We start from the raw sequence: 288,358 nt of genomic DNA, 5'->3' as shown, positions 1-288,358 counted from the left end.
GAGCCTTCGGGGCCATCACAGAGGCTGCTGAATGAGCCTCCAGACAGCTATGGATCAAGAGGTGTGACCTGTGGATCAATGCTGCTAGGACACAAGTCAGGGCCTGATCAACCCTGGCTGGGTCGCCTGTGTGAGGGTGCCCGATGTTGAAACACCCGATGACCTCAGGTACCATCATTGATGATGTGTCCCAGCGCATCTCAGTACTTCAGCAACATATCTCAGCATTGTTCTAGCGGACTGTTGTGTGGACAAGGCATATTTTCCTGAGAGATACCGCGTTGGAAAAAAAATCTCACAAAGGGAGAATATTTTCGGTTCTTGGTAAGTCTGAAAGAATCCATTTTCATTTTTAAAATCTTTTTATTGGTACATAATCTTCTACAGCTATAAAATGATACAAGACTTCAACAAATTGATATATATATACAGTTAATAAAGCTGAAGAAAAAAACATATCAAAAAAGAATAATATATGATAATGAAAAAAAATTATTTTTTATAAAGAAAAGAAAGAAAAAAGAGAACCTCAACTAATTAAAAGAAGAAAAACCCCACTAACTACAACAGAAGAAAAAAGGAGAAAAACAACCATTAGGAACCAACTCCCGGAGTAATACGTCTTACAATCATCTACGTTTGTATATATGTGAAGAAGAAAAATCATCAACCGCCAATTCACATTTATATAAAAAAAATTGGAAGGAAACCATATAAATTAATTCAAATTAAATGATAATATTTGGCAAAGGAGCCCCATCTTCTCTCAAAATCAAATCGAGGATGAAAAGCTCTACTTCTAATTTTTTCCAAACAGGAAGAATCCAAAATGGCCTGAAGGTCAGTGTTTAAATATTGCTGTGATGCTTGAGCAGTTCAGGAGCTTTCTGTGGGATTTTGAGACTGATTTTCTTTAATTTTATGGTCTGTAAACAGTATAATTAAACATATATTAAGCTGCCAGGAAATAGCAGTTATAGACTGTCTGTCTAGGTACCATATCCGATGCGGACTATGGTGACCATGGTTTTCCATGTAGATCTATCCTTCGTTTTTTGGATGACTTCCATTTCCTCGATGTGTAGCCACCTGGCTATGCTTTTGATGTACATAAGCCAAGGTCTTCCCCTAGGTTTGATCCCCTCAATCTTTCCAGAGATTGAGTTTTTCTGGTTCATCTTTCCGTATGATGTGTCCTAGGAATCTGAGTTGTCTTTCTCTTACTGTTGGTATGAGTGATCGAACTGTTTGGGCTCTTCTGAGAACTTCTTCATTTGATGTGTGTGTGATCCATGATATTTTTAACATTCTCCTGTAGAACCATAATTCAGCTGCTTCTAATCTCTTTTCCATTGCTGGAGAAATGGTCCAGCATTCACTTCCATAAGTCAGGATAGAATAAATGTAGCACTGCAGTATTCTGTTTTTAGTGTACGTGCTCATCTTTCTGTCTGTTAATATGGTCTTCATTTTTGGAAAGCTTCTTTTGCCATTGCTAGTCTGTATTTGATATCTGTGTCACACCTGCCATTACTTGCTATTAGGCTGCCAAGATATTTGAATTTGTTGACTTGTTTGATGTTTGTATTTCCGATCTTGATCACGCATTGTGGGATGTTTGTCTTTTTGGAGATGACCATGCTTTCTATCTTCTTGGTGTTGATATAGGGGCCTCTGCGATTACTTTCTGCTGCCACTAGTGAGTAGTTCTTGAAGTTTTGTTTCTGAGTCAGCTATTAATATGATGTCATCAGCATAGCTGATGTTATTTATATTATGGCCTCCAATTGTGAATCCTTTAATGTCTTTGATACTTCTGAAGATTTTTTCACAAAACAGGTTGAGTAAGTCTGGCGAAAAGACACAACCTTGCCTGACTCCTCTCATGATATTCACATACTCACTCACTTCTCCTTCTATTCTGTGGATGCTGTCTGGTCCCAGTATAAGTTTCTTAAGAAACGCATATCTTTTCTATCGATGTCTTGAAGCATTTCCAGAAGATCTTGGTGCCTGACAGTGTCAAAAGCTTTTGTATAGTCAATGAAACATAGGTAAATGACTTTTTGTACCTGGATGGCTCGTTCACAGATCATCTGTAGCATGAAAATTGCGTTTCTGGTTCCAGTGTTTTCCACAAAGCTGTATTGTTCTTTACTGAGTTCTGGTTTTATACAGCGTCTTGCTCTCATCATGATTACTCTGAGAATAATTTTTGCCACGTGGCTCATCAGGCTTATCGTACGATATAATTCACATTCTGTTGCTCCCTCTTTCTTTGGAAGTGTGATGAACACTGATTTACTTAAATCATCAGGTATCTCCCTATGATCATAGATTTCATTTGCTATTTGTGTTATTTTCTCTATTCCAAAATCTTCTAAGACCAGTATCATTTCAACAGCGATGTTGTCTGGACCAGTTGCTCTGTTTTTTTTTTGTTTTATTTACGGCTGCTCGAATTTCTGATTTTAGAATGCTCGGTCCTTCAAGATTCTTCTTTACGTTTGGTTTTTCTCCTCTTTGATCTTCAAAAAGTTCTTTTATATATTCTGTCCATCTGTTTAGGATTTCCTCTTCGTTCATAATTAAGCTGCCATCTTTTGCCTTGATGCATCCACTTGCTGAGCAAGGTAATGTCCCCATTAGTTCTTTAATCTTATTGTGCATCAACTTTGTTCTAGGGTTATGGGTTTGTAGCATTTCTATCCCTGAGCATTTCTCATTTAGCCATCTGTCTTTAGCTTTTCTGCATGTTCTTTTTATTGTCTTATCAAATTGTTTTAATTCTTCTCTGTCTCTTAGCTTGATGGTCTGTTTTTGTTGCATCAATTGTATTATATCTTCAGTTATTCATTTCTTCTTACCTACTTAAGGCATCAATTCGTTCATGTAAACAGCTATAGACAGAAAGTTTAAAAGTATAATGCTTAGGAGCCATTAATACAAGTAAGAACCAGTCTTGAAACTGTTTTCAAATTTAACCCTCACGCTAAGAAGTTTTATATTGTCACTTAGCACATCAAACAAAAGAATGTTCAGATGTTCATTTGACAATCAAAATTTGGGCTGTCTGTGCACCCAAGGAGCCACCCTTCACAATACTGTAGTACACAAGGATGTTTTGGATGTCTGGGTTTTTTCTTCAGAAGCTCTTAGAATGCTGATGTGACCTACTCCGTTCCAACAGAAGTGTTTGTGTATTCAGGGTTGATTTTACTGGTTAAGATGTGCTTCCACTGTAAATGCATAACTCTGTGTAAACACTGTATTTACTGAAATTTTATTTAATTACCTTCTGTTATCTTTAAACTTAAAGAGCTCTCAATGTGCTTTTGTGGTCAGGGAAATTATTCTGCCAGATCTCTCCTGTATGTTTGCTTGTGTTGATTAAAGAGCAGTCATAAAAGACCATAAGACCTAGGAGCACAATTAGGCCATTTGGCCCATCAAGTCTGCTCTGCCATACCATCATGGCTGATTTATTCTCCCTTTCAACTTCATTCTTGGTGTTATCATTTCAGAGGACCTGTCCTGCGTTCAGCATGTAAGTGCAGTTGCAAAGAAAACACAGTAGTGCCTCTACTTCCTTAGAACTTTGTGAAGATTTAGCATGACATCTAATAATTGGACAAACTTCATTAGCTGTGTGGTGCAGACTGGCTGTATCACAGCTTGGTATGGAAACACCATGCCCTTGAACAAAAAGTAGTGGATACGGCACAATCCATCACGGGTAAAGTCCTCTCCTCCACTGAGCACATCTACATGAGGTGCTGTCACAGGGAAGCAGCATCCACCATCAGGGAACCCCACCACTCCAGTCATGCTCTCTTCTCATCCTGCCATCAGGAAGATTGTACAGGAGCCTCAGGACTTACACTGTCTGCTTAAAGAACAGTTATTATCCCTCAACTATTAGGCTCTCTAACCAGAGGAGATAACTCCATTCATCTTTATGGACTCACTTTCAAGGACACTTCATCTCATATTCTTGATATTTATTGTTTTTTTTTCTCTCTTTTTGTATTTGCACAATTTCTTGTCTTTTGCAAACTGATTGTTTGTCTATCCTGTTTGGTGAGGTCTAGCATCGATTCTGTTATGGTTCTTGGATTTACTGAATATGCCCACAAGAAAACAAATCTCAGGGTTGTATGTATATGGTGATATTTATGTACTTTGATAATAAATTTACTTTGAACTTTGGAGTTCGTACCTTTGTCTCCCTGATTAATCAACAGCTTATCAACCTCTGCCTTAAATTTACCCAAAGTCCTGGCCTGCACAACCACCTGTGGCAAAGAATTCCACAGGTTCACCACCCTCTGGCTAAAGGGATTTTTTGTCATCTCTATTCTGAATAGACATCCCTCAATTCCGAGGCTCCTCCACTGTAGGAAACATCCTCTCCATATCCACTCTGTCAGACCTTCCAATATTCGATGGGTTTCAATGAGCTCCCTCACCTTCTTCTAACCCCCAAATCGTACAGTCCCAGAGCCAACAAACACTCCTCATTTGTAACACTTTCGTTCCTGGGATCATTCTTGTGAACCTCTTCTGGACTCTCTCCTTTGTCAGCACATCCTTTCTAAGATAAGGGATCCAAAACTGCTCTCAATACTTCAGGTGCCATCTAACCTAATGCCTTATAAAGCCTCAGCATTCCATGCTTGCTTTTGTATTCTAGTCCTTTCAAAATGAATGCCAACATTGCATTTGCCCTCCTGACCACTGACTCATCCTGCAAGCTAACCTTCAAGGAATTCTGTGCAAGGACACCCAAGTTGTCCGGCACCTCTGAATTTTGGATTTTATCCCCATTTACAAAATACTCTACACCTTTATTCCTTCTGCCAAAGAGCATGACCATGCACTTCCCTATAACATATTCCATCTTTCACTTGCCCATTCCCATTCTGTCTAAGCCCCTTCTGTGGACACTCTGATACCTTAGCAGCACCTGCCCCTCCACCTATCTTCATACCATCTGCAGACTTGGCCACAAAGCTGTCAATTCCTTCATCCAAATCATTGACATACAATATGAAAAGAATCGGTCCCAACACCAACCCCTGCAGCACATTATTAGACACTGACAGCCAACCAAAAAAGGCTGCCTTTATTCCACTCTTTCCTTCCTGCCAGACAGCCAAAAAACCCACTTTAGTAGCTTCCCCATTATACCATGGGTTTTTATCTTTTTAAGCAGACTCATGTCTAAGGCCTTCTGAAAATCCAAATAAACATCATCCACTGACTTTCCTTGATTGGCCCTGCCTGTTATTTATAAAAGAATTTCAACAGATTTGTCAGGCAAGATTTCCCCATTGACTTTGGCCTATTTTATCATGTACCTCCAAGTACCCTGAAACCTCATCCTTAATAATAGACTCCAGCATCTTTCCAACCACTGAAATCAGGTTAATTGGCCTAAAATTTCCTTCCTTCCGCCTCCCTCCCTTCTTAAGGAGAGGAGTGACATTTGCAATTTTACAGTCCTCAGGAACCATTCCAGAATTTAGTGATTCTTGAAAGGTCATTACTAATGCTTCTCCAATCTCTTCAACTACCTTTACTCTCATGAATAAATGACTGTGTCGCCACCCACAGCTCCAATCTGCTAATTAAATTTGCTGATGACACTACACTGACTGGCCTAATCTCAAATAATAATGTGGCAGCCTACCGAGAAGAAGTCATCACCCTAACAGTGGTGTCAAGAAAACAACCTCTCCCTCAATGTTGCAAAAACAAAGGAACTGGTTGTGGACTACAGGAGAAAAGGAGACAGGCTAACCCTTATTGACATCAATGGATCTGGGGTTGAGAGAGTGAACAGCTTTCTGCTCCTCGGCATAAACACCATCGAGGATCTCACGTGTTCTGTACATACCAGCTGTGTAGTTGAAAAGGCACAACAGCACTCCTTCCACCTAAGTCAGTCGAAGAAGTTTGATGTGGGCCCCCCTAAATCCCAAGAACTTTCTACAGGGGCACAAGTGAGAACATCCTAACTGGCTGCATCACTGCCTGGCATGGGAACTGTACTTCCCTCAATTGCAGGACTCTGAAGAGGGTGGTGCAGACAGCCCAGCGCATCTGTAGATGTGAACTTCCCATTATTCAGGACATTTACAAAGACAAGTCTGTAAGAAGGGCCTAAAGGATCATTGGGTACCCGACTCACCCCAACCACAAACTGTTCCAGCTGCGACCGTCCGGGAAATGGTACCGCAGCATAAAAGCCAGGACCAGCAGGCTCCAGGATAGGTTCTTACACCAGGCCGTCAGGCTGCTTAATTCATGCTGACACAACTGTATTTCTATGCTATATTACCTATCCTGTTGTACATAATATTTATTATAAATTACTATAAATTGCATATTGTGCACTAGATGGAGACATAACGTAAAGATTTTTACTCTTCAAGTATATGAAGGATGTAAGTAATAAAGTCAATTCAATTCATTTCAGTGCTTCAGGACACTGGGGTGTAGTCCATCTAGTCCAAATGACCTATCTACCTTCAGACTTTTCAGTTCCTCAAGCACCTTCTAATTAGCAATAGCAATGACACTCATTTCTGCCCCTTGACACTCTCGCATTTCTGGTGTTTTGCTAGTTTCTTCAACAGTGAAGATTAGCATAATATACTTATTATGCATTGCATATGTGGTGCGAAAGAATGTTGTATGTGGGTGTTAACTTGTTTCAAGTCGATTGTGAGAATAATTGATGATATTAGTATTTTCAGGCACACGACGGTTTTGTATTGAAAATAATAAATGTTTTACTTAACTCTGCAGCTTCACAAAGTTTTCTCATTAAAAACCCTGAAGAAAGCTTCTGGCTTGGGTGATTTTTGAAAAGGTGTTTAATTCCCTGCTTAGCTTTGTAGACATAATGCACTGTAAGGACAGTAGACTTGTTTGAGAATAGTTCATCTTGGAATGTATCTTTCCTGTGCCTTTAAAATTGCTCCCAAAATTTCCGGCCATGCTGTTCTGCCGTCATCCCTGCTAGTGTCCCCTTCCAATCAACCTTGGCCATCTTCTCTGTCATGCCTTTGTAATTCCCTTTACTCCACTGCAGTAATTATACATCAGATTTTAGCTTCTCTTTTTCAAACTGCTTGATGAATTCTGTCATATTATGATCACTGTCACCAAGGAGTTTCCCTTACCATAAGCTTCCTACTCAAACCTGGGTCATTGCCTGACAAATCTGTTGGAATTCCTTGAAGAAATAACAAGCACGATAGATAAAGGAGAATCAGTGGGTGTTGTTACTTGGAGTTTCAGAAGGCCTTTGACAAGGTGCCACACATGAGGCTGCTGAACAGTTAAGAACCCATTGTATTAAGGGAAGTATACTAGCATGGATACGGCAATGGTTGGTTAGCAGGAAGCAAAGTGTGGGAATAAAGGGAGTCTTTTATGTTTGGCTTCCAGTGATTAGTGGTGTTCCTCAGGGGTCTGTGCTGGGATTGCTTCTTTTTACTTCATATGTCAATGACTTTGATGATGGAATTGGTGGTTTTGTGGCCAAGTTTGTGGATGATACAAAAATAGGAGGGGGGCAGGTAGTTTTGAGGAAGTAGAGAGGTTACAGCAGGACTTAGACAGATTAAGAGAATGGGCAAAGAAATGGCAGATGGATTGCAGCAGATGGAAGAGTATGGTCATGCACTTTGATAGAAGGAATAAAAAGTGTTTTATAAATCAAGAGAAAATTCAAAAATTTGAGCTGCAAAGGGACTTGGGAGTTCTCGTTCAACATTCCCTAGAGGTTAATTTGCAGGTTGAGTCAGCAATGCAATATTAGCATTGTTTTAGAATATGACTAGAATATAAAAGCAAGGATGTAATGTTGAAGCTTTATAAAGCACTGGTGAGGCCTCACTTGGGGTATTGTGAGCAGTTTTGGGCACTTTATCTAAGAAGGGATGTGCTGACATTTGGAAGCATTCAAAGGAGTTTGACAAGAATGATTCTGGGACTGAAAAGCTTGCCATATGAAGAGTGTTTGATGACTCTGGACCTGCATTCGCTGAAATTCAGAAGAATGGGGGTGACCTCATTGAAACCTATCAAATGCTGTAAGGCCTCAATAGAGTGTATGTGGAGAGGATGTTTCCTATGGTGGTGGAGTCTAACACCGGAGGACACAACCTCAGAATAGAGGGGCATCCTTTTAGAACGGAGATGGGGAGGATTTTCTTTAGCCTGAGAGTGGCGAATCAGTGGAATGCATTGCCGCAGGTGACTGTGGAGGCCAAGTCAGTGGGTACATTTAAGGCAGAGGTTGATAGATTCTTGTTCAATGAAGGGATATGGAGAGAAGGCAAGAGATGGGGCTGAGAGGGAAAATGGATCAGCTATGATGAAATGGTGGAGTGGACTCGATGGGCCAAATGGCCTAATTCTGCTCCTATATCTTATGGTCCTATGCTATAACACCCAATCCAAAATTGTTTTTCCCCTAGTGGGCTCAAACATAAGCTGCTTTAAGCATCTACACCTCTGCTCCCAATGTGGCTCATTCAAAGTTATAAGTAAATTCTACACCACCTTTTGAGAAATATTTAAGATGTTTTCATCCTGGAGCCTGATGAAATGATGGAATCTCTCCATGGCCTCTACCAGTCCCTTTACTATGAGCAAGACCTGGAGGATCAGCCAGGAGATCTTAGTCCAAATCTGTCTGTTACTACCATCTGATTCTTTGGCCTCAGATTCCACAAATTTACACAGCAGCATAGCAGTTGGCATTACACTGTTACAGCACCAATAACCTTGGTTCAATTCTGCAACTGTGCGTGAGGTGTTATGTTCTCCCCACAACTACACAGGTCTCCGCCAGATGTTGATGGTGTTGAGACTAGCGCGTCATTTGGATTTAAGTGAGGGAGAGTTGCGCAGTGTCAGCCTCACTCTCTCTTCCCAATTCCCATCTGAGTCCAGTGGCAAGACAGAGTCTAGACCACTGGAGATGGGACTAGGCGCAGTGGATGACCAGGACGTCTTCTGTGTCTTGTCCTGCTCTACACCGTCCACGACGCTTGCAGAGACCGCCTTCTTGACCGTTGGACCTTCCGTGGGTCTCGTCCGCTCAATCCGCTGGAGTCTGTCTTCACATGCTGGGATAGACAACTCCTTATCTCACCAAGGGATTGAGACCCGTCGGCTACCCTCACCTGGTTTAGCCGGCTTGTCGAAGCCGTTGCCCGGGGTGTGGCCGCTGTCGCATGCAAACAGCTACGGGGAGCCACAGGTGAGAGCTGAGTGCCAGGTGGGGACCAAAGGTGGACTAACCGCCCTGAAAAGGACGCGACATGTTCCCCCACCAGAGGTGCTACCCCTCCCTGACACCCCATACACCCCATTTCCATTTAGAATTCTATTATCGTCACAGCATGATGACAGAGTATTGAAAGCACTGGACGCACCTGAGAATCGGGTATTGTCAACAGATGTACAACCTGATGCATAGATATACCATTAGAGAGTTGAAGCACCAAAGAGGTTGGATCCAGATTTCATAATGATCAAAATCAGGAGGACTAAAAGAAGACATGAGTTTGTTCTGGCAGACAAAACAGAGAATCCTTAGGGCTGCTATGGATATATTAAGAGCAAAATGGTAGCAACTAGTCCTCTGAAAGGTAAGAGTGGTAATAGATGTGTGGAGCTGAAAGAGATAGGGGAGATCTTAAATGAATTTTTTGCATCTGTATTTACTTGGGAGATGGACACATAAATGCGAGGCAATGCAGCAGCGAGGTCTTGGATCCTATACAGGTTGCAGAGGAGGAGGTGTTACCTACAGCAAAGATGTAAATGAGAATACAGAGTAGATTTATAAGGACATTGCTGGTACTGGAGGACCTGAGTTATAGGGAAAGGTTGAATAGGTTCCGATGTTATTCCCCAGAATGTAGAGGATTGAGGAGAAATTTAATTAGAGGCATACAAAATTGAGGGGTATAGATAGGATAAATGCAAGCAGGCTTTTTCCACTGAGATTGGGTCAGACTGCAACTGGAGGACATGGGTTAAGGATGTAGGGTGAAATGTTGAAGGGGAACATGAGGGGAAACCTTTTCACTCAGAGAGTTGTGAGAGTGTGGAATGAGTTGCAGTGCAAGTGGATGCGGGGTCAATTTCAACATCTAAGAAAAACTAATGGATGAGAGGGGTATGGAGGGCTTATGGTCTGGATGCAGGCCAATGGGACTAGGCAGATTACTGACTCCACACAGACTAAATGAGCTGAAGGGCCTGATTCTGTGCTGCAGTGCTCTGTAACTTTATGACTATTATTAACAAACTCATCCATAATATCCAATCCATTGAAAAACATTGCTAAGTGTTAAGCCTTCAGCTGAGATCCTTGCAGCATGCATTTATTTAGTTACAACGAGACAACTCTGAGGTGACCTATTTTATTCCTACTCTGTTTTCTGACCATTCGCCAATCATTAGTCCATGCTTATGTATTACTTTTACCCACAAGCCCCAATCTTAAGTGGCTCATTATTCATTCAATATTTTGTAAATATCCAAATATACCATCCCAGTTGGTTTACCTTCATCCACAAAAATTAAATGATGAAAAGTTTTTGACTTAAAGGACTAACTCTATTTCACACTTCAGAGAATACTCCTGACCTTCTGCATATTCTGAACGTTGTCTGGATTTGTCCCTGTTTTCTATCCAGGTAATTAGGGATTTATTATTGACAACCTTCAGATTTGTCAGACTCTTTTTTCACTTTGATATCCCAGTTATAGTGATTTTCCAAGTGCCCTGCTATCATGTCTCATACAACTACAGACTCAGTATATCTTTCCATACAACTGTTTTCAGGCCAATTAGCCTATTTTTTGTTCTCTATTTCCTGCCTGCTTCCTTTCTTTAAATGTGTGTTGTTCGTTACTTTCCAAACAATTGATGTCTCTAGAAGCCTGGGAGGGCTGGATGATCAAAAGCTCTGTACTTGCTACCTTTGCAGTCATCCCTTTTTTAAACACTAATAGGAAGGCTGTAAGATCGAGGCACCTGACAGCTTTTAGTCCCATTAAGTAATTTAATTCAATTTAAATAGCATAATTTCCTACTCTAATTGTGAACAAAATTGTTATTTTGTTTTTTTCATAAATTCTACATGAAGAATTACAGAAAATACTTGTTTATTGATATTTCATTGTTTCCTGGTTTGCCTCTAAATGGATGAATATCCATTCATGTGTGGGAATATCCATTCTGGGTGGCTGCCGGTTACCAGTGGTGCTCCACAGGGGTCCGTGTTGGGGCCGCTTCTTTTTACATTGTACATCAACGATTTGGATTATGGAATAGATGGCTTTGTGGCTAAATTTGCTGACAATACGAAGATAGGTGGAGGGGCCGGTAGTGCTGAGGAAACGGAGAGTCTGCTGAGAGACTTGGATAGATTGGAAGAATGGGCAGAGAAGTGTTCTAATGAAGTACAATGTTGGAAAGTGTATGGTTATGCATTTTGGCAGAAAAAATAAACGGGCAGGCTATTATTTAAATGGGAAAAGAATTCAAAGTTCGGAGATGCAACAGGACTTGGGAGTCCTCGTACAGGTTACCCTTAAAGTTAACCTCCAGGTTGAGTCGGTGGTGAAGAAGGCGACTGCAATGTTGGCATTCATTTCTAGAGGAATAGAGTATAGGAGCAGGGATGTGATGTTGAGGCTCTATAAAGGTGCTGGTGAGACCTCACTTGGAGTATTATGGGCAGTTTTGGTCTCCCTATTTGAGAAAGGATGTGCTGACGTTGGAGAGGGTACAGAGAAGATTCACTAGAATGATTTTGGGAATGAGAGGGTTAACGTATGTGGAAGGTTTGTCCGCTCTTGGACTGTATTCCTTGGAGTTTAGAAGAATGAGGGGAGACCTCATAGAAACATTTTGAATGTTGAAAGGCATGGACATCGGCTATGATTTATAATATTATTATGAAACTTAGGAAAGCTCCATTTGATAAGATTAGGGTAGATTGGGAACAGGAATTGGGGTTTACCATTTCCGTGGATGACTGGGGGAAGATTTTACAATTAGTCAATACTTCCTCTATCTGTGCTAAACATTCCCTAATTCAATTTAAAGTTGTTCATAGAGTACATATGTCCAAAGATAAGTTAGCGCTCTTTTATTCTCATATTAATCCTTTTTGTGATAGATGTCCGGGCCAGATAGCCTCTTTAACTCATATGTTTTGGTCTTGCCCTACTTTGGAAACTTTTTGGAGAGACATTTTTAATATCATCTCCAAGGTATTGAATATAGATATCTCTCCTCACCCTATTACTGCTATCTTTGGACTACCTAAAATTTCCAGTAATCTTTCCCCTTCAGCCCGTAGAATGATTGCATTTCTTACTTTAATGGTGAAAAGATGTATCTTACAACATTGGAAAGAGCTTAATGCTCCAACTACCCTTTTTTGGTTTTCTCAGACGATATTATGCTTGAATCTGGAGAAAATTAGAAGCAATCTTTATGACTCCTCATTTAAATTTGAACAGACTTGGAGATCTTTTATTCAATATTTTTATTTAATGTAATATATACCCTTCTTGTTTTTTTTTTACTGTTTTTAATGGAGGTCGGGATTGAGGACGTGATTTTAAGTTTAACTCTGTTTGGTTTCAAGTTAGCCCATTGCTTTGCTTTGCTTTTAGTTAGTTGCACGGTGGGTTTTTTTTGGGTTTTTTTTTTCCTTTTCTCTATTGATATATATATAAAATTAGTATACTATTATGTTACCTTGGTATGTTATGTTTAAATTACATTGTTTGTAGTATTTTTTTGTATTAATATCTTCTGTAATTTTATTATATTCTAACAGTGTATTAGTGTCTATATGGCTTACCTTTTTGTATACTTATTCAATAAAAAGATTTAAAGAAAGGCATGGACAGAGTGGATGTGGCAAAGTTGTTTCCCATGATGGGGGAGTCTAGTACGAGAGGACATGACTTAAGGATTGAAGGGCGCCCATTCAGAACAGAAATACGAAGAAATTTTTTTAGTCAGAGGGTGGTGAATCTATGGAATTTGTTGCCACGGGCAGCAGTGGAGGCCAAGTCATTGGGTGTATTTAAGGCAGAGATTGATAGGTATCTGAGTAGCCAGGGCATCAAAGGTTATGGTGAGAAGGCGGGGGAGTGGGACTAAATGGGAGAATGGATTAGCTCATGATAAAATGGCGGAGCAGACTCGATGGGCCAAATGGCCGACTTCTGCTCCTTTTTCTTATGGTCTTATGGAATATTTAATTTCAGTGATTATTCCTTTGTGACATACGAGAGGTGATTGATAAGTTCGTGGCCTAAGGTAGAAGGAGTCAATTTTAGTGAACATTTATTTTTCCCACATTTACTCACACAGTCCAGTGGTCGTGGAGCATAAGGATCCCTTCTTTGTAGAAGTTGGCATCTTGGACCCTCAGAATTGGTCCACAGCAAGGGTGATTGATAAGTTCGTGGCCTAAAGTAGAAGGAGTTGAGGAGAAACTTCAAACTTTCTGCATTTTCACACAAAGAGTTGAACTGCATGTGCATGTAACAAGAGCTGTATAACTCATCTCCTTCTACCTTAGGCCACGAACTTATCAATCACCCCTGCTGTGGACCACCTGGAGGTCCAAGATGCTCCCATTACATGCACGTGCAGTTCAACTCTGAGTGATAATGCAGAAAGTTTGAAGGCGGGAGGAGAAGATGGCGGCGCGACGCAGCGCACGCAGCTCTCCAGTGAAATGATATCGTATTTGTAAGTAGGACGCCGTGCACAATCCTGATTTGATGGAGCCAGACGTGAGAAGGCACAGAGGAACATCTGGAGAAATTTCTGAAATGCCTAGCTCGCTGCTGCTGCTACTGTGCGATCAAGAACCTCCAGAAGGAAGGCCCCAAAATCCCCGGTTTTGCCTGCTACAGGTGACCGAGGCTGGGGTCGAAGCGTTCGGCGGAGACGGTGCTCAGTACTCGGTGTCGGAGGGCTGATCGGAGCTCAAAGTTTTCGGACAACTCAGAGTAGGACTGTGGTCGGGCATGGCAGGGAGAGTTTTCTTCCTTCTCCCGTCTGTGTGAGATGTGGGACTTTTGAGAGACTTTGAACTTTTTTATTGTGATCATGGCCTTTTCTTCATCAAGTTATGGTATTGTTGCACTGTTGTAACTATATGTTATAATTATGTGGTTTTTGTTCATTTTTTAGTTTTGGTCTGTCCTGTGTTTCTGTGATATCACACCGGAGGAATATTGTATCATTTCTTAATGCCTGTGTTACTAAATGACAATAAAAGAGGATTGCGTGTCCTCATAATCTAATCTAATAATTTATCTCTTTCTACCTTAGGCCACGAACTTATTAATCACCCCTGCTGTGGACCACTTCTACAAAGAAGGGATCTGTCCACGACTGCTGGACTAAGTGTGTACATGTAGGAGGGGACTATGTTGAAAAATAAATGTGTTAGGTTTTCTAAAATTGACTTCTTCTACCTTAGGCCATAAATTTATCAATCACCCCTCATAGATATGGAAGGTCTATGTTCCTACAATTTTCCACCGAGGAAGTAACTTTACTTCTGTTTGCTGGCAGTGGAATAATCCTAAATTAATCAGCCAGAGAAATAAATTGAGATGATTGTTTTGAACATGATTAATGGTATCACTACAATTTCCAGGCACCAGATATTAAAATACAGGGCATATATTCAGCACACACACAAAACACTGGAGGAACTCAGCAGGTCTGGCAACACCTACGGAAAAGAGTAAACAATCAACGTTTTGGGCTGAGACCATTCTTCAGGACTAAGTGGGCAGGGGGGAGATGCCTGAATTAAAATGTGGGGGGGAAGGGAAAGAGGCTAGCTGGAAGGTGAAAGGTGAAGCCAGTTGGGTAGGAAAGGTCAGCGGCAGAAGAAGAAAGAATCTGATAGGAGAGGAGATTGGACAATAAGAGAAAGGAACGGTGGAGGGACCCAGGGGAAAGTAATAGTCAAGTAAGAAGTAAAAAGACAAAGAGACACAGTGGGGAATGGAGTGGGGGGGGGAGAAATTTTGTTCACCATCAGCTCTTGGGTCCACAAACTGGACTGTCTAGATAGGCCTAATGTCCCTGCCTGTTCCTGCCCTGCCTAACTTCATTCCTCGTATCTCTATCCCCCTTGGTTCAGTCCCTTCTCACCTACATCTGTGACACTTCTCATGCCCTTGATCTTCTCAGTAACTTTCAGTTCCCTGGCCCTGACCACCTCATCTTCACCATTGATGTTCAGTCCCTATACCCTTCTGTTCCTTTGAGAAAGGCCTCAAAGCCCTCCACTGCTTTCTTGACAAAAGAACCAATCAATCCCCCTCCACCACCACCACCTTCCTCTGTCTGGCACTGATTCCCTTAGTTATCTCAGCTATACTTCTTCCTGCCCTATCTCCTGTAAGCATGCTATGCTGTTTTCTCAGTTTCTTCACCTCCACTGCATTTGTTCTCAGGAAGCTCTAACGGGATCCCACCACCAAACATGTCTTTCACTCCCCCCACCCCTCAGCTTTCTGCTTTCTGTAGGGATCGGCCCCTACACGACTCCCTTGTCCATTTGCCTCTCCCCACTGTTCTCCCTCCCTGCACTTATCCTTGCAAGCAGAACAAGTGCTACATCTGCCCCTACACCACCTCCTTCACCTTTATTCAGGGTCCTTCCAGGTGAGGCAACACTTCACCTGCAAATCTACTGGACTCGTCCATTGTGTCTGGTGCTTCCGATGTGGCTTCCTCTACATTGACAAGACCTGTCATAAATTGGGGGACTGCATTATCGCGCACCCTCACACCATTCACCACAAGCAGGACATCCCGGTGACCAAACATTTTAATTCCGATTCTTATCCCCACTCTGATGTGTCGGTCCATGGCCTCCTCTTGTGCCAAGATGAGGCCACCCTCAGGATGGGAGAGCAACATCTTGTATTCTGTCTGGGTAGCCTCAGATCTGATAGCATGAATATCAATCTCTCTTTCCAGTGAACAAAATTACTCCACCTCTCTATTCACCACTCTAACCTTTTACTTCTTCTGTCTATTCCTTCCCTGAGTCCCCTCCTCTTTCCCTTTCTCCTATTGTCCACTCTCCTCTCCTACCAGATTCCTTCTTCTCCAGCCCTTGATCTTTCCACCCAACTGGCTTCGCCTATCACCTTCCAGCTAGAATCTTTCCCCTCCACCCACCTTTCAATTCCGGCATCTCCCCCCACCCTTCCCTCTTAGTCCTGATGAAAGTTCATGAGAGTGCAGAGTTTGTATGTTCCTGTCAGGATTAAAGGCAAATTGAATAGGAATAAGGAACCTTGGTTCTCAAGGGATATTGCAACTCTGATAAAGAAGAAGAGGGAGTTGTATGAAATGTATAGGAAACAGGGGGTAAATCAGGTGCTTGAGGAGTATAAGAAGTGCAAGAAAATACTTAAGAACAAAATCAGGAGGGCAAAAAGAAGACATGAGGTTGCCTTGGCAGTCAAAGTGAAGGATAATCCAAAGAGCTTTTACAAGTGTATTAAGAGCAAAAGGATTGTAAGGGATAAATTTGGTCCTCTTGAAGATCAGAGTGGTCGGCTTTGTGCAGAACCAAAGGAAATGGGGAAGATCTTAAATAGGTTTTTTGCGTCTGTATTTACTAAGGAAGCTGGGATGAAATCTATAGAATTGAGGGAATCAAGTAGTGAGACCATGGAAACTGTACAGATTGAAAAGGAGGAGGTGCTTTCTGTCTTGAGGAAAATCCCCGGGACCTGACAGAGTGTTCCCTCGGACCTTGAAGGAGACTAGGGGGCCCTGGCAGAAATATTTAAAATGTCGCTGTCTACGGGTGAAGTGCCGGAGGATTGGAGAGTGGCTCATGTTGTTCCGTTGTTTAAAAAAGGATCGAAAAGTAATCCGGGAAATTATAGGCCGGTGAGTTTAACGTCAGTAGTAGGTAAGTTATTGGAGGGAGTACTAAGAGACAGAATCTACAAGCATTTGGATAGACAGGGGCTTATTAGGGAGAGTCAACATGGCTTTGTGCGTGGTAGGTCATGTTTGACCAATCTGTTGGAGTTTTTCGAGGAGGTTACCAGGAAAGTGGATGAAGGGAAAGCAGTGGATATTGTCTACATGGACTTCAGTAAAGCCTTTGACAAGGTCCCGCATGGGAGGTTAGTTAGGAAAATTCAGTCGCTGGGTATACATGGAGAGGTGGTAAATTGGATTAGACATTGGCTCGATGGAAGAAGCCAGAGAGTGGTAGTAGAGAATTGCTTCTCTGAGTGGAGGCCTGTGACTAGTGGTGTGCCACAGGGATCAGTGCTGGGTCCATTGTTACTTGTCATCTATATCAATGATCTGGATGATAATGTGGTAAATTGGATCAGCAAGTTTGCTGATGATACAAAGATTGGAGGTGTAGTAGACAGTGAGGAAGGTTTTCAGAGCCTGTAGAGTGACTTGGACCAGCTGGAAAAATGGGCTGAAAAATGGCAGATGGAGTTTAATACTGACAAGTGTGAGGTATTGCACATTGGAAGGACAAATCAACGTAGAACATACAGGGTTAATGGTAAGGCACTGAGGAGTGCAGTGGAACAGAGGGATCTGGGAATACAGATACAAATTTCCCTAAAAGTGTCGTCACAGGTTGATAGGGTCGTAAAGAGAGCTTTTGGTACATTGGCCTTTATTAATCGAAGTATTGAGTATAAGATCTGGAATGTTATGATGAGGTTGTATAAGGCATTGGTGAGGCCGAATCTGGAGTATTGTGTTCAGTTTTGGTCACCAAATTACAGGAAGGATATAAATAAGGTTGAAAGAGTGCAGAGAAGGTTTACAAGGATGTTGCCGGGACTTGAGAAACTCGATTACAGAGAAAGGTTGAATAGGTTAGGACTTCATTCCCTGGAGCGTAGAAGAATGAGGGGAGATTTGATAGAGGTATATAAAATTATGATGGGTATAGATAGAGTGAATGCAAGCAGGCTTTTTCCACTGAAGCAAGGGGAGAAAAAAACCAGAGGACATGGGTTAAGGGTGAAGGGGGAAAAGTTTAAAGGGAACATTGGGGGGGCTTCTTCACACAGAGAGTGGTGGGAGTATGGAATGAGCTGCCAGACGAGATGGTAAATGCGGGTTCTTTTTTAACATTTAAGAATAAATTGGACAGATACATGGATGGGAGGTGTATGGAGGGATATGGTCCGTGTGCAGGTCAGTGGGACTAGGCAGAAAATGGTTCGGCACAGCCAAGAAGGGCCAAAGGGCCTGTTTCTGTGCTGTAGTTTCTATGGTTTCTATGGTTTAGTGGATGTCATGAGGTAAAAGAAAATAAATCTAAATTAATGCAAACATGAGAAAATCTACAGATGCTGGAAGTCCAAGCAACACACACAAAATGCTGGAGGAACTCAGCAGGACAGGCGGCATCTATGGAAAAGAATACATTTGACATTTTGGACTAAGATTCTTTGTCAGGGTTCTCTGATTTCTTAAGGCTAAAATTTGATCAGCCATTTTTCTGCAGATGACAAATCAGTGACCACATGTGCATTATCTGAAGCAAAGGTGCTGGAGAAAACCCATAAAGGCTCAATGAGAACATACAAACTCCTTACAGACAACGGCAGGAATTGAAACCCAATCTTATAGCTGGCACTGTAAGGCATTGTGAGAACCACAAATAGGTAAGTATCCCAGGTTGGATTTTGTGTAGGGAGAAGCTAAATTTCAAAAGATATACCAATATGGAATTATGCCATAACCAGCTGGTCCATACAGCCAAGGTGCCATCCAAACTAATCCCATTTACTTCCTTTTAACCCATATTGCTGTAAACCTTTCCTATCTATGTACTTATCCTAGAAGCACAAAAAATGCTGGAAGAACTCAGCTGGCCAGGCAGCATCTGCGGAAAAAGCACACAGTTGATGTTTCAGTCCGAGACCTTTCAGCAGGACTCCAGATGTCTTTTAAATGCTGTTATAGCACCAGCATCCATTGCTTTCTTTGACAGCTCATTCCATATAGACACCATCCTCTACTTGAAGAAGTTGCCCCCCCAGCTCTCTTTTAAATCATTCCCCTCTCACAAACCAATGTCCTCCAGATTTTGACTCCCCTCCCTTTTCCAAGGTCAAGATGTTAATTTTTCCACCTCTAGTTCTCTCATTCACTTGAAACATGTCCAACAATTTGTTCAGTGTGTATTTATTAATTGTCTCCTTATACCATTCCTTTATCAATGTTTAATCATGTTTTCAACTGCTAAGTCTTTAGTACTTTAAAATTAATTTCTTTAGACTGCCCTTGTTTCGCCCATTATTTCATTTCCAGTAACCAAGATGGCCAGAATCAGGGTTTCTTTGACACTCTTAGAGTAGCATGAGAAGCCACAGTTAACAGATCAGGAGAGCTGGCATGGTTGTGTCTTTTGTTATATTTAAGCTTGGCCTTACTAGGTAATCGAGTCCTTTTGGTTCCCACTGTCATGGCGTGATAGGGAGACTTCTATACAGCTGTGATACTTCAAGCCCTGTTTACATGGCCTCTTGGTGAGTGTTAATCTTTACTGCCATTGGATCTTTCCATTCCATTATCAGCAGTATGTGCCAAGTTAGTCAGTCTGTCTTCTGCAACTTCATACAGTAGCATCAGTGATCTATTTTGCAAGCATAATTTACTGAGCACTACTTTCCCTGGGGAAAGTTGACAATTGGCTGATGAGAGTATTAATCTTGGCTGCAGACTGCGGTTGAAAGCAGTATCATCCTTGATAAAAGCAGCCAGATCATGTAAAGTGATTACTGGTAAGATAACTAATTGTAATGTCAAATGGAAGATTATGATGTTGTGTGGGAATCAGCAAGCTGTTAAGTGGTCAGTCTCTGTTTTTTCCCACAACTGTTTATTGAAATAGACATGTCATTCACTCTTAGAACCTTTCACTACTCAGTTGTCTCTGCAAATCAGTACAGCTGCTGGTGAAATCAAACATAAGAAAGGATCTCTATTTGTACAAGAAGGCAGCATCCATCATCAAAAACCCCATCATCCAGGCCATGCCCTCTTCTTGTTACTATCATCGGTCCTCAAATGAAAATTAAAAAAGCAGCTCTTCGTGGCAGTTTTCAGAATTTGAATTGCGGCCAATCAGTTAATGGGGTTCATTAGCAAGAGTAAATAAAAGTAAGACAGGGGCAAATGGAGCAGCCATTGTTGGAGAGGGCTTGTGTTAGAGTGCGGAGGCTTTGGGTTAGGCAAGATCAGGCTTGGGCAAGGTAAGTATCTGGTAAGTTTCTTCTTCTTCACCTTAATTCTTCATTGCTCATCTGTTAGGTCATAGTTAGAGCAGTGAGAATAACCGTAGGGCCAGTATTCTTTCTGTAAGATGTGGGGATTCTGGGAGATGTACAACCTACTGGATAAGCACATCTGAACCAGATGCACTGAGCTGCAGACCTCAGAGACTGTGGTAAGGAACTGGAGCTGCAGCTCGATGACCTTTGGCTTATTACAAGAATCACCCCTTGTAATAATGATCAGTGAAGTACAGAGAATCTGTATTTACCAACAAGTAATTTTTATTATTTCAACTAAAAAGCATGTGAGTTCACACTTTACCTACCTGTGTGCACCCAACTAGAACCCCTGACACTCCATGAACAGTCAATGAAGAGAAAAGTTATTACCCAGGAAAGGAGTTTACGCTGGTTAGGCGTTCCTCATGGTCCCAATCTCCACGTGTCCATGGGGTCCTCCTAACCCACAATGATTGGTCGCTAGCTGCTGAAGAGTTAGCGCCCCTGTGTATTTGGAGCTCCTGACTCTTATAGTGTTCCTCATCAATTCAACTGTTAGCCCTACATCCCATTGACTCAAGGTTACCTGAGCTACCTGGGTCACCTTCTTACTCGTCAGTGTACAGGACTACAACTAACCTTGGTTCTTGGTTCTTGATCCTCCAAAATATTCCATATAGAATTTAAACTGGAGGTGGCAGAGGGTGAACTTAAGAAGGAGATTTTTGAAGAAGAAAAACTGCTGTAAATTTAATTGGGTTTGGTTGTGTGACTATGGTAGGATGAAGATTATTCCATTGTTTCATGGTTCTGCCTTGTACATTTGTGACTTTACACTCTGACTGATCCAACCCAGTTAAATTAAGCAACGCAGACAGAGTCTAACGAGATTACAGATTGCTTCTTAAACTATGCCCACACTAGACCGGATAATTTTGAAAATGCCTGTTTTGTGTTCACACCAGGTGTTTTTGAAAATACCTCTGTCCACATTAAAATGGGTATTTGGGCGAATTTCCTACTACTGGGCATGCGCAGGGCACATCTACAGAATTCACCCACTTCGACGAGTATGTCCGACTCCGACAGTTTGGACCAAGCAACAGGTGATGGCTGCAACATGCTTGGTGTGGAATCTTGCCGTGAAAGACTTGGTGCGCGTTTGTCCAGTTACAGACTAGAAAACTTAAAAGGAAATTGCCAAACAACGGACAGCTGTTGGCTCTTGTGCAAGAGGGCTTAAAACTGAACAAACAAATACTGGAGCGTATGGAGGCAACCGACAGGGAGTTCACGGACAGTATGACCTGGCTGACGACGAACATTGAAAAACTGACTAACTGTTGCAGAGGGATTTGCAATGATGAGGAATACGATGGCTCCCCCCCCAGTACTTTTCACTGCCACAATACCAGCCTCACAGCCACTACAATAGCTACACATATAGACACACAGACCCTTAGGTGGCCCCACCAACATCTTCCCCACTCCCACAGAGGGGTCACCCTGGAAACATTTCCTACAGCCATTGTCTCTTCACCGATGAAAGGGATGACAGCTACAACTAAATGCAATAAGGCTTGTTACTGGGCAAAAGTGAAATTTGCTGTTACCTCATTTGTTTGCCTTTACTTTTGCCATGTCTTACTGTATTATTTTGCTGTATTCAACATGTGCAATAAAATGAGTTACTGGGCAAAAATGATTTTATTTTTACCTGAGTAAAAGTGAAACTTACAATTTTCCTTTTTTTTGCCTTAACATTTTCACATCTATGCCAAACATAAGCTACTACTTAAAAATGACATTTTGGAAGTTGTGACAATTGCATCTATTGAATGTTTGCACAAGCAATACATTAATAAAGCACCTTGATAAATGTATAAAACATGTCTGCATCAGTGTTATCATGTTACATTAGGCTGTTACACACTATTGTCAGAGAAGTACTTGCATAGATAGGTAAACCACCTTCATACAAGCAAGAACAGAAAACAGGGCAAAGTGAGTATACTTATTTATTCAGTATTCAGTAAGTTATGGGTCAAAGTATTCGATGAGTACATGTCTAACTCTTTTGGCTTCAGTCTCATTGCCGTTTGTTCTGAAACTGCTAGGTTGTGTGGGCGGTTGAAATTAACATAGACCATAAAGTAAACAACACATGCATGAAGCTGTCCACCATTGTTGTTGTTGTGTTGGAGGTTGTGTTCAAGAAAACAATGAAATGCCACGCTGCCACCACCATCTGTTCCGGCACGTCATGACAGCATTTTTAAAAAGAGCCGGTTACCCTGTACACACTACACTGGCCATTAGGCGTTTTCAGTGACTCACTCTGGAGAGCATTTTCCAAAAGCTCTGTTTTCGGGGGAGGAAAACACCATTAAAAGTGTGGACAGAGGGTCAAAACGAAGAGAAAAAGCTTCGGTTACAGATTTATCCGGTCTAGTGTGGACGTAGCCTTAGGTAGGTCTGGCATTTTTCATAACATGTAGCTACTCCTCTGAAAATGGTCTCAGGTGTATTGCTCTGATTAGGCTGTCCTAGAGTCAAGAATCAGTTCTGACTCCACGCTCTTTACATAACAAATGGCTACTTGTTTGTGAATGGTCTCAGGTTTAGCAGATCATGACCTGAAGCTTCCTCTGTCCACATTCAGTTGCTCTGACTGGATTATCCAAGAGCAAGAATCAGTCAGCAGAATGGGGGAAAAGACAACTGGCTTGACTGCTGCTCCGATCCTTGATCAAACTGTAGTTTCTTCTGGCCAACAGGCTCATACAGGAGACTGAGGAAATGATAGACAGGAGCTACAGGGAGGTAATCAGCCCAAGGTTGCAGGAGGTAACTGGGTGACTGTCAGAAGAAAGAAGGGAAATTCGTGGCCAGTACAGAGTACACCTGTGGCTGTTTCTGTCAATAATAAGTATACTGTTTTTGGATACTGCTGAGGGGGATGACCTACCAGGGGAGAGCCACAGCAACCTGATCTCTGGCACTGAGCCCGGCTCTATGACTCAAGAGAGAAGAGAGGTGAAGAGGACTGCAGTAGTGATAGGACTTTCCATATTTGGAGGAATAGAGATGAGAATCTGATGAGAATCACAATAGAGACACCTAGATGGTCTGTTACCTGCAAGTAGCAGGGTCAGGGATGTCTTGGATCAGGTCTACGGCATTATACAGGGGAGGGTGAGCACCCAGAAGTCCTGGTATATATTGGCACTGATGACATAGTTAGGAAAGGGGAGGAGGTCCTGAGAGGGTTTGTAGGGAGCTAGATAGAAAGCTGAAAAGCAGGACAGACAGGGTAGTATTTTCTGCTCTGCTGCCTGAGGAATGCACCAGTGAGGGTAAGAATATGATGAGTTGGCAGATGAATGTGTGACTGAGGAATTGGTGCGGGGGCCAAAGTTCAGATTTTTGGATTACTGGGATCTCTTCTGGGGAAGATAACAACCTGTACAAAAGGGACAGGTTACACCCGAATCCAAAGGGAACCAATATCCTTGCGGGCAAGTTTGCTAGAGCTGTTCAGAAGGATTTAAACAAATTTGGCAGGGTGATGGGAAATGTAGTGATAGTGCTGAGGATGGGGCAGTTGGTTTACACACAGATGCAGTGCGTATTGAGACTGCTAATAAGGACAGGCTGATAAAAGGGCAAAATTGCAGTCAATGGGATGAGTTGCAATGTAAAGGGGGTACAAAATCGAAAAGAGTGGTGAATACAGGAATGCGTGCAGTGTACGGAATGAGGAAGATGAACTTGTGGCACAGTTACAGATTGGCAGGTATGACATTGTGTGCATCATTGAGTAGTGGCTGAAAGAAGTTGATAGCTGGGGGCTTGCTTAACATCTAAGGATACACATTGTATTGAAAGGACAGGCAGGTAGGCTGAGGGGGTGGGTGGTTCAGCCAGTAAAAAATTAAATCAAATACTTAGAAAGTGGTGACATAGGATCAGCAGGTGTTGAATACTTATAGATAAAGCTAAGAAACTGCAAGGGTAAAAAGATGGGAGTTACATACAGGCTCCAAACAGTAGCAAAGATGCGGACTACAAATTACAACAGGAAATAGAAAAGGTGTGCCAAATGGTCAATGTTATACTGGTCAAGTGGGATTTCAATATGCAAGTAGATTGGAAAAATCGGATTGGTAGTCGATCCCAAGAGAGGGAACTTGTAGAATGGCTACAACATAGCTTTTTACCGCAGCATGTGGTTGAGCCCACTAGGGCATCAGCTGTTCTGGATTGAGTGCTGTGCAAAGAAGAGGAATTGATTAGAGGGCTTGAAATAAAGGAACACCAAGGACCAGTGGTCAGGATATGATAGAATTCACCCTGCATTTGAAAGGGAGAAGCTAAAGTCCAATGTATCAGCATTACAGTGGAGTAAAGGGAAATTCACAGGCATGAGAGAGGAGCTGGCCAAAATTGACTGGAAGGGGACATGAGCAGGGATGAAGGCAGAGCAACAATGGCTAGAATTTCTGGGATCAATTCAAAAGGCACAGGACAGATACATCTGAAAGAAAAAGAAGCATTCTATAGGCATCATAATGCAAATGTGGCTGACAAGGGAAACCAAAGCGAACATAAAGATCAAAGAGAGGGCATACAAAACAGCAAAAAGCAGTGGGAAGTCAGGGGATTGGGAAACTTTTAAAAACCAATAGAAGCCAACCAAAAAGGTAATAAAGAGGGAAAAAATGGAATATGGAGGTAAGCTAGCCAATAATATTAAAGAGGATACCAAATGTTTTCAGGTATATAAAGAGTGAAAGATAGGTGGGAGTGGATATTGGACCACTGGAAAGTGAAGCTAGAGAGGTAGTAATGGGGGACAAGGAAATGATGAATGAACTGAATAAATATTTTGCATCAGTCTTCACTGTGGAAGACACTAGCAATATGCTGGAAGTTCCAGGTGTCAAAGGCCAGGAATGAGTGAAATTGACATTACTAGGGAGAAAGTGCTTCAGAAACTGAAAAATTTGAAGGTAGATAAATCACCTGGACCAGATGGTCTACTCCCCAGGATTCTGAATGAGGTGCCTGAAGGTTATAGTGCTATTAGTAATGATCTGTCAATAATCAATAGATTCTTGCATGGTTCTGGAAGACTGTAAAATTAAAATGTCACTTCACTCTTCAAGAAGAGAGAGGCAGAAGAAAATAAATTATAGGCCAGTTAGTCTGATCTCAGTAGTTGAGAAGATGTTGGAATCAATTGTTAAGGATGTAGTTTTGAGGTAATTGGAGGCACATGAAAGATATTAGCATGGATAGAGCATCGGGTGATTGGCAGGAGGTAAAAAGTAGGAATAAAGGGAGCCTTTTCTGGTTGGCTGCTGGTGACTAGTGGTGTTACACGGGTTGGTGTTGGTACTGATTCTTTTTATGTTATATGTCAATGATTTAGATGATAGAATTGATGGCTTTGTGGCCAAGTTTGAGGATGATACAAAGATAGGTGGAAGGGCGGGTGGTGTTGAGGAAGTAGGGAGTCTGCAGAAAGACTTAGATGGATTAGGAAAATGGGCCAAGAAGTGGTAGATGGAATACAGTGGGAATTGTATGCCCATGCACTTTGGTAGAAGAAATGAAAGTGTAGACTATTTTCCAAATGGAGATAAAATTCAAAAATCCAAGTTGCAAAGGGACTTGGGAGTCATCGTGCAGGATTCCCTAAAGGTTCATTTACATCTTCAGGCAGTGGTGAGGAAGGCAATTGCAACATTAGCATTCATTTCAAGAGACTAGAATAAAGAGCAAGTATGTAAAGTTGAAGCTTTATAGGGCACTGGTGAGGCTTCACTTGGAGTATTGTGAGCAGTTTTGGGTCCCTTATCTAAGAAAGAATATGCTGACATTGGAGAGGGTTCAGCAGAGGTTCACGAGAATTATTCTGGGAATGAAAGTGTTACCACATGAGGACTGGTTGTTGGGCTCTGGAGCTGTAGTCACTAGAATTCAGAAAAAAGATGGGGGATCTCATTGAAACCTATTGAATCTTGAAAGGCCTAGATAGGTTGGATGTGCAGTTGGTCTTAAATTGGGGTAGTCTTGGACCAGAGGCACAACTGCAGATTAGAGGGCCATGCACTTAGAATGGAGATGAGGAAGTATTTCTTTAGCCAGAGAGTAGAGAATCTGTGGAATTCTCTGCCACAGTCAGCTGTGGAGGCCAAGTCTTCATGGCTATTTAAGGCAGAGGTTGATAGATTCTTGATTGGTCAGGGCATGAAGGCTTACAGGGAGAAGGCAGGAGATTGAGGCTGAGAGGGAAATGGGTCAGCCATAATGAAATGGTGGAACAGACACAATGAGCCAAATGGTCTAATTCTGCTCCTATATCTTATAGCCTTATTGGGCAGGAGGCAAAAAAACTTTAGGTTCGACACTACTAAGTTCAGAAACAGTTATTCCCCTACAACCTGAACTAATGTGGATAACTTCTCTCACCACAACTCTGAACTGATCCTACAACCTACAGACACACCTTCAAGTACTCTTTACATCTCATGTTTTCATTATTATTTTTATATGCATAGTTCGTCTTCTTTTGTACATTCGTTGTGTGTCAGTCTTTTATATGTATAGGCAGTTTTTCATAAATTCTGTTGTTCTTCCTGTTGATGCTTGTAAGAAAATGAATTTCATGGCAGCATATATGTACTTCAATAATAAAGATCATTTGATCTTTGAACCATGCATCGTCAAAATTGATAAGTGTGCTTCACAAGCCAACAAACTACCTCATTGTCCAGAATTGGCTTCCACTTGACCATACTGCAAAAATTCAAGCTAACTGATATTAATGAATTAATTGAATTGAATTGACTTTATTTCTTACATCCTTCATATACATGTGGAGTAAAAATCTTGACGTTACTTCTCCGTATAAATGTGCAATGTTCAATTTGTAATAAATAGTATGTACAACAGGACAGTCAATATAGCATAGAAATACAATTGTATTGGTGTGAGTTAATCAGTCTGATGGCCTGGAGGAAGAATCTGGCCCGGAGCCTGTTGATCCTGGCTTTTATGCTGCAGTACCGTTTCCCAGATGGTAGCAGCTGGAACGGTTTGTGGTTGGGGTGAGTAGAGTCCCCAATAATCTTTCAGGCTTCTTTTAATGCATCTTTCTCTGCAAATGACCTGAATAGTGGGAAGTTCACATCTACAGATGTGCTGGGCTGCCGCATCAGTCTCTGCAGAGCCCTGCAATCGAGGGAATTACAGTTCCATACCAGGCAGTGATGCAGCTAGTCAGGATGCTCTCAATTGTGCCCCTGTAAAAAGTCCTTGGGATTTGGGGACTCATGCCAAACCTCTTCAACTGCCTGAGGTGAAGGAGGTGCTGCTGTGCTTTTTTCACACACGGCTGGTATGTACAGACCACGTGAGATCCTCAGCGATGTGTATGCCGAGGAACTTAAAGCTGCTCACCCTCTCAACCCCAGATCCATTGATGTCAATAGGGGTTAGCCCGTCTCCATTCCTCCTGTAATCCACAACCAGCTCCTTTGTTTCTGTGACATTGAGGGAGAGGTTGTTCTCTTGACACCATTGTGTTAAGGTGATGACTTCCTCTCTGTAGGCTGCCTCGTTATTATTTGAGATAAGGTCAATCACTGTAGTATTATCAGCAAATTTAATTAGCAGATTGGAGCTGTGGATGGCGGCACAGTCAAGGGTACTTTGTGGGCCGAAGGGCCTGTATTGTGCTGTAGGTTTTCTATGTTTTCTTTGTTTAGTAGTTCAGCTGGTAGAGTAGACACTGCAGGAGCCTTCTGGTATCTGTGGTCCAATTCCGGCTCGAAGGGCATATCTTTTTGGGCACTACGGCAGCATAGCGGTTAGTATGACACTATTACAGTTCGGGGGCGTCAGAAATCCAAGTTCAATTCCGGTTTCCTCTGTAAGAAGGCTTGCACTTCCCCTCTCTGATATGTGGGTTTCCTCTCGGTACCCCAGTTTCCTCCCACAGTCCAAAGATGTACGGGTTAGTAGATGAATTGGTCATTGTAAACTCTCCTGCCATTAGGCTAGGGTCGAGCGGCTGGGTTACCGGGTGCTGTGGCTCGTTGGGCTGGAAGGGCCTGTTCCATTCTTTATCTCTAAATAAATAAACTGTTTTTGCTATTGTAACCATTGCTTTATCTAAAAGTTGGTCAGTCCATATAGAACATAGTGCACAGCACAAGAACAAGCCCTTCAGCCCATGATGACTGTGCCGAAAACAATGCCAAATTAAACTAAACCTTCTCTGTCCGCACATGATGCACTGGACCCTCCACTCCCTGTATGTTAAAGAGCCTCTTAAACACCACTATCACATCTCCTTCCACCACAAGCCCTGATACCTAACACGCTGTCTTTAAATTTGCCCCACACATCTCCTTTAGAGATGAGGCTAAGTACAGGGCTACGGTAGGAAACTTCGTCACATGGCGTGAGCAGAATTATCTGCAGCTTAATGTGAAAAAGACTAAGGAGCTGGTGGTAGACCTGAGGAGAGCTAAGGTACCGGTGACCCCTGTTTCCATCCGGGGGGTCAGTGTGGACATGGTGGACGATTACAAATACCTGGGAATACGAATGGACAATAAACTGGACTGGTCAAAGAACACTGAGGCTGTCTACAAGAAGGGTCAAAGCTGTCTCTATTTCCTGAGGAGACTAAGGTCCTTTAACATCTGCCAGACGATGATGAGGATGTTCTACGAGTCTGTGGTGGCCAGTGCTATCATGTTTGCTGTTGTGTGCTGGGGCAGCAGGCTGAGGGTAGCAGACACCAACAGAATCAACAAACTCATTCGTAAGGCCAGTGATGTTGTGGGGATGGAACTGGACTCTCTCACGGTGATGTCTGAAAAGAGGATGCTGTCCAAGTTGCATGCCTTCTTTTACAATGTCTCCCATCCACTACATAATGTACTGGGTGGGCACAGGAGTACATTCAGCCAGAGACTCATTCCACTGAGATGCAACACAGAGCGTCATAGGAAGTCATTCCTGCCTGTGGCCATCAAATTTTACGACTCCTCCCTTGCAGGTTCAGACACCCTGAGCCGATAGACTGGTCCTGGACTTATTTCAAATTTACTGGCATAATTTACATATTACTATTTAACCATTTATGGTTTTATTACTATTTATTATTTATGGTGCAACTGTAACAAAAAACAATTTCCCCCGGGATCAATAAAGTATGACTATGACTATGACTTTAAGCTTCCCTTCTCTCACGGTAAATGAATTTCCTCCAGCATTTGACATTTCTGCTCTGGGTAAAAGATAGGGAGAATTTGGTGATATGGAACTTTTCCGCAACTGGATATGGAGAGAGCAAACCAAGGCCCTATCTCAAATGAAGACCGGTGATCTGCAACACATATGAACTGATCTGGCAAGGATGCATTAAAACATCTCAAGCACCTCCGCACCATCTGCCACAAGCGGGACTTCCCGGTGGCCAAACATTTTAATTCCAATTCTGGCATGTCAATACATGGCCTCTTCTTGTGACTCAGGGTTGAAGAGCAACATCTTGTATCCCGTCTGGGTATCCTCCAACCAGATGGCATGCATATCAATTTCTTCTTCCGGTAAACAAATTTCACCCCTCTCCCATTCCTCTATTCCCTACACTGACCTTTTAGTTCTTCTCACCTACCTATCATTTTTCCCTGGGTCCCATCCTCCTTCTCTTTCTCTTATGGTTCACCTTCCTCTCCTAAGAGACTCTTTGTGCTCTAGCCCTTGACCTTTCCTGTCCATCTGGCTTCTCCAATCACCTTTCAACTAGTCTCTTCCCCTTCCACCCTACCTTTTCATTCTGGCATCTTCCTTCTCAGTCCTGAAGAAGGGTCTCGGCCTGATTGATAAGTGACAGAACCTGGGCCTCTGTACCTCCCTCTGTAATTGGATCCTTGACCTCCTAACCAGAAGACCTCAATCTGTACAGATTGGTGATTACATATCTTACTCGCTGATGCTCAACACTGGCGCACCTCATGGGTGTGTGCTTAGCCCACTGCTCTACTCTCTATACACACATGACTGTGTGGCTAGGCATAGCTCAAGTACCACCTATAAGTTTGCTGATGATACAACCATTGTTGGTAGAACCTCAGATGGTGACGAGAGGGCGTACAGGAGTGAGATATGCCAACTAGTGGAATGGTGTTGCAGGAACAACCTGGCATTCCATGTCAGTAAGACGAAAGAGCTGATTGTGGACTTCAGGAAGGGTAAGACGAGTGAATATAAACCAATCTTCACACAAGTATCAGAAGTGGAGAAAGTGAGCAGCTTCAAGCTCCTGGGTGTCAAGATCTCTGAGGATCTAACCTGGTCCCAATATATCGATGTAGTTAAAAAGTAAGCAAGACAGCTACCATATTTCATTAGGATTTTGAAGAGATTTGGTATGTCAACAAAAAAAACTCAAAAACTTCTGTAAATGTGCTGTGGAGAGTATTCTGACAGGCTGCATCACTCTTTGGTATGGGGGGGTGGGGGGCTACTGCACAGGACTGAAAGAAGCTGCAGAGGGTTGTAAATCTAGTCGGCTCCATCTTGGGTACTATCCTACAAAGTACCCAGGACATCTTCAGTGAGCAGTGTCTCAGAAAGGCAGTGTCCATTATTAAGGACCTCCGGCATGCCCCTTTCTCACTGTTACCATCAGGTAGGAGGTACAGAAGCCTGAAGGCACACACACAGTGATTCAGGAACAGCTTCTTCCCCACTGCCATCCGATTCCTAAATGGACATTGAACCCGTGAACACTACCTCATTTTTCAAAGATATTTTATTTGTGCTTTTTTCACTATTTTTAATCTATACAATATACATATATTGTAATTTAATTATTTATCTTTACTTTTTTCCCCCTATATTATGTATTGCATTGATCTGCTGTTGCTAAGTTAACAAATTTCACGACACATGCCGATGATAATAAACCTGATTCTGAAACATTGACTGTTTATTCTTTTCCATGGATGCTGCCTGACCTGCTGAGTTCCTCCAGTGTTTTGTGTGTATTGTTTAAAACATCAAAGGTTCATTTATTATCAAAGTACATATCCACATAAAACTCTGAGATTCTTCCAGATAGCCATGAAACAAAGGAAGAACATGAAAGTCATTCAGAGAGAAATAGCAAACCCACCCCCACACAAAAAATAATGACATCCTGATCCCTTCGGCATTCACATCGACCTCTCAATCTTCCTTATGCTTCAATCAGAGATTAATGGACACTTTAATCAATGAAATGGAGTCGAACATCGGCTCGCAACCTGTCTCGAAGTTTCTTTGCCTCGAGGCTGTCCAAGTACATGTTCACTTCCCGGAATCTTCTTCAAGACAGCGAAGTGCTAGATTATTCAAACAGCCTTCAGGGTGTAAATCTCAGGCTCTAATAGTTCCAGAAACACATTTAGGAAGAGAAACAGACGTAAGAAAAGTAAAATAGAAATTTTCATGGGCTATCTGAAAGATGTCGACCGAGGGGAATGCTGTATGCTGGCACCATCTTGACTGGAGATTTGATCAAGCTTACAATTCAGAAGCAAGCAAACCCTTGAAAGCCAAATTATTGTAGATGGCACATAGACCTGGCTGCATTACAAATTTGTGCCTCGTTCGTTTAATCCATTGAAATATTGCAGTTAAGGAAAATAGCCTGATTTGTGAATAACAGGGTTGTGGAACAAATGTAGAACATAATCACATCTGACTCAATTCTCTTGTCATCCTGGCAGTGTGGCAGCGTGCAATTATCATACTGAGCCATCCACTCATTTACTTATAAGGTGCTGGGGAACTCCAGTTGATAAGCTGACATGAGCAATGGTTATGGAATGTTGATATTGTAAATAATTCATCTAGCTTACCAAATATTAACATTATGAATTATTTGTCTTACGAGAAATTCAAAATCTTGGGCACAGAAGTAAGAACTTCAGATAGTGAAAGAATGAGTGAACTAGCTAAATATGGAAAAGAATTTTCCCTGCTGATGTGACTTACCATTATCCACTGTTACCAAATAAGTCTCTTTGTCACTTACTTATGGTTCAAAAAATTAGGTTATGTTATCATTAATTAAAAGGTAAAAGTAACTAATGTCTCAAGGGAACTTTTTATTAGTTTCAATGGAGGGCTTCTTTCAAAGTATTAATCTACTTTTCTTTTGAGATACAGCTCTAAATAATTGTGAATGATCCCCAAAGCCCTATACCACAATGTTCCAACTGGCAAGATGCCTTCCCTTGAAACCCTGACACCCCAATATTACTCCTCTTGAAGGACTGCTCCCATTTTTACCTTCACCTGAATGCTTCATCAGCTATCACAAACTGCATAACTTGTCTCAGAGACTAATCAGTTAACCACATCCCTGTGAGTCATCGACTAACAGCTGCTTTTAATCAAGATATTTCTAATATGGGGTCCAACACTGAAGTGCTTTAGTGCATTGGTACTCTGTGAACTTTTAAGAAGCATGCAGCTGTTCAAAACTAACCTTGTACAGGGATTTACGTTGTTATTGGAGTCCACCATTTCCACAACATTAGAGAGTAAACCTATTAGCACATCTCCCAATTATATCACAGTAATTTCCCAATACCTAGGTGCTGCAGTGGAAGAGCAGCCTGTTGCACTTATGACACTCAATACCAATGTACAATGTTGGATGTCGCACTGATCTACCAAACAAACCTTTGAGAGATTACTTGAAGCACTTATCCACCTGCCACCCAAATGTTAACCCCCCCCCCATCCCCACCCCCTCCTGCCAGTGCTTCAGGAGGTTGGTTTCATGAAGCAAAACCTGATTCCGGTAGCAAAGTCCAATGAAAGTAGCAGGCTTCAATCAGCTATGCTTCAGAGAAGGGGTGGCACAGTGATGGAGCACACCAAGGGCAAGTAAATGCATAAAGATAATTAGCTGAAATTAATAAGTGGCAATTTTAAAATTTAGTTTGTTATTCCCTCCAGGCTTGACAAAAAACTCAGAGACCTCAGCCTTCACCCTGCTTTGTGTAGCTGGATGCTGGACTTCCTGTCAGATCACCGGCAGGTGGTAGAGTGGGCTCCCTCACCTCTACCCCTCTGACCCTCAACACAGGTGCCTCTCAGGGCTAAGCCCCCTCCTTTACTCTCTGTGCCTTAGAAATTACTAGGCTTACCCATAGCCCTCTATTTTTCTAAGCTCCCTGTACCTGTGTACCTCTTAGGGATGGCTGTCAGGTTATGGAAAGTTGCCACTTTAATGTACATTCTCATTTCATTCACAACACAGAAAGCGAGATTGCTCTGGGAAAACCAAGTAGATGAGGGATTCAGTAGCTTTAGTGTTGCAACTCAACATAGCCATTCAGTATGACTGAGCCTTCCTCAATATAAACTCAACCATAAGAAGATATAACCAGAGAGGTTTATAGCAGAACAGGTCTATTGCTGTATTCCCACCTCGCTTTTAATTTTCCACTCCTGCCAAAGCAGCCACTGTCACTTGCTGACTAGTCATATGTAAGCCTGGCAAAGAGTGTAAAGCAATATTTCTTGTCTGTTCCATTCCTTTATACTAGGATATCTGTGACCAGGGAAAAATACTAATGATATATTGATAAGGTACAAGAACTTCTCAGTGAGAGCCTGATCCTTGTTGTCTCTCCTCTCTAGTGGCTCAAAGCTTTTTCAGCTTCAATCTCAGCTGACACGTATTGGCTTGGGTGCTTTCCTGCTGGAACTGTGTTGCTTGATGAGATTGTAGAACTTCCCTTTCAGATATTGAATATTTTCCATACACTTTCAACATTCAGCATTCATAGTCAATTTCTAATTGGGAATTTTTAATTCCCAGTGTTCAGATTTTACTGTTGACTTAGTGATCTCCCATTGCCTCCAAATAGAGAAACTGTAGTCATACAGCAGGATTCTGCTGTTATGCTCGAAAGATTTTATGCAATGCGCAAACACGGTTCTTTTTATACAGAAAACAACATTTTGTAATGTTTATGAACAATTTTGCAAACACGTTGAAGGTAATTTTAACCCCAAACCACAATGTTCCAACAGGTCTCCAGTCCACCACACTCATGCCAACTATCAACTATCGATCCACGTTAATGCCATTTACTAGGTCCATAGCTTTATTGATTAAGTATTCATCCAGGTAACTAAATGTTTTGTGCCGGCTGGTGGCGCAGTGAGATCAGCACCGGACTCCAGAGTGAAGGTTCCCAAGTTCAAATCCAGATCGGGCCACCCCCGAGCACGCTTTCCATCCGTGCTTGGTTGAGTGTTGAGCTAGCCACTCGGCCTCATAAAAAATACAAGGGTTGAGTCAGGAGCGTTCATAACGTGACCCGGTTAATCCTGACACCACGTGCCAGACATAAATGGCTGAATGTCTGGTACGACATGCTTAAAAAAATTGTTTTGAGAGGACAGGACTCCTCCATTCCCTGAAGCACTGGGTTCCAGATTCCAACCACCATCTGGTTGAAAAAGTTTTTCCTCAGATCCCTCCAAACCTTAGACTACAACTATGCCCTCTATGTGCCTCTGCAACATGGAAACATTGCTTTCTATCCATTCTATTTTTGACTTCTCTCAGTTTTGCACTTCTATCGGGACCCCACTCAGATTCCACAGCTCTAACAATCTATTCAGTCTCTCTTCGTGGGCAACATCCTGGTGAATCTCTTTTGCATTCTCTTCAATGCAGTTACATATTTCCAAAAGATCCTAAGACCATAAGACAAAGGAGCAGAATGAGGCCATTTGCCCCACTAAGTCTGATCTGCCATTCCATCATGGCTGATCCCAGATCCCACTCAACTGCAAATACCTGCCTTCTTGCCATAACCTTTGATGCCCTGACTGATCAGGAAACCATCAACTTCTACCTTAAATATACCCACGGACTTCGTCTCCACTGCAATCGGTGGCAGAAAATTCCACGAATTTACCGCTCTCTGACTAAAAAAATCCTTCTTGCCTCCATTCTAAAGGGTCACCTCTCAATTTTGTGGCTGGGTCCTCCAGTTCTGGGTACCCCCACCATAGGAAACATCCTCTCCACATCCACCCTATCTAGTCCTTTCAACATTTCATAGGTTTCAATGAGATCCAGTTGCATTCTTCTAAATTCCAGTGAGTACAGGCCCAAAGCTGCCAAACCGTCCTCATATGTTAACCTTTCAGTCCTGGAATCATTCTCATGAACTTCCTCTGGACTCTCTCCAATGACAACACATCCCTTCTGAGATATGGCGCCCAAATCTGTTAACAATACTCCAAATGCAGCCTGACTAGTGTCTTATCAAGGCTCAGCATTACCTCCTTGCTTTTATATTCTATTCCCTTTGAAATAAAGGCCAACATTACAATTACCTTCTTTACCACAGATTCAACCTGTAAATTAACCTTCTGGGAGTCTTGCATGGGGACTCCTAAGTCCCTTGGCACCTCTGATGTTTGAACCTTCTCCCAATTTAGATAATAACCCACAGTATTGTTCCTTTTACCAAAATGCATTATTATACATTTCCCAATGTTGTATTCCATCTGCCACTTCTTTTGCTCATTCTTCCAATTTGTCTAAGTCCTGCTGCAATTGCATTGTTTCCTCAGCAATACCTACCCCTCCACCTATCTTTGTGCCATCCGCAAACTTTGCCATGAAGCCATCAATTCCATTATCTAAATCATGGACAAATGATCCAGTAGTGTAATGACCAGAACTGAACACGGGACTCAAGCTGTGGCCTAACCAACCTTCTAAAAAGTTGTATCATAACCTGGCTAATACCAATATGCATCCTATATTCCTTCTTCATCACCTTATCTACATGTGCTTCCACCTTCAAGAATCATTGGACTTGTACACTGATGTTCCTCCGTTCCTCAATACTCCATAGGACCTTACCATTCATTGCATATGTACTACCTTTATCAGTCCTCCCAAAATACACCACTTCACAGCTTTTAGGATTCAATTCAATCTTTCATTGCTCTGCCTATCTTACCAACTAATCAATACCATCTTGTAGCCTAACAAGATCAGCGCGCCGCTATTACCGCTTGGGCATTCCAGCGTTTGGAGTTCAATTCTGGCGCCGTCTATAAGGAGTTTGTACATTCTCCCCATGAGCTGCGTAGGTTTCCTCCGGGTGCTCCAATTTCTACCTACAGTACCAAGGTTCACTGGTCATTGGAAATCGTCCTGAGATTAGGCTTGTGCTAAATGGGTGGGTTGCTGGGTGATGCGGCTTGTTTGGTGGAAGAGCTTGTACTGCATTGTGTCTCTAAATAAATAAAATAAACTATACCCACACTATAAACAACATCACTGATTGTCAAACTTTCTAATCATACCTCTTACATTCATATCCAAACTGTTGCTGTATTTAACAAACAGCTGTCAGCCAGCATTGTTGTACCCTACTGATCATTCTCACTAAAGCAACCCTCCTGCATCATCCTCTGCCACTTATTACCAACTCAGTTTTGGATCTGTTTTGCCAACTTGCCCCAAATCCCTGAGCTCTAATCTTTTGGACTACTTTCCCATATTGGACCTTGTCAAAGGCCTCACAGAAATCCACATAGACTATTGGGGTCAGTTAGACAGTGTATCTTCTTCTAAATGTAGCTTGATTAGTTAGACTAGTTAAAATCATTCTCCATTTTCCTCTTGATAAGTGTTGTTGAAACTTTGAATGGAATTAAATCATTCACCCTATTTGATTATTGGTACCATATTAGGCTACTTGTGAGCTACACTGTTTCCACTTATGTTCTTTTTTACCAGTTTGTCAGCACTCCTCTTTGGTTTGATGAAATACCCTGAAATAAACATTATTCATCAGCAGGGATTTAATTGTTACAGGATGACTTACATTGTCCAGGATTTCCATTTCATTTGTCATGAAATCTATGCTTTTCCATAGGAGATGCTTATTTGGGGAATGTGTACCACTCAGATATTACAATGGAATTATACAATACGAAAACAGACCATTTGGTCCAACTCATGCATTGGGCATCCTTCCATATGTAACCCTCAGGTTTGGGTGGTGGTGTTAGTCTCGGGGAAGACGGTCTTCGGCTCAGCCAAACTTGTGAAATCTCATTTGGATGGATGCTGCGTGATGTTTTCCCCCGTTACAAATATGCAACTAAATGACTTAGCTTTATAATTTGACTAGACAGATAGTAAAGGAAACAAAAAGAAAAGGGCCCATTTTAATGAAACAGTCTGATGTACACGTTGGAGCTCACGGTTTTTCTGTCCATAGTTCTCCATCAATTTCCTGCGAGCGTCGTTGACTCCCGGTCCCATTCCACGTCCACTCCATCCTGCGATCTATGACCTCTCTGTTCTGGCATCTTCTCTCCCCATCTACCACTGAACAAAAGCCTGAGAATCCCTCGCTCTCGGGCACACAAGAAATAAAAACACTCCCCTCATTGGACGGTGCACATTCCAAAGCCCCCGTTATCTCTAGTCATAACCCAAACACTGTGCTACAGAGAAGCCATTACATTAACAGTGAACCTTTCCCAGGACGTTACACGTATTTATCGCATCATCCAACACTGATCCAACAGCACTTTATGCCTAAGCAATTTAAGTGCTCATCTAGACACTTCTTAAATTCTGTCATTCTCAATAGAGAAAATAGTTATTCAGGATGCTCCCTTTTCATCCCCAGCTCCCATTTCAGTCATTTTTTATTGCTTTCACTTCGTCTCAAACTGCGGTATAACTGACGAGTTTGGATTTACTGTTTTGCTTTCAGTAACCATATTCTTTTTACCCAGAGACCTGTAAATTATAAAGAAAATACTTCAGATACCGGAGATCTGAAATTAAAACATGAATTACAGGAAGTACCAGCTAGATCAGAAAATATCTTGTGGAAAAGGGAACAGAGTTAAAAGTTCAGAGCAATAGCCTTCCATTGTCCATAAATGCTTGTTTTCAGGCCCAAATAGTAAGTGTGGCAGGTTACTTAATGGATGAGTTTGTCCCTTCCAGAAATTTGTTTCCTGGTTGATTGTCAACTGCATATGTTGAAACAGGTCCTAACCAGAGTACTGAATCCTGCTTTTGTTTTGGGCTTAAGAGACCCAATTGTGTCAAGTGTGCTGACAATAAGATGGAGACTTTCAGGATTAGTCAGCCTTTAAGAGTTTTCTTACTGTTATCCATGTTTTGCTGTCACATATCTGATCACCTCACTACTACCCTCTAGCTACCTGTGTCATCAATGATCAATTCCATTCTCAGTATCCAGCCCTCTCTCTGACTGACCTCAGTCCCAGATCCTGTATCCAGCTCCACATATCCTCCCCATGCAGCTTGTCAACCAGACATAATCTGCTCGCGGAGAAAGGGCCTTTGTGTGCACAACAAGTGCAAGATCAATTCATCTGCATACAGAACAGTTTGATTCTGGAGAGTGGCCAGATTTGGCTGCCGGAAGGCCCTACGCATAGCTGGTGTTCACTGTCTGCCTGGTCCAATTTCAGTGTGCCTTCAGAGGTGCTGTACAATTTCTAGTTTACCTTTTACAGTTTATCTACACTTCTCAATGTATCTCTGTATATATACATTCACTTCACTGGGGATCTTATATCTTAATGCAAGATTTATATAATGAATTTTTTGTTTGTACCTCCTGGCATTTATGAATTAATTTATCATCACATTTACTTACTCAGAGTTTTTTTTGATTTTGGAAATGCATCTGAGATATTCAGCACTCTAGCCTGAAAGAAATCTAAAGCTGCCGATAAATAACCTCCTTTGATTTACCTGCTCTACATTTTTATACATATCTTGGCTGCTCCATTTTCTTGTGTTTATTCTTTTAAAACAATATGCTTGGCTCTTCTTCTGTATTCCTAAATCTCAGATTAGGTTATATTTTATTGTTCTGCGGTTGTTTTCCCTCTGTGGCATTGCATGATTTGTTTCCTGCATATTGCAAGGCCATTGTCAAGTCCCATGTTAAGACCAGAATTGCCTTTCCTACCTTCCATGGTGACGGTGTCAAGAAACATTTGTGCACCATATTACATAAGGCTGATTGAAGTGTCCTGATAAAATAACTTTCCTGTTAGATATTTTCCTTGTTATCTCTCCATGAAAGAAATTGCCTTTCTTGTACAGACTCTCTATCTGTCCATATGTTTTGCCTTAATTTTTACAGCATTTTTTTTGCATTATTTTATATTTTCATTGAATTACCATAATTATCCACAATGTATCGAATTATGCCACTTCCTTAGTTGTTCACCATGAACTTTGTAAATACTCCACACCATTAAATGTTACTTCTGGTTTCTTCCTCAATTTTGTCTGTTGTAATTTCATACTAGCGTCTGGTGCTCCCAATGTGGCCTGCTCTACATTGATGAGACCTGTCTTAAATTGGGGGGACCACCTCTTCAAGCACCTCCGCTCCATCCGCTGAAAGCAGAACTTCCCAGTGGCCAAACACTGTAATTCTGATTCCCAAATCCGTTCTGACCTGTCGACACATGGCCTCCTCTTGTGCCGAGAGGCTACCCCCAGTGTGGAGGAGCAACCTCTTATATTCCATCTGGTTAGCCTCCAACCTGATGGCATAAATATCAATTTCTCCTTCTGGTATAAAATAATTCGCCTCCCCCCTTTCCTCTTCCTCTATTCCCCACTCTGGCCTTTTCTCACCTGCCTATCACCTTCCCCTAAGCCTTCTCCCTCCCTCCCTCCCTTTCTCCTATGATCCACTCTCCTCTCCTATCAGATTCCTTCCTCTTCAGCCTTTTATCCTTCCTACCCGCCTGGCTTCATCTATCACCTGCAACACACACAAAATGCTGGAGGAACTCAGCTGGCCAGGCAGCATCTATAGAAAAGAGTCGACTTTTTGGGCCAAGACCCTTCATTGGGACCCAAGGGTCTCAGCCCGAAATGTCGACTGTTTACTCTTCTCCATAGATGCCACCTGGCCAGCTGCATTCCTCCAGCGTTTTGTGTGTGTTGCTTTGGATTTCCAGCATCTGCAATTTCTCTCATGTTTGTGATTCCCCTTCACGCCATCCTCCTTCCCCTTCCCCAATATTTTTATTCTGGCATCTTCCCCCTTCCTTTTCAGTCTTGAAGAAGGGTCTCAGCCCGAAACATTGAGTTTATTCATCTCTATAGATGCAGCCTGCCCTGCTGAGTTCCTCCAGCATGTTGTGTGTGTTGCTTCATATTAATGTATCATTCTTCATTTCAAAGTATCTTTCTTCAGTGACCTCTGGGGTTCATGGATAAATGCATTATAGATATTTTGCTGTTCATTAAATTTACTGCTTGCTTATTCATGGTTTCTTAATGTACATACTTCCCTAGTACTTTGTCCATACTATCTCTTGATGTCGCCTGGAGCCCTATTTACTTCAGTTCTGTCCTAATCCATTTATTGATCTTCTATATTCTCTGTAAGCCTCTTAGTTCCTACCAAGTAGATGAAAAACCTTCTTCCGGCTCCTATCCTTGCTATCCTGTTAAGAGTACTTAGTTGATAGTTGTGGTATTGGTTTATTATTGTCAGTCATGTGTAATCAGATAGACATTCTGATAAAATATTAACACACTACCAACCAATGGTTTTATTCCTTGGTTTCCCAGATGACAAACATGGCCTATGCTTCAAAATCATCTAATGTTTATGAAAGATTACTTTTCTTCATTCTTGTAGACATCAAATGCTGGCATTAAATTCAGTTGTTGAAGAAGCAGAGTAGCTCATAACATCCAGAAAAAATTATTGACTTTGTGAGTTTTTGAGAATTTTGAGCAGGTCTACCATTGCTCATACTCAGTCAAAGTCAGCGTATTTTTTTCATATAATGCATAATCTAACACTTTTCCTTTAAAATTTATGACTAAAGTAACTTAATGTCTCACTAACACTACAGTGTTTAATTGCTCCCAATTCTTGTATTGCTTGCTGATTACCTATCCATTGATCATTCGGTGAATGGCACCTCTGACCATTTTTCTTGCTCTATACATAGAACTTAGAATCTGAGAGACAACAAAATTGTCACTGACAGACAAATGCTGAGAAAAAAATCTTAATTAGCCCTTGATGCTTCATGGTGGAGCTGCCAGATAGGAGAACCTGGTTCTGCAGGAGATCCTCAATGATTGCACTACAGAGAAAGCTTCTAATCCAGGTGGGAAGGATGAATGAAGTTTTGTGCTTGTAAATGGTCATCAGCTGAGATCTAGGATGATAATGATTAATGCAAATACAAATTAGTTCATCCTGATTTATTTATTACATGCACATCAAACAATACAGTGAAATGCATTATCTGAGTTAACAACCAAGGATATGCCGAGGTGGGCGGGGGCAGCCCACAAGGGCTGTCACACATTCCGACACCAATATAACAGTGTTCCACTGAGCAATACAAGCAGCAAAAGCAAAGTTAGACATCAACAGCAAAACAAGCCCCTTTCCCATCTCTCCCACCTTCCCATCCAGTCAGGCTTTCAAACTACCTCTGGGCCTCCAGTCCTGGTCCCCAGATTCTCAGATTCACAGACATCAGGCCTCTATCTTCATATTTCATCTCAGGACACCGTTCATGGATTTGACCTTTGGTCCTCAATGTCTAGACTCGCACAGACCTCCGACCCTGGTGACCCATGCTCTCATGACTCCTTCAGGCCTATATGACCCCTTTGGGCCTCAACCTTCACTCTTAGATTAGATTAGATTAGATTATGAGGACACTCAGTCCTCATTTATTGTCATTTAGAAATGCATGCATTAAAAAATGATACAATGTTCCTCCAGAATTATATCACAAGAAACACAGGACAAACCAAGACTAAAACTGACAAAACCACATAATTATAACATATAGTTACAACAGTGCAAAGCAATCCATAATTTGATAAAGAGCAGACCATGGGCATGGTTAAAAAAAAAGTCTCAAAGTTCCGATAGCCTCATCATCTCACGCAGGTGGCAGAAGGGAGAAACTCTCCCTGCCATGAACCTCCAAGTGCCGCCAACTTGCTGATGCAGCACAATTGGAAGCACTCGACCACAGCGGACTCTGAGTCCGTCCGAAAACTTCAAGCCTCCGACCAGCCCCTCCAACACAGCCTCTCCAAGCACCATCCTCTGCCAAGTGCTTCGACCTCACCTCAGCCGCCGAGCAACAAGCAAAGCCAAGGGCTCAGGGCCTTCTCCTCTGGAGATTCTGGACCACACAATAGCAGCAGCAGCGAAGCAGGCATTTCAGAAGTTTCACCAGTTGTTCCTCCGTGCTCTCACATCCGTCTCCATCAAATCAGGATTGTGCACGGCACCCTACTTGACAAATAACAGACATCACCACCAGAGTGGCCACAGTGAGCTGCGTCGCGCCGCCATCTTCTCCTCCCGTCCCGTCTCTGACCTTCAGGCTTTGAACTTCAGCTTTGCCCTCCGGACTTTGCCGGATTTGACCTCAGGACTCGCATGATGGACTTCAACTTCCAGACTTGCATGGACTTCCAATCCTGGTGACCTGGGTTGGTGGGGCAGGGTGGGATATCACTGGCTCTCGCAACTCCTGGCTGTACCTGGAACTAATCACCCATATGGACCTCCAGCCTGGGACTGGTATCTGACCTGGGGATCGCAGATCTCCTCAGCACCTTCCTAGGTTTTTCAAGGTCAGAAGAAACATCAGATTACCTTAGTTTCACTAGTATTCCGCTTCCCAACTTCAGTCCTTCCCAGGCTGTGGACTCCGCATTGAGTACGTTCCAGGACCATTCTGATTTTCTGATCGGAGAAGATATGGGTTCTCCTCTGTGGGCACACCTAGGTCTTGCTGCACTGAGCCTATAGCAGCTAAGAAGTGTAATCGAGATTTTGATTCGAAGTTTCAGCTGGTCAATAGAAGAGATCTTAGTGAATACTTGTATTTCCATCGCTGTTACAGAATTATCACACAAAGTCACAAACATATAATTAACAGTAGTGCAGCAATGACAGCTTAGTGACTGCAGAACAATGCAACTAGACAGAAACATCCTTTCAACATCCATTGTGAAGCTGTCTCTTAATGGTTACGAAAGGCAGTTCTTTATTCTGGAAGGTTAAATTGTCTCTCATAATAACACTTCAGGCTTCTAGTGCAGATAAATTTTAGAGTATTTAGTGACTTGCTTGTGTCTACCAATGAGATACTAGCCTTGGTGGCAACCATTTATTTGAATAGTCTGGATGGCTGTGAGCGGGAAAGTGGCATCTGCAGGGTGAGCTGTGCCAGCTGCCCTACAATTGTGTATATTAAGGCTGGCAGAGAATGTCTGCCAGAAGAGTGCCAAACAAGAAGATTTGACTCCACGTTGAAAATTCAGAGCTTAGCAATCCAGCAAAAGTTTTCTCTTAACCTCACACAGTTGAAAATATGGTTGATGACACTGGAACCCAACAGACCTATTTAAAGAGATCGTCATCCACTTAAAGATTAGCTGCTGACTGATTTCATCTGGTTGTCAACTGTTAATAGTTACTTCAGATTGCAGTGATATGGCAGGGGACCCAACATACCCCAGACATTCTCTCTCCTCCCCTCTCTCTTCGCATGGATAAAAATGCTTGAACATACTTAGCATCAGGCTGAAGGACAGCTCCTATCAGACATCTCAAACTCTTGTACAAGGAGGTGGACACTTGCCCTCACAATCTAGCTCATTAAGATTTTGCACTTTATTGTTAATCTGCACAGCATCTATTAGGCAGCTTTTACACTTTATCCTGCATTGTTATTGCCTTACCTTCTTCAACCTCAATACATCGTGTAACAGTCTGATCTGTATGAACAGTATGAAGTGCAATCGTTTCACTCTACATGTGCCAATAATAAACCAATACTTATAAATGTAAAAACAGATTTGACTATCATTGAAATAATTTAGCTTACCACATGTTCAGTGCGTCCACTTTTCCTTCACTTTCTCCAGCGCATGACCCTCTCACCAACCATCATTTTTTTTTCAGATTTGCTGTTCATTCAAGTGAAATTTGCAAGGAGTTGCAAAATGTTGCTTTTTTCTCAGTCTTTCCACGGGCTGTCTGCCCACTACAATTTTAGGATATAACTGTTTATTACATTAATTGTTAACATGTCTCCTATACAGTATATTGAAAGAATAGAATTCAGTTTAATTTTCATTAATATTTTATTAATATTAATAAACGTCTCATTTTTTACTATGTTCTGTACCAGCAGTTATGGTTGAAATGACAATAAAAGTGACGACTTGACTTGAAAGCATTTAGGAGCAGCAGATTCTGTCAACTTGAGCTGCGTACTAAAAGTAAGCTTTGCTCCAGTTAGATTTGCACTGAAACTACCTTAATTATATGTTAATATTGCTCAACTTGATGGTTTGTGAATAAGTACATATCATTTTTATAATTAGGTTCACTTTATTGCAGATTCCAACCAACTTCTGTGTTTATACATGGCACAACTTTATTAGCATTCTTAGTAGAAATTATGCCAATACAAGGATAAAGAACAGTATTAGATAATAGAGGCAGCTTCAATTTTTGACATTTACTTGTGATAGAACTTGAATTGCACACTCAATAATGGAAGGTATATGCACCAAGTGTATGTGCCAGGAAAAGTGTTTTGTAAAAGGTACAAAGAGAGACTGCATCTGAATTTAAATCTGAAGGATTGACTGTCACATCAGATTAGTAACAATTTCCATATCAAGAATTTAGCACTGACCACCATTTTCTGTGAAAATGTATTGTACCCCCCAGGGATCAGCCTCTTTTCAATTTCCTTTTCAATATACGTTGCATACATTTACACACTTTTCATTTAAGCATAAGATTTATTGATCTTTTCCACAGTGCAAACCTTAAAGATGACAAGGACTCCAAGTTTATATGCACAAATACAGCTTTTAAGCCCATGAATTTCTTCACTGCTTTTAATACGGTTCAGTGTCTCCTCAAAATTGAATTGAATTGAATTGACTTTATTTCTTACATTCTTCACATACATGAGGGGTAAAAACCTTTACGTTATATTTCCATCTAAATGTGCAATGTGCAATCATAGTAACTTATAATAATTTATAATAAATAGAACAGTCAATGTAACATAGAAATACACTCAAATCAGTGTTAGTCAATCAGTCTGATGGCCTGGTGGAAGAAACTGTCCCGGATCCTGGTGGTCCTGGCTTTTATGCCGCGGTACCGTTTCCCGGATGGTCGCAGCTGGAATAGATTGTGGTTGGGTGACTTGGGTCCTCAATGATCTTTCGGGTCCTTTTTGCATACCTGTCTTTGTAAATGTCCTGCATCATGGGAAGTTCACAACTACAGATGCACTGGGCTGTCCGCACCACTCTCTGGGGAGTCCTGCAATTAAGGGAGGTACAGTCCCCATACCAGGCAGTGTTGCGGCCAGTCAGGATGCTCTCAGTTGTGCCTCTGTAGAAAGTTCTTAGGATCTGGAGGCCCATACCAAACTTCCTCAACCGTCTGAGATGAAAGAGGCGCTGTTGTGCCTTTCTCACCACACAGCTGGTGTGAACAGGCACGTGAGGTCCTCAGTATTGTGGATTGTTTGAGATTAGGCCAATCAATGCAGGGTCATCAGCAAATTTAATTAGCAGATTAGAGCTGTGGGTGGCGACACAGTCATGGGTATACAGGGAGTAAAGGAGGGGACTTAGTACACAGCCCTGAGGGGCTCCTGTGTTGAGAGTCAGAGGGGCAGAGCTGAGGAAGCCCACTCTTGCCACCTGCTGGCGATCTGACAGGAAGTCCAGGATCCAGCTGCACAAGGCAGGGTCAAGGCTAAGGTCTCTGAGCTTCCTGTTGAGCCTGGAGGGAATTATGGTGTTGAATTCTGAACTGTAGTCCAAGAAAGGCATTCTCACATAAGCATCCTTCTTCTCCAGATGTGTAAGGATGGTATGTAGAACAGTGGCTATTGCGTCATCTGTCAATCGGTTGTGTCAGTAGGCAAATTGTAGGGGGTCCAATATGGGTGGTAGCAAGCTGCAGATATAGTTCTTGACCAGCCTCTCAAAGCATTTGCTTATTATTGAGGTGAGTACGACAGGACGCCAATCGTTCAGACATGTTACTTTGGTCATTTTTGGTACAGGAACAATGGTGGATGATTTGAAGCTGGAGGGTGCTCTACTATGGAAGAGGGAGAGATTAAAAATGTCTGTAAACACACCTGCCAGTTGTGCTGTGCACATCCTGAGTACTCGCCCTGGGATGCCATCTGATATATAAAATATAAAAATAAGGCATTTACAGTGAAAAGGAAGCATCACAGAGGAATGTCTTTGACCAATAAATTAAAAACTATCCAACTACTCTTCACCTATCTAAAATCTTCAAATCAGCCAGTTTTCACATTTTTGTAAAATTGAATAATCATTCTGTTTGACATTTTCTGTACCTTTTTTGTATCCATATTCATTCCACTACATATATCTGCAGTGTTGTTTACAGACCAGACACATCTTCAACCTGACAGTTATGAAGCTCAAACAAATTAAAGTATTTCTGTTGCTGAGTTGCCTCCACACTGGCAAAAATATGGCTATCTGATATATTTCCAGTTAAAAAACAGGCCAGCAGTAGCTATAAGTCAGGGGTTGGTGATGGTGACATTAACAGATGAATATATAAAGCAGAATGACCCTCTCTTCACTATTTTGAAATAAATGGACTGAATTAAATTGCATTATGAAAAATATGTAAATTAGTGTTACCAGTACAAATTTAATAGTTTCTCAGAACTTCCTTAGCAAACTGTAACTCCTGAACTGACACTGTTGTTAAGATGACCTACCTCTGCCCATTACACCTCTAGTTTTTGGTCAGCAATGAAGGTCCGTCATCTCTGGTGGTGTTCAGAGCTTCCTTCATCATGCCTGTAGTTTCATTTTGGTTTTTACTACTGTCCCGGGTAGAGACTAAAGAATACCATCACACTCAGGTGTAGAAGGAAACTTCATTGTTGTTTCCAGAACAACTTTGTTTTACCTGTCAGGCTGAGATGAACACCTGAACCTGGAGCACTGCTAGTCTGGCCTCTACCCTTTGACCAAGAGCCGAAGCATAAAGCACTGATTCCAGTCAACACAGCTCCCAAAGTCATTGAGGCACGCAAGCCTCCAAACCCTATGACAAGGTCGTGGTCCTCTTGGAGGATTGATAAGATGAACCAACCTTGAAAAACCTAAGACTTCCAAATGAAGAGCTGTTATGTCTTCATCAAGGTAACAAGTCTATTTTTTGAAAAATTTGTGATGATTTGTAATAATGCAACAATCAAAGGTGTAAATTCAATCTAATAGCCCATGGGGTAATAATTTACCTCTGGCTACTTGTCAAATAGAGACTGTAGTATCAATCAGCCCTTCTGTTATCCTCAATAGGACTAAGTATCATGAGGGAAGAATTACAGTGGTCAGATGAAAACATTACTGCTCCATTTGTGGTATAAGATGTGCCCATAGATGAAATAATGGAATCTAATATTAAAGATGTGAAACACAGCATTTATAACATCATACACATGGGTTTACGTCGGGAATATTTATTTGACAAATTTATTGGACTTTCATGGGATGTAACAGGCCCAGTGGACAAAGGGAAATTGGTTGATACAGGGTGTTTGGCATTCCAGAGATCTGCAATAGAGTGTCACAAACAAGACTACTGCACAGGAAAAGAGCGCATGGGACTGGGAGCGCATGATCAGGGGAGTGGCAAACTAACAGAGTCAGAATCAGGTTTAATATCACCGGCATAAGTCGTGAGATTTGTTCACTTTACAGCAGCAGTATAAATAAATATAGACAACAAAACAAAACAAAAACTGAGTTACATTAAGTTTATATACTGTATGTCTATTGGGGTGCATGGGGTGTCATGGAGGGGTAGTACCTCTGGTGGGGGAACATGTCGCGTCCTTTTCAGGGCGGTTAGTCCACCTTTGGTCTCCACCTGGCACTCAGCTCTCACCTGTGGCTCCCGGTAGCTGTTTGAATGCGACAGCGGCCACACCGCAGGCAACGACTTCGACCAGCCGGCTAACCCAGGTGAGGGTAGCCGACAGGTCTCAAACCCTCGGTGAGATAGGGAGTTGTCTATCCCAGCACTTGAAGACAGACTCCGGCGGATTGAGCAGACAAGACCAATGGAAGGTTCAATGGTCAAGAAGGCGGTCTCTGCAAGCGTCGTGGAACGTGTAGAGCAGGACATGACACAGAAGACGTCCTGGTCATCCACTGTGCCTAGTCCCATCTCCAGTCGTCTAGACTCTGTCTTGCCACTGGATCCAGATGGGAATTGGGAAGAGAGAGTGAGGCTAACGCTGCGCAACTCTCCCTCACTTAAATCCAAATCATGCACTAGTCTCAACACCATCAAATGGTGTCGAGGTCCTCATCGACGTCGACAATGGATGAACACACATATATGTCTATTAAATAGTTAAGTTAAAGTAAGTGAGCAAAAAACAGAAATTAAAAAAGTAAGTGAGGTAGTGTTCATGAAAACAGAAAACAAGAGTCAGGATAAATTGCTAACATTTAAGCTTGGCAGTCAGTAACTAATGGGGTACCAGAGTTATCAGTGCTAAGGCTGGAACTATTTATAATCTATATTAATGATGTTGTATTGTAGTGAAATTTCCTGAAAAAGATAGATGGGAAAGCAAGCTGTGAGGAGGAGGAAAATAAAAAGACAGAATACAGATGCCTTAAGTAAGACACTCACCTTGATATTAAGAATTGAAGAGTAATTTTGAATGGAGTGAGACCACAGACCACTGCAGTGTAGAGGGCTCCTTGTTTTCTCTTATATACTATATGAAATACACAGGCGTAGCAAGTAATCCAGAAGGCAAATGGAGTGTTGGCCTTTATTGCAAAGAAAAATAAAAGCTAGAAGAAGGGAGTTGTGTCACAATTACATAAGGCATTAGGTGGCCATGCTTGGGTTAGCATTCCAATTTTGACCTGTTTATTTAACAAGGGATGTATTTGCATTTGAGGACATTTAGAGAATGTCCTTGGATGAAAAGGTTGTCGAGTGAAAGGTTAACAAATTGGGCCTATACTCTATGGAACTTGGAAGAATAAGAGGTAATCTTATGGAAGCATCTAAGGTTCTGAAGGTACTTGTCAGGGTAAATACTGAGATGTTCATTCTCCTGAGGGAATCTAGGTTTTAGGGTACATTTCCACAACATTGGGACCCTCATTTGAGACAAGGTTATGATGAACCTCCCTCCAGAAGGTTGTGAATCTTTGAAATTTTCTACTCCAGAGAGCTTAGATGCATTGAATATACTAAAGGCAGAAATGGACAGCTTCTTGTACTTCACTTTTTGTCAACAGCTTTTTGTGGAAGGAAGTAGGCAAGAAAATGGAGCTGAGCCTAAGATCAGATTGGGTCTAAACATATGAAAAGTAGATTGGCCTTTAGGTGCTCTATGCACTATCTTTCTCCTTAATGATGGTTCTTCCTCTGTAATATACCACAAATATGATATGATTACTTTATTGTATGAGTTGCTTCTAAATTAGATCACATCTGATTTACATACCTGACGTTTGGGAAGCTGGAGATCATTTTAATGGAATTTCTTCTTGTGCTGGACTTTTTATTTGTTTATAATAGTTAGGTCAATCTAGGATATGATTTGTGTTCAAAGATTCAATGTCCATTTAGGAATCGGATGGCAGAGGGGAAGAAGCTGTTCCTGAATCGCAGAGTGTGTGTCTTCAGGCTTCTGTACCTCCTAAATGATGGTAACAGTGAGAAAAGAGCATGCCTTGGGTGCTGGAGGTCCTTAATAATGGACGCTGCCTTTTTGAGACACCACTCCCTACAGATGTCCTGGGTAGTTTGTAGGCTAATGCCCAAGATGGAGCTGACTAGATTTACAACCCTCTGCAGCTTTTTACGGTCCTGTGCAGTAGTCCCTCCATACCAGACAGTGATGCAGCCTGTCAGAATGCTCTCCACAGTACAACTATAGAAATTTTTGAGTGTATTTGTTGACATGCCAAATCTCTTCAAACTCCTAATGAAGTATAGCCGCTGTCTTGCCTTCCTTATAACTACATTGATATGTTGGGACCAGGTTAGATCCTCAGAGATCGTGACATCCAGGAACTTGAAGCTGCTCACTCTCTCCACTTCTGATCCCTCTATGAGGATTAGTATGTCTTCCTTTGTCTTACCCTTCCTGAAATCCACAATCAGCTTTTTCATTTCACTGACACTGAGTGCCAGGTTGTTGCTGCGGCACCACTCCACTAGTTGGCATATCTCACTACTATACACCCTCTTGTCACCATCTGAGATTATATCAACAATGGCTGTATTGATCAGCAAATTTATAGATGGTTTTTGAGCTATGCCTAGCCACACAATCATGTGTGTATACAGAGCATCTGATTACAAAAGAAGGACTAATATATACTTCCAAGTCAAGGATTATGATGGAAAGACCCTCATCATCCTATTGAGTAGTCGATTTTCAAAGTTTGGATACATCATCCAATACTTCTATGAATAATAGCTTGACTACATTGAGACTGAGACTGCAAGGACCATCCTGGAACAGAGGAGAATGAGAGGAAATTTTATAGAAGTATACCAAATTAATGCAGGCAGGCCTTTTTCACTAAGGTTGGTGAAACTTGAACTAGAGGTCATATTTTAAGAATGAAAGGCGAAATATTTAAGGAGAACCTGAGGGGGAATGTTTTCACTCGGAGGGTAGTATGAGTGTGGAATAAGCTACCAGAAGAAGTGGAGGATGTGGAGTAGATTTGAACATTTAAGAGAAGTTTGGATAAGTACATGGATGGGATGAGTATGGAGGGCTATGGTCCCAGTGAAGGTCAACACGTTCAGTATGGACTAGATGGGCTGAAGGGCCTGCCTCTTCACTGTAGTGATCTATGACTCATTTCTTACATTATTTTTAAATTACTTTTGAGAGAGATGGGAGAGTTACTTTCTGGCTGTAATTCTTTTTTGCATTGATAGCAAGTAGAAGATAGTACTTGTACAGTAACTAATTTGATTGGCTCATAAGAAAATGTTAGAATACAAAGGATAAACAATGAGAAACAACCAGAGATTTTCACTGCTTTACCAAACTCCCAAGAATCCAGTTTTGAGAAGCTTCCCTGCCGGACAATTACATGAGTCATAGCAGCAGAACTATGCAGATCTGCCAGTTGTTTCTTCAAATTTCCACTGTATTTCACACCCAAACATCCAAGTTCAAAGTTTGAAGTAAATTTACTATTAAAGTACATATATGTCACCCTATATTTTCCTGAGATTAATTTTCTTGCAGACATTCACAGTAATTACAAAAAGATGATAGAAAAAAATGAAAAACCACACATGACAGAGATGGACAAACAGCAAAAGTGCCAAAGGCAACAAACTGTGCGAATACAAAACGAAAATAAAAAATAATAAATAAATAAGCAAAAAAAAAAAATTGAGAACCCGGATTGTAGAGTCCTTAAAAGTGAATCCATAGGTTGTGGAATCATTTCAGTTTTGGGGTGAATGAAGATATCCCCTCCGATTCAAGATCCCGATTGATGGTTGAGGGGTAATAACTGTTCTTGAACCTGATGGTGTGAGTCCTGAGGCTCCTGTACCACCCTCCTGATGGCGGCAGCAAGAAGAGACCACGGTCTGGATGGTGGGAGTCTTGATGATGCAACATTTGGAAATGTGTTCAGTGGTGAGGACGATTTTACCTGTGATGGACTCAGCTGTATCCACTATGTTTTGTAAGTTTTTCCTCTCAAGGGCATTGGTGATCCTATTTGGATCAGTGGATCAGTTACGCAGCCACTGATCCACTGATCCAAAAATACAGGTTACCATTGCAGTATCCATAATTGGAGCAAGCATAAATGCAGATGATGGAAATCAGAATGAAAACCTGAATATGTTGAAAATATTTCAAGTAGTCAAGTAGCATCTGTGGGGAGAGAAACAGAGATGATATTTTCGGTCTTGGACACAAAAAAACATGTTACTTTTCCAGTTCTGAAGAAGGGTCCCTGACTTGAAACATAGTTCCTCTTTCTCCCTCCGCTGAAGCTGCCCACCTTGCTGAAGTGTTTCCAGCTTTTTCTGCTTTTAGGTCAGATGAACATAATTTATCTAATGAGCTGCCTTAACTTCAGGTGTAAATGAGTGAAGGGCATCACAGTCTCCCCCCAACCAAAAATAGTCATGTGCTCATGAATGTGGACCTTATTAAACCATTATTAATAATACAGTGTTCTAATGAAGTTTGTGATTTCAGGACCCCCAATCCATTTGTAAATGGAAGTAGCATATCTCACCATGGGAACAGACATAACACTGTTTCCCAGTTGCATCCTCTGCCAGCCTAGCTAGGGGTTTAAAGCAAAGAACAATATGGCAGATTCTGATTAATTGAGATACATCATGATTTTCTTTTCAGATGACATCATTGTTAAACCAATTCAGTGTAGTGTAGTCTAGATGAAGGGCTTTCATCCAAAATGTTGACTGCCCATTTCCCAGTACAAATGCTGCTCGACCCATTGAGATCCTCCAGCTGTTTCGTTTTGCTCTAGATTCCAGTATCTGCAGTCTCTTGTATCTCCTGTGTCAAACCAATGTATCAATACAAAAAAAGGCTATTGGTTTACCATTTAGAATTCACTCTACCACCCAAAATCATGTTCACTCTGGAGTTCTTAATAAAATGTCATATATAATCCAATTATGAAAAAAAATTACTAAAGATGAGAGAAAGTAATCTCAGTACATGCTGCCTGTTCATTTTTAGTAGAATCATCTGTGTTTTTTCTCCTGGATAGTCAGTGGTTCCCAATTTTGCTAAAATGTGATTTTATTGTGCAGCACACTGGACTAATCTGAATTGCATATTACAACTAAGAGCTCATTAAACATTCAATGCTCTGTTATTAACATGATATTCTACCCTGTTACTTCTCTGTTGTGAAGTACTAAGTTGCCATTGCTTCATTTAATGGAACTAAATGCTTCACAGTTGTACACATGCCCTTATATGCACAGTAACATAATACATCTTGCAAGAAGATTAAGTATAGAAAAGAGATTTATTTTTTCTACGACAGCATTGCTGAAATTGATGAAACATCATGTGGGTGTAAAAATTTGTTCTGGAAGAGAAAGTAAGCATTAATTACCGCTTAACTTTGAACCTATTAATTCCACTGATTTTGGACAAGATCACACAACCCGTCAAGGTATCCACTGGTGTCAATGACAGTATTGAGTTTTTTACCTCTTCTTTGTGGAAAGCAGAAATATTTAAACTTCTGTCATCAGAGTCAAAATTATTAGAACTGAAATATTGCTGTAATCTAAAGATATTTAGTATTTGAAATATGGTACTAAATAATTGTGGTGAAAACATTTCTATATTTGAAAGGTGAAATTAAATCTTTGGAAAATGGTACTTGTGGTGGCATGGTAGCAAAGTGGCTAGAACGATGCTTAATAGCACCAATGACCTGGGTTCAATTCCCACCACTGTCTGTAATGAGTTTGTACATTCTCCCTGTAACAGTATAGGTTTTCACCAGGTTTTCCAATTTCCTTCCACATTGCTGAAACATATGGGTTAAAATTAGTAAGATGTTGACATGCTATGCTGGGGCACCACGGAAATGTAGCAGTTAGCTCATCTCACCGTTGGAGCTCATCTCTTCCAAAGCTGGGCATTCAGGGGTGTACCTCTTACTCATATGCTGGACTCATGGTCTGCTTGAAGGCACCCAACACATTTTCGAACTCCCCTCGAAGATCATCTCGAGCAAACTGGCTCGCTCTCTCCCAGGACTATTGCCCATCATCCTCGGAGCCATTCATATGCACAAAGCACTTCTTGCAATGGGGACTCTGCAGCATCTTACCTTCTGTCCCACTCCGCAGATCCCAAGAAAAGACCCCAAAAGAGACTACAGTCTGTCACAAAATGTTCTTCACCCCACTCTCTCTAGAACTTTCTCCAGTTCCCGCCATCCTGATTGGCTGACACCACATTCCTAAGTTGAACAGCAGGGATTCTTATCCAAAACCAAAACCAAAACATCTACCAGTAGGACACCCTGGTTTTACAGAAAAATGCTAAAATGAAATACCTACAGCATAGCAGTAGAAACTTTAACTAGGGCATCACAGTCTCCCCTCAACCAAAAATAGTCATGTGGTCATGACTGTGGAACGTACTAAACCATTATTAATAATACAGTGTTCTAATGAAGTTTGTGATTTCAGGACCCCCAATCCATTTGTAAATGGAAGTAGCATATCTCACCATGGGAACAGACATAACACTTTGTTTCCCAGCTGCATCCTCTGCCAGCCTAGCTAGAGGTTTCCTCTGAGACCTCCTTATCTCATCTTGAAATTCCCCACCTTCAATAACTCCTTGTGACTTTTCCTGTCTACTAGAGTGACTACTGTCTACTGTCTGTCATTCATACCTTCAAGTGGTTCACGTCCCCCTACCCCATGACTAAACTTAGTTTAAGCAGGTGATGTTGAACAGCTTCAGCCTCCGCTGGTACTCCCAGTGAGACCTCCCTTGGAATGGCGTGTCCTCTGTCAATCTAATACTGTGGCAAGTACCCATCAAACTCGTCAGTAGAAAAGACACCTTCACATTCCAACATCTTCTCAGTTAATCTCCTTTTCCATTCCTCTGGTATCGGTGAATCACCAAAGTTGAATGAGTTTGATGTCAACTTACTGCTTCTCTTCCATTTTCCCCGGAAGACTAGACACTACTGTCACAGTGAAAAAGACGGGCTTTCGGCATTCCACAGCTGAGGGTAATATCTCTTCCTGAGGTGTTCCTGATAATCACTGTTTGCGTAGACAGCCAAAGTTTTCTGCAGTTCAGATCTCAGCAACACTCCTGCAGGTAAGCGTGACTCCTCTCTTCCTCTTGATTATCAGCAGCATCCACCTGGATGGCTGAGGCAATGGGCATTCCAGCAAATTTCGGGGATCCCGTCACTCTAGCTACTTCTCCAGGATGTAACATGACAGGCTTTGACTGGCTGTACCACACAGTTCCTCGTTTCTGCTCATCATCCTGCTTCGGAGGAATTTTCACCTTCTCGAAAGCAGCTCTGAACACAGGGTTTTAAAAAAATTCTTTCCATTTCTCTCCTTTCATGCTCCCATAAGCCTTCTCACAATAGAAGTATTCTTTCCCAAAAGGATGGAAGCTTCCACCTTTTCAACTGGATCAGGGCAGACCAACACTAGTATGTCAATAATCTCAGTTACTCCAACATCTGCTTCTGAAAACTCTGGTTTCAATGACCAATAACCGTCAAATGGGTACATATCAGTCCTAAGCCCCCAAATCTCAAGGGCACTGAATGGCATCAATGAAATACCTACAGCATAGTTCTGGTCACCTAACTATAGGAAGGATATCAGTAAAATTGAAAGAATGCAGAGAAGATTTACTAGGATGTTGCCGGGTCTTCAGGAGTTGAGTTATAGGGAAAGATTGAACAGGTTAGGATTTTATTCCTTGGAGCGTAGAAGAATGAGAGGGGATTTGATAGAGGTTTACAAAATTATGAGGGGTTTAGACAGAGTAAATGTGAATAGGCTCTTTCCACTTAGATTAGGAGAGATAAATACGAGAGGACATGGCTTTAGGGTGAAAGGGGAAAGGTTTAGTGGGAACTTCTTTCCTGAGAGAGTGGTGGGAGTGTGGAATGAGCTGCCATCTGACGTGGTAAATGCGGGCTCACTCTTAAGTTTTAAGAATAAATTGGATAGTTACATGGATGGGAGAGGTCTGGAGGGTTATGGACCGGATTACGGACCAATGGGACTAGCGGAATAATGTTTCCGCACAGACTAGAAGGTCCGAGTGGCCTGTTTTCTGTGCTGTAGTGTTCTATGGTTCTATGAGATTCAATTGTTATTCAGACTAAGCATCAGAATAGCTAAGAAATGTGATCTAAGTGACTTTAACAGTGGAATGATTGCTGCTGCCAGATGAGATGTTTTGAGTATCTCAGAAACTGCTGATTTCTTGGGATTTTCATGTACAACAATCCCTATATTTTACAGAGAATGGTGTGAAAAGCAAAAAAAAACATTAAGTGAGTGGCAGTTCTGTGGGCAAAAATGCCTTGTTAATGAGAGAGATCAGAGGAGAATGGTGAGTCTAGTTCAAGCTGACAGGAAGGTGACAGTAAGTCAAATAAACACACGTTACAATAGTGGTCCGCAGAAGAGCATCCCTCAAACTTTGAAATGGGTAGACTACAGCAGCAGAAGTCCATGAACATACATTCAGTGACCACTTTATTATGTAGAAGAAGTATCTATTAAAGTGGCCACTGAAGGTAGATCAAGTGAATTATGGATGAACAGTAAATGCTGGTCTTGCCAGCAATACCTGCATCCTGAAAAAAATAATCAAAAGAAGTTACTCACAGCTGTGCTGTGAGCAATTTTTCAATGTTTTTATTCTAAACCATTCCCTCAATTTCCTGCTAATCTCACCTTATCAAATTCCAATTCTTCCTTTTCCTTTTGAGCTCAACTCAGCAACTGCCTTTGTAGTCTCCTCTGACAAGATTGATTTAACTGACCCTTACATTATTTGCAACCGTTTATAAGCATTTACAGCATTTTCAAATACATTTGCAAGCTACTTAAAACAGATGCTACTTCCGTCCAAAAGTGATTAGAATATTTCTTGCTCGTCCATGCTCTAGTTACACCGGAAGATGCTCTTCTGTGCCATTTTGATCATACTTTAGAAAGAATGTGCAGATGCCACATATATTGAGGAAATCAATCCATTGTACAAATTTCCTTTCCTACTTTTGATACTATCAGCAGAAGAAGCAACAGTCTAGTTGAAGGGTCTTAACTTGAAACGCTGACAGCCCATTTCCCTCCAAAAATGGTGAGTTCGGCCAGCAACCGAACTTGTGTTTGCTCCAGATTCCAGCATGCACAGTCTTTTGTGTTAGCATATAAAAGTAAATCTTCATCATTGTAGGGCCTTCAGAATCCCATGATCTGTGAATGCCTACATATACAGCAAAAATCTTAACATTCAATGTAAAAGAAAGAAGTAACAAAAAGGGAGAAAAGGATGACACATGTCAAAGAAAGAGAAAACTGCAAAAATGCAAAAGAACAAATTTTTAATGAAATGGAATGAAGAAAGGTTGACGGTGATAAAATCTCACAAGCTAACGGTTCTATAAATGCAGTAATGTAGAGTACAAGAAAACCTATTCTTTTAAACCTCAAATCTAAGGAAATGAAAATGGAATACTGTATAAAAAAAGAGCTAAACAGAATCAAATCTAAAGAAAAATTACATGCCAGAAGTACTGGAATCCTAAAGGCATTTGCTCAAATGACGGCAAATGTTAAAACATAAACTGGTGGAGAGGTTTAAATGAAATACTGGGAGAATGCAGAAGCAAACAATTATAAAAAGTAACAATGTGTTCTAAAGATACAGCCATTACAAAATCAAAATAAGTCTAGATTAGTTCATTGAAGAATTAGTGAGATAAATTCATAGCTAATGACAAAGGCATAGCAGAAATATTGAAAACATATTTGCCTTATTTTTCTACTGAAGGTGATAAAATAGCAATTTCATAGAATATAGAACATAGAAATCTACAGCACATTCCAGGCCCTTCAGCCCACAATGTTGTACTGACCATGTAACCTACTCTAGAAACTGCCTGGAATTTCCATTCCACGTAGCCTTCTATTATACTAAGCTCCATGTACCATTTCAGCCCTGGGAAAAAGCCTCTGGCTATCCACATGACCAATGCCACTCCTCATCTTATACGCCTCTATCAGGTCACCTCTCATCCTCCACCACTCCTAGGAGAAAAGGCCAAGTTCGCTCAACCTATTCTCATAAGGTATGCCCTCCAATCCAGGCAACATCCTGGTAAATCTCCTCTGCAGTCTTTCTATAGTATCCACATCCTTCCTGTAGTGAAGTGACTAGAAATGAACACAGTATGGTCCTATATAGCTATAACATTACCACATGGCTCTTGAACTCAATCCCACAGTTGATGAATGCAGAACCATTTACAACCACTCTTTGCTTTCTGTGGGTAAGCCAATTCTGGATCCACAAAGCAAGGTTTCCTTGGATCTTCCATGCCTCATTGCTTTCTGAGTGAGCCTTGCATGGGGAACATTATGAAATGTCGTACTGAAATCTACATACACTAATTCCACTGCTCTGCCTTCATCAATGTGTTTTGTTACATCCTGAAAAAGTTCAGTTAGGTTCATAAGGCACAACCTGCCCTTGACAAAGCCATGCTGACTATGCCTAATCAGATTATGTCTCTCCAAATGCTCATACAGTAAATCCTGCCTCTCAGGATCTTCTCTAACATCTTGCTCACCTCTGAAGTCAGACTCACTGGTCTATAATTTCCTGGGTTATCTCTACTTGCTTTCTTGAACAAGGAAACAACATTTGTAACCTTCCAATCCTCTGGTACTTCTCCCATCCTTATTGATGTAAAGATCATCGCCAGAGGCTCAGCAATCTCCTCCCTTGCGCCCCACAGTAGCCTCATCCAGCCCCTGCGACTTAAGTAACTTATTAACCTTTCAACAGCTCCAGCACATTCTCTTTCTTAATGTCTATACACTCAAGCATTTCAGTCCACTGTAAGTCATCCCCACAAGTGCCAATGGTGAATACTGAAGCAAAGTATTCATTAAGTACCTCCACTACCTCCTCCGACTCCATGCACACATTTCCACTATTGCTCCTGATTGGTCCTATTCTCAAATGACACCTCCTCTTGCTCTTCGCGTACTAGTAGAATGATTTGGGGTTTTCCTTAATCCTGCTCATCAAGGCCTTCTTATGACCCCTTCTAGCTCTCACAGTTTCATTCTTGAGCTTCTTCCTGGCACCTTTGTAATTTTCTAGAGCTCTAACAGTACCTAGTTTGTTAAACTTTTTGTAAGCTTTTCTTTTCTTCTTAACTAGACTTTCTGCATCCTTTGTACACCATCGTTCTTTTACCCTACTAGCCTTTCCCTCCGCAATGGAACATATTCAAGAGAAAAACTGCAGATGCTGGAAATCCGAGCAACATACACAAAATGGTGGAGGAACTCAGTAGGCCAGGCAGCATCTGTGGAAAAAACTACAGTCGACGTTTCGGGCCAAAACCCTTCAGCAGGACTGGAGAAAAAAAGCTGAGGAGTAGATTTAAAAGGTGGGGGAAGGGCAGAGAGAAACACCAGGTGATAGATGAAACCTGGAGGGGGAGGGATGAAGTAAAGAGCTGAGAATTTGATTGGTGAAAGAAACAGAAGCTATGGAAGAAAGAAAAGGAGAGGATGAGCACCAAAAGGGAGGCAATGGGCAGGCAAGGAGATAAAGCGGGAGAGGGAAAAGGGGATGGGAAATGGTGAAGGGATGGTGGTGGTGGTGATTGGGAGACTGCTTTGCCTAGCATCTACACTCTGTCACACAGAACAAGCGGGATCTCCCAGTGGTCATCCATTTTAATTCCACTTACCAGTCCCATTATGATATGTCCATCCATGGCCTCCTCCACTGTTGTGATGAGGCCACACATAGGTATCCAGACTATCCACAACACCCCCAACCTTTCTGTCAACAGCAAACTTACTAACCCACCCTTCTACTTCTTCATCTAGGTCACTTATAAAAATCACAAAGAGGAAGGGTCCCAGAACTGATCCCTGCAGAACACTACTGGCCACCGACCTCCATGCAGAATATGAACCATCTACAACCACTCTTTGCCTTCTGTGGGCTAGCAAACTGTGGATCCACAAAGCAAGGTCCCCTTAGGATCTCATGCCTCCTTACTTTCTGAAGGAACCCTGCATGGGGAACCTTATCAAATGCCTTACTGGAATCCATATACACTACATCCACTACTTTACCTTCATCAATGTGCTTTGTTATTTCCTCAAAGAATTCAATCGGGCCCGTAAGGCAAGACCAGCCCTTGACAAAGCCATGCTGAGTGTCTTTCCAAATTCCAGCGAGTACAGGCCCAGAGCCATCAAAAGTTCCTTGTATGATAACACTTCATTCCCAGAATCATCCTTTTGAACCTCCTCTGAACCCTTTCCAAAGCCAACACATCTCTTCTCAGATAAGGAGCCCAAAACTGTTCACAATACTCAGGTGAGGCCTCACCAGTGCCTCATAATGCCTCAGCATCATATCCCTGCTCTTACGTTCTAGACCTCTTGAAATGAATGCTAACATTGCACTTGCCTTCCTCACCACTGATTCAATCTATAAGTTAACCTTTGGAGCGTTCTGCACAAGGACTCCCAAGTCCTTTTACATCTCAGATTTTTGGATTTTCTCCCCATTTAGAAAATAGTCTGCACATTTATTTCTTCTACCAAAGTGCCTTGCCTTGTCTTGCGCCCTTAACTCCTGGTGGAGTTGTTGGGGCACTGTCATGACAAGTTTTGCACATGTCTGTTCCATCTGTCGCAGTTGTGTGCCACAGCCTGGGTCACCGCAAATGTTTTCCCTGTCCATTCTTTAATGTTGTCCATCCATATTTTCCTACGTCTACCTCTCCTTCTTTTCCCCTCCACAATTCCTTGTAGAACAGTCTTTTCAAGGCCACTGGATGCTGTTACGTGGCCATACCATCTCAGCTTTCTTTTCTTCACCTTTGTGAGAAGGTCTTCATGGGGGCCAATGTGGTGCTGGATGGTCTTGCGGACCTGCTCGTTTGTGATGTGGTCCAAGTATGAGATGCCCAAGCTGTTGCGATAGCATCTCATTTCCAATGCCTGTATCTTCCTCTGTAGCTCTGCTGTGAGGGTCCATGTCTCACATGCATACAGGAAGATGGAGAATACCAATGCACACAGGGATCTGATCTTGTACTTCATGGTGATATTGCTGTCCCTCCATATTGTCTTGAGTTTGGATAGTGCAGTCATTGTCTGTGTGGTTCTTGCCAGGACTTCTGGTCTTGATCCTTCATCACTGATGATTACCCCCAGGTATATGAACTGCTGCACTGTCTCAAGTTTCTGACCATGGACTGAGATGTCTGTTGCGATGGCACCATTGGCATTTGCCATGAGCTTGGTTTTCTCAGCACTTATTTCCATTCCAAACTTTGTGGAGGCTCTGTCAAGATGACTGACCAGGTTGGCCAGTTCATCCTCTTTTCCTGCAAGTCTATCAATGTCGTCAGTAAATCTTAGGTTTGTGATGTTCCTCCTTCCGATGCTGACTGTGCCCACGTGATCTTCAAGGGCAACACTCATGATTCGTTCCAGGAAGACATTGAAGAGAGTGGGGGAGAGGAGGCAGCCCTGACAGACTCCTACAGAGGTATGGAATCCCTCCCCGAAGGGGCATTGAGCGAATACTGCACTGGTTTCCTTGGCATAAAGCTGATGGATTGTATGAATCAGCTTCTGCTCCATGTTGAATTTCTTCATGGTGGCCCATAAGGCATCCTGCCAGACTCTGTCAAATGCCTTCTTTCAGTCTTGCTTGTTCTTCGGCAATGACGTCTTCTGCCTGAGGTCTCAGTCTGTTCAAGATGATTCTGAGCATTACCGTGCTTACATGGCAGATCAAACTGATGGTACGGCAATTCTGGCAAAGTTGGAGATTGCCTTTCTTGGGAGTTCAGTGATCAGCGACTGAGTCCAAGGTGTCAGCCATTCACCTGTCTGCCAGATCTTATTGCAGATGGTGGTAAGCATGTCTATCATGGCCTCTCCTCCATGCTTCAACAGTTCAGCAGGGATGATGTCAACTCCTGCTAACTCCCCACACTTCAGTGATCGTATTGCAGCTTCAACTTCTTCACGCATGATTGGATAGTCATCCTCATTGGAAGATTCCTGCACATTCAGCACACTTGGATCCCCATTTCTCTGGTAGTTGTACAGTTCTGAACAGTACTCTGTCCACCTTTCCATTATTTCCTTTTCTTCTGTGAGACTTTTGCCATTTTTGTCTTGGATGGTTTTCACTTTGGCTTGTTTTTCTTTGGTAAGATCTTTCCCCAGTTGGAATGCCTTCTTTGTGTTGTTGTTGGAGAGGCTGTCTTCAATGTCCGCACATTGTTCGGCTATCCATCTTTGCTTTGCTCCCTTCATTTCCCTCCTGATTTCCTTGTTGATTTTCCTGTATTCTGTTCTGCTGTGTTTTTATCTTTCTTTAGTTTCCTTCTTGTGTCATCCAGTATCTTGTTAGTGACCCATGGTTAGACTTGTGGCAGCTTTTCCCCAGAATTTTGCTTGATGTTTCCATCATCACTGTGTTAAAGTTATTTGTGGTGGTCTTCAGGTCTTCATCAAGGAGGAGTATTGGTGCAAACTTCTCCCAAATTGCTGCCTGAAATTCTTCAGAGATGGCGGGGTCTTTCAGTTTTTCAAGGTCGAATCTCAGCTGGCTGTTTTTTGGCTTGTTGATTCTCCTCAAGCACACTCTGATATTCATCATGACAAGGTCATGGTCACTGCCCACATCTGCTACTGGAAATGTTCTGGTCTTTGGTCTGTTCACACCAGATTTGTGCCATCTTTGCACCAGCCCAAAGTGCATGACAATACATTTTCCAACATTGTATTTCATTTACCACTTTTTTTGCCCATTCTCCTAATCTGTTGAAGTCCTTCTGCAGCCTACCTGTTTCCTCAACACTACCTGACCCTCCACCAATCTTCATATAATCTGTAATCGTGGCAACAAAGCCATCTATTTCATTATCTAAATCATTGATATACAACATAAAAAGAACACTCCCAACACCGATCCCTGCGGAACACCACTAGTGACTGGCAGCCAACCAAAGAAGGATCCTTTTATTCCCACTCACTGCCTCCTTCCAATCAGCCAAATGTTCTAAAGATTCTAGTAATTTTCCTGAAATACCATGGGCTCTTCACTTGGTAAGCAGCCTCATGTGTGGCACCTTGTCAAAGGCCTTCTGAAAATGCAAATATACAACATCCACTGCATCCCCTTTATCTATCATATTTGTAATCTCCTCAAAGAATTCCAACAGATTCATCAGGCAAGATTTTCTCTTCAGGAAACCATGCTGACTTTGTCCTATCTTGTCCTGTGTTACCAAGTACTCAATAACCTCATCCTTAATAATTGACTCTAACATCTTTCCAACCATTGAGGTCAGACTATCTGGTCTATAATTTCCTTTCTGCTGCCTTTCCCCTTTCTTAAAGAGTGGAGTGACATTTACAATTTTCCAGTTCTCTGGCACCATACCAGAGTCCAATGATTCTTGAAAGATCATTACTAATGTCTCAGAATTTCTACCTTTATCTCTTTCAGAACCCTAGGGTGCAGTTCATCTAGTCAGGGTGACTTGTGTACCCTTAGGTCTTTCAGCTTTTTGAGCACCTTCTCCCTTGTCATAGTAACTGCACTCACTTCTCTTCCCTCACTCCCTTCAACATCTGGCACACTGCTAGTGTCTTCCACAGTGAAGACTGATGAAAAGTAGTCATTTAGTTCATCTGCCATCTCCTTGTCTCCCATTATTATTTCTCCAGTCTCATTTTCTAGCGTCCTAGATCCACTGTCATTTTTCTTTTATTTTAATATACTTGAACAAGCTTTTTCTATCCACTTTGATATTGTTTGTTAGCTTGCTTCCATACTGGATGTAAAAGATAACATTTAAATGCACTGTCTTTGTATTTTGTTGTTCAGAATAATCCAGTCTGCCTTTACAGCTTTATTCACCTTGTGAAATCAGATCTTGTTGCAGTCACCCAGTTTTAAATATTATGGAAGCAATAGTTTCAGTGATGCACTCACAGCATCCTATTACGGTGAAAGTACAGATGTTGGTAAACATTTAAACGGTCTTCCTGACAGGTTGGGTGATAACGCTGATGAATTATACACAAATATACTTCACGTGAAGTAGGCACTGACACCATATTTTTTTTCTTTCTGGAAGTACAGTACACGCCTGTTTGCTTAAAGAGGTGCCTGACTACATATCAGCAACACGTGCAACATATTAATAACATGTTTTCTGGGGGAGTGCCATTCTGAAAGTGGTTTGCTAGACATTATTTCGTTTAGTTTCCTGGGCAGAATAGGCCCAAGTTGAATTCCTTTACAGATTCCCTCAGATGTTGACAGCGCTCACTTATCCACAGTCACCTATCACCCCTCTTCCGGCTGTGGAATTATGCTTTGAAAAATAAGCTTCCATTGTGTAAGACGTTGAGCTATTGCCACAAGCCTGTCGATTTCACTGAAACACATCTAAATAAGGATACTTCCAGCTTGGTTAGATGTTGGCTCGGGGCATGCCGGCGGTTTCGACGCTCTTTGTCTGTGTGTAATTGGGGCGGTTGGGGGGGGGGGCGCGGGGAGCTTGTTGGTGCCTCACTGGGACATTATCTGGAACAGCTCACGCTTCCTATCAAAATACCATACCTGATCGCCGGGTCATGTCAGCTTACCAATCTGATATTGTATGTTTAGCAACACTTACAACGGCTGAAGTTTATTGATCTCACTTTTATTTTAAAAAGAAAAAATGTTGCTGCTGAGGTGCCTGGTATTGCAGCTCTGAACTGCATCACCAATCTTAAATGATCTCCCACTCTCTTCCTCTGTTTCGGGCACTAATATACAGATGGCAATATTCCACGTCAATGCCCACTGGAATGTAGCGTTCTTCTATGCTGCAAGAAGTTGTCGAACGGCGAAGGTTATTTCAGATTTCCAATATCTGCGGGTTTAGAGTGCTTTTTGGAGACTATTTTACGATTGATTCTCTGTTAGTGCGTTGAGGGCGGCGTTCCATACAAGTGATGGCAGCAGCGAACTGAGCAGAAACCTGCCGTACCGTCATCTTTCTCCGACCAGAGAGGAAAACTTGGCAAATTAAGTCTCGGCCGGCTCCCGCCGCCGCCGCCCGCGCTCGCACACTCCCTCCCCCGGCCAGCTGCTTCTTGCGGCCGCTCGGACTGCGGTGTCAGGACCCTGTCCGCTAGCGTTCACTGGCCGCAATGAAGTGAGCCCGTCTCCACGAACCAATCGCTGCCAGCGGCGGGCGGGCTTTCCCGGCGCTTGTCTTCTATTTCACGTAGCGAGGGAAGTTTCAGCTATCACTGAGGAGACACTGGCTTATCTTTATTATCTCTCCACGCTGGAAAGGATCGTATTTATCTTTCCCGTTACAGCAACAAGGCGAGAGATCCCCGCTGTGTATCCAACTCCCACGTGAATGACTCGCCTTGCGTTGAGCGACCCCCCTGGTCTCTGGACGCCTCCTGAATCCGCCAACCGGCACCATGTCATTTGTGAACGGCGATACCTGATCAGAGAAGGCTAGTTGCTCTCGCTGTCCCCATCTCTCCCTCTCCTAACCTGGCGAACTTTGCACCGCACCTCGGCTGCTGTGCCCCAGCCCCGGCCCTGAGCTCAGGAATTGAGGACCTGCCACTCGATCCAATGGGAGACAGCGAGAGAATTATTTCCCGTTTCCTGCTCTCTTCCGAGATGTGCTCGTAGACCTGGAGCCAGGATTGTTTTCATGTGTCACTCCGAACCGCTGGACAAACCGAGTGTATTTTATCTGGACCTTCGGAATGGCACAGTTCCCTTTGTATTTGAACTCCGCAATGCTGGTGCTGTTTAGCTGCGAATTCCGCCTGGTGACAGCAAGTAAGTAAGCTCTGATTAATTTTATATACAGCATATCTTATCTTACAGGGGATTGTACGTTGTAACTTTAACCCTTCAGCATTCCCGGGTGAACTCAAGTCAGGTTCAGTGACGGCAGTGGGCAGGTTGGCGATCCGCTCCAAGGGCTCCCGGCGAGGGTCGGAGTGCCGCGGCTGTTCGCCGCTCAGTGACTTGGAGCTCGGCTGAACGGCCTTTCCAGTTGGAGCTTCGTGGAAATGAACAAGGGGGGATAGTGGGGTGTTTATAAAGTACAATGGCAGGGAGGAGGATATTAGAGGAGAGGGGATGTGGGCGCCTACCAAAGGATGCAGCAACCGGTGTTGGGTAGAATTACCAGCGAGTGAAGCAGCGTGGCGACTAGAGGGATAAAGGTGGGAACGTTTGGCAGGTATGTTGATAACGGAGTGTAGAAGGAAGAAGAAGCGAGTGGGAGGTTGCAGCTAGGCTGGAAGGTGAGAGGTGAAACAGGGTTAGGAGAACCGAGACTTCACTAAAGGCAGACGAAAGTCGGCCATGAGGCAGTGAGGTGTAATATAACGGGAGAAACCGATGAAAGCAGAAAGCTGGGTGACGGTAGGGAGAGTGAGCGGGAGGGTTGGGGTGGAATCTAGCATCAGTTAGAAAGTGAGGGAGCAGGAAGACGCCGATGTCGATGAAGGAAGGATAAACAGAAGGTTGAGGAGGAAAGGGTTAGAGGTAAACGGGAAGGAAGGAGCAAGTCGTTTTGCAAAGTCTGGGAACAAAGCGACCCGCCAAGATCGAGGGTCAAAGGGAGAAGTGGACAGCGAGCACAGAGAATTAAGGTCAATTTTCACGCTCTCGCCTCGCACAACCTGCCTGGAATACGGTAGAAGGGAGACATGCGATAAATATTTGATGAGGAACCGCTATGGTGTTCTATGCTCCTGTTCTAGTCGTGGTGTCCAGTGCGATCCGTATTAACGCTTAGTACAGAACCTGACCCATCAAAGCCACCGAAGCTGATAGTCGCGGCTGTCTTATTTATACTCTCCGCTTACCATCTGGTTAACAACCAAATGAAATATATTTTAGTCGGTGTCTATTTAGAAGGGGGCGATGTCTGAATAAAAGTTTAATTTAGAGTAACTGAAAATTGTTCGTTTGAAATATAATTTTCACGCGCTGTTTGAAATGACTTCAGCCAAGTGGCTGCAAACTTGGAGCTTGGAGTTGCCCATTAGATAACAAAAGTTACGTATACTGTTTATAAAATAATGAACTAATTTAAATTCTCAGAATAAAATGCGACGCGCTTTACACATAAATTCGCCCACAATGTGAATTCCAGATCAGATTCTTGGGAAGAGTAATTTTATTCAGCGAGAGCGTGTGAGCTGAGCCCGCTCATCTCCTTCAAAGGCCGGTCAAGTTCATTCCAAGGACGCGAGAGCAGAGTGCCGGTAAAACCGCTCTCCCGTACAGTCAGTGTGCACTGACCATAAAAAGGGAGCAAAATGACCACCAGGGTGGTCATGGCATGACTAGGAATAATGAAAATTGATGTTTATACTGAATCTGAGGCCATCCCCAAAATTTTAAGAAGATAAATCGACCAATCATAATTTCAAAATTCTCCTGATATGTTGCGAGAAATATTTAAATACAGCATGACTGACGGATGTTAGGAAAATCATTAAAACAGTGCAACAACTCAGCAGGTGTGGAAATTCAGTATTCATTGGTGTTGTGACTGAGCACATGTGACGTGGGCCTTTATTTTGCACCCACATTATCTTAAAAAGCCAGACACGCCGTGGATAGAGTGCTCTTTTTGCTTTTTCATCTATTATTTATGCACGTCATAAGACCATAAGATATAGGAGTAGAATTAAGCAATTTGGCTCATCCAGTCTGCTCCACCATTTCATCATGGCTGATCTATTATTCTTCTCAGCCCCAATCTCCTGCCTTCTCCCTGTATCCCTTCATGCCTTGACCAATGAAGAATCTGTCAACCTCTGCCTTAAATATACATGCAGACTTGGCCTCCACAGCTGCCTGTGGCCACGAATTTCATTGACGCACCACTCTCTGGATAAAGAAATTCTTACTCATCTCTGCTCTTAAAGAATGCCCCTCTATTCTGAGGCCATGTCTCTGGTCTTAGACTCTCCCATCATAAGAAACACCCTTTTCACATCCATTCTATCAAGACCTTTCATCATTCGATACCTTTCAATTAGGTCACCCCTAATTCTTCTGAATTCTCATGAATACAGTCCCAGAGCCATCAAACGCTCTTCATATGACAAAACGGTTCAATCCTGGAATCATTTTCATGAACCTCCTTTGAACCCTTTCCATAACCAGGTTCTACAACTGATACTGCAATAACAGGAAGGTGACAGTAACTCAAATGACCACGTTACAACAGTGGTGTGCAGATCATCTCTGAATTCACAACACATCGAACTTCAGAGTTGATGGTCTACAGCAGAACACCACGAACATACACTCAGTGGTCACTTTAATAAAGTGGTCACTAAATGTATATCCTATCTTTAATTTTCCTTGAGACAGTGACTGAGAGAACTGTTTACTTCAATTATTTCAACTATAAGATGATAAGAGACATTGATTGTGTGGATAGACAGAGGCTGTTTCGCAGAGCTGAAATGGCTAACACGAGAGGGCACAGTTCTAAGGTGCTTGGAGGCAGGTACAGAGGAGATGTCAGGGGCAAGTTTTTTACACAGAGAGTAGTGAGTGCATGGAATGGGCTGCCGGCGGTGGCGGTGGAGGCAGATATGATAGGGTCTTTTAAGGGACCCCTGCATAGATACATAGCACTTAGAAAAATAGAGGGCTATGCGTAACCCAAGGAAACTTCTAAAGTAAGTACATGTTCGGCATAGCATCTGGGCCAAAGGGCCTGTATTGCTCTGTAGGTTTTCTATGTTTCTCTGTGATAAAATAGTCCCACAGATGTAGTTAGTGCAGAGTTTTAAAGTCTGGGTGTCTAACTTGGAGGTAACTTCAGGTAGTGATGTTCACCAATGTTAGTTTCCCTACATGTAGCGGAGCTCAGGAATCTGGGAGGTAATGACAGTGACAATTACAATGAACCCATGCCATGTGGACTGCCTCTGGTCAGCGATCCACAAAGCAGTCACAGTACACTAATAGTGAAAAGCTTGGAGGTTAGGGTGGTGGGTAGGCTTCTTTTCTGGTATCGAGTCTTTGAGCCTTGTGGATTGTGGAAAGCTTTAGGAATAAGTATGGAATAATTCAGTGTGGAATATAAAGCCTGTGACCTGCTCTTATGGCTGTAGCATGTACGTGACAATACATTAAGTCTCTAGTCAGGGCTAAGTCCCAGAGTACTGATGTTAGGAGGTCTTCTGTTAGAAATGTCACTCAGCGTCATTGTTTAGCAAGTGTTTGGCATGAATATTTGTGGCCAATTATCACTCAAAGCCTGAATATTGACCTACTCTTGTTGCAGCAGAAATAAACTGCATTATGTTCCAAGGAATTGCAGATGGATCAGAACACGCTGCAATTGTCAACAAACATGTCCCCTTCTGACATGATGTTGGAGGTTAAGCAGCTGAAGATGCCCGCTGATTGAATCTATTGTGGATCTTACTGCTCCAGTTATTTGATTAATCCATTTGCCATCAGTTTCCAACTAGATGTGGCAACGACCCAGAGCATTGATCTAAATAATTGTTTGCCCAGCGTATGAGTTCATAAAATATGACCTTGTTTCATTATTATGCCCATGTGCTCTTGGCGTGCACTGGTACACTTCTTGTTGAATTAGGGTTAATCCTCTGGCAATGTTAATAGCAGACAGATGTTTGCTAAACCATAGTGTTACAGATTTGTGAGAAGTGCAACTCTAGTGCTGCTAATGGCCTCCAGCACCTCAGGGATGTCCAGATTTGAACCACACAGTGTCCGTCTTATTTTCCAGTATGGTTGCAGCACACAACTTGATGAATGAGATTTCAGTGTGAAAGTGGAACTTTGTCTTCATGGGAACTGTGCAGAGGGTCTGTCCTACAAAACCGACCTACAAATTCATCTGTGATAGGTATGTTGGTGAAGGCAAAGTTAGTTGATTCTCTTGCTGGTTCGGTCACCACTGTATGGAAATCTTGTAATGGCAGCTCTGTATTTGAGGACTCCGCCGTCTTGTCTGGTAATGGTGCAACAGTGCAGTCACAAATTCCATTCCCAGGTAGCACACAAGGACTTCTAACAAGGAAAAGACATCGGTTGTCAATTGAGGGTAGAGGGGTTTCCAGGAGGAGATTTCCAGATCCAGTTTTGATCTGATACAATAGGATTTTATGAGGTCCAGAGTTGATGTTGAGGATTTCCAAGCTCTCACCCCATAGCCCGGTACCACTTCCATCCTTGTTAACTAAATATTACTGCGCTTCAAATTCTGGTCTTGGCTTTCTGCTGACGGGGCATCCAGGGGTTGGAGAATTCACGGATATTGACTGCTTCCTACGATGCTGAGAACTACAACGCCAGGCTGTTGATGAATTTCTTCGGGTAGCTCTCCCACTTCAGGCGCAAGCCCCGGAAGCTCCAGAAGTCAATTGTAGAGGACTGATTAGTTGAACCTTGGTCTTTGCTGTGCCCAGAGGTTGAATCGATATTACCATTGGGGTTTACGCTTATTTGTAGCAGTTTGATACAACTTAGAAATTTATTGTGCTATTTCAGAGGACAGCTATGAGTAATTTAATAAAATAGTGCATTTATCCAGCTCAGTAAACCGGCTGTTCCTAAAAGCGCAGTAGTACGGCCCACTCTCGGTTGCGGCCTCGTGTTTTCATGTAAACAGTAACTTTCACCGGCTGAGCGGTATGTATGCAGAGAATATTATATGAAAGTACACTTCTTTTCTTTATTAACACGGAAGATCTAATCAAACTGGAACTCAATTCAAAGTAGCAGGCTAGTTTCTCCCCCCCCCCCCAGTTTTGCCATGTTTAATTAAGCAACATGCACTTTTTTCCCTTATCATCTCCGCTAATAAAATACCACATATCAAATTTAGGCACTGTAATTCCAAAATCTTCTTGACACATCTCTGAAATTAGTCAATCTAGATAGAGAAAGCAGCCACAGTCAAATTTTACAGATATTGTAAGGACACAGACTATCTCTGGGTACGTATGTCTCTAATATAACCACACATAGAGGAAAGATCGCGTCAGTAAAATTTTTACTCCAATTTGTAATAACGTGCTCACAAACTGAAGTTATGACAATCACGGCCCCAGAATTAATTTACAAAGGGGTTTCGTCAAATTAGGATGAATTCCTCACCTTAGGCCACCTAATTTAACTACTCCACTAAACTCCGTTCCCCCTCCCCCCAGTAATACCGTAAACACCAAGCACGAGCCCTAAATAACGTTGTCAGTTAAAGATAGGCTGTTGTGAAATATGAAGTAAATTTAACGCTTACTTCAAGACCAGAAAGCAACAACTCAATTAATTTCATCAACTTTTCCTCACGAGTTTGCATTTTCACCGAGCTTTATTGAAGCGGTGACTTCGCGACTATTTTTCGGCTACCCGTGTGAGTGCACGAGACGTGTTTCCGCAGAGGTCTGAGATTGATCGTGTGCTAAATTCAGGTCCATACAAGCCAAAAATTAATTGATATTTGTTAATGGGGGCACTCTTCCGTACAGGAACCGTGCAGTAAAAATGATTAGTGACTCCACACGCACGCATAACTCCTTGTCTTCTTATTGCCACAAAATACTTCCGATTAGTGGACCCCGTCTCTCTGTTCATCGTTATAATGCGCTTTCCGTCTTAAAACCGACGACGGGACTTATTTAGCCACTAATATTCTTCCGGCCAGTTACAGGTTGGGTTCAAAGGCAAAACAAAACTGGAAATCCGAAATAGAAACAAAAATATTAGAAACATTTTATATATATATAATACTGATCACTGACCTGTAACGTTGCCGCCCAAACTGTTGTGTATCGCCGGCATTTTCTGTGGTAAGTGTGCACAGGTGAGAGTTGAAACATCAGAGATTAAATCAAATCAGGAAGAGTTGAAGGAGTTTCGGATTTGGCTGCGGATTGTTGTGAATGCAGGGCGCTGTTCTTATTCCTGAATATAGAAAAAATGCCCCACAGGCTTTGCACGCGCATTGGGCATCAGCGAAGCCTCGGTCTTCGGAGATGAGAAAGGGGAATCCTGCTTCCGGTCCTGCTGAGCAGGTTCTGTGGGTTCAGATCCTAGCGGGGTCATTGAGTATTCCGGGTGATCATGCAACATTTAGTTGAAAGAGAGCCTGCCATAGTTCGCATGATACACAGTCCGGCTTGTATAATCCGAAACCTGAACGCAATGGTGGTGCGTCGTGCATGGAGCTTCTTCCGAGTATGAAGCCACGCTTGGGGTTTCCAAAAGCCGTGGGACTGTCCAGGATGCTTTATGGGGCGGTTCTGGTTCTGAATTTATGTAAGAATGTTTCCACTAGACCTACGGGCCTAATCAGGCTATTTGACCCATCGAGTCTGCCCCGACATTCTATCATGAGCATTTATTCGCCACCAGTGTTAAATGCAGCACAACGTCTCTGGAGGAACTCAGCGGGACAGCAGCGTCTAGTATAGTCGAGGTTTTGGGCCTAGACACTTCATCAAGACTGGAGAAATAAAAGATGAGGAGTCAGACTTACAAGGTGGGGGCGGGGAGGAAGAAACACAAGATGATTAGTGTGAAGTCTCTAAATACGTATTGGAAATGTTTTAAACTATTTTAAAGAAAAAATGCTAGTATTAGAGATTATAATACTGTCCTACATCCATTAGCAAGATGAAAGAGACTGCATATACTGGAATCTAGAATAAAAAAAAAGGACGTTGATAGAGCTCAGAGGATCAGGGGAATCTGCGGAGGCAAAAGGAGAAAGGAGTCTTTAAAGGTCGAGACCCTGCATCAAGGGTCGAATGGTCTTTGATCGTCAACTCTTTATATCTAGAAATAAGTGCATATGGTCCATTTTACATAAACAGTAGTGATAAGGTCGACAGGGTTGAACGCTTCAAGTTCCTAGGAGTGAGCAGAACCTGTTTCTAGGAATGAACATCAGGTTCCTAAGAATGAACATCAACCCAACTATGTGGACAGCATGGCCAAGAAAATTCACTAACACCTCTACATCATCTGAGAGAGTAAGACAGGCTTCAAAAATGGCCCTTCATTTCTTCAGGCTTTATCAAGGTGAAAAGATCTACTGCACATCTAAGATACCCCTCCCACTCTCCAACATGGAATTAGTAAAGATTATTCCTCCAGGGCAGTTTGCTTCCTGTGCTGTCTCTGTATAGTGCATTGTAATGCATTGTCATTTATAACATTCATATTCTAAGCATTTTAAAATCTAGGTCATATACTAGTCCTGTGAGTTTATCATAAATTATGAAATCATTGTAAGAAAGGAAATTTTTGTAAAAGTAAGTTGCACAAAAATACAGAAGACTCAACCAACATTCACTAATGTCCTTACAAGAGATTTGGAGAGATAAATAGTAGCTGGTGGAAACCTGAACTATAAACACTGTTTATTAAACAGCTTTGCTTGGAATAAAGCATTAGTAATCACATCAAATGCCTTCCTTTCCAGTTTACAATGTTCTTGGAAGTTTCCTCCAAAACACTTTATCCATTCAATAAAAGCTCTTTTTATTTTTCTTCCCTGCTGCAGCTAACTTGGGGTCTTTGTTACTTTCTAATTTAGTGAAGCTTCTTAATATTGAAAGGCTGACAAAAGCAGGGTATTTTTCAGAGTATGGGTGAGATGAATGCAAATCTATTTACATACTGGAGTAGTGTTTATCTGAAGAGTCACACACATTAAAATTAGTGGCATTTTTACATTGAAATGATTTCACTCCAAAATTAAGTTTTCATATTTCAATTTTATTATGTATATCCAACCCAAAGCTGGAAAAAAGGGTACACCTACAGTTTAGAAGAAATTGGGAATTGTAATGTGAAAATTGAATTGACTTGACAACGGTAGATTGTACTTTTTCACTTTGTATTGTTGCTTGCAAGATATTTCTTTTAAAGTTGGAACATTCAGATTATCATCTCATTTATGCCAAAACTTTGTGTGGTTTACAGTTTTAGTAGAAATTATTTTGTTCATGTCAAATTATTTAAATAACATCTAATTTCTTAGTTTGTTTAATTAACGTAGAGGCCATTATGTTTGTGAAGGAAGATAAACAAATGAGATTTAATAGTTGCTGTTTTATCACAACTAGATTCACACAACTTATTTTCTGAATATTAGGTAATTAAAATGTATAACACCTGAAGAGCCAATTCAAACATCAATCTGTTGATGTTTGAGGTGGGAATGTCATTGTCAGCTCTGAGAAATACATGGCATAATTCTTTTCATTGGAGATGCTGATGTGTGTACCAACTAAAAAATGCATTGCAGCAATTTGCAAACCTTCAAAGTGTGGGTAGTAGCAGCTTGGAAGATGTCCTATCACCAAGCTCCTTTTCAAATCACACATCAGTAATTTGAAGATGTGGCACCATCCCTTCATCATCTTTGTGACTACGCTCTAGAATCAACTTCCCGACAAAGCTGTGGGAACACCCTTAATGCCATCACCAGAAGAGGAGAAATGCAGCTCACCACCACATTGCAGAGTTGCTTAGGGATGCCCGTCTCTCCAATGATGCCAACCCCTGTGAGTGAATTAAATGTGGTTCAAATCAATCTAATTCATTATTTATGAAGTTACATGCAGGGTAATTTGTTTCAATATAATTAACATCATTGGATTGCAAGCCTGTAAACAAATGAAAGAAAAGATTTAGACACTTGAAAATATGTCCTTTTTGTTATGCTGTAAAATTTTAAGTAGATTTCATAAAGATCACTTCAGGTACAGATAGCTAAAATAATCATAAAAGAAGGGTTATATGTACAGTACATAAAAGTGTATATAAATTACGTTGTTTATAAGTTCAGTGGGTTGATTTGTAATGGCAAGTAGGGCAGTTGAAGGGTCTCAGCCCAAAATGTCTTTATTGCTTTCCATAGGTGTTGCCTGACTTGGCTGGGTTCCTCCAGCATTCTGTGTGTGTTACTCTGCATTGCCAGCATTTGCAAAATCTCTTAAGTAGAACAGTGATAATTAATAAAGGATATCAGCAGAAAAATATTTAAATGCTATTTTCTTGCAAAAGAATCTGACATTTTGTTCTAGGCCCGAGGAGGCATTTTTACCTCTTTTCAGACTAGTAACACTCACTAAAGTTTTAGAGTTCATTTTTTCCCATGATGGATGCTTCAGGTTCTATGTAAAGCAGAAGTAATTTTCCTTCCTCCATTTACCTCAACAAGAAATTTCAAGCCAATAAAATGCTTTTAAAGGAGGGTGAAGCAAGGGAAATAGTGTTATATTAATAAAAGACAGCGTTAGAAATCTGTGTTCCATGATACTATGTATGTGATATATACAACACTGAACATGTATTGCTTTGATAGAGGACAGAGATTGATGATGTCTGATGCAGATAGTTTCTGCTGTTTGTATTCGAAAACAAAGCATCAGAAATACTTCAAATGCAATACATAAGATAATAAAATATTCGTGATAAGGATAAGTTAGTGCTGGATCTCCCTGTTCTCTCTAATTTTCAAGCAATTTGGCTCAGATATGTTTTGTGCACACCTGTCTCTATTTTGTGTGGCATCTGCATTATGACAGGCAAGTACATTAAGATTGAGTTGTGGAAGCTGAACAAACAGGTTTCACCCTCGCTGTGTTGCACATTGGCTAGCATTGCAAACAGATGAAGACTGCAAGAGCATTCCAGAGAAGAAAAAAGCTTTACTTGTCCCAAATTGGATTATTTAGCTATCTCCAAAATGTGGTGTTACATGCAAAAATATGGATGCATCCAAAAATATTGCATCCAAGTGCTGTTCCATGAATCTGTGTGTCCCTTGATGCACTAAATGGGCTTTAAGCCACAAGTTTGTTACATACTTGTGAACGATGCTAGTTATACCATAACATCCTTGGCTTCAAAATTTATAGGTTTCAGACGTAAATCCTGAGGTGTTACACTAAGTCCTTATCTGTCTTTTAAAATTAACTGTAAAAGGTCCCATGGTATTTTCTCATAGGCAAATATAGTTCCTCAAGTGATACTAAAATGCATATCTATTCATTTCATTTGAGGTTGTATGATCATGTTTATGTAACAAAAAACATTCCAGGAAGAATCTATTAGATATGAAGCACTTTGAGGTGTTCTTGATGTAATAAGTACCATGAAAAAATAATTTCTTTCTTTATCATCAAGGCTAATTATAATGTGAGGAAAATAAAAGCTCCAGAAGATTAAGTAACTTTCAACAGCCTGTTAACAATTCAAAGTACATTTATTATTCATCATTGATGCTGTCCTCACCCACATCTCCTTCATTTCCCGAACATTCGCGCTCACCCCATCTTCCCACCATAACAGTGATAGAGTCCCTCTTCTCCTTACCTTCCACCCAATGAGCCTCCACATCCGACATATCATTCTCCACAATTTCCACAGGGATTGTACCACCACATTCATCTTTAACTCTCCCCCCACCTCACTGCTTTCTGTAATCATATTGCTCCCTCTATGATTACATTGTCCACTCATTCCTTTCCACTAATCTCCTTCCTGGCAGTTATCCTTGCAAGCAACCTGCCCATTCACCTCCATTCAGGGCCCCAAACAGTCCTTCCAGGGGAGCCTGCCAATCTGCTGGGGTCATCTCTTGCGTCCGGTGTTCTTGATGCAGCTTCCTCTACATTAGTGAGACCTCCTCTACACGACCCATCATAAGTTGGGGCACAGCTTTGTCGAGCACCTCCGCTCCATCCACCAAAAGCAGAACTTGCTGATGGCAAAGCATTTTAATTCCCATTCCCATTCCGACGTATTAGTGTAGGGCCTCCCCTTGTGCCACAGTGAGAACACCCTCAGGGTGGAGGAGCAGCACCTTATATTCAGTCTGAGAAGCCTCCAACTTGATAGCATGAATATCGATTTCTCCTACCGGTAGAAAAATGTTTCCCTCCCCTCCCCTCTTCCATTCCTCACCCTGGACTATTACCTCCCCTGAGTGCCTCTCCTTCACTTTCTCCTATGGTCCAATCTGCTCTGCTATCAGATTCCTTCCTCTCCAGCCCTTTACCTTTCTGACCCACCTGCCTTCGCCAATCACCTTCTAGCTAGCCTCCTTCCCCTCCCCCCACCTCTTTAATTCGGCGTCTTCCCGCTTTCTTTCCAGTCCTGAAGAAAGCTCTCAGCCTGAAAGGTCAACAGTTTATTCATTTCCATAGGTGCTGCCTGAACTGCTGAGTTCCTCCAGCATTTGTGTGCGTTGCTTTATTATGAGAGTATGTGTACAGTATACAACCAATTCGTCCTCCCACAGGCAGCCACGAAACATGGAAACACCATGGAATCCATTCAAAGAAAACATCAAACACCCAAAGCGCGAGTCACGCAAACAACAACATGCGAGTGAATAACACACAGGATATTCCACATTAAAATGCAGAGTCCTCAGAAAGGTCTAGGAATGTTCAGTTCAGTTCGCCTTGGCACTGTGTCATTCCTTTACTGCAGACTGCAGAGCGAGTCCGCACCAAAGCGCCCTGATCAATTTGTACAAAATAACAATAAAAAAGAGCAACCAGAAACCAGAAATTGTAGTGGTTAGCACAATTCTTTACAGTACATGTTCAATTTCTGCCACTGCGTGTAAGGAGTTTGTACGTTCTCCCCGTGACCGTGTGGATTTCCTTCATGTGCTCTGGTTTCCTCCCACAGTCCAAAGATGTACCGGTTGATAGGTTAATTGGTCATTGTAAATTGTCCCATGGTTAGGCTAGGGTTAAATCAGGGGGTTACTGGGCAGCGTGGCTCAAAGGGCCAGAAGGGCCTACTCCACACTGTATCTCAATAAAAAATAAAATAAAAATGAATGTGTGCAACGTGAGCATCAGAGTTCTTTTCAAAAATAAAAGTTTACAGCTACGAGCCATGCTGACCAAACCTTGCCCATGACCCAAGATTCCGGCACCTTCCTCCAGCAGCTGTGAGAGAGAGGGGGTCCTGCCGAAGGGCCTTGGCCCAAAACGCCGTCTGTACTTTTCTCCATAGATGCTGCCTGGCCTGTTGACTTCCTCCAGCATTTTGTGTGTGCTGCACGGAGAGGGAGCGAACGGCGCTGAACACCTTCTCCCCTTCTGCTCCCATCCTCATCAGTTTCAATCTTGGTCGACACTTTTATCGGTGAGGAGTAGTGGAGCCAATCATGGGTTTGCACGCCGCCATCAGGCTGCACACTACATTCTCTACCTCGCAGAATACCCCTGGGAACAGCGCAAGTACCGAATCGCTCAGTCGCCCCAAAAACACATTGCAAAAATATAAATCACAGGCTCCAATCACACATAGTTTAGTAGCATACTTAAAGTAAGAAGGAGAGGAAGAAATTGTTTTGTGAATGGTCTGCAGAACAAATAAGCTCTTCTTGGGCTTCAAGCTAAGTACAGGTATCAATTCGATTGATTTCGTTTACAAACTCTGCCATCTTCTTCAGGGATGATGCCTGGGCAGGTCTAGTCGGGTGATATTTATACTCCTGTTGTCTGTCCGTACTGACTGGTTAGTCCTCATCTAGTCAGGGTTTGCTTTCCCACCTTGTTTATAAGAAAATTTCAGTTCTTACTTAGAGTGAGACCTTTGTCTTTGTTCAGATTCTTTTCCTCTAGTTTTATTTCAATGAGTTCCTTCACCATGTGGTCCCAAAAGCCATTGGCGTGGCGCAGTAGTTTTGTACCATGAAACTCAATCCTATGGCCATTGTAAATTCAATGTTCTGCTACCACCAATTTCTCCAGGTAACCCAAACAGATACACCTCCTGTGTTTCTTGATGCGGGCTTCCACTGCACATCCGTCTGGCCGATATATGCTCCTCCACATTCACAGGGATTCCTGTAAATGCCAGCCGACTTGAGTCCTAGGTCATCTTTGACCCACGTAAGCTGTGACTTGAACTTCCTTACGGATTTGTGGATGGTATTAATCCAGTATTTCTTTAAAATCATGGCAATCCTTCCAGAAACTATGGAAATACAGGGAAGACAGACAGTATAGACATGTTCCTCCTCATTGTTAGATTTCCTGGTATTTTTGTCAGCCCTTTTAAAGGCCCAATTGATTTCTTTCACCTTGTAGCCATTCTGTAGGAAAGTCATGTGTAATCATCTTATTTCCTCGGGGAGACTTTCAGGGTCAAAAATAGCTTTTGCATGGTTGATCAAAGTAGAAAGAATTGTTCTACATTGGGAGGCGTGATGTTGGCTGATATAGTTGAGGTATAAGTCCGTGTAAGTGAGCTTCTGGTAGATGCCATGTCCGAGGCAACTGTACAGTTTCCCCCGTATTAGAATGTCCAGGAACGGGAGGCAGCTAATCTTCTCCATCTCCATTGTAAATTAAATGTTTGGATGTATATTGTTCAGATGGTTGTGGAACTGTTGGAGATCCTGGAGTCTATGAGGACACACTATGAAGGTGTCATTGACATATTTGAAGAAGCATTTGGGGTGTAAGGGCGATCAACTCAGTGCCCTCTCCTTAAAGTCCTCCATGTAGAAATTTTCAATAGCCGGTGACAAGGGTGATGCCATGGCCACTCTGTTTGTTTGTCCATAGTGGTAGCCTCGGACACGGTGGATACGTTTGCACCTCAAGTTTCAATATAAACATAAGAGAGTCTTGAGCAACACACACAAAATGCTGGAGGAACTCAGCAGGTTAGACTGCATAAGCAGTCCATGTTTTGGGCCAAGATCCTTTATGAGAACTGGAAGGAAAAGGGACAGAAGCCAGAATAAGAATGAATGGGGAAGGAGTACAATCTGGCAGGTGATAGGTGAAACCAAGTGAGGGGGAACATGGGTGGATGGGGGCGGAGATGAAGTAAAAAGATGAGAGGGTATAGATAGAGGAGATGAAAGTCTGAAGAAGAAGGAGTCCAATAGAGGAGAACAGTGGACCATTGAAGAAAGGGAAGGATAAGAGGGTATGGACAGGTGAGGAGAAGAGAAGGGGTGAGAAGGAAACCAGAATGGGGAATGGAAACGGGGGGGGGGGGGGGGGAGAAATTACCAGAATTTACAGAAATACGGAATATGAGGTGATGCCACCTCAAGCTGAATTTGGCCTATTCATAGCATTAGGGGAGGCCACGGACATACCTGTCAGTATGGGAATGAGAAGTTGAATTAGCCACTGGAAGATCCTGCCTTTTGCAGCAGACAGAATGAAGGTTCTCATCAAAATGGTCTCCTAATCTGCCAGCATTGGCCCAGAACATTGACAGTTCATTCTGCCATCATCGATGCTGCCTGACCTGATGATTTCCTCCAGCATTTTGTGTGTGGCACTCATGTTTAAGTAGATCTGCTGCCGATAGTGATAGGCACTTCTGCAGTCCACCTTGAATCACGGTTGAACTCCTCATTGACAGGAGTAGTAGAGTGAGGGGTGTACCACGCCTTGAGTTTGCTGATTGTGGTAGGGTACATATCTTTTGCTTCTAATGGTCTACAGTGCTGCATGATGTCCTGATCTAAGCTGGCAGGTCTATCCCATTGGTATTGTTATAGTGCTGCACTACAAGATAGGACAAGTGTGTGTGAAACTTGATATTATCTACACAACGTTAATGTCCTATTGTCTTTTAGCAGGGCTTTTGTGGATAGATCCATGAACCTCAGGTAGATTGGTGGGGATGAGATCTTAGAAGTTTACCTCTCATGTTGATTCACTCACCAATAGCCACTGACCTAGCGTAGCAGCTCTGTGCTTTGGGATTTGATTAGTGTTTGTGTTATTAAGTCACTCTTTATGATGGACACTGATGGCTTCCACATTCTGTGCCTTTGCTATTTTCAGCACTTCTTCCAAGGAAGAATACTGATTGATTGGGTGAAGGCGAGTCATAGGTAGTAATAAGGAGGAGGTTTCCTTGCCCATGCATGCCCTGATTCCTTGGGCTACCCTACTCTATTCTATGCACACTCTACCTTGATATTTGAACAGGACTATCCCAATGAATGTGATGGAATGGTCTGACATGTTATCAGCAAGATAGAAATCTCTGAGTACAACTGTCAGGAGGTTGTCCTTTGGACAGGTTTCTCAATTTAGAAACAGAACACACATGTTTGTAAGGAGGACTTTACAAACTGCATAAGATTGTGGACGATTTTTCAATGTCCAAATTCAGTGCCTTGGTTGATGCTGGGTGACGAATCTGATTTTGTTCTCTGTTTTAAAATGGTGACTGAGTGGATTGCTGGTCCGTTTATGAATCCTCCACGTGTAGAATTGGTGTTGTGCATAGTCTAGGCCAGACCAGGTAGGGACAATACATTTCTTCCAACTACATGCATTAGTTATGAGATGGAACGCTAATGAATGACAATTCTTCAAAATTCAAGATTATCAGCAGAATCTGTTGGATTTGAACTCATGTCCCTGGATTATTTGAATTGTTTTTTATCCAGATTCATTTGTTTATTTATCTTTTTGTTATTTGCATTAACAGCCTACAGAAATTAAGGATGTAAGGGGGTTTACTTTCCAAACTTTAAAGACAGTTGAAATCATACTTGTACTGTACAAGAAAAATAGTTGAAGTCTGTTTTAAGAGATACCTTTTTTATGGATTATTTGAACTCCCCTTTGTTTTTGCCTTGTTATATCTTTCTTTGAACTATGCCCCTTGAAGGAATGAACTTCCAGCTGGCTGAATATTACACCCCCTACACACACACACACACACACACACACACACACACACACACACACACCATCAATATCTCTCCTGTTTTTCTTCCTTCATTTCACATTGAATCACAGGGTATTCAACCCAAAACATTAACACCACTTCACTTTACATTATGCTAAGATTATTCCAGTTTGTTGACATAAAATGCTTATTTTAGTTTTCAGTAAATGCCATATCCTTACCTAAGACAACTTGGTAAAGATTTATTTTAATCAAAGCGGATATAAAAAGAGCTTGCTTTCCTGTTGTCTCATTGTTTGACTGCACATACACTGCTGTAAGGAAACAACTGCGAACAGATGAGGCCAAGCCTGGCGGTGGTTCATCTTTTCCAGATTCAGCAAGCTGCTTAGAAGTAAAGGATTTCTGTAACAATAACCGTGCTGGTTGGAAGGTCTACCACATGGTTATTTTAATTAACATTTAGATGTGAGCTGAATTTACTTATAGCCAGGTAATGATCTGCATATTGAGTTGAGGCATTATTGAACCTGATCTTCAGCAATCAACGTATGGCCATTAAAATTAATGAATCACTGAATATTAATGAAACAACATTGAATATATCCTTGTACAAAACAATATGTAGTGCATGTCAGTGCTTAAGTTGTGAAGAATAGACAAAGAAATATGAGTGAATGACATAATTGAATTTTATAGGAAACCATTGGAAGGCAAACATTTGAATGAGTTTCTACTGAGTCTGATCTTGGCGGAGTTCTAACATACGGACTCTCAGGGCATTTGTCTCTAATACTTGTCCCTTAATTGCTTAAGTGCTTTATACATTAAAATGAACACGTTATCCTTTACTAAAGTATTTGAGCAAGGAGCTTTCGACAAACAATGTTATTTTTCTGATTTTAAAAGCTTTGACTGGGGACTGCCTTTAATAATTTTGTACAGTGCAGTTTACTTCCAAAGATACAGAGTTCATCCAAAAACCCATCGTAACTCTTTTACTGTTAAGATATTGTCAATTGTTTAAACTTACTTACTTCCCATTATGCCGCTGGCATTTAGGTCAGCAATGAAGGCCTCCAACTCTGGTGGTGTTCAGGGCTTTCTTCATTGTGTCAGTAATTTCCTCTCAGTTTTCACAACTGTCAGTCATGCAAGTCCCGGGTGGAAACTCAGGAATACTGTCAGACTCAGCTGTAGAAGGAGTCTCAATTGCTGTTTCCATAACAATTTTGTTTTACCAGTCTGGGTTATTAGCGCCAAGCTGAACCCATCAAACTGGTGGGCCTGTGGACCACTCAAAGTCTGGCTTCTACCCTTTGACCTGTTTGCCATGGGTGACCCTACCAAGAGCCAAAGCACGAAGCCCTGACTCCAGCCAACCCAGCTCTCCAAGTCACTGAGGGGCACAAGCCTCCAAAGCCATGACAGGGATGCACTTCTCTTGGAGGCAATTGTTTCAAATTGTGGATATTTTTGGAATGGTATTATGCTTTGTGCATGTGTGTGTGCACATGCATGTTATATGGGGGTGGAGAACATTAAAATTCCAGCTCTAGTCATGGGTTTACCTGAATCTAAAGGGCTGATCTATATGGTAGGTAGTCTGGCAGTAACCAGTTGTATACATGCCAAGGATTCCCCTCTCTCCTGTTAAGATGACAATCTTCCTCTTCAACCTTCTAGGAACTTTAAGACCTAGACTATTATAGAAAATAACCACAATAAAAACAAAGAACCTAAATATTTGTTGCCAAAATGATAACTTAGTATTATAAGACTGACCTTTAGGAAAGTTAAGGGCACATGTGATTCATATAAATCCAGATTATTTTTTGAACTCTGTGAATATGTACAGTTCTTATTAATATGACCCTGTGAGAACCTGAAGACTAGTTTTGCTACCCCAATTAAGCAAACAGAAGGCTTCGATTAGAGGCAGAGATCAGTAAGAAACCCACATACAGCCTGACAAAAGCTGTGAGGGAAAGAATGCAACTCTTGGCCAGCTAGAAGTCACAGTGACTCCATCATCATCTGCGACTATCAGTGCGTGAACCAGTTGATTCCATCTGCTTGACATTATTCTGGTGTAGCTACTGCACTAAAAGTGAACCGGTCTTTCCAGCTCAAGAGAGGAATGCTGACAATGTTAATTGAGCATTGCTTTTCACTAACTTAACAGTCAGCACTTCCCAGCTCTGTCAGTGGAAGTATTTGCTGATCTGGAATTGGCCTTATTGCCATTAACACTCTTAATTAAAGTCATCACTACCTAAATATATTTCTGTCTGCATGCATGAAGTTTAACACAATATTAGATGGCAGCAGTTTGTCCAAGAAGTATGGGGGCGGGGGGGGGGGGGAGGGACACATAGTTCTTGCACTGGCTCCTCCTGCCATTTGCTGGCAGATAAATAAAGACCATGACTTTCTTTCAAGTCTTGTGGGCCACTGTAACATGAGAATTTTGTTAGCTGGGGAAATCTGTTAAGCATTCTGCCAAGTACAGTAGCATGCTAGTTACTCACATCAGTGGTTTGACCTTAATTTAGGGGCGGTGGTCCAACAGTTTGGCTTATAGCATATAAGCAGAAGGTCATATTTCAATGTGCTGTCAGGAGCCCCTGGTTGCCATCTGGATCTGCCTTCTTTTAAATGGAAGATTTTGACATTCCCAGTGTAAAGATTTGGGGAAAAAATTGAACTTTTTAGCTCATGAGAAGGATGCCTGGAATATGACTTTATACTGGACTATAGGATTGTTAGCAACATTGGAGATAGCTTACTTTAACAGTCTTCTGGTGTGGGAGTTCCTCCGCATCAAGGATGACATTAATCAGCCTGGAGGATTTTTAGATGATAGAGGTATCTGATTCTGGACAGCACATTCTCCTGTGGTGGAGGCATGTTGTGGTTTGTGAAAGTGGGATTTGCAGACCCAGTTATGATTACCCTCTCTTTCATCTGCCACCATTGGGTTTTGCTCAATACCTCTTGATTAAATGGTGTAACAGAAGCCCCACATAGATACGTGTTTATCACATGTCCATGTCTCCATAACTGTTAAAGGCAGGTTGTGGAATCTTTGAGCTTGTTTTGATTACCTTTCCTGTAGTACACTGACAGCAATGTTCTCCTCATGGTCAGCTCATTTCTGACTTGTACATCTACTCATTGAATGACCTTCTCCATTGCTGGACTTAGCAGTGAGCCGTGTGATGTAGCACGTTGTGTCGAACCCTCAGATTTTAGGGCAGCCATGACTAGTCGATAAAGTCATAGAACACTACATCACAGGAACAGGCCTATCTAAGTCATGACCCCGCTGCTGCACTTCCTCACATCTACATATGCTGTGTCCGTCTCCCGAGTAAATACAGATGCAAAAAGCTTCCTCATCTCCTTCGGTTTCACACATAGATTACCAATCTGATCTTCCGGGGGACCAATTTTGTCAATTGCTATCCTTTTGCTCTTAATATATCTGTAGAAGCCCTTGGGATTTTCCCTCACTTTATCTGCCAGAGCGATCACATGTCTTCCTTCAGCCCTCCTGATTTCATGTTTAAGTGTTTTCTTACATTTCTTATATTCCTCAAGTACCTCATTGTTCCTGCCTGTCTAAACCTACTATGCATCTCCTTCTTTTTCTTAATATCTCTCAAAAACCAAGGTTCCCTAAGCCTGTTAACCTTGCCTTTTATTCTGACAGGAACATAAAAAACTCTGTACATTCAACATTTCCACTTTTGAAGGCCTTTCATTTACCAAGTACACTTTTGCCAGAAAACAACCTGTCCGAATCCACACTTGCCAGCTCCTTTCTGATACCATCAATATTGGCTTTGTCCTGTTTAGGATCTCCACCCAAGGACAAGACCTATCCTTTTCCATAAATACCTTAAAACTAATGGCACTGTGTTATGTTTTGTAACTACAAAACATAAAACTAATTAAAAGAAAAACACAGAACCGGGGATAACATGTCTACTTCGTTCTTACTTTAGTAAGGCATGCCCTTATGACATGGTGGCATAATGAGGTATGCCCGAAATGAATCCTATAACCTGAAATGAATCATGTAAACAAAGAATGCACAATGTATTTCCAATATTACTCAAATATTACTGAAATGTTAGTACACAATACTCCTCCCTGCTTAGCTATAAACTCCAACTAAATCATCTCAATGTATATAGTGTATAAGCAGTGTACTATAGTATAACTACCCCACAGACATCCACAGCAGAGAAAATTTTAAATTGTCGCATTCAGGCCTAAAGGTTTAATCACTGTAAAGGATTCCTTACTCTTGTGGGATAATGTCTTTCCTAACAAGGGAAGTCACTCTGCTTGGCAGGTGAGACTAGTGGCTGTGAAACAATCTCAGGTTCTGGGGTTACAGGAGTTGACTCTTGGACTGTAAGAAGTGATTCTGACAGCTCTGGACACCTTTCTTCTCTGACAATTGACTCTGCTCTCCTCAACTGATCGATGTGTCATCTCCCTATGACATCAAATGCAATCTCTAGTGCGTAGGAGAGTGGTCCAGTTCTGACCTTAATCTTTCCAAGTACCCATTTTTGATGTCCTCTGTTGTTCCTTGCCAAGGCAGCTTGTCCAGGAGTGAAACGTCAAACCTTCTTGTTTGAGGAGACCTTGATTTGTCTCAGCTCTTTGTCCTGCACACTCTTTCTGCATTTGGGTTTTAGGAGATATGAACATGAGCACAAGGGACAACATAGCTGATGATTTGTTGGTCATGGAGCATGCTGCATTGTGATAAACATGGAGGAAACTCGCGAACTTCGGATTTAGTGCTACTGTAGTGTGCTCTACTGACATTGCTCGCAGTACATTCTTTAGACTCTGGACAAACCTTTCCACCACTTCATTTGTAGCTGATGTTTGGTGGAGATGCAATATGTCTGCGCCAATATGGAAGGAGGAGGAAGAAGAAGATGGCGGCGTGATGCAGCGCGTGCGGCCGTTCCAAATGATATCGCATGTGTAACTAGGGGCTGTGCACCATCCGGATTTGATGGAGACAGCCATGAGAAATGCAGAGAAACATCTGGAATAACTTCTGAAATGCCTGCTTCACTGCCGCTGCCACTGTGCGATCGAGAATCTCCGGAGACAAAGGCCCCAAATCCTTGGCTTTGCCTATTGCCTGTTGCCGGGGCCAGGGTTGAAGCGCTCGGCAGAGATGGTGCTCGGAGCTCGGTGCTTGGTGTCGAATAAGTGGTCGGAGGCTCGGAGTTTTTCGGACAGACTTGGAGTCAGACTGTGGTCGGATGCTTCCAGGATGCTGCACCGGCAAGTTGGCGGCGCTGGAGTTCACCGTCTGCGTGAGATGATGGGACTTTCGACAGACCTTGAGACTTTTACTGTGCCCATGGTCTGTTCTTATCAAATTACAGTATTGCTTTGCACTGTTGTAACTATATGTTATAATTATTTGTTTTTTGTTAGTTTTTAAGTCGGTTTGTCATGTGTTTTTCATGATATCATTCTGGAAAAAACACTTTATCATTTCTTAATGCATGTATTACTAAATGACAATAAAAGGGGACTGCGTGTCCTCATAATCATCATCATCTTATTCCATTCGTTTTCAGGAATGACTGAAACTGTTCCACAACAAGCGGAACATTGTCCTTTGTCACTGACCAAGTTTTCTGGAACACCAGTCTTTCAGAAGACACTTCTCAACACACCAGCAGTGTACAAAGCTGTAATGGAGGCTATTGGGAACACTTCTGGCCATTTTGTAACTACATCCACTACTATCAAGAAATTTGTGTCCATGAATAGACTAGTAAAACCCACATGAATCCTCTGCCAGGGCAATACAGGGCGCTCCAAGGGATGGAGATGGGCAGCTTTTGGTATCTTCTCGACATGCTGGTATTCCAAACAGTGCATGACAAGCTCCTCGATATGCTGATTTATTCCAAGCCTCCAGGCAAAGTTTCAATCCAACACTTTCATTTTGACCAGATCTAGATGACTGGCATGTAGCTCCTCCAACACCTTAGCTCTCAGTTTGGATGGTATAACAACTCTCATTCCCCACATAAGGCAACCATTGTCAAGGCCAAGTTCATCCCAGCACTGGTAAAAATGAGGGACCTAGAATTTCTGCTGCACATTCCAGCCATTTTGGATGGCCATGTAGACCTGAGACAGCGTGGGATCTTTTCTGTTTTCCCTTTGGATCATCTCTGCCATATTAGGGAGACTAGCCATTAGGCTCAAGCCATTAGACTCCCCAATTCCCAGAGTCTAGTCTGACACCAACCTACACACACACACACACACACACACACTCACACTCAACTGAACACCACTCCACTCCCTTTGCAATTTTTGCTCATTTCTTTTGCTACTTCTGCTATAATATTGTTTACATTTACATTTACAATTACATTTCCATTTCCATTATTTATTATTATATTGTAATTTGTCCTCTACTGTGCCTATTGTTTTGTTTATTAATTATTGTACACTGTTTTGTGCACTTTATGTAGTCCCGTGTAGGCCTGAAGTCTAATGTAGTTTTGTGTTGTTTCACATAGTCTAATGTAGTTTTGTGTTGTTTCACGTAGTCTAGTGCAGTTTTGTGTTGTTTCATGTAGCACCATGGTCCTGGAGGAACGTTGTTTCATTTTTACTGTGTACCGTACCAGCAGTTATGGTTGAAATGACATTAAAAGTGACTTGAACTTGAACTTGAACTTTCAATTTGCATTAGGGAGAATATGTAAAGAGGACTGTCCACTTTTGTCAATTTTTCATGTATTTCCATTTCCAAAGGTAAACGATACAATCCAGCAGCATTTCCATGATTAGTTACCCTCTTGAATTCGATCTTGTAATTGTATCCTCCAAGGAGCAGAGCCCATCATTGCAGTTAAGCTGCTGCTATTAGCTGAACACCATTCTGTGGATTAAAAATGAACACTAGTGGTTGATGTTCAGTAATGAGGATAAACTCTCTCCCATGAAGTACTGGTTGAAAGGTTTTATACCCCAAACTAGACTTAAGACCGCTCTGTCAATCAGTGTGTAATGTTTCTCACAATGGTAAGGGAACATGATGCAAAGGCTATGAGGCACTCACCTCCATCGCTCAAAACATGTGACATGACTACACCATACGGTGGGGCATCAAAGGCAAGCTTCACTTGACAATGTGGAACGCGATGAGTGAGTACAATATCTGATATCATCAGATTCTTTGTCCTTTGGAAAGCCACCTCACACTACGTCATCCATTGCCATTTCTCCATGATCCGTAGTTATGAGCTCAAGGGTAGAGCACAGGAGCCAGGTGTGGTAGAAACCTGTTATAGTAATTGACAAATCCTAAAAAAGAACCACAACTGTGACACACCCTTTGACCTTGGGGCATCTACCACTGCTTGAATTTTCTCAGCACACTTGTGTAAACCTTGTGAGTCAATGGTGTGACCACAGTAAGTGATGCTTGGTTTAAAGAATTCACACTTGTTGCACTGATAATTTTCTAATCTTTTTAACACTGTCTTGAGATTTTGGAGACGTTCCTTGTCATCCTCGCCCATAATAATGATGTCATTCAGGTAACACTGAGTGCCTGGACAGTCTTGCAACACCTGGTCCATAGCTTTCTGCCAGAGTGCAGGTGCAGAAGCTTCTCCAAAAATAAGCCTATTTTAGTGACAAATCCCTTTGTGAGGAAAAACTTTGGTGAGCCAGGGATAACATGTCTGCTTCATTCTTTACTTTAGTGAAGTGTGCACTAATGATGTGGAGGTGGAGGTAATGACATATGCTATTCTTATAGCCCTCAATGACTCATGCAAATAAACAAAGAGTGCTCAATCAAACAATATATTAAAATATTACTTAAATATTCATGAAATATGGAATATACAACATTATGATCACTAGATATAACATGTACTCCTACACAAACCTCTGTCATCTGCCCTATGTCATTCCTTAAAAGGAGATCTAGCATCACGTTCTCTCTATTTGTGACTTCTATGTACTGATTAAGGAAATTTTCCTGAACACTCTGACAAACTATTTCCCATCCAGCCCTTTCATGGTATGGGTGTCCCAGTCTATATGTGGAGAGTTAAAATCACTTACTATCACAACCTTAATTGTGCTGACATTGGAGAATTTCTTCAGTGACAGAGTGGTAAATCTGTGGAATTCATTGCCACAGGCAGCTGTGGTGGCCAAGTCTTTGGGTGTTTTTAAGGCACAGGCTGGTAGATTCTTGATTAGTCCGCAGATGAAGAGATACAGGCAGAAGGCAGGAAATCGGGGCTGGGAGTGAAAATGGATCATCATGGCAGGACAGATGCAATGAGTCAAATGGTCTAATTTTGCTCCTTGCAACAATCTTGGCTATAATGGCAGGTATCTTTGATGATAGATGTTGCCTTTTTCATGTAGTGCCTCTTGTAGGTTCAATCAATGGTAAGGACGGATGTTTCTGTGATGTATTATCCTGTCTACTCATCTCTACAGTTTCCTATGTTCCTGTGCCTTCAAATTGCCATTCTAGACCATGATGCAACCAGCAAGGGTACTTTCAACAGCACACCACTCGAAATTTTGTTAGAATGTTCGTATTTCTTTAAATACCTGAAGTTCAAAGATCAAGCTAAATTTATTGTCAAAGTACATACTTGTCACCATATACAACACTGGACATACTCAGTAAATCCATAATAGAATAATAACCGTAATAGAATTGATGAAAGACCACACCAACTTGGGTAATGAACCAACGTGCAAAAGACAACAAACTGCAAATACAAAATCAAAAGATAATAATAAAGGAATAAGCAATACTTATCGAGAACATGAGATGAAGAGTTCTTGAAAGTGAGTCCACAGGTTGTGGGAACATCTTAATGATGGAGCAAGTGATATTGAGTGAAGTTATCCCGTTTGGCTCAAGAGCCTGATGGTTGAGGGGTAACAACTTTTCCTGAATCTGGAGGTGTGAGTCCTGAAGCTCCTGTACCTTCCTTCTGGTGGCAGCAGTGAGCAGAAAGCGTGACCTGGGTGGCGGGGGTCCCTGCTTTCCTGCAACAAACCTTCATGTAGATATGCTCAATGGTGGGGAGGGCTTTACCTGCAGGCAAATATTGTACTTCACTAATAGAAAGTAAACATTCAGCACCATAATTAAGGTTGAACTCCAATCATGCAATTAAAGCAAAATAATTCCCATCTACCCTCCTGCATGCCTGCCTTATGACACTGCTGAAGGCCAATCCATATCTGTCAGCTTAAAATAAATGGTCTGTCAATATATGTTTCCAACCTATTATATCTCCTTATATTAGTAAGCAAGGAGAACAGTCTGTTATAGTCTTAGAACTGCAAGAAGCCAAGGCCACAGATTTTCCTACACATGGAGTACAAGATGACATGTCCAGATTGGTATATTAGGAAAAAGAGGTTGCAGCTTTACAAAAGATCTGGATATGTTTCCTAACAGGACCAGGAATATTCAACGATAAAACTAAGAAGGGCTTTGAAAGGACGGCTCATTGACTGTGATAATTTACAGCAATAAAATATGGCATTGGGTTATCACTAAACAAAAGAATGTTAGGCAGGCATAAATTATCATACACAAGAAGGCCTGCTGTTGCTGGAAATTTATAGTGTGTTGCTGTAAATGATCATATTTATTAAAAATTACTTGAATATATATCTTTAATGGATGAAAGGCCTAGAATAACCAGGCTCAACTAAAGTATTCCAGTTTCGTGCAAGTTAACAGGCAGCATAAACACATCCTTGTACTTCAGGTATACACAGCTGTTGATCAAGGAATTAGTGGGCATATAAGTAGAGAGGACTACTGTATACTATTCTCCCTGACCTATTCTCAGTTAGAAACTGTGTTACAGAGGTTTTGTGAACACTCTACAGAAATGCTTAGAGCACTGAGAACTGTGGTAGCCTGGCTATTGATAACCAGCAGCTGAACTACCATGTAAATGTAGTGTAAAAGGCACTTCGCTGTGTTTGTATGGTGGCTAGATATATTTATTTCTACTTAGAAAAAACAGTCTAATTTCACACCAGCTTGGCCTTAAAAAACACTGCTGTAAGCCATTACTTTGGAGACTCTGGGAAAGTGCTGAAGTGAGCATCTCATTTATATGTATGAAGCAAGTGAAGATATCCAAAGGGAGCACTGAAACTTTAATGTTAATCAATGGGTTACATGCTGGATCTCCATCTGTTGAGGTTGGCCATAGATTCTCTCTTGTTTATTGGTATAAATATCAGCATCAAGATACCGACACATATCCTCTACAATCATTTGCCACAAAAAGATACTTTACCAGGCCTTACAAATATTTAAGCATGACTTAAATAACATTAGCTTTATTTGTCATATGTACATTCAAAATACTGAAAGATACAGGGAAGTGCATTGTTTGTGTCAATAGCCCACACAGTCTGAGGATTTGGTGGGGTTGGCCTGCAAGTATTGCCGTGCTCCTGGTGCCAGCATAGTATTCCCAGAACTTACTAACCGTAATTCTTACACCTTTGGAGAGGAAATGCATGTGGTTGCAGGGTGAACGTACACATTTCAAACAGACAGCTTTGGGAATTGAAGCTCAATCACTGGCAGAGTGAAGTGCTGACCGCTAGGCTACCATATCATGTCCAATCTAGTTGGACAGACTAATTATCATTTAACTATGTCTCCATTGTTTGTGGAATATAATGACTTCTGTTGATTGCGTGTGGCTTTTGTGTTAGCTTTGAAGTTTTTAGTAGCCCTTATTTAAGAAATGAAATATTTCCCCTGTATAAATTACTTTCAGATATGTTTCAAACTGGACTCGGATCCTTGTAGGGAGGCTTTGAAAAACTGACCTTAGTTCTGATATTTTCACATTTTGAACCATTTTCTTCTGTGTGGTCTGCTGCTCAACTGTGGTTTGGTTAACTGGTTTGGTTGTCAGTGCAGTGATTGTAGAGCAGTTAAGGAACTGGGCTAAGAATCTTGAGTTCAAATCCCATCATACCAACTATGGAATTAAATTCTGTTGATATTTAAAAACTCGTGTGTTCCGAGTTAAAATAATATTGCCTCAGTAACAGTGACTGCAACTTCTTTGTAAGACCCATCTGATCCTGTAATATCCTTCAGGGTGGAAATTTGCTGTCCCAAACCAGCCTGATCTCATGTACTACAGACTGACAGCAGTATAGCTAACTCTTAATGGCTTCAGTGGCAATAAGGAAAGAGAAGTAAATGTCGGCCTTACCAACAATGCCCATTCCAAAAGGTGGAAAATTGCATAACACAGTGTCAGATGGGTCAGGAGCTGACTGGTTAGGTCACTTCTGAGCTAACTCACTCCTTCTGCCACTGACACAGTTTTCTGCATGACTTTGACATTCTCAATACCACCTTGAATGTTCCTTCTCTACTCTGAGACAAAGGTTCCCAAGTGTCACGTGGGATGTCACACTGAATAGAAGCTTTGAATGCATTTTTGAATTTTTTTCTAACCACCTAATAATCTCTTCCTATGACAAAATTTTGAATAGTGTCTGTATGCATTTTAGTTCCCCTTAACAATTAAAATCTCCTCAACTGAATAGCTCTCCTAGGCCTGCTGTACTTGTCATTGTAATTACTTTTCTTATGGCACCTTAGAACCGTTCGAGCCAATTTTATTTGATGCCAAGGTGTACCAGTACCTTTTGTATTATTACCACCTCTGCCTCTGCCGAGTTCAGGAATACTGGAATGCACTTTATTCAACACTTCTGGTTAACACCTCAGACTTTGACCATGTTAGACCACTTCCAATATTTTCCCCCTTCCAGAGAAGTGCCAGAGTGTATATGACTTCAAAATCCATTGTTAAGACAATTGGTCAAGTCAGCTTTTTAATTCCCAAGGATTGATCCTCTTCACTCTCATAGCGCGGACTCCTTATTCTGCAACTGGATCTTTAACTTCCTCACTGGGAGACAACAGTCAGTGCAGATCAGAAATAACCACCTCCTCGCTGACAAACAACACTGGTGCACTTCATGGATGTGTGCTTAGCCCACTGCTCTAGTCTCTCTAACCCATGACTGTGTGGCTAGGCACAGCTCAAATGCCATCTACGAATTTGTCAATTGTCGCCAGATTTTCAGTTAGTGACGAGGAGGCATACAGGAGCAAGATAGATCAGCTAGTTGAGTGGTGTCACAACAACCTTAACTCACCAACATTAAGACCAAGGAATTGATTGTGGACTTCAGGAAGGGGAAGGAAAATTTCCTGAGTGTCAACATCTCTGAAAATCTATCTTGGGCCAAACATAGTGATGTAATTACAAAGAAGACACGACAGCAACTATATTTCATTAGGAGTTTGAAGAGACTTGGTATGTCACCAAAAACACTTACAAATTTCTACAGATGACTGCAGAGAGCATTCTAACAGGCTGCATCACTCTCTGGTATGGAGGGGCAACTGCACAGAATTTAAAAAAGCCACAGAAAGTTGCAAACTCAGCCAACTCCATCATGGGCACTAGCCTCTCAGCATCCAGGACATCTTCAAATTGTGATGCTTCAAAAAGGCTGCATCCATGATTAAAGTCTCCCATCACAACCAGGGTGTAGTGAGTGAAAGGGAATGAAAACAGTCGAGTGGGTTTATACGATGCTTTGTATTTGCTGCCATCAAGGAGAAGGTACAGGAGCCTGAAGGCACACACTCAATGTTTTAGGGACAGCTTCTTCCCCTCCGCCATCAGATTTCTGAATGGATAATGAACCCTTGTACATTACCTCACTATATTTTCTCTTTTTGCTCTCTTTTTGCTGGGGTTGGTAATGGGGACAAGCTCCCAATACCCTCTTAAATGCTCTCGATGGCATGCGCCTCAAATAGCCTCTGACAACCAAGTCCAATTCCTGGCCTTCATGTATGGCTCAGCTACGAAGCCGTTTCTACTGACAGGAGAAGGGGCAAAGTGGGTTACTGACACCTTAAAACCAACCATTTCGGGCAGATGGGGTCCGTCAGCCATGGATGGCAGCTCAACTAAGAGAAAAAAGACTCTGATCTCCAACCTCCATTGCCTTGCGGCTATACCCACTCATGGAGAAGACTTTGGGAGTAAGCCCTGTGGGAAAAATGTGGAGTTAGAGTCCCTAAGGCAGTTGTACATTGAGTTCAATGTTGACCGGCAGCTCCTCCGATGCTGGTGGTACCAAACTGTATCGGTCTCTGCAGTTCCTTTGGGTTCATCAGTTGCATGATGAAGGGGAGCTTGCTACATGGACAACAGCCTGTTCTCCATATTGTACTGCCCAGGCTTGCATACCTAGACAGCTACGATGCAATATTCATGGTCAACTGTGACCGATGGAGGCCCTCACATCGCCTCATATCATTGTACTCCCGCCACAAAACAAGACATTTCAGGATGTGTATCAGTGATATTGAACCTTATTCTGATTCTGAAGTTGTGCAATGCATTAGCAGGTGCACTCTGTGAATGAACTTGCAGGCTTTTTAACAAAACTAAGAACTCCAAGAGGACCATAACCTTGTCGTAGGGTTTGGAGGGTTGTGTGCCTCAGTGACCCAGAGAGCTATGCTGGCTGGAGACATGCTTTGGTTGTTGGTTGGGTCAAAGGGTAGAGGCCTAACGAAGAGTGATCCACCAGTCCTCCAGGTTCAGGGGTTCAGCTCAGAGCTAACAACCCTGACTGGTAAAACAAAATTGTTAAGGGAAAACAGTGAAGAATCCTTCTACATCGGAGAGCCATGGTATTCCTGAGTCTCCAGCAGGGACTTACATGACTGACAGTAGTGAAAGTTCACAGGAGGCTACTGACATGATGAAGGAAGCCCTGAGCACTACCAGAGATAGACTGCCTTCATTGCTGCCCTAAACACCAGCGGCATTCTGGGCAGTAAGTAAGTAATAGTTAATGAATTTGAAAGCTTTTATCTGAAACATTTTAAGTTTGTTTACAAATGTAGTTTAAGATCGCAATCTCACAAATCATCTTAAATGATTTAGGAGGCTTTCCACCTTGTATGCCTTGACTGTAAGTTTAGCTTGTGTAAAGTGACAGCCTCATCAAATGCTTACAACAAAGTGATTGCTGTATTTGATTGTCATCTCCATTGTTCTTTGGTAGTGCCGCAACAAGTCAGTCATAAATAAGTAATTCCTGTTGAATAAGAGGATTTATTACGTGATCTGAAACCGAGTTTGAAGTAAATATCGTTGCTTTCTCTGGCATCTCTGTAGGTTGGTTTATTTTGTGACAGAAAACCATAGGCATCAAATAGAATTAAAAATAAATTTGTGAAGCTAGACATTTGATAGAAGAACAGAAAACTGGAAGTACACAGCAGGTGATGTCAATGGTCATGACTTGATCGGATTATGTATTGAGTGAAAGGGAATTATAACAACTGAATGGGTATATATGATGCTCTGTATTTGCTCTCCTGGAGGTTAAGTGAGAACAAATGGCCTTTATATCTGCAAATTACAAAACAATGATTTAACCCAGGTCAGAGTGCACCAGTGAGCATTTCCACCAGGAGTCACACACATCGAAAACTTGGCAAGCCACATGTTTAGGTAATTCTTCTCAGTAAGCCTGTGAGTAACAAGGTTCAGCCTGCCTGAGAGAAAGGTATGAGGGTAATTCTTCCTTCCTTATGTATTATTCATCACAAAATGAAGTGCGATTGGTGAATGTTTATGTTATTCACATCCATTCTTAATACATTATACATGTGATAGACTCTGGAGGCTAATTGCACACAAAAATTCTTCTCTTGGGATACCAGAAGAAACTGGTGCTGTATCATTTTAGAATGTATTTCCTTTCCACTTGCAATACTATTTCTACCCGTACAATTCATCTGTATAGCTTCCTTTGAACAGGTGCCGGTGAGTGGAAGGAAAATCTAATATACCAAGTACATTTATTCTGTAGGTGGAACTGAAGGCCTAGTATAATATGGAAGCATGGCAGAAGGCACTTTCCTTGTACTGCATGCCACGTGACTGAGAATATCACTGATATAGGAATACGATCTGCTGGTTGGTTGATTGGTTTCCCAGGCAGCGGTGCCCAACTGTCCAGGCCTGAGCCTGCTTAACTGGGTACTCATAGGAGACACTTGGTTAGGGATCCCCTTTACCGATCTAAACCCTCAGTACTGAATCCATACTAAAAATAATGAATGATTATGTTAGCAACTGCCCTGCAAGGACTTGGCTGCAGCGTGAGTGCAAGTAGGCCAAGCAGCCTTGGAAGCCATGTTACTGAGCATTGGTTCTTCACTTCACAGCTGATGCACACATACACTGATTAGCACCAGGATGTCTGAGGTGATGTTGCGAACAACTCCATCTGTTGCCCCAGTAGACTAAGCAACACTGAAAAAACAGAGATATAGGTCCAAGTCAGGAAGGTGTGTGACTGAGAGGGGGACTTGAATATTGTGTCACAATAACTTTGTCATAATAACCTATAAGACTGCATGAGTAAATACGTATAACAGCAATATGCTGTTTGGACCCTCACTACAACTTGTTAAAATTCACTTTGTTCCTCTTTTCCCTCTTTTATTTTGCTTACAGGGCAAAGCTAAAAATTTCCTGCTTGAATATGTACTAATATTATATTGGAAAGCTAATCTTTTGCCTTCCAGTTTACCCCCTTAGTATGCATTCATTTAAAATGGAGCCTTCTTGGTGCCACGTGTAATGCAGCTAGCTTTTCAAATGATCTAATTTCCATAAATGTCCCACTTATACTGTATCTTCTCAATTTGCTGCCTTGATACATTGGAGTTAATACCCAATCCAGTGCTTACAGCCAGTGTAATTTTCAGAGAGGGCACCTCAGGATGTTATGTGTCCAATGATGCCCAGAGAGATACTACCTTTGAGTGTTTCTCCTCGCTCATCAGAATCAGATTTAATTTCACAGGCATTCGACATGAAATTTGTTGCTTTGCACCAGCAGTAGAGTGTGAAAACACAAAAATCTATAAATTACAATATTAAATAAGTAGTTTAGTAAAAGGAACAATGAGGTAGTGTTCAGGGGTTCATGGACCATTCGGGAATCTTCTGGGGGAGGGGAAGAAGCTGTTACTAAATCACAGAGTGTGGATCTTCAGATTCCTGTACCTCGTCCTCTTGTTACTCCCAAATAGTAACATGTCCCAGACAGTGAGGGTCCTTAAGGATGGATGCTGCCTTCTTGAGGCACTACCTCTTGAAGATATCCTCGACGGTAGGGAAGGTTGTGCCTCTGGTGGAGTTGGCCGAATCTATAAACCTCTGCAGCCTCTTGCGATGCTGTGCCTAGGAGGGTGTGAACCGGGCAGAGCTGCTGGTGTGCCTTCCTTGTGATTGCACGAGTGCGTTGGGCCCAGGATAGATCGCTTGAGATGTTGACACCCGGGAACTTGAAGCTGCTCACTCTTTCCACCGCTGACCCTTCAACGAGGACTAGTGTGTGTTCCCTCAACATCCCCCTCCTGAAGTCCACCATTGATTTTGCTGACATTGAATTCAAGGCTGCTGTTGCAACACGTTCTGTCTCACTCTTAGCAAATATTCATCACTTTCTGAAGTTCTACTGATAACAGTGAACCTATAGATAGCATTTGGGCTGCGCTTAGCCACACAGTTTTGAGAGCAGTGGTCTAAAGGTGTATCCCTGAGGCATACCTGTATTGATAACGAGGGCTAAGATATTATATCTAATCCACACTGACTCCCAATAGTCTCCCAATAAGGAAGCTGAGAGTCCAGTTGCAGAGGGAGGTACAGAGGCCCCAGGTTTTGAAGCTTGGTTAGTAGTACTGACAGACTGTAATGAATACTGGCTGCAGTGCCAAGTAGGGATTCTCTCTCAGTGAAATGATTATGAACATTCCTCACTTGCATTGTACACAAACATTTTAAATTATGCAAGGGTCTCATTTGTAGCGGAGTGCCTGCTGTTTGGACATCAATTGCTCTATGAATTTCAGGTGGCCTTGTTAGTTGAGTTGCAGGTTTGTGAGATTGACCTTGCTGTGTGCATTGGGTATAACTGAAGACAAAGGTACCTACCGCATGGTGCAGAAACGTGGGAAGGAAATATTCATTTCTGCTCACACATAGTGTGAATCCAATACGTTCCTGCTCATAAAGGAAAAGCTCTTTCCTGTGATACATGCAATGAATTAATAAAGGGGGGCTTCATAAATTGCATTATTTCATTAGACTGAAGAGTCACCCTTTTCCTCCTATCAACTTCAGCATCAACAATCCCACACCAACTGAGTACACCAGTCATGTAATTGGTTTATGTGATAATTGCAATATTGTTAGATAATTGAAATAAAATAAGAAAACTGCTGGAAACACTCAGCGGGCAGGCAGTGAGAGAAACAGTGTTGCTATTTAAGGCTGCTAACTTTTCAGGTCTAAAAGCCAATGAAATGTTTATTCTTTACTTTTCTCCACAGATGGCTGCACAGTTTGATAGAATGATAAAGAAGGTGTATGGCCCGCTTGCTTTCACTTCCTGAATCAGGGAGTTCTGTTGCAGATTTATAAAACTCTGTTCAGGCAGCTTTTGGAGTATTGCTTTCGATTCTATTCAGCCCATTGTGGGGAGGATGTGGAGAGGGTGCAGAAGAGGTATATCAGGATGCTGCCTGTATTAGAGCATGTTTGTTATAAGGAGAAGATGGACACACTTAGGTTGTTTTCTCTAGAGTGGCAGAGGCTAACGAGGGATCTAATAAAAGTCTCTAAATTTATGAGAGGCATAGATAGAATTGACAGTAGTATCTTTTTCCCAGGATTGAAATATCTAATTCTGCAAGGCATGCATTTAAAGTGACGGGGATGAGTTCAAGGGAGATGTAGAGGGCAAGCTTACTTTATATAGTGAGTACTGCCGGGGTGGCAGAGGATGCAAGTATAATAGAATACATATTTAATATAAATATAAATATAATAGGAGGCTCTTAGACAGGCAGAAAATGGAGGGACATGGACATTGTGTAGATAGAAGGGATTAATTTAGTTAGACATTTAATTACTAGTTAATTAGTTTGGCACATCATTGTGGCTGAAAGGCTTGTTCCAGTGCTGTACTGTTCTATGGATGATGTCAGATTTCTGATATTATGATAAATTTCTGATATTATTTTAAGTTAACTGGATCCCAGAAGTTTTCTAAATTACTGTTTTCTTCTATCACCAATAACAATTAAGTTTTGATTGTCAAACCTTGAAAACAGGTACATAACATCTCTAAACCTGTAGCGTGCCAACTAAACATAGTTCAGCATTTATTCTGCTAATCTTCACTGGGCAGCAAGTCATTGATGAAACTACCGTTGACTGCATGCATGCATTTTTCCTTTCATTCATTCAAGTGACATAAGCATTGCAAGGAAAAGAAAGCAGGTTTCGAAGATTCGGATCAATGAGGGAGAAGGAACACTTCAAAGTTGCTGCAGGGTATTTTATTAAAGAATGATAAATGATAAGTAGATATACAAAACACTTGTGTACAAGTGAATTTTGTGTACAAATATAGAATAGGTCCATGCCCTTCTATTAAGTGATGCAAAGGATTAACAAAGCAAGTCTAAAGCAGGATACAGAGAAAATGATACAGTAGCGAGCCTCACACCCATTTGCTGGTTAAGGACTCTGACAATGACTGGCCTGGAAACTCTTAGATGCCCCTAGCACCGATCACGATTTTGGTCTGAGGAGAGAAGTCCCATGAACTTGCTCATTCTTCACACTTACATAATCAATCAAGTCAACACTTCATTTCTTATCTACGTATACCAGTTAGCAACAACTCCAAAACTAATTATTTCTTAATAATAGATATATAGATTGGATTTTACACTATCAACTGAACTAGTTTCTCATTTCCAAGAAACATGATACTGTATCAGCCAAGTTTTACTCTGCTAATTGAAATGATTTCACTCATCTCCGAAAAACAAGTTGTCTTTTCATACTACATCCCCTTATGACTTACATCTGCATGCTTCAAGGCCTAATTAGATTAGATTAGATTAGATTAGATTAGATTTAATTGTCATTGTGCCGGGTACAGATACAAAGCCAATGAAATGCCGTTAGCATCTGACCAGAAATGCAAAGAACAGTGTTATTTACAAAATAACTGCGAATAAAAAGTAAGTGCTACAGTACACAAATATACAAGTACTGAGACAGTACAATATGGGTGCAATACTGCTTAGCGCTGTGATGTGAGGTTCAGCAGGGCCGCAGCCTCAGGAAAGAAGCTCTTCCTGTGCTTGCAGGTGCGAGAGCGGAGGCTCCTGTAGCGCCTACCAGATGGGAGGAGAATAAGAAGTCCATGGTTAGGGTGAGATGCATCCTTGATAATGCTTTTCGCCCTGCCCAGGCAGTGTTTATGGTAGATGTTCTCAATGGTGAGCAATTGGGTGCCGATAATCCACTGGGCAGTTTTCACAACATGCTGGAGTGTTTTGTGGTCCAATACGGGACAATTGCCATACCACACTGAGATGCAGTTGGTGAGTATGCTGTCAATGGTACATTGGTAAAAGTCCGTCAGTATCCTGGGACAGAGGTGAGCTTTCTTAATGCTCCACAGGAAATGAAGCCTTTTGATCAGGATGGAGGAGTTCAGGGACCAGGTGAGATCCTCAGAAATGTGGACACCAAGGACTTTGAAGCTTGATGCACGCTCCACTACAGCTCTGTTGATGTAGATGGGGATGTGAGTGTGGCTCCTCTCATGCCTGAAGTCCATCTCCTTGGTCTTCTGGGTGTTAAGGGCCAGGTTGTTGTCGGCGCACCATGCGGCCAGGTGCTGGACCTTGTCCCTGTAGGCCATCTCATCATCCCCCCTGATCAGGCCAACCACCGTGGTATCGTTTTCGAACTTGATTATGGAGTTAGAACCATGTACAGGAATGCAGTCATAGGTGAAAAGTGAGTACTTAAGAGGGCTCAGCACACAGCCTTGAGGCACCTAATGGACCTCATTAATCAAAACCTTTTGTTTCACTTATCTTCCTAACTTACAGGCTTGGTCATTATGAGTGTGGCGATCAACTGAGTTGAGTATTTTCTCCTATGGTGTTGTCTATTGGTGGGTCCTCAAGTGGCCATCTGGGATCTACGTATCCTGGTACAGTGTGGACAAGAGTGAGTGGTGGCTGTGGTTAGTGGTTGGGTCTTTTGGTTGTTCAGTCTCTCCTTTCACAACTGCTGCTTGTTCTCTGTGGCACAGCAGAGTTGGTTCTCATGCAGTGCAGCTTCCTTTTGAATGAATTTCCTCCACTGAATCTATTGAGTGCAATGTCTTCCCAGCTTTTAGATATAATGTTGAATTTCTTCAGGCTGATTTTGATACCTTTGAAGCATTTCCTTTGCTCACCTCTATTCCAAGTAAAAAAATCCATTTTTAACCCTCAGCATTATTGTTCTTCTCTTAACTGAGCTGACAGCCTGAACTGAGGAGCTTGCCAGAGGATGGTATTTGACAAACTGTTGGTTGACTTGGAGAATAATGTATTAACAAAAGAATCCAACATTTGAAGTACTTACTGTACATTTATGAATTTCACTTGGAATTCTCATTTACTGGTCACATCAGAAGGGATTGGTCAGATTGTAGAGTTTGCCAGTAAAGGAGTCACTTCATTGCCCTCTGATTGCATTTTTAACACACAATGAGATTTTATATATAGCTTTTATGGAGAAGCTGGCTTGTTGCTGGATCAGTATCTGACATTGTGAAAAAGCAGGTCAGATTGCTCATTTTCATTACCTTGAATTAGATATATGGCTAGATAATGGATAACGTTGACAGTTTATTTTGTGTATTAGTCAGCGGTTTGTTCTGTTGCTAATTAAAAGAGTTCCTCATTTTTTTCAGGTACATTGTTAAAAGGGTAAATTTATGAGTTCTAATTGATGAAATATCATGGGAAAAGCCCAAGTTGTGCTCCTGGTGTAAGAGGCTCCTTGCCAGAAATGCAGACTCATAACTATTTTTTTATTTGCCAGTATGCATAATGTGAGAACCTTTAATAGTACCTCAGCCTTTTAATTATAACCCTGTGCCATCTATTTACATAACTTAAAATTACAAAATAATGAAAATAGAAAGTTCATTGTACTAGTATCCACTGTGCTCTCACATTTAGATCGTGCTTCCAGCCTGAAGTACAAATATTGCCCTCCTCCATATCAGGAAGGTTTCAAAGCTCTCAGGATTATTAATCCCTGTATATATATATATATATATATATGTGTGTGTGTGTGTGTGTGTGTGTGTGTGTGTGTGTGTGTGTGTGTGTGTGTGTGTGTGTGTGTGTGTGGGTTCATTGTCCATTCTGAAATTTGATGGCTGAGGGGAAGAAGCTGTTCCTAAAGGTAACTTCTGAAAGGTAACTTCTTTACACAAAGGGTGGTCAGTAGCTGGAATGAGCTGCCAAATGATATGGTTAAAGCAAATGGAATTTCAGCATGTAAGGGGCATTTTAGTAGGTACACAGAGAGGAAGGGCTTGGAGGGTTATAGTCCAAATGCTGGCAACTGGAGCTAACAGGGTAGATGCTGTATAGTTGGGCTGAAGGGCCTGTTTCTATACTGTATTATTCCAGTGCTCTCTGACTCTCAGTCCTGCCTAAGTCTTCATCTATCATTTCCTGTTTAGCATTGTCTGCCACATGCAGATACTGTTAACTACCACTCACAGTTCAGATTCCTCCCCCTTCGTCTATTCCCCACTCCGACCTTTCACTTCCTCTCACCTGCCTTATTACTTCCTCTTGCACCCCCTCCTCCTTCCTTTTCTCCTATTGTCCACTCTTCTCTCATATCAGATTCCTTCTTCTCCAGCCCGTGGCCTTTCCCACCCACCTGGCTTCACCTATTGCCTTCCAGCTACCTTTTTATCCTGTCATCCTTCCCCCTTCCTCCTCAGTCCTGAAGAAGGGTCTCGGCCCGAAACATTGACTGTACACTTTTCCGCAGATGCTGTCTGACCTGCTGAATTCTTCCAGCATTTTGTCTGTGTGGCTGATCCTGCATGTATGTATCATTACTTGTTGAATTCTGATCTTCTCTGTGGTCCACCCTTGCTGGCTCTACTCATTCTTATCCTTACCGTGCATTTCAGGGTCACCAAAGTAGGATGCTTCTCTCTCTCTGCAGGTTGGTCATGAATTATCAGTTCTTCTGGAGGGTTTGCAGATATCTGTGTAGATGTCAGATGTATATGGGCTAGGAGTAAGTTTTGTTGTGCTGGCTCCATTGGCTAGCCACGGTGTGGGCATGCTTACTTGGACTAATGCATGGCCAGTTGGGGTACATTACGTTGCAGATAATGGAACGCTGCTTCCTGAAGGCCTCATCCAAAAGCACGTGGCTCCCAAGGCACCGCTGCTTCAGCGGCTGTTTCTTCAAGCAGAACCTCCTCTCTAGCTTTTCTCTCACTAAGCTTTAGTTATTTTATTCTGTCAACTAACTCACATCGACCGGCCACTGAACCACCACATCCCTTTCTGGGTAATATGAAGATGTCTCTGGCATGCTTGACCTCATTAGATGAGGCATTGAGTTGAAAAGTCAGAAGGTTGCAGTGCTGCTCTATAAAAGTCTAGTTCGGCTGCATCTGAGGTATTGCATACAGTTCTGGTCACCCTCATTATAGGAAGGATGTCAAGGCTTTGGAGAGGGTGCAGAAGAGGTTTAACCAGGATGCCGAAGGCATGAGAGGTTGGACAAACTTGGGTTGATTTCTCTGGAGCAGTGGAGGCTGAGGGGAAATCTGACAGAGGTTTATAAGATTATGAGAGGCATAGACAGAATAGACAGGCTGTATCTTTTTCCGAAGGGTTGAAATGTCGAAGAACAGAGGGCACGTATCTAAGATGAGAGAGGATAATTTTGAAGGAGGTGTGAGGGGAAAGTTTTCTTTACATAGAGAGCGGTTGTGCCTGGAACACGCTGCCTGGGGTGGTGGTAGGGGCAGATACATAGGAGACTTTGAAGGTACATTTAGATAGGGACATGAAATTGAGGAAAATGGAAAGATATGGACATTATGTAGACGGTGAGGATTAATTTTGTTGGTCATTTGCTCATTAATTTAATTGTCTTGGCACAATATTGTGGGCCAAAGGCCACTTCCTGTGCTGTACTGTTCTATGTTCTGTGTTCAGTCTGTGGCATAGGCCATATGGCTTGCATCCATCAAAGCAGCAATGCTTTTCTTAGTGTTATCAAGCAGCCATTTATTGCAGAATAGATCAAAAACATTTTGGGCTGGTTCTAATTCCTGAACTCACACATGCCCTTGCTTCATTGGAGCTCAATTTAATGACAGCCAGTGTGATGACGACTAAGTTAATCATCATGCAGAGGTTATCATTGAATTAAGGACTATGCTGTTAAAGATATTTGCCAGTCATCCATACATTTCATTAGTAATCATATATTGGTCAATATCAAAGTTATTCAAAGTAAGTGTTATTATCAAAGCACATATACAGTATGTCACCATATACAATCCTGAGATTAATTTTCCTAAGGGCACCTCAGCAAATCTATAGAATAGTAACTCTAACAGGATCAATGAAAGATCAACCAGAGTGCAGAAGACAACAAACTGTGCAAATGCAAATATAAATAAATAGCAATAAGTAATGAGAACCTGAGAAATTGAGATATAGAGTACTTAAAGTGAGACCACTGGTTGTGGGAACATTTCAATGATGGGGCAAGTGTATGTAGTTATCCCTTTTTATTCAAGAGCCTGATAGTTAAGGAGTAGTAACTGTTCTTGAACCTGGTGTGTGAGTTCTGAGGCTCTTGTACTTCTACCTGATGGCAGTAGCAAGAACAGAGTATGACCTGGGTGGTGGGGATCTCAGATGATGGAGGCTGCTTTCCTACAACAGGGTTTCATGTAGCTGTGTTCAATGGATAATGCACACTCACTACATGCATACTCTTTGTCTAAATCCATTGTATCTTTTCAGAGAGTATCCAATCCTTTTGGAATAATAATGTAATTAGGACCATTAGCTGAAAGATAATTCTACTGTGTAAGCAATTAAGATACCGACCCCACAGCATTTGTGTTGTTAATGTAATTAACTTTCTCAGGGGATGAAACATCAAAAAGTAAACCAACCAACAGACTTAAAGAAACTTTTTAATTACCAGTTGCCTCTTTCTGTTGGCAAATGCACCCTGGATCTCATCACATATTTAAGAGGCTGGATATTCACAAAAGATAACGCCACATTAAGAAATCTTTTGTAGTTTGTATTATAAATAATGAGCTTCCAAAAAGATCACGGCATTTGTGCAAATCACTATGCCTACAGTTCATAGCCTAACCCTGTACGATGACACAGAAGATTCTGTTACAAACTTCAACTAGTACATGCTGTGGTTGCAAACTCATCCTGTCACCTCACTCTCATAAAAATAAAACCTAATTTTTAGGCCGGTGCAGTGCTCATTAGGAAAGACTATGTGAATCTTTCTCACCTGTAGCCTTTATTTTGGTGATCTGCAATCACTTAATTCTATGAACAATTGCCATGTCCCATTTTAATTTGAACATTAAAACTCCATTCTTTGAATGTTTGGTAAAATGCTTATACTCTTGAGAACTGAGATTTATTGTTAATGAGCCAAGAAGAGCAACAGTAAAATTCATGAGGCTGTGTTTGTGTAAGATTTAATCTTACATGAGGGGGTTATGGATTTAGTCTGACGTCAATGAGTTTAAGGGTAGCTAACTCTATTTGTCCACACAATGTTTATAGATACTTCTATGAGGATAATGATTGTTAACACTAACATAGATCTTGGATCATAGATCCTGATTCTAGTGTTGTGTAGAAAGCATACAAAATGTTTTGTCAAGATTGAGATTTTTATTTATTGAGATACAGTGCAGAATAGGCACTTCCCGCCCTACGAGCTGTGTTGCCACTAATCACCAATTTAACCCTAGCCTAATCATGGGACAATTTACAATGACAACCTTACAACTTACCAACCAGTACATCTTTGGATTGTGGGGAGAATCTGGAGCACCCGGAGGAAACCCATGCAGACATGGGGAAGATGTAGAAACTCGTTACAGGCAGCAGTGGGAATTGAATCTGGGTCCTTGGTCTGTAAAGCGTTGGGCTGACCACTGCTCTATCATGTCACCCTTCTTCTGTATATGTATATCCTGTATATGTGTATATCCTGGTCAAGCCTAGCCAGAATGCTGAAGGAACCTTTTAAAAATTCCAGCACATTTCAGCCATTGCATAAAGTCATTGTTAATACAGTACATGGTAATCTCAAGGTAGAAAAGATGTGAGCTCCAACTTCAGCCCACATCTACTGAGCAAACCTGGGATAAAAAATGAGGCATGCAGGAAAAGATGATACCAATGCAGTGGGGGTCAACAATGAAAAAGAATACAGCACTTTGGTGAGACTATTCACGATAGTCATGAACTACAAAATTTCAGTGGTGATTCCTGGAACAATCACCATTTCCTACAGTGGCAGACTCAAGAATTCAGCGACTGGCCGTTCTTCCATCGTAGTATTTTGTGGTATTGAATTTCAGGTATCAAGTAGAATGCCACAATGGATGTGCAATTGAAGTTGCCCAACAAGGAACTCGATATAAATTTAGGGAACATGATGTATACCCTGGGGGCAGATGAGGATGATTTTCCAGTAACTAAGTTTCAGAAGAGGGATACCGTATTTAAAAATAACAGAAGTTGTTTGAGTTGTGGATAGTGAAGAAGGTTGTCAAATGGTACAGCAGGAAATAGATCAGTTGCAGACAAAGTTGGAGAAATAACAGATGGAGTTTAAACAAGACAAATGTGAGGTATTGTACTTTGGGAGGTCAAGTATAAGGGGAAAGTACCTATACAATTAATTGCTGGATCCTTAACAACATTTATGTGTGGAAGTGAAAGTTCAAGTTTATTGTCATCTGACTGTACCCACATACAACCAAACAAAACAACTTTACTCAGACCACAGTGCACCCACACTACATATTCACTCACAGCACATAAAACAAAATATTACCACAAATAAGTTAATAAAATATAATTCAAAATGCATGTGAATTGTGCAGAACAGGGAAATAATAAACAGCTCGCTGTTCTAGCGACAAGATCTTAGTGGTGGCAGGGTACTTTATACTTTATTATCGCCGAACAATTTATTCATTATTATCACAGGTATTCATTAGTATCACAGCATAATGAAGGATCTTGGGGCCCAGGTCCATACCTCCTTGGAAGTGGCAGCACAAGTAGATAGAGTGGTAAAGAAAGCATTAGACATGTTTTTTCAGTGGTCAGGATGTTGATTATAAGAGTCAGGAAGTAATGTTGCAGCTGTATAAAATGCAAGACATTTGACAAGGTCCCACATGGGAGGCTGGTCAAGAAGGTTCAGTCACTCGGCATTCAGAATGAGGTAGTAAGTTGGAATAGACATTGGCTTTGTGGGAGAAGCCAGAGAGTGGTGGTAGATGGTTGCCTCTCTGACTAGAAGCCTATGATTAGTGGAGGGAGCAGTGCTGGGTCCTCTGTCATTTGTCATCTATACCAATGAACTTCTTGATAAAGTGGTTAACTGGGTCAGCAAATTTGTGAATGACACCAAGATTGGGGGCTTAGTGGGCAGTGAGGAAGGCTGTCACGGCTTGCATAAGGATCTGCATCAGCTGGGAAAAGGGCCTTAAAAATGGCAGATGGAATTTAATGTAGCCAAGTGCAAGATTTTGTACTTTGGGGTCGGACCATCCAGGGTAGGTCTTACATGAACAGTAGGGCACTGAGGAGTGTAATGAAACAAAAGGCTCTGGGAATACAGGTCCATAATTTGTTGAAAGTAGCACCACAGGTAGATAGGATCATAAAGAAAACTTCTGGCACGTTGACCTTCATAAATCAATGTATTGAGTTTAGGAGATAGGCGGTTATGTTGAAGTTGTATAAGACATTGGTGAAGCTTAATTTGGAGTATTGGGTGCTGTTTTGGTCACTTACCCACAGGAAGGCTGTAAACGAGGTTTAAAGAGTCCAGAGAAAAATTACAAGGATGTTCCCAGATCTGGAGGACCTGAGTTATAAGGAAAGATTGAACAGGTTAAGACTTTATTCCTTAGAACGTAGAAGATTGAGAGGAGATTTGATAGGGGTATACAAAATTATGAGGGGTATAGATAGGGTTAATGCAAGCAGGTTTTTTCTACTGAAGTTGGGTGGAACTACAATCAGAGGTCATGGGTTAAAGGTGAAAGGCGGAGAGTTTAAGAGGAACCTTCTTCACTCAGAGGGTCATGAGAGTGTGCAGTGAGCTGCCAGCACAAGTGGTGCACGCAGGCTCGATTTCAACATTTGGATAGGTACATGGATGGTAGGGGTGTGGAGGGCTATGGTCCTGGTGCAGGCTGAATAGAGTAGGTGGATTATGTGGATTTGACATGGACTAGATGGGCCAAAGGGCCTGTTTCTGTGCTGTACTTCTCTATGACTCTATGACTCTAACTTCAGTTAGTCTGCGCTTCAGATTCAGATTCACTTATTTATCACATGTTCATTGAAACATGCAGTGAAATGCATCATTTGCATTAACAGCCAACACAAGAGTATTGTTTGCAGTTTTGGTCACAGCTTTACAGGAAGGTGCTAAAAAGATTTTGGAGAGAATACGGAACAGGTTTGCCATGATGCTGCCTGGATTAGAGAGTAGGAGTTCCAAAGAAAGGCAAGGTAACTTGGTTTGTCCTTTCTGGAGCATCGGGGCTGAGGGGAGATGTGAGTTTATAAAATTATGAGAGACATAAATCGGGTAGAAAGTTTTTTTTCCCTAGAGTAGTAATCAGGATCAGGCTTAATATCACTGGCATATTTTGTGAAATTTGTTGTCTTTGTGGCAGCAGCACAATACAATACATAATAATAGAGAAAAAAAAATAGTGAGGTCGTGTTCATGGGTTCCATGTCCACTCAGTAATTGGATGGCAGAGGGGAAGAAGCTGTTCCTGAGTCATTGAATGTGTGTCTACAGGCTTCTGTACCTCCTCTCTGATAGTAGTGAAGAGAACAGGGTGATGTCCTGTGTGAACCTGCGTGGTGTCAAATACCAGAGGACATGCATTTAAAGCAAGGGGCAGAAACTTTAAAGGAGATGTGTGGGGCAGCTTCTTTACACAGGGCATTTTAGATGCCTGGAGCACACTGCCAGGGATGGCGATGGAAACATATGATAGTGAAGTCCGAGAGCTAATTAGACAGGCAGATGAGCGTGCAGGGAATGGAGGGACATGGATCATGTGCAGGCATAAGTTATTAGTTGGTCAGCATAGACATTATGGACTGAAGGGCCTGTTCCTGTTTTCTGTTCAGTGATCTAAAAATAAGTGTTTCAGTACACTGTGGCTGGCTACACTGATTCAAGCACATACTTCAAAATGAATATAAAGCCTGCTCATCACTGATGTTTCATGCACAGAATTGATTACATGTGGCAAAATAATCAAAGTACTTGATTCACAACATGGAAAAGAGTCAATGGGCCAAACGGCCTAATTCTGCTCCTATGTCTTATAGTCCAACACTTCGGCATTAGTGTGAAGGCAGCACTTCATATCTTTATTTGGAATCGCTTCCCAGCAGTTGCAAATTCTGCTAAGACTGCAGGTCACAGCTGTTGAGAGCACTTATCCAAATACGGCCTACGGGTCCATAGCACAGACTACTTCAAGAAGGGGGTGGCAAACTTTTGTAGCAAGCCCTAATGATCTCTTTAGGCTAGGTGAAGGGCACATTGTAGGCAGCCCATTCATGGGCAAAGATCGCAAAGCAAACACTGGGCCCTTAATTTGCTTTGGCAGAGGATCATGTTCTGCTTGAATGTTGGCACTAAAACTGTTTTAATCATCATATTGCAAGGGCATAGATGCAAAATTTGCAGGTGGGAGGAGCTTAACACGTGATGATCTATGTTTAAATTGAAATTTATTTACAGGAGGATTAAATAGATATCTAACTTTTTCCCAAGAATCCACCTAGATTTGCTCATGGCCTAGAGAAGAATTTGATTGTGTGTGGCTCTGAGTAGTTGATAGCTGGTGTCATTTTGTAAAGAACATAATGCAGGCACATTATTTGAAGCGAGCCAGGGTACAGAGGACCAATTGCTTTTATTAATCTTAAATGATGCGCACATACTGTATCTTATTTTCCCAAAAAAGCATTAAGTACATACAGTATTACTGTTGAATATGTATCAGTCACCAGTTGAAGCTGCTTAAGGCTGTTGGAAAATTTGAAGCTGCACTCTACAGATTCATCTCAAGACTCTAAATAATTTATTGTTCTGTCTGGCTCTTTATACTCATACAATGTATTTTTTGTTGTTATATAGAGGAGTATTCTGCAGCAGTCAAGGCCAGATTCATTTGTCATTTCTTGGGTTTTTTTTTTCACCAATTTGTTGTTTATTTGGTTGGAACAGTCACCTTTCATTGAACTTATCCAGCATAGCAGAGCAATTTGCACTCACGCGAGCAATGGGTGGACATTAATAGCAATGGTGATAACATTGATGAGTTTTGCCAGGTTCAGGTTGTCGATATAACAGAGAAACAGTTGAGGAGAGGTTCCTTTTGAACAAGGACTATGTGACAGAGTCAGCGAAGGGCCCACAGCAACATTGTTGTTTTGAAGGAAATGAGAGGAATATAAAGGGAAGCTGTTCAGGGTCAGAACAAATTCTACTGGGCAGATGAGAGTATTGGTGGAGAACTGATGGGATCTGTGTTTCAGGAAAAAAGTGGGGTCCTTTAACACTTTCCTCGTGGAGGATCGAGGTGTAAGAACACTGGACATTCACAGTGAAGGTGAAGTGTGGAGGCCAGGGAATCAATCTTACCCTGCGTAACTTTTCTTTCAATTGCCGACCTTCACTTCCGGCACGTCATCCTTTGTTATTTTCACCAGCTGTAATGGAATCCCACCACCAGCTAGATCTCCCCTTCCCACCTTCCGCAGGTATCATTCTTTCTGTGACTCCCTGGTCTGTTCGTACCTCTCCCCACCCCCTCCCTGACCCCTGGCCCCTGGCACTCTCCCTTACAACCACAGGTGGTACAACACTTCTTTGTTAAAAATTAAAGGCATCCGTTAGTCTTGTGAGACCATGGATCTGCGCCTGGAAAGTCTTCACCCTCCAGGGCACAAGCCTGGGCAAGGTTGTATGGAAGACCGGCAGTTGCCCGTGCTGCAAGTCTCCCCTCTTCATAACAGTGATGTTGTCCAAGGGAAGGGCATTAGCACCCATACAGCTTGGCACCAGTGTCGTCGCAGAGCACTCTGTCTTAAGTGCCTTGCTCAAGGACACAACACGCTCCCTCGGCTGGGGCTCGAACTCACGACCTTCAGATCACTAGTTGAATGCCTTAACCCCTTGGCCACGTGCCCACACACTTCTTTGTATGCCTCCTCTATTACCACTGTCCAGAAATCTAAATGGCCCATCGAGGTGAGTCAAACATTCATGTATGCCTCCTTCAACCTCGTATACTGCAGTCATTTCAGCCCATTGTGGCCTTCCCTACTCCAGTGTAGATTAGGTGATCGTTTAGCAGACTGTATACTCTCTTTCTGCACTGAACATCCCAAGCTCCTGGTTGCAGCCCCAGCCCATTGCTGTTCACGTTGCTGATGGCATGACTGTACTGCTAGATCCAGTTCAAGCTGAATCAGTAGTTGGCCTCATCGACAATGACGACGAGATGGCGCACTGAGAGGAGACAGAGCGGTTGGTAGAAAGGTGCGAGCACGACAGCTTGAGTCCCAACATGGACACGTCTAAAGAGATGATTGTGGAGCTTAGGAAAGTGCAGACTGACCACTCCACACTGCACATAAACAGCTCCTCCATGAAGAGACAGAAGCACCATGTTTCTGGGAGTGCACATAATGGATGATTTCACCTGGTTCTTCTATAACATCTTTCCAGTCAAAAAAAGAACACAGCAGCATCTCCACTTCCTGAAGAAATTGAGGATTTCCTGCCCCCTCCTCCAATTGTTACTGATTTTTTCTGTGTCCTAGCCAGCTTCATCACCATTTGATACAGTCAGTAAAAGGCATCTGACCTCAGGACCCTACAAAGAATGGTGAGGGCTGCTGAGGGGATCATTGGGAGCTCTCTCCCACCCATCCAGGAGTACTGTGCATGCAGGGCCCTTAGCAATGTCAGTGGTCTCTCCCACCCGTCGAACAATCTCTTTACCACCCCCCCACCAACCCCACACCCCATTATCCGGCAGGCGGTTCTGTAGCGTTAAGACAAGAACCATTAGGATAGGAACAGCTTCTTCCCTCAGGCTGTGGGACTACTGGACTCTCTGCCACCACCCAGGTCTCATCAGTCATGAAGCACCAGTAGCGTTATACTGTTCATTTTTTAACTTGTATCGTAAGGGCACTTTATGTGTTAATTTATTTGTGGTAATGATTTATGTATGTGAGTTATATATATAGACAATAGACAATAGGTGTAGGAGTAGGCCATTTGGCCCTTCAAGCCAGCACCACCATTCACTGTGATCATGGCTGATCATCCACAATCAGTATCCAGTTCCTGCCTTATCCCCATAACCTTTGATTCCGCTATCTTTAAGAGCTCTATCCATCTCTTTCTTGAAATCATCCAGAGACTTGGCCTCCACAGCCTTCTGGGGCAGAGCATTCCATATATCCACCACTCTCTGGGTGAAAAAGATTTTCCTCAACTCCGTTCTAAATAGCCTACCCTTTATTCTTAAACTGTGGCCTCTGGTTCTGGACCCACCCATCAGTGGGAACATGCTTCCTGTCTCCAGCATGTCCAATCCCTTAATAATCTTATATGTTTCAATAAGATCCTCTCTCAGCCTTCTAAATTCCAGAGTATGCAAGCCCAGTCGTTCCAATCTTTCAACATATGACAGTCCTGCCATTCCGGGAATTAACCTTGTGAACCTACGCTGCACTCCCTCAATAGCAAGAATGTCCTTCCTCAAATTTGGAGACCAAAACTGCACACAGTACTCCAGGTGTGGTCTCACCAGGGTCCTGTACAGCTGCAGAAGGACCTCTTTGCTCTTATACTCAATTCCCCTTGTTATGAAGGCCAGCATGCCATTAGCTTTCTTCACTGCCTGCTGTACTTGCATGCTTGCTTTCAGTGACTGATGTACAAGAACACCTAGATCTCGTTGTGTGAAGTACCTTGGTCTTCAGGAATGTTGTTTCATTTGGCATTATACATGTACATGGCTGAATGACAATAAACTGGAACTTCCATTCCCACACCAACCTATCCATCCTCCATCTTCTCCACTGCCAGAGTGAGGCCCAGTGCAAATTACAAGAACAACACTCCATATTCTGCCTGGGAACCCATTTATATGAACATTGAATTTACCATTTCAATAACCTTTACCTCCTGTGTTCCCCTCTCTCTTTCCTTCTGATCCACCTCTGGTCTTGCCACTTTGTTCCCTTTTCCATATTTGCCCCTCCAGCCCTCCTCCGGTTTCATCCACCTATTACCCACACACTTCACCCACTGGATCCCCTCACGTCTTTGGTTCTATCTCCTCTTCATCTCTCTCCTAACTGTTCCCATTATTACCTCCCTTACTTAGCCGATTGCGGCAACGGTAACCTTTGTGTCATCTCCTAACACCCTCTACCCCTCTTCCCACCAGGCTTCATTTATATTTTCTCTTCCTTGTCAACCTGTCATCCATCACCCACCTGCCTTTATCTTCCAATCCCACCCTGTCTGCCACCTGACTCCTCCTGCCCACCTCTCTCTGCATCCCCCTGTCGAGTGGTGACCCCTGCCTCAATGACCACTCCTCTCTCATCTCTTTTTTTTCCCACATCCTTTGTACCCTCCCACTCTCTGGACTGACACACGGTCTCAACCGGAGACGTAGACAGTCCTTTTTCCTCCATAGGTGCTGCTTAACCGGCTGCATGCTCCAGCACTGAGGCATCTGCAGTGCCTGGTGTCTGCAAACATAATCAGCCTTGTTGAAGTCAAGCAAACCATGTTCCCAGTAACACTAATATAGAATAAGCAGGGGTTTCTGGATACTATTTATCCTTCTATCTATAGCATTAAAATAATTTAGCTTTCCATGGTTTCATTGCACTTTATGGTAAAATGAGTCAGCTCCATCATGGGCACTAGCTTCCGTAGTATCTCGGACATCTTCAAGGAGTGATGGCTCAAAAAGGCGGCATCCATCATTAAGGACTTCCACCACCCAGGACGTGCCCTCTTCTCATTGCTACCATCAGGGAGGAGCTACAGAAGTCTGACGGCACACACTCAACGATTCAGGAACAGCTTCTTCTCCTCTGCCATCCAATTTCTGAATGGACATTAAACCCATGAGCACTATCTCACTACTTTTCTTATTTGTATTTTTGCACTGCCCATTTAATATATTGTAAATCACATTACTTATCCTGTATTATTATGTATTGTATTATATTGCTGCCGCAAAGTTAACAATTTTCACAGCATATGCCAGTGATATGCAAACAGGAACCCTTGATTCCTGCTTTACAACATGGATTATACTTCAGAATAACTTCAGCAGCTGGGCTTCAGGATGCCCTGCGGTATTGAGAAGTGGTGTATCAATGTTCCTGAACAGCGTTGGCTTGAAGCTCACTGAAAGTAGTTTGTAAAAATGAAAAAAGGGAGTTGTAAAGCAGGAAGAAAAAAAATAACTGGATTGTAGTTCTTTCAATTAACTGATAACTTTCCGTGACATTCCAGCCAATCTAATGGGATCAATATTGTGGCGGTTGTAAGGACAGTTTCAGCAGAACACGGGAAAGCTGGACACGGGCAAAGATGATTTGGCACATAAAACCTGATTGGGGTCTTGCTGTGTTCTCCTTCCTCACTACCACTTTCTTCATTCATATGATCATCTACGGAATCTTCTGAGAAATATTATATGTAAATATCCCTTCAATTTCAAATGTAACTAAGTGAAAAGTTAGAATATCTTTTCCATGTCTTTGTACTCAACTCTGGCTACTTGCCCTTGAACAGATCACCTCCCTAGGTCCTTGCAACAGAAGGACCATTCTGCGCCATGGTATGCATGATTATATTCATCTCCATCTGTTCCAATTACAACCCAAATGTTCAATAATTTCTTATGAATTAATAATGCCAGCTCTATTTCCTGGAAGCTATCCATTACTTTGTGAATGAGAGACCATTTAGTCCACAGTCATTGTAAAAAGTTATTAATCTTGATCTTGCATTCATTTTCCTTTTTAGCCAGTCCATTGAGACTGAGAATGACTTGCATCCACTTCATCCTGAGGAACGGAAAATACTCATGTATGAATTCTTTTTACCATCTGATGTCACAGGGAGTTAATAAAGTGAGCACCCTGTCCAATAGTAAGGAAGTAGAAGATGATTGCTGACCAGGTTCTGTGGAGCATCCCCAAACCTACCCTCAACCCTCCAAACACGCACTCACACACAATCTTGTCCATATCCATTTCAATAGACAATAGACAATAGGTACAGGAGTAGGCTATTCGGCCCTTCGAGCCAGCACCACCATTCGCTGTGATCATAGCTGATCATCCACAATCAGTATCCAGTTCCTTCCTTATCACCATAACCTTTGATTCTGCTATCTTTAAGAGCTCTATCCATCTCTTTCTTGAAAGCATCCAGAGACTTGGCCTCCACAGCCTTCTGGGGCAGAGCCTTCTGTACTGTGTGCAGTTTTGGTCTCCAAATTTGAGGAAGGACATATCCATATATCCACCACTCTCTGGGTGAAAAAGGTTTTCCTCAGCTCCGTTCTAAATGGCCTACCACTTATTCTTAAACTGTGGCCTCTGGTTCTGGACTCACCCATCAGCGGGAACATGCTTCCTGCCTCCAGCGTGTCCAATCCCTTAATAAGATCCCCTCTCAGCCTTCTAAACTCCAGAGTATACAAGCCCAGTCGCTCCATTCTTTCGACATATGACAGTCCAGCCATCTCAGGAATTAACCTTGTGAACCTACGCTGCACTCCCTCAATAGCAAGAATGTCCTTCCTCAAATTTGGAGACCAAAACTGCACACAGTACTCCAGGTGTGGTCTCACCAGGGCCCTGTACAACTGCAGAAGGACCTCTTTGCTCTTATACTCAATTCCCCTTGTTATGAAGGCCAGCATGCTATTAGCTTTCTTCACTGCCTGCTGTACTTGCATGCTTGCTTTCAGTGACTGATGTACAAGAACACCTAGATCTCGTTGTACTTCCCCTTTTCCTAACTTGACTCCATTTAGATAATAATCTGCCTTCCCGTTCTTACCACCAAAGTCGATAACCTCACATTTATCCACATTAAACTGCATCTGTCATGCACCTGCCCAATCACCCAGCCTGTCCAAGTCACCCTGCATTCTCATAACATCCTCCTCACGTTTCACACTGCCTCCCAGCTTTGTGTCATCGGCAAATTTGCTAATGTTACTTTTAATTCCCTCATCTAAGTCACTAATATATATTGTAAACAGCTGCTGTCCCAGCACTGAACCCTGCGGTACCCCACTGGTCACCGCCTGCCATTCCGAAAGGGACCCGTTAATCGCTACTCTTTGTTTTCTGTCAGCCAGCCAATTTTCAATCTATGTCAGTACTCTGTCCCCAATACCATGTGCCCTAATTTTGCCCACTAATCTCCTATGTGAGACTTTTATCAAAGGCTTTCTGAAAGTCCAGGTACACTACATCCACTGGCTCTCCCTTGTCCATTTTCATAGTTACATCCTCAAAAAATTCCAGAAGATTAGTCAAGCACGATTTCCCCTTCGTAAATCCATGCTGACTTGGACCGATCCTGTTACTGCTATCCAGATGTGTCGTAATTTCATCTTTTATAATTGACTCCAGCATCTCTCCCACCACCGACGTCAGGCTAACCGGTCTATAGTTCCCTGTTTTCTCTCTTCCTCCCTTCTTGAAGAGAGGGACAACATTAGCCACCCTCCAATCCACAGGAACTGATCCTGAATCTATAGAACTTTGGAAAATGATTACCAATGCGTCCACGATTTCTAAAGCCACCTCCTTAAGTACCCTGGGATGCAGACCATCAGGTCCCGGCGACTTATCAGCCTTCAGACCCAACAGTCTATCCAACACCATTTCCTGCCTAATATAAATTTCCTTCAGTTCATCCATTACCCTAGGTCCTTTGGCCACTATTAAATCTGGGAGATTGTTTGTGTCTTCCCTAGTGAAGACAGATCCAAAGTACCTGTTCAACTCGTCTGCCATTTCCTTGTTCCCCATAATAACTTCACCCGCTTCTGTCTTCAAGGGCCCAATTTTGGTCTTAACTATTTTTCTCCTTTTCACATACCTAAAGAAGCTTTTACTATCCTCCTTTATATTCTTGGCTAGTTTACCTTCGTACCTCATTTTTTCTCCGCGTATTGCCTTTTTAGTTACCTTCTGTTGCTCTTTAAAAGTTTCCCAATCCTCCGGCTTCCCACTCCTCTTTGCTATGTTATACTTCTTCTCTTTTATTTTTATACTGTCCATTGCTTCCCTTGTCAGCCATGGCCTCCCCTTACTCCCCCTGTATCCCTCTCTTACTCCACTCCCCCACTGGATTGGCCCCCTTATATCCCTCTCTTACTGCACTCCCCCACTGGATTGGCCCCCTTGTATCCCTCTCTTACTCCACTCCCCCACTGGATTGGCCCCCTTGTATCCCTCTCTTACTCCACTCCCGTCCTTCTTTTGGTCTCTTTTTCCTTAGCCTGACTGCCACTCTCCCATTTCCATAATGTCTTCCCTCCCTCTCTGCCTCTCTGCTGCCTGCTCACTAAACCCAAAACTTCCATTCCCCCTCGACCACCCCAGCTCGCCGCCTGCTTTCCAGGCCCCCTCCCCCAACCTCTGGGAGCTGTCTGCTTGCTCTCCCTAAGAGTTAGGACATTCTCCTTCTGCAGTCTCTTGCCCTATGTCCTCTTCAAGGCCACACCTAAGTCAATGTTCACCACCAATCCTGGTCCTTGCAATACTTAAGTAAAAAAAAAGTTACCTGAAAGCATTTCAGATGAATCATTGGCCTTTAACTGATTTAGGATGGTGTGCATTGTGATCGAGTTTCATACAGACTTCTAATCCTCCAACGTTCTGATATACCGATCCTCCATACATCTTGGCTCTCCCTCCCCATCACCCACCTCCTCATTCATAACCTGTGCAGCCTGGAATCTCACACCAATGGGTAGCAACTACTTCAGGCAATCCAAAATTTGTTGGCTTTAAACCATAAGACCATAAGACAGAGGAGCAGAATTATGCCATTCTGCCTACAGAGTCTGCTCCACCATTTGATCATGGCTGATTTATTTTCCCTCTCAACCCTATTCTCCTGCTTTCGCCCCATAATCTTTGATGCCTTTAGTAGTCAAGAACCTATCAATCTCTCATATAAATATACACAATAACTTGGCCTCCACAATTATCCGTGACAATAAATTCCACAGATTTACCACCTTTTGGCCAAAAAAGTTCTCCCTCATCATTTTCCTAAAGGGATGTCCTTTTATTCTGAAGCTGTGACTCTCCCACAGTGTTGCTGGACTGCTGATTAACATCATACTCTGCCTGTAGTGAGTGAGATTTTGGAAAGGGACAGTGTCTCCGCCTCTGCCTGAAACATGAGGCAATCAGTGAAGAAGGTGATGATTGTGATCTATTTGCAGGAAATTATAACAGAGGTAATTACAGAAGTTGTATTGTTTGTCGCCACTTGCTATTATTTAAAATGTTTTTAGACAAATTGTCAGAAGAAGGAAATAACTAAAAATCCACCAACTAGCTTATGCATTTTGGACAAAAAAAATGAAGGCAGAGCTGGTCTTGAATATTTAAAAGGTAATTTTAATATTCCTCCTTTGTCCCAAATGAAAAGCTTAGTTGGTGTTTCTTAGCAGTGTGTTTTGTCTGAAGAGGGGAATGACACATCACACTAGGTGACCCCTGTTTCCATCCAGGGGGTCAGTGTGGACTTGGTGGAGGATTACAAATACCTGGGGATACAAATTGACAATAAACTGGACTGGTCAAAGAACACTGAGGCTGTCTACAAGAAGGGTCAGAGCCATCTCCATTTCCTGAGGAGACTGAGGTCCTTTAACATCTGTCGGACGATGCTGACGATGTTCTACGAGTCTGTGGTGGCCAGTGCTATCATGTTTGCTGTTGTGTGCTGGGGCAGCAGGCTGAGGATAGCAGACACCAACAGAATTAACAAACTCATTCGTAAGGCCAGTGATGTTGTGGGGATGGAACTGGAGTCTCTGACGGTGGCATCTGAAAAGAGGATGCTGTCCAAGTTGCATGCCATCTTAGATAATGTCTCCCATCCACTACATAATGTACTGGTTGGGCACAGGAGTACGTTCAGCCAGAGACTCATTCCACTGAGATGCAACACTGAGCGTCATAGGAAGTCATTCCTGCCTGTGGCCATCAAACTTTACAACTCCTCCCTTGGAGGGTCAGACACACTGAGCCAATAGGCTGGTCCCGGACTTATTTCCATCTGGCATAATTTACATATTATTATTTGATTATTTATGGATAGGCTGGTCCTGGACTTATTTCCATCTGGCATAATTTACATATTATTATTTGATTATTTATGGTTTTATATTGCTATATTTATATTCTATTCTTGGTTGGTGCAACTGTAACGAAACCCAATTTCCCTCGGGATCAATAAAGTATGTCTATCTATCTATGTACTACCAAAAAAAAGAGGGCATGGCTGTGTAACATCACTTGAGCTTCCTGTGGCAATCGCTTGCTATAGGTGCAAACTGTCTGCTGAATTCCAACAACATACATCAAAGTTGCTGGTGAACGCAGCAGGCCAAGCAGCATCTATAGGAAGAGGCGCAGACCCTTCGTCAGGGTCTCGGCCTGAAACGTCGACTGCGCCTCTTCCTATAGATGCTGCTTGGCCTGCTGCGTTCACCAGCAACTTTGATGTATGTTGCTTGAATTTCCAACATCTGCAGAATTCCTGTTGTTTATGCTGAATTCCAATGGGAGTTTGGCTCAGACACCATGGAGAGAAGGATTGCAGTGTGAATATCAGGAAACAGGTTGTGAGCAGTGTCCTGGATGAATTGCCCTAAAATGTATGAACCTTTTGATTTGCTTACATGAGTGGATTTAGAGTGGTTCGCTGAACTGTTTGGTGATGAGTGATGGAACAGTGGGAGTACAGTCAAAAACCAGGACACCGCTTGTTTATAAACAAACCCACACTTCCTGGATACTATTTTAAATAAAATGCCATGGCATCATCAATTATTAAGACCCAGTTTTGCAACAAGATATAAAAAATGGCAAACTTTTGTCACTGAATTGCAGCAAGAATCAATATTTGAAAATAACAACAAAGCATATTCCTATTGGGAAAAGGCAATACAGTAACATTGTTTACTTCTATAACACCTATTAGGCAGGAATATTTTTCTTCAAAGGCAAACACCATAGCTGTGTAATGTGGTGGTGTATTCTTGATTTGAAGTTTGGTTCCATTAACTTCAAAATAATTGAATTTCAGAACCAGAGTGAAAATGCTCAAACACAATGTATTGCATGTTAAGCAGATACATATGACTGAGGATGAGTTTTTAACCCTGCTGTGAGTGGCTAATGCTGGTCTAGTACAGATAAACTGAAGACTTTATAAACTACTTATTGTTTGGATTTGAACTGCCTCACTGCTTAGAAGGCTGAGGCAAATGGATTTATTCTTGTGAATGTCTTATCGCAGAATGATTTGCTTTCCAGTTGCACATAGCTTGCACTTTGTGTTATAAATTTCAATACAGCATACTGAAAATATCATATTTTATTTCATAAAAGGTGATCAGCATACTATCTATCCAGGTTTGGCACAAGATCAACTCAGTCCCATCAGTGGGAATAAAATGCAAATTTCTTCTCACAATCATTTGGAGTGTATTAACTAAATAGGGAGAGTTGTCCTACAGACTAGTCAAGCAACATTCTGACATATTTATAAACATATACCGTCAAAGAATATGCCTGAACTTTCCATCACAATCCTTTGGTGCACCTTATTCTATCAGTAAGGTTGAATCAGATGATGTAGTGGCCCAGTGTACACACACGAGGGAGTGTAGCTTTCTGAGTCCTTAAAATTGAGACTACTGCATCTGGTTCAAAATGGGTAAAAACAAACTCCAACCTGTTACCACCTATCATTACCACTCTACTGATTAGTTCAGCTATGATCAGATTAAAAGCCGGGACAGGTGCAGCTATTTTCTTGTGTTTTCATGAATCAATTCTTCATGATGAACCTCACTTAGAGTATCAAGAGACCATAATGTACTTAAGGTCAAGGATGTCACTGAATGCTGATCAAGCTTCCCAGACTTGGACATGTCCTTTCATTTATATTGGCAGCAGGTAGTGAGTGAATCATCATTCAGGATTTAACTATTTTTACCTCATACTCATCAACTGAAGGTATAGTTGTCCACTATAGCTTTGGTAGAAGTGAGCACCATATTATAAGAATGGAACAAAGTCCTGGCTTCACATAGCTTTAAGCCATCACATAGCCAATGGATCATCACAGAGCTCTGGAACCTTGCCTCACCTGGTCATGAATGGTGGTGAATGATTAGATAGCTAATGGTAAGAATATTCCTATCCTCAATGGTGGTAAGTCTTAGCGAGTAAGTGCTAAATGCATTAGCAATTATGTTCAGTGCTGTGTATGTTGGTAATCAGTCTCAGCATCCTATTGAGATCCGAAGGGCCTGTTGCTGTACTATTCTATGTTCTATGTTCTAAACTAGAGTGCAATCATTTTGATTACATCTACATGAATTCAACAAACAACTGAGAGTCCAGAGTCAGAAAAGTACTGTGATTAGACAACATTGTAATACTGAAGACCTATGCTCCAGATCTGGCTTGTCTCTAATGAAGCTAAATCTATGTGACTATGTAGATAGCTGCCACTTACTTTCTGTTCAGATAAAGTAGAGTGATTCCAATCCATTTAATATACTCTCAGTCCACTCTCAATCACTAGCAAATTGATAGAATGTAAATTGGTAAATTGTTCTGTTATTGTCACATGTATAAAGTACAGTGAAAAACTTTATTTTGTATGCCATCCATACAGATCATTTCATTACGAAGTGCATTGAGGCACTACAAGGAAAACAATAACAGAAAGCAGAATAACGTGTTACAATTACAGAAAAAAGTTCAGTGCAAGCAGATGTAGATTGTGTCAACAAGTGTGCACCTTATCATAATACACAACTGTTCAATAGTCTTATAAATATTAGGTAGGGGTATCATCAACAGTGCTATCTATCCAGTGGCATTTTTCCCTAATAACCAGCTCACCAGTATCCAATTTTGTTCTAATAAGACCACTAAGCTCCAGATGCTTTCATAGTCTTGTTGCAAACGTGGATCAGAGAACTGAATTCTGAAGATGAGGTTAGGATGACTGCCTTTAGCATCATGGGCAGCATTTGAGCATGTGAGGCATGAAGTAGTCTGAGTAAAACTGAAATCAAGTAAATCACAAACAAGAGCAAATCTGCAGATGCTGGAAATCTGAGCAACGCAAACAAAATGCTGGAAGAACTCAGCAGGCCAGGCAGCATCAATGGAAAAAATTACAGTAGATGTTTCAGAACGTCTTCAGGTGCTTTACCAATGATCTTTCTTCTATCCTAAGGTCAAAATAGGGATGCTCAATGATGATAGCATGATGTTTCCTTTTTATTTCTTTAGAGATACAGCATGGAGTAGGTCCTTCTGGTTCTTTGAGCCGTGCTGCCCAGCATCTCCCAACAACTCTGATTTAAACCTAACCCAGTCACAGGATAACTTACAATGACCATTTAACTTATTCAGTACGTATTTGGACTGTGGGAGGAAACGAGAGCACCTGGAGGAAACCCACACATTCACGGGGAGAATGTACAAACTCCTTGCAGAGGATGCTGGGGTTGAACACTGAACTCCAACATCCCGAGCTGTAATAGCTTTGCGCTAACCGTTATGCTGCTGTGGCATCCAATTATTTCCATTAGCACATACTCAATAAATTAAGTGGTCCATGCTATCCTATACTGAGACCTTGAGCATGTTCAGGCATGGTCTGACAAACGGCAAGTAACGTTCATGCCTCCAAGCAAAGAAAGCCTAATGCTGGCATTCAATGGCATTAAATTGTAGACACTAGTACATCTACAGATGCTGGAAATCCAAAGCAACACCCACAAAATGCTAGAGGAGCTCAGCAAGTCAGGCAGCATCTATGGAGAAGAGTAAACAGTCAACGTTTCGAGCTGAGACCTTTCATCAGGACTGGAAAGGAAGGGAGAAGATGCCAGGGGGCAAGGAGGATAGCTAGACGGTGATAGGTGAAGCCAGGTGAGTAGGAAAGATAAAGGGCTGGAGAGGAAGGACTCTGATAGGAGAGGAGAGTAGATCACAGAAGAAAGGGAGGGAGGAGAGGACCTAGGGGGACATCATAGGCGGGTGAGAAGAGGAAAGAGGCCAGAGTATGAATTGAAGAAGAGGGAAAGGGGAGGGTTTTTTTTAACCAGAAGGCATAATTAATATTCAAGCTGGAGGTGACTCAGATGTAGTATAACGTGTTGCTCTTCCACCCCAAGGGTAGACATGGGCTGACATGTTGGATTGGGAGGGGAATCAAAATTAAGATGTTTGGTCACTGGGTAGTTTCTCTTTTGGCAGAAGGAGAGGAGGTGCTCAATGAAGCAGTCCCAATTTACGATGGGTCTCACCAATATAGAGGAGGTCACATTAGGAGAACCGGACACAATAGACAACCCCGGCAGATTGCATTAGTGGGGAAGGATGGATGGACAAGAAAATCAAATTTCGCTATCTCCAAAGGGATCTTATCACCAAACATATCTTGACCTTCCCCCACTTTCCACTTCCACAAGGATTGCTCCCTCCTTGATTCTCTTGTCCATTCGTCCCTTCCCACTAATCTCCCTCCTGGCACTTATCCCTGCAACAGCCAAAGTGCTACCACCTACCCATTCACCTCCATCAGGGCCCCAAACAGTCCTTCCAAGTGAGGCAACACTTCATCTGCCAACCTGCTGGGGTTGTCTATTGGGTCCTGTGCTCCCGATGCGACCTCTTATACATTGATGAGGCCCATCGTAGATTGGGTGGACCACTTTGTTGAGCACTTCTGCTACATCTGCCAAAGGCAGAACTTCACTGTGGCCAAATAATTTAATTCTGATTCCCAAACCTGTTTTGACATGTTGGTCCCTGGCCTTCCCTTGTGCCAAGACGTGCTGCACCATCAATGAACTTCGTCTGCTACATCTACCATCTACAAAGTGCACTGTATTACTTTAACAGTACCCATCGAACCATAATATCTACCATTGAGAATACAAGGCTACTTGGGAACATCATCAGGTACCGGTTACACACAAAGTCACATATAATTCGGATTCGAAAATACATCACTGTGCCTTCATCATAGCTGGGTCTAAATCCTGAAACAACCTCTCTAATATCACTGCCTGAATACCTTAAAGCAGTTCAAGAAATTGGCTCAGCACCACTTTATGAAGAGCAATGAGCGATGAACAATAAATGCTGCCCGCTAGAGATGCTCAGATTCAGGAAAAAAATGAATAAATACTATGCTGTCTCTGAAGATTTTATCTAAAATACAGTATGTCTGGGCTACTTTGATCACAGCACAAAACTGGCTCCAATTTAGCATAAGTTAGCTATTCTTTTTCCTTACATCACTGCCAACAACCACCCCCATTTCCACTCTTCCCACAACTAGAAGTGTTGAAATAAATGTCCATTGCTTTTCATTTCCATGGCCAATTATTTTTCAAACCTCCTCATCACTCAATCACACCACTCTGACCCTTCACCCTCCTCACCCCACCTGGTTTAGTCAGATGACTAAGAGGCAACCTGGTCTGAAGTTCTGTAGATTATATTCTGGTAGTGCTCTGTAGTATCTCTCCTCACCTTCACACGCCGTATCTTTCTTTCCTCTTCCCAAACCATGGCAAGTTACGTACGCTGGAGACATGCAAAGTACTTCACAAAAATCCCAAGTTTGGCTCTCCATCATTTAAACTATTGTAGCTAAAATCAAGCATAACAAGATTTTTTCCGCATCAGAATCAGAATCAGGTTTAATATCATCGGCATATGTCGTCAAATTTGTTGTCTTGCAGCAAATGCAATACATAATAATAGAGAAAAAAATGTAAATTACAGTAAGTACATATGTATATACACACGGTTAAATTAAATAAGTACAGTAATATAGAAATAGAAATAAAAAAGTAGTGAGGATGTGTTCATGGGTTCAATGTCAATTCAGAAATTGGATGGCTGAGGGGAAGAAGTTGTATCATTGAGTGTATGCCTTCACGCTTCTGTACCTCGTTCCTGGTGGTAGTAATGAGAAGAGGACATGTCTTGAATGATGGGAGCCCTAAATGATAGATGCCAATTTTTTGAGGCATTTCTCCTTGAAGATGTCCTGGATACTCTGGAGGCTAGTGCCCATGATGAAGCTGACTAACTTTACAACTCTCTGCAGCTTATTTTGATCCTGTGCAGGCCCCAAACCCACACACTAAACAGTGATGCAGCCAGTTAGAATGCTCTGCACCGTACATTTGTAGAAATTTGTGTCTTTGGTGATATACAGTACCAAATCACTTCAAACTCCTAATGAAATATAGCCACTGCTGTGCCTTCTTTGTAACTGCATTGATATGGTAGGCCCAGGTTAAGTCCTTAGGGATCTTGACATCCAGGAACTTGAAATTGCCCACTCTTTCCCCTTCAAATCACTCTATGATGATGCTGTGTGTTCCCTTGCCTTATCCTTTCTGAAGTCTACCGTCAGTTCTTTGGACTTACTGATGAGAGTGCAAGGTTCTTGCTGTGACACCACTCAACTGGCTGATAAATCTCCCTTCTGTACGCCCTCTCGTCAGCATCTGAAATTCTGATAAAAATAGGTGTCATCAACAAATTTATAGATGGAATTTGAGCTGTGCCTAACTGCCCAGTCATAGACGTAGAGAGAGTAGAACATGGATAAGCACACACCCCTGAGGTGCGCCGGCGTTGATTGTCAGCAAGGTGGAGATGTTAATTCCACAGACTGCGGTCTTCTGCTTAGTAAGTCAAGGATCCAGTTGCAGAGAGAAGTACAGAGGCCCAGGTTTTGGAGCTTTTCACACATAACTGTAGGAGTGATTGTGTTAAATGCTGAGCTGTAGTCAATAAACAACGTCTCAACATAGGTATTTGTATTGTCCAGATGATCCAAGGATGCATGAAGAGCCAATGAGATCACACCTGCCATAGACCTAATGTGGCAATAGGCAAATTGCAGTGGATCCAGGTCCATGGTGAGACAGGAGGTAATTCTAGCCACAACCAACCTCTCAAAGCATTTCACCACTATGGTTGTGAGTGCTACTGGACAAAGATCATTAAGGCAGCTCACCCTGCTCTTCCTGGGGACTGGTATAATTGTTGCCCTTTTGAAGCAGGTGGAACTTCTGACTGTAGCAGTGAGAGATTGAAAGTGTCTTTGAACATTCTGCCAGTTTGTTGACATAGATTTCAGAGCCTTACCAAGGTACCCCATTGGGCCCTGCTGCTTTGCAAGTGTTCACCCACTTGAACGACAGCCTGACGTTGGCCCCCAAGACAGAGGTCACGGGGTCACTGGATGCTGCACGGGTCCTCATAGCTGTAGTTGTATTCTCCCTTTCAAAGCAAGCATAAGAGGCGTTGAGCTCATCTGGGAGTGGAGCATCACTGCAATTCATGATGTTAGGTTTCGCTTTGTAGGAACAAATGGACTGCAAACCCTGCTAGTGTTGACGTGCATCCGATTCTGCTTCCAAGCCCGTTCCAAATGGGCAAACATCACAATGAACCAGATGGCTTATGTGAATTTGTGGTGTCAAGTCTGGAGAAAGGCAGTGATCAGGGAGAGGACTCACCTTCAATTTCGTCAGATCAAAGAGAAGATTTATTTCCTATTCTATCTAGTGCTGCCCAGTCTCCTGATGCTATCTTCAATTTCAAGCTGGCTTCCTTTCACCCAGGGTATCTGTAGGACAATGCTTCCCCATTAAAGGCAATTACAAACATCCTAACACTGGATTAATTGCTCTGCAGCAAGAAAACCCAGATCCTGGGTTTAATTTCCATCTTTTTAGCTAATTTCTTTCCCAGCATGAACAGTGAATGATGATGAACATTAACAATCCTTAAACTGCTCTGCAGCCTCCCCAGAGAAGATTCCTTTATCCTGGTTGCCTAAGTTAGTCAGGCTAGAGATGCGCTTTCACAGGCAGTGCTGCTTCATCATCCGTGGAAACTCACTACAGAAACCTTGAAAATAAAGCTCTAGAATCAATTAAAGATGCCTCTGAGGTATCCAGGAATCCACAATTAAAACTCTAAAATGCTATGCACTTTTTTCAGATCCTTAGTCTCTGCCTCATCTGTTCTCAGGATGCAGCTTTCCTTTCCAGGACATCCGAGTTGTCCTACTTCTTCAAAGAATGGGGTTTCCCTTCCTCCAGCATTGATCCTACCCTCACTGGCATATCCTCCTTTTCCCAAACATCTGCATCCACTCCATCCTCACACCGTCTTAACAGTGACAGAGTTCCTCTTGTCCTTATCTACCACCCCATGAGCCTCTGCATCCAGCACATCATCTTCCGCCATTCCCAAAGGGATCTTACCACCAAACATATCATTACCTCCCACACCCCCCACCTCCACTTTCCCTCTATGATTCGCTTGTCCATTCATTCCCCCCCCCCCCACTAGTCTTCCTCACAGCACCTATTCCTGGAAGTGGCCAATGTGCTGCACATGCCTAATCACGTCCTCCGTCACCTCCATTCAGGACCCCAAACAGCCCTTCCAGGTGAGGCAACACTTCATCTGCAAATGTGCTGAGGTTGCCTATTGTGTCAGGTGCTCCTGGTGCAGCTTCCTCTGCATTGGTGAAAATTGTCATAAATTGGGCGACCACTTCGTAGAGCTCCTTTGCTCCATCTGCCAAAAGAAGAACTTCCCAGGGACCAAACATTTTAATTCTGATTTCTATTCCCATTTTGACATGTTGGCCCATGGGGTTCTGTTGTGAAACCTGATGGCATGAATATTGATTTCTACTTCAGGAAAAAAAATCCCCCCCCCCCAGTCTTCTATTCACCACTCTGTCCTCTCAACTCTTCTCACCTGCCTATCACCTCCCCTTGGTACACCTCCTCCTTCCTTTTCTCCCATAGCCCACTGTCCTCTCCTATCAGATTCCTTCATCACCAGCTCTTTACCTTTCCCACCTACCTGATTTCACCTATCACCTTCTAGCTATCTTCCTTCTCCTCCCTCCACTTTTTTATTCTAGCATTTTCCCTCCTCCTTTCTAGTCCTGAAGAAGAGTTTAGGCCTGAAATGTCAACTGTTTATTCATTTCCGTACATGTTACCTGACCTCCTGAGTTCCTCCAGTGTTTTTTGTGTGTTGCTTTGGACTTCCAACATCTGCAGAATTTCTTGTGTTTATTACAACACAAATATGTTTTCTTTTCCCATGAGGGACACATACAGTCATAATCCAGAAAAGATCTGCTGCTTCGCTGACCTTTAAACAGGGCCTTGACATCTCTTAGATGTTCAGCCACAAGAATGAAAAATCATATGGGATGTGTGACCTCTGTGTATTTCTCCTTGCCAAGTATATTAGTTTGTGGTCTATCTGCAGGAAGCACTTGAACATTTTCTTTGACTGAATCAGCAATAGTATTACTCCTGTCCTTGCAAAACTTGTGTTTCCCAATGCTCAAACTTGACTCAAAGGAAGTTCATGAATTGATTCTAGGATTGAATGGCTTGCCATATGAACAGCATTTGATGGCTCTGGGCCTGTACTCACTACAATTCAGAAGAATGAGGAGTGACCTCATTGAAACCAATCGAATGGTGACAAATCTTGATAGAGTGGATGGGGAGAGGATGCTTCCTATGGTGGGAGAGTTTAACACCAGAAGTCACAGCCTCAGAATAGAGGGGCGTCCTTATCGAATGGAGATGAGGAGGAATTTGTTCACCAGAGAGTGGTGAACCTATGGAATTCTATGCTACAGGCAATTGTGGAGGCCAAGTCTTATGTATATTTAAGTCAGAGGTTGATAGATTCTTGATTGGTCAGGGCATGAAGGGATATGGGGAGAAGGCAGGATATTGGGGCTGAGAGGAAAATTGGATCAGCGGTGATGAAATAGCGGAGCAGCCTCAATTGGCCAAAAAGCCTAATTCTACACCTATATTTTATGGTCTTATGGATAGCAATGAAGGGCTGTATGCCTGCTGATTGCACAGACCAATTTCTGTATTTTTATTAAAAAAGCTTAATTTTTGACTTCCCAAATAACAGTCCAGTCTGACATTAAGAAAAGTTTTAACCCTGCTGAGTCAATGCCAACTCAAAATACGGATAGCTGAAATCATAAACTCACATCTCTTGCATGTTAACCTCTGCAGTGACCCTGCACTCTGACATTTCCCCTACTTTACTGAGCAGTCAAGAGAGACATCTACTAGGCAGTGCCCCTGAGAGAAACCTCAGTAGGTCCAATCACAAACAAGAAAAAATACTGGAAATCCAAGCAACACACACAAAATGCTAGAGGAAGTCCACAGGTCAGGCAGCATCTATGAAAAAGAGTAAACAGTTGCCGCTTCAGGCCGAGACCCTCCATTGAAACTGCCTCGATGAAACGTCGACCGTTTACTCTTTTCCATAGATGCTGCCGGACCTGCTGTGATCCTTCGGCATTTTGTTTGTGTTCCCCAGCACGTGCATTTCACTGAAAGGAAGCCCCGCCCCACTATTTTGTACAACTCTCAAGCAGCAATTTGATAGATTTCCTGTGACCTGTGGGGATGTGGAGAATAATGAATAGCAGAACTGAACGGCTTTTCCTGTTCCAATATTCCAATACGCTGCTTATGGTGAGTTTGCTTCACTGATGCAATACTTCCGGCTTAAAGAAATAATAAAGAAAAGAAGATTACAGATGCACACAACTTCCTGTTTCCTTCCTGACTTTGTCGGAACTAGGTAAGGGCGATATTTTCAAATTCAGTTGAATGAAGGTGATGAGCTTGTTGGGAAATCTGCCATTGTCAGTGCTCATCATTTTCACCCACACCATGGAACCTGATGCTGCCTAGATGCATCACTAAAGTGCCCTTTCATCTATGTTTAGGCATAGTCTAGTCTCATATAATTATGCCTATTTCAGGAAATGATTGCATGCATAGGATTATTAATGCTTCTCGTATTGTAAATATACAGTGGATTCTGGTTAATTGGGCTATCAGTTAATCTGGGCAGCTGTTTATTTGGAACAACTCTTAAGGAACAAAAACTAATCGAGAAAATAGCTGGGATTTCCTTTGTTTATTCAGGACACTATGCCACTTAATTGGGACAGGAGACTGTTGCCAAACAGTTTCTAACTAGTGTCAGTCATGTTCACTGTGTGGCTGTTATCCACTGCACCAGGGTCTCTCAACCAGGGTTATGCGGAACCCTAGAGAACCCATGAGAGGTCGCTAAGGCTTCTGTGAGAGATTGTGATTAAAAAAATAAACACTGATTTTTGAACTTCACACCACATATGATGCTAAAGCTCACAGTGGTGGGCAGTGCCCAAACAGCCGCATTAGCAATCTCACCCCAGTACGGCAGTGCACAATAGGACTGTGTTTATTTGGTTGAATCCATTCTCAGTTTTTGGCGCAAGATAGGGGAGGACAATTAATGAGCCCTGTATTGCACGGAGGGGAGGACAGAAGGCTGATAATTGGTGAGCGCTGTATTGCTCAGAGGGGAGTACAGTAGGCTGACGACGAGCGTGAAGTGCATTTTCTGAGCTTTGAATGGACTCACACAACTTGGGCTGTGATGTCAGCTTTTCCCTCCCGTATTACCTACCTCATACTTCCCCTTATGTGCCACTGACTGACTTTTAGAAACATAGAAACATAGAAAATAGGTGCAGGAGTAGGCCATTCGGCCCTTCGAGCCTGCACCGCCATTTATTATGATCATGGCTGATCATCCAACTCAGAACCCCGCCCCAGCCTTCCCTCCATACCCCCTGACCCCTGTAGCCACAAGGGCCACAGAGCAAACTACCAGTGTAGTAGAAAATTGGAGGGAAATTTTCATTCTAAAGACGTCCAGTGTTGCAATTTTTGAAGAGGAGGTGTGAGATGGAAGAGGAGAATTGATGGCCTAGGCCTACAGACAATACTGATAAGGTTACTATCGAAGAATTACAATCTTCTGAGTCATTTCACTACACTAGTGCAACAACAGACACAGAAAAAAAGTCTGTCTTTACAATGAAAGCTACTTACCAATGGGTTTTACATGGACTGGTGCTCCAGGCTGTCCTATTCCATTGTGCCTAGTCTGTGGCAAACAACTTACAGATGTAGCAATGGCTCCAGCAAAATTAAAAAGACACTTAACTAGAAATCACAGCCATATGACATGTAAAATTGCTGATTATTTTAAATTACTATTGAAATCTCAAAACAAACAGATTAAAGCTTTTGAAAATTAAATCACAGTCAGTAAAAGGAATCAGGAAGCAAGTTATTTCGTAGCTTTAAGACCAGTTCACTATAAAATGTTTTAAAAACTGTGTGAAAATCTGGACAAAGAGCACGGCAGTCTCCTGCTATGTACAGATATCTGGTGGCTTAACAGAGGAAGAGCTCTCAACAGGATGTTAAGCTGTAAGGTGAATTGTAGGAGTGCTTCCAAGAAAATAGTAGGCTAGATTTTGATGACTGCTGTGAAGATGAAGAATGGCTGCTGAAACTAGCCTACTTTGTAGATAATTTTCATCATATGAACCAGCCGAACATGTTTCTGCAAGGCCCTGGAGAAAATGTTTTGACTTCAAGTGACAAGATTCTTGGATTTAAAAGGAAAGTGAATCCTTGGAAAAATCATTTTGCAAAAGGAAATCTTGAAATGTTTCCATTGCTGCTTGGGCTTGAGAGTGAAGAAGGATTTCAGAAGATCTCGAGTCTTATTGAAAACCATCTGGAAGAACAAAATTGAATAGTATTTTTCCTCCCTTTCAACACGAGTTTCTCTGAACCCTGCTCAACCTGAGAACTTGACTTTGAGAGAAGAGGAAGAACTTTGTGAGCTGCACTCTGATCATGCACTGAAGATGAGATTTACTGATCTGCCCCTGGACATTTCAGGATCTCTGTGAAAGAAGAATATCCTGCCATTCATAAGAAAGCAATGAACATTTTGCTGCAGTTTTCAACTTCTTACATATATGTGCAAGCTTTTTCTTGTTTAACAAGCATCAAGAGCAAGGATGGTCTTGATGCTCAATTTCATTGAAGGTGAAATCCTAGTGTGGATATCTCAAGTTTGATACAGAATAGAGAAATTTATTATGTTTGTCTTATGAGTTTTAAAAATTTATAGAAGGGAAAGAAAGAGATTAATTTCAAGGAAGATTGGCTACAAATTTATTCTCTACTCAAAAGAGCATTGACAATTACTTTTGGATTATTATATCTACAAGTTACTAATCACGCTAATGTACCATGAGCGGTAGATATGGTCTTCTTATGCAGGGGGTCCCTGAGACCTGAAAATTATTTCAAGGGTTCCTCCAGGGCAAAAAAGTCGAGAAAGGCTGCACTACACAGTGCTTAGAACAAACAGTCTTTAAATAGCAGCAATTTTTTTGTGTTTCTGTTCAAAAAGTTGTGACTTTTGTCACTGATATTTGCTGAAAAATAAGCAGTAAGACAATCCAGAACTGTGATTTCAAGCATTCAGGTTTAGAGTTGCCAGAAACAGCCGGGAGTAAGAACTCACTACTTCAGTGTTAAGAATTATGAAGAACTTGAAGCTGTCAATGATCATCTTGTATGTTACAATTAAAATGAAGATTTGGAGAACGCGGCCATCAAAAGCATTCTATGAAGGCAGTCCATTATCTGCATTAGGTGGGTGTGGGGGCTGTTGTATTTTTGCAGACAATCAAAAGGATATAGCCATGTACGTGGAGAATTTTACTTATTTATTTATTCGGAGATGCAGTGTGGAATAGGCTCATCTGGCCCTTTGAGCCACGCCACCAGCAACCCCAATTTAATCAGCCTAATCGCAGGACAATTTACAATGACCAATTAACCTACTAATGTCTTTGGACTGTAGAAGAACACCGGAGCACCCAGAGAAAACCTACACATACCACGGGGAGGATGTACAGACTCCTTACAGCGGACACTGCTATTAAACTCTGACCTTCCGCATCCTAAGTTGTAATAGGGTCGCACTAATCAATCTGCTACTGAGATGCCCCAGTGGAGTTCTTCCATCAATAGCTATTAGGAACTACTACACAGCTTTATAGTATTGTAGTAGTATTGGTAGTGTTCTGATTTGTTCTGCATTTCATTTAAATCCATAATTTATTACTCAATTAAATGGTAGCTTTCAACTTATACCTTTTTAGCTATTTCCATGAACTTCGGCTAATTGGGCCAAAATGTACTTGTCCTGATGTGTCCCAATTAACCAGAATCCACTATATAACCAAGTTGCCAAATCAACATGGCACCTGCTGCTATGGAAACATTTATAGGTGGGTGCTGCAATGCATATAGTGCAGGATATTATTAACCTCACCAACGTCACAAAGGGTGCTTGATTGTGTCCTGAAAATCGGGAGGACCATGCAAATTGTGACATAAAGCCATAGAGCATGATAGCACATAAACAGGCCCTATGGCCCATCTAGTCAGTGCCAAACACTTATTTTGCCTTTCTGCATCTGGACCATAGCTCTTCATAACGCCGCTCCAGGTACTTACCCAAGCTTCTCTTAAATGTTGCAGTCAAGGCTGCGTCCACCATTTCTATTGGCAGCTCATTCCACACTCGTACCACCCTCTGTGTGAAGATGTTCCTCCTTGGATTCCCCTTAAAAAGAATTTCCTTCCACCCTTAGCCTATGACCTCTAGTTCTAGTCTCACTCAACCTTAGTGGAAAAAGCCTGCTTGTATTAACCCTATCTATTCCCCTGATAGCACAGATAGCTAATTGTCTGTTCCTGAAAGTTTTTATAAAAACTCTTTACAAAGTCATTTCACATTATTATCTTTACAGATGGTTTACAATTTTTTTCATCCAATTTTAAAAGCAGTTTACATTAGTTCAAAGCGATGGGGTCAGATCGGTGGAAGTAATTGGTTTCAAGAGCAGTGAATTCTGTGGAATCATCTGGAGGATATCAAGGAGATTGTGCTGATAGTGGACTGGGGTTACTTTGTAATTGAGTGAAACTTTGAGGGGAAGATTAGGCGAGGAGTTTGGGAGTCAACTAAACTGGAGGAAATGGGGAGAGAGTGGGTTTTGGAGGATGGAATAATCATGATGGAATTGTTGAGTCATAGGGCAATACAGCACATAAACAAGCCTTTTGGACCAACTGTTCCATGCTGACCACAGCATGCCTCCTGCTTGTCCCAGTTGCCCACATTTGTCCTGTAACCCTTCACCTCCATGCTCTTATCTAAATGACTTTTAAATGTTGTAATTGTGCCTGCATTCACCACTTCCTCCGGCAGCTCATTCCAGGTACTCACTACCCTCTGTGTAAAGAAGTTACCTCTCAGGTCCCTTTTCAGTCCCACCCCTCTTTTCCTGTATCTGTGTCCTCCACTTTTTGGACTCCCCATTCAGAGGGAGATCCTATGACTGTCTACTTGAGTGACCAAAGCTGTATACAATATTTCCCAACACACACAAAATGCAGGAGGAACTCAGCAGGCCAGGCAGCATCTATGGAAAAGAGTAAACAGTTGATATTTTGGGCTGAAACCCTTCAGCAGGACTTCAGGACATCTCTTGTCTGTATCCAATACTCCAAGGGCAGTCTCACCAACGACTTATATGACTGCAACATGAAGTCATGTAAAGCTGTGTGGGGGAAAAGACAGGTAACTTGGATTCCTAACTGTAGGGCTGGACCTATTAATTTACATATATCCATATTTTAACTGTCTAGCTGTAGACTCATTGAATCAATAATCAAGCCCTTCAGCCCTATTTGTCCTTGCTGATCAAGATGCCTATCTATGATCATTGTGTTTTTCTGCATTTGGACTATAAACCTCTATTCTTTATCATTAAGTACCCAGCCAAACACTTCTGAAGTACTATGCTCGTACCATTCTCTACTGCCTCCTCCATCAGCATGTACTCATTGTCCACTGTTTGAATAACTTGTCCCTCAGATTTTCCTTAAACATTTCCCTCTCACCTTAGACCTACATCTACTCATATCAGGCTCCTCTACATTTGAAATAAAGAATGTGGCTGCTACCCTATCTACGCCTCTTATAATTTTATAAATGTCTATAATGTCATGCCTCAGCCTCCTCTGCTCCAGTGAGAACAATTCCAGACTATCCAAGCGGTGGACAGTGACCACGGCTCCCTGGCCTTTAGCATTATCATGGAAAAGGATACAATCAGAGAGGACAGGAAAATTTTTAATTAGGGAAGGGCAAATTATCCAAATCTTCCTTGTAACTAAAGCCGTCCTGTCCAGTCTACATCTGGATGAATTTCTTCTGGACTCTTTCTAGCACTACCACACCGTTTCCATCGTACAGTGACCAGAACTCAACACAATGTTCCAAGTTTTATCTAACAAATATCGTGTACAGCTGTAACATGATGTCCATAAGACCATAAGACATAGGAGCAGAACTAGGCCATTCAGCCCATCGAGTCTGCTCCACCATTTCATCACTCAACCCCATACACTCACTGTATCCTTTGATGCCCTGACCGATCAGGAAACGATTACCTTCCATCTTAAATATACCCACGGACTTGTCCTCCACCTCGGTCTATGGCAGAACATTCCACACATTCAATACCCTCTGGATAAAAAATAATTCTCCTTACCTCTGTTCTGAAAGGTTGGCCCTCAATTTTGAGGCTGTGCCCTCTAGTTCAGGATACCCCAACTTAGGGAACATCCTCTCCACATCCACTCTGTCTAGTCCTTTCAACATTTGGTAGGTTTCAATGAGATCCCCTTGCATTCTTCTAAATTCCAGTGAGTACAGGCCCAAAACAGCCCAATGCTCCTCATATGTTGACCCCTTCATTCCTAAAATCATCCTCGTGAACCTCCTCTGGACTCTCTCCAATGACAACACATCCTTTCTGAGATATGAGGCCCAAAACTGTTGACAATACTCCAAGTGCAGCCTGTCTAGTGTCTTATAAAGGCTCAGCATTATTTCCTTGCTCTTATATTATATTCCCCTTGAAATAAATGCCAACATTGCATTTTCTTTCTTTACCACAGACTCAACCTGTAAATTTAACTTATGAGAGCTTTGCATGAGGACTTCTAAGTCCCTCTGCACCTCTGATGTTTGAACCTTCTCCCCATTTAGATAATAGTCCATACTATTGTTCCTTTTACTAAAGTGCATTATCATATGTTTCCCAATACTGTATTTCATCTGCCACTTTTTTGTCCACTCTTCCCATTTGTCCAAGTCCTGCTGCAATCACATTGCTTCCTCAGCAAAACCTACCCCTCCACCTATCTTGGTATCATCTGCAAACTTTGCCACAAAGCCATCAATTTCATTCTCCAAATCATTGACAATGAGAAAAGTAGTGATTCCAATACTGACCCTGAGGAACACCACTAGTCACTGGCAGCCAACCAGAAAAGGCCCCATTAATCCCCACTTGCTGCCTCCTGCCTATCAGCCATTCCTCTATCCATGCCAGCATCTTTCCTGTAACACCAGAGGAGTTAGCAGTTGAGCAGCCTCATGTGTGGTCAAGTAAATGACATCCACTGCCTCTCCTTTGTCCTTTGACATCCACTGTCCAACTGTCATATTCAATAGTCTTGCCTATCAAGGCAAGGAAGCCAAATATTTTTTCACTATCCTATCCATATGTGTCACCATTTTCAGGGAGCAATGACTTCATGTTCCCTTTGTACATAAACAGCCCTAGAACTGTTGTTGATGTCTAAACCATTCAAGGTCATTGAAAAGCATACAGTATATACACTCTAAAGATAGCCACGTCATAGGGTTCAAGAACAGGACTGATATTTCATCGCCATGGCTGTACAGTAGCATCACAGTTAGCGTAACATTATTACAGTGCCAGTAACCCAGGTTCAATTCGGCCGTTGTCGGTAAGGAGTTTGTATGTGCTCCGCATGACCACATGTGTTTCCTCCAAATACTTAAGGTTCCTGGGTGTCACAATCTCTCAGGACCTGAAGTGGACACCCAACGCGGACACTCTTAACAAAAAGGCTCAGCAGAGGTTGTATTTCCTACATCAACTCAGGAAGTACAACCTGCCTCAGGAGCTGCTGATTCAATTCTATTCAGGAATAGTCTAGTCTGTTCTCTGTTCGTCCATCACTGTCTGGTTTGGATCAGCTACCAAACAAGACAAGAATAGACTCCAAAGAACCGTCAGGGCTGCGGAAAGGATTATTGGTGTGAAGCTGCCCTCGATCCAGGACTTATATGCATCTAGAGTCAGGAAGCGAGCAAGCAGCATCATTGTGGACCCACCACACCCTGGACATCACCTGTTCTAACTCCTTCCTTCTGGTAGGCACTTTAGATCACTGTATGCCTGGGCAAACAGGTACAAGAACAGTTTCTTTCCAAATGCTATCAGTCTTATGAACACTTGAATTTTAGTCTATTATAAACCAAGTCCACCTGTACATACACAGGTATACCTCATTGTATATAGTTCACGATTATTTGCACTATTGTTTTGTTTGCTTTTTGATTCTGTACAGCGAGAGCTCAGGGAAACCGGCATCAAGTTCCCTGTATGTGTCCACGTACTTGGCAATAATAAAGGATTCTGATTCTGAAGTACTCCTATTTCCTCCCACATTCCAAAGGCAAATAGATAAGTAGATTAATTACGTGGTGTAGGCTTGTTGCGCTGGAAGTTCCTGTTGCCATGCTGTACTTCTAAATAAAGAAAATAAAAAGAATTCCATTGTGCCCTGCCTAAAAATCATGTTCCTCAGCCATAGAATTAGTGAATCTTCAAGATCTGCACCACAGAGACACACTTGATAAATCAAAACTAACTTTCATCCTTTTTGTGTTACCATGAGTCTGTGTACAGTAAATAATAGTCTGTGCCTTGAAAAACCTTTTGCCATTTATATTGAGCACACAACATTAAAATCAAGTTTTTAAATGCACCATGTCATATAACATACGAACATTAAATATAGGAGCAGGAGTAGGTCATCTGGCCCGTCGAGCTTGCGCTGCCATTCAATAAGATAATGGCAGATCTGGCCCATGGACTCATCTCTACCTACCTGCCTTTTCCCTATAACCCGTAATTCCCCCTCTATGCAAAAGTCTATCCAACCTTGTCTTAGATATATTTACTGAAGTAGCCTCCACTGCTTCATTGGGCAAATACACAAGGATACAGAATCATTGAGCAAAAAGTCTTATTAGGGGTTATTATGCATCCTTTTTACTACAAAGCAGTGCTTCATCATTACTATATTGTGTATTGATTCAACAGTGATAAATGATATTCAGTGTAAACCGGTTCAGTCATGGACAGTCAGACTCAAGCACATTCACATTCAAGCCACGAGGAAATGAAACAAGACCAATGAACTATCACATTGTTGATATTGGGAAAACGCAGTCCCATGTAGAGTTTTTAATGGAGAAAAACACATTCTCAAAGCAAAACAGATGCACTACAGGCTGAATGAGGGTCCGCAGGCCTCACTCAGAGTCTGCCCACAGAGCAGACATTGCAGGAGTGCTTTATAAGGTATCGGATTGGAAATGGATCCAGTGCTGGGTTCATTGCTGTCTACACTCCATGCCATCATGCTAATATGAAATGAACTGCTAGAACCCACTCAGTGTTGGAGCTTTATTAATGCTCCAGTTTCAATGGAATGGTGATATTTGTGCTCATTTTGATGTGTCTGCAGAATTGGAAGAAAGGAATTTTAGTGACTGCAGGTGTCATAAGGTGGCATTGTACATTTACAGGTTGGACCAAATTGTACTGATTAATGGATGTTGGTTCCATAGAGAACCCCCATCTGTCAGTCGTTCAATCCTGAGCATGTATCAAGCTTCCACGGACCTCCGACTCTACCGCTGGGTTCATCACTGATCTGCTCAGAAATGTACTTTGCACAGGACCCCCCAACCTGCAAGGCTTACCGGCAGGGATCCCATTTAAAACATTACCCTTTTGATTATTTGTTTGCATTTTAAAGTGTTTTAAATTACTTCTTTATTTTTAAGTAATTCACTTTTTCATCTGTCTGAGAGGTAAAGCAATTTGAAAGCTCTTGACAGCAACAGGCCACCAATGTCCAGTGGGATGTTCCACGGTGGCACATCAGGATACAAAGTGTGAGGTCTGTGTGTCACTCAGAACCTGCTCCAGGTTGCTAGGCACCTCTCAGTTGTGGCAATTCAGCTCATCCTCCCCCTTGCATCAAGGAAAAGAAAATCCTGGCAAATGGAATCTATGGACAGCACTGGAACTCATCCTTTTCTTCTGCAGAATATTTTACAGTGATCTTCAAGTTGCTAATTCTTTCTCTTAGAAAGTGAAAGTGGGTGATACTTCTGGACAATACTACTGTATTTATTACCTTGGACAACCAGTATCCATGACACATATCCGCTGGGGCGCACTGAAAATACTAGGCAACTGTTCTTTGAGGAAATATGACCATATCTGGAACCACATAAGATGGACTCATGATCTGACCATTAATTCTGTGCAGTAGCTCTCTCCATCAGCATGTTTTGTGGAACAAAAGAATGACGTGGAATCCAAAATGCCCTCTTGGCTCATCCATCAAGTAATACATACATGGATACGTTAACGTTCTGTCATAAAGAGGAATGAATTTGGAATAATGAGATCACTGAGCTGATAAATAGAAATGTGATCATTGCACAATTAGTCTTAATTAGGCAATTTTGGATTGATGCACTGATAAGGTTTTATGAATAGTGCATTAATTTTATGCCTTGTTCAAACAATGCTCATCAGTTTAATATACTGATCAACCTTTTGCCAATCTTTGATATTTTTGAATGCAACTTTATTTTGAATAGCAAACCAAATTGACTTTAAGTTATAAATAATAGGATTCTTTAAAACAAGTTACATAGAACATAGAATAGTACAGCACAGTACAGGCCCTTCGGCCCACAATGTTGTGCCGACCCTCAAATCCTGCCTCCCATATAAGCCCCCACTTCTGATTCCTCCATATACCTGTCTAGTAGTCTCTTAAACTTCACTAGTGTATCTGCCTCCACCACTGACTCAGGCAGTGCATTCCACGCACCAACCACTCTCTGAGTGAAAAACCTTCCGCTAATATTCCCCTTGAACTTCCCACCCCTTACCTTAAAGCCATGTCCTCTTGTATTGAGCAGTGGTGCCCTGGGGAAGAGGCGCTGGCTATCCACTCTATCTATTCCTCTTATTATCTTGTACACCTCTATCATGTCTCCTCTCATTCTTCTTCTCTCCAAAGAATAAAGCCCTAGCTCCCTTAATCTCTGATCATAATGCATACTTTCTAAACCAGGCAGCATCCTGGTAAATCTCCTCTGTACCCTTTCCAATGCTTCCACATCCTTCCTATAGTGAGGTGACCAGAACTGGACAGAGTACTCCAAGTGTGGCCTAACCAGAGTTTTATAGGGCTGCATCATTACATCGCGACTCTTAAACTCTATCCCTCGACTTATGAAAGCTAACACCCCATAAGCTTTCTTAACTACCCTATCCACCTGTGAGGCAACTTTCAGGGATCTGTGGACATGTACCCCGAGATCCCTCTGCTCCTCCACTCTACCAAGCATCCTGCCATTTACTTTGTACTCTGCCTTGGAGTTGGTCCTTCCAAAGTGTACCACCTCACACTTCTCCGGGTTGAACTCCATCTGCCACTTCTCAGCCCACTTCTGCATCCTATCAATGACTCTCTGCAATCTTTGACAATCCTCTACACTATCTACAACACCACCAACCTTTGTGTCATCTGCAAACTTGCCAACCCACCCTTCTACCCCCACATCCAGGTCGTTAATAAAAATCACAAAAAGTAGAGGTCCCAGAACAGTTACCATATGATGTTTGCTGTTTGACGTCAATGTTTTTTCACCTTCTCAATGGAAGTGATACATCTGAGTATTTGCTGTCATAACCATGTGTAGATAGTTACTGAAAGAGATTGTTCAAAGTGCATGACAATTATATTACACTAAGTATTGGAAATGTACATGCGGTCTGTTAATCAGATTCAGAATCAGGTTTAATAACACAGGCATACATCATGACATTTATTGTTATGCAGAGCAGTACACCGCAATACATAATAATAAAAACTGTAAGTTACAGCAAGTATATTTAAACATATTAAATAAGTAGTGCAAAAAGAAAAAAAATGTAGTGAGGTAGTGTTCATGGATTCAGTGTCCATTCAGAAATCAGATGGCAGCGGGAAAGAAGCTGTTCCTGAATTGCTGAGTGTGTGCACTCAGGCTCCTGTAGCTCCTAGCTGATGGTAGCAATGAGAAGAGGGAATGTCCTGGGTGATGGGGATCATTAATGATGGAAGCCTCCTTTTTAGAGGCATCGCTCCTTGAAGATGTCCTGGATGTTGGGGAGGCTAGTGCCCTTGATGGAGCTGACTGAGTTCACAACTTCTGGCAGCTAACTTTGATCACGTGCAGTGCCCCCTCCCTATACCAGACAGTGATGATGCCAGTTAGAATGCTCTCCATTGTACATCTGTAGAAATTTCTGAGTTATAAATGCAACTGTGAGAAACCAGGTATTATAGAATAGTTAGCATCATATCTGAAGTAAGGAAATTACTATAGCCTGTAGTTAAGATTAGTGTGATAGAACAGCTTGATATTTTTCAGTATCAGAGAGATCAGGCATGAATTTTATGAGATAAATTGTACCCAAAGGTTTTTTAAAGAGCCAATTAAGTAAGTGGATTGGAGAATTGCTATTCAATGGGTCAGGCAGCAGCTGCGGACAATTAGTGTTTCGGTTGATAGCATTCATCAGACCTCCAGCTCCTTTATGTTGATCTACAGTCTCTTGTGTCTACGACTTTTTAGTTGTTTAAGTTCTGAAGTGCTATTGGATGCATTGTGTACCTATGACTGCATTTTGGACAGGCAAAAGAGGCAGTGGAAATGTGTTGTAGAACATTAGGAGGAAATGTCACCGACATATATATGTCCAAAGTTCTTGCTATGGAGCAATTTGCAAATGAGAAAAAGAATAGGGCTGAAAATGGGTCCATGACAGATTCTAGAGTAGTAGTGTGCAAGGTACAAAGAGAAGTCAGGGGAACAGTAGTCTATATACCACTGTTATGATTTCTACTTATTTAAAAAAAGTTCTAAAACATTTTGCTTTCCTGTTTTCTTCCTGTGGTACAAGTCATGGATTTCTTCTTTTAAGAAATAGATGGACTAGCTATTGACAGTCTTTTGCCAACAATTTTGCTAGTTTCTGGAAACTCACAGAAAATGGCCTGATGATGAGCTGTTGGTTATGTCTTCCCTTTGAGCAAGATAGCAACCTCACTTCACTCAGTCCATGCCTACACCAGACAGCTGGTATGATGGAACAGCACCTCTCAGAGCTACACAACAGCATTTGGTTCCTTTTATTCATATACTCATTGTAAAGACTGTGCCAGGACTTTGAATGATCCACGCAGAACTATAGATGTTACCAGCCTTTATTCAGCATAACAGATAGGCATGCAGAGGAAACTTGGTGGAGAATCGCCAGGAGGAATTTCCCTGAACGTAAGACCATAAGACAAAGGAGCAGAAATCGACCATTCGGCCCATCAAGTCTGCTCCGCCATTTTATCATGAGCTGATCCATTCTCCCCCGCCTTCTCACCATAACCTTTGATGCCCTGGCTACTCAGATACCTATCAATCTCCGCCTTAAATACACCCAATAACTTGGCCTCCACTGCCGCCCGTGGCAACAAACTCCATAGATTCACCACCCTCTGGCTAAAAAATTCCTTCGCATTTCTGTTCTGAATGGGCGCCCTTCAATCCTTAAGTCATGCCCTCTCGTACTAGACTCCCCCATCATGGGAAACAATTTGCCACATCCACTCTGTCCATGCCTTTCAACATTCGAAATGTTTCTATGAGGTCTCCCCTCATTCTTCTAAACTCCAAGGAATACAGTCCAAGAGCGGACAAACGTTCCTCATATGTTAACCCTCTCATTCCCGGAATCATTCTAGTGAATCTTCTCTATACCCTCTCCAACGTCAGCACATTCTTCCTTAAATAAGGAGACCAAAACTGCCTACAGTACTCCCAGTGAGGTCTCACCAGCGCCTTATAGAGCCTCAACATCACATCCCTGCTCCTATTCTCTATTCCTCTAGAAATGAATGCCAACATTGCATTCGTCTTCTTCACCACTGACTCAACCTGAAGGTTAACCTTAAGGGTATCCTGTACGAGGACTCCCAAGTCCCATTGCATCTCAGAACTTTGAATTCTCTCCCCATTTACATAATAGTCTGCCTGTTTATTTCTTCTGCCAAAGTGCATAACCATACACTTTCCAACATTATATTTCATTTGCCACTTCTTTGCCCATTCTTCCAATCTATCCTACAAGTCTCTCTGCAGACTCCCTGTTTCCCCAGCACTACGGGCCCCTCCACCTATCTTCGTATCTTCAGCAACATAAAGCACATTAAGTTTTCATACTCTTTAAGAACAACAGTAACAGCAAATAACTGAATATAATTGTGCTGGGGCTCTCCTGTTCCTAATGCATAATAATGAGCTGGATGTAAATGTAGATGTGCAGGTTGGTAAATTTACAGATGATACAAAGATTGGTGGAATTGTGGATAGTGTAGAAGATTGGCAAAGAATACAGCATGATATACACCAGTTTCTGATATGGGCTGAGAAATGACAGATGAGGTTTAATCTAGATAAATGTGAGGTGTTGCTCCTCGTAGGGCAAATGTAAGGAGACAGTACACTGTAAAGGGCAGGGTCCTTAGCAGTGTTGCTGCGCAGAGAGATCTTGGGATCCAAGTTCATAGCTCCTACACAGGTCAATAAGGTGGCTAAGAAGGCCTATGGAACGCTTGCTTTTATTAGTCGAGACATTGAATTCAAAAGTCAAGAAGTTATGTTGCAACTTTATAAAACTCTGATGAGGCCACATCTGGAGTATTGCTTACAGTTCTGATTGCCCTACTATAGGAAGAATGTTGAGGCTTTGGAGAAGGTGCAGAAGAGGTTCACCAGGAAGTTGCCTGGTTTAGAGGGCATGGGCTGTCATGAAAGACTAGATAAACGTGGGTTGTTTTCTCTGAGTCATAGGAGACTGAGGGGAGATTAGATAGAGGTTTACAAGGTTATGAGAGGCATAGACAGAGTGGACTGAGATTATCTGTTTCCCATGATTTGAAGTGTCTAATACCAGAGGGCATACCTTGAAGGAGAGAGTGGGTAGGTTCAAGGGAGATGTGAGGGGTAAGTTTTTTACTCAGAGAGTTGTGGATACCTGGAATGCATAGCTTGGTATGGTGGTAGAGGCAAATAGGTTAGAGGTTTTTAAAAGATGCTTGGATAGGCACATGGATGTAAGGAAGATGGAAGGATATGGATATGGTGTAGGTAGGAAGAATTAGTGTTTGGGTGTTTATGATTTACTCTCTAGCTGGTTCGGTACAATATTGTGGGCCGAATGGCCTGTTCGTGTGCTGTGCTTTTCTATGTCTATGTTTATGCCTAATTTCTAAAATTACCACTGCGGCTTACTTCAACATTTTAGGTTCCATAGAGTTACATATTTACAAGGGAGCACATAACTGACAAGACCATTAAACACATTTGAGACAAAGTAAATCAGGATTCTAAAAGCTTCTGAGTGCAAAAATGGCAGACATGCAAAATCATGAAGAAGGCAAGTCAGCGGCTCTGTGTCATTGGGAATTTGAGGAGATTTGGTATGTTACCATTGGGGAGGACATGCCAGAGCCTGAAGAGCTTATCCTTTGCCATCAGATTTCTGAACGGTCGCTCCATGAACCCATGAACGCTACCTAATGTTTTTGCCTTTTGCACTATGTATTTCTTTTGGAACTTATATAATTTTTTTACTATATTTATGCTGGAAAACAACACGTTTCATGACATATGTCAGTGATAATAAACCTGTTTCTGATTCTGATCCTCATTAGCGTTATGAAGGCTGACTGTCTTGGTACACAAACTTCTTGCATGTTCATTGACAGGCAAGTATGTCTATTAAGGTGCCTTTGCTAAGTATCCAAATAGCTAACCTGGAATCTTCCTTGAATTCGATTATAGTGGTGCAAACATCTCAGCTAATGTTTTCTGATGCCCAGTTTGATGTAGGGCAATTAACTCAGCACTTTTATTTGTAAGTTTGGTTGATGTATACAACAGTATGTTGATTTCTAAACAACATCTCTTAAGTGGTCTGTTCTGAGCCAGTTACTTGCTGTCTTCACAGAGAGTGCTGTATATTCATTCAACTGAAGACTGGCTCTTGTTTGTATTACTGGCTCCTATCACCATACCTCTTGATTGCAGTTGGTTCCCAATCCATGCCAAGGGTATTTCACCACCCCTCTGTGAAATCATTACATCTAATATGTAGATGCAAATCACTTCATCCTGAAGGAGTAGAAGCCATCAGCCATTTATGGGACTTGAGATCCCTGAAGCCCAACCATCTCATTTCTTTCACCTGAGGGAGGAAGGAGTGGGTCTAATGATACCAAAAAAGACAGCAATATTTTGCAGACATTTTCAGAAATGATACCCTCATTTTATTGAGGTGATAAATGTTGCTCAAAGGGCTAACTAAGTGAATGCTTTTATTTAAATGAAGTATTCCTTAAACTTCATCCTTACGATCATAAAAGTAACAGTGTTCCATCGGTTGCTGACGCCAGATGACCATTTCAATGTCTTACTGCTCTTAGAGATAAATATTTGTCACATTTTTTGACAACTGCCTGAGGAAATATGTCTTATTTCCACAACTAATTTGTGTCTTTCAGCTGATAGACCACCAGCTCCTGTGAATGTCACTGTTAGTCAACTGAAGGCCAACTCAGCCAGTGTATCCTGGGATGTTCCTGAAGGAGATGTCATCATTGGTTACGCAATATCACAACTGGTAATGTTGCACTGTTTCATTTTATTTCTTTGTTACTGTTTATAAAATCTTGCAGACTCTATTACTTCCTGCTTAATACAGTTTTGCTCAGCAAGTGCCAGTTTTCATTGGAGTCAATGCCAGACCAAATAAATCCACTACTGAGAAGTAACAATTACAAATCTTGTGACAAACACAAGAGATCCTGCAGATGCTGGAAATCAAAAGTAACACGCACAAAGTGCTGCATGAACTGGGCAGGTCAGGTAGCACCAATGGCGAGGAATAAGCAGTCGACATTTTGACGGGGGATGCTTCATCAGACTGGAAAGTAATGAGGAAGAAACCAGAAGAAGAAGCTGGGGGAGGGGAAGGAGTACAAGCCCAGAGGTGATCGGTGAAACCAGGTGAGGGCGAAGGTAGGAAGCTGGGGGACGGAGGAGAAACTGAGAAACTGAGAGGTGTCAGGTGGAAGAACTGAAGAAGAAGGAATTTTATAGGAGAGGACAGTGGACCTTGGAAGAAAGGGAATGAGGAGGAGAACCAGAGGGAGGTGTTAGCATGTAAGAAGAGAAGGTGTAAAAGGGGAACCAGAATGGGGAATGGAAATCTTGTGATTCAGGGAATTGCGAGTGCTCATTTGAGCTACAGATTTTTGCAGCAGGCTTAGAAGTCTTAGGGGGATAAATATATTTGCAGTTTCTATTTCCATATCAAAGGAATATATTAAAGCTGATATTTTATGTGATATTAAAATGAAAGTCCTGCCACTTTGATATAAAAGAGTCCATGCTGAAGCTGAGCTTTCATTGGAGTTGATTCTATCTCTGCAAAGTGTGAATTTCCACGGGGTGCTTCAGATCTCCTGCCACATCTTCATGGGGAGATTTGCAAGTCTCCAGGGGACATGGTGAGAACAACTAGAAGTGGCCACTTATGCAGCTTAATGAGACTCCTACTTATCTCCTGCCAGAGCACCGCCACAGGGAACTGAACTAGAAATGTACGCACAACAGAGAGGGGCCTTCAAAAGCACACTTCTGAAAACAATATTGACCTTTTGTACATCATCACATTTCAAAGTTCATAGTTCAAAGCTCAAGGTAAAATTATTATCCAAGTGTCTAGTGTATATACTATCATATACCACCTCGAGATTCATCTTCTTGTAAGCAGCTGCAGGAATAAAAGAAATACAATAGAATTTTACATATAATATGCCTAAACAAAGACTGGCAGATATCAATGTGCATGCCGTGAGTAAATACAGATGCAAAAGTATTATTTATGATCTTCCCGATCTGTTTGGCTCCACACATGAATTACCATTTTGATCTTCCAGATGACCAATTTTGTCTCTTGGATTCCTCTTTTCTTAACATTTCTGTAGAATCTCTTAGGATTCTACTTCACATTATCTGCTTGAGCAATTTCATGCCTTCTTGTAGCCCTCCTGATTTATTTCTTAAGTCTTCTCTTGCTACAAGCCGTGGTATTACAGGAAAGGTTCTAGCATGGATAAAGCAGTGGCTGGTCGGCGGGAGGCAAAAACTAGGATTAAAGGGAGCCTTTTCTGGTTGGCGGCAAGTGATTAGTGGTGTTCAACAGGGACTTGTTTGAGACCACCTCTTTTACATTATATGTCAATGATTTTGGCAATGGGATTGATGGCTTCATTGCAATCTTTGCTGAAGATAGAAAGATAGGTGGAGGGGCAGGTAGTTTTGAGGAAGTAGTGAGGTTACAGAAGGATCTAGAGAGATCAGAAGTATAGGTAAAGAAATGGCAGATGGAATGCAGTGTCAGGAAGTGCCTGTTCATGAACTTTGGTAGAAGAAATGAAAGGGTTGACTATTTTGTAAATGGAGAGAAAATACGAAAGTCTGAGGCACAAAGGGACTTGGGAGTCCATGTGCAGGATTCCCTAAAGGTTCATTTGCAGGTTAAGTCTGTGGTGAAGAAGAGAAATGCAACGTTAGCATTCATTTCAAGAGGATTTGAATATAAAATCTCGAGAATTCATAAAGCACTGGTGAGGCCTCACTTGAAGTATTGTGAGCAATTTTGCGCCCCTTATCTTGGAAAGGATTTACTGAAGCTGGAGAGGATTCAATGGAGTTTCACGAAAATTATTCCAGGATTGAATGGTTTGTCATATAAAGAGTGTTTGATGGCTCTGGGCCTGTATTCACTGGAATTCAGAATAATGAGGGTGACCTCATTGAAACCTATCGAATGGTGAAAGGCTTTGATAGGGTGAATGTGGAGAGGATGCATCCTGTGGTGGGAGAGTCTAATACCAGAAGACACAGCCTCAGAATAGAGGGCCATTCTCTCAGAACAGAGATGAGATGGAATTTCTTTAGCCAGAGAGTGGTAAATATGTAGAATTTATTGCCACAGGCAATGTATATTTAAGTATATTTACTTAATGTATATTTAAGGCAAAGATTCTTGATTGGTCAGGGCTTGAAGGGATACAGGAGGAATGGAGGACATTGGGGCTGAGAGGAACAATTGAGCAGCCATGATGAAATAGCGAAGCAGAGTCGATGGGACAAATCGCATAATTCTGCTCCTATATCGTATGACTATAAGATGTAGGAGCAGATTTAGTCCATTAGCCCCATCTGGTCTGCTCCCCCATTTCATCATGGCTGATCCAATTTTCCTCTCAGGCCCAATCTCCTGCCTTCTCCCCATATCCCTTCATGCCCTGACCAATCAAGAATCTTTCAACTTCTGCCTTTAATAAGTTGCAGCAAAGGCCATTGCACCACTCAGGCAGTGGACCTGTGTGAAATGCCCTCTGTCCAATGTCCGGATTGGTCACTAGTCAAAGCTTTTTTGTTATGGTCTTTATTTCTTATACTACGTAAGCACCTCATTGGTTCCTACTGCCTATACCTGCTATGCACGTTCTTTTTTCTCTTAATCAAGGCCTTGATATCTCCTGAATGTCCAGAAAATCAAGTTTCCCCACAGTTGTTATCCTTACCTTTTAAATGTCTTCTTGTCTGAGTCAAGCCAGATGATCCAACTCTGTAACTGGTGTTCTTTTGGATTGAAATGGAAAATAAAGCTAGAAGCCTTGAAGCTATGAAGATAAATTGTCGCAATTAAATTAGCTTATTATGGTTCAGAACTTCATTTTGCTGTGAAATAAAATAGCTTGGATTTTCATTTCTGGTTTAATAATAGAAAATATTGTAAATATTCAAGAAGTTAGGCAGGTTCTGTGGAGAGTGAAATAAAGTTAATGTTTCAGTTCGTTCATGCTTCATCAGAGCTAAGTGAAAACAACACAGGGAAATATCTGTGATATGGTTGGCACCAATGGACAATTTTTAATTCTAATTTTTTCCTGGTTCTGATGAAAAGTTAGCCAAATCATCAGCTTCAAACTGTTAACTGTTTCTCTCACCAAAGATGCTGAGTATTTCCTGTTTCCCATTTTTATTTCAGATTGCCAGCATCCCTAGTTTTTCACTTCACATCTAACCTTATCCTAACAGCACCAGCAGCAGAAGAAATATCAGTGTAATCGAAATAAGCATTCACTTGAGACCATAAGAGAATCCGATTGTTATTGGGCTGAATTATGGTACTTTGCAAGCAGATTAGTGCCAAGAGAATTAATGCCTCACTATTGAACTAAGATGCATCCAGATTATTTAGTTATTTGCTGTACATCATAGCAGCATATTATGCATCCTTAAATTAATTCAAATAACTGTTGGGCTTTTAATGCCTTCAAGAAAAGAAGAATTCAGAAAGACTCACCTTTCAGAATATCCAAAGTAAATGAAGTACCTTTGAAGTATACAACACGGTTGTAATGTATAAAATGTGGCACTCAAATTGTAATATCAGACCTACAAACAACAATAGCCAGAAGATTTGTTTTTTTCCACTCATGTTTTCTGATGTGGTGAATATTGGCTCCGACATCAGAAATAGTTTTTTTTTTACTTTTCTTCAAAGTAGTGTGATCTTTTATATCCACCGGAGGACTCATTCCCTGGTAATTATTACTCAGTAATCACTATTGGCAGATTCTGGTGTGGGTCATTGCAATTTTAGCTTGTTTGAAAACAGGAAGGTTTAGCTAACAATTGGAGTTAATGCAGAGTCCAATTCCATGGAGTACTGTCCTACAGAGTGTGAAACTCAAGATGTGAGTGGAAAAATTTGACAAGGCAGTGTAATGCTGTGTTGGTTTATTAATCACATGTACCAAGATTCAGTGAAAAGCTTTTGCTTGTATAACGTCCAGTCAGATCACACTGTGTGTAAGTACATCAAGGCAGTAAAAAGGAAACTGAATGCAGAAAAGGGTGATGCAGAGAAAGTGCTGTGCAGCTAAGCCACACAAGAGCTACAATGAGGTAGATTGGGAGATCGGAAGTTGAGCATGTAGAGGATCACTTCATCATGAAGAGTTCTTTAGTGTATGAAGGGTCCAACAAAGAGTCTGTGAACAGTCTGATAGAAGCTGTCCTTAAGTCTGGTCATACATGCTTTCAAGCTTGTACGATGGGAAAGGGGAGAAGAGAGAATGATTGGCGTGAGAGGGTGCTTGATTAAGTTGGCTGCTTTCTTTAGGCTGTGGGAAGTGTAGACAGAGTTAGTAGAGGAGAAGCTAGTTTGTTTGCAGGTCTGCACTGCATTCCAAACCTCATACAATTCTTGCAGTCTTTGTTAGAATGGCTGCCATAGCAAAAGCGGTGAAGCGTGCAGATTCAGTCTCTGTGCTGAGCCCGTTGCTGAACACTCTACTCACGCGTGTCTGCATGGCCAAACATCCGAGTAACCACATTGTCAAGTTTGTCAATGACATGACAGTGGTGGGGCTCATCACCAACAATGGTGAGACTGCCTTCAGAGAGGAGGTCAAAGAACTCGAGGTCTGGTGCCAGGTGAATAGCCTCTATTCAACATCAACAAGACGAAGGAGATGGTTATCATCTTTCAGGAGAACTCCTGTCACTCATGCCCTTCTTTACATCAGTGGCACAGCAGAGGAAAGTGCGAGCAATTTCAAACATCTGGGAGTGCAGATCTCGCACAATCTCTCGTGTACATAATTGACATAGTCAGGAAAGCTCACCAATGCCTCTACTTTCTGAGGGGACTGAAGAGAGCTGGACAATGCTCAAGGTTACAGTTGAGCAGTGGAGAGAATCCCAACAAGCTGCATCATTGCATGGTATGGAAACTGGACCACAGCAGACAGGAAGCTAATGAAAATCGCCTGCACCAGCCTATTCACCATCAAGGAGATATGTACAGAAAGTGCCAGAAAAGAAAATCAGAATCAGAGTTAATATCTCCGGCCTGTGTCGTGAAATTCATTAACTTTACAGCACCAGTGCAGTGAACTACATGATAAATAAACAGAGAAAAAAAAAATCACAATTACAGTAAGTACAGTCCCTATAAAAAGTATTCAGCACCCCCTTGGAGGTCTTCCTGCTTCATTGTTGTACAACTTTGAATCACAGTAGATTTAATTTGGCTTTTTTGATACTGATCAACAGAAAAGATTCTTTCATGTCAAAGTGAAAATAAATTTCTACAATTTGGTCTAAATTTATTACAATTATTAAGCCCATGATAATTGATTGCATAATTACTCAAATCAGTATTTAGTAGATGCACCTTTGGCAGCAATTACAGCTTGCATCTATGTGGATGGGTCTCTATTTGCTTTGCACATTTAGACACTGCGATTTTTCCCCATTCTTCTTTACAAAACTGTTCAAGCTCTGTCAGCTTGCATGGGGATCATGAGTGAACAGCCCTTTTCAACTCTCGCCACAAATTCTCAATTGGATTGAGGTCTGGACTCTGACTTGGCCACTCCAGGACACTAACTTTGTTGTTTTTAAGCCATTCCTTGTCTTGCTGAAAAGTAAGTCACCCAAGTCACAGTTCTCTTGTTTTCTTCCTGGATTTCCCTGTATCGTTCTGTATTCATTTCCCTCTACCTTCATGAGTCTTTCAGGGACTACTGCAGTGAAGCATCCCCACAGCATAATGCAGCCACCACCATGCTTTACGGTAGGAATGATGTGTTTTTGATGTCCATAAGCCAAACATAGCCTTTAGTCTGATGGCCGAAAAGCTCAATTTTGTTTTCATCAGACCATAGAACCTTCTTTCTGATGATTTCAGAGTCTCCCACATGCCTCCTGGCAAGCTCTAGCCAAGATTTTGTGTGTTTTTTGTTTCAATAGTAGCTTTCTCTTTGCCACTCTCCCATAAAGCACCTTGGCAACAGTTGTATGCAAAGTCGCTCCCATCTCAGCCATTGAAGCTTGTAACTCCTCCGGAGTTGTCACAGGTCTCTTGGTGGCCTCCCTCACTAGTCCCTTTTTTGCACGGTCAGTCAGTTTTTGAGGACAGCCTGTTCCAGGCAGATTCACAGCTGTGCCATATTCTTTCCCTTTTTTGATGATTGACTTAACTGTACTCCAAGGGATATTCAGTGACTTGGAAATTTTCTTGTATCCATCTCCTGACCTGTGTTTTTCAATAACCTTTTTATGGTATTGCTTGATGTGTTCTTTTGTCTTCATGGTGTAGTTTTTGCCTGGGTATTGACTCACCTAGTTGGACTTTTCAGATACAAGTGTATTTTTACTACGATCAGTTGAAACACCTTGACTGCACATATGTCTCCAAAAGCAGATCTCCATTTAACTAATTATGTGACATCTAAAACTAATTGGCTGTATCAGTGATGATTTGGTGTGTCACATTAAAGAGGGTGAATACTTATGCTATCAATTGTTTTGTGTCTTATATTTGTAATTAATTTAAATCACTTTGTAGAGATGTTTTCACTTTGACACAAAAGAGACTTTTTTTGTTGATCAGTGTCAAAAAAAGTCAAATTAAACCCACTGTGATTCAATGTTGTAAAACAATAAAACTTGAAAACTTCCAAGCGTGTAAATACTTTTTATAGGCACTGTATATATACGAGTGGTGATTGATAAGTTTGTGACCTAAGGTAGAGGGAGACAATTTTAGAAAACCTAGCACATTTATTTTTCAACATAGTCCCCTCCTACATTTACACACTTAGTTCAACGGTCGTGGAGCATACGGATCTTGGACCTCCAGAAAGTGTCCACAGCAGGGTTGATTGATAGGTTCGTGGCCTAAGGTAGAAGGAGTTGTGTTATACAGCTCTCTTTACATGAACATGCAGTTCAACTCTTTGAATGGTTATGCAGAAAGTTTGAATTTAATAACTCATCAGGGGTGATTGATAAGTTTGTGGCCCAAGCTAGGAGGAGATGAGTTACTAACTTCAAGCTTTGTAACGAGAGTTGTATAACTCTTCTCCTTCTACCTTAGGCCATGAACCTATCAATCACCCCCGCTGTGGACACTTTCTGGAGGTCCAAGATCTGTATGCTCCACGACCGCTGGACTAGGTGTGTAAATGTAGGAGGGGACTATGTTGAAAAATAAATGTGCTAGGTTTTCCAAAATTGACCCCTTCTACATTAGGCTACAAACTTATCATTCACCCCTCGTATATAATAGTTTAAGTTAAAATAAGTCGTGTAAAAGTAATAGAAATCAAACAAGTAGTGAGGGAGTCTTCATGGGTTCAATGTCCATTTAGACATCAGGTGGCAGAGGGGAAGAAGCCGTTGCTGCGTGTGCACCTTCAGGTTTCTGTACCTTCTTCCCAATGGTAACAATGAGAAGCAGGCATGGGGTGGGTGGTGAGGATCCTTATTGGTTGACGCCACCTTCCTCAGGTGCCGCTCCTCGAAGATGTCTTGGATATTACAGAGGATACTGCCCATGATGAAGCTGACTAATTTTACATTTTTCTACAACTTACTTCGATCTTGTGCAGTAGCGCTCCCCCCACTCCCCCCATATCAGACAGTGATGCAGCCAGTCAGAATGCTCTCCACGGTACACTTGTAGAAATTTTCAAGTCTTTTAGTTGACAAACCAAAGCTCCTCAAACTCTGAATGAAATATAGACGCTGTCTTGCCTTCTTTATAGCTGCATCAACATGTTGCATCCAGGTTAGGTCCTCAAAAATATTGACATTCAGGAATTTGAAGTAGCTCTCTCTCTCCACCTCTGATCCCTCTATGAGTATTGCTTTTTGTTCCCTCGTCTTACCCTTTCTGAAGTCTTTCTGAGGACCAATAACATCATGAATGATGTCTCCCACTCTGCTCAGCAAGCAGATTGGAAGACATTTTGTTATTAACTTTTTGTAAGGGAATTTGAATAGCTTGAATTTTTATTAGAAATATAAAGGACCTTGGTGAACTCACACCTGCGGTTTTCTGCAGTTTTAGTCTTCTCACCTAATGAACCTCCATATAGAAATACAATGGCTGCTTCTTGGTTTGTGCGACTATTGTTTGAGGAGAGATCTCAAGAGTTCATAAGAATGAGAGGTAAACATAGCAAAACATAGGGACTACAAAATCTATCCCTTGGCTAACGTAAACACGAGGAAACCTGCAGATGCTGGAAATTCAAGCAACACACACAAGATGCTGGTGGAATGCAGCAGGCCAGGCAGCATCTATAGGAAGAAGTACAGTCGACGTTTTGGGCCGAGACCCTTCGTCAGGACTAACGGAGAAAAGAGATAGTAAGAGATTTGAAAGTGGGAGGGGGAGAGGGAGACCCGAAATAATAGAAGATGGGGGGGGGCGCGGGATGAAGCCAAGAGCTGGGAAGTTGATTGGCAAAAGGGATACAAGGCTGGAGAAGGGGGAGTATCGTGGGACGGAAGGCATTGGAAGAAAGAAAGGGGGAGGGGAGCACCAGAGGAAGATGAAGAACAGGCAAGGAGTTATTGTGAGAGGGAAAGAGAGAGAGAACTAAATAAATAATAAATTAGGGATGGAGTAAGAAGGGGAGGAGGGGCATTAATGGAAGTTAGAGAAATCAATATTCATGCCATCAGATTGAAGGCTACCCAAACGGAATGTAAGGTGTTGTTCCTCCAAGCTGAGTGTGGCTTCATCTTTACAATAGAGGAGGCCGTGGATAGACATGTCAGAATGGGAATGGGACGTGAACTAAAATCTGTGGCCACTGGGAGATCCTGCTTCCTCTGGTGGACAGAGCGTAGGTGTTCAGCGAAGTGGTCTCCCAATCTGCGTTGGGTCTCGCCAATATATAGAAGGACGCATCAGGAGCACTGGACACAGTATATCACCCCAACCGACTCACAGGTGAAGTGTCGCCTCACCTGGAAGGACTGTCTGGGGCCCTGAATGGTGGTGAGCGAGGAAGTGTAAGGGCATGTGTAGCACTTGTTCCACTTACAAGGATAAGTGCCAGGAGGGAGATCGGTGGAAAGGGATGGGGGGACAAAAAGTGGGGGGAGGGAAAGTTGTGCTTGGTGGTGGGATCCCGTTGGAGATGGTGGAAGTTACAGAGAATTATATGTTGGACACAGAGGCTGATGGGGTAGTAGGCGAGGACAAGAGGAACTCTATCCCCAGTGGGGTGGCGGGAGGATGGGGTGAGAGCAGATGTGTGTGAAATGGGAGCGATACATTTGAGGGCAGAGTTGATGGTGGAGGAAGGGAAGCCCCTTTCTTTAAAAAAGGAAGACATCTCCTTCATCCTGGAATGAAAAGCCTCATTCTGAGAGCAGATGCGTAGGAGACAGAGGAATTGAGAGAAGGGGATGGCATCTTTACAAGACGTCTTCCTTTTACAAGATGGCTCCCGGTGTGGTCTTCTATATATTGGTGAGACCTGACGAAGATTGGGAGACTGCTTCACTGAACTCCTACGCTCTGTCCACCAGAGGAACCAGGATCTCCCAGTGGCCACACATTTTAATTCCACGTCCCATTCCCATTCCGATATGTCAGTCCATGGCCTCATTTACTATCGAGATGAAGCCACACTCAGGTTGGAGGAACATCACCTTACATTCCGTCTGGGTAGCCTCCAACCTGAAGGCATGAACATTTATTTCTCTAACTTCCGTTAATGCCCCTCCTCCCCTTCTTACCCAATCCCTAATTTTTTTCTCTCTCTTTCCCTCTCGCAAATACTCCTTGCCTGTCCTCCATCTTCCTCTGGTGCTCCCCTCCCCCTTTCTTTCTTCCAAGGCCTTCCGTCACATGATACTCCCTTTTCTCCAGTCTTGTATCCCTTTTGCCAATCAACTTCCCAGCTCTTGGCTTAATCCCTCCCTCTCCTGTTTTATCCTATCATTTCGGGTCTCTCCCTCCTACTTTCAAATCTCCTACTATCTCTTCTTTCCGTTAGTCCTGATGAAGGGTCTCAACCCGAAACATGGACTGTACTTCTTCCTATAGATGCTGCCTGGCCTGCTGCGTTCCACCAGCATTTTGTGTGTGTTACTTGGCTAACGCATTTATAATGAGATAAAGGTTCAGCCTTTAAGACTGAGATGGAATGTTTTTTTCACTCGGTGATGAACCTTTGGAACTATCTACCCTATAGGGCTCCAGAGCTTAGTTATTTATCACAGATTGAGGAGATTGATACATTTCTGGATATTCAAGGAATCAAGAGTTTTGGGATAAGGCATGAAAATGGTGTTGAGGTACAATGCCTGCCGTGATCTTCCTGTATGGTCGAGCAAGCTCAAAGGTTTGAATGACTACTGCTTGCACTTCTTATGTTCTTCTGTTCTCATTTGCTTACAATATAGGAGAAAGCTGTTTCTTTTAGCTCTGCTTGCCAGCTACATTCTCTTCCTCCACTCTTGATTCAATGCATGACTGTTATAACCAGTGATGACTTTTCAATTGTTTTAAAACGGAAGTGTCAGCTTTGATTTCCAATAGGAACTAGGGATATGGAGGCAGGAGCCGGGACGTAACTACACACTTCTCCATTATGTAAGGTCAGGAAGGATATGAATTTCAAATAGAAGCCGTTGCTTGAAGCCAAGAGGCATTCCCCATTGGTGGAGTCCAAACATCATGGGTGTTTTAGAAGTGGCTGATAGTTCAGACTACGTGAATAGGAAAAAAAATGAAGTGGTCTTGGGGAGACTGCAGGTGACAGTCCTGGTTCTTTTATCTAACAGCTTGCAATGGCCCGGATTCTCCTTGTCAGCAGCTGGACCCATGTTAAAGCCCACTGCTCCTCTGACCTTCCTGAGCTTGAAGACAGTTATACAAGAAAGGTGTCTGGTGTGTGTGATTTTACTTGTAGCATAATCCTTGTTCTCTGTAGATCACTCATTTCAGCTTTCAAGTATATTTCTGTCATCTGATCTTCTGCTGATATGAGCTCACCTTGCCTCTGCAGTGCTGTGAGGAGCTCCACAATGCACACTTGTATCTCCCAATGCACTGCAGCAGTCTGCCATTGACTCCAGCTTCTGCTTTCACTACCCGCTGTTGCTGGTTTGTAGTCAGTTCCTCACAGTGCTACATTCATGTCCTTTCTGTCAATCCCCTTCATCCTGCTTTTCCAACATAGCTCTGAATAATATCATTTGATCTGTCTATTTCTGTCAATACATTATTATTTTACTGAGGCTTGTATATTATTTCTCACCTTGTGGGTCTGTGCGGAGCTCAGGAACAGATCCCTTAAATAGTAGGGAAAATATTTTTTCATCTAAAGTGCTGTGGGAACAGATTGATTTATTATGATAGAATAAACCAACCTCTGCCCATGGTAGCAGTTTTCTGCTGTGTGACTATATAACACTGTGTACTGGTGCTGTAAATTATTGCTTTAATAAATTGGATGGGGGAGGGACAGACAAACAAACAATTTTTAGATTTGTTGGTAACACTTGCTAGTTATGTTATCAATTAATGCTATCCTATTGTGAAATAACTAGAGATGGGATCACTGGGTAACATTCCATCACTGTCTCAGAGTATAGTAGGTATCTCAAAATTATTATTCATGTCCTTCTCTTTTCGCTCTCCTGTTGATCCTTTCTTTCCATGGATGTTGATCAGAAGTATAAATAATAAATTAACTTTCCACTACCTCAACTAGTAAAGAGACACAAGAAAAGACTTTGGCTAATTTTGCCTGGCAATAATCCCCACAGTGCTCCAACAGAATGTTCCCCCTCCATTTCTAAACACCTTCATTAGTAATTCTAGATTAGTCACGCATGTTTCAGTGATAGAAATCTATTCAAAACCATCGATGCCTCGAGATCAAACTTTTTTTCGTCAATGCAATTATAAAAGAAGAGCATGCAGTATATCAATATTGATCACAAAAATATAGTTAGCTTTAAAGTATTGTACAATATTATTCTCACATAAATACTTTAATAATTTAACCCAGTCGATATACCTATCTAAACAGTGTGAAGATCATAAGATATAGGAGCAGAATTAGGCCATTCAGCCCATTGCTTCTGCTCTGTCATTCCATCATGGCTGATTCACACTCAAAGGCCACTTTATTAGGTACACCTCTACAACTGTTTGTTAATGGAAATATATAATCAGCCAATCAAATGGCAACAAATCAATGCATATGATTGTTGATGCCAGACCGGGTGGTTTGAGTATCTCAGAAATTGCTGATCGCCTGCCATTTTCACGCACAACAATCTCTAGAGTTTACAGAAACTGGTTCAAAAAAAAACTAAAAACATCCAGCGAGCAGCAGTTCTGTGGGCGAAAATGTCTTGTTAATGAGAGAGGTCAGAGAAGAATAGCCAAATTACTGTAGTTCAAGCTGATAGGAAGGCAACAGTAACTCAAATAATCATGCGTTACTAAAGAAGAGCGTCACTGAATGTGCAACATGTCTTACCTTGACATGGATGGGCTACAGCAGCACAAGACCAGGAACATACATTCAGAAGCCACTTTATGAGGTACAAGAGTGAATTAACCCACTCTCAACCCCATCCTCCCACCTTCTCATCGTAACCTTTGAAGCCTTTTTAATCAAGAAAATATCAACCTTTGTTTTAAATATACCCACTGACCTGGCCTCTACCGGCACCTGTAGCAATGAATTCCAAAGATTCGCCACCTTCTGGCGAAAGGAATTTCTCCTCATCTGTTCTAAAGGGACGACCTTCTATTCTAAGGCTGTGCCCTCTGGTCCTAGACTATCCCACTATAGGAAACACCTTCTCTACATTCACTCTATCTAGGCCAATCTATATTTGATAGGTTTTAATGAGATCCCCCACCCCCCAACCATTCCTCTAACCTCCAGTGAGTACAAGCCCAGAACTATCAAGTGGTCTTCATTCCCAGGATCATTCTCATGAACCTCCTCTGGACCCTCTCCAATGCCAAGGATTTTTCTTTTTGTGCCGATCCAATTTCCCTTTGAATGACTGACGCCACTGGGAACTAAACACGACTCTGATGGAGCTAGTAAACAACACACATCAAAGTTGCTGGTGAACGCAGCAGGCCAGGCAGCATCTATAGGAAGAGGCGCAGTCGACGTTTCAGGCCGAGACCCTTCGTCAGGACTAACTGAAGGAAGAGTGAGTAAGGGATTTGAAAGCTGGAGGGGGAGGGGAAGATGCAAAATGATAGGAGAAGACAGGAGGGGGAGGGATGGAGCCGAGAGCTGGGCAGGTGATAGGCAAAAGGGGATACGAGAGGATCATGGGACAGGAGGTCCGGGAAGAAAGACGGGGGCGGGGGGGGTGACCCAGAGGATGGGCAAGAGGTATATTCAGAGGGACAGAGGGAGAAAAAGGAGAGTGAGAGAAAGAATGTGTGCATAAAAAAGAGTAACAGATGGGGTACGAGGGGGAGGTGGGGCCTAGCGGAAGTTAGAGAAGTCAATGTTCATGCCATCAGGTTGGAGGCTACCCATACGGAATATAAGGTGTTGTTCCTCCAACCTGAGTGTGGCTTCATCTTTACAGTAGAGGAGGCCGTGGATAGACATGTCAGAATGGGAATGGGATGTGGAATTAAAATGTGTGGCCACTGGGAGATCCTGCTTTCTCTGGCGGACAGAGCGTAGATGTTCAGCAAAGCGGTCTCCCAGTCTGCGTCGGGTCTCACCAATATATAAAAGGCCACATCGGGAGCACCGGACGCAGTATATCACCCCAGTCGACTCACAGGTGAAGTGATGCCTCACCTGGAAGGACTGTTTGGGGCCCTGAATGGTGGTAAGGGAGGAAGTGTAAGGGCATGTGTAGCACTTGTTCCGCTTACACGGATAAGTGCCAGGAGGGAGATCAGTGGGGAGGGATGGGGGGGACGAATGGACAAGGGAGTTGTGTAGGGAGCGATCCCTGCGGAATGCAGAGAGAGGAGGGGAGGGAAAGATATGCTTAGTGGTGGGATCCCGTTGGAGGTGGCGGAAGTTACGGAGAATAATATGTTGGACCCGGAGGCTGGTGGGGTGGTAGGTGAGGACCAGGGGAACCCTATTCTTAGTGGGGTGGTGGGAGGATGGAGTGAGAGCAGATGTACGTGAAATGGGGGAGATGCGTTTAAGAGCAGAGTTGATAGTGGAGGAAGGGAAGCCCCTTTCTTTAAAAAATGAAGACATCTCCCTCGTCCTAGAATGAAAAGCCTCATCCTGAGAGCAGATGCGGCGGAGATGGAGGAATTGCGAGAAGGGGATGGCGTTTTTGCAAGAGACAGGGTGAGAAGAGGAATAGTCCAGATAGCTGTGAGAGTCAGTAGGCTTATAGTAGACATCAGTGGATAAGCTGTCTCCAGAGACAGAGACAGAAAGATCTAGAAAGGGGAGGGAGGTGTCGGAAATGGACCAGGTAAACTTGATTGCAGGGTGAAAGTTGGAGGCAAAGTTAATAAAGTCAATGAGTTCAGCATACGTGCAGGAAGCAGCGCCAATGCAGTCGTCGATGTAGCGAAGAAAAAGTGGGGGACAGATACCAGAATAGGCACGGAACATAGATTGTTCCACCAACCCAACAAAAAGGCAGGCATAGCTAGGACCCATACGGGTGCCCATAGCTACACCTTTAGTTTGGAGGAAATGGGAGGAGCAAAAGGAGAAATTATTAAGAGTAAGGACTAATTCTGCTAGACGGAGCAGAGTGGTGGTAGAGGGGAACTGATTAGGTCTGGAATCCAAAAAGAAGCGTAGAGCTTTGAGACCTTCCTGATGGGGGATGGAAGTATATAGGGACTGGACATCCATGGTGAAAATAAAGCGGTGGGGGCCAGGGAACTTAAAATCATCGAAAAGTTTAAGAGCGTGAGAAGTGTCACAAACATAGGTCGGAAGGGATTGAACAAGGGGTGATAAAACAGTGTCGAGGTATGCAGAAACGAGTTCGGTGGGGCAGGAGCAAGCTAAGACAATAGGTCGGCCAGGACAGGCAGGTTTGTGGATCTTGGGTAGGAGGTAGAAACGGGAAGTGCGGGGTGTGGGAACGATAAGGTTGGTAGCAGTGGATGGGAGATCCCCTGAGCGGATAAAGTCGTTGATAGTGTGGGAGACAATGGCCTGGTGCTCCTTAGTGGGGTCACGATCGAGGGGTAAATAAGAGGAAGTATCCGCGAGTTGTCGCTGTGCCTTAGAAATAGACACACCTGAAGCCAAGCACTTTCAGCACACCCTCCAGCCAATACTTCGGAAAATTGCTGATTGATGTCCTTTCTACAAAATGTAGAACAAATCCAATCTGGCTATCGACTGATTGATCCACTCTTAATCATCAGGAAAGATGTCATCAACAGTGTCATGGACCTGAACCTACCAATAATTTGTTCATCGAGACCTAGTTTCAGTTTAATTTTAATTTTAGTTTATCTAGAACAGGTTCTTCCAGCCTAATGAGCCGCACCACCCTGCAACCCACCTTCTTAACACCAGCCTAATCACAGGGCAATGTACAATGACCAACTAGCCTACTAACCCGTATGACTTTGGGCTGTGGTAGGAAACTGGAGCACCTGGAGGAAACCCACAGGGTTACACGGAGAACATACCAGTTCCTTCAGATGGCGCTGGAATTGAATTCTGAACGCTGGAGTGCCCCGAGCTGTACTAGTGTCACGCTAACTCGAACGCTACCATAGTGCCCCACTTTGGGATCATTGCTCCATGGACAAGGAGCTGAATTCCAATGGAGAAGCAAGGATGACTGTCCTTGACATCAAGGAAGCACTTGATTCATCATTCGTCGAACAACCCTCGTAAAACTGCAACCACTGTGTATCAAGGGAAGGATGCAATAATTCTTGTCATCGCACTTTGCACAAAGAAAAATAGTTACAATTCAAGAAGTCAATCATCCCAGTCACAAGGTATAGCTGTAGGAGTTCTTCGACATAACTTACTAGACACAACCATCTTTAGCAGCTTCATCAATAACCCTCCTTCTAACATAAAGTCAAAAGTGTGGAGATTCATCATCATTGTGATGACTACACAATGTGCAATCCTATTTGTAAATCTTCAGAAACAGAAGCTGGCCCCTCTAGTAACATTTATACCCAGTAAATTGATAAAATAAACAAAAACCTGCCCTTTCATACCAACAAGTTGCACATTTAAACCTCTAGGGGAAATAAGTTTTGCCTGATTTCCCCATTGGCAGTTAGTGACAAATTTATATTTGTGGTACCTGATTGTGGTCTCAGGCAGGAACTTCTTTTCATTCTTTACTGCATCAAAACATATTGTGTTCCGAAATGAGGTCACAACTTGACCATTTCTGGAAAAAAAACCTTGACTTTTCAACATTCCTGTCCTGCTAACAAGCAAACTCAACTCCAAACTCCTAGACCTGGGACTCAACACCTCCCTTTGTAAGTGGATGCCTGACTTCCTGACCGACAGACCACAATCTGTAGAAACACCTCCAGCGTGATTATCCTCAACACTGGTGAGCCACAAGGCTGCATCCTCTGCCATTTATTCTGTTCTCTATACATATGCCACTACATGGCCAGATTCTGCTCTGACTCCAATGACAAAATGTGCAGATGATATGAGCATAGTGGGCCGTATCTCAAATAGTGATGATTAAGACTACAGGAAGACAAGAGGGATTGAAGGCAGATAAATCCCCAGGGCCAGATGGTCTGCATCCTAGAGTGCTTAAGGAAGTAGCCCAAGAAATAGTGGATGCATTAGTGATAATTTTTCAAAACTCGTTAGATTCTGGACTAGTTCCTGAGGATTGGAGGGTGGCTAATGTAACCCCACTTTTTAAAAAAGGAGGGAGAGAGAAACCGGGGAACTATAGACCGGTTAGCCTAATGTCGGTGGTGGGGAAACTGCTGGAGTCAGTTATCAAAGATGTGATAACAGCACATTTGCAAAGCGGTGAAATCATCGGACAAAGTCAGCATGGATTTGTGAAAGGAAAATCATGTCTGACGAATCTCATAGAATTTTTTGAGGATGTAACTAGTAGAGTGGATAGGGGAGAAGCAGTGGATGTGGTATATTTGGATTTTCAAAAGGCTTTTGACAAGGTCCCACACAGGAGATTAGTGTGCAAACTTAAAGCACACGGTATTGGGGGTAAGGTATTGATGTGGATAGAGAATTGGTTAGCAGACAGGAAGCAAAGAGTGGGAATAAACGGGACCTTTTCAGAATGGCAGGCGGTGACTAGTGGGGTACCGCAAGGCTCAGTGCTGGGACCCCAGTTGTTTACAATATATATTAATGACTTAGATGAGGGAATTAAATGCAGCATCTCCAAATTTGCGGATGACACGAACCTGGGTGGCAGTGTTAGCTGTGAGGAGGATGCTAAGAGGATGCAGAGTGACTTGGATAGGTTGGATGAGTGGGCAAATTCATGGCAGATGCAATTTAATGTGGATAAATGTGAAGTTATCTATTTTGGTGGCGAAAATAGGAAAACAGATTATTATCTGAATGGTGGCCAATTAGGAAAAGGGGAGGTGCAACGAGACCTGGGTGTCATTATACACCAGTCATTGAAAGTGGGCATGCAGGTACAGCAGGCGGTGAAAAAGGCGAATGGTTTGCTGGCATTTATAGCGAGGGGATTCGAGTACAGGAGCAGGAAGGTACTACTGCAGTTGTACAAGGCCTTGGTGAGACCACACCTGGAGTATTGTGTGCAGTTTTGGTCCCCTAATCTGAGGAAAGACATCCTTGCCATAGAGGGAGTACAAAGAAGGTTCACCAGATTGATTCCTGGGATGGCAGGACTTTCATATGAAGAAAGACTGGATGAACTGGGCTTGTACTCGTTGGAATTTAGAAGATTGAGGGGGGATCTGATTGAAACGTATAAAATCCTAAAGGGATTGGACAGGCTAGATGCAGGAAGATTGTTCCCAATGTTGGGGAAGTCCAGAACAAGGGGTCACAGTTTGAGGATAAAGGGGAAGCCTTTTAGGACCGAGATTAGGAAAAACTTCTTCACACAGAGAGTGGTGAATCTGTGGAATTCTCTGCCACAGGAAACAGTTGAGGCCAGTTCATTGGCTATATTTAAGAGGAAGTTAGATATGGCCCTTGTGGCTACGGGGATCAGAGGGTATGGAGGGAAGGCTGGGGCGGGGTTCTGAGTTGGATGATCAGCCATGATCATAATAAATGGCGGTGCAGGCTCGAAGGGCCGAATGGCCTACTCCTGTACCTATTTTCTATGTTTTCTATGTTTATGACCTGGTGTCATGACAATGACTTCAGAAAATTGGGCAGTACAGTGCCGATGCTCCTATTTATATCAACCGTCAGTGCTGAGGTTGAGAGTCTTCTAAATTTCAAGTTTCTAAGGAGTGAATATCACCATTAGCTCATCCTGGTCCAACTGCTTAGATGCCACAGCCAAGAAAACTCACCACCAAGAAACGCTCTACTTTCTCAGGAAGCTAAAGAAATTTGGCATGTCCACTTTGGCTCTCACCAGCGTTTATTGACACACCATAGAATGCATCCTGTCTGGATGCCTAAATGCTTGGTATGGTAACTGCTCTGCCCATGACCTCGAGTAGCTACAGAGAGCTGTGGACACAGCTCAGCACATCATAGAAACAGGTTCCCCTCCGTAATTACACTTTTCACAACCATAATCAATGATCCCACCCACCACAAGTATACTGTCTTCTTCTCCATCACATTGGACAGTAGATACAAACGCTTGAAACCATGGACACCAGGCTCAAGGCTACTATCCTGCTGTTATAAGACTGTTGAAAGGTTTCATAGTACAAAAGCTAGACTCTTGACTTCGCAATCTACCTCGCTGTGACCTTGCACCTTATTGTCTACCTACACTGCATTTTCTCTGTAACTTTATCCTGCACTCTATTATTGTTTTACCTTTTGCTACCTCAATTAAATGAATTGATCTGTATCAATGACATGCCAATTAACGGATTTACTAATCATGAATAAACTCTTCTCAGGCTTCCGGCTGGGAACAGGTATCAATTTTAACTGACATTTCAATGACAAACTCTGCCATGCAAAATGATCTAGTGCTTTCCTGGTGTATACGATGAATAAACTCTTCTTGGGCTTTCATCTGGGTATAGGTATTGATTATAACCAACATTTCCAATGACAGGTTCTGCCACCTTCTCGTAGTCCATCCCTCCTGATTGGTTAGTCCTAATCGAATCTGATTTCCACTCTCCCACCTTGTTTACAATCGAATTTCAGTCCATACTTAGAGTGAGACCTTTGTCTTTATTAAAATTCTGCTTTTCTAGTTTTATTTCAATGGCTTGCTTTACTAGGTGGTCCCAAAAACCATTGGCGTGGCACAGTAGTTTTGTGCTGTCGAAGTCAATCCCAAGTCAATGAAAATCAATGTTCTGCTACTGCCGATTTCTCCAAACAGAAACACCACCTGTCCTCCAAGAAGGACCACCAGGATCCTGAAGAAATACCAGAAATACCAACCACAAACCCGTAAGGAAGCTCTTATCTCAGCTTATGTGGATCAAAGATGACCTGGGACTAAGGACAGCTGGCGGTTACAGGATTCCCTGTGAATGTGGGGCAGCATATGTCAGCCAGACTGGACGCACAGTGAAAACCCACATCAAGGAACACAGGAGGTGTATCCATTTGCATTACCCAGAGAATGGCTTATAGGCTTGACTTTGATGATAGGAAACTATCATACTATGCCAATGGCTTTTGGGACCACTTGGTGTAGGAAGCCATTGAATTAAAACTAGAGAAAAAGTATTTTTAACAAAGATGGAGGTCTGGCTCTTAGACCTGGAATTTGGTTGTAAACAAGGTGGGAGAACAGAACCTGATTGGATGAGGACTAACCAAACAGGAGGGATGGACTATGGGGGTTATAATTACCACTGGACTAGACATGCATAGGCATCATCCTTGATGAAGAAGGCAAAGTGTGTCATTTGAATCACACTTAAAGTCGATACCCATACCCAGCTGGAATCCCAAGAAGAGTTTATTCACCATACACGCCAGGAAAGCACTATATCTTTTTTCAAATTTACCAATTATTAGTGGGTATTTTCCAAGTACCATTACAAAGTTATCTGTACTAAAGTTTATTCACCATAGCTTTCTATATTTTAGAGCACTTACTAATTAAATCACTCACTTGATCATGTCTCCAATTCAGAAACTTTATTTCTAATTCCAACAGCAATTATAACATAACGTTGAATAACCATGAACCATATGTCCCTATGATTTTCACTGGCTCCAACCCTGTCTCTGCAAAATCAAATTTTTCTTAACTTGGGCTTTGCTGTATTTACAACCTTTTTTATTTTCTTACATATTAAATACTGATTGCTGTTGCCTGTGTATCTCCCTATGTTTTTGATAACCTGTTCTAGTTTACTGTGTATTGCTTTTTATGTATTATTTCAGAGGATAGACTCTTGCATGAATTGCAAGACTTTCATTCCATAAACCCTTTTCATTATCTCTCTTCCTGTTAGTTTAACTGTTACCAGATGAAATTTTCCATGATAAGCATTATTCTCTTCTCCTTTACGCATTACATATATTTGGTTACATTTTATTTCTATAAGAATGGCCTAATATGGAAGTTAACTTCAGATTAAGCCTCTTTGTCTATACCATGTGTTGCTAATGGTGAAGTTGTGAGAGGTCTGCAGCAGGATAAACGATACAAAAGACAACCGAGCCAAGACGATGGTAGGCAGGAATGACCCTTTCTAATCAAGGCAGAAAGAAAGAGTGAGTCAGCTAAGGTTGGAGGAATCAATATTGACACCGACAAAAGTGCAAGTGTGACTCCTCCTACTGGCAATGCATGGAGTAGACGTGTTTCTCGAATGGCTCCGTTCCTTTTAAATTACTGAATCCAATCTGATTTGAAAACTTACTCTTGGAGTACTACGATGTCTCGTGCTAAAACTTCTAAAAAAGAAGAGGATCCTTCTGTGACTATGGAAGCTATTGCTCAGCTAATTCGGAAAGCTCAGAGTGAAACGTCTCAACAACTTTTGGATGTGTGTTTAAAAATTACCACAGAGCTTAAACAAATGGAGATTTTCTTTTCCTTCCTTTTAAAATTGTAAGAAATCAATTTACTTATTTGGGTATAACAATTACTAGGAATTATAAATTTCTTTTTAAAAAGAAAAATTTATCACTCTTTTGGAGTATGTTAAGAAGGTACTATGAAATTGGTCTCCCCTTTCTTTATTGCTGATTGGACATATCAATTCTATTAAAATGAATATTTTGCCTAAACGTTTATATTTATTTCAAGCCCTACCTGTTTTTTATTCCTAAATCCTTTTTTGACTCTTTAGACTCAATTATATCTTCTCATATATGGAAGAATAAAACCCCCTGATTAAACAAAGTTCATCTCAGAAAACTAAAAAAAATGGGGGATTAATTAGCCCTACCCAATATTAGGTTTTACTGCTGGGCTGTCAACATATGCTACCTTATGTTCTGGTTATATTATATTAATCGTGAAGACTGTCCAGTTTGGGTTTCTTCAGAAGTTAATTCTGTTACTAAATTTTCTATTATTTCTGTTCTTGGTTCTTCAATTCCTCTATCCTTAACTAATTTAACTGATAATTATGTAGTTAAACATTCTTTGAGGATTTGGTTACAATTTAGAAAATTCTTTGGGTTATTTGGTTTTTCACTCTCTAGTCCCATTTTTTCTAATTATTTTTTTAAACCTTCTTTGACTGATGTAGTTTTTAAAGAGTGGAATAGACTAGGTATTAAATGTTTTCAGGATCTGTTTGTGGAGATAGTCTTTCCTTATGTGATCAACTATCTATTAAATATAATCTTCGTAAAGCTCACATTTTTAGATATTTACAAATTAGAGACGTCTTGCGTTCTCAATTTCATATATTTCCTATATGTCCACATGAGAATTTAATTGATACAATTTTTACTCTGAAACCTTTTCATAATGGATCTATTTCTAATATTTATAGTATGTTGCTGGCAATGAGAAACATTCCATTAGACAAAATTACTATCTCTGGGAACAAGACCTACAGATTTCAATTGATGAGGATACTTGGAATGAAATTTTTAAACGTGTTCACATCTCTTCGTTATGTGCGCGTCACTCTCTCTTACAATTTAAAGTGGTTCATAGAGCCTATATGACTAAAGATAAGCTCTCTTGTTTTTACACAGATTTTTCTCCATACTGTAATAGGTGTACTGTCGAAGAGGCCTCTCTAATTCATATGTTTTGGTCCTGCCCACGGCTTGATAAATTTTGGAAATATTTCAAACTTCCTTGGAGCTTTTTAAAGTACACTTTAAACCCAACCCTCTGACTGCTTTGTTTGGCATTGTTGGAGTAAGTGATTTTACTCTTAAGCCGAATGATTTGCATTTTTTGGCTTTTATTTCTCTTTTAGCCAGAAGAGTTTTGTTGCTTAAATGGAAAGATGCCACTCTGCCTACTCATGCCCATTGGTTGATTGATGTTATGTCACGTTTAAATCTAGAGAAGATTAGGTGTGCTATTTCTATAGCTAGACAAGATTTTTTCACATTATGGGGACCTTTTTGGAACTACTTTCACAATCTTCGACTTGTTCAGCAATGATGATGGCTATTATATGTTTGAATTTACGACTATATGTCCAAGATTTTTTTTCTCTTTTTTTTTATTATGGGGTTTTGATTTTGCTTTTGATTAGAATAAAATATACCTTTTCAATATTATGGTTGATTTACTATTTATAGATTTGGGGCATTTCAACCTTGTTTTTGTTTCCATAATATCATAATGTATTTTGTATTCATCTATGCAAGTAATTAATTAAAATATTGAAAAAGAAAAGTGCAGGTGTTGCTCCTCAAGCTTGCATTGTAATTGTGCAGGTGTTGCAAGCAGAAATGTCAGAGTGGCAGTAGGATAGTGAATTCAGCTGACATAAAGAAGGAAATTCAGTGTTACTGGCTTGGTAGAGCATAGTTGTTCCATGAGCTTCACTCAGTTGACCTTTGGGTGTTCCATTGTAGAGGACACCACATTGTGAGCACAGTAAATTAGATTGGAAGAAGAGTACGTGAATTGCTGCTCCACCTGGAATGGCAGGAAGGGAAGAGGTGAAGAAGTGCAGCAAGATGGGAAGTGAATTCTGAGGATGGAAGATTGAACTGTAGTGATGCAAAAAAAAAAAGCACACTCTTCAGTATGATAAAGGAGCCTGGTAGAATATGTGAAAGTAGGAATGAATGGGTCATTTCATGATGAGAATTTTTGCACAGTGGGGAGCCACAGGGAATAGTGCTTGAACCCAGCTGGTTGAAATCAATGATTTAAATGAAAGGATGAAGTACACTTTACCCACATTTGCTGATAATGCAGTGCTGGAAGCATACAGAGTGGCTTCAGGGAGATATGCAGAGACAGTTTAAGTAAGTGGACAAGAACATGGAAGATGGGATGTAAAGTGCGAAGTAATGTAGGTGAAGCCTTTGGTGGAAAAAATGCAGAATCACAGAACTGCTTTTCAAATGGTGAGGAATTGAGAGATGCTGGCATTCAAGGAAAGCCATGCTTTCCCATACAGGATTCACAGAGAGTTAATATGTAGCCAGCAACCAATTAGGAATACAGATTTAATGTTGTCCTTCAGTGCAAGAGGATTTGGATACAAGAGTATTGATGACTAATTGCGATGGTGAATGTGCTGTGATGAGGGAAGATTTGGAATATTGTGCACAGCTCTGATGCCCCTAAAGAAGGGCTGATGGGAAGGTTTATTGGATTGATTTCTGGGATAGTGGCTTGTCAGGTGAGGAGATATTAAGCAGCCTGGGCGTATACCCTCTTGACTTTAGAAGAATAAGAGATCTCAGTCCTACAGGGGTAGACGTGAAGTTGAGATTTCCCTTGGCCGAGGTGTTATTTCAAAATCAGGGATTGTCCATTCAAGATTGAGAAACTTCTTCACTGAGAGAGAATTTTACAATGGCTGGAAGTGAATACGATCAACAGAAAGTTTTCTTAAGAGTTTGAGATACTTCCCTGCTCTTTCCAGCTCACATTTCTTTAAAAAACACTTAGTGAGCAAATTTTCAGTTATTTTAAATGCCTAATTAGATCTCTCCTTAATCTTTTAACCTCAAAGGATTAGAAGCTAAATCATGCAATCTGTACTCAAAGTGTATTAATCTACAGTACAGGCTTAGGCACACATATATATAGCTAGGATGCCTAAGACTTGCACAGTACTGTAGTAATTTTATGTATCACATTGTACAGTTGCTGCAAAATAGAAAGTCACGACGTGTGTGATGATAAATCTGATTCTGATATGGGTCACTCTTGTGGACTGAGAGAGGGAAGGGGGTAGGGAAGGGGGTGGGGAAGGGGAAGGGAGTGGGAAGTACCACAGAGAAACATTCTGCGATGAGCAATAAACTGATTGTTTCAAATCAAATAACCTTGCCTGGTGTCTCAGGGCTGCGTGTGTGTGTACCTGCGCCAACCCCGGCACCCCATCTCTGCCATCTGTCCCATACCCCTCCCGCAGCACTCCACCCTCAACATTCCCAAAATCCTTTGCTCTCATCAGATTGACAGACATGCTTTCTGTTCCACGTTACAAATACAGTACTATGCAAAAGTCTTAGGCATATATATATCCCAGTAGAATTATGTCCCAGTGGATTTATGCTGAAATGCACTCTATCCCTCCAAACCTTCTCGGAGAGACTCTGGCCCACACTGAACATGGCACCACAAATGGACCAATCAGATATTCAATGCAAATGAAGCTTCACCTGCACAAAGGGACCAATAATCCCCAGAACCCTTTGATAGCTGTTGCAGTGGTGCATTTGCTTTGGGCAATTTAAGTGTTTAGACTCTTCAGCTCTGTGATAAATTTCTATCCAAAAAACCTCACAATACAGAAAATTGTGATAGAGTAGAACAAGCTGCAGTTGTTGGAAAGCATAAATTTAAATAGGTTTTCGTGTCATGATTTTTCTGTAACCAATGCAGCCCGTGTAATGCAAATAATGTTCCCTATCCATCAGTCAAATTCATGTCATGGAAACTATCCTCATTCTGGAAACATTCATTATAGCTGAACTACCTGTTTCTCTAATTAAGTAGATATTTACAAGTACCAAGGAAACAGGAAAGCAACCAAGAATCTTACAATTCTGTGGGCAGAGGCAACTGACTGAATTTAATACTACAATCCTTCCATTTTGTTGACCTTAGTCTCCCTCCCACCCTAGCCAACAAAAATAACTGGCTGATCTGGAGGAGGAATTAGTAGCAAGAGGCCATGGATCAAATGCCTTTATGACCATCCCTGAGTATCTGGGAGAGGAACAGATCAATAGTCGTGATAAAAGGAAGTGAAGTTTCAATGTGCAAAGGTTTCAGTGGGGGGCCAAGAAGTGGTACGTGATTGGAACAGCAAAGAGTTATCTCATCAGATTTGGTGTGGGCAGCTTCCGCTCCTCATCCAAAGCAGGATAGCTACCATTTTGGGGAGGCATCGCCTGGGCTGGCTGGAAAGCCCATGCAACAGCAGTGAATATCAAACCAACCTCTCAATTGCAGCATTGTAGCCGTTTTAAATACTTTACTGAAGCATACTGTCATTCCAAAATGGACACTTTTATGGTATGCTGTGAAAAGGCTGTGGATACATGTAGAATGCACTGCATGCATTTTTTTTTTGTATTAGACTATAAGATACAGGAGCAGATTAAGGCCATTTGGCCTGTAGAGTCTGCTCCACCATTTCATCATGGCTAATCCATTTCCTTTTTAGCCCCAATCTCCGCCTTTCTGCCCGTATTCCTTCATGCCCTGACTAATCAAAAATCTACCAACCTCTACCTTAAAAATACACAAAGCCTTGGCCTCCACAGCTGCCTGTGGCAATGAATTCCACAGATTCACCACTCTCTGACTAAAGAAATTCCTCCTCATGTCCGTTCTAGGACACCCTTCTATTTTGAGGCTGTAGCCCCTGGTCTTAGACTCTCCCACCATAGGAAAAGTCCTTTCCACATCCACTCTATCAAGGCCTTTCACCACTCAATTGGTTTCAATGAGATCCTTCACTCATTCTTCTGAATTCTAGTGAGTACAGGCCCAGAGCCATCAAATGCTCTTCATGTGATAAGCCTTTCAATCTTGGAATAATTTCCGTGAACCTCCTTTGAACCCTCTCCAGTTTCAGCACATCCTTTCTAAGATAAGATGTCCAAACCTGCTCACAATACTCCAAGTGAGGCCTCACCAGTGCTTTATTAAGTCTCAACATTACACCCTTAGTTTTATATTCTAGGCCTCTTGAAATGTATGCTAACATTGCATTTACCTTCCTTACCACCAACTCAACCTGCAAATTAACCTTTTGGGAATCCTGCACAAGGACTCCTAAATCCCCTCGCACCTCATATTTTTCAATTTTATCTCCATTTAGAAAATAGTGTATGCTGTTGTTTCTTCTACCAAAGTGCAAGACCATACACTTCCTGACACTATATTTCAACTGCAACTTCTTTGCCCATTCTCCAAATCTAAGATCTTCTCTAGGTTTTGTGCTTCTTCACACTACCTGCCCCTCTACCTATCTTCGTATCCTCCTCAAACTTGGCCACAAAGCCATCATTTCTGTCATCCAAATCATTGACATACAAAGTAAAAAGAAGCGATCCTAACACAGACCCCTGCGGACACTACTAGTCACCCGCAGTGCACTAGAAAAGGCTCCCTTTATTTCCACTCTTTGCTTCCTGCCATTCAGCCAAAGCTCTATCCATGCTAGAATCTTTCCTGTAATACCATGGCTTCTTAACTTGTTAAGCAGCTTCATGTGTGGCACCTGGTCAAAGGCCTTCTGAAAATCTAAGTACACAGCATTCACCAATTGTCCTTTGTTTGTCCTGCTTGTTATTTCTTGAAAGAATTCCAACAGATTTTTCAGACAAGATTTTCCCTTAAAGAAACTACGCTGACTTTAGCCTATTTTATCTTGTGCCTCCATATCCTAAAACCATATCCTGAACTCGACTCCAACATCTTCCCAACCACTGAGGTCAGACTAACTGGCCCATAATTTCCTTTCTTCTGCCTCGCTCCCTTCTTGAAGAGTGGAGTGCAATTTTCCATTCCCCTGGAACCATGGCAGAATCATTTGATTTTTGAAAGATCAATAATAATGCTGAGGAAACAGAGAGTCTGCAGGGAGACTTGGATAGATTGGAAGAATGGGCAACAAAGTGGCAAATGAAATATAATGTTGGAAAGTGTATGCTTATGCACTTTGGCAGAGGAAATAAATGGGCAGGCGATTATTTAAATGGGGAGAGAATTCAAAGTTCTGAGATGCAACGGGACTTGGGAGTCCTCGTGCAGGATACCCTTAAGGTTAACCTCCAGGTTGAGTCATAGTCATAGTCATAGTCATAGTTCTATTACTACTTATTATTTATGGAACAACTGTAACGAAAACCAATTTCCCCAGGGATTAATAAAGTATGACTATGACTATTCAGCCATGGTTGTTCATCCTGCCTGTAGAATACTTCTTTGCGATATATCTATCCTGTGCCTTCTGAATTGCTCCCAGCAATTTCGCCATTGCTGCTCTGCCATCAACTTGGCTTGTGTGCCCTTCCAATCAACTTTGGCCAGCTCCTCTCTCATGTCTTTGTAATTCCCATTACTTCACTGTAATACTGATATATCTGACTTTAGCTTCTCTTACTCCAATTGCAGGGTGAATTCTATCATATTATGATCACCTATCCCTAAGCGTTCCTTTACCTCAAGCTCTCTAATCAATTCCAGTTCATTGTACAACACCTAATCCAAAAAAGTTGATCTCCTAGGGGCTCAACCACAAGCTGCTCTAAAATGTTATCTTGTAGGCATTCAACAAATTCCCCCTGTTGTCATGCAGCACCAACTTGATTTTCCCAATCTCCCTGCATATTGAAATCCCCCATGACTATCATAATATTGCCCTTTATTATACACACACCCATCCATGCCAGCTTCTAAGGTTTAGATGCTCTAATTCTCTGAGGTATGGATAGCTGGCATGGCTCCTTTAAAAATTCAGGACAGTCCCGCTGATTGGAAATCATGTTTTGGGCGCCAAATATTGAGCATTTAAGGAGCACCTGATCTGAGGTTCGCTGCTCAATCATAAGCCTACCCATGATTTTGCCTAGTGTTTGTTTTGTTCTCAGATTCTCTATCCAGTTTGAAACCATGTCTCGATCCTAGCCTTGGATACTCCAGTATTTGGGTCCAGGCCACCCTCGTCAAGGACTCTAGTCACACCCTTTTGACATGCCTTTTCTATCTTCTGTTGTAAATTGTAGACCACATCTTTGCTGCTGTTCAGACATCTGTCTGTAACTCCCATCATGGTCTTTTTCCCTTGCAGTTTCTTAGACCTACCCATAATGATTCTACACCTTCTGATCCCATGTCACCTCTTTCTAGTGATTTGATTTCATTTTTTACCATCAGAGCAACCTCAACCCCTCTGCCTACCTGTCTGTCCTTTCGATGCAATGAGTATCCATGGACGTTAAGCTCCCAGCTATAATCTTCTAGCCATGATTCAGTGATGCCCACAACATCATACATGCCAATCTGTAACTGTGATGCAAGTTCATCTACTGTACCTTATTCCATATATGGCACGCATTCAGATATAACACCTTCAGTACTGTATTCATCACCCTTTTTGATTTTGTCCCCCTTTTACACTGCAACTCATCCCATTGATTGCAATTTTGCCCTATCATCAGCCTCTTCTTGCTAGCAGTCTCTCTACACACTGCTTTTGTTTCTGAATCAACTATCTCATCCTCAGCCCAATCATTCCAGTCCTCATTCCCCTGCCAAAAGCCCTCCTGAACAGCTCGAGCAAACCTGCCCGCAAGGATATTAACCCTGTTCGGGTGTAACCCATCCCTTTTGTACAGGTCGTATCTTTCCCAGAAGAGATGCCAATGATCCAGAAATCTGAACCCCTGCCCCCTGCACCAGATCCTCAGCCAAGCATTTATTTGCCAAATCATTTTATCCTTACCCTCACTGGTTTGTGGCACATGCACTAATCCAAAGATTACTCTTCAGGACCTCCTCACCCTTTCTACCAATATCATTAGTGTCAATATGTCCCAAGACTAATGGCTGCTCAGTCTCGCCCTTGAGAGTGCCATAAACCTGATCTGAGACATCCCTGACCCTGGCACCTGAGAGGCAACATATCATTCGCGTCCATAGAATCTCATTTCAATTCCTCTACTTATGGAATCTCTTATCATTACTGCGGTCCTCTTCACCTCTCTTGTCTTCTGTGCAACAGTACCAGACACCTGGTTGCTGCATCTTACCCCCCTCCCCGTAGGACATCCATAGTGGTATACTTATTATTGAGGCAAAAGACCGCAGGGATACTCTGCACTGGCTGCCCATTTCCCTTCCCTTCCCTTGCCTGACTGTGACCCAGTCATCTGCGTCCTGAAATCTAGGGTTTTTTTTAACTGTTGTATCCAAGGAAATAAGGCCTGAAGCCGAATATCAGGACCACCACACCCGAGCAAGAGTCAGACTCCACAGCCCTCCTTCACAAGGGGCGGGCATCCATGAAATGCGCACCTTATTTTTATCGTTCTTTTTTTCTTAAAAACAGAAAATGCAAAATTAATATAAACAAGAAAAAATCTGCAGATGCTGGAAATCCAAGCAACACTCACAAAATGCTGGAGGAACTCAGCAGGCCAGGCAGCATCTAGGGAAAAGAGTAAACAGTCAACGTTTCAAGCTGAGGTCCTGATGAAGGGTCTTGACCTAAAATGTTGACTGTTGTTACTCCTTTCCACTGAGTTCCTCCAGCATTTTGTGTGTGATGCACAATAATTAGGTTAATTTCTGAATCTCTCCTGCTTGGATGTCTTACGTGGGAACTCTTGGGCTTTATTTGGCAGCCCTTGCCAGAAGCTTGCTGTAGTCTGTCATTATTTGAAATCTTGTAAAACAGTTATTTTATATGTATAAAAAGTGAGTTGAATTTTAATCATGGTGGAAAATTTATTTATCATCAGCTCATTTTTTTTCAATTGCTGTTTGATGCAGCGAAAAGATGGTCAGATGCAACGGTCAATCCGTGAAGTGAATACAACGAACCGAGCATGTGTGCTGTGGGACTTAGAGGAAGATACAGAGTACGTGATCCAAGTTCAGTCAATTGGTCTGAACGGGGAAAGTCGGGCCAGCAAGCGTGTCCAATTCAGAACTCTAAAGGAAACTGATTGGGTGCCATCAAATAGCTCGAATAAAGGTGAGATCTCTTAACTTATTATTTAACCTGGCTTTCTGCCATGTACTTTAATGTTCTCTGGCAAGCTATCAGTTATACACAGGGGAGCACCCTAATGGTGCAGCTATCTGCACATTCTAATATGATGACTAAAGTGTTATTCACACTGTCACTGCAAATACTTCCATGCATTTTTGTGAATGTAAGCAGAGTTAACTGGGAATAGTGGCTTGGAAAGTATTTCTAGGTCTTTAAACTAAGAGCTATATCAATCACTAAGGGCTATATCAATCATTCTTTGAAATTCTGTTCATGTGTTGTAAGAAGACAGTTTCATATGCACTCAGTGGCCATTTTATTAGGTACAGGAGGCACCAAGTAAAGTGGCCAGTGAGTGTATATCCATGTGTTTGTGGTCTTCTGCTGCTGTAGCCCATCCATTTCAAGGTTCAATGTATTATACATTCAGAGATGCTGTTCTGCACACCACTGTTGTCTGGAGGTTGTCCATCATGTCTGACAATGACAAGAAATCTATGTGGGAGAGTTTCATCGCTGTTGCAGTAGGCTAGGCAGCCGTCAATCCCAGGGGATCATGGGTTTGCGCCTCTGGTGGACTGTCTCCTCTCCAGGGCGCAAGCCTGGGCGGGAAGATGTGAAGAACCGGCCGTTGCCCATGCATCGGGTTCCCCCTCTCCACATCACTGATGTAGTCCAAGGGGAGGGATACAGCTTGGCACCAGTGTCGTCACAGAGGTTGCCAGAGTGAAGTTGTAAGCAACATCAAACTGCCTTAGGGACCCCGGCTCCAGATTTCTTCCTTGGGGTTTACTCCCCGAGCCCTTCCCTTGGGTGGGTATGGCGGCAAGGCAGTGGAGGTTTAAAATCAGAGCTTTTCTTCTGCTAGGCGGGCTGCAGTCCAAGGCTGATGAGCCCCACCTGCCCGAACCGCTGTTGTAACACATGGCTATTTGAGTTACTGTTACCTTCCTGTCAACTTGAGCCAACCTGGGCTTTCTCCTCTAAACATTCTCATGAACAAGGTGTTTTTGTCCACTGAACTGCCTCTCACCAGATGTTTTTTTGTTTTACATATGGTTCTCTGTAAACTTTAAAGACTGCTGTGTGTGAAAATCTTAGGAGATCAGCAGTTTCTGAGATACTCAAACCACCCTGTCAGGCACCAAAAATCACTCCACGGTCAAAGTGACTGAGATCATATTTCTTCCCCATTCTGCTATTTGATCTGAACAACAATTGAACCTGTTGACCATGTCTGCATGCTTTTATGCATTGAGTTGCTACCACATGATCTGCTGATTAGATATTGGCATTAACCAGCATATGTACTGGCATACCTAATAAAATGGCCACTGTTCTCTATAGTTTGACAGAATTATTTTGTAGATTCTTGCGAAAACAGCTTCTTTACATTTTATACCTTGTTGACACAAGAAACATTTCCATTGGTTGTCATTTTCCCAGCTACTAACACTCACATTGCCACTGAAGTAATTACTTTTCTGTAGAATAAAGTGTTCTTTGGTCTGTTCAATAAATATGAGGTAATAGTGTGTTAAATCTTAGCTGATGGAAACATTGTTTAGTCAAAGTGAAGCAAAACAGAGATAATTTTCGGAATGTATTATCACAGAATAAAGTTGTGTTTTTAATGTGTCCTCAATAAGGCTACAGATAAGCCTACAAGAGGAGAGATTGTACTTGATCTGGTATTGGGAAATGAACCTGGGCAGCTGTCAGGTCTCTCAGTGGGAGAGCATTTTGGAGATAGTGATCACAATTCTATCTCCTTTACCATAGGATTGGAGAGGGATAAGAACAGACAATTTAGGGAAACATTTAATTGGAGTAAGGGGAAATATGAGGCTATCAGGCAGGAACTTGGAAGAATAAATTGGAAACAGATGTTCACAGGGAAACATACAGAAGAAATGTGGCAAATGTTCAGGGGATATTTGCATGGGGTTCTGCGTAGATATGTTCCAATGAGACAGGGAAAGGATGATAGCGTACAAGAACCATGGTGTACAAAGACTGTTGTAAATCTAGTCAAGAAGAAAAGAAGAGCTTACAAAAGGTTCAAAAAACTAGGTGATGATAAGGCTAGCAGGAAACAGCTTAAGAATGAAATTAGGAGAACCAGAAGGGGCCATGAGAAGGCCTTGCTGGACAGAATTAAGGAAAACACCAAGGCATTCTACAAGCATGTGAAGAGCAAGAGGATAAGACATGAGAGAATAGGACCAATCAAGTGTGACAGTGGAAAATTTTCACCGGGAACGGTCGGGATGTACCCCAGGCTACTGTGCGAAACAAGGGAGGAGATTGCTGAGCCTCTGTCGATGATCTTTGCATCATCAATGAGGATGGGAGAGGTTGTGGAGGATTGGAGAGTCGTGGATGTTATTTGCTTATTCAAGAAAGGGAGCAGGAATAGCCCAGGAAATTATAGACCAGTGAGTCTTACTTCAGTGGTTGGTAAGTTGATGGAGAAGATCCTGAGAGGCAGGATTTATGAACATTTGGAGAGGCATAATATGGTTAGGGATAGTCAGCAAGGCTTGGTGAAAGGCAGGTCGTGCCTTACGAGCCTGATTGAATTTTTTGAGGATGTGACTGAACACATTGATGAAGGTAGAGCTGTAGATGTAGTCTATATGGATTTTAGCAAGGCATTTGATAAAGTACCCCATGCAAGGCTGATTGAGAAAGTAAGGAGGCGTGGGATCCAAGGGCACATTGCTTTGTGGATCAAGAACTGGCTTGCCCACAGAAGACAAAGAGTGGTGGTTGTAGACGGGTCATATTCTGCATGGAGGCCAGTGACTATTGGTGTGCCTCAGAGATCTGTTCTGGGACCCCTACTCTTTGTGATTTTTATAAATGACCTGGATGAGGAAGTGGAGGGATGGGTTAGTAAATTTGCTGATGACACAAAGGTTGGAGGTGTTGTGGATAGTGTGGACAACTGTCAGAGGTTACAGCGAGACATTGATAGGATGTAAAACTGGACTGAGAAGTGGCAGATGGAATTCAACCCAGATAAGTGTGAGGTGGTTCATTTTGGTAGGTCAAATATGATGGCAGAATATAGCATTAATGGCAAGACTCTTGGCAGTGTGGAGGATCAGAGGGATCTTGGGGTCCGAGTCCATAGGACACTCAAAGCTGCTATGCAGGTCGACACTGTGGTTAAGAAGGCTTACGGTGCATTGGCCTTCATCATTCATAAAAGAGCCGAGAGGTAATGTTGCAGCTATATAGGACCCTGGTCAGATCCCACTTGGGGTACTGTGCTCAGTTCTGGTTGCCTCACTACAGGAAGGATGTGGAAAGCATAGAAAGGGTGCAGAGGAGATTTACAAGGATGCTGCCTGGATTGGGGAGCATGCCTTATGAGAATAGGTTGAGTGAACTCAGCCTTTTCTCCTTGGAGCGACGGAGGATGAGAGGTGACCTGATAGAGGTGTATAAGATGATGAGAGGCATTGATCGTGTGGATAGTCAGAGGCTTTTTCCCAGGGCTGAAATGGCTAGCACGAGAGGGCACAGTTTTAAGGTGCTTGGCAGTAGGTACAGAGTAGATGTCAGTGTTAAGTTATTTACGCAGAGAGTGGTGAGAGTGTGGAATGGGCTGCTGGCGGTGATAGTGGAGGTGGAAACGATAGGATCTTTTAAGAGATTCCTGGATAGGTACATGGAGCTTAGAAAAATAGAGGGCTATGGGTAAAGCCTCGGTAGTTCTAAGGTAGGGACATGTTCAGCACAGCCTTTGTGGGCCGAAGGGCCTGTAATATGCTGTAGGTTTTCTATGTTTCTGTGTTTCAATGTAAGAGCTACACACTTGACTTTTCAAACAACATGTTTAATGACAGGATGCCAGGTATAGAGATTCCATGAATCCAATGTCACAGGTTTGAATTCCTGGGCAGCAGCTTATGATTTATTCTGTTCTTCATGGTTGCTAGCTCTTCAGCCAGGTAAAGTTAATAGAATATGACACTACAGTTGATTTAATAAAGAACTCCAAATTCAATTCCCCCTAGTTACACTGAACACCAGTGAATGTAATTGGTCGAGTTCATTGGGAAAAAGAAACACCAGATGGTTTTCTGAAATGATCAGCATGATTCAGAAGAAGATTGCATTTCTTTGAATGTATTACTTTGGGTAAGATTTTGTTGTACTTCATTCCAATTCATTTCTTGTAGTTGGCTACTTCAATGCAGATTGCTGCCTGTTCAACCCATTTAAGAAAGTTCTGCTTCTGAGGCTGTTGCTCGTAACTGCTTCAATGATTCCTGGGAAGGAATAAGATCCCTACAATTGGAGGTTTGGGAGTTTGCCAGATTTCATGAGTCATCTGGTTCACCTTAATGAGAGAAGAGTCTCCTTTTAAAACCTACTAATGTTGGAAAACCTTGGTCTTGTTTTATTTCTCATATATCCTTACAACATAGAAGGATACCCATTCAGTCTGTCAAGTCTATGCATAAGACTCATTCCCATACATTTCTCCCTAACTAGTTCTGTTTCACATGTCCATTGATTCCATTCTGATTGTCTTGCTACCTACCCGTGCACATTACAATAACCAGTTATATCACTGTGACAGCGTGCGTTTCTTCCAGGTGCACTATTTTCTTCCCACAATCCAAAGATGGACAGATCAGGGCAGTGTGTTGTGGACATGCTATGTTAGTGCTGGAGTCTGCCTCCGGCACAATCCTCACTGATTAGATTTGGCTCAATTGACGCATTTTACTGAATGTTTTGATGCACATGTGACAAATAAAGTTAATCTTTTACTGTCCCTTTAACCCTCTTTCGTTGCATGTCTTCTGGATGTGAGATGAGGCCAGAGCACCTGGGTGAAACCCTTATGTTAACAGCAAAACTGTCAAATTCCACACAGACACTACCCAATTTAGGATGAAACCTGGGTCCCTGCAGTAGACAGTGCTAAGTTCAAAATAAACTATGAAAGCTAATGGGAAATATGACTTGCATCACACACAAATATTTCATCTGGATCAAGCTCTGAGTTAATTTAATGGCAGTGACCTTGTTTAAACAAAATCATATTTCAGAATATAATGTTTAAAAAAATTACTGCAATGTGACTCTAACAATTGAAGTTCTTGTGAGTAAGCTCATGATCACAGGTGGCTGTGTTTGCTCCTGAAGAAGCTTGCTATCAGGAAGCTTAATCCTTAGTCTGTTCTGAGGTACATTGACCAATGCGAGACAGGAGCAATTGGAGCAGCTGACCTCAGAAATCTGAGCCTACTTGAGAGAAGTATCAGCCAAGGTTTCATACAGTGAGCTCAGTGCATGTGTGCATCAAGTTAGAATCAGGTTGGCTCTGAAGCGAGCACTGATGAATTTATTGCCAAATATCTCTTTCTTGTGAATATTGACAGTATTAGTCAGTAGTTATGTACCCCCATTTCTGGTAAAGAAATGCTGGATCTCACTGAGCATTGCCCACGATCTGAATTAATCTTGGACGACTTGACCTGTCTAACAACAAAGTCCAAAACTTGCAACCAGGTTTGAAGTGCTATTTTTGAAAACCATTTTGATGTATAATCTGGGGCAAAGGATGAGGAAGCATAGGGAAGAGTTTCTTATTTCAAAATGATTTTAAGTTAAGTGAATATTGTAATTATTTAAAGTTCCAAAATTCAAGAACTGGAATCTTGAATATGTCATTATATTTAATTATTCGAAATGTTTACAGGTGCATTAATTAGATTTTTATATAAGTTCTTACATCAATTTAAAAAGATTTTACATTTACTGCCCTTGCAGTGCATTGTGTACAAAGCCAGGCAGTATGTTATACCCCATCTCAAAAATCACCAAAGTCGGGAGATTTCTTCAGGGTTTTTAATGAGAAAACTTTTTGAAGCTGCAGAAAGTTAAGTAAACACGTATTAAATTTAATACAGGATCATCCTGTGCCTGAACATACTAATATTATCTATTATTCTAACAATCGGCATTCAACAAAACAATACACATATTCAACATTTCATAGCTATGCTGTGGACTAGAGTGAACTTGTGACACAACAATAGCTTAACAGCAATAAACGATAAGCGTAATACTTCCTTCGAAGTACATCTACTAAATGTCTACCAATACTAACAAAGCATAAGACTTACAGATATTACTGTTTCAAGGGCAGATAAAGAGTGAATGGAGATGGACGTCTTTCTGCCGTGTTTGCTCCAGGTCAAAATCCAAACTGAGCAGGGAATGATGTAAAAAGCAGCATACAAACAGGAAGTGATGTTTGTACAAAATGAACAGCACTCCTAGAGGCAGAGAATTGCATGTCTTTGAATGTCAGAGACATTTAAAAACTATTGGCAAAACACAGGAGCGGTGCTTTGCCAAATGTGAAAGGCTGTCAAGGATGTTTCCAGTTGTGGGGATGTTCCGTGTGCAACTGGAAGCCATGTTGCTGGTCTGGGATTTGGGCAACCAGTGAGATCGGTCTTCTGCGTTCAGACCAGATGTATTCATCTACGGGGAAATACTGTTGGCATTTCAGGATGGACAGGTAAAGCCATCAAAATCTGGTCCCACAGAAACCAGTGAAATGGCCTTATTTATGATCACTTTCAGCAGAGTAATAGTTAAACTGCATCTTTGTTTGTTGTGGGTGACAAAAAGCTCCCAATATCATTACGACCTCTTGCCCTGTTGTTTTGTTTAATTTCTGCTGCAGGATGTGAGTACTTTGATCATAAAGAAAGTTTTAACAAGGCTTCATAGAGATGATTTGCTTTTCTAGCATAATGAAGCTCCTTACATTTTGTACTCTAAAATGACTGTTCCTGAAACTGGAGAGTTTTGGAATATTATAACTTCATGCCTTTAATTTTGCTTTCCTAGATATTTAATCCTCTAAAAATGTATATGATCCTGAATAATCTTTTTTTATTTTCAATTATTGCAGATGCTATTTTTGATATGTATTAAATCCACTATTCATCCTGCTCTGCCCACTCCTTCATTCAAGATATCTTAATATATTAATATGTAAATAACATAATTTAGTCACTTCTGTGAATGTGATGTAAAATATCCTTTCAATATGAATATTAGTAAATATTAATAACACAGGACAGTAATTTTTTCTAAACTTACTGTCCTGTGTTATTAACATTTACTAATGTTAATAACATTAACATGTTATTGTTAATGTGGCTTCCTGTGGCTAATGTAAACCTGTGGCTTCTTCGGAAATGTTGTTTGATTCTGATAGATTGCTTAAAGCTGAATGTAAGTTTAACTTCAGACTACTTGTATCACGTAGGAGCTTGGAGAAACAAGAAAGTAACTTTTATTGACTGTACTGGATTAAATCACATAACAGTGTTGACACTTTGCAACTAAGCTAAAAATGTTTTGTTGATGATTTTCATTTGTACTCAGTATATGAGGCTTCTCACTTAAACGTTCAAGAATAATCAGCCAGCACTGATGGATTCCAGTTGCGCTGATACTGTTTCTCCATGACCGTAATGTCCTGGTGAAACCTTTCACCATGCTCATCACTGACAGCGCCAAGATTTGTCGGGAAGAAGTTTAAATGGGAATGCAGAAAATGATAATTTAGTGATTTGTATGTTTGAAGCATGTTGTCAAATAACTGCACGTAGCTTGGTGCTCTGTAGTTGCCAGGAAAATTTTCAACAACATCCCCTTGGATGTCTTCCATGCGATTTTCTCCGGTCCCACTAGAAGATCTTCGAGTTGCCTGTCATTGACGCTATGCTTGACCTGTGGACCAACAACAATACCTTCCCTAACCATGCCATCAGTTATATTGGGAAACATTTATCTCAAATATCAAAATCCTTGTTTGTCGCTTTCACAAAATGTTTCATAAGCCCCAGTTTAATATGAAGAGGAGGCAAAAATATGTTTGTTGGGTCTACAAGTGGCTTATGTGCCACACTTTTCTGCCCTGGAACCAACTGCATACACAGTGGCTGATTCTTTTTAATGTAATGAGATTCTTCGGCAGGGCTGTCCCATTCACAAATGAAACAGCACTTGCCGTATCCAAGCTGTATTCCTAGTAGTAGTGCTACTACTCACAGATCACCACAGATGTTCCAGTTGTTGCTGGTGTACTGTAAATGCTTCAACAAGACTTCCAAGTTCCAGTAGTTTTCTTTCATGTGTACTGCACAGCCGATCGGTATTGAAGGGTGGACATTGCTGTTGTGTAGCAGCTCAGCTTTCAGGCTTAACACTGAAGAATCAGTAAGCTGTCCTGCCATACAGCATCCACCCTGCCTAACTATGCTCAGGCATCGCTGGATAATATAGAAAAACTTGCAGCTTTCATTGTGGGCAACATTTTAATTGACTTGTATTATGAATTGCAGTAACAAATATAGGGAATTTTTAAATAATGGTGCATGACAGGGAAATTTCATGGTAATTTCCATGCTTAGCAGCCCAGAATCCATAAGATACACCCAAAAATATTCGGAAGCGACGCCAAATCTTTGTTGTTCAGTGTAATAATATGTTAGTACAACCTCCAGTTTTACTGCTATCAGCTTTACATTTTCATATTTTCTTAAAAACTAATTTTAAATAGTTAAATTGCATTTTTGGTTGGAAATATGCATCTTTGGCATCAGTTCTCCAGTTCTCAGGATCATGATTTCATTGACTTTGCTGTAAGTTTTAATATTCTTCCAAGGTTTTTTTCCTATTTGATTTTCCATTCCTTATTTGTATATCCATATGAGGCTCTTCTGGTCGATTGGATTTTAAGACCATCAAATAATAGAAGCAGAATTGGGCCATTTGGCCCATCGAGTCTCCTCTGCCATTCAATCATGGCTGATCCTTTTTCACCCTTCCTCAGCCCAGCTCCCCAGCGTTCTCCCTGTAATGTCTGTTGCCATGGCCAATCAAGAACCTATCAATCTCTGCCTTAAGTACACCCAACGACCTGGCCTTCACAGCTGTCTGTGGCAACAAATCCCACAAGTTCTGTAAGTTCACCCTATAGCTAACATTGTATTTCATTTGTCACATTCTTCCTATTCTCCTAATCTGTCTATGTCTAAGTCCTTCTGCATCCTACCTGTTTCCTCAACACTACCTACCCCTCCACCAATCATTGTATCATCTAGAAACCTGGCAATAAGATAATTTATTCCATCATCTAAATCATTGATATGCAGCATTAAAAGAAGCTGTCCCAACACCAACCCCTGCGGAACACCACTACCCATTAGCAGCCAACCAGAAAAGGATCCTTTTATTTCTACTCACTGCCACCTACCAATCAGACAATGCTCTAATGATGCTAGTAGCTTTCCTGTAATACCATGGGCTCTTAACTTGGTAAGCAGCCTCTGGCACCTTATCAAAGGCCTTCTGAAAATAAGTAGTGTATACATCATCCACAGCATCTCCTTTCTCTATCCTACTTGTAATGTCCTCAAAGAATCCCAATAGGTTTGTTAGGCAAGATTTTCCCTTAAGGAAACCAGGCAGATTTTGTCCTATCTTGTCCTGTGTTACCAAGTATCGGGTCCAGGTGACTTACGTACGCCTAGGACTTTCAGTTTTTTGAGCATTTTCTCCTTCATAATAGTAACTGTCATCACTTCTCTTCCCTCACACCCGTCAACACCTGGCACACTGCTAGTGTCTTCCACAGTGAAGACTGATACAAAATACTCACTTATTTCATCTGACATCTCCTTGTTCCCCATTATTATTTCTCCATCCTCATTTTCAAGCGGTCCTATATCCACTCTCATCTCTCTTTTATTTTTTACATACTTGAAAAAGCTTTTTCTATCCACCTTGATATTGTTTGCTAGCTTGCTTTCATTGTTCATCTTTTTCCTCCTAATGATTCTTTTATTTGCTTTCTGTACATTCCCAATCCTCTATCTTCCTGCTAATATTTGCTTTGTTGTATGCCCTCTCTTTTGCTTTTACATTAGCTTTGACTTTTCTTGTCAGCCACTGCTGTACTATTTTGCCATTGGAGTATTTCTTCAATTTTGGAATACATCTATCCTGCACCTTCCTCATTTTTCTAGAAACTCATGCCATTGCTGCTCTGATGTCATCTCTGCCAGTATCTCTTTCCAATTTACTTTGACCAAATCCTCTATCATACCACTGTAAATTCCTTTACTCCACAGAAATACAGCTACATCAGACTTTACTTTCTCCCTATCAAATTTCAAGGTGAACTCAATCATATTATGATCACTGCCTCCTAAAGGTTCCTTTACCTTAAGCTCCCTAATCATCTCTGGTTCATTACATAACACCCAATCCAGTATAGCTGATCCTCTCATAGGGTCAATGAAAAACTGCTCAGAAAGCCATCTCGTAGGCATTCAACAAAGTCACTCTCTTGAGATCTATTACCAACCTAATTTTCCTAATCTACCTGCATGTTAAAATCTCCTATGATTATCATAACATTACCCTTTTGATGCGCCTTTACTACTTCCCATTGTAATCTGTAATCCGCATCCTAGCTACTGTTTGGAAACCTGCATATAGCTGCCATCAGGGTCCTTTTACCCTTGCAGTTTCTTAACTCAACATCTTCCAATCCTATGTCACATCTTTCTAATGATTTGATGCCATTTGTTACCAGCAAGCCACGCCACTCCCTCTGCCTACTGTCCTATCCATCCGATACAATGTCTAACCTTGAACATTCAGCTCCCAACCACAACCATCCTTCAATGAGCCACAATTCAGCGACGGCCACAATGTCATACCTAACAATCTGTAAAAGTGTGATAAATCATCCACCTTATTTCTTATAATTCATCAATTGATATACAACACCTTGAGTACTATATTTGCATTCTGCATCCCTAATGCACTGATACTCGTACAGATACTCACCCTGCTGGCTGCAATTTTGTCCTATCATCTGCCTGCCCTTCCTGTCACTCTGACTGCACACTATCTTTGCTTTTTTATCATCTATCCTTCACTCCAGTTCCCATCCTCCTGACAAATTAGTTTAAACCCTCCCCAACAGCTCTAAAAGACCTGTTCGTGGGAATATTGGTCCCCCTTGGGTTCAGGTACAACCCATCCCTTTTGTACAGGTCATACCTCCCCTAGAAGAGGTCCCAATGATCCAAGAACTAGAAGCCCTTCCCCCTGCACCAGCTTCTCAACCAAGTCATCCTGTTTCTACCCTCACTGGTACGTGGCACAGGTAGCAATCCAGGAATTTCTGGCCTGGAGGTCCTGCTTCTCAGCTTTCTGCCTGGCTCTCTAAATACTCTCTTCAGGACCCCTTTTCCTTTCCTTTGTATGACATTGGTATCAATATGTCTGAAGACATAGGAAGGAATTTTGAATTTTCTTTGTATCTATATAAAGATTGTTTCACTGTCCTTTGCAAACAAGAGACAATCTGCAGATGTTGGAAATCCAAGCAGCACACCAGGGCCGGATTAAGCTAGTGCAGGGCCTGCAGCATCTGTTATAAAGGGGCCCTACATTTTAAAAAATGCACTTAAGTATTAAAACATAAATTATTTACTTGCGTAGTAAAGTAATTCATTTTTTTCATTTGCTATACAACCAGATAATATGACAAATGTCTGACACTTCAGTAATAGTATTACTTACATGTAGGTATTAATTTCAAATGTCAAAAGTAACAAAACTACAATTTAAAAGTTAGATTTTCTAGATTTAGCATCAGCAAATTTGTTGATGATACTGGAAATGTCTGTTTCAGGCAGAAGTTCATGTTCAGTGCTCATTAGAGTGAGATTGTTCAATCTGTTTTGACCCATGGTTCTCCTTAGTTCATTTTTAATCCTTTTCAGTTTTGAAAATGAGCGTTCTCCACTGCAGTTGGTAACCATGAGTGACAAATAAATACACAAGGCATTTTCTACATTTGAAAAACATGACACTGAAGAATTTTCAGTTATCAAATGGTACAACTGTAACTCTACAAGGTCTTGTTTGACGCCAATATGAGAAGCAAGATCAGTTTTCAGCAGTTCAGTGAACTCCACAAATCCTTCATTAAGACTTTCTTCCAGATCTTCCAGATATGATTTAATAAGATTTGATGACCTCTTTACGATCTCTTTAGGTGTAAACGACTGTATCTGATGAAGGAATCCAAGAACACCTTTAGATAAGCTTTCTGCCTTGTTAACAGGGCAGAAAGCAAACTGTCAATAATGGCAAGAAATGTTCGGCTTTTAAACTTCTGAGAAGGCACTTGAGATTCAGCAAGTGGATCAGGAGTGCTGGAACCACTGAAATCATCATACGTGCGATTTTGCTTGTGTTTTCTTTGAGTTTGATGTTGATAATCTTCACACTTACTCAGATCCTTGGCTTTTTGCTCAATGTCTGAAAAAGTAGACCACGTAGCTTGAATATATCCATGCAAGGATTCGTAGAGTGCACAAGCTGTGTTCAAGTCTTGGCCAGAAGATTGCAAAGGAGCACTGGTCATTTGAAAACATTGTAATACTTGATCCCACAATATGATCATTATTCCTGTTTCCAACTTCATCGTGGTTGAAAGTAGTCCACGAGCCTGTTGTCGACACACACCTGCATACACATACTGTACCATGCAGTATGCAGCTCCCCCGACATGAAAACAACAACGTTGCCAGATCATCATTGTTGTGGCGTGGATGAAATCACAGAGTGTTGTGTTACTGGTGGGTACAAGGCAGTTTCTTTATTTGACAAAACAAGGTTACAGTAGGCAGAGACCCCTGGCAGAATAGGTCTAACCGCCTTGTGATTGAGGCTTGACATTTATTTGTTAAACACAAAGGTCAGTTCATAGTTACAAGTATAGACGATTCTTTGAAGTTTTCACAATTTTTGATTAAAGTAATCCTACCGGCGCCTGTACGCCTAAGCTGGCATTCATGGCCTTTAGGAATGCAAGTTAAAATCCATAATACATTGTTTGGTATGTTACGTGCTAACATAGAGGATAATTCATATTCAAAAAGCATAGATATGGTGTCTTCACAACTACCTGTAAACTTAGTATTCTTGTCTCAGAGGCGGCAGATGCATTGTTACAAATGAAACTGGGTTCTCAGCTTTTAGGAAATGCATTGTTATGAACTCAATCCACAGTACTTTGTCAAAGAACAGAAGACTGATGGCTGAAATCATTTATTATTTAAGTGTAAATGAATCGTCTACCCAAAACTCACTCGAACAGTCGTGAGAATATGATTTTACCAGACTGCAGCTTGCGAGCATTTAGTGTGGGCGGGGCCCGTAGCATATGCTACTTTTGCTACTAGGTTAATCCGGCCCTGCAGCACACACAAAATGCTGGAGGAACTCAGCAGGCCAGGCAGCATCTATGGAAAAGAGTACAGTCAATGTTTCGGGCCAAGTCGAAGGGTCTGTTCACTTTCCTTTATCTTGTTGGCTGACCACAGTTTTGTAGATGAGCTGTTGTCTTGTGATGGTTATGTGCTTACGCAGTATCGAAATCTTTGTTAAATATGTCACTTTTTGCAACAGATTTATTCATTAACAACTAGAGTGAGTTTATTATGACTCACTTTGAAGTTTCCTTTGCTTAAAAGCTTGTTTTCTGGCTCCCACTTTTCAAATCAAATTATAAATTAAATCATAATTTCATACACAGTGAGCAGTAGATCTGTGGTTGAATGAGAGAGGTCCTGGTTAATGAGAGAGGTCAGAGGAGAATGGCCAAACTGGTTCAAGCTGACAGGAAGATGACAGTAACTCAAATAACCACACGTTACAACAGTGGTGTGCAGAAGAGCATCTCAGAATGTACAACACATTGTATCTTGAAGTTGTTGGGCTAGAGCAGCCATTAGACCAAGGAGCATACACTCTGTGTTCACATTATTAGGTACAGAATATATACTACATAATAATGTGGCCTCTGAGTTTAGATGCTGGTAATCATTTACAAGATCATCCATTTTCTGGTTATTATTTATTTCTAGATCGTTGCTCATTGCAAGTTCTAATTTGGCCTGTTCCCTTATATTGCACAAGAATACACCAGTATAAATAATGATAACATTAATAGCTTTTGCTGTTTTAATATGCAGATTTCTAGCAATTTATGATGAGGTCATGATATAATCTGAATTATGAATCACAGCAAATTACTGAATAACTGTTCAGTACTGCTGTTAGCTTTGCAAAGACAATAGATTGCTACCAACTTCCCTTGTAATTCTTCCATTTCAGCATTTACTGGGAATTAAACTTCCTGCATAGCAGCATAAGAGCACATTCAAACACAGAGTTTATCTTTCTGCAGACTTCTCCAGACAAGAAGGTTAAAATTGTTGAATCTATATTTTTTCTTTGGGTAGATTATTGGTGGAGATTTTTTTGGGAAATTTACATTTCATTAATTTATTCTGTAATAATCTACTTTCCTATTCTGTCCTCTTTTTCTTTTATCAGTTCATTCAGTATTTTAGAGTAAGAGAGAGAGAGAGAGAGAGAGAGAGAGAGAGAGAGAGAGATGGTTAGAGAGAGGGAGAAATACTAATCAGTCTTTATCCTGTCTCCCCTGTCACCCAACACTGCACCTAAACTATTGGATCCTACTGCTGGTCTCTGGTTGTAGCCAAGGGGCCGTAATGAAAACCTTTCATGCTGCTGCAGTAATTAAGATTTTTATCAATATTATTACTCCATCTCCTTTCCCAATTTCCCTCTGTTGTCTAACGATCCTGTGATTGTGACATTTTACCTCACAGCCATACATGCTTCGCAACCAGAACTCTCAATCCAGTTCCCTTTTTGCTTAGCAACGTCGTTTTTTTATTCAGCTTCAATCACAGGTTAATTGATGCGTGGGTCTCTTTCACACTGCAAAGGCAGTGTTTCAAGTATATTTAATAAAATAGTTACTGATCTTTAAATAAAAAAACAAAGAGTGAATCATAAGCAAAGAATACACCAATGATGGCTTTCATCTATTTATTGATAAAAATCTTTTTTGATAATGATCCTGTAAAGTGCTTTGTGATGTTAAAAGTGCCATGTAAATACAAGTTTTTTTTGTTGTGGTGGTGGTAATCATATTCTGACAAACTGATTTGATCTTTTAAAGAGAGAGATTCAGCAGTTTTGATGGTCAGGTGATACAGTTACCTCAATGAATAGTAATAGGCTCATTGAAATGATGTTCATCTTTATCTGAGGAGAAATCCATAAGCAGGACAGAGATGATGGTAACTAGCTCAGGTCTGCGCCTTGTGACAACATCTGACTGTGAAGCTCTGGCAGAGTCTGATAACAAAATCTCTGTGGGTTACTTTTCATCACTACATTCCACGTTGAATCGTTGTATCAATGAATGGAATATCATCTGCTAAATTTTATTAGACTATGAAGGTTTCTTGATAGGCAAGAATGTAATTGTTTTAATATCTGCAACTGTTTTTATTGATCAGTTTTACATCAATAATTGCCAATTTCAAGGACATTTACCATGTAGGTCTTGTGAGTACCATGAAGGACTTACTGAAAGGCAATGTACAATAAATACGCATCTTTCTGTCTCTGGGCACGCAGCATGGCTCTACACAAAACTGGGACACTTGTGGGCTTTCTTGATGAAAGGGAATATAAAAGTGCCTTAGCTATTGGCTCAGAATAATTTCAGAGTTCACCCAAGATATCTATGCTTTCAGTAACCTTCAATGATTTTTGAAGTGATGAATGTCCATTGATGAAAATCGCTAGGGAGTGTATTAGTCCATGTCTTATCTATCCCTACAGTCACTCCTACTACAATTGTTCTCCTGCTACATGTTAATAGAACAGGACTGTCAGTAGATCACATAGTGAGAAATAGGGTTGCCTCCAATGCTGGTATTCTTTGCCAGAATATGTCTTCAGGTCATATTCTTAGCCGTTCTTTTAAATGATACATTACCAGCTCTCATGGGGTTGTTATCGTTGAACTTTTTACTATAGCAAACAGCCTGTGCAATCATTGGCAAATGAGGCTGCTTAAGAAGTACTTCTTGGTGGTGAATATTAGTAGCTCAGGTGGAGATGCTTGATGTTGAGGTGTTCGCTACGTTTGGCAATTAGCTTGCAGACATTTCATCACCAAGCATCAATGCACAGTTGTTGGTGTTTCTGTCTGGGAGTGCTTGTGTTTATATAGGCCCCCGTTCGCTTGCATCTGTCCTGATTGGCTACCCCTTCAGTTGACCTTTGCATTCTATTGGCTCATGTTTCTTTGGCTCATAGGGGTTCACAGATGCTATCTATCTAACGGAGTTATCAGAACAGAACCACGCTTCTAAAAATTCTTGTGCCTGTTCTGTGTCTGCATGCGCCAGCACTCTCGTGCTGTCTCAGTTAAAGTAGTGTCCTTCTTGGTCTTAATGTACCGAGATCAGCAACAGTGGATCATGTCTCTGTACCACCAATTTGTGTTCCTGTAAATAAGGTGAGAGTTTGCGCCCTGTCTGGCTGACGTAGTTCTTGTCCCACTCTCCACAGGTGATCCTATACTCCATATTGGCCAAGCTTGGCAAAACAACACATCAAACTTCTTGCTCCTCTTCAATGTTAAAACTTAAATGGAATCTAAAAGAACCTCACATTACTAGTGGTGTTAGTGGGCCTTTAATGCACTAAATAAAACTAACCAAAAAAATCAGTAAAGTGTTCCTTCAGTTAGATTAAACAAATGTCAATCCTTGGGAAAGTCAGATGAAAGGGAGCAGAATTTAATAACACCAAGACTATATATCCCTGTCCTTGCTGAATTTTATTATATCATTTCCCCCACCCAGAAAGCAGAAAATATTCTGACGGCTAGTGATGAGTACAAAGAACAGATGGCACATCTAATACCCAATAGACCACTCTGTTCCATGAAGAAAGATTGGCAATTAACCCCAGGATTCAAAGAGCACAATTTGTGCATTATTGGCAACAGCCCAGTCTAGTCTCCAGAAAAGATTACTGTGATTGAGTTCTGCAACTATTTTCTATGGTGAAATAAACCTCATTTTTAAAAAAAAATCTCTTTCCATACAATTCTGTGTTATCAATTGTTTTCAATAACTGTTCCTGCCTCTGCAGTGATTTTACTTTATCTATTACAAAAACTCTGCCATTGCCAAATCTTGTGTTATCACCAACCTAAAGGTTGCTATTGACTGGAGATTTAACTGGACTAAGCAGATAAACACTGGAGCTGGGATAGCATGTCAGAGTCAAGGTAATCTCCAGTAAGTACTTAGCTTCTGGTTCCCCAGAGCCTATCTATCATTCTGAAGAAATCTGTCAGACACGAGTTGAACAACTTTCCCTGTATGTTTGTGTGAGTACATCTCCAGCAATATACTCCTCACTGTACGCACGTTAAACAAAACAGCTTGCTGTACTGTACATTAAATATTCAGTCTCTGTGCCACAGATGCACTGTGGCTGCTGCAGGCACAGGTTGAAGGATATATTGTGATATTCCATCAAATCATCTTTGACAGCAGTTCCAAAACCCACAGTCTTTACTGTTTAAAAGGAGATGCAGAGAAGACAAAGGCCACCAACTGCGAACTCCAGTCAAAGTCACACACTATCTTTGCTTGGAAATATTCAGCAGTACTTCATCACACTTTCAAAACATTGAACTACAAGTTCAAGACCATCTTTCCAAGGGCAACAAATATTGGTCTTACCAAAGACATTCTCATTTATGAACAGTTGCTGTTGATTAAGTGATTCTGTGCTATGACTTGAGATCATGCTTTAGTACCTAATGCTAACTTGTGTATAGAGTTGTCTGCATTTGACCAATTACACTACCCCTGCCCCACCAATTCCGCAGAAACTTGAACATGGTGAATCATAAACTTACCACATCATTCGCAGCAATGTTTCTCTGTTAGCATTCCTGCTTGAGGGTTTCCTTCATGAGGCGATATCATGCTGCCCAGTTTAAAGTTCAAAGTAAATTTATTATCTAAGTACGTAATATATCGCCATATACAACCCTGAGGTTCATTTTCTTGCAGCCATATAGGTAAATATAATAACCATTATAGAATCAGTGAAAGACTGCGCCAAGAGGGTAACAACCAGTGTGAAAACGACAACAAACTGTGCAAAGAAAAAAGGGAAATAATATTAACAATAATAATAAATACTGAGAACAAAAAATGAAGAGTCCTTGAAAGTGAGTCCTTGGGATGTGGGGACAGTTCAGTGATGGGGCGAGTGAAGTTGAATGAAGTTCTGATTCAAAAGCCTGATGGTTGAGGGGTAATAACTGTTCCTGAACCTGATGGTGTGAGTTCTGAGGCCCCTGAACCTTCTTCCTGAATGCAGTGTGACTTCGGTGGTGGGGTTCCCTGATGATGGATGCCGCTTTCCTGTGACATTATCATTAATTTAATGATTTAAGTCAAGGCAACATTTGAAACAAAATCCAGTTAATTATTTTTTCAAGTGTTTTCCATAGAAAGGATGTATAATACCGACAGTGTAGTTTTCAAAGTTTTATGTACATTTATTATCAAAGTATGTATATAGTATACAACTTTGAGATTCGTCTTCTTGCAGGCAGCCACAAAACAAAGAAACACCATAGAACTCGTTTGAGGAAAAGTCCCACACGACAAGACCTTAAAATTTGCGAATAAAGGAACAAATCACGTAAACAACAAAAAGTGAACAGGTATCACAGAATAATAAATATCAGACTGCAGAAACCCCAGAAGTGAGTCCACAGCCACGAGCCACTGAGGTGAACGAAGCCTGTCCAGGAGCCAATGGCCACGGCTACAGACACCAAATCAGCAGTGTGTCAGTGGCCACAGCTGCAGATCCAGTTCCGCTCCAACGTGCCTCAATCAAATGGCGTAAATAGTAAAGTGCGTTCAGCCCTGAGGACATTAAACATCAAACTGCAACCAGAAGTGAGTTCAAAGTTCAAAGTACATTTATTATCAAAGTGTGCATGCAGTATCCAGCCCTGAGATTCCTCTTCCGCACAGGCAGCCAAGAAGCAAAGAAAACTATGGAACCCAAAGAAAAACATCAAACACACTCCACGCGCAAAAATATCGCGCAAATGGCGAAAAAAAGAGCGGAAAATGTAGAATATAAAACACAAAATCAAAAGAGTCCAGGCATATTCAGTTCTTTATCTGTAGGCCACTCCAATCAATATTGCCCAAAATAGCAACAAAAAAGGAGTGATCTGAAACCAGAAACACATCATAACATGAACTCGGGAGTCTAATTCATAAACAGCATCAATTAAACCTTGCTCAAGGCTCAGAACCCTGGCACCATCCTCCATCATCATCAAGGGAGAGAGAGACCCCTTCGTTCAGGAACAGTGAGTAAGAGGGAGAGAAGGACCATCAAACGCAAACACCTTCCTCCTGCAGCAGTCAGCAAGAGAATGGTAGGCAGCACTAAACACCCGCTCGTCTTCTGCACTCGTCACGATAATTTCAATCTTCCATGGAGCTTTAATCAGTGAGATGGGTGAGAAATGGAGTTGATCATGCGCTTGCGCCCAGTCTCCACACTTCTTGGTCTCAAGGCTACACACGTTCCTCAAAGCCTCCCGGAATCTTCTTGGAGACAGTAAAGTGCCAGATCTCGCAATCGGTCTGAGAACACACACCAAAATCTAGATCACAGACTCCTAAAGTAGCAGAGCCATTTTTGAAAGAAAAATAAGATGTGAAAGATGTAGCTTCATGAACAATCACTTTGGTCGCACTGTTCACTGGTGCCACTGAGGCAATTGAAAATGGGACGCAGACTCCCGCACCTTCCGCCAGTAGCAGTGAGAGGGAGACCGGTCAAACAAAGGCAGACAGCACTGAACACATTCATTTTCCATTCTCGTCCTCATCGATTTTAATCTTGCTTAATATTTCCATCGGTGCAGAGCAATGGAGCTGGCCGCAAGTTCACATTCCGCCATTAAGAATTGACACAGGGATGGCCGTAGTTGCACTCCACGCTGAATCCCTGAGGAGACTGCAGAAGCACCAGATCGTTCACTCAGCCAAATAATTATATTCTTAAAAGGGAAATTACAAGCTGTAATCGATCGCGGTTCAAAAGTATATCTAGAAAAAGGAGAGTATCCAGTAGTTTTCTAAGTGCTCTGCAAGAAGTCGCTGTTGGTCACTGGCACCATCTTCCCAGAAAGGCAGTCATGATAGCAGCGCCTTCGATCGCTGCAGCTTCTGGGGAATCAACAAAAGGTGCTGTTGTCCTTTTTAAACGCATTTTTTATGACCATAAGATCCTGCTAGACATTGAGAAGTTAAAGTAATGCAGGTCTAGCGCATCAGCGAATGGCTCATTGATGGAGAAAATGAAGGAGCTGCATATCATGCTACTGCTTGTCCGCACCGAAGGAGGTGTACACTCTAATAGCGGTGGCTGTCTAGGTCACATTCTAGCGATCGTAAGACCTTTTTGAACATTACTAATGTGGAATGCTGCAAGTGCGATTCACTAATCTGTTGGTGGAGAGCAGGGGCGGACAGTGGGAGAGCAGCATGGCCTCAGTCATAGTAAGGACTAGGCCTCAGTCTGCGGTTTCGCCTGATTACAGCTGCCAGAAGAGAGGCATCAGAGCCGGCATGCTCCACCAGGGTGGCATGGCGCAGCATCCAGGTTGGAGTTGGTGTAGCTCCCCTGTGTTCGCTGAGCAGAAGGCAAGCTCTATTGTGGTCGGCTGCAGATTTCTGCGGCTTTCATGGCTTGGGTCTGGACTATTTTTTTTTGCGTGGCTGTATCATATTGATTATCTTTATATGCTTGCCACATGTATCCTGTACGTATGCTTCGTGCTGTGTGACTGTTGGCACTTGTGTTTTGCACCTTGGCCCCAGCGTAACACTGTCTTGTTTGATATTCATGTATGGTTGAATGACAATCAAACTTGAATTGAGTTGAGATATTCAGGAGGGTGATCCGGGTAAATTCAGGATGAGTCTGAGAGCAGTGAAAGAAATGGGAAGAAAATGAAATTGGCAATAACACTCACCAAAACCAGTGACAAAATACATTTTTACAGTGCTGAATTATAAAAATATTTGTCCCTTAATAAAAACAGATATTCACATTTGTTTAACCAAAATATTGAAACAATGATTTTTAAAATTTTTTTTTAATGCTATTACGTTCCCACTTAATCATGATTTAAAACCTGACCCCTAATCTAGTGTCCTCTTCAGTATTTGATACCAAATACTTTTGATAATCCTAGACATGAAATAAATTACAGTCCTGAGGCATCTCAATTTATTTTTTAAACCTTATATGATTATATTATTCCTGTGTAAACCCACAATTCAATGCTTTAATATTTCTGAAACGGAATGATTGTAAAGTTTATATTTGTCTATTTTATTTCTCATAGTTTAATATTTGGCGTTGGGCAAAGAATAGCTGCTCATTCACACAAACGTGGTGATTTGGACCAATCAGTGACCAAGATTGGGGCCAAGGCCGGAAGTCAGCCATAGTTCACCTAGTCACATTTGCTGCAAAGTATTTCTATGGGCAGCCATTGACATTGAAATTGAACTCTTGCGCTTACTTTTCAAGCTAAAAAAGGTGCCTAAATGTCAAATATGATGAATGATATGCAAACATCCTTGGTAGTGGTTGATGTTCCTCCAGAATTAGCCCAGAATACTTCTTATAATGGACACCACAGAGTCCTAGAAACTCCCTGAACAAAATTCAATTGTGAATTAACTCAGCAGGCAGAATGGGTCCTGCAGTTAATCTCATCAAAAGCTTAGCAACAAACTAGCTCGTAAAGAGAAAATAGAGACAATGAAAGGTCAGTGACTAGAAATGACAATTCTGTTTCTTATTCTGCAAATGATGTCTGACCTGCTGAATATTTCAGTTCTTTTTGTTTTTATCTGTTGTTATATTCACTGATGTATCCCATCTACTTACACTACCAGGGCAACGTTTGACCATCAGTTTGATTTGGCTTATTTTCTATGTGCAGTGTGATTCCTTGCTTCTCCAGTTTCAGCTATCATTGATCTGTTGTACATAGCTTGCTCTGTAACATTAGAAATCATGACGATATGTCCATTGCCTCCTGTTCAAATATAAAGTTCATTGTCATTCAGCCAGAAACTTGAACTTGCAATTTTTGTTTTGTGAACCAGCAATATGAATTTGTGTTGATGGTTCCTTTACTGATGCTGAAGGTGAGGCAGTGACATCCAGTCAGAATGGACACTATTTCCATTTTACTCAAGGTGGTTGAGGTAAGTAGTATAGATGCATTTAATGTGTAGTTGGATCAAGAGAAGATGAGAAAATTAGAGGAAGTGAGGTGAGAGATTGCCTATTTAGAGTACAAACACCATCATCATGTTATGGGATGGAACAGTTCTTCCTGTTCTGTGCATTCTATCTAATTGGGGAGGCATGGTGGCATAGTGGTTAGCACAATGCTTTGCACTACAGGCAACCTGGGTTCACTTCCAGTCACTATCTGTAAGGAATTTGTACGTTTTTCCCTTGACCGTGCTCCAGTTTCCTGCCACAGTCCAAAGACGTTCCAGTTAGGTAGGTTCATTGTTCATTGTAAATTGTCCTGTGATTAAGCTAGGATTATGTAGAGGGATTGTTGGGCATTTCGGCTTGAAGGGTATTCAAAGGTTTCAAAGGTACATTTAATGTCAGAGAAATGTATTCAATATACATCCTGAAATGCTTTTCCTCGCAAACATCCACGAAAACAGAGGAGTGCCCCCAAAGAATGAATGACAGTTAAATGTTAGAGCCGCACAGCCCACCACCGCAGCTCCCCCTTCCCATGCGTAAGCAGCAGCAACGCAACAAACCCCCTCCCCCACCAGCAAAAAAAAGCATCAGCACCCACCACCGAGCACTCAAGTGTGCAGCAAAGCAACAGCAAAGACACAGTCTTGCAGTACCCCAAAGACTACTTGTTCACCCAGTATTCGACATACCACAGGCTCTCTCTGTCCCTAACAAGGGAGAAAGCAATGTCTCCGTTTCACAGTGAGAGGGGAGACATAACAAACAACTCTCTGATTTACAATGTTAAAAGTCCATTCTGTCACTTTTTCCAAGCCCTGTGCCCAAAGATCTCAGGTCTCTGTGCACACAGCCAGAGATCTTCCATCTCCCATGAGACACCGAGTTCCTGCCAAAGCCACGAGATCCTGGAATTCCAAAGGCGAGCTAATCTCTTAGGCCGCATCCTTGGCATATCAAATAGTGGCCAGTCGTGAAACCCTGAGAGCGGGTCCTATTCCCGCAAGAACTGAAGTCAGAGTGTAACTCCAGGTCAGGGTCTTCAAAAGAACCCTGAAAGGGAAAAGTAGAGATATTAACGATGGAAATAGAGCTGTTTCTGAAGATGCAAGCAAAGGAGTTGCCATTAGGCGCCATTGCTCCTCCATTGTCTGTGCTGTATCTCAATAAATCAATAGTCAACACACACAAAATGCTGGAGAAACTCAGCAGCCCAAGCAGCATCTTTGGAAAACAGTAAACAGTCAATGTTTTGGTCCAAGACCCTTCATCAGAACTGGAGAAAAAAAGATGAGAAGTCAGAATAAGTAAAGGTGAGGGAAGGGGAGGAAGAAATACAAGGTAGTAGGTGATAGGCGAAACTGGGAGGGGAAGGGGGTGAAGTAAAGAGCTAGGAAGTCAATTGGTGAAAGAGATAAAGGGCTGGAGAAGGGCAGGGGCGTATCTATGAAAAATAGTGCCTATGGCAAGCACTGAAATTGTGCACCTGTCCAAACATATGACACACAGCTGTACAACAAGCAGTGCTGTTACCTGAAAAGTCCAACAACCCATCTTCAGTCCTGACCTCTGATGCTATGCCAGTGTTCTGGGTTCATCCAAGATTCCAAAGATGTGCTAGTCAGTTAATTGACAGTGATAGTGGAAATGCGTGGCAGGGGTCAGTGTGGAGTTGGTGGACTGGTGAGGAAGAAAGGTTTACAGGAAGATTTGGTAGAATGGGATTGATGGGCTGCTTTGATTGCTGAATTCTCTCCTCTCAATCATGAAAACTACCCAAATGCTCTTTATCACATTTTATTCCACTTTCCATTCCCATTAAGACATGTCAGTCCATGGCCTCCTCTACTGCACAATGAGGTGACACTCAGGCTGGAGAAGTAACATCTCATATTCTGTCTGGGTAGCGTCCAACCTGGTGGCATGAAAATTGATTTCTCGAACTTCTGTTAATGCGTCCCCGTCACCATTCCCTACCCATTTCACTCCCTCACCTTATCTCCTTGCCTGCTCCTCCACTTTCCCATTCTTCCATGGCCTTCTGTCCTCTCCTATCAGATTCCCCCTTCTCCAGTGGCGTATCTAAGGTATGGCAGGTATGGCACGTGCCCTGGGTGCCACTGAGCAGTTTCTATTAAAGTCAGACAAGCCATCTTCAGATAGTGAAAAAAATAATTTTCTTCAGATGTATGATCTGTCTTTGATTATCATGGGTGAGAAGCACTAGGATGGCCTTATTTAGGAGCACTGTGTAAGAAGACCATGAAATGTTTCTTCACGAAGAAGGAGGAAAGTGGAGCTGAAGGACGGAAGAGACGAAAGTTGGAGGCAGAGGAAGCCAAGAAGTTGAACAAGTTCTTCATGCCCTTCTTTGACAAGTAGTTTGACACGTTCCATGGAGTCGCCTGCACCTGCTACAAGTTTGTTAGAATCCAAAGGTGGATCAAGTACAAATGCGTCACAAGCCGAGGAGGAAGTCAAGTCAGATAAAGTCAGATTAATGACAAGATTTTATGTGATGAGATTGAACCCAACGACACTGAACCTAGTGAACTGGATGGTGTCAAAGAACCTTGAACTGTCATACCAGAAGTGATTGAACAGCATGACACTGGACTTATGAAGTTCGACAAGAATACTGGAAAAGCAATTCTGCCTGACGCGTTGAGAACAGAAATAATAAAGCTGAGTTCGAAGTATTTCCAATTTCAATTTCAACATTTAAGAGAAATTTGTATAGATACTTGAATGGGAGGTGTATGGAGGGCTGTGGTTCAGCAAGGACTAGATAGGCCGAAGGGCCTGGTTTTGTGTTGCAATGTTCTATGAATCTATGATATCAAGCTGACTGCTCATTATACATTCCACCTAATTTTCATTTCTCCCTGATGAAAATGAGAGTTGTTTGATTGTATCATGTCCAATCCAATGTCCCCCATTTTACATCCGTACTGAAGCTGAAATTTCTGCCCATGTTGGCAACGATCTGGGCAATTTTAATGTGTTATTTTAATTTTTCAATGCTTCAGTTTAATATTTGTGAGTTTTATGCATTGAATGAGATTACATCAGTCGCCCCCTCTGTGTCAGTGAATGTCAACTTTTTGGATTGAAAGTAGCATTATGATAATGCAAATATGCTCTTCTGATGTTATTATGAAACAGCTTTTGACATCGTCTTTGAATTAGTCTTTAAATGGAGCCGAAAGTCCATCAAACTCAGCCTTGAATATTTTCTGCACTGAGTTCTCGCTCATTTAGCTCATTGGTAAAAGCTGCAACAGCATTATTGCATTTTAGCTATGAGAAAGTTTAATATGTCACGTTGCACTGTTACCTGTGGCTTGTTCTTTCTTTTAATAATGTAGTCCTTGTCATGTTCTGTGGGTTCTTGTGAATCAAGTCATAATAAACCTTTGTGTTACTTATAAACCTGCAAAGTGGTTTCCCTTCAGCTTGGCAAACCCCTGTGACATAAAAATGTTTGATCTTAAAACTGCACAGCTACGAATTGAATCCAAATGGCATCACATCTACCACATCCTTGTCATCCTAGTCAGGTCACACTTGGAGTATTGTCAACAGTTTTGGGCCCCATATCTCAGAAAGGGTGTGTTGTCATTGGAGAGAGTCCAGAGGAGGTTCATGAGGATGATTCCAGGAATTAAGGGGTTAACATATGAGAAGTTTTTGTCAGCTTTGGGTCTGTACTCACTGGATTTTAGAAGAATGGGGTGGGGTGGGTGGTGATCTCATTGAAACCAGCTGGATGTTGAAAGAAGTAGACAGGGTGGATGTGGAGAGGATGTTTCCTATGGTGGGGTTATCCAGAACTAGAGGGCACAGCCTCAAAATTGAACGGCGACTTTTTAGAACAGAGGTAAGGAGGATTTTTTTAGCCAGAGAGAGTAGTACATCTGTGGAATGCTCTGCCACAGACTGCGGTAGAGGCCAAGTCCGTGGGTATATTTAAGGCGGAAGTTGATTGATCATTTTGTGATTGGTCAGAGACTTGGATAGACTGGGAGAATGGGCAAAGAAGTGGCAAATGGAATATAATGTTGGAAAGTGTATGGTTATGCACTTTGGTAGAAGAAAGAAATAAATGGGCAGACTATTATTTAAATAGGGAGAGAATTCAAAGTTCTAAGATGCAACGTGACTTGGGAGTCCTCGTACAGGATACCCTTAAGGTTAACCTCCAGGTTGAGTCGGTGGTGAAGAAGGCGAATGCAATGTTCGCATTCATTTCTAGAGGAATAGAGTATAGGAGCAGGGATGTGATGTTGAGGCTCTATAAGGCACTGGTAAGACCTCACTTGGAGTACTGTGTGCAGTTTTGGACTCCTTATTTAAGAACGGATGTGCTGATGTTGGAGAGGGTTCACAGAAGATTCACTAGAATAATTCCGTGAATGAGAGGGTTAACACATGAGGAAAGTTTGAACGCTCTTGGACTGTATTCCTTGGAGTTTAGGAGAATGAAGGGGGACTTCACAGAAACATTTCGAATGTTGAAAGGCATGGACAGAGCGGATGTGGCAAAGTTGTTTCCCATGGTGGGGGAGTCTAGTACAAGAGGGCATGTCTTAAGGATTGAAGGGCGCCCATTCAGAACTAAATTGTGAAGAAATTTTTTTAGCCAGAGGGTGGTGAATCTGTGGAATTTGTTGCTATGGGCAGCAGTGGAGGTCAAGTCATTGGGTGTATTTAAGGCAGAGGTTGATAGGTATCTGAGTAGCCAGGGCATCAAAGGTTATGGTGAGAAGGCGGGAGAGTGGGACTAAATGGGAGAATGGATCAGCTCATGATAGAATGGCGGAGCAGACTCAATGGGCCAAATGGCCGACTTCTGCTCCTTTGTCTTATGGTCTTATGGCATCAAAGGATATAGCGAGAAGGCAGGTGTATGGGGTTGAGTGGGATCTGGGATCAGCCATGATGGAATGGAGGAACAGACTCAATGGGCTGAATGGCCTAAATCTGCTCCGATGGCTTATGGCCTTAAGGTTTTTACATTTGTTTTTGAGTATTCAGAATTCTTGTTTCTATACTTATTATACTAATATACTGAAGGGATCAGACTCCATAAGTTATAATTAACCCAAGTAAATGTACAGACATTCCAGTGCATACTTCCCATCCAACAACACTGGCTATGTAACCGAAATCAGAGAGCAGAAGTGAAAGGTTTGTGACAAATTAGCTTTATTTGTCACATGTACATAGAAATGTACAGTGAAATGAATCTTCTTGTGTCAAATAAAATCAGTGAAGATGGTGATTGGCAAGTGTCACCACGATTCTGGCGCCAGTGTAGTGTGTCTACAATTCAGTAACCCCAACCGAATGTCTGGAACTGGAGCGTCTGGAGGAAGCCCACACAGCAATGGTACAAACTCCGTAGATACAGAGACGGCAATTGAACCCCAGTCTTACAGCTGGTGCTGCGAAATGTTGCGCAGACCGCTACGTTACTGTGTCATCCTCACGTTTCTCAGACTGAGGGTACAATGTAGTGCTGCTCATCAGAGGTCAGTGCTACTACTGTTTTTTCTAAATCTGTATTAATGACTTGGACCCGGCTGTACAGGACACAGTTTCCAAATACCCAGATGACTTGGAAATATCACGAACTGTGAGGAGGGTAGCATTTTTCCAAAAGGGTGCAAGAGAGGTGAAATCAAAGGATACATGTGCATCATTTTAAAGAGCAGAAAAGAGATAAGAAGATTGTTTAAAAGAGTGCATAGGATAGTTGAATATATGTATGAATAAAAGCATGTGCACAAGCAAGGAAGTCACAATCACTTTTATAAAGCAATGGTCCAGTACTGTGTGCAGCTCTGAGTCACACTTCAGCAAAGACGTGGAGCTTCATGTGTGTATACCAGCAATGAGAGACTTTAGTTATATGGATAGGTAGGGGGAGCTGGGACTGAGGAAGATTCAGGAGAGGAACTCAGCAGATCAGACAGAATCTGCGGAGGCAAAGGGTTGGTCAACATATTGGGTCGAACCACTGTGTCAGCACTCAGCATGTAGAGGGGAGATAGCCAGTATAAAGAAGGTGAGAGGGAGGGGTGAGACAGGGGCTGATAAGTGATAGGTGGATTAGGTGAGGTGGTAGATGATTGGCAGATGGAGCCAGATGGAGGAGGTGGAGAGGGATTTTCAAGTATTTAAAATCATTAGGAGTATAAACAATGGCAGAGGGTCCAAAATCCAGGGGACTTGGGAGGTATCAAAATTGACTTGAGGAAGAAGTATTTCAAGCAGTGAGTGTTTAAAGTCTAGAATGTACTGCGAAGTGGCAGGTTCAATTTTGACCTTAAAAAGGGTGCCAGATAAGTATCTGAAAGGAAAGAATTTATTAGGCAATGAGGAGAGGACCATGGTTTCCCTTTGTACTTCTACTTGACTGCACTAGTAGAGTTCTGTTATCTGTTTTATTTATCAGCTCTAATTTTGAATTGTCCTGAGACCCTTTGGGATCTTACACATTTTGCCATGCCATTCAATCCATTCACCGGTTGCCTCTTGAATATGTTGAATTAGTGCTCTGACTCATTGTACAGAGGGTAGAAGTGATTCTCAAAGGCTTGGAGAACTTCTTCCAGTGTGTCCCAGTGGTAGGTCAGATTATTTCATGGTGGTCTCTTCCTTGATGACTAACCAGCTATGACAACATCTTCACTTTCAGTTTTCACGATACTTGGCTCAAAGTCCATCTGCTGCAAAGGTTTTACATGCTCCACCATTGAACCACATGTTATCAATGTGAAGTTTAACGGGAGCAAATCAGTTCTGGCATTTCTAGTCCCTTGGTCTTGTCCCTACTGTGTCCTCTCTCAATGGAGGTTTAAACCTATCTACTTATACTTGGCACATGAAGCTAAAATCTCACTCCTCTGAGCCTCGCCACATCTATTCTTTCCCAGCAAGTTAGTTCCAACCAAACCATGCTCAAATCATTTTTTGACACCGTGTTGCCTATTATGTCACCAATGGCTTTTTCATCCAAAATAATTATTCCTTTTCATTGTCTGGTGGTGCTTGGTGAACATGTTATGTCATTTATTTGATTATTTACAAGTCTGAGATGTGGCCATCCTCCATCTTGACCCTGCCCTCTGACTTCCACCGTTGAAGTCCTTGTTACTTACAACTGGTCCATTGCCATTAGATAACTGTTTCGGAAATATGCCCTGTGATGGAGTCCAGCCAGAACAAAAACAATCCACACTCCTGAAGTGAGGAACATTAATTTTCCTTTTATTGTTTGGATTGCCCCTTACATTAGAAGCTGCTGAGATCATAGTACGATCTACAGCAGTTGATCTTGATGAACCCTCACCATCAAGAATGTCCGAAACTTATCAACTATCTTTATCAAGTAGACAGCAAGTGTATGCTTGAAGTGACCTTTGTGTCTCTCTGCTAATGACATTGCAGTCCTCTCCTGCCTAAATGCCAGTTTTAATAGGATAAACGCTGGTTCCAGCTTAGCAAAATCACAGGAGATTTCCAACTCTTAAGCAGTTCATACCACGTATAGTCCTCCTTATCCAATTTTCTCAGGAATGTCATCGATGTATTAAATGTAAATACATTAAAATCTAACAAGTGAATTTCCAAAATACTATATTATGTGATACGTATGCCAAAAAAGAAAAAAAAAATACCTACAGTTTATTTGGTGTTCTAGGTTAGCAGGTAACTATATATTTCCTGGATACAATTTGGGTGGCAGTAATCTTTAGGCTGGTGCCCTGGTACCATTTTCTATTAGTCTGAGCCTTCATTTGGCTATAGAGAGTATTGCAATGTTTTTAATTTTAATTCATCAGATAACACAAATTTTTATCAACTGGATAAAGAAATGATCCATTAATATAAACATCATGCTATTTTGGAAAGAATTTCGATGACCATTGATTTAAGCTTTCCAGCGCTCTGCAATGCTGGATTCACTATGATCTTCCTTCAGCAGTTAATGCATTTTACGCCATTTGGCTTGTTAAAGCATTTACACGGCATGTTGTGAGGGTTTATCCTCTTGAAGGATGCTCTAACATGCATTTACCAATGTACATATAGTATGTATCTCATCTTTACCAGTCCTTTAAGACTTTCTCTGAGTTTCCTATATTTCACTCTGCACATTCAACATGCTATGTTTCTACAAGTTATGAAACCCTAACTGGGATATTTATTACAATTATAGTCTGTAATTCCTTTTATATCCAGTACCAAAATATATTGTTTTCATCAATCAGGGAAAAAACAAATTATTGCTGTTAATGATAATTGCAAATAAAAGCCTGAAGTGTTTGAATGACTTCTCTCTGGTGATATTTTAATGAGACTATTAACCCATTTACATTAAATGACTTATTTCATCTGTTAGGCCGCAGATGGAGAAATGTCATTCAATGTTATAAACATCTGCCACAATATCTTCTAACCTCATACATTTCAAAATATTTGAACTTCACAATCAATTGTACAGAATCCAAAGAAAGGAAAACTAATTTATTATTTTGATGCAATCTTTCATCAGAACTCAGTTCTGCCCTTTGGTTTCAGTGATGTTGACCGACACTCGTCTTTTCCAAAGAAGAAAAATTGTTGGTTACTTAAGAACATTTATGTAATTAACATGGAATTAGAGACAAGACTGATTGGAATTAACTTTGATTGATATTTGAGGTTTAGGAGTTTAAGGAAGTATAAGTGCACTTCGCATAGATATTCTTTCACACATAAAATAGAGGGTCAATGGCATTGTTTAGCCATCAGTTGTCATGTTAGCACATTCATCGCTCCTGTGGAAGGATGGAAAAAGCTGAAATTGGTCTAAAGCTTCAATTTAGAAGCAGTTACAGTACAATCACTATGAGTTACTGAAACAGTTAAGATCAATAATTTCATAATTTCTTGTAACATAGAAGGGGTGCCATTCAGAACATCAAGTCTATGCTACCTCTTAGAAAAAAACCTCCATTAAACCCACTCCCCATATATTCCCCAGTTTTCTGTTCTACCACACACCCAACACCTGCCACCTGATTCTCCTAACATCACCTGTCCTTGTGGTAGTTTTTTGGTTAACCTGTCAACAAACCATGGGATGTAGGAGGACACGACAGCACCCAGGGCAAACTCATCCAATCACACACAGACTGAACCAGAGGTCAAGTTCAAACCCAGATTGCCAGAGCTATGAGACAGCAATACTCTCTGCTGTGCGAATCTCCCTTTTCATTCAGCTAATTACTTCCCCGATTTCTGTAGCCACATCTTGCTCTCCAAGACCCATCGAATTTTAGGCTAATGCCTGATATTTTCCTTTGCACTACTGATACTTTTTGTCTAATTAGAACTCTAGCCTGAAAATGATAAGCCACATTGATAACTGCCTTCACAGTAATGCCTCAAACCCTGGAATGATCCTCAGCAATATCACCAAAGATGCCTCAGTTCTAAATGAGCAGCAATTATGCTGCAAAAGTGAATTCCCTACTCCATAGATCCATTTTCAAAAGGCTTTTGACAAGGTCCCACACAGGAGATTAGTGTGCAAACTTAAAGCACATGGTATTGGGGGTAAGGTATTGGTGTGGGTGGAGAATTGGTTAGCAGACAGGAAGCAAAGAGTGGGAATAAACGGGACCTTTTCAGAATGGCAGGCGGTGACTAGTGGGGTACCGCAAGGCTCAGTGCTGGGACCCCAGTTGTTTACAATATATATTAATGACTTGGATGAGGGAATTAAATGCAGCATCTCCAAGTTTGCGGATGACACGAAGCTGGGTGGCAGTGTTAGCAGTGAGGAGGATGCTAAGAGGATGCAGGGTGACTTGGATAGGTTGGGTGAGTGGGCAAACTCATGGCAGATGCAATTTAATGTGGATAAATGTGAAGTTATCCACTTTGGTGGCAAAAATAGGAAAACAGATTATTATCTGAATGGTGGCCGATTAGGAAAAGGGGAGGTGCAACGAGACCTGGGTGTCATTATACACCAGTCATTGAAAGTGGGCATGCAGGTACAGCAGGCGGTGAAAAAGGCGAACGGTATGCTGGCATTTATAGCGAGAGGATTCGAGTACAGGAGCAGGGAGGTACTACTGCAGTTGTACAAGGCCTTGGTGAGACCACACCTGGAGTATTGTGTGCAGTTTTGGTCCCCTAATCTGAGGAAAGACATCCTTGCCATAGAGGGAGTACAAAGAAGGTTCACCAGATTGATTCCTGGGATGGCAGGTCTTTCATATGAAGAAAGACTGGATGAACTGGGCTTGTACTCGTTGGAATTTAGAAGATTGAGGGGGGATCTGATTGAAACGTATAAGATCCTAAAGGGATTGGACAGGCTAGATGCGGGAAGATTGTTCCCGATGTTGGGGAGGTCTAGAACGAGGGGTCACAGTTTGAGGATAGAGGGGAAGCCTTTTAGGACCGAGGTTAGGAAAAACTTCTTCACACAGAGAGTGGTGAATCTGTGGAATTCTCTGCCACAGCAAACTGTTGAGGCCAGTTCATTAGCTATGTTTAAAAGGAAGTTAGATATGGCCCTTGTGGCTACAGGGGTCACGGGGTATGGAGGGAAGGCTGGGTTCTGAGTTGGATGATCAGCCATGATCATAATAAATGGCGGTGCAGGCTCGAAGGGCCGAATGGCCTACTCCTGCACCTATTTTCTATGTTTCTATGTTTCTATACTTTTTTTACCGTGCGTGGGATCTGGAAAGTCTGGGAGACCTCCAGTCTCCCAGATAAACACATCTGCACCAGGTGCACTGAGCTACAGCTTCTGAGAAAACATATTTATGAACTGGAACTGCAGCTCAATAACCTTCGACTCAGACGGGAGAAAGAGTAAATGATGAACAGGAGCTACAGGGAGGTAGTCACCTCTAGGCTGCAGGAGACAGGGAACTGAGTAACTGTCAGGAGAATGAAGGAAAATGCACAGCCAGTGCAGAGTACACCCGTGGACGTTCCGCACAATAATAAGTATACAACTTTAGATACTGTTGAGGGGGGCAACCTATCAGGGGGGAGCCACAGTGACCGGGTCTCTGGCACTGAGTCCGGTGCTGTGGCTCAGAAGAGCAGAGAGGTGAAGAGGACTGCAATGATGATAGGAGATTCCTCAGTCAGCAGAACAGAGACAAGTTTCTGTGGGCACAACAGAGACATCCTGATGGTATGTTGCCTCCCAGGTGCCAGGGTCAAGGAAGTTTCAGATCAGGACCTCACTAGAATCCTGACCCTCCATAAATGAATGAAGAGAAAAGGTATTACCCAGGAGTGTATACTGGCCAAGCGTTCCTCGTAGTCCCGATCTTCACGTGTCCGAGGAGTCCTCCTCATCTGTGATGGTGGGTCTCTGGTTGATGAAGAGTTATCACCCCTGCATATTTGGAGCTCCTGGCTCATCAGTTGAACTGGTGGATCTCCATCCCATTGGATCAAGATCACCTGACCTATCTGGGTCACTTAACTACTGATTCTTGTCCAGGGCTATAACCAACATTGTTTCACGGTTCTGCCCACCCCAACCTGTGTATTTGTGTCTTTCAACTCTGACTGGTCCAAACCAGTTAAATGAGGTGACCCAGATAGAGCCTAATGTGATTACAGATCGCTTCTTTAGTAGGTTTGGCATTTATATAATAGGTACTGTAGCTATTCATCTGAAAATGGTCTTTCAGGTTTAGCAGGTTTACCTGAAGTTCCTTGTGTACACATTCAATTACTCTGATCAGATTATCCCAGAGCAAGCATCAGTTTGGAGTCTGCACACTTTACATAACAAATAGCTAATTGTCTGCGAATGTCTCAGGTTTATCAGGTGATCATAATATGATCAATTTCACCCTCAAATTTGAAAAAGAGAAGCTATAGTTAGATGTATCCGTGTTACAGTGGAGTAAGGGGAATTACGGAAGCTTGAGAGAGGAGTTGACCAAAATTAATTGGAAAAGAACACTGGCAGGGATGATGGCAGAGCAGCAATGGCAGGAAGAAATTTGGAAGGCACCAGATAGATACATCCCAAAAGTAAAGAAGTATTCTAAAGGCAAGATAACACGTGTGTCTAACAAGAGAAGTCAAAGCCAAAGAGAGGTCATATAATAGAAAAAAATTAGAGGGAAGCTAAAGGATTGGGAAGCTTTTAAAAACCAGCAGAAGGCAACAAAAAAGTCACTAAGAAGGAAAAGATGGAACACAAAAGTAAGCTAGGCAATAATATTAAAGAGGATACCAAAAGTTTCTTCAGATACGTAAAGTGTAAAATAGAGGTGAGAGTGGACATTGGACCACTGGAAAATTATGCTGGACAGGTAGTAATGAGGGACAAGGAATGGAATAAGTATTTATACTTTATACTTTGTACTTTATTGTCACAAAACAATTGGTACTAGAACGTACAATCATCACAGTGATATTTGATTCTGCGCTTCACACTCCCTGGGTTACAAATAAATATTAAAAATATTTAAAATTAGTAAATATTAAAAATTTAAATTATAAATCATAAATACAAAATAGAAAAATGGGAAGTAAGGTAGTGCAAAAAAACCGAGAGGCAGGACCGGATATTTGGAGGGTACAGCCCAGATCTGGGTCAGGATCCGTTCAGCAGTCTTATCACAGTTGGAGAGAAGCTGTTCCCAAATCTGGCCGTACGAGTCTTCAAGCTCCTGAACCTTCTCCCGGAGGGAAAAGGGACGAAAAGTCTGTTGGCTGGGTGGGTCGTGTCCTTGATTATCCTAGCAGCACTGCTCCGACAGCGTGCAGTGTAAAGTGAGTCCACGGACGGAAGATTGGTTTCTGTGATGTGCTGCGCCATGTTCATGATCTTCTGTAGCTTCTTTCGGTCTTGGACAGGACAACTTCCATACCAGGTTGTGATGCACCCTAGAAGAATGCTTTCTACGGTGCATCTATAAAAATTAGTGAGGGTTCTAGGGGACAGGCCAAATTTCTTTAGTTTTCTCAGGAAGTAAAGGTGCTGGTGGGCCTTCTTGGCAGTGAACTCTGCTTGGTTGGACCAAGTCAGGTCATTTGTGATATTGACCCCAAGGAACTTAAAGCTTTTGACCTGTTCCACTTGCACACCACCGATGTAAATTGGATCGTGCGGTCCGCTACTCCTTCTGAAGTCAACAACCAATTCCTTTGTCTTGCTGATGTTGAGGGATGGGTTACCGTCTTCGCACCATGCCACCAGGTTCTTAATTTTCTCTCTGTACTCAAACTCATCATTACCCGAGATACGGCCTACAATTGTTGTGTCATCAGCAAACTTATATATTGAGTTTGATGGAAACTTGGCTACACAATCATGGGTGTACAGTGAGTACAGCAGAGGGCTGAGTACACAGCCTTGTGGGGCACCGGTGTTCAGAGTGATCGTAGAGGAGAGCTTGTTCCCTATTTTTACAGCCTGGGTCCTGTCTGTGAGGAAGTTGAAGATCTAGCTGCTGATCTGAGTGCTAAGGCCCAGGTTCTGGAGCTTAGGAATCAGTTTATTTGGAATGATGGTATTAAAGACAGAGCTGTAGTCAATGAAAAGGAGCCTTAAGTATGCATCTTGATTCTCCAGCTGTTCTAAGGAGGAATGTAGGGCCAGGAGATGGCATCTGCTGTTGACCTGTTGCTCCGGTAGGCGAATTGCAAAGCGTCGAGGTTGACCGGTAGGCTGTGTTTGATGTGTGCCATAACCAATCTCTCGAAGCATTTCATAGCAATTGATGTCAGAGCCACAGGTCGATAGTCATTCAGGCATGCCACCTTGCTCTTCTTCGGCACTGGGATTATCGTTGCCTTCTTAAAGCATGAGAGGATCTTAGACTGAAGCAAGGAATAGTTGAAGATGTCAGCAAACACTCCTGCTAGCTTGCTTGCACAGGCCCGGAGAACCCGTCCCGGGACGCCATCTGGGCCCGTCACCTTCCTTGGATTTATCTTCAGGAGGGCCCTTCTAATGTCCTCCTCGGTGATGATGAATCTCAATGCCACCAGGTCTGGTTCATCCGGAGGGAGCGGGACGCTCCTCTTCTGTTCGAATCTTGCGTAGAATATGTTAAGTTCATCAGGAAGAGAAGCACCACAGCTATTGATATTCCCAGCCTTTTCTTTGCGCCCAGTGATCTCATTTAAACCCTGCCATAGTCTACTGGCATCCCTTTGAAAGCCTGGGCTTTCAACTTGGCTCGATAATGCCTCTTGGCACCCTTAATGGTTTTTCGGAGTTCACGCCTGGATCATCCTTCACTGCAGAAAACACTAACAGCACGGTGGAAGTTTCAGAGTGTCAGGGATCAGAAGTGTATGTAGTTGCCATTACTTGGGAGAAAGTTCTTTGAAAACTGAAATGTCTGAAGGCAGAGAAATCACCGGGACCAGATGGTGTACACTCCAGGGTTCTGCAGAGGTGGCTGAAGAGATTGTGGAGGCATTAGTAATGATCTTTCAATATTACTAGATTATGGAATTGTTCCAGAATACAGAAAAATTGCAAATATCACTGCTCTCTTCAAGAAGAGAGAGAGGCAGAACAAAGGAAATTGTAGGCTAGTCAGTTTGACATCAGTGATTGGGAAGATGTTGGAGTTGATTGCTAAGGATGTGATTACATGGTACTTGGAAGCACATGATAAAATAGTCCCCAGTCAGCATAGTTTGCTTAAGGGAAAATCTTGCCTGACAAATCTGTTGGAATTCAAGAAATAACAAGAAGGGCAGACAAAGGAGAATTGGTTGATATTGTATACTTGGATTTTCAAAAGGCCTTTGACAAGGTACCACACATGAGTCTGCTCAACAAGTTAAGAACACATGGTATTACAGAAAAGATACTAGCATGGATAAAGCTGTGCTGATTGGCAGGAGGCAAAGCATGGGAATAAAGGGAATCTTTTCTGGTCAGCTGCTACTGACTAGTGGTGCTCCACAGTGGTCTGTGTTGGGACCACTTCTTTTTACAGTATATGTCAATGACTTGGATGATGGAATTAGAAAAAATACATAGAAACCTACAGCACAATACAGGCCCTTCGACCCACAAAGCTGTGCTGAACATGTCCTTACCTTAGAAATTACCTAGGGTTACCCATAGCTCTCTATTTTTCTAAGCTCCTTGTACCTTTCCAGGAGTCTCTTAAAAGACCCTATCATATCCGCCTCCACCACCGTCACCGGCAGCCCATTCCACGCACTCACCACTGTCTACATAAAAAACTTTCCCCTGATATCTCCTCTGTACCTACTTCCAAGCACCTTAAAACTGTGCTCTCTCGTGCTACTTCAGTCCTGGGAAAAAGCCTCTGACTAGCCACACGATCAATGCCTCTCATTATCTTGTACGCCTCTATGAGGTCATCTCTCATCCTCCATCGCATCAAAAAGAAAAGGCCAAGTTCACTCAAACTATTCTCATAAGGCATGCCCCCCAATCCAGGCAACATCCTTGTAAATCTCTTCTGCACCTTTTGTATGGTTTCCACATCCTTCCTGTAGTGAGGCGACCAGAACTGAGCACAATTGATGGCTTTATTGCAAAGTTCGTGGATGATATGAAGATAAGTGGAGGGGTAGATAGTTTTGAGGAAGTAAAGAGCCTATAGAAGGACGTAGACAGACTAGGAGAATGGGCAAAGAAAAGGCAGATGGAATACTGTGTCAGGAAGTGTATGATCAAGCAGTTTGGTAGAAGAAATAAAAGGGTAGACTATTTTGTAGATGGACATAAAATTCAAAAATCTGAAACATAAAGGGACTTGGAAGTCCTTGTACAGGATTCCCTAAAGGTTAATTTGTAGCCCGAGTTTGTGATGAGGAAGGCAAATGTGATGTTAGCATTTATTTCAAGAGGACTAGAGAATTAAAGCAAGGATGTAATATTTAGTCTTTATGAAGCATTGGGGAGGCATCACTGAAGTATTGTGAGCAGTTTTGGGCCCCTTATCTTAGAAAGCATGTGCTGACACTGGAGAGGGTTCAAAGGAGATTTACAGAAATGATTCCAGGATTGAACAGCTTGCCATATGAAGACTGTTTGATGGCTCTGAGCCTGAATTCACTGGAATTCAGAAGAATGAGGAGTGATCAAATTGAAACCTATCAAATGGTGAAAGATCTTGATCAACTGAATGTGGAGAAAATGTTTCCTATGGTGGGAGAGTCTAGGACAGAGGACACAGCCTCAGAATAGAGGGGCATCCTTTTAGAATGGAGACGTAGAGGAGTTTCTTTAGCTGAAAACCATAGAACCATAGAACCATAGAAACTACAGCACAGAAACAGGCCTTTTGGCCCTTCTTGGCTGTGCCGAACCATTTTCTGCCTAGTCCCACTGACCTGCACACGGACCATATCCCTCCACACACCTCCCATCCATGTATCTGTCCAATTTATTCTTAAATGTTAAAAAAGAACCCGCATTTACCACCTCGTCTGGCAACTCATTCCATACTCCCACCACTCTCTGTGTGAAGAAGCCCCCCCTAATGTTCCCTTTAAACTTTTCCCCCCTCACCCTTAACCCATGTCCTCTGGTTTTTTTCTCCCCTTGCCTCAGTGGAAAAAGCCTGCTTGCATTCACTCTATCTATACCCATCATAATTTTATATACCTCTATCAAATCTCCCCTCATTCTTCTACGCTCCAGGGAATAAAGTCCTAACCTATTCAACCTTTCTCTGTAACTGAGTTTCTCAAGTCCCGGCAACCTCCTTGTAAACCTTCTCTGCACTCTTTCAACCTTATTTATATCCTTCCTGTAATTTGGTGAAATTGTGGAATTTGTTACCACAGTCAGCTATGGAGGCCATTTTTAGGTATATCTAAGGCAGAGGGTGGTAGATTCTAGATACTGGGACAAGGTAGGCGATTGGGGCTGAGAGGGAAAAAGGATCAGCCACGTTGAAATGACGGGGCAGACTTGATGGGCCAAACGGTCTAATTCTTCTCCCATATCTTTTGGTCTTATGGTTAATGGTATGATTCTCAGCAGTGTGGAAGAACAGAGTGATCTTGGGGTTCATGTCAATAGATCTCAAAGTGTTGCCATGCAAGTTGGTAGGATGGTTAAGAAAGCATATGGTGCGTTTATCTTCATTGGTCAGGGATGAGTTTGAGAGCCAAAACGTCATGTTGCAGCTCTGTAAAACTCTGGTTTTAACACACTTGGAGTATTGTGTTCAGTTCTGGTCTCCTCATTATTGGAAGGATGTAGAAGATTTAGTGACGGTGCAGAGGAAATTTATCAGGATTCTGTCCGTGGTAGAGAACTTGTCTCATGAGTAGAGGTTCGGGCTTCTCTCTTTGGAGGGAAGGAGGTGAAGAGGTGCTTTGATAAAGGTGTACAAGGTGATAGGAGGCGTAGATAGAGTGGAGAACTGGAGACTTTTAATGAGGGCAGAAATGGATAATACGTGTAGGTGCATGTCAGAGGTAGGTTTTTTCACACAGAGAGTGGTGGGTGTATGGAATGCACTGTTAGGGGTCGTAATAAAGGCAGATACATCAGAGATATGTGAGACTTCTAGATAGGGACATGGATTAAAGGAAAATGGAAGGCTATGTGGAAGGTAAGGATGAGATTGATCTTTATGTAGTTTAAAGTATGGCACAACGACATGGGCCGAAGGACCTGTAATGTGCTGTATTGTTCTATGTTCAATCAGATATATTGAGGGATTCCTCTTTTACAAAAAGAGCTGAGACACTTGAGCTGATTTGATTTACAGTAAATATTTCTTTGTAGATATGTAACTAAGTTTGGCATGCCTTGTTTGGATAGAAGAAGAGTCTGCATTTCCAGAACAGGATTCCCAATATCTGTCTCTGATTTTGGTAAGAGACCATGAAGCAGGAACAATGACAAAGAGGTTGTGCCCACGTCAGCAAGAATCCATTGTCATTTTATGGAGGCAAGAATTGCATTGACAAATGCTATTTTCTACATTGACCCTAAACTCGCATCAGAATAAATCCTTTTACAACCTGAAGATAAAATTAATTTGACCGGAATAACAACTGCGTTACTCTTCAGGTATTATTTCAACACCGACCCTGATCTGGACAATAAAAACTGGTGATTTATTTAGTTAGGTTTCTCGTTTATGAAAGGTTGCTGTTCACAAATCAGTTACTGCGTTTCCTGCACAGCAGCGTTAACTGCACTTCAAATATGACTTATTAGCTGTAAAAAAGTACAAAGGTATTTTGGTCTACCCTGTGTTTGATAGAAGTAGTTGACATACAAGTCCTTTGATATTAGTGCATATTTTCAACATTTTGTAGTCAGTTGTTCTTTGGAGCTTTCGGTATGTCTTGAGTGTTGAAGAAATTACACTCATTTGCAAACTTCAGTATAAACTATGCAGTGATTACCCTCTGAATATTGTATTACAAAATCCATGACAGGTTATGAGGAAGTTGTCTGGATCTGCAGTTCATAGCGGGAAGATTTATATGGTTCACTGAGAGTGTCTCTCAGTCTAGTTTAGAGGTATTTGAACATCAGTCCTGTCAAATGCCTGTTATATTCCACAGCCACAGCCACACCTGTCAATTGATAGCTATAACAAAATATTCAGTTGTCACACGTAGGTTTATTGCACAGGAGTGGTGGGTACATGGAATGCACTGCCAGGTTGGTGGTAGAGGCTGGTACTTTTGGGACATTTAAGAGACTTTTAGACAGGCTCATGAATGAAGGAAAAATGGTGGACCATGTGAGAGTGAAGGTCAGATTGATCTTTATGTAGTTTAAGGTAGGAACAACAATATGAGCTGATTCCTCTTTTTACAAAAAGAGCAGAAACACTTGAGCTAATTTGCATTAAAATAAATATTTCTTTTTAAACTACGTAACACACACAAAATGCTGGAGGAACTCAGCTGGCCAGGCCGCATTTATGGAAAAGAGTACAGTCAATGTTTCAGGCTGAGACCCTACAGCAGGACTGGGGAAAAGATGAAGAGGAATCAGAGTAAACAGGCAGGGGGCGGGGATGGAGAAACACAAGGTGATAGGTGAACATGAGGAAATCTGCAGATGCTGGAATTTCAAGCAACACACACAAAATGCTGGTGGAACACAGCAGGCCAGGCAGCATCTATAGGAAGAGGTACAGTCAATGCTTCGGGCCGAGACCATTCGTCAGGACTAACTGAAAGAAGAGATAGTAATAGTCCTGACAAAGGGTCTCGGCCCGAAACGTCGACTGTACCTCTTCCTATAGATGCTGCCTGGCCTGCTGCGTTCACCAGCAATCTTTGTGTGTGTTGCTTGAAATTCCGGCATCTGCAGATTTCCTCGTGTTTGCGTTCATAATGTTAGTCCCTGCCACCCTATCATGTCTTCAACAGTGGAGTGCCCTGAGGCAGAGATCAAAAACGCCAGCTGACAGCTTTGGATTTTGAATTCCAGGGCCAAATTCAAGGATGTTTCACAAAATTCAAATGAGCATTTTAGTATTGATGAAAGAAAGTTCCTGGACTTAACGAGCACTTTCCCAATGTACTCTTCTGAAACGTGGACTCTGTTGTAATGTAGAGAATGCAACCGTTAATTTGCACACAGCAAACTCTCTCAAACAATAAAGTGGAAGTGATCAGATAACCTGTTTGTAGTGTTTGGTGGTGGGTAATGGTAGCCAGGACTCCTGGCCATAATTAAAGAACATAAAATAATAGAAAACTACAGCACATTACAGGCCCTTCGGCCCACAATGTTGTGCCATCCATGTAAGCTACTCTTGAATCTGCCTAGAATTACCCTACCATGTAGCCGTCCATTTTTCGAAGCCCCATGTACCTACCTAAGAGAGTCTGCAGCAATATTTATATTCACTCTGGAAGTCAGATGGGGTTTGGGATGAACATCTTATCCAAAAGACAGCCACTCATTTCTTTAAATCAACCTTGCTCTGTAAGGTTCAGGAATCATAGGCTTAAGCTTAATCCCACATTTTATCCAAAATTTAGCAGTTCATTCCTTTAGTTTCACCCTGTTTGTAAGGGTCAAGAATCATAGACTAAAGATTGAATCCACAGTGTTCTAACTCGAGACATGAATGCATCAACTAAATCACAAAACGACCTTCAGCAGGTCTGGGTTCATCTCCAAATCCATGCCATTCATCTGTCTGTCCATTTTGTTGCTTGTATCCTACAGGAACTTTGGGGCTTTACCGATAATTAATTTGGATTCTATTATTAATTGGTATATGCTAAAATAATGAAATTCGCTATCAGGTTAATAACAGAAAAACAATAAAATATGACAACTAACTTAACCATTCTTTTATCTGCAGCGGAAATGGATAAATGTTTGTCATTAGGTTGGTGGATATCCAGACGGATTATAAGGTGTTGGTCCTCCAACCTGGGTGTGGCCTTATCGCGATAGTAGAGGAGACCATGGACTGACATGTCAGAATGGAAATGGGAAGCGGAATTAAAATGGGTGGCCACTGGGAGATCCTGCATTTTCTGTCAGTTGGAACGTAAGTGTTAGGCGAAGCTGTCTCTCAATCTATGTTGGGTCTCATCAATATACAGGCGGCCACACTGGGAGCACCGGATACAGTAGATGACCCCAACAGACTTGCAGGTGAAGTGTCACTCACCTGGAAGGACTGTTTAGGGCCCTGAATGGTAGTGAGGAAGGAGGTGTAGGGGCAGGTGTAGCACTTGTTCCTCTAGCAAGGATAAGTGCCAGGAGGGAGATCAGTAGGGAGGGATGAATGGACAAGGAAGTTGTGTAGGGAGCGACCTCTGTGGAAAGCTGAAAGTTGGGGGGAGGGAAACATGAGCTTGGTGATGGGATCCCGTTGGAGCTGACAGAAATTATGGAGAATTATGTGCTGGATGCAGAGGCTGGTAGGGTGGTAGGTGAGGACAAGAGGAACCCTATCCCTGGTAGGGTGGTGCAAGGATTGGGTAAGAGCAGACGTTCGTGAAATGCAGGAGATGCAGTTGAGGACAGCATTAACGATGGAGGAGAGGAACTCCCTTTCTTTGAAGAAGGAGGACATCTTCTTAGTTCTAGAGTGAAAAGCCTCATCCTAAGAGCAGATTTAGTGGAGGTGGAGGAATTGAGAGAAGGGGATGGCAAGTAACAGATATAATTTTACAAGTAACAGAATTTAACAAGTAACAGTATAAGATAACACCAAGATTGGAGGCGTTGTGGATAGCGAGGAAAGCTTTCAATGCTTGCAGAGGGATCTGGACCAACTGGAAAAATGGGCCAGAAAATGGCAGATGGAATTTAATGTGAGGTGTTGCATTTTGGAAGGACAAATCAAGGTAGGACATACACAGTAAATGGTAGGGCACTAAGGAGTGCAGAGGAACAAAGAGATCTGGGAGTTCAGATACGTAATTCCCTGAAAGTGGCGTCACAGGTAGACAGGGTTGTAAAGAAGGCTTTTGGCATCCTAGCATTCATAAATCAAAGTATTGAGTATAGGAGTTGGGATGTTATGGGGAGGTTGTATAAGACATTGGTGAGGCCAAATTTGGAGTATTGTGCACAGTTTTGGTCACCTAACTATAGGAAGGATATCAATAAGATTGAAAGAGTGCAGAGAAGATTTACTAGGATGTTGCCGGGTCTTCAGGAGTTGAGTTATAGGGAAAGATTGAACAGGTTAGGACTTTATTCCTTGAAGCATAGAAGAATGAGGGGAGATTTGACAGAGGTTTACAAAATTATGAGGGGTATAGACAGAGTAAACGTAAATAGGCTCTTTCCACTTAGATTAGGAGAGATAAATACAAGAGGACATGGCTTTAATATGAAAGGGGAAAGGTTTAGGGGGAACTCCTTCACTCAGAGAGTGGTGGGAGTGTGGAACGAGCTGCCATCTGACGTGGTAAATGCAGGCTCACTCTTAAGTTTTAAGAATAATTTGGATAAGTACATGGATGGGAGAGGTCTGGAGGGTTATGGACTGCATGCAGGTCAATTGGACTAGTGGAATAAAGTTACGGCACAGACTAGAAGGGCCGAATGGCCTGTTTTCTGTACTGTAGTGTTCTATGGTTCTATGGTTCTATGGTTCTAACAGGGTTGCAAGAGGTTTAGTTCAGGTAGCTGTGAGAGTCAATGGGTTTATAATAGACATCAGTAGATTAACTGTCTCCAGAGACAGAGATAGAGAGATCAAGAGAGGCGTCGGAAATGGACTAGGTAAATTTGAGTGCAGAGTGGAAGGTGATGAAGTTGACGAGTTCTGGATGGGTGCAGAAAACAACACAAATGCAGACATCGATGTAGTGTAGGAAAAGTTGGGGAGTGATACCAGTGTATGTTTGGAACATAGACGGTTTTATATTCTGCCTCTGAATCTGGGAATTACTGTTGAACGCATATCTCCTTCGATCTTAGAAATTTAGTGCATGTGGCTGAAGACAAATCATCACAAAAATGTTCATGTTGACAAGGATACTACTAGGTGGCTTATTGCCAACGAATGTTACAAATCCTTTATTGTCAACTCAGTGACTTCAGCCATGAACTTCGAGAATACTGTATGGGCTATATGCAGGTCTTGGATAGGTTACTCCATCTAAATTATTTCATTAAAAAGTTGGTTTCTTCATAAAGCATGTGACAGTTATAAAATATTACCATGCTTTGGATCTGACAAGTCAGGTTTTCACCCAGTAGTTATTTGCTCCTCCAAATAATTTTATGCTATGCTCTCGTCAAGTAGCTGTGTGCCTGTGAATGACCCTTGTCATGTCTTTCCACATGCACAATTAGCAATCAAAAATGATCATTGGGAAAGGCACTACCTTTAACATCTGATTGATAAAATATTATTGAAAAAATTAAAAATAAAAATAATGTTACATGGAGTTAAGAGGAAACGAATAAATACTCAGACAGAATCTTTGTTTTTCTATCCAAAGACGTAAGATCATAGGAGCAAAATTAGGCCATTCAGCCCATCGATTCTGCTCTGCCATTGCATCATGGCTGCTGCTGGATCTCAGTCAACCCCGAACATCTGCCTTCTCGCCATATCCTTTAATGCCCTGACCGATCAGGAAACTATCAACTTCCACCTTAAATATACCCATTGACTTGGCCTCCACCGCAGTCCGTGGCGGATCATTCCACAGAAAACTAAAATTGGAAATGTAGGAGGACTAAGTTAGGACTATGGTTTAGTTTTGGGGATGCTATTATCAGAAGGATATAGAAGCAATTCGGTTGGTGGGTGGAGATGCATCTCTACCAAAGGAGGTGTAAGGTACTCTCTCCTTCCGCTAGCCTGCTGGTCACCCTTGAACACCCTTAACACCTGCTTATCCCTCCTCCCAGCCGCTCAGGGTCACACGAAGCTATGGGAGCAGGTGGTGGATGGCTGTATGAGCAGCTGGTGCATATCACAAGTCCTGGTTATGTGACCACTGATGCGAGGCAGACAATCTGAAGAAGGCAATGACAAACCTCTTCTGTAGAAAAATTTGCCAGCAACAATCATGGTCATGGGCATGATCACCCACGTCATACAACACAGCAAATAACAAACAAGTAATAGGAGCAATAAGCAGATTGAAATGCCCAAATAGATTAGATATGGCAAAGTTATTTTCCATGGTGGGGGAGTCTAGGACAAGAGGGCACGACTTCAGGATTGAAGGATGTCGATGTCGGACAGAGATGCAGAGAAATTACTTTAGTCAGAGGGTGGTAAATCTGTGGTATTTGTTGCTACGAGTGGCTGTGGAGGCCAACTCACTGGGTGTATTTAAGGCAGAGATAGATAGATTCTTGATTAGCCAGGGCATCAAAGGGTATGGGGTGAAAGCAGGGGAGTGGGGATGACTGGAAGAATTGGATCAGCCCATGATTGAATGGCCGAGCAGACTCAATGGGCTGAATGGCCTACTTCTGCTCCTATACCTTATGGTCTTATGGTCTTATTTACAAAGGCAGGTCAGTAGTGTGAACTATAGACATAGCCTTAGAGCAGGCCCTCCAACACTCAAAGTCCAGCCAACTGTCAACCACCCATTCACTCTAATCCTACATTTTCATGCACCTCAGGTTCTGATCTGACTCTACTACTTAGCTACACACTAGGGGCAATTTGCAGTGGCCAGCTAACCCTCTTACCTGTATATGCTTGGGATATGGGAGTACACTGAGACACTCGGAGAATAGCTCACAGTCACAGGGAGAACATGCAAAACCGAACATGCAAAACCACACATTCAACAGCCAGGACTGGGATTGAACGCAGGTCTCATGCACCATGAGGCAGCGCAGAAATGTGCTAGTCCATTAGGAGAATTGTGAAAATCATTTTCAACCCTCTGCCTCCCCATTTGGACCTCAACCAAATGACAAATAAATGAAATACAAATTAAGTTGAAATCATCCTTCGTCTGGGTCAAAAATATGAATATGGCAACCTGTGCAATTTGTCAGAGCTACCTGTAATATAATGAAATATTACCATCATTTAAACATGCTAGATGGGTTTTTTCCACTTCTGATTCTAAAAAGAAGAGCCAACAACATTTCACTTCCTTTTGCCAGAAAGCAACAGGTTGTGGGAATACAGGGTTTTGAAAGGTTTCCCTAAAATGCGCAGAGCTAAAGATAAGGAACTAAAGAAATAAATATGAAAGAGGATTAAAACTGGCATTACCACTTTGACTTGCAGGTGACAAACAAAAGCATACGTGTTACTTTTCAGTAAGCACATTTCAGCTGTCAGATTATCACAAAAAATTATTTTCCTCCCTCAAAACCCAGCTGATGTCGAACTGTAAGGAGCACATCCTGCAATACAAGAGCTGGTATCTAGGCAGCAGCCAAAATGTGATGTCTTCTTTCTGCAGCATAAATTCCAGATTTGAGCCATAATGAGAAAGCAATAAGCTGTCAGGGGCTATTTATTCACCAACAACAACATATATATCTCTGGTTATATAACTCTCACTTCCTCTGCCTGCATACATGCTGTCTCTCACAAAATGTGATGAAGCAATTGTGACACATCTGTGACACAACTACTACCTGGATGGCCCTACAGAAGTCACCTAACGCTGGGCACAAATTGGTGTCAAAACTCATGGTGGTTTACATCCATACCACAAGGAAATAAGACCATAAGTTATCAAGAGCAGAATATGGCCATTCAACCCTTTGAGCCTTCTCTGCCGTTCCATCATGGGTAATTTATCTTCCCTTCTCAATCCCATTGCTGCATTCTCCCCGTAACATGTAACTAATCAAGAACATGTACTAATTAAGAATTCTTACAATTAGCCCTCACTAATCAAGAACCTATCAACCTCCATCTTAAAATATAGCCGGTGACTTGGTCTCCACAGCTATCTGTGGCAATGAATTCCACAGATTCACCATCCTCTGGCTAAAGAAGTTCCTCCTCATCTCTGTTCTAAAGGGGCACCTTTCTATTCAGAGGAGGAGCTCTGTGGTAAACCATATATATGTTGTAACGGAGTTACCTGTCTGGACACACCCCTCTGCTGCTGCCCCTGTGGCTCCTCCCACAGATCCTGAATAAAGCCGTTTTTGCCCTGCTCCTCCCCCTCAGTCCGGGGGGCAGACACTCTACAACGAATAAAAGCCTTTCAGTTTTTATCCAACTTCAGTCTTTTGGAGTTGTTGAAGGTGCTTCAAGCTCCTGGTTCAAGACTCTCACACTAATGGAAATATCATCTTTACGTACACTCTATCTAGGCTTTTCAATATTCGTTAGGTTTCTATGAGACCTTCCCACCCCCTCATCCTTCGAAACTCCAATGAGTATGGGCCCAATGCCATCAGATACTCCTCAAATGGTAACCCTTTCATTCCAGGGATCATTCTTATAAATCTCTTATGGACCCTCTCCAGTACCTGCATATTCATTCTTAGTTGTTGAGCCCAAAACTGCTCTCCGTACTCCAGATGAAGCACAATACTCCATAGTCCTGAAGAAGGGTCTCAGCCCAAAATATCGACTGCTAGTTGCTTTCCATAGATGCTGCCTGACCTGCTGAGTTCCTCCAGCATTTAGTAAGCGTTTTTTCTGGATTTCTATCATCTGCAGAATCTCTTGTGTTTAAAGTATTCCAAATGATGTTTCTTGTACCAACTTTAAAATGAGAAAGAGGAGATGTAGGAAGAAGAGAAAGAAGAAAAGGAAATCATGAAGGAAATTAGACTCCTTACTATGCAGACAGTCTGAAAATAACTCCAAATGCCTGTAATAGCAACGCCATTCCTCCTTCTGTAATGGTCCTACACCTCAACCTTGCCACATGTCACAACATACCAATATCTGTGGCCAAAGTTCAAAAACAATCTACAACAAATACTACAGACAGCCTCAACTAGCTCAGGTACTGGCAGAGTTATCATTCGGGTAATCTAATATGAAACTAATCCATGGATTCATCACGCTTCCCTCTGTAAGACCATGGAGTGCCATTTTGTGCCCTGACGAACCTAGTAGCCTTGTGCTGCATGGATTGCTGAGGGTGAAACACTCGGCAAGCTCCTGTCAGCACAACGCCACAGCCTTGACAACAGCTTTCCAGAAGTAAATGTAGTAAGTATGAGTGGTGCAGCATACTGGTAGAAAAGTAGGAAATAGGTTAAAATGGCATTGTTAGTGAAACAACTGTAGTGGCAAGAAGTTACACAGCCTGGTACGGCAACACCATTGCCCTTGAGATGATAATGTAACAAAAAGCGGGGATACAGCCCATCACGGGTAAAGCCCTCCCCGCCATTGAGCGTATCTACATGAAATGTTATCGCAGTAAAGTAGCATTCGTTACCAGGGACCCCCACCACCAGGACATGCTCTCTTTTCTCTGCTGCCATCAGGAAGAAAATACAGGAGCCTCAGGACACACACGACTACGTACAGGAACAGTTATTGCTCCACTCTTTAAGAAAGGAGGAAGGCAGCAGAAAGGAAATTATAGACCAGTTAGCCTGACCTCAGTGGTTGGAAAGATGTTAGAATCAATTGTTAAGGATGAGGTGATGGAGTACTTGGTGACACAGGACAAGATAGGACAAAGTCAGCGTGGTTTCCCTAAGGGAAAATCCTGCCTGACAAACCTTTTGGAATTCTTTGAGGAAATTATAAGTAGGGGATGCAGTGGATGTTGTATATTTGGACTTTCATAAGGCCTTTAACAAGGTGCCACATATGAGGCTGCTTACCAAGTTAAGAGCCCGTGGTATTTCATTGATTCTATTACGGATATTATTCGATTATGGATTTATTCAGTATGCCTGAAGAAAATGAATATACTGTTGCATATGGTGGCATATATGCACGGGAATAATAAATTTACTTTGAACTTTTAAAGTAATTTAATTGCAGAGCTACAAGCTACCCTTGTATTAGTGTAAATTCTGGGATGTTGGGTGATTTCTGCTTCTTTTGCAATAGATGGTAACGGAAGGAAAGTTAGAAAGCTTGTTCATTTTTAATTAGAGATAGAGTGTGGTAACAGGTTCTTCCAGCCCAACGAGCCCGTGCTGCCCAATTCCACCCATGTGACTAATTGACCTACTAACCTGTACAATTTGGAATGTGGGAGGAAAGCAGGGCTTCCAGAGGTCACAGGGAGAATGTACAACCTCCCCACAGAGAGTGGCAGAATTGAACCTGGGTGGTACTGTGACAGCATTACACCATTGTGCCACCCAGTACAGCTTCTAATGGCTAGAGTGGTAGATATGCAGAAAAACATGAGCTCCAAACTGTGCAGATCCATGAACAAAGTTGTAGGATTCCTCTGGTTTGCAGACTCTGTCATGGGTCGTAATACACCGAACATTTCATTGTGTAAGCCAAAACCTTCTCCAGTCGGCTTCTCTGTGAAATTCCTGCTCTGCAGGAGAAACAATGTGGGAGCCTGCCCAATGGGGAGCTGACCCCTGCACTATCTTTTGCCCCCTCTCTGGCTGTAGGGCACTTACTGAATGCCTGGTGCATTCTCTCACCAGATCCTGGTGTCAAGCAACATACCCAATTAGGTATGGTATTAGTGTGTTCAAATTGATTGACTTTGGAACCTAAGCATTGTGCAATCTGTTTAGGTGGCATCATGAAATTCATACTATGGGAAGGCTAGTTGCAATCATTCAAAGCTACGTGCCGCTACAGCCTCTACCATGGCCTGAATGCATCATCAGAAAATGATGCAGCCTGTACCCTTCCACACTGTTACATTATTATGTCTTTTCCAGTGGTCCACCATGACTTCATGATGACCACAACCTGCTCCAACCCACAACACACATCTCTCAAAGGCTGCCTTCAGATAGTGCTGGTGAACTTTAAATGCGGGCTGGCCCTCCATAGTGTGGGCTCTCTGCTGAGGTCTGCTGCTACAACTGGCATTGTTGCCTACTTCTCTCTCATTAGTTAGCAAACAGCATGCATTTTCCTCAATGGGAAGCAGCAGGAAAGGGTTAATCACTATCTCCATGCCCATCTGCTGGGGCTTTTGGATTTACCCTGTGTGGTGCATGAAGGCTCCTTTCATGATGTTGGTTTCTGCGGTGTGCAACAATTGCAAGAAATATTAAGAATCTGCTCAAGCTGAGACTACAAATATAATTACCTTTTCTGCAAACAGCCTTTTCTATAATGGCCTATGTCAGGATTATTAATCACCTCTAAACACTGCTTTGATGGGCAGGAGGGGAAATCAAAATTATGAGCAACATTATGCTGTAAGGAATAAATTACAAAGTATTTTGTTGATGTCATTTATATTTACAAATAAAAATAACCTTCTCTCTCATGTACCATTGTGCTATTGTTGGTGAAGTGTGTAGAATATTAATGTAAGCCTCTGTATAATTTAATCCAATGGTACTGACAGGAAAAGCAAACAGAAAGTCAAGGGCAAAGTCACATGACACCAAGGACAACACAGTACACGTTTGACACATTGATTCTCCTCCCTGTCATATTAGTTCTCCTTGAGAAACTTATCACTAACAGAAAAAGTGCAGAAGTTGGAAATTGGAAACAAAAACAGAAAATGCAGGAAGTGCTCAACGGATCAGGCAACACAAGGAGATTGGCTCATGGCAGCTATTTTCATTCATAACTCTGAGCAATGAGGATATGTACAAGAAATCAGGGCCAACCCAGTAGTGTCTGATATTTAATTCTAATAATTCCAGCGATCATCAGTCTGAAATAGGAGTTCCATCTAATCCAGAATTTTAAAGCCTTTTGTGGCAACATTATGGGCCCAGAGTTTCCTGGCCTCTATCTTTGGCATGCAAGCACCCATTAATGCCAGGGTTACCCAGTGTAGGTCTCTCTGTGAGAAGTTCCGTGCAGAAGTCATCACGTTTCTCACTGGAAAATTTAAGCGCATATAATCATAGCATATGGCATAAGCAGGACAAGCTTTGTCCCGAAAATTAAGCTCCAGTTTTAATACTAGAGTACAAAATATTAGCCTGGCACTCTCGTGCAGGGCTGAAGGAATGCTGTACTGCCAGAGATATAGTATTTCAAATATTCAGCCAAGGGCACTTCTGCTTTTTCACATGGAAACAAAGGATCCTGTGGCTCTAATTTAAAGAACGGGGATCTATCTCTGCTATCCAGGCTAATATCTATCCCTCAAACAATCTAACAGAAACAGAAACAGATTATTTGCCCAGCATCAGAGTGACATGTATGGGAAAACCTCATTTCTAGCACCTTTGTGGCTATAAAATAATTTTTGGTCAAACTGAAGGAGATATGAAGAATCCAACTCTTTCCTCTTTTGTTGTATTATTGCTACAATAGTTTGAGTCAACTAAATTTATGCTGATCTGATATCATTTCATTGGGCCAAATGGTTTGTAAAGCTGAAATTTTCCCCATACCCTATGGATTTAAAAGGTACATAATATTTCACCAGATCTTCCCAGCTCGTTTGGATTAATTTTTTGTCAGCAGTGATTACCAATGCCAATTCTGGGCATATGCTCCAAGTTGTTACAATTTCTTAGGCTTCGATCTTAGGCTTAAGATTGCAGTGCTGTCATTACACATTGGTTCAGTAGATCCATAATTAATTAATATTACATTTATTACAATATAATGCAAAAGCATTCTTTTTTTTAATCCTATGAACTGCTTTCAAGAATCAGATTGAGCAGAACAGCCAAGTGCAAAGTGTAAGTATTTAATTCAGCTTTTATATTTTCAAAATAATACAGAAATAATTTCTGTTGTCTTTGCAATGACAATTCCGGTCATGCATTAGTTAGCTAAATATAATAGGAAGTACTGAGTAAGGCAGAAGAGAGGGCAGGTTAAAAAAATGTTAGACTTTCATCAAATAGAGAATAATTTAAAAATCCAAGATACACCCCAAAGCTATTGTAAGTTATATTTAATTCTGTGCAGGTTTGTCTTCAACAATATTCTAAATGGAAAATACATTTTACCTTTGGCTGAAACGAGATCCACTATATGTTATAAAGCACATTGCAAATGGCTACAAATCTAGCTCACAGTCTTAAACTGACATTTAATCTAGAATCAGTAAAAAAGAGGGAGAAACCCTGGCTTTATGAATAAAATTACTGTCACTATTGTGGATTTTGTAAAGCACACCCTTTTGTCCACGCTTGCAGTGAAGAAATCTGGCAGTTTAAATTGGACTTTACACTTCAGCACGTCTATAGTTCCAAGCAATGGGCAAGGTTACAAAATTGGTTAATTAGGAGTGAATTGACACGTTTGTAAGAGAGGATTAATCTTGTTGCAAAAGAATATTGAAAGTAGTACAGATATTAGCTGGATTGATTAATTTTCTGTATAAGCTGAGGCTCACTGTTCAGTAAAGAAGATGACCTGAAGGTTATTGCAATGATGGTTTTGGAATATTAATGCTTGATTTGAATAATCACATTCTAAAGATGAATGAAGCAGATACAGCAACAAGATTGGCCTCTCCTTTAAGTGAACATCTAAGGAGTTAAGGGATTAATTAGGCATTATTATATAGGGAAATCTATTGTCTCCTAACTTGAAAAAAATATAAAGGATGTGGCACCACTATGAGGCCATACTCTATATCTCATCACACTAGGGTCCAAATTCAATCAGAAAAATATTTTAATTCAAAGATAATGCTACTGTGACAGTGTAATTTCCTTTGGGATCAATAAAGTATCTATCTATCTATCTATTAGCTTTATATATCATATGTACATTGAAACATACAGTGAAATGTATCATGTGTGTGAAACCAAATCAGCGACGAATATGCTGGAGGGGGAGACATCTACATGCTACATGTTTTCAGCACCAATGTAGCATGCACACGACTTACTAACACTGACCCAAACGTATTTGGAATGTGGAAGGAAACTGAAGCACCTGGAGGAAACCCACGAGGTCATAGGGAATTGATGGACAGCGGCGGGAATTGAACACTGATTGGCGGTTGCTGACAAAGAGTATAGTTGAACGTTTTGGGCTGAGGCCCTTGGTCATGACAGTGAAGGGTCTCAGCCTGAAATTTTGACTGTATTCTTTTCCGTAGATGCTGCCTGGCCTGCTGAGTTGCTCAAACCTTTTGTGTGTATTGTTTAAATGTCCACAACCTTTCTGTGGGAAAACTCAGATTTGTTCGAAGAAAACTGTGTTGTCAATTGTACAAGTAAGAAAGCATTCTGTAAACTGATGTTTGCAGCTCCAGGCAAGGAAATTATTTCTTCCCACTCTTCTGTCATGAAGCTGTAAGGCAAATAGTAGTTACCATGTCTCAAGAAATAATTCAGGCTCAGGCCTGTCAGATTACTCACAACTCCGTATATAAAAACTTCATCTGTGAAAGACTTAAAAATGAACTAAGCAGCAACATTTCCTCACACTGAAATCTTGCATCATGAAGCAATATTTTATGAGGCAGGAGACAACACAATAGTGGATTCTGGCCAGGAAACTGCTCCTACTGACATCTTCTCATTGCACATTCCTAAGAGATTGACTCCCACTATTTGTGCTACTACTTACAATGAAGCTTGTGGGTTTGTCAGGATTTCCTGTCATCCAGCTCTCATTACCCTATAACATTATCAACCGGCCCCCTTTTTCTATAGCTTGATGATGAAGTGAAGGATGCGGCCCAGAAGATTTTAAATGCCATGAAATGTCATTAAATTTATTGATATGATTTGTTTATGAATATCTGGGCACATCCAATAGAAGAATAAGAATACAATCTGTACATATTTATTTCTCAGCCCTCATGTCACTGCATTTTCAACCCACCAGTATTTATTCCTCCGGACAGGTTGCTTACTCCTGGAGGGTGAGGAAGAATTGTCGAGGGACCCCGTAGTGACGTAGCCTCTTTAAAGTGATGTCAGTTTGGCAGAGCAAGTGATCGCCAACAGGGTCCCCAAGTATTAAAGTGGTGCTTGTTGAGTAAACCAACAACAGAAAGGCAGAGTTTTTTTTCCCTCTGCAGGAGGCAACTTGTATAGCAATAGTGGGGAAAGGTAACTGCTCAAAATCAGAACCGTATTTAATATCACTAGCATATGTTGTGAAACTTGCACATTGCAATACAGGATAATAATAATAATAATAATACCCACAATCTGAGCAGACTAGATGTCGACAAGGAAGCGCTGAACGCCTGGCTCAGAGTTGGAGACCTCTCTCCAGAAACAGAAGGATTCCTTGTGGCAATACAGGACCAGGTGGTTAACACAAAAAAATGATCAAAAATGATTAAAAGAGCAACAAATTCAAGATAAATGTAGAAAATGTCAAGGGCAACCAGAAACAATTCAACTCATTATAGGATCCTGTAGCAGTTTAACACAATCTGATTACTTACACAGGCACAGTCAAGTGGCAAACATCATGTATCAAAATATTGCTTTAAAATACAAATTCATAAACAAACTATAAATACAAGCCTGATCCAGTTTTAGAGTACTACAACAATATTATATTAGAATATCACAAATTATATTATGACCAATCCGTTATTACAGATAGGACAATACATAATAACCAGCCGGATATAATAATACAGGATTAACAGGCAAGAACAATTTACTTAATAGATACAGCCATTCCAAACAAACATACTTACAGAAATCAGTAAGTGAAAAACACTAGAACCATGTAGAACTAAAGAGGTAATTGAAAGACTTTGCAACATGAACAAGGTGTACATTGTCCTGATAGTAATATCTGCAACTGGTATCCCCCAAGGTTACTACACAATAGCATTAACAATTAGGGCTACCCAGTAATATCTATATAAATCTTCAGAAAGCCACAATACTAAACACCACTAGAATAGTCCGAAAGTTCCTAGCAATTGAGAAATGAGCATGTTTGGCTATGCCCGTACCTCAGGTTTTACCAGCTTGAGCTGAGAAAAAAATATGTAAATTAAATTACCTAAATATTGCAAAAAGAGAGCAAAAGAAGTATTGAAGTAGTGTTTGTGGGTTCATTGTCTGTTTAGAAATCTGATGGTGGAGAGGAAGAAGCTGTCCTAAAATGGTGAGTATGTGTTATCAGGTTCCTGTACTTCCTCCTTGATGGTAGCAATGGGAAGAGGGCATGCCCTGGGTTACGGGGTCCTTAATGATGGATGCTGCCTTTTTGAGGCATCGCCTTTTGAAGATGTCCTCGATGCTGGAGAGGCTAGTGCCCACGACAGACCTGTCTGGGTTCACAACTTTCTGCAGCTTTTCCAGTCCTGTGCAGTCACTCATAGATTTTGAGACAGTATTTCCAAAGGTGTTCATTTAGTTAGTAGTCAATTGGCTAGTGTGCTGAAATCCAGTAGAAATGAGCCTTGCTTGTGATGTATGTCACTGGAGGTTGCTCTTCCTTGTCTGCAGATGACCCGACAGTGCAGGAAATGAATAGAAACATGCCGTTGCAGACGGGAGAAATGATCATTATCGTCACAGTCCTGATCATGTGGGCAGGTAGGTAACTCGCTTTTGGTCAAATTATCTATTTATTCCTGTTCACTTTGCTTGATTCAACTTATGCATTGTTAGTGGGGTAAACCCACCGCTTAGCAACCAGAAGGACCCCTGGAAGCAGCCAGTTTTTAATCACTTTACTTCGTGAAAGTTCAGACCTCTCGAGCACAGACTCTGCCTTCCCCTTGGGATAAATGTGGGTGTGAGACCCGCACACTCCTCACAGAGTCCAGCTGAATGGTGCAAAATTACTCAGGTTTCCCAGCCCTGCTGACAGAACCAGTGCCAGGACAATTGAATGGGAAGAAGTGGCCACTGACTGTTGGATGAATGGATTAAAGCAATAAAGTTAATAACATTTTATCATTGTATTGCTTTAGTAATATTTTTATTTTCAAATCATATTCATAGACTCATAGATTCAAAGTTACACAATACAAACACAGACCCCTCAACCCATTTTGTGTTGCTGACCAAGATGCCTGTCTGTGCTTATCCCATTTGCCTGCATTTGGCGCGTGCCCCTCTGAACCTTTCCTATCCATGTACCCTTTCAAATGCCTGTTAGATATTATAATTGTATTTGAGCCTTTGTAAAGGCATCTACAAATACTCAACCTTAGTGCAGCTTTGATTGCCATCAAAGCTATTCTGCTGTTGTGTGCCCAGGAGTGTTTCAGTGCCCTTAAAGCTCTCCGTCATCAACAAGCTGCTGGCCTCCCTGAGGAAACCTGTGCACAAGTCCCAGTGCAGTGACTACACAGATTTGCTTCATTAATTTCTCACAAAGTAAGTTAATCGTACAATGGCCTAACTTTGAAACTATTTTGTGATTATGTTTAAATAAAGCGCCAGAGGTGAAATCGTCTCATTACAGAAAAATAGTGTTCACTTTCAGTCATGAGGCATAAACAACTATTTTTGAACAGTCACCGTTGTAAAGTTCACTGTTGCTGATGAGTAATTTGAAGACAATATTAGCGTTTTATTGAAATAATCCCCGAGATTGAAACCAACAAAAGTGTGTTAAATGTGTGGTGCTGACCAGTTTTATTTCTGAAGGCCTGCTGCTGCAGAGTGCTATTGTACATGGACCTTGCACCATGAGGGCCTTCAATGTGGGCCTAATAACCCAGAGCAGGAGGATGAAGGGCTGAGGGACTGTAAAGACCCCAAGGGTTGGGTCAGTCAGTCGGAAGGAGATGTGGATCATCATCAGCAGTCAGGATGTTGGGTCACAGTGGATTTGGAGGTGACAGTGGGGGGGGGGGTATAGAATTGACGATAAAGACTGGGCAGCTAAATGAGGGCTACAACAATATGTAAAATTTTCAGTCACCAACTACTGTTCAGCTGGAAGCTATCATCAGAACATCCAGCCACCCACAGTAAAACAGTGGTTCTAAACATGAAGCCATGTACAATTGCAGTCCACGTAGATGGTGTTATGTAGCATTCATCATCACAACCGATATCTCACCTTCCATGTGGGAGAGCCTGTCGTGTTCACAGAGGCCCCTACGCATTAGATTCTCTGTGCCAAAGTCTCTCAGACAAGTAGATCTCCAAGCATTCAGGTAAAATTTTATTAATTCTCTAGAATTTGGCTAGCTTTGGTATTTATTGTCCATGCTTAATTATCTTTCAATCTAGTGACTTGCTTGACCATTTAAAAGTCACCCAGAATGCTGTTGCCATGGAGTCAATTACAGGCCTGACTGGTAACATCAGAAGATTTTCTTCCCTGAAAAACATAAGTAAAGCAGAAATATTTTTTGTAGTTTCCCAGATCCTTGGGTTTGTTAGTGATCCCTTGATTGATCCCTTGCGGGTCTGAGAGGGCATCAAGAAAACCTGAGTTAGAACAGGGACTGTTCACATCTATTCCTTTTGCCCCACAACAAGAGAAAGAAGAATCAGATCTTCAATGTTATTTTGGCGAGTTGACAAACATCATCTTAAGCATTCTGCCCGGTCTCCCTCTCAATATTAAACTTAAAGAACAGCCACCTGAAGTAGGCAGGGTGACATGTGCAGAATCAGGGCTGTTGCCAGTGGTAAAAATTTTCAGATGCAAGTCAGCAGACTATGCACTAGATACATTCCAGTCTTATGGCAAATGGTCTAACCAGTAACTCTTAAAAGATTTTCTGGAGGCTATATAAAAATGACAGTAACACTTCTCACAGCCCTAAAACAATATTGTATCTGTTACTGTGTGGCCTCAACTCAGACCCTCCCATTCCCTGAGTTCCTGCACTAATTTTGCTTAGCTTACCCATCACATCCCCAACACACCCACCAATTTTTTAATGAGCTGCATGCTGGCATCCATCCAATGCTTGATAACCACAGCACCCTCCAATAACTTGTCCAGGGTGAAGTCTGAAGCTTCAGGTGATAGAATATCACATCTATATTTCCTTCAGCTCTTTGAAAATACAACGTTAAGTATGTTGCTCTTTTGGTCTAAGACTGACTGAGACTGTGGGAGGCCACGGATAGCGCACCAGCTAAGACAAAGCCCTGCGAGGTGTGATCCTAACAGCAGACTGTCCGACTAGCTGCTTGCTGCACTTACCCATTTGAGAGTCTGCTTGCTGTGATCTGAGAGCTCAGGCCAAGGGCTGAAGCACTCTGAAGGCTGGCAATCTGCGAGGATGGTCCACAGCACTCAGTGGAGGCTGAAACCCCTACCAGATTCAGCCTTGAGGGTCACAGAGGGCATCAAGAAAACCTGAGTTACAACAGGCACTGTTCATACATAGAACATAGAACGTTACAGCACAGTACAGGCCCTTCAGCCCACAATGTTGTCCTGACCTTATAACTTCCTTTCCTCTTGCCCCACAAAAGAGAAAGAACAATCTGATCTTCAACATTATCTTGGCAAGTTGACACCAGCATCTCAAATATTCTGCCAGGTCTCCCCCTCAATATTAAACTGAAAGTGCTCTGCTGAATAATAGTTATAGCTCCACCTGTCTTGTCTTGGGGCTTTGTGAAAAGATTGATTTATGTTTGTTACTATGGAAAAGTCACAACTGAAGCAGAGGAACTCTTATCTCTACATGAAGTACATATTATTTGGTAAATCATTGTCCAAAAGGATTTACAGATATGCTGTGCATTATTTTAGCAGCATTATCTGGATAAAATATTTCCCAGTTTGAAGATTGTGCAATCCAGTTTTATCCAGAAAATGAAAGCATTTTCTCTGTTGGCTGTCTGAGATAAGAAAGCTCGAGAGTTTTTCATGAACAAAGCAGGTTTTTATGAACTGACGTTTCTGATGTCTTCATTTGTGGAGACAAACTGAAGGGGAAAGACTAAGCATTCTCAAGACAGAATCCCATTCCTGATGCCATTGCTACCCAAGAGCTACAAAATATAGCTATTCATTTGCAAACTTTTTAGTACTAGTAGACCCATGTTAAATACCATGCATTGTTTTCTAACATTCTTAAGACTACCTTGGATGGAAAGTTGCTCAAGCCCTGGATTTCCTTTTGATTGTCCAGTGCTAAACACTTGGTTTAGTCTACAGATTATGAATTTTGAAGGGAAAATTAAGCTCAACTAATAAACAGGTGTGATTTATGCTCTCAAGTAAATACTTAAGCTGTTTTCATATCAGCCTCGTGATTGGCTGCTGGTTAGACATAGCTTTCTTAAAGTACTAGATCCACATACTGTAGATTTGATTGTCAGTCTACTTTGATCCTCCAGAAATTCTTTAAGTTAGGTCCTAACTTCTACATGTCCTAGTGCAAGGAAGTAGGGATGAGTGGGCTGAGAAAATAGTTTCCAGAAGGTCTCAGAGGCTGCTCCTCAACCTAATTATAAGGATGTTAGCAGTTAGCAAAATCTGAACAGAATAAAGAAATATATCTTTGGATCCTGTCTCACCCTCTCTAATTCTCCATTTGGAGAGGATCAAACATTGGGGCCTTTTTCAAAATGAGCATCCTACTTATCATCCAAACAAAATTAAGGACAGCATCAAAAATATTCGTTCAAGTTTAATTGTCATTCAACCATACATGAATGCGCACAAATACAGCCAAATGAAACAGCGTTACACTGAGGTCAAGGTACAAAAGACAGTATCAACAACACACAGCACAAGGCATATATAGCACATATAAGATATCACTAAAATACAGTAACACAAAAAATATATACAGTAGTCCAAGACCCTGAGTCCACAAATATTGCAGAAATCTGCTGTCGACCACAATACAGCTTGTTTTCTACCGAGCGAACATTTAGTTTTCACATTTTTCACTGTTCTCCTCTACCCATCCTCACTCCACTTTCCCCCATTCAAGGAAGGCATAGGAGTCCATGCCAGTCACAATAAAGGTAGAATTGTATCTGCTTGACATGTTTGAATATTTCAGTACACTCCAAAGGGCTTTACAGCAAATGAAGCTCAAGGTGCAGAAACTCAATCCACTGGGCTCTACTCTTCCAGCCTGGAAAACAAGGAAGAACAGAACCATTCTTTTGTTATCTTTATGGATAAAGGGTGTAGCAGAAACATAAGAGATGTAAAATAAATCTAACTATTTCTGTGCCTATCCTTGACACAAATAAACAAGAAATTTACTGCCACATTCTTAAGATTATTCAAAAATGCCTATTTGATTGCAGGGTGCTCCATAAATATTCAAACTATTATCACAGACATCAGTGTGTTTACTGGTATCTTCCACATTTCCACATAATGTACTGGAACAAAAACTATAGAATTCAGAAAAAAAGGAAAGCCCACAGTAAAGGATTATCCCGGAAATATTCTTGACAACTAACAGCTACTTGTTGAGATAATTTGCTTTTTTTGTATTTAAAACAGTTTTAGGTAGAGGCATCACAATGATTAGAGAATGAAAAACATATCATTTTGTTACACATATCACGTGTTTCACATTGTCAACGATTTAGATAATGGAACTGATGGCTTTGTGGCAAAGTTTGTGGATGATACGAAGATAGATGGAGGGGTAGGTAGTGCTGTAGAAACAATATATTGCAGCAGGACTTCAATAGCTTTCAAAGGTACATTTAACGTCAGAGAAAGGTATGCAATATATACCCTGAAATTCTTTTTCTTTGCAAATATCCATAAAAACAGAGGGGTGCCCCAAAGAATGGGAAATTGGAAGAATGGGCAAAAAAGTAGCAGATGGAATACAGTGTTACAAAATGTATGATAATGCATTTTGGTAAAAGGAACAATTATTGAAGATGGTTTGATTTGAGATTAATTGGCAGATCGAAAGAATATGTCAGAAGACATACACATGTCATAATAAAAATAGAATATAGAGATAATCTAGTCTTTGTACGGCAGAAAATATATTATAATGTAATAGAAAGTGTTAGGAAATTGCACCTGCAGCTATAACACAGAAATGCGAAATGGATTGGTATGGATTTCCTTCATTTTCCATTCTTGGGAAACCATTTAAACAATTTTGAAATTATTTACTTTCATTTTTAGAGTGTTAGGTACTGACAATTTATCTACTATTGCTTTGTTACCTCAATTTGAAGACAAAATAGTTAACTGTAAATAGGTACATCTAATAATTACTGTTGCGTATTGGTTTGATTTCATTCCACAGAATGGCTCTTTGTTCATTAAGAAATCATTTTTTCTTTGGTTTTATTTCTTCTGTAACATAAGCACTCAACATAAAATTTTTATTTTTGCTCCTGGTAAGGGCTTTCTTGTGACAAAACAGTGAAGAATATTAGTGACAGTGTGTTTCCTGGGGAATATTTTCTAAAGGCTATTCTAATTTGAGTGGAAGTCAGGAGGATTATATGTTAGATTCATTATTTTCACTTTTAAGAAATAGTTGTTCCTGTATATCACCAAAGAGGAAAATGTAGCCATGATGTTATAGGGGCTTACTGAACATTTGCAAATATAATCTCGTTGCATATTTTCAGAGGACTGCAGTTAAGAATTGCGGAATCCTGATGTAAAGGAAAACAGTATTTTAAAAAATCACGAATTTGTTACACATATCATGTGTTTCACATTGTTTGTGAATAATTTAGATAATGAAATTGATGGCTTTCTGGCAAATTTTGCAGGTGATATGAAGATAGGTGGAGGGGTAGGTAGTGCTGCAGAAGCAACATCATTTCCACAGGACTTAGACAAATCGGAAGAATGGACAAAAAAGTGGCAGATGGAATACAGTGTTGGGAAATGTATGATAATGCATTTTGGTAAAAAGAACAATAGTGCGGACTATTATCTAAATGGGGAGAAGGTTCAAACATCAGAGGTGCAGAGGGACTTGGCAGTCCTCGTGCAAAACTCCCAGAAGGTTAATTTACTGGTTGAGTCTGTGGTAAAGAAGGCAAACGCAATGTTAGAAAACCATAGAAACTACAGCACAGAAACAGGCCTTTTGGCCCTTCTTGGCTGTGCCGAACCATTTTCTGCCTAGTCCCACTGACCTGCACACGGACCATATCCCTCCATACACTTCCCATCCATGTATCTGTCCAATTTATTCTTAAATGTTAAAAAAGAACCTGCATTTACCACCTCGTCTGGCAGTTCATTCCATACTCCCACCACTCTCTGTGTGAAGAAGCCCCCCCCCTAATGTTCCCTTTAAACGTTTCCCCCCTCACCCTTAACCCATGTCCTCTGGTTTTTTTCTCCCCTTGCCTCAGTGGAAAAAGCCTGCTTGCATTCACTCTATCTATACCCATCATAATTTTATATACCTCTATCAAATCTCCCCTCATTCTTCTACGCTCCAGGGAATAAAGTCCTAACCTATTCAAGCATCTGCAGAATTCCTGTTGTTCCTAACGTATTCAACCTTTCTCTGTAACTGAGTTTCTCAAGTCCTGGCAACGTCCTTGAAAACTTTCTCTGCACTCTTTCAACCTTATTTATATCCTTCCTGTAATTTGGTGACCAAAACTGAACAGAATACTCCAGATTCGGCCTCACCAATGCCTTATACAACCTCATCATAACATTCCAGCTCTTATACTCAATACTTTGATTAATAAAGGCCAATGTACCAAAAGCTCTCTTTACGACCCTATCTACCTGTGACGCCACTTTTAGGGAATTTTGTATCTGTATTCCCAGATCCCTCTGTTCCACTGCCTTACCACTAACCCTGTATGTTCTACCTTGATTTGTCCTTCCAACGTGCAATACCTCACACTTGTCTGTATTAAACTGCATCTGCCAATTTTCAGCCCATTTTTCCAGCTGGTCCAAGTCCCTCTGCAGGCTCTGAAAACCTTCCTCACTGTCTACTGCACCTCCAATCTTTGTATCATCAGCAAACTTGCTGATCCAATTTACCACATTATCATCCAGATCATTGATATAGATGAAAAATAACAATGGACCCAGCACTGATCCCTGTGGCACACCACTAGTCACAGGCATTTATTTCAAGGGGAATAGAATATAAAAGCAAGGAGATAATGCTGAGCCTTTTTAAGACACAAGTCAGGCTGCACTTGGAGTATTGTCAACAGTTTTGGGCCCCATATCTCAGAAAGGATGTGTTGTCATTGAAAAGGTCCAGAGGTGGTTCAAGAGGATGATTCCGGGAATGAGGTGGAGATAACGTGTGAGGAGTGTTTGGTAGCTTTGGGCCTGTACTCACTGGAATTTAGAAGAATGTGTGGGGGGGGGGGCGGGGTCAGATTTCTTATTGAAACCTACCAGTTGTTGATAGGGTGGACGTGGAGAGGATGGTGGGGGTATCCAGAACTAGAGGGCACAGCCTCAAAATCGAGGGGTGACAGTTTAGAACAGAGGTAAGGAGGATCTTTTTTAGCCAGAGAGTAGTAAATCTGTGGAATGCCCTGCCACAGACTGTGGTGGAGACCAAGTCTGTGCACATATTTAAGGTGGAAGTTGATCATTTCCTGGTTGGTCAAGGCATCAAAGGATATGGTAAGAAGGCAGGTAAATGGGGTTGAGTGGGATCCGGGATCAGCCGTGATGGAATGGTGGTGGAGACTCAATGGGCTGAATGGCCTAATTCTGCTCCTGTGGCTTATGGTCTTATGATAATATTAGGGAATTTCATAGAAAGGTAAATAGAATAAATGAATAGAATCTGAATAGGAACAATACTATAGTTATTTTATTCCTAAAGTGGTCTGTTTAATTATTGAAAAGGACATTATGGTTTTGCTCCAAGTGGAGTCTGTTTATACTGGATATTTCTTGCATTGATTTTAGGATTTGTACACCTCAAATGCAATATACTGCAACTTTCGTCAAGTCATATTGTTCCGGTCCCTCTAGAAGTGAAAGTTTACCACTGAAATAACACAACCAAATAATTAATTTTAAATCACTGTGACATTTATGCTCTATTCTTGGTTGGTATGGCTGTAACGAAACCCAATTTCCCTCGGGATCAATAAAGTATATCTATCTATCTATCTATCTATCTATGATCCTTAAGTATTTTTTAATTTTATTTTAGAGATACAGCACAGTAACAGGTCCTTCTGGACCAACGAGCCCACAGCACCCATGTGACCTGATCAAAGTGTCATAGAAAAGTACAGCACAGAAACAGGCCCTATAGCCCATCTAGTCAGTGCCGAATCATTTAAACTGCCTACAACCATCGACCTGCACTGGGACCATAGCCCTCCATACCCCTGCCATCCAAACTTCTCTTAAACGTTGTATTCGAGCTCGCATGCACCACTTGTGCTGGCAGCTCAATACACACTCTCACGACCTTCTGAGTGAAGTTTCCCCTCATGTACCCCCTTAAACTTTTCATTGTTCACCCTTAACCCATGACCTCTGGTTGTAGTCCCACCCAAGTTCAGTGGACAAAGCCTGCTGGCATTAATCCTATCTAAACCCCTCATAACTTTGTATACCTCTATTACATCTCTTCTCAGTTTTCTACGTATGAAGGAATAAAGTCCTAACCTATTCAATCTTTCCTTATAACTCAGGTCCTCCAATCCCAGCAACATCCTTGTAAATTTTCTCTGTACTCTTTCGTCCTTATTTATAACTTTTCAGTAGGTAGGTGAATTGTATATAGCACACAATACTACAAATTAGGCCTCACCAACATCTTATACAACTTTAACACAACATCCCACCTTCTATACTCAATGCTTTGATTTATGAAGGCAAACATGCTATAAGCTTTCTTTACGACCCTCTCTACCTGTGATGCCACTTTCAATAAATTAAGGACCTGTATTCCCAGATCCCTTTGTTTCCTAGCACTTGTCTGCACTGAACTGCATCTGCCATTTTTCAGCCTATTTTTCCAGCTGGTCCATATCCCACTGCAAGCCATGATGGCCTTCTTCACCGTCCACTACACCCCCCCCCCCCAAGTCTTGGTGTCATCTACAAATTTGCTGATCCAGCTAATCACATTATCAACCAGATCATTGATGTAGATGACAAACAACAAAGGACCCAGCACCAGTCCCTGTGGCACACCACTAGTCACAGGCCTGCAGTCAGAGAGGCAATACTCGACTACCACTCTCTGGCTTCTCCCATAAGGCCAATCTCTAATCGAATTTACTACCTCAGCTTGAATGCCGAGCAACTGACTATCACGGTCCGGTCTGTTGACCCCTCATTTTCTTTTAATTCCCTTTTCCCCGTGTTCTACCGGGCTCCTTGATTGAGGCACCTGATTCTCATCCGGACCGGCAGCATAAAATCTCCGGCTTACATCTACTCAGTGCTGGACGGCTACCTCAGCCAGTGCGGCAATGCATGTTCCGGGCTGCCAAGAATGGCGGATTCTAAGTTGCTTCGGTGCCTGGGGTTGCTTCGGGAATTCTGTCTCTTCGTGTCCAGTTAAGTGATTGCTGGCCGTTTGCCGCTACTCTGAGTCGAGATACGAATTGTCTGTCATTGTTCAGTTTTGTCATCTCCGTGTTTAGCTAAGTGATTGCTGGCCGTTTGCCGCTCCATATGTGCTACTCCATGTCAAGATACGAATTGTCTATCGTTGTTTGGTTTTGTCGTCTTATGTCCAGTTAAGTGATTGCTGGCCATTTGCCGCTACTCCAAGTCAAGATATGAATTGTCTGTCATTGTTCAGTTTTGTTGTCTTCGTGTCCAGTTAAGTGATAGCCGGCCATTTGCCACTTCATGTGCTACTCCGTGTCAAGATACGAATTGTCTGTTGTTGTTTGGTTTTGTCGTCTAGTGTCCAGCTGAGTATTGCCGGCCGTTTGCCGCTACTCCAAGTCAAAATACGAATTGTGTGTTCTATATTCTAAGTTCCATTCCCGCGCCAGTTGCCTATGTTAATTCCCCCCCCGTATTAAAAGGAGTTGGGCATTCCACCCTCTGTTCTTTCCCAACCACGCTCATCCCCTGGTCCACATCCCTGCTCTGCCTAAAAATGCCAGAGTCTTACTGTAGTGACCCGGGTTCGATTCCCGATCCAGCTTCACTCACTCCTTGGCTCCCCTCGGCCTAATCCTCACTCCCCGGCCTTCCTTGCTACTACTAATGAACACACTTCTGTTAATGCTACCTACGTGTCGGTGTCCTGCACGTGGGTCCGCTCCCTTCTCCCCTTGTAACACTGAACTTTCTTGACTCACCTCCCATGTGGGACCTTGTACAATGCCTTGCTAAAGACAATGTAGACAACATCCACTCCCTTTTCTTCATCCACCTTCCTGGTAACTTCCTCAAAAAAGATTGGTTAGACATGACCTACCACGTACAAAGCCGTGCTGACTGTCCTCAATCAGTCTGTGTCTATCCAAGTACTTATAGATCCAATCCCTTAGAATCCCAAACTGAACGTGGGAGGAAACTAGAGCACCTAGAGGAAACCCTTGTGGTAATTGGGATGGCGTTCAAACTCCTTTCAAACAGCAATGGAATTGAACCCATGTCACTGCTGCTATAATAGCATTAAGCTAACTATTATCGTGCCACTACCAGATTTCTTGTTTCTTACTGAACCATGTAACATTAGAATGTAAATGTTAATAACTGACCAGAGCTTCAACCAACATATTGGAGAATAACTTTCTTACTTCTCTAATTCAGCACCGGTTTACCAGTCAAAATTTGGATTAGGCTCCCCCATTGATCAGGGTCGACCCTGGATGTTGCATCCTGGCTGTCTATGAAAGCCAATACGTTAGCCAGGGAAGTAAATATGGAGAGCAAGTTGTTGCCCATGTAGCAGGCTCCCCCTCTCCATGCAGCTGATGAATCCAAAGGAACGGAAGAAACCGATACAATAAGGCACCAGCAGAGTCACTGGTGTTGCCAGCTGAACTCAACAGAGGATTGTCTTAGGGACTCCAGTTCAGATTTTTCCCTTGGAGTTTATTCCTGAAGCCTTCCCATGAGTGGGTGTAGCTGCCAGGCAACGGTGATTTGAGATCAGAGTTTCTTTCTCCCAGATGAGCTGCCAACCACAGCTGATGAGCCCCATCTGCCCAAAGCGACTGGTTTCAAGGCACCAGTAACCTGCCTTTGCCCCTTCTCCTGTCAGTAGAAAGAATTCAACTGGGCTTAGTAGTTAAGCTACACGTGAAGACTTAGAGCTGGACTTGGCTATCAGAAGCTATTTGAGATGCACCCCATTGGGAGCATTTAATAGACAGCGGGAGCTTATTCCCACTCTTCCCCCCGACTATGACAATATTAAGGAACCACCAGTCAAAATAGGCCAGACGCTTCTCTAAAGCTTTCTCACATTGCACTTTACCTTCCCAACTGTGGTTTTCATTCTCCCAGCAAACCCTCTTCGTATTCTGCACAGATACACATAAAATATATTTGCATCTGGGATCTGATCAAGGATGGAATAAGCTGGAATATTGGACAAAAAGCAGTGAAATCAGCACATAACTAAACATAATCTGTGGCAGCTGTCAAAAAACCTCTGAGACTACTAAAAACAAAAGACACAGATTGCTATCATGGGGGTCTTGGCCCAGGAAGGTATAGACAGAATTTTCCTTGGAGTTCTAAGGATGAGTGTGTGTTGAATATTTAGTGCAAACACCCATTACTGGAATCTTAACCCTTCATCTGAGCATTTGTCTCATTCTTTGAAGACCCTGTGATAGGGCTGGGGCTCTAATAGGACAGCGCATATGAGCCTAAGTTGCTTTGGCATCTCACTGAATCATTTCTCCAACTGCCTCTCATATATGTTCGTTCTTTCAACTCAGTTAGGAAGATATGATTTCGGATGTCACTCTTATTTATTCTGTTTCATCAGTGTGGGACATAGATCTGAACATCAAACAACAAGACAAAATGCCCAACATTGAAGTCATAGCTCAACCTGAGAGCTATTGAATGATGTGGAAACCTCATACATGGCACTCTGTGTTGCAAATCCAACTCTTGAACAATCTTTAAAAAATGATGACTGCTTAATGACTATTGAACTTCCATCTTTTCATTACGCTAAGCAAGTAATTGCTTGCTGAAATGCCCAAACAAGAGAGACATTTTAATATGGCTTGGTCAATTGCTAGTGAGGGTAGTGCCCAGTAGTAAACTGCTTGACCACAGTTAATTTGTTTCTGTAACGTTGGACATTTTGTTTGGACCAGACTGTTTGTAATATATCCTTGACTTTCTTGTTGCTGGCTATTAGCTCAATGGCACTGATATATTGATAATTTACACTTCTTCTGCCTGACTGTGAGACAACAAGTCACATATTCTAGAAACATTGAACATAGAAACATATAAACCTACAGCACAATACAGGCCCTTCAGCCCACAAAGCTGTACGGAACATGTCCTTAACTTAGAACTACCTAGGCTTACCCATAGCCCTCTATTTTTCTAAGCTCCATGTATCCATCCAGGAGTCTCTTAAAAGACCCTATCATTTCTGCCGCCACTGGCAGCCCATTCCACGCACTCACCACTCTCTGCATAACAAACTTACCCCTGTACTTACTTCCAAGCACTTTAAAACTGTGCCCTGTCATCCTAGCCATTTCAGCCCTGGGAAAAAGCCTCTGACTAGTCTCACTCAACCTATTCTCATAAGGCATGCTCCTCAATCCAGACAACATCCTTATAAATCTCCTCTGCACCCCTTCTATGGTTTCCACGCCTTTCCTGTAGTGAGACAACCAGAAATGAGCACAGTACTCCAAGTGGGGTCTGACCAGGGTCCTACATAGCTGCAACATTACCTCTCAGCTCTTAAACTCAATCCCACGATTGATGAAGGCCGATGATCTGTATGCCTTCTTAACCACGGAGTCAACCTGCGTAGCAGCTTTGAGTGTCCTATGGACTCGGAACCCAAAATCCCTCTGATCCTCCACACTGCCAACAGCCTTGCCATTAATGCTATATTCTGCTCCTCTTTTTCTTTAATGACTATATTTAGTTGTTGGCTAACTTGTGCAATGTTGTGCAATCAGGTAATGAGTTGACAGGGAGCAAATATTGATTCTGATTTTCTGTTACTGATTGCTGTCATTTGTAAGAATCATTTTGCTGAGAGTATCCTAATTCACACCCACAGTTATATAAGCAGCAGTGCTATTTTTGGAAAGATATTTTTCCCGAGTTCAGAATGAACTTTTTAAAAAGATGAGTAGAGGACCTTTTATGCGTCAAACATTTTCTAGATTTAAATTCAACTTTTATTCTAAATTCTATTAAAGTAAAATTGGGATACAGCTAGCTAATCTGAGATCCTACAAATTGGTAAACATAGCAGAAAGTGGTTAGAAGCTGTTGCTATATACCTGAGATAAAAAATAAATAAGAACTCCCTGTATATATGGCATGGTTTCTGGGAACGGGTAATTTGTTTTGTCAATGCCTATTAGATGAAGCATTGTTACAAGTGCTTCCTTGCCCCATCGTGTTACCAGAATAAGACTTAATATCACTGGTATAAGTCTGAAATTTGTTGTTTTGAGGCAGCAGTACATTACATACATATAATAAAAATACTATAAATTACTATTAAGCAATATATATATGTGTGTGTGTGTGTCTGTGTGTGTGTGTGTGTGTGTGTGTGTGTGTGTGTGAGTGTGTGTGTGTGTGTGTGTGTGTGTGTATATAAATTAATTAATAAGTAGTGCTAAAATGAGACTAAAAATATAGTGAGGTGTTGTACATTGGTTCATTGTCTATTCAGAAATCTAATGGCGGAGGGAAAGAAACTGTTCCTGAAACACTGAGTGTGTGTCTTCAGGCTCCTGTACTTCCTCCTTGATGGTAGTAATAGGAAGAAGGCAAGAACTGGATGATGGGTCCTTAATGATGGATGCTACCTTTTGGAAGCATCACCTTTTGACAATGTCCTCGACACTGGGAAGGCTAGTGCCCATGTTGGAGCTGTCTGAATGTGCAACTTCCTGCAGCCTTTTCCAATCCAGTACATTGGTCCCTACAGACCAGATGGCGATGTAACTAGTTAGAATGCTCGCCATGGTACTTCTGTAGAAATTTGCAAGTGTTCAGTATCTTTTTTGTAACTGCATCAATATGTTGGTTCCAGGATAGATATTCAGAGCTGTTGACAAGAAGGAACTTGAAATGGCTCACCCTATCCACTGCCGATTCCTCAATGAGGAATTGTGTCTGTTCTCTTGACTTCCCCTTCCTGATGTCCACAATCAATTCTTTGGCCTTACTGACATTGAGTGCAAGGTTTTTGGTGCAACACCACTCAGCCAGCTGATTTATCTCACTCCTATATGCCCCCTCGTCACCATCTGGAATTCTGCCAACAGTTGTGTCATTTGCAGATTTGTAGATGGTGTTTGAGCTGTGCCTAGCTACACATTCATGGTTGTGGAGAGAGTAGAGAAGTGGACTAAGCACACATCCTTGAGATGCACTAATGTTGATTGCCAGTGAAGAGGCGACATTATTTCTAATCTGCATTGACTGGTCTCCCAATGAGGATGTCAAAGATCCAGTTGCAGAGGGAGGTACAGTGGCCACAGTTTTGGAGCTTGTTCATTAAAACTGAGGGTATGATTCTGTTAAGTGCCAAGCTGTCTGTAATCAATAAACAGTAGCTTGACATAGTAATTGCTATTCTCCAGTTGGTCGAAGGCCAAGTAGAGGGCCAGTGAGATTGCACCTGCTGTAGATGTATTTTGGCAATAGGCAAATTGCAGTGGGTCCAGGTCCTTACTTTGGCAGGAATTGATTCTGGCCATGACTAGCCCCACATAACATTTCTTCACGGTAGATGTGGGAGGAATTGGGTGATAGTCAGCTCACTCTACTCTTCTTAGGCACCAGTATGACTGTCGCCCTTTTGAAGCAGGAGGAGATCTCCAACTGTAGCATTGAAGGTGTCCTTGATGGTTGGCATAGACTTTCAGAGCCTTACCAGATACACCATCAGGGCCTGATGCCTTGCAAGGGTTCGTCCTCTTGAAAGATATTCTGATGTTGGCCTCCAAGACAGAGATCACAGCACTGGAAGAGCAGATTATTATTTAAATGGTGAAAGATTGCAGCATGCTGTTATACAGAGGGACTTGGGAGTGCTTGTTCGTGAATCGCAAAAAGTTGGCTTGCAGGTACAACAGGTTATTAAGAAGGCAAACGGAATGTTGGCCTTCATTGCTAGAGGAATTGAATTCAAGTGCACGGAGGTCATGCTGCAACTATACAGGGTACTGGTGAGGCCAGACCTGGAGTACCATGTGCAGTTCTGGTCTCCATACTGGCTTTGGAGGCAGTGCAGAGAAGGTTCACCAGATTGATTCTAGAGATGAGCAGGTTAACCTATGAGGAGATATTGAGTCGCCTGGGACTATACTCTCTGGAATTCACAAGAATGAGAGGGGATCTTATAGAAACATACACAAATTTGAAAGGGATAGATAAGATAGAAGTAGGAAAGTTGTTTCCATTGGTAGGTGAGACTAGAACTAGGGGACATTGCCTCAAAATTCAGGGGAGAAGATTTAGGATGGAATTGAGGAGAAACTGTTTTTTCCCAGAGAGTGGTGAATCTGTAAAATTCTCTGCCCAGGGAAGCAGTTGAGGCTTTTTCACTAAATATATTTAAGATACAGTTAGATAGATTTTTACATAGTAGGGGAATTAAGGGTTATGGGGAAAAGGCAGGTAGATGGAGCTGAGTTTATGGACGGTTCTTTGACTATGACAAAGCAAATGCTCCGGAGTCTAGGTGGCCACTTCAAAGATGGAGGACTCTGAAAGCAAACTAGCATTTTTAATGCTGTAAATACAATAAAGGCGGTTTGGTGACATATGCATTGATAAAAGAAGAATTGAGGCTAGCATTGATCAGCCATGATCATAATGAATGGCAGAACTGGCTTATAGTCATAGTCATAGTCATAGTCATAGTCATACTTTATTAATCCCGGGGGAAATTGGTTTTCATTACAGTTGCTCCATAAATAATAAATAGTAATAGAACCATAAATAGTCAAATAGTAATATGTAATTATGCCAGTGAATTATGAAATAAGTCCAGGACCAGCCTATTGGCTCAGGGTGTCTGACCATCCAAGGGAGGAGTTGTAAAGTTTGATGGCCGCAGGCAGGAATGACTTCCTATGACACTCTGTGCTGCATCTCGGTGGAATGAGTCTCTGGCTGAATGTACTCCTGTGCCCACCCAGTACATTATGTAGTGGATGGGAGATATTGACCAAGATGGCATGCAACTTAGACAACATCCTCTTTTCAGACACCACCGTGAGAGAGTCCAGTTCCATCCCCACAACATCACTGGCCTTACGAATGAGTTTGTTGATTCTGTTGGTGTCTGCCACCCTCAGCCTGCTGCCCCAGCACACAACAGCAAACATGATAGCACTGGCCACCACAGACTCGTAGAACATCCTCAGCATCGTCTGGCAGATGTTAAAGGACCTCAGTCTCCTCAGGAAATAGAGACGGCTCTGACCCTTCTTGTAGACAGCCTCAGTGTTCTTTGACTAGTCTAGTTTATTGTGAATTCGTATCCCCAGGTATTTGTAATCCTCCACCATGTCCACACTGACCCCCTGGATGGAAACAGGGGTCACCGGTACCTTAGCTCTCCTGAGGCCTACCACCAGCTCCTTAGTCTTTTTCACATTAAGCTGCAGATAATTCTGCTCACACCATGTGACAAAGTTTCCTACTGTAACCCTGTACTCAGCCTCATCTCCCTTGCTGATGCATCCAACTATGGCAGAGTCATCCGAAAACTTCTGAAGATGACAAGACTCTGTGCAGTAGTTGAAGTCCAAGGTGTAAATGGTGAAGAGGAAGGGAGACAAGACAGTCCCCTGTGGAGCCCCAGTGCTGCTGATCACTCTGTCGGACACACAGTGTTGCAAGCACACATACTGTGGTCTGCCAGTCAGGTAATCAAGAATCCATGATATCAGGCACAGTAGTCTATTCCTGTTCCTATTTTCTTGTGCTCTTGCTAGTTAACATAGAGAAGCTGGGGTCCATTGGACACATATAGAATAGCAAGACAACCTATTGGTAAAACCCTGCAAGGGAAGAAGCCCTGCAATATCAATCTAGGGAGCTAGGCTGTAGATTAAAGAGCAGGACCTCCGAGACTGTGATCTCTAATCCCCCTAGCAGAGAGTGGGCTACAGAGTAAATATCCAGTTAGGTGTGAGTTGGGGGGAGATGCAGTCAAGTGTAGAAGGCAGTTATGGGAAAGGGATAAAGATGGTCTGAAAACCAGTCTTTAGTTTGGAGAGAGGTCGATTTCAATGTAACAAGACAAGACATGGCAAAAGTACGCTGGGAGCATTCACTTGCAAATAAGTCTATATTGAACCAATTGGAGTCATTCAAAATTGAAGTAATGAGAGATTAGGGCCAACATTTACTCATAAGGATGAAAGGTAATGGCAGCAAATTGAAGAAACCTGTGTGACAAGGGATATTAAGAGCTCTATAAAGAAGACAAGGCCACTTTGTGAAGCTTGTTTGCAATTGCCCACAGCATGTGGTAAGTAAACAGTGCAGTGTTTTCTGTCTCAGCACACTGAGCTAGGCAATTGTTTCTTAAAAGATCATGCTGAAGTATTTTACCTACCTTAGTGCATAGCCGCAATAGTTGTGAGCACATCTCACATCTTCATGTTCAAACCTCAGACTATTGTATGCGTTAGCAACTACCCCCTATTTGACTCTGCTTAATCTTTCTAACACCTTCTGATTTTACCATCACTCCAAAACCACAACCTGACATTAATAAGTTAATAAGGTGCGTGATCATTTTGTGATTATTTTCCATTGGCTTTGTGTGATGAACCACACTGGAATTTGATTCAGATGTAATTTAATTTCTGGAGTTCTTTATTGATATTTTTTCTCAGAGTTGAAAAGTCTAATGCTAGAGACCATGTATTTAAGGTAGGGGTGGGTGGCAAGTTGAAATGAGATGTGCGAAGCAGGTTTTTTTACACAGGGAATGGCTCTGTTCCTGGAGTACCTGGAGTGGTGGTGGAGACAGATAGAACGTGAAGGCATAATGAGTTAGAATGCCTATAAAAAGTATTCACCCCCACCCCCCACCCCCCGGAAGTTTTCATGTTTTATTGTTTTACAACATCGAATCACGGTGGATTTAATTTGGCTTTTTTTGACACTGATCAACAGAAAAAGACTTATTCATGTCAAAGTGAAAACAGATCTCTGCAAAGTGATCTAAATGAATTACAAATATAAAACACAAAATAATTGATTGCAAAGGTATTCACCCCCTTTAATATGACAAACCAAATCATCGCTGGTGCAGCCAATTGGTTTTAGAAGTCACATAACTAGTTAAATAGAGATTACCATGTGTAGTTAAGGTATTTCAATTGACTGTAGTAAGAATACACCTGAATCTGGAAGGTCCAACTGCTGGTGAGTCAGTATCCTGGCAAAAACTACATCATGAAGGCAAAAGAACACTCCAAGCAACTCCACGAAAAGGTTATTGAAGAGCACAAGTCAGGAGATGGACACATGAAAATTACCAAGTCATTGAATATCCCTTGGAGTACAGTTATGTCAATATCAAGAAATGGCACGAAAATGGCACAGCTGCAGATCTGCCTAGAGCAGTCTGTCCTCAAAAACTGAGTGACCATGCAAGAAGAGGACTAGTGAGGGAGGCATTCTCTGGAGAAATTGCAAGCCTCAGTGGCTGAGATGGGAGAGACTCCGCATACAACAACTGTTGCCTGGATACTTCACCATTCACAGCTTTGTGGGAGAGGAGCAAAGTAGCACATGAAATCTTGGCTAGAGTTTGCTAGAAGGCATGTGGGAGACTCTGAAGTCAGATGGAAGAAGGTTCTATGGCCTGATGAAACCAAAATTGATCTTTTTGGCCATTAGACTAAACGCTACGTTTGCTGTAAGCCAGACACTGCACATCATCAAAAACACACCATTCCTGCCAAGAAGCATGGTGGTGGCTGCGTCATGCTGTGGAGATGCTTCACTGCAGAAGTCCTTGGAAGGCTTGTGATGGTAATGTAGCAAAATACAGGGAAATCCTGGAGGAAAGCCCAATGCAGTCTGCAAGAAAACTGTGACTTGGGGAAGATTTGTCTTCCAGCAAGACAATGACCCTCAGCATAAAGCAAAGCTACACTGGAATGGCTTAAAAACAACAAAGTTAATGCCCTGGAGTGGGCAAGTCGGAGTCCAGACCTCAATTCAATTGAGAATTTGTGGTTGGTCTTGAAAATGGAGGGGAGGAGAAGATGGCGGTGCGACACAGTGCATGCAGACGCTCCAAAATGATATCGTATTTGTAAGTAGATACCGTGCACAATCCTGATTTAATGGAGACGGACGTGAGAAGCATGGAGGAACATCTGGAGAAACTTCTGAAATGCCCGCTTCGCTGCCACTGCTACTGTGCGATCAAGAATCTCTGAAGGGGAAGGCCCCAAATCCTTGGCTTTGCCTATTGCCTGTTGCCGGGGCCGGGGTCGAAGCACTCGGCAGAGATGGTGCTCGGTGTCAGAGGGCTGGTCGGAGGCTCGAAGTTATCGGACGGACTCAAGAGTCGGCTGTGGTCAGGTGCTTCCAGGATGCTTCATCGGTAAGTTTGCGGCACTGGAAGCTCATAGCAGGGAGAGCTTTCCTTCCTTCTGCCATCTGAGTGAGATGATGGGACTTTCGAGAGACTTTGAGACTTTTTTTTACCGTGCCCATGGTCTGTTCTTTATCAAATTACGGTATTGCTTTGCACTGTTGTAACTATATATTATAATTATATGGTTTTTGTCAGTTTTTCAGTCTTGGTTTGTCTTGTGTTTCTGTGATATCATTCTGGAAGAACATTGTATCATTTCTTAATGCATGCATTACTAAATGACAATAAAAGAGGACTGCGTTTCCTCATAATCTAAAAAAAATGAAGCTGTTCACTCACAATCCCTATGCAATCTGACAGAGCTTGAGCAGTTTTGTAAAGAAGAATGGGGAAAAATTACAGTGTCCAGATGTGCAAAGCTGATAGAGACCTATCCACACAGACTCAAGGCTGTAATTGCTGCCAAAGGTGCATCTATTAAATACTGACTTGAAAAGAGTGAATGCTTATGCAATCAATTATTTCCTGTTTTATATTTGTGATTAACTTAGATCACTTTGACATGAAAGAGGCTTTTTCTGTTGATCAATGTCAAAAAAGCCAAATTAAATCCACTGTGATTTAATGTTGTAAAGCCATAAAACATGAAAACTTCCAAGGGGGGTGGGGGGGTGAATACTTCTTATAGGCACTGTAGTTTGATTAAATGACATTAGCTTAACTAGTGAAGCACAGCTTCATGGGCCTTGGGAGCTGTGGCTGTGCTGTATCGTTCTGTTTACTGTCCCACATTTTATGTAACTTATGAGTGAAAAGACAAAAGCTTTCCACATATAAATTAAATATTATACCAAGTAAGTTTGCTCTAAAAACTTGCTATCTTTTGTCAGAAGCTATACAGATAAAAATCATATTACATTTCCTGAAAAGTACAAGTGCATAAAATTTGGAGCAATTTTTAGAGCAATTTTGTGCATATTTGGTCGCATCAGCAAACATTTCCAGGTCAATTAGAGATCATCAGGCTCTTCCAGCAATGACTTACTCTTGCATACAGTATCTGAGCACATTTAATGATAATCACACAATGTGTAGCAGCAATTTCCATATTTATTACAGAAATGGGTCATTGAAAGTGAATGCAAGGACTAATTAATGACCTCATCATGAATGCAACTCTAGGTTGCAATGATCAAGATATGATTATACCACACAATTTGTGGAGGAGAGGAGCAGGTTCAAGGACAAATATATTAAACTTAATTAAGGGCAATTTTTAGCCTTATAGCCAGCCAGTTGTGTAGTGGCATCGGCACCGGACTTCGAGGCAAATGGTCCCAAGTGCAAATCTGGCAGCTCCTTGCACGCTTACCATCCTCGCTGGGTTGAGCATCAAGCTAGTGACTCGGCCTCATACAATACAGTCAAATGCTACAGAAACAGCAAAAGTGCAGCCTGATGCACCACAAAGTGCAAAAAGGAGCAACAACAAGATTAGACTAAGAAAAAGGTGAACTGCAAATCAGGCTAAGAGATCAGTCATAGTCATAGAGTTACACAGAATCGAGACAGGTCCTTTGGCCTAGCCAACCAAGATGCTAGTCTATGCCAACCAAGATGCCCCAACCACGTTAGTCCTACATATCAGTTTTTGGACCTTAATTTCTCAAACTATAAGAATTCATGTACTTGCTCAAGTGTCTTTTAAAAGTTGTAATTGTTCCTGCCTCAACCACTTCCTCAGGCAGCTCCTTCCATATATTGACCATGCTCTGGGTTCTCACAGAAAGAAATCTTTCCCCTCTCGCTTACTCCTCTGCCCTCTAGTTTTTGGTTCCCCAATCCTGGGAAAAAGACTGAGTCCATTCACCCTATCTACACTCTTCATAATTATATACATACACCTCTATAATATCACCTCTGTCTCCCTTGCTCCAAAGACTGAAGCCTTAGCCTGCCCAACGTCTTCTGATATCTCACTACCTCAAGTCTTGACAACACACTTGTAAATCTTTACTGCACTCTGTTCAGTATAATAACATCCTAAAGCAGGTCAACCAAAACTGAACACAATTCTCTAACTGCATCTCGACTTCCCAAATTTTATACTCAATGCCCTGATTTATAAAATCCAGCACGTCAAAAGCTGCTTCACTCCCTGTCGACTTGTGCCTCCACTCGGAATAGAGTGGCATAGTTTTGAAGTGATCTTTCAGAATGCTTGCAACAAATACATTTTCAAGGGATTAATTTTCAAAGGGTCAAGTCTCGGTTAATTGGAAATGTTAAAGATAATATAAACTTATCGCTAATGTAATTACACAAAGATGGAAGGTAGGCTATGAGTTGAATAAAATATTACAATAAATAAGTGTTGTTTGTCATCTATATCAACAATCTAGATGATAATGTGGTTAACTAAATTAACAAATTTGCAGATGACACCAAGATTGGGGTTGTAGCGGGCAGCAATGGCTTGCAGAGGGATCTGGACCAGCTGGAAAAATGGGCTGAAAAATGGCAGATGGAATTTAAGGCAGACAAGTGTGGCAGCAATGAAGGTGGATGCTTCCCTGGTATCATGGGTTCTTGATTACCTGACTGACAGACCACCGTACGTGTGCTTGCAACACTGTGTGTCCGACAGAGTGATCAGCAGCACTGGGGCTCCACAGGGGACTGTCTTGTCTCCCTTTCTCTTCACCATTTACACCCCAGACTTCAACTACCTCACAGAGTCTTGTCATCTTCAGAAATTTTCAGATGACTATGCCATAGTTGGATGCATCAGCAAAGGAGATGAGGCTGAGTACAGGGCTACGGTAGGAAACGTTATCATATGGTGTGAGCAGAATTATCTGCAGCTTAATGTGAAAAAGACTGAGGAGCTGGTGGTAGACCTGAGGAGAGCTAAGGTACCGGTGACCCCTGTTTCCATCCAGGGGGTCAGTGTGGACATGATGGAGGATTACAAATACCTGGGGATACGAATTGACAATAAACTGGACTGCTCATAGAACACTGAGGCTGTCTACAAGCAGGGTCAGAGCCGTCTCTATTTCCTGAGGAGACTGAGGTCCTTTAACATCTGCCGGACGATGCTGAGGATGTTCTACGAGTCTGTGGTGGCCAGTGCTATCATGTTTGCTGTTGTGTGCTGGGGCAGCAGGCTGAGGGTGGCAGACACCAACAGAATCAACAAACTCATCCGTAAGGCCAGTGATGTTGTGGGGATGGAACTGGACTCTGTCACAGTGGTGTCTGAAAAGAGGATGCTGTCTAAGTTGCATGCCCTCTTGGTCAATGTCTCCCATCCACTACATAATGTACTGGGTGGGCACAGGAGTACATTCAGCCAGAGACTCATTCCACCGAGATGCAGCACAGAGCATCATAGGAAGTCATTCCTGCCTGTGGCCATCAAACTTTACAACTCCTCCCTTGGAGGGTCAGACACCCTGAGCCAATAGGCTGGTCCTGGACTTATTTTATAATTTACTGGCATAATTTACATATTACTATTTAACTATTTATGATTCTATTACTATTTATTATTTATGGTGCAACTGTAACAAAAACCAGTTTCCCCCTGGGATCAATGAAGTATGACTATGACTATACGTTGTCCTTCAGTAGGACCAACCAGGGTACATCTTACACAGTGAGCTGTAAGGCACCGAGGAGTGCGGTAGAACAAAGGGACCAGGTCCATAATTCATTGAAAGTAGCATCACAGGTTGATAGGATCATAAAGAACTATTTTGACACATTGGCCTTCATAAATCAAAGTATTGAGTAGAGGAGATGGGGTGTCATGTTGAAGGTGTGTAAACATTCACGAGGCCTGATTTGGAGAATTGCATGCGGTTTTGCTCACCTACCTACAGAAAAGATGTACATAAGGTTGAAAGAGTACATGAAAAATTTACAAGGAAGCTTCCAGGTCTGGAGGGCCTGAGTTATAAGGGAAGGTTGAATAGGTTAGGATTGTATTCCCCAGAATGTAGTAAATTGAGGGAAGATTTGATAGAGGTATACAAAATTATGAGTGGTATAGATAGAGTAAGTGCAAGCAGTCTGAGGTCATGGGTTAAAGGTGAAAGGTGAAAAATTTAAGGGGCACATGAATGAAGATCTCTTCACTCAGACGATCATGAGAGGGTGGAACGAGCTGCCAACACAAGTGGTGCAAGTAAGCTCAATTTCAACATTTAAGTGAAGTTTGGATATGTTCATGGATGGTAGGGGTATGGAGGTCTATGGTCCCGGTGCAGGTCGATAGGAGTAGGCAATTTACATGGTTTGGCATGGACTAGATGGGCCAAAGGACCTGTTTCAGTGCTGTACTTTTCTATGTCTCTATAAAAGGTGACCAGGGAAGGAAAAAAAATAAAGAGAAAAAGATAATTAAAAATAGAAAAAGAGATGGTGAGAGTTTCTATAGATATTTAAAAAAGAAAAGTTAACAAAGTGAATATCGGTCACGTAAAACATGACTTTGGGGAGATAATAATGGAAACCAGGATGGAAACCAGTAATGATTTAAATATTTTGCATTCGTCTTCACTATAGAGAATATAAGTCATATCCCAGAAATAACTATAAATCAAAAATTGAGAAGAAGGAACTCCGGGAAATTGCTATCACCAGTGAAATAGTACTGAATAAAACATTGGTCTTTGGGCCTTGACGGATTTCATTACAGGGTCTTAAAAGAAGAGAGATAGTTGATATGTTGGTTTTAACATTACAAAATTTGCTATACTGAATTTGGAGAAGATTGGGTTTGATTGGGGGCAGAAAGCTGGAAAGTACAAGCCATTTAGCTTAAAATCTATCATGGGAAAATGTCAGAAGCCATTATTACAAAAATGTTATAGCAGTATACTTCGAAAATTTCATAGCAATCAAGCTGTCAACATGTTTTTTTGAGAGAGAAATAATGTTTCACCAAATTATTGGAGTTATTTGACTAGTAATATGCACTGTTGCTAAACAAGTGCTAATAATGGGCTATACTTAGATTTCTAGAAAGCACTTGATAAGCTACTGCATCAAATGTCATCGCGGAAAATAATAGCTCACCACAAATGAGGTAACACGTTGGTATATAGGGAGAAGATTGGCTGGTTAACAGGAAACATGGAAAGTAGACACTTTTATGGAGGTTTTGCTTCATTTAAATAGAGTATTGATGGGATCACTTCTAGAGGGGTGATCTCCTTATTTAAGGAAGCTTTTTAATGCATTCGCATCAGTTTTTATGGAGTTTACTGGACTACCTGAATGGGAGAGATTTAGAGATGAAACTTTTTCCCTCAGAGACACATGAGTCTTTGGAACTCACTAGCTCAAAAGTCCGGTGAAAGTTCAAAGGTTCAAAGGTTGAAGATAGAGTATTTGAATATTTGCTGAGGCAGAGATATTCATTTGATTGGCAAGTTGGTGAAAAGTTACTGTGGTTAGATGGGAATGCAAAGCTGAAGTTGTACTCCTAAATTACATGTACCCTATGATATGTGATTATAATTCATAAAAAGCAGCAGTACATCAGCAAAGAAATACAAATAATTGAATCACTCACAACACGCTGGAGGAACTCAGCAGGCCGGGCAGCATCCGTGGAAAAGATCAGTCGACGTTTCGGGCCGGTGCCCTTTGTCAGGACTGTAGAGGGAAAGGGCAGAGATAGGGTCTCTTAGGGCCTCTGCCCCTTCCCTCTACAGTCCGGACGAAGGGTTCCAGCCCGAAACGTCGACTGATCAGCAAAGAGAAACAAATGATTGAATGTCCACTGTTCCCCTGATGAATTGCTGTCAGTATCTACCAGCCCCAATTTTCATTGCCCATCATATTTCAACATTGCTGACTACTTTATCATATCTGCAGCCCATCAACCTAATGCACTGCAGAGTTATGTCTTGTGATCAACGCCAGTGGATTGAGTCTGTTCCTTACAGTGTTATAGAACCACTCACGGCAGTAGCCCCATCTGTGTAGATGATGGTCGGGAGTGTGATGGTGATATCAGGCACAGTGAAAACATACCTCCCCTTCTCCACATCCCCCACATCCCCCACTTTCACTGCACTTTTTGCTGAGCTGCTTTGCCACAGGGAGATATCATTTAAGGTGCTGACTTGCAATAATGCAGGGACACGCAGGCTGGTTCAAAATGCTGCTCCACAAGTTTTAGTCGTCTCTGCACTCAACTCCAACTCTTCACTCCATGAGGTTTTCTCGTCTCTGCACTGAACTGTGGCTGTGGCCTGCGTCTATCACAGTGTGGACTCACTTTTGTCAACTTCAGTTCTGAATGCTATTTGCTTACTTTTATTGTTTGCACATTTTATTTTCTCCACACGTTGGATGTTTGACGGTATTCTTTTACTTTAATAAGTTCTATTGTTTCTTTGTTTTGTTGCTGCCTGTAAGAAGACAAATCTAAGTATACCATACTTAGAAACTAAATGTACTTTGACTTTGTTTTAACATGATCCAGAACTGAAACCTTGATAATATTTGTATTTAATTGGATTTTCTGTAAATCCATTATTTTGCTTGCAGGTCACCTGGCCAGGCACCAGTACCAAGTGCAGCATGCATTATGCAACCAATTAAAGCTGCACCTAAATTTTAATGCTAACTCTTTCTTGTATGCCTGTGGGGATTTTATATTTGCTCATTAAAGGATACTGGTTCCTATTAGATTCAGATCATTCATGACTTATCGGTTCTGTTTCGACTTACATATTCTGTTCTGTTTGTGCTTAATAATGCACCTTCAAAAGACTCAAAAATCTGGCCTATTTATCATCATGTGGACCAGTAGGTCACCTATTTTATACACTTACTGCATTCTGCCAATCGATTGTTCCCCATTGAAATGCCACTCATTGCAAACTGATCCTGTTTCTGGATGATGTACTGATAATTTCAGTTAAATGAAGAATAGGAGGCGGGCAAAGCTAGTACTTACAGTGTCTGAAATTGATTGATGGTTCAGTAAACTATGTGCTGACGTGCCCCGGCTATCTGCCGATATGTACTGCAGGAGCTGAATTCGTGGAAGTAACCATTCGGCAAAGGAGTTGTCATGGAGGGAGATGGCGCATTGAAGTATTTCTTCAGTGGGTAGATATCTGTGTTTGATTTGGTACAGCTGCATTGTCACTGATCTTAGAGTGAGATACAGTTAGCCATACACTGTAACTTGGTGCAGTCCATTAAGGATGACAGCCTTCAGACCAGCAATGGCAGCTGCAGTATAAGTACACACGCAGATAATAACAGCTCAGGCATGTGTACAAAGTGCAAACTAAAACTGCTTCGGAGATGCCTATCATCAAATTAACAATCATATTGCAGAGATGCCTTTTCCTTTGAGCAAGTAAAGTGGCTGTAATAGGGATAATTTTATGACTTGACAGTTCCAACTCAGATTCTCGTCCACATATACATATAACAGACATCCCACCCTGCAAAAACTCATTTCAGGGAGGTAACACCATCAATTTGCGGGAGACTCCCGGAACTTCCGGAAGAGGTGGGATGTCTGCAATAGAGTAGCTTCTTAGCAGCTAGCCAGCTAGTTTAAATAACGTTAGCTATGCTAATGAACGAATGACACCGGTTAAACTCACCTCAACATGTCTTTTACAGTCTTAACCCACCATGGGCAATAGAAAAGTCACTGTTGCAAACAGTGCAGCGAGCAACAATGTCATTATTTTTGACCCCTATTAGGCAGGGGTACACTTTAGTGTAGTCTGGAATGATGTAAGTTTTATATTTTCTTTTTTTTGGAACACTCTGCCATGGCGCGCGCTCGCGCTCTCTCTCTCTCTCTCTCGTGGTCACTCTCGCACGCTCTCTCACTCTCTCCCTCTCATGGTCACTCTCTCTCACTCTCTCTTACGCTTTCTCTCTCTCTCTCTCGCTCTCACACTTGCTCTCTCTCTCGTGGCCGCTCTCTTGCACGCTCTCTCTCTCGCTCTCTCCCTCTCATGGTCACTCTCTCTCACTCTCTCTCATGCTTTCTCTCTCTCTCTCTCTCGCTCTCACACTCGCTCTCTCTCTCGTGGTCGCTCTCTCGCTCTCTCTCTCTCTCACACTTTCTCTCTCTCTCTCTCGCTCTCACACTCGCTCTCTCTCTCGTGGTCGCTCTTTTGCATGCTCTCTCTCTCGCTCTCCTGCTCGCTCTCAAAAAAATTGATTTCCGGAACATTGTATATAATTTGTGGGCATCAGGGAGTCACTATTAATATGCGGGAGACTCCCAGAACTTCCAGGAGACGTGGGATGTCTGGTATAAGAAATTCAGTCTCATGTGGAGTTAATAGCCAGGATATTGTGTGCATTCTAACCCAGAGCCGGATTTCAACCCATGAATTCTACTGCTGACGTTTTTGCAAATATAATACCGATATACGAAATATCATGAGATATTTGTGGATTTATTGTTTCCATAACAACAACCATTTCTTTTACAATCCTGATTCTGATTCAGTTCTGAAGTGTGGGGTTGTTAGAATGAAATGAATAACACGCAAATTCCTCAGCTCTTTGCATCTTGCAGGCCTCTAAAATTTATTGCTGTCTGCTAAACCCTGTGTGGAAAGATTCATCTATATTTCCCCACTGAGTGTCTTGCACAGTGGATAAATTGACCTATAAATTTTACCCTAGAAATGCCATCGATGAGAAGCTTTGTCTGGCAGGTACACTTAACAGTAAGAGTAGCTTGCCATTAAAATCAACAGCAGTGCCTGTACTTGCCAGCCGTGGCTCACCAAATTACACATCTTCAAATTTCGAAGTTCAAGTAAATTTATTATCAAATTTTATATTATCAACATATACTACCTTGAGATTCATTTTCTTGCAGGCATTCATATTCACAGTAGAAGAGAAAAACAATAGAATCATTGAAAAACTACACACAAACAAAAACACAAAGATACAAGCAAGTCACGTGTCTCTGAGTTGGAAGATTCTGGGTTTGAATCTTACTCAAGGAACTTGAGTCTGAACTGATAAACTAGGCAATATCGACAGGTGTTTTGTTTCGGAGCTGGCATTAGGCAAATAAGATGTTAAGCTAAGATCCTACCTGCCCTCTTAGGAGGGGTCATAAGTCCTCTTGTGTACTTCTGGTGTCCAGACCATATTTAATCCTCCCTCATCAACACAAAAACAATTATCTGGTCAGTTTTGCAGAGTTGCCTAGAGTGAAAATTGTATGCTACGATTGTTTGATTATATTCCATAGAAGTACTTCACTGAAGTACTTTGTGGTGATCTGTGGCTGAGGAAATATCTGTACAATATAAACACATATTAATCCTTATTTTTGTAATCTCTTGCATAATGTAAAATGACGTTTCAAAGTTAGAAACAGTAAGAAACACTTTAACAGGCACAAAGACCATTGTCAACCTAAGAAAGTACTCTTAGAAGGATAAAGTAACGAGGTAAAAAGTGATTAAGTGGTGAAAAGGGTCCAGGCAGCATTCCCATTCCAAGTAGAAACTCCCAGCATCTGCTGAAAAACTTAATCAATCATGGGCATGACACAGAGGCAGGAAGATTGGCTAAAGTAATTTACATCTTCATAGGATCCTATGTGGGTCAGTGGGTCAGTTATTGCAATGTTGCAATAGGAACTCTGGTCATTAACGGTCATGGCATTTTGTTTGAAATGATGTATAAAACAAATTCCTTAAAAGGATTTCATATCTAACAGTTTGATTGGCCAATTGTCTTGTTCTCAGATAAGATTCAGTTTCATTAGTCCTAAAGTGCTGGTGGGAATTACAGTTGTTCTGGTGAATTTGATTTTTGCTTGGAAGAGGATTTGATTTGCAGAAACTGTTGTCATTCATTTGATAGAGAGCACACTTGTTGAAGTCTGTCCTAGGATACACTTCTCTGATGTACCAGAGCAAATTTCCTGTTTTACTTAAGCCTCTCTAATGTAAGGAAGTACTTTTAAGCTGAAAGAGACAAGATGAATTCACTGAGGCAAAAGCTGTTGTGCAGGCTGCCCCTAGTTGAAATATACGAAGCCTCAATGAAGAAAAAACTTATACGTGAGGGTAAGGTGACTTCTTGTTCCATTTTGCAAAGGATTGTCAGAAAGTTAGTCTTGTTCAATAAGATTAATAGGCAAAACAAAATATAACTCAGAAACAAAACATTCTTATATGCTAGAATTTGATAATGCAAGCTAATAAAAGTGGATATTTAGGGAACTGTCTTCAAAACCTCTTGATCCCCCACTTAAGCTATGCCACAATCCTCTCCCCCATTTTTCAGTGTGGTTGACATTGGTAGGAGGAGTGTGAAGGAATTGAGGAGTGAGGCTTCTCCCAACTAGACCCTGATGAAAACTACCACAGGAACCATCATAGTAAATGCTACAGAAATAGAAAAGAAAATAGCTGTTGATCCCAAAGTCTTTTCATTTTATTACCATGTTGTGAGGACACTAAACCAGTTTTGTAGAAATCTTGAATGTTTCCTCTGCCATCAAATCACTAGACTGCTCCATTGGACCTAAACAGTACTCTGCAGTGTGACCAATTATCATTGCAGAGGCTCCATGAAGTAACAAGATGTCAGTCTCTACTCCTTGACCTTAACATTCTGATGCCTCATGTGGTCCAGTGGTATGAGCAAGTTATTAAATTTTATCTCTTAAAGGGGTGGGTGAAGATCAGTTCCCACTACATCTATGCCATTTCTATGGTGTGAGTAAAATGTCCTTGCTTAGTGTTTCAGTTGTATTTCGTACATATTCAGGCATCTGGCAGTATATTAGCAGCTTTGTCATTGAATCAAAGAGAGATAAAGCACAGAAGCAGGCATGTCATCACATCGGGTCCACGTCAGTCACCAAACACCTGTTTTACACTAATCCTACCCTAATCCATTATATTCTCTCCCTCATAGGATTTGGCCATGTGGTACATAGAAAATAAACATTCAAATGCATAAGTAAACAGGACTCCTTTCACAGCTAAAATTTACGCATACAAAACAACTATTTTTACTTCCTGAGTTGAAAAACAAGTTACTGCTTACTTACGCAATACACTTATAGCAGTTATTTGGGTATCTTTGGCCACATGTATAAAAATGTCAATTTCATCTGCAAGGTCAGCTTGTCACATGGACAGCAGAAGGTGATGATTCTTCAAGTGTGCATGATTATTCTGTTTTGCCACTCTGTCTGTTTTCAGGAGCCAGCATTTGGACTCTGGAAGCACAGAATGACTTAGCAGCACCTCATTAAAAGCATTTTCCTCCGGTTTGTTTCAGCTGTTATAGCTCTCTTCTGCAGACAGTATGACATCATTAAAGACAACGACTCAAACAACAATAAGGAGAAGGCCAAGCCGTCGTCAGAGCACAGCACCCCAGAGCGTCCAACAGGCGGATTAATGCGTAGCAAGGTAAGGATTATAACACCTGAGACAAGAACATTAAAGAAACACCATTTATTCTCATTGATGTACTTGATTCCGTTTTTAAAATTACTGTCAGTGAGATTATGCTTTAAAAGTTTTAATTTTATTAGTTTAGAATCACCTGTACTTAAAAAAATAAAGGGCTATGTGCTAGGGAAATTCTAGGCAGTCTCTAGAGCAGGTTAAATGGTCAACACAATATTGTGGGCCGAAGGGCCTGTAATGTGCTGTAATTTCCTACGTTCTATGTTAAGTTCTATGTACTTAAGTTGTATCGTCATGATACAAAAATATGATATAAAATATGATACAATGATAAAAAAAGTAGTGGCAGAACCCAGTCCATCACAGAGTAAACCCTCCCCACCATTGAGCACGTCTACAAAGAGCACGGCCACAGGAAACGCAGCACTTATGCTCAAGTCCCCTCAGTACTCTCAGTACAGGTTATGCTCTCTCCTCACTGCCACCATGGGGAAGGAGCCCTCAGTCCCACACCACCAGGTTCAGGAAGAGTTATTACCCTTCCCCCATCAGGCTCCTGAACCAGTGTGGATAACTTCACTCATCTCAACACTGAACTGATTCCACAACCCACTGACTTGCACTCAAGGACTCTACAACTCATTCATTGATTAAATGATTGATTGTTTATTTATTTATTATTATTTATATTTGCACAGTTTGTCTTATTTTGCACATGGTTGTTTGTGTAGATTTTGATTGGTTCCATTGTATTTCTTTGTTTTTTTATTTTTATTAAGTGCAATCGTGAACAATAGCCAGATCAGAAATGCTGATCAAGTCAACTAGTTCCCAAAGAGAACTCTGATAGGCCAATCAGATGGTTCACAGCTACTTAGCGATAAAAAACAAAACAAAACATATGTACAATTAACAAACATTAAAAAATAGTAGAAATACTGGAGTCATGATGATCATGATGAAGTCTGCTGGAGAGAGACATTTATACACATGTTGTCCTCCATAATTCAAACAGATTGAAGGATAAGGTTGCAGGGTGACAAAACGTGGCAGGAGCACTTGGACTAAAAACTAATCCCTACCGGGAGAAATTAACACCCGTTCTTTCCGCACTGTTCTCCTGCAGTTTAAGGACTAAGTCCAGCTGGAACATAAAAAACATAGAACATAGAATAGTACAGCACAGTACAGGCCCTTCGGCCCACAATGTTGTGCCGACCCTCAAACCCTGCCTCCCATATAAGCCCCCACCTTAGATTCCTCCATATACCTGTCTAGTAGTCTCTTAAACTTCACTAGTGTATCTACCTCCACCACTGACTCAGGCAGTGCATTCCACGCACCAACCACTCTCTGAGTAAAAAACCTTCCTCTAAAATCCCCCTTGAACTTCCCACCCCTTACCTTAAAGCCATGTCCTCTTGTATTGAGCAGTGGTGCCCTGCAGAAGAGGCGCTGGCTATCCACTCTATCTATTCCTCTTATTATCTTGTACACCTCTATCATGTCTCCTCTCATCCTCCTTCTCTCCAAAGAGTAAAGCCCTAGCTCCCTTAATCTCTGATCATAATCCATACTTTCTAAATCAGGCAGCATCCTGGTAAATCTCCTCTGTACCCTTTCCAATGCTTCCACATCCTTCCTATAGTGAGGTGACCAGAACTGGACACAATACTCCAAGTGTGGCCTAACCAGAGTTTTATAGAGCTTCATCATTACATCGCGACTCTTAAACTCTATCCCTCGACTTATGAAAGCTAACACCCCATAAGCTTTCTTAACTACCCTATCCACCTGTGAGGCAACTTTCAGGGATCTGTGGACATGTACCCCCAGATCCCTCTGCTCCTCCACACTACCAAGTATCCTGCCATTTACTTTGTACTCTGCCTTGGAGTTTGTCCTTCCAAAGTGTACCACCTCACACTTCTCCGGGTTGAACTCCATCTGCCACTTCTCAGCCCACTTCTGCATCCTATCAATGTCTCTCTGCAATCTTTGACAATCCTCTACACTACCTACAACACCACCAACCTTTGTGTCGTCTGCAAACTTGCCAACCCACCCTTCTACCCCCACATCCAGGTCGTTAATAAAAATCACGAAAAGTAGAGGTCCCAGAACAGATCCTTGTGGGACAGCACTAGTCACAATCCTCCAATCTGAATGTACTCCCTCCAACCTGACCCTCTGCCTTCTGCAGGCAAGCCAATTCTGAATCCACCTGGCCAAACTTCCCTGGATCCCATGCCTTCTAACTTTCTGAATAAGCCTACCGTGTGGAACCTTGTCAAATGCCTTACTAAAATCCATATAGATCACATCCACTGCACTACCCTCATCTATATCTATAACTCACAAGTGCTCTTGAAAGTCAGGTATTAACCCTACCCACCAACAACCAAGCATTGCCATCCTGATAGCTTATGAAGAAACATGTGACTTCCCTCCCAGAGATGATAGGTGTTTGTGCACTCTTCTCTTGAAGGCTTGGACTCCATCGTCACAGATGTTTTCAACCACAGCATCTGGAAGGCTGTTCCAAATTCTGATAGCACAGTGAAGGAAGCTTCTATCCAGTGGGTAGGTTCTTGCATCAGGCATAGAAACAGCATGAGCAGGCATAGATAAACTTGATCGTGTGGTGCGCCGTCTCTCATAAGATGAAGGCAGCATGGCGCGAAGGTCTGCAGGGCTGTGGCTGGTGTGCATTTTGTATAGCACAGTAGCTGCAGCAACCTGTCGACTGTGGTGTAAGCTACTGATGGCTAGTTTCTCACGAGCTGTGGCTTCATCTACACCTATAATCCTGAGAGCCTTTCTTTGAATGGAATCAAGCTGGCTGAGGACACTCTGTGAGGCATTCATCCATGATAAGCAGGCATACTCCATAATACTTCGTACCTGGGCTTTGTAAACTGTGGCTCTGCCCTCTTTGTCTCGTTTGGATGCTACTTTCCACAGAGCTCCAAGCCTTTGTCCAGCCTTGTTTGAAATAGTGGAAAGGTGTTTATCCCACACCAAGTTGCTGTCAATATTAACACCAAGGTTTACTAGTTCCTTCTTTAAATCCAGCTTGCAGTTCCCAAAATACAGGTTGGGGTTAGATGGATTCCTCTTCCTAGACATCACCATCGCCTTGCACTTAGTAGGCTCAAAGGTGACATTCCAGTCGTCTGCCCAGGCTTTCATCCTGTCAAGATCCCTATTCAGGCCCGCTGTCACTGTATTACTCTCTCCTGCTCTAATCGGTGCAAATAGTGTGGAGTGATCAGCGTACAGGTATAGCTCGTTACTGCATGCATCAACCAAGTTGTCAATAATGATGGAAAACAGAAGCGGCCCAAGTATTGAACCTTTGTTCTGCTGTGAATGCCTGCAAAAAATGAATCTCAGGGTAGAATATGATAACTTTGATTAAATAAGATACAATGAACAACTTAATGAACTGCCAATTGGCAGAAGGCTTCAGAATATACTGTATCTTAGATATGGCAATAAACAGATTTGAAATTGATATAACCATCAGCTAGATTTTCAATCCACTTCACATTGTTAGAATTTGGAAGTTTGCACCAATGGGCAAAGAAGTTATTAAATGAAAGACAACAACACAGTATAAAAGCCAAACAGAAGTGCCAAAAACAAAAGAAAAGGTCATTGGTAAGTGGGCAGGGGACAGTGAGGATCTGGAATGGGTTGCCTAAGGGAGATGATGGAGGCATACAATATTTAACAAGCATCTAAACAAGCACTTGAATTGCCAAGGCACAGGAAGCTATGGACTAGATCTATCTTGAAACTAACAGTTAAGTTTACTATCTCCAAAATGCTTTCTCATTGACACCACAACTGCTTGTCTAGCTATATTCTGGGCAATTAGGTCCAATACTGCCCCTTCTCTCATAGGCCAATGAATATAATGGCTCAAAAATCTCTCCATTGCATATTTTAGTAGTACAACCCCTCTACATCTTTCTCACTGCAGCAATCGTCATTAATATTGGTAATTTGAAAATCCCTACTACTATCACTCTATTACTCAAATATCCCTCAGTAATTTGCCTACATATGTGCTCCTCTATCTCCTGCTGACTGTTAGGATGACTACAGTATATCTCCAGCAAAGTGATTTCTGCCTATTTGTCCTCAAACTCTATCTACGTAGTTTAATTTAAAGATTCTTCAAAGAAGTCTTAGAACTACAACAATTGTTCATCCCAGTTTGGCAAAAGAATAAATCAAGGAAGGTAGTGCACCCGTGGCTGACAAGAGAAATTAGGGATAGTATCAATTCCAAAGAAGTAGCATACAAATTAGCCAGAGAAAGTGGCTCACCTGAGGACTGGGAGAAATTCAGAGTTCAGCAGAGGAGGACAAAGGGCTTAATTAGGAAGGGGAAAAAAGATTATGAGAGAAAACTGGCAGAGAACATAAAAACGGACTGTAAAAGCTTTTATAGATATGTAAAAAGGAAAAGACTGATAAAGACAAATGTAGGTCCCCTGCAAACAGAAACAGGTGAATTGATTATGGGGAGCAAGGACATGGCAGACCAATTGAATAATTACTTTGGTTCTGTCTTCACTAAGGAGGACATAAATAATCTTCCAGAAATAGTAAGGGACAGAGGGTCCAGTGAGATGGAGGAACTGAGCGAAATACATGTTAGTAGGGAAGTGGTGTTAGGTAAATTGAAGGGATTGAAGGCAGATAAATCCCCAGGGCCAGATGGTCTGCATCCCAGAGTGCTTAAGGAAGTGGCCCAAGAAATAGTGGATGCATTAGTGATAATTTTTCAAAACTCGTTAGATTCTGGACTAGTTCCTGAGGATTGGAGGGTGGCTAATGTAACCCCACTTTTTAAAAAAGGAGGGAGAGAGAAACCGGGGAATTATAGGCCGGTTAGCCTAACGTCGGTGGTGGGGAAACTGCTGGAGTCAGTTATCAAGGATGTGATAACAGCACATTTGGAAAGCGGTGAAATGATCGGACAAAGTCAGCATGGATTTGTGAAAGTAAATTAATGTCTGACGAATCTCATAGAATTTTTTGAGGATGTAACTAGTAGAGTGGATAGGGGAGAACCAGTGGATGTGGTATATTTGGATTTTCAAAAGGCTTTTGACAAGGTCCCACATAGGAGATTAGTGTGCAAACTTAAAGCACACGGTATTGGGGGTAAGGTATTGGTGTGGGTGGAGAATTGGTTAGCAGACAGGAAGCAAAGAGTGGGAATAAACGGGACCTTTTCAGAATGGCAGGCGGTGACTAGTGGGGTACCGCAAGGCTCAGTGCTGGGACCCCAGTTGTTTACAATATATATTAATGACTTGGATGAGGGAATTAAATGCAGCATCTCCAAGTTTGCGGATGACACGAAGCTGGGTGGCAGTGTTAGCAGTGAGGAGGATGCTAAGAGGATGCAGGGTGACTTGGATAGGTTGGGTGAGTGGGCAAACTCATGGCAGATGCAATTTAATGTGGATAAATGTGAAGTTATCCACTTTGGTGGCAAAAATAGGAAAACAGATTATTATCTGAATGGTGGCCGATTAGGAAAAGGGGAGGTGCAACGAGACCTGGGTGTCATTATACACCAGTCATTGAAAGTGGGCATGCAGGTACAGCAGGCGGTGAAAAAGGCGAACGGTATGCTGGCATTTATAGCGAGAGGACTCGAGTACAGGAGCAGGGAGGTACTACTGCAGTTGTACAAGGCCTTGGTGAGACCACACCTGGAGTATTGTGTGCAGTTTTGGTCCCCTAATCTGAGGAAAGACATCTTTGCCATAGAGGGAGTACAAAGAAGGTTCACCAGATTGATTCCTGGGATGGCAGGTCTTTCATATGAAGAAAGACTGGATGAACTGGGCTTGTACTCGTTGGAATTTAGAAGATTGAGGGGGGATCTGATTGAAACGTATAAGATCCTAAAGGGATTGGACAGGCTAGATGCGGGAAGATTGTTCCCGATGTTGGGGAGGTCTAGAACGAGGGGTCACAGTTTGAGGATAGAGGGGAAGCCTTTTAGGACCGAGGTTAGGAAAAACTTCTTCACACAGAGAGTGGTGAATCTGTGGAATTCTCTGCCACAGCAAACTGTTGAGGCCAGTTCATTAGCTATGTTTAAAAGGAAGTTAGATATGGCCCTTGTGGCTACAGGGGTCAGGGGGTATGGAGGGAAGGCTGGGTTCTGAGTTGGATGATCAGCCATGATCATAATAAATGGCGGTGCAGGCTCGAAGGGCCGAATGGCCTACTCCTGCACCTATTTTCTATGTTTCTATGTTTCTAAGTCCTCCCCCATTGCCATAAGTGATTCCTTAATCAATATTCCATTGCCGACTCTTCTACAAACTGCACCACATGCCAACCCACCTGAAAATCTATTATACTGAAATGTTGAGTTGACAGCTCTGTACTTCTTTCAACCAGTCTACGACATAGGAAAAATATTATAATTCAATGTGTTCTAATTCATCTGCCTTAGTAGTCATTAACAATTCAACTTAGCCTTGCATTCTACCTATGTGCCTTATCGTCCCTATGATCTCTCTTCCTACTGGACTAACTTAGTTTCCCCTCTATACTTGACTCCATCTCTCTCCAAGCTGTACACCTGTTCTACTTTAGGTGTAACCTGTCAGGTACTAACTTCCCTAGGTTCCAGAGATGCAGAAATCTCTCTCCCTTACCATCCCCTTAGCCACACATTTCTATATCTATGCTCACTAGCACGTAGCACTAGAGGTAATCCAAGCTCCTTAAAATTCATGTTGTATGGTTCAGCCCTCTTTCTACCTATCTCATTCGTACCAATGTAGATATGATGTTTCACTGTTTACCCTCCTCTTTTATATCTTTGCAATCGCCACAGCACAGTAGTTTATGGACCATGTGCTACTATATGTGATTAGGTTAGATGCATTCTTGATGGTTGCCGGGGACATTGAAGGGGGGCAGGAGCTGGTCAAATGACCCTGTGTTTCATCACCCTATAACTCTAGAGCATCTCACGGCCCACCCTACAATGCTCAAAGTTACTTTGTGGATCTCTGCGACCCAGACTGTTTGTTCATTCCAGATTTTTTTTTATATTCTTAGCAACATGGAAAGAGCCCGTGTGGCCCCTCGAGTCCATGCTGGTCAGGCAGCATCTATGGAGGGAAGTGAACATCGACTGTTTCTCCCTTCCATTGATGCAGCCTGACTTGCTGAGTTCCTCAAGTACTTTATGTGTGTTACTCCGGATTTCCAGCATTTGCAGAATCTCTTGTGTTTGCGATCTCTCCTTTTGAGTTTTTTTTTTTGCCTTTGATCTACTCTAAGGGGTAACTTACAGGATCCAGTGAACTTCTTTGGGACATGAGGGGAAATCAGAGCATCACAAGGAATGCTCAGATTCCACCTGCACAGCAGCAGTGATCAGGGTGCTAGGTTATGAGGCACCAGCACTACCTCAGTCAGACTGAGTTTAAGATGGGGCAAGTTCACATGAAGAGAACAACATAATGAAAATGCAAATGAGGACAGGAAGGATAGACCAGCCCTTCTGAACGTGAAATCCCCATCTCAAGTATCAGCAAGAAACAATATGCTGAATATACTCACCAGGGAAGGCAGAATCTGTGAAGTGGGAGGGATAGCTGATGTTTCGGGTCAAAACTCTGCGTGAGGATGATGACTATTCCTTTGCCTCTGCAGATGCTGACGGACCCACTGAGTTCCCCCGGCAGTTTTGTTTCTTGCTCAGATTCCAGCCGCTACCATCCCTCCAACCCCACCCTGTCTGCAAGCAATTCAGGGGAAAACAGCTCATTAAACAATAAGAATTTCACTCATGCAGGGATCTTGGCAAAAGCCTCAGCCACTGCACCACAATGCTGACTCGCATTTTTGATATTATCTTTGAAAGCCACCCCTTTGGTAATTTGGAAACCAGAAGTATCAAAGTATCAACAATGAGCAGAACTCTGCACAGATAAGACAACCACATGATCCTTTTCCTAATAGGTGACCATTTAATGGTCAAGCCCATTTTTTTGATCATACCTTTATTTGGATAAAGCAGTATTTCCCAACCATTTTTAGCCCAACGCTCCCCAGAAGCACTTTCATACTTGCCAACACCCCTCCTAGGCACAATATTCTTTCCAGCACCCGTATAGTGTAAAAACATGTCAACCAAATGCAAACATGAGAGAAATCAATCGGGAGAATGAGGAGATTATAGATAGTAGCTACAGGGAGGTAGTTACGCCAAAGGAGCAGAGGACAGGAAATTGGGTCACTGTCAGGCGAGGGAAGAGGAAAGGGCAGGCAGAGCAGGGTTCCCCTGTGGCCATTCCCCTCAACAAGTATACCGCATTGGATACTGTTGGGGGGGATGACTTACCTGGGATAAGCTGCAGTAGCCGGATCTCTGGCACTGGGTCTGGCTCTGCAGTGCCGAAGGGAAGGTGGAAAAAGAGGAGAGCGGTAGTGATAGGGGATTCAATAGTTAAAGGTGCAGATAGGAGGTTCTGTGGTCGTGACAGAGAATCCAGGATGGTTTGTTGCCTCCCGGGTGCCAGGGTCAAGGATGTCTCTGATCGATTGCATGACATTCTGAAGTGGGAGAGTGACCAGCCAGATGTCGTGGTGCACATGGGTACCAATGACATAGCAAGGAAGAGTGAGGAGGTCCTGGTGAGTGAGTATAGAGAGCTTGGTAGGAAGTTGAAAAGCAGGACCTCAAGGGTGGTAATCTCAGGATTGCTACCTGGCTAAGTGCCAGTGAGGGTAGGAATAGGATGCTCTGGAGGATGAACAAGTGGCTGAGGAACTGGTGTAGGGGGCAGGGTTTCAGATTTCAGGACCGTTGGGACCTCTTCTGGGGCAGGTGGGACCTGTACAAGAGAGAAGGGTTACACTTGAACTACAGGAAGACCAATATCCTTTCAGGGAGGTTTGTTAGTGCTATTGGGGAGGCTTTAAACTAGATTTGCAGGGGGATGGGAACCAGAGTGCCAGAGCTGACAGTGTGGCTGGGGTGAAAATAAATGATGTTAAGAGTTCAAGCAAATCCACTGATAGAAAGGTTGTGAGTGGTGGTAAAAATCTTCTGAGGTGTATATATTTCAATGCAAGGAGTATTGCGGGGAAGGCGGATGAATTGAGGGCATGGATTGACACATGGAATTATGACGTTACAGCAATTAGTGAAACTTGGCTACAGGAGGAGCAGGACTGGCAGCTTAATATTCCAGGGTTCTGATGTTTCAGATGTGATCGAGGCAGAGGAATGAAAGCTGGGGGAGTAGCATTGCTTGTTAGGGAAAATATTACAGCAGTGCTCAGGCAGGACAGATTAGAGGGCTTGTCTACTGAGTCCGTATGGGTGGAGCTGAGAAACAGGAAAGGTATGGCCACATTAGTGGGGTTGTATTATAGACCACCCAATAGTCAACGAGATTTGGAAGAGCAAATCTGCAGAGAGATAGCAGGCAACTGCAGGAAACATAAAGTTGTGGTGGTAAGGGATTTTAATTTTCCACATATTGATTGGGACTCCCATACTGTTAAGGGTCTAGATGGTTTAGAGTTTGTAAAATGTGTTCAGGAAAGTTTTCTAAATCAATATATATAGAGGGACCAACTAGAGGGGATGCAATATTGGATCTCCTGTTAGGAAACGAGTTAGGACAAGTGACGGAAGTCTGTGTAGGGGAGCACTTTGGTTCCAGTGATCATAACACCATTAGTTTCAATTTGATCATGGACAAGGATAGATCTGGTCCTAGGGTTGAGGTTCTGAACTGGAAGAAGGCCAAATTTGAAGAAATGAGAAAGGATCTAAAAAGCGTGGATTGGGACAGGTTGTTCTCTGGCAAAGATGTGATTGGTAGGTGGGAAGCCTTCAAAGGGGAAATTTTGAGAGTGCAGAGTTTGTATGTTCCTGTCAGGATTAAAGGCAAATTGAATAGGAATAAGGAACCTTGGTTCTCAAGGGATATTGCAACTCTGATAAAGAAGAAGAGGGAGTTGTATGAAATGTATAGGAAACAGGGAGTAAATCAGGTGCTTGAGGAGTATAAGAAGTGCAAGAAAATACTTAAGAAAGTAATCAGGAGGGCTAAAAGAAGACATGAGGTTGCCTTGGCAGTCAAGGTGAAGGATAATCCAAAGAGCTTTTACAGGTATATTAAGAGCAAAAGGATTGTTAGGGATAAAATTGGTCCTCTTGAAGATCAGAGTGGTCGGCTATGTGCGGAACCAAAGGAAATGGGGGAGATCTTAAATAGGTTTTTGCGTCTGTATTTACTGAGGAAACTGGCATGAAGTCTATGGAATTGAGGGAATCAAGTAGTGAGATCATGGAAACTGTACAGATTGAAAAGGAGGAGGTGCTTGCTGTCTTGAGGAAAATTAAAGTGGATAAATCCCCGGGACCTGACAGAATGTTCCCTCGGACCTTAAAGGAGACTAGTGTTGAAATTGTGTGGGCCCTGGCAGAAATATTTAAAAGGTCGTTGTCTACGGGTGAGGTGCCAGAGGATTGGAGAGCGGCTCATGTTGTTCCGTATTTAAAAAAGGATCGAAAAGTAATCCGGGAAATTATAGGCCGGTGAGTTTAACGTCGGTAGTAGGTAAGTTATTGGAGGGAGTACTAAGAGACAGAATCTACAAGCATTTGGATAGACAGGGACTTATTAGGGAGAGTCAACATGGCTTTGTGCGTGGTAGGTCATGTTTGACCAATCTATTGGAGTTTTTCGAGGAGGTTACCAGGAAAGTGGATGAAGGGAAGGCAGTGGATATTTTCTACATGGATTTCAGTAAGGCCTTTGACAAGGTCCCGCATGGAAGGTTAGTTAGGAAAATTCAGTCGCTAGGTATACATGGAGAGGTGGTAAATTGGATTAGACATTGGCTCAATGGAAGAAGCCAAAGAGTGGTGGTAGAGAATTGCTTCTCTGAGTGGAGGCCTGTGACTAGTAGTGTGCCACAGGGATCAGTGCTGGATCCATTATCTATATCAATGATCTGGACGATAATGTGGTAAATTGGATCAGCAAATTTGCTGATGATACAAAGACTGGAGGTGTAGTAGACAGTGAGGAAGATTTTCAGAGCCTGCAGAGGGACTTGGACCAGCTGGAAAAATGGGCTGAAAAATGGCAGATGGAGTTTAATACAGACAAGTGTGAGGTATTGCACGTTGGAAGGACAAACCAAGGTAGAACATACAAGGTTAATGGTAAGGCACTGAGGAGTGCAGTAGAACAGAGGGATCTGGGAATAGAGATACAAAATTCCCTGAAAGTGGCGTCACAAGTAGATAGGATCGTAAAGAGATCTTTTGGTACATTGGTCTTTATTAATCAAAGTATTGAGTATAAGAGCTAGAATGTTATGATGCGGTTGTATAAGTCATTGGTGAGGCCAAATCTGGAGTATTGTGTTCAGTTTTGGTCACCAAATTACAGGAAGGATATAAATAAGGTTGAAAGAGTGCAGGGAAGGTTTACAAGGATGTTGCCAGGACTTGAGAAACTCAGTTACAGAGAAAGGTTGAATAGGTTAGGACTTCATTCCCTGCAGCGTAGAGGAATGAGGGGAGATTTGATAGAGGTATATAAAATTATGATGGGTATAGATGGAGTGAGTGCAAGCAGGCTTTTTTCACTGAGGCAAGGGGAGAAAAAAACCAGAGGACATGGGTTAAGGGTGAGAGGGGAAAAGTTTGAAGGGAACATTGGGACATTGGGGGGGCTTCTTCACACAGAGAGTGGTGGGAGTATGGAATGAGCTGCCAGATGAGGTGGTAAATGCGGGTTCTTTATTAACATTTAAGAATAAATTGGACAGATACATGGATGGGAGGTGTATGGAGGGATATGGTCCGTGTGCAGGTCAGTGGGACTAGGCAGAAAATGGTTCAGCACAGCCAAGAAGGGCCAAAAGGCCTGTTTCTGTGCTGTAGTTTCTATGGTTCTATGGTTCTAAATGATTCTGGTTTGAATTTTTATTAGTATTTGAACCTAGCTTACTCAGTACTTGTGCACTATACAATAACTTCGATATCAATGTGACCCTTGAGCTTGATGGCTTTCAGCAAGAGTTACAATATCTGGATCAAGTCGTCGCAGCAAAAGCATTAAGACCCCATGCGTAACAATGTTCAAGAGGTTTCTGGTTTTTTTGAGTATGTAGTTCACTGCACTGAAGCCTCTTTCAACAAGGTAGAAGGATGGAAATACAATGAAAAGCAGTTTGGCTCTTCTCTAAAGACCAGGATACTTTGTAAGACAGTGTAGCCACATACCACAAAAGTTGACATTTTTGAAAATCAGAATCGGAATCAGCTTTATTATCACCGGCATGTGATGTGAAATTTGTTAACTTAGCAGCAGCTGTTCAATGCAATACATAATATAGAAGAGAAAAAAAATAATAAATTAAATAAAAATAATTATATTAATAATAAATAAGTAAATCAATTACAGTATACATATATTGAATAGAGTTTAAAAATGTGCAAAAAAAACCAGAAATACTGTATATTAAAAAAAGTAAGGTAGTGTCCAAGGGTTCAATGCCCATTTAAGAATCATATGGCAGAGGGGAAGAAGTTGTTCCTGAATCACTGAGTGTGTGCCTTCAGGCTTCTGTACCTCCTACCTGATGGTAACAGTGAGAAAGGAGCATGCCCTGGGTGCTAGAGGTCCTTAATAATGGACACTGCCTTTCTGAGACACCGCTCCCTGAAGATGTCCTGGGTACTTTGTAGGCTAGTACCCAAGATGGAGCTGACTAGATTTACAACCTTCTGCAGCTTCTTTCAGTCCTGTGCAGTAGCCCCTCCATACCAGACAGTGATGCAGCCTGTCAGAATGCTGTCCACGGTACATCTATAGAAGTTTTTGAGTGTATTTGTTGACATGCCAAGTCTCTTCAAACTCCTAATGAAGTATAGCCACTGTCTTGCCTTCTTTATGACTCCATCGATATGTTGGAACCAGGTTAGATCTTCAGAGATCTTGACATCCAGGCACTTGAAACTGCTCGCTCTCTCCACTTCTGATCCCCCTAAGAGGATTAGTATGTGTTCCTTCATCTTACCCTTCCTGAATTCCACAATCAGCTCTTTCGTCTTACTGACATTGAGTGCCAGGTTGTTGCCATGGCACAACTCCACTAGTTGGCATATCTCACTCCTGTACGCCCTCTCATCACCACCTGAGATTCTACCAACAATGGTAGAAGCATTTTTGCTTCTTCATCATTGTGAATTTCGATAATTTCTTCTTACAAGCTCTCTTCCTATTCTTCTACATTGCCAAGAAATGGGTTAATTACCCAGACCAGAATTTCCAGATCATTCAAATCCTTGAATCGATTCTGAAAATCCTTCTTCAGTGAGCCCGTGTGTAAGGAGTTCTCTTGCAAATCCCCATCTGTGAAAGAGAGCGCCAATCTTTCCATGGAGTGAAGCTGTGAGAACATTCTTCTCCCAATGTTTTGCTTATATATTTCCAGTTTTCCAATAAAGTGGACACTGCACTTCTTGCCTGGATTATACTGAAATTGTCACCGTGCAGTTTCATACCTAGAATGTTCATTTTGCCATACAGATCGGCTAGGTATGCCACATCGTAACGTAAAAGTTCAATCTTGTTTCCCAAGCTCTCGTCGACTTTGAGCAAACATTCAACCACAGTGTTAAAATGATCAAAGAAACTTTTTAAGTCAATGCACTTCAGTGTGAAGAAGCAAGAGTTCAAACTCTTCATTGTTATTTTGGCATAACTGGTGAAATATTCTGCTATTTAATGGATGGGCATTATTTTTGTTGATAGCAGATATCACAAGAGTCATGCTTAAAAAAACTCGCTGGCTAAAGTTTTTGGCTATGAGAGGTTGACGATGAATTACACAATGGATTGCAAACAGAATTGGAGTTTCTTTTTTTCGTAAATGCCACTAAACCGGCATGGCAGCCTGTCATATATGGAGCTCCATCTGTTGCACAAGAAATCATGTTTCTAATCAGAATATTTTTATCCTCAATATACATTTGAGCTCATCATAAATTGATTCTCCGTTGATATTTGTTTTTAACTTTTTACAAAAGAAAACCTCTTCATAGATTTTTCCATTTTCGATAAACTGTACATATGTCATCAGCAGTGCCTCGTTGTCTGGCACGGTTGACTTATCCAATAGTATCCCAAATTCTGTTTTTTGTAGCTCTGTGCATAGTTGATACTCAGTGTCTTCACTCATTTCAAAAATACGGTAAGCTACAGAGTTATTACTCAGATGAATTGATTTTAAAATACTGGTATCCATTTTGAGAACAGTGGTGATCTCTTCTGAAACAGCAGGCATTATTAATCTTTCACTAATTGTATAAGATTTTCCACACTTTGCTATCATTTTGTGAATGTTATAAGAAGCAATGAGACCCCTATCAAAGCAATTTTTAGCTTTCTTGTCAAATGCCTTGAGTGTGCAACACTTTTTAAATGCTTCTTTCATCTTCTGGAACTGAGTAATACCATAAGTAGTCTTTTCACAGTGTCTTTCATGGACGTATTCCGGCAATCTTGATGGCTTCATTAGACAGTACAGTATTACAAATAAGACACATGGGGTATTGTTACCCTGACAGGAATGAAAAAAAAACCATACTCCAGCTATGTAACATTGTATTGATGCACTTTCTGTAGTTCCTGTTTTTTAGCAGGATTAGAATTCAAGGCTCCACCGCCTTCAGACTCACAGAGATCATGCCATACATCTTTAATCATCATTAACAGGGCTAAATTAAAATAAAAAATTAACACAAACTGGGAATGCCTATCTGATGTTGGCAACAGCAGTGAGTTGACACAGTTGGTCAGGTCTCATATAACCATATAACCATATAACAATATAACAATTACAGCACGGAAACAGGCCATCTCGACCCTTCTAGTCTGTGTCAAACTCTTACTCTCACCTAGTCCCACCGGCCTGCACTCAGCCCATAGCCCTCCATTCCTTTCCTGTCCATATATCTATCCAATTTAACTTTAAACGACAACATCGGACCAGCCTCAGACACCTCTGCTGGAAGCTCGTTCCACACAGCTACCACTCTCTGAGTAAAGATGTTCCCCCTCATGTTACCCCTAAACTTTCGCCCTTTAATTCTCAATTCATGTCCTCTTGTTTGAATCTCCCCCACTCTCAATGAAAAAAGCCTATCCACGTCAACTCTATCAATCCCCCTCATAATTTTAAGCACCTCTATCAAGTCCCCCCTCAACCTTCTACGCTCCAAAGAATAAAGACCTAACTTGTTCAACCTTTCTCTGTAACTTAGGAGATGAAACCCTGGCAACATTTTAGTAAACCTCCTCTGTACTCTCTCAATTTTATTGACATCTTTCCTATAATTCGGTGACCAGAACCGTACACAATACTCTAAATTTGGCCTTACCAATGCCTTATACAATTTCAACATTACATCCCAACTCCTATACTCAATGCTCTGATTAATAAAGGCCAGCATACCAAAAGCTTTCTTCACCACCCTATCCACATGAGATTCCACCTTCAGAGAACTATGCACTATTATTCCTAGATCCCTCTGTTCTACAGCATTCTTCAATGTCCTACCATTTACCATGTATGTCCTATTTTGATTAGTTCTACCAAAATGTAGCATCTCACATTTTTCAGCATTAAACTCCATCCGCCATCTTTCAGCCCACTCTTCTAACTGGCCTAAATCTCTCTGCAAGCTTTGAAAACCTACTTTATTATCCACAACGCCACCTATCTTAGTATCATCTGCATACTTACTAATCCAATTTGCCCACCCATCATCCAGATCTTTCATATATATGACAAACATTGGAACCAGAGGCACACCGCTACACACCGTCCTCCAATCTGACACACATTTATCCACCACTACTCTCTGATGTCTCCCATCTAGCCACTACTGAATCCATTTTACTACTTCGATATTAATGCCTAACAATTGAACCTTCCTAACTAACCTTTCGTGTGGAACCTTGTCAAAGGCCTTACTGAGGTCCATATAGACAACATCCACCGCTTTACTCTCATCAACTTTCTTAGTAACCTCATCACAAAATTCAATAAGATTTGTCAAACATGACTTTCCACACACAAATCCATGTTGCCTGTTCCTACTCAGACCCCGTCTATCCAGATAATTATATATACCATCTCTAAGAATACTTTCCATCAATTTACCCACCACTGACGTCAAACTCACAGGCCGATAATTGCTGGGTTTACTCTTAGAACCCTTTCTAAACAATGAAACCACATGAGCAATACGCCAATCCTCCGGCACCATCCCCGTTTCTAATGACATTTGAAATATTTCTTTCAGAGCCCCTGCTATTTCATGCCTCAGGTTAGGGTGCTACTACCAAACCCCTCCCCCAAGAACCTTGAGCACCCTCCAATGACTTCCATTTCCCCTAAAGCCCCCTAAGGACACGTAACGGCCCTCTCACTCAAGAACCTTGAACGTCCTCCAATGACTTCTATTTCCCTGAATGCCCCTTTGGGACATGTAATTGCCCCTGTTGGGAATCTCTGCAATAAAGTTTCACAAAAGACATTCTTATGCAAAATAATTTCAGTGGACATCGTTGGATGTAATTCAAGATGAAGGTAAATGGACACGAACATGATAAATAATTGGCAATTTCAGTTGCAAATAGTAGAGAAAGTGAGAGAGGTTACCTGGGTACATGCCAACGTCCTCCTATTGCTGTACATAAGGAAAGTTGAACTGAAATCTCATTTCCATACTTGAAAATCAAACAGGGTTGCTGTGTCTCGATATCTTCCAAAGTTTTCATTCCTTAATTTAAAAAATATTCAGTAGAAGATTTAAAGATCTTGCAATCCCATCAATCATATCAAGCAAAAGTGATAATGATTTTACCATATGAATTGTTGATATCATGTTCGGAATTTAATTTTCCTTCTTTTTTCTTGTTTTTAGTTCCAAAATAACACGCCAGCCATTAACATTATCGAAGTTTGACTGCTGCAGTATGGCACCGCAGATGGAGCGACAACACAGGAGACTGAAGGACCGTTGTCTAAATCTTATTTATCCATACTTTGCATTTTAACACCAGTTCTTTATGCCTGAAAGCATGTCGTAGCCAAGAGTTTCTTCCCTCAGAGATATCTGCATGGAGACAGAAGCCATGCATGTGGGAATCCTTCTTCAATACAAAGGATCATCAAAGGTGACCTGTGCAGACATTAACCAGGTCACAGGGACTTGCAGTAGCAGCCCGGCACTAAATTCTGCTCTGCCGGCTTCAGAGCACTCCTCTCCCTATATATCCAGATTTGATTCGTTGGTCTGCCAACTCATGGATGTGTCCTTTCTTTATCAAAGGGGAGTCAACTGCCGGGAAGGTCAGCTTATAGGGTCACAATAGCAGGAAGGTGATCAGTTATAAAATAACTCTGCTTCAATGTGAAGTCAGAATGTTCCCATGAACCCATTGGAATACAAAGATGAGGGAGCACCAGTACAGTGTGTCTGAGATTAAATTTTGAGACTTTTTTAAATGTGCCAATGACACTCGAATTGATCATATGTCTTATCAATCTGATCTGAGATCTTAAGCTAAGATTCTAAGTCAAGCCACATAGGGAGCGTTGCCTCTGGTTGGCATTGACATTGCATACATTTACAGCATATTTTTTAATTGCTCTAGGATTCAATACAAACTCAGATCCACACATGTACAGTACTGTGCAAAAGTCTTATGGCACATATATGTATAGCTTGGACAGTACTGTACTTGTCAATGTGGAGCGGAGAGCAAGTTTGTAAGCCTGGTGGGAGCAAAAGATGTTGAGAATGGTAAGGGTGGAGTGCCACGGGATGGGTGTGGGGCAGGTGGCAGAGAAGGAGGGCCAGGAGTGGGAGACAGCACAAGTGGAGAAACACCCAGCCCTCAGACACCAGACAAGGTAATTTGATTCCAAACAATTGGTTTACTGATCATTACAGAAGGTCTCTCTGGTGCTTCCCCATCCTCTCTTCTCCCTTCCCCTTTTCCCAACCACTCTCCCTGCCCCCTTCCCACTCCCAGCCCACCATAGAGACCCATATCAGAATCAGGTTTATCATCACTAACAAATGTCATGAAGCGTGTTTTATTTTTTCTGCAGTAGCAGTGGAGTCCAATAAATTAAACTGTGACAGAACTGTGCAAAAGTCTTAGGCACCCTAGCTATATGTATGTGCCTACGACTTCTGCATAGTACTGTACATTCATGTTATATGATGCATCAGTTTCACCCTGATTAGCTCCACTTTTGTAAAATAACATTGTTATTTCATTAACATTCAACCATTATGTTGATTGGTAATATTCCCAACAGACAGATATTAACCACGAAAGAGAAACAGGTTTCTCTATACTAACGGAGCTAGGGCTCTCATTTATACCATGGTGAAAACTCAATATTAATGTACTCATTACAATATAACACTCTGTGTAATAATATGATTGTAATTAGATCTAGTAGAATTGATTGAGAAAAATGGTACCAACTTCTGAATTTTTGAAGAGTTTGCTGCTTTAAATTTAAAGAGGAAATCCACTAATCTGTTCAAATGTTTCTAAATGGAGGTGGATTTCTTTTTATTTTGATTGCAGAGCCAAAGATAGCAATATCCTGTGCAAGGGATGAAATGCCTGATATTGTGAATTATTTTATATGCCATGCCTGTGGAATAATGGAAAATGAAGTGAATGGAATATTATGTCAAAGTGATTGTACTTTTCCAAGTGTCAGCAATTACAATGAATTAATAATGCAAGCTGAACTAAAAATTCCTTTGCCCTCCTGATTCTTTTTGCTGTTTTCTACAAGTGTGTTCTTCTGTGACAGGTAGGAATGCTGGGAGAGTATTAATGATCATTTTCTGGCCAATAAGACGAGAATGTGACCAGTTACCTAGGGAACCTGAAATGAATTATTCCCTACTCACCCACCTAAATAAAAGTGGATACCTGCTCTTTAAGTGGCTCCATTTAACAGTGTGGCCAACATCAGAATAATGTTTGCATATTAATTTTCTAAGACATTGTAGTGTAATGCATTAAGCCATCTATAAACAATGACAAGAAATGCTATCCTGAGGTGCAAGGTCAGAATAGTTCCTTTATACAGATAGGCTGTACCATGAATTTCTTAGTCCCTCAGTTAGGATCTACCACAATATGTACTGCAAGATATTTTGTCTGCAGAACCAACAGCAGAAAGGTAGTATGAAACGTAAGGGTTTGTGTTGGGACTACACAATGAGATTTTAAAATGTGGATTCATGAAATCAATGCCCCTTTAATGTTTATTGGTTCTTTATTGATTAATTAAGAGATAGGTCAATGACTCACAACTACAAGAGATTCTGCAGCTGCTGGAAATCCAGAGCAACACATACACACAAAATGCTGGAGGAACTCAGCAGGTTGGGTAGCATCTATGGAGGGAAATAAAAAGGTGATGTTTCAGGCTGAGACACTAACGATTCAGCAAGGCACATGTGGTGCTAAGCTATTTTTAAGTGGCACAACAGCAGGTTTAATTGTGTGTCCTCTGCTTATATGACCGGAAGCACCTGAGGCATTGCACAAAGGAATATGTTAATCCAGGTGTGTAACTGTGTTTGGATGTCATGGGGAGGGAGAGGACTGTGGCTGGCATAGGTGGGGGGGTGTAAGTCATTGAGGAGTGGATTGCCAATCAGTGATCTTGGACCTGACAAATACCAAGCAAGTCAGAGTTGCCGTTGAGTCAGATGTTGATTGTTGTGTGGGAGCTGTTGAAGCAAGGGAGGCGGTGATTATCAGTTTGGGGAGAGTAGTGATTCAACTGGATTGTGGCCAAGTTAAGACCTTAAACCCACAAGACACAGGAGTAGAGTAGGCTACAGTCTTGCAGATTATACTCTGTGGTTAGTCATGAGAGTGGGATCTAAGGTTCATGAGATGGGTGCTTAGGGGTTCGATGGTTAAGGGTAGTGAAGGGGTTTGGTGGGGACCCTTGGATGGGGAGTGGAGATTGCCACTGAGGGCTTGTGCGTTTAGAGACCTGAGGGGAAAGCAGAAAAGTAAATAAATTGGAAGGAAACTAGTTGGGTTATCAGTTTGGGTGGTCTCCTGTAAACTGCACTGACACTGTAAACAGCTGTTGTAGTCTGGCGTACTGACCTCTACCTTGCCGAGGCACAGCGACAACTCGCGGATACCTCCTCTTATTTACCCCTCGATCGTGATCCCACTAAGGAGCACCAGGCCATTGTCTCCCACACTATCAACGACTTTATCCGCTCAGGGGATCTCCCATCCACTGCTACCAAACTTATAGTTCCCACACCCCGCACTTCCCGTTTCTACCTCCTACCCAAGATCCACAAACCTGCCTGTCCTGGCCGACCTATTGTCTCAGCTTGCTCCTGCCCCACCGAACTCGTTTCTGCATACCTCGACACTGTTTTATCACCCCTTGTTCAATCCCTTCCGACCTATGTTCGTGACACTTCTCACGCTCTTAAACTTTTCGATGATTTTAAGTTCCCTGGCCCCCACCGCTTTATTTTCACCTTGGATGTCCAGTCCCTATATACTTCCATCCCCCATCAGGAAGGTCTCAAAGCTCTACGCTTCTTTTTGGATTCCAGACCTAATCAGTTCCCCTCTACCACCACTCTGCTCCGTCTAGCAGAATTAGTCCTTACTCTTAATAATTTCTCCTTTTGCTCCTCCCATTTCCTCCAAACTAAAGGTGTAGCTATGGGCACCCGTATGGGTCCTAGCTATGCCTGCCTTTTTGTTGGGTTTGTGGAACAATCTATGTTCCGTGCCTATTCTGGTATCTGTCCCCCACTTTTCCTTCGCTACATCGACGACTGCATTGGCGCTGCTTCCTGCACGCATGCAGAACTCGTTGACTTTATTAACTTTGCCTCCAACTTTCACCCTGCCCTCAAGTTTACCTGGTCCATTTCTGACACCTCCCTCCCCTTTCTAGATCTTTCTGTCTCTGTTTCTGGAGACAGCTTATCCACTGATGTCTACTATAAGCCTACTGACTCTCACAACTATCTGGACTATTCCTCTTCTCACCCTGTCTCTTGCAAAAACGCCATCCCCTTCTCGCAATTCCTCCGTCTCCGCCGCATCTGCTCTCAGGATGAGGCTTTTCATTCTAGAACGAGGGAGATGTCTTCATTTTTTAAAGAAAGGGGCTTCCCTTCCTCCACTATCAACTCTGCTCTTAAACGCATCTCCCCCATTTCACGTACATCTGCTCTCACTCCATCCTCCCACCACCCCACTAGGAATAGGGTTCCCCTGGTCCTCACCTACCACCCCACCAGCCTCCGGGTCCAACATATTATTCTCCGTAACTTCCGCCACCTCCAACGGGATCCCACCACTAAGCATATCTTTCCCTCCCCGCCTCTCTCTGCATTCCGCAGGGATCGCTCCCTACACAACTCTCTTGTCCATTCGTCCCCCCCATCCCTCCCCACTGATCTCCCTCCTGGCACTTATCCGTGTAAGCGGAACAAGTGCTACACATGCCCTTACACTTCCTCCCTTACCACCATTCAGGGCCCCAAACAGTCCTTCCAGGTGAGGCATCACTTCACCTGTGAGTCGACTGGGGTGATATACTGCGTCCGGTGCTCCCGATGTGGCCTTTTATATATTGGTGAGACCCGACCAGACTGGGAGACCGCTTTGCTGAACATCTACGCTCTGTCCGCCAGAGAAAGCAGGATCTCCCAGTGGCCACACATTTTAATTC

At 41.9% G+C, this 288,358-nt stretch overlaps 1 protein-coding gene across 2 annotated transcripts; it reads left to right on the top strand.

Annotated features, from left to right (window-relative positions):
* The first annotated feature begins 65,055 nt into the window (after positions 1-65,055).
* fndc4a (fibronectin type III domain containing 4a) lies at positions 65,056-285,735 on the top strand. 2 transcript variants are annotated; one of them, XM_063070859.1, is made up of 6 exons: positions 65,056-66,279; positions 147,769-147,887; positions 178,388-178,592; positions 234,868-234,957; positions 266,358-266,491; positions 268,980-269,425. In XM_063070859.1, exons 1-6 carry the CDS (start codon positions 66,204-66,206, stop codon positions 269,052-269,054), a joined length of 699 nt encoding a protein of 232 aa, XP_062926929.1. In that variant the 5' UTR covers positions 65,056-66,203; the 3' UTR covers positions 269,055-269,425. The 2 variants fall into 2 exon arrangements, with proteins under 2 accessions (XP_062926929.1, XP_062926939.1); XM_063070869.1 differs by lacking the exon at positions 268,980-269,425 and adding an exon at positions 283,515-285,735 and having other exon boundaries at positions 65,065-66,279.
* The last annotated feature ends 2,623 nt before the right edge of the window (positions 285,736-288,358 follow it).

This window comes from Mobula hypostoma, chromosome 2 (assembly GCF_963921235.1).
Source record: "Mobula hypostoma chromosome 2, sMobHyp1.1, whole genome shotgun sequence".
Classification (NCBI taxonomy): Eukaryota; Metazoa; Chordata; class Chondrichthyes; order Myliobatiformes; family Myliobatidae; genus Mobula; species Mobula hypostoma.
Note: the sequence above shows the minus strand (reverse complement) of the source record. Positions and strands in the feature narration are given on the sequence as shown.

Coding starts and splice junctions, on each gene's coding strand:
- fndc4a (XM_063070859.1), top strand. CDS start 66,204: ATGGCACAGTTCCCTTTGTATTTGAACTCCGCAATGCTGGTGCTGTTT. Junction 66,280..147,768: donor ATTCCGCCTGGTGACAGCAA/GTAAGTAAGCTC, acceptor TGTGTCTTTCAG/CTGATAGACCACCAGCTCCT. Junction 178,593..234,867: donor ATCAAATAGCTCGAATAAAG/GTGAGATCTCTT, acceptor CCTTGTCTGCAG/ATGACCCGACAGTGCAGGAA.